This window comes from Musca autumnalis, unplaced genomic scaffold (genome assembly GCF_047663935.1).
Source record: "Musca autumnalis isolate F117 unplaced genomic scaffold, ASM4766393v1 scaffold_5, whole genome shotgun sequence".
Classification (NCBI taxonomy): Eukaryota; Metazoa; Arthropoda; class Insecta; order Diptera; family Muscidae; genus Musca; species Musca autumnalis.
This window is the reverse complement of record NW_027412088.1, coordinates 107,022,753-107,311,110: the sequence shown is the minus strand read 5'-3', so window position 1 is coordinate 107,311,110 and position 288,358 is coordinate 107,022,753. Positions and strand designations below refer to the sequence as shown.

The 288,358-nt window shown below is 35.5% G+C and overlaps 3 protein-coding genes across 30 annotated transcripts; 2 read left to right on the top strand and 1 right to left on the bottom strand.

Moving 5' to 3' along the window:
* The first annotated feature begins 99,082 nt into the window (after positions 1 to 99,082).
* Positions 99,083 to 287,393, top strand: tn (tripartite motif containing protein thin). 28 transcript variants are annotated; one of them, XM_073990653.1, is made up of 13 exons: positions 99,083 to 100,030; positions 134,184 to 134,274; positions 196,826 to 196,966; positions 207,932 to 208,067; positions 214,406 to 214,548; positions 214,621 to 215,841; positions 228,204 to 228,856; positions 265,180 to 265,458; positions 273,305 to 274,054; positions 279,081 to 279,240; positions 286,419 to 286,559; positions 286,627 to 286,703; positions 286,773 to 287,393. In XM_073990653.1, the coding sequence occupies exons 3-13, from the start codon at positions 196,832 to 196,834 to the stop codon at positions 286,984 to 286,986; spliced, it is 3,909 nt and encodes a 1,302-aa protein (XP_073846754.1). In that variant the 5' UTR covers positions 99,083 to 100,030; positions 134,184 to 134,274; positions 196,826 to 196,831; the 3' UTR covers positions 286,987 to 287,393. The 28 variants fall into 28 exon arrangements, with proteins under 28 accessions (XP_073846754.1, XP_073846749.1, XP_073846746.1 ...); XM_073990648.1 differs by having other exon boundaries at positions 99,094 to 100,030; positions 214,621 to 215,946; XM_073990645.1 differs by having other exon boundaries at positions 99,094 to 100,030; positions 214,621 to 215,946; positions 228,147 to 228,856.
* Positions 146,267 to 149,080, bottom strand: Vha100-3 (Vacuolar H[+] ATPase 100kD subunit 3). Its single transcript, XM_073989458.1, has 2 exons — positions 146,752 to 149,080; positions 146,267 to 146,678 (listed from the first exon to the last, which is right to left on the bottom strand). Exons 1-2 carry the CDS (start codon positions 149,021 to 149,023, stop codon positions 146,332 to 146,334), a joined length of 2,619 nt encoding a protein of 872 aa, XP_073845559.1. The 5' UTR covers positions 149,024 to 149,080; the 3' UTR covers positions 146,267 to 146,331.
* LOC141406010 (uncharacterized) lies at positions 215,956 to 218,894 on the top strand (the record flags this gene model as incomplete). Its single annotated transcript, XM_073990979.1, has 1 exon — positions 215,956 to 218,894. A coding segment is annotated over one exon (477 nt), but the record flags the coding sequence as incomplete, so codon positions are not given.
* Positions 287,394 to 288,358: the final 965 nt, after the last annotated feature.

Genomic DNA, 288,358 nt, shown 5'->3' with positions numbered 1-288,358 from the left:
TCTGCTTCATAGATATTAAACCGTTCAAAATTCAAGAAAACAATCAACCACAATAGTGTCAAAAAGGCTTTAATAAACAACTTTCTGGAATATGCGAAATGTCTATGAACGGTTCTTAATGGTAAAAATAGCAAAACACTTTTGAAAATATTCAATTTTTACACTTTTTTCTCCGCTTCAGGTCCACAGATACCGAATCGCCCAAAAATTAAGGATATCATCAACCGCAAAATTGTACCTAAGATTTCAACAAACAACTTTTTAGAACATATAAAGATTCTAGGAATAATTCTTAGGGCTGAAATTCACGAACAATTAAATTATTTTTAACATTCCCTCTGCTCAGGTTTGGAAATAACAAACTGTTAAAAACTCAAGGAAATTTGAAAGGGTTGTTATTTACGGACCTGAACCGGAAATAATGATCTAAAATAATCGAATTTTGAGCTTGAAGAATCGTTCCTAGAAACTTAATTTGGTCTAGAAACTTGTTTGTTGAAATCTAAGGTACATTTTTGTAGTTGACTGTATTCTTAATTTTTGGGCGGTTGTGTATCTTTGTACCAGAGTCGGAGGAAAAAGTATAAAAATTGGATATTTTCAAAAGATTTTTGCTATTTTTACCATTAAGAACCGTTCATAGACCTTTCGCATATTCCAGAAAGTTGTTTATTGAAGCCTTCGCTACACTATTGTGGTTGATTGTTTTCTTGAATTTTGAACGATTTAATATCTATGGAGCAGAAGCCGAGAAAAGAGGATAAAAATCGCAATTGTTTTGCTATTTTGACCATTAAGACCTGTTCCTTCAGGGTTCGTATATTCTAGGAAGATGTTTATTGAGATCTGAGGTACATTTTTGTAGTTGGTTGTTTGCTTCAAATTTGATCGGCTTGATAGCTGTATAACAAAACTTGAGAAAATTTTTAAAAGAAATTTGACAATGGCGATTTTGACCTTGCAGATGAAGTTTGATGGGTTATATGTGTTCACAATTTTGGTTCTTTAAGACAAGAGCTACAACTTTGCCTTTGAGATAAATTCAAATTTCCTAACGGTTTGGAAGATATAGTCCTGACTAAATGACCCTTTTTACATCAAAGCCTCAAACCTTTGGAGGCCTATAACCGCGAAAGTTGATGAGATAGGGAAAAACGGCGAGACACGTGTCTTCTCATTTTTGGTGTTCTATCACACTGCGGTGTCAGAATATGGTTAATAATTTTCGTGTTGCACAGTGTAATTTGTACTCTTTTGTTTAGTGACGGAAATATGTAGGGATCTACAACCCGGCTTGCTTTAGGGATCTCTAAGAACAAAATGTAACGAACGGGGAGGAGAGACTTTTTATGGAAAATACCATTTATGCTTAATTAATTTATTTTTAATTGTTTCTTTCCAAAAGTAGTTTCTTCTTTATTTTCAGATTCTTGTTCCTTTTCGTTTCGGACTTTTTTTTTCAAATTCCAAGAAGCGAGATTTGATTGATTTGATTCTATGTCAGATTTAGAACAGACAAGGGAACTTTTAAAATAGCAATGTGTGCAGTCCGATTCTATTTTTAGCTCGATGGTTGGGACTTCATATAATACCAATTGTTTAGAAGTTTTAGTTGTTTGATATGTAGGAAATGTAAGACAACATCACGACGACAGTTCTAACAACTTTGGTCTGTTCCAGAAACTGCAAGAATCTACTTATTTTTACTACGATAACAATTTTTCCTTTATGTTATCGGAAAAAATAGTAAAAATTAGTAGATTTTTGCAGTACTGGAACATACCAAAATGAAAATAAACAGGTGTGTAAATAAAAACACAAACATCATCATGGATCGATGGAATGGGTACAAATGCTGATGAAAAGATCGGATATTTCACGACTTCCTTTGCATTGGTTCAAATCCTAATGAAAAGATCGGATCTTTCACGACTTCCTTTGAACCAATGCAAAAGATGACATGAAATCACGTGGTCGCAAAGAACCCCTTCCGTCAAATTTTGCTGGGATAACTCATATACATATATGAGTCATATATTTTTTAAACGATTTTATTGTTTTCCCCATTTTCGAAAGCATACTTAATACCACAATGGCGACTATTAAAATTAATTTTCGTGGAAGCTGTGTTGGCATCAATGTAGAAAAAATGGTAAAAATGTGTTGAAGCCAACAAGTTTATTTATGTTCCCTTCCGATTTCTAGCTTAACCTTACATTTTATAGACATATGACCAAAGAAAGGCTCAAAGAATACTCCATGGGCAACATGATACTAGTGTATGATTTTTCGATATATCCAATGCATCCACCTAAAATTGATGCTGACATTTTGGAGCCAGAATTTCAGGGTTTTTGAATTTTTTTAATAATCCGGACGCGCAACGATATAATATTCAGAACTCATAAAAGGATTATAGAACTCGTGACTTTACTTTGTTTAATGTATATCTCATGAGTGTGCTCCTTACAGTATCCAAGTAACTCCAATTACTTGGATACTGTAAGGCCAACATTTGATGCGTGATTTTTTTTAAAACCCTATTTTTTGCGTGTAAAATTTACAAGTGTCATTCAATTTGCTTTGAATCCCGTGTGAATTTAGTTTTTTTACGCGACCGATCTAATGAGCCCTTCCGCGATCGAATCCATCCACTAAAACCGCGGATATAGATACCTTGAAAATAGGAAAATTAGCAAAAATATATTTTCACAAATCCGCGTACTAAACCGCGATTTCCATTAAACATTTTTACATAAATGGAATCCTTTATACGCGATTATAATATTTGCGATAATGCATGTCATAAATTACAGAGATACGCGAGTAATATGAGTCTTTTACACAAAATAGAATGTGGAGGCACATCCGCGGTTCTTGGCGACTCTGTCTAAAATATGTTATATTGACGTATTTTTAATAGGTGGTAACTGAGTCGGATGCACCTTATAATCATATGCACATCGCGCAATTTTTGCCCACTTGAATGTTTTTGAATAGTAAGATGCAGCTGATGGCACACTTTGGTCGCTGACTGAAACCTGGGAAAATCCGTACATATTGATAGAGATGGATTCGCTGTATCCGAAACGCATGCACCTCAACTGATTTTAACAAATTCGCAAATTATACGATTTTTAAATTGTATTATTTTTCTTTGGTTGTAATTTCAATATTGCTCCCTATTTCTTAATTCTATCACACAGTAAGCAAATATACGTTCACGATGGCAAACTATTTTCCTTCAACAAGTTTTAGTACCGAAATTTAGTGAAATAGTAGAAGAACTCCCAAATCTTTTATCCATTTTTTCGTATTAAACTCAAAAAAATATATAATTTGAAATATTATTCCAACAATAAATTTTTTGCTGCTGTAATAAGCAAGTTATAAACCCGATAGTTATATTTTTGGTCTCAGTTTGTTTTTTGGGTTAATTTTTTTGGTGTGGGTGGGGCAAGTTTATTTGGTCGTGGGGTAAGTTTTTGTTTGATGGTGGGGATTCAATCTACATATTCCGACAATTCTCTGTGTGTACACCCCTACGAAAGACTTACAGGTAAAAAAGTGTTAAGTTCAGTTGGGCCGAACTTTTTAATCCCTTCCCTATGAAATATTCTATACCAATAGGTCCATAATTTGTAGTGCGAACATTTCTGACCACTGGGGACCATAAATTCCAATTACAGCCAATTAGGACCGAAAATGTAATACCTGAAATCGGATGGTACCGTTTGTTGGTGGAGAAATTTTTTAACACTGGTACCCTAAGTCCACATTACAGCCAACTTAGAACGAAAATATAAATGAGAACCTCAAATACTCGGAATCGCCTGTTATTCTAAAACGTGGTCGATATACTTAAACTTTAACTTTCTGCAAAATACTCATCTTTGCAAAGTTTTATCGGCCTCTATCAATTCTTTGGATGCTATATATTATAAAGATATGAATATTAAATTTTGGTGGCACAATTGTTAATGTTATAAGAAAACTCGTTCATTAAGTTAGAGAACTATGTACTTAGTTTAAAGCAAGTAAGAACGTATCACTCGGTGCGCCTTAACTAATTTTAAATTATTACACTGCTCAACAAAATTGAAAAAGTTGAATGTTTCAGACGAAGTTGCAGTTGTTTCTAGATGAAATCGGCGAGTTATTTTCAAATCCGGTCTCGGTTTTTCTCCATCAGCTCTTGTTTTTGAGATATAGCTCTAAATCGGTTTTTACGAGTTTATCCCACACTTTCGTTATTTTCGGATACAAACGAATATTTTTTTGTGGGTTTTTCGACATTAATATATTAAGGAGATGTTGTACGCTCGATACAAATCGTTTTTGAAATAGTTATGGTGAGTATATGGCAAATAAAAAAATTCCTTTGCAATTCCATTTGAAAACAAGTAAGCAAAGGCTATAGTCGGACGGGGCCGACCATGTGATACCCTACACCACAACCTCTAGGCATTAGCTATATGCAACCACTTTGCACGCTGAATGTCCGGGTATGATTCTTTGTAATGCTGCCCATATTTCCTGAGTATTTCAACCATGAAATACTTCTCTACAAGTGACAACTTAGGACACGCCTTTCGGATTCGGCGATAAAAAATACGTCACATATCAATGACATAACATGAATCCATTGGTATAAGATAAGCCTCCCTTGTCCCTACTGGGATATTTGTGGAACAATTATATAAATTAAACATTTCTAAACAATATGCCAAAATTGGAAAATTCACATTGATTGTGGGTTTGTTGAAGATCTATCGTCCTCACATATGCTTGGTAATGCACGCAGTTTTGTGATTTTCAGGGCATTTCGAAAATAGTTCATTGTGGTTATATACATATCTTATACCGATAGAAATAACAAATAATGAATAGAAATTCAAATAAAAATACAAACAAATTTATAAATATCAAAATTATTCATATTCAGTTACACACCAAGTAAGATAAAAAGATAATCCCCTTGAGAGTTATCTTGCGGATTTGCAATTTTAGTTAAGTTTCTTGCTTGCTTTTCAGGGTTTCTTGGACCTTTTCGGCCATAATCTTTGGAGGTATGGACTTGTCATTGCAATTGTACCATCGTAAAGGGGCCCGTAAGGACAATCTGCTGAAAAAATCAAAACGATTCGATAGGACTCTTAAATTTCACTTTTCCTAATTTTGTGTGCGAGGTACTCGAAGGTGTAGACCGATATAGTCTTACCCGATCTATATCGGGAAGGAATAATAATATGTGAAAAGTTTGGACCAAATCGATTTCGCACTTCGACAGTTATCGTTCACACAATTTTTCAGAAAAATTTTGAACTTTTGTGGGGGAGGTGCCCGAAGGAGTGAACCGATATAGCCCATATTCAAAATTAAATTAAGTTTGGGCAAAATATTACGAAGTGCAAAACTTGGTTCGAATCGATAGATCCGTTCGGGAGTATTTGTATTAACCTAAAGGCTAAGGGTATAAAATAGGTGGCGAAGCGATCCCATGCTGCAATATTTGTATAAAAATTCAATTGGACAACTGAACTGAACTCTGTGGTTCTATACACAAAACCCATTATATATTAGGCAGTAGGCCCGTTATCTAGCAAACACATTATTGCAATTTGCATCAGGGAAAATATCAGTATTTATTTTTCCATATGTAAGCTATTTTGCCGGTATATACCTTCCAGGAATTAAAAAAATATAGAGCAAAAATAAAATTTGTATACTTTTCATACAAAAGTAATGGTCCATTTAACCCGCTAAATAATATCAGATTATCATGCAAAATTGTAGGCGTCTTCTTCTACCTAAACCCTTACCTCGTGCAAAATTTCGTGACTATTGAGCTATAATTGCGACCTCTACTGTGCTTATGATTACATTTCAAGTAAAAAACTGGATATTATAGGCTGTAACTCTGTTATCTGACCGCGTAAATCAATATAATTGGCATCAATGGAAAGGGCAAGAGTTGGTCTTCCAAATATTATTTACGTGGGCGGAATGTGTCTTGCAGGAATAAATATATAACCGGTATATTAAAAATTTTCACAATTTTCACACAAAAGTTATGGTCCATTTAACCCCCTTAACATCATCTGATCACCATCTCAAATTGCAAGCATCTTCTTTGTCATATACTGTTACCTTGTTCGAATTTTCGAGGCCATCGGACTATTATTGCGACCTACAGAGCAGCTACAAAATCGGATAAAAATTATGTTTTTGGTCCATTTCACCCGCTAAATATTTCACGATCATCACCATTTAAAATAGCGATCTATTCTGATGTGAAACCGACCTCCATACCAAATTTCGTAACGATCGGTCCATAATTGCGACCTGGAGTTTGATTACAATTTATAATGGACAGACGGACACACGGAAGGACGGACGGACACACATCTCAAAATCGCTTTATTTCGCCGAGATATGAAGATTGGTATACCACATTGGGGGTCTCCGACGAATATTTCGCGGTGTTACATGATTTTTTTCCAAAACAAACTTATAATACCCTTTCCACATAGTGGTGTAGGGTATAAAAATTAAAAAAAATTTTCGCGAGCACATCTACGACTTTTGGTATAGAGTTAAAGGAAAAAATCTGGTTTCAAATCTGCTCGCGTTCACGAAATTGGCCGATGCGCGCAAAAGTTATAGCGGTTTTTATCCTCTTATAAAGAAAAAATATTTTAAAATTTCTTATTTTTTGTATTGAGAAAATGTAAGCATATATCAGTAACAGCATTTGATATCCATCCGTAGATGCACCAAAATTTCCAAAATGTGTTTTTATTTTCGCGGAAAATCAAAAAAATTAAAAAAATCTGGCAATAAATTTAAATTATACTAACTCAGAATCCGTATAAACCTCTAAAAAAATAATTAAAAATACGTACAGAAACTAGACAACGCGTAAAAAATGTGAAACCAAAATTATAAACATTGGCTTTATAAATTGCATATTATAACAACAACAAAAGAGAAACAACTCATTGTTGGAAAATATTGTTACAAATATATTTTTTGGTTTGTTTCGAAAAATTAGAAAAAAATATTTGAGAGTTATCCAACTATTTCGCTAAAATCTAATACATAAATAGTCTGCTAAGTAGTTTGCTAAAATTTTATCAAAATATATGGTTTACCATCGTGAAAGCTTAACTGCTTACTGTGATAACTTATAAGGATAGGAAATTAAGAGTAATATTGAAATTACTATCATTTAAAAGATATGAAAATTAAAAAGCCTGTAATTCGCGAATTAGTTAAAGTCGGTTGATTCCCATCCGATTTTGGATAAGGCGAATCAATCTCTTTCAATATTTATGCATATTTCGATGTTTCACTCAGCGGCCATTGTGTGCCGCCAGTTGCATCATGCACTGCAAAAAACCTTAAAGTTGGTAAAAGTCGCGCAATGTGCATACGATTTTGATGCGCATCCGGTTTCATCAGCGCCCATCAAAAATACGTCAATATACACCTATTTCAAATAGATTCTTCAAAAACCGCGGATGTGCCTCCACATTCAAATTTTGGCGAAATACCCATATTACTCGCGTATCTCTGTTTTTTATGACACGTGTTTTCGCAAATATTATAATCGCGAGTAAAGGATTCCATTTATGTAAAAAATTTTAATGAAAATCGCGGTTTAGTACGCGGATTTGTCAAAATTTATTTTTGCTGATTTTCCGATTTTCAAGGTATCTATATCCGCGGTTTTAGTAGATGAATTCGATCGCCGAAAGCTTAATTAGAACCGTCGCGTAAATAAACTAAATTCACGCGGGTTTTAAAGGAAATTGAATGACAGTTGTTGTACACGCAAAAAATATGTTTTGTAAGAAAATTCACGCATGAAATTTTGGCCTTTCGACTCCAATAACTAGGATGCTGTAAGGAGCACACTCATGAGATATGCACCAAACGAAGTAAAATCACGAGTTCTATAATCGTGTTATGAGTTTGGAATATTATCTTCTTGCGCGTCCGGATTATTAAAAAATTCAAAAAACCCCGAAATTCCGGCTTCAAAATGTCAGCATCAATTTTAGGTGGATGCAGTGGATATATCGAAAAATCATACACTGCTATCTTATTGCTCATGGAGTATTCTGTGATTCATTCTTTGGGAATAGGTCTATAAAATGTAAGGTTAAGCCAGAAATCGCATGGGAACATAAAAAACTTGTTGGCTTCAACCCATTTTTACCCATTTTTCTACATTGATGCCAACACAGCTTCCACGAAAATTAATTTTAATGGTCGACATTATGGGATCCCTCCTAAAACACTTCATTTTAAAGAATTGTAGTCATACTTTATAGAATATGTTAACAGTTCGAGAATTCTGAAAGGGTGAAACTCGGATTCATCGATTGCAAAACATTTTTGTTATTTACCATATATCAAAACAAGTAAGCAAAGGCTATAGTCAGACGGAGCCGCCCATGTGATACCCTACACCACAACCTCTAGGAATTAGCTATGTGCAACCGACTTGCACGCTGAATGTCCAGGTTCGATTCCCACGCCTGGTCACATCAAATTTTCAACGGTGGCAAAATACCCCTTAGTAATGTTGGCGATATTTCCTGAGTATTTCAGCCATGAAAAGCGTCCCTACAGCATCTCAGGACAAGCCGTTTGGACTCGGCGATAAAAACTAGGTCACATATCAATAACTTAATATGAATCGATTGATATAAGAGAAGCCTCCGTTGTCCCTACTGGGATATTTGTGGAACAATTATATCTATATATATAAAAATGGTGTAAAAAATGTATAGTAATTCATAAAATGAGAACGGCTAGGCCGATTTCTGTAAAATTTTTTGTCAGTTATTCGTATTTTCGAGGAGAAGGTCTTTACGGAAGAAAATTTTGGAAAATCTCTCTGGAAAAGTCGGAAAATTGGAAAAATCGAAAATTGAGTTTTTGTATGAAATTTTATTCCTTAATAGCGAGACGAAGTTCGTCGGGTCCGCTAGTAATTTATATATTTCTAAAAAATATTCCAACATTAGGAAATTCACGTTAATTAGCCCCTTCTGTTATATCTTCGAATTGTCTTTGAATATCACGTTCCTTTTTGGAATAACCTAAAATAAATGAATACATATTCAATGCAATTTTCTATATCTCTGATGTTTGATATTTCGGAAAATTATGAGTTTATTGAAGATCTATCGTCCAAAAGTTGTGCACTTTTACCTCACATATGCTTGATAATGCACGTAGTTTTGTGCTTTTCAGGGTATTTCGAAAGTAGTCCATTGTGGGTATATATTGTGATATCAAAAATATATTTTATACCAGTAGAAATAACTATTAATGAATAGAAATTCAAATAATTTGCATGCAAACCAATTTATAAATCCCAAAATTATTCATATTCAATTACACACCAAAGAAGACAGTATAAGTCAGCTATACCCTCAGCCTCTGACCAAAAAAAGAAACAAACACAATAATTATGCGGTATAAAAATATATTGATTTGAATCAAACCTGATTCAAAATACGTGGAATCTGTAGGTATCGTAATGCGGGGCTATACCAAATCAATTTTAGTAAGCTAACTTCTGATTTTTGAAAAAGTTTGAGAATTGTTTTTCGGATCTCTAATTTTAGTTGGAGCCGGCAGGCGTTTTTGGAACTATTGGACCATTATCTCAGGAAGTATAGAGTTATCCGGAAAAATTGTACCGTTGCAAAAGGGACCGTGAAAAGAACTTTCTTCAAAAAATTCCAATAGATCCGATACGAGTCTTCAAACAGCACTTTTCACAAATTTTGTGTGGGAGGTATTCGAAGGACGGGACCGATATAGTCCATATTCCAATGATACATGACTGGATGCAAAGTTTGGACCAATTAGAAAATCCCCTTGAGAGTTATTTTGCGGATTTGCCATTTTATTTAGGTTTCTTGTTTGTTTTTCAGGGTTTCTTGGAGCTTTTCGGCCATAATCTCAGGAAGTATGAACTTGCCATTGCAATTGTTTCATCGTAAAGGGGACCGCAAGGAAAATCTGCTGAAAAGCAAATTCAAAACGATTCGTGTGGACTCTTAAATTTCACTTTTGCGAAATTTGTGTGGGACGTACCCGAAGGTGTGGACAGATATTGTCTTACCCGATCTATCGATCGGTTGCTCACTTCGCCAGTTATCGTTCACATAATCTTTCGAAAAAAAATGTTGAACTTTTGTGGAGGTGGTGTGGACATATATTGCCTATATTCAAACTTAAAGTAAGTTTGGCAAAATATTACGAGGTATAACATTTGGTTCGAATCCGTAGATCCGTTCGATAGTTATCGTGCACACTAGCCAGCTACACAGTAAGAGAGACAGATGAACGTACAGGGCTAAATCGACTCCAAATTTTCCAAACGAATTTCGTCCAAACAAACTTGGGGTCTAAAACCATTACTTCGATGAGACACATCTTTGGTCGTATTTTGTATGTATCCCCTTTACTGTAAATCCTGAGGTATCAAATAGGTGGCGAGGCGACCCTATGCTGCAATATTTATATAAAAATCCAATTGGACAACTGAACTGAAAATTTCTCAGTCATCATAGAGACAATCCCATGTAGCATGGGAGGAAATTGTGTTTCTCTACACAAAACCCATTATATATTAGGCAGTAGGCCCGTTATCTAGCAGACACATTATTATAATTTGCATCAGGGGAAAGGTCAATACTTATTTTTTCACATGTAGACTACTTTGCCGGTATATGCCCTCCAGGATTTAAAATATGGAGCAAAAATAAAATTTGGATATTTTTCATACCTAAGTAGTAGTCTATGTCACCCGCTAAATAATATCAGATCATCATCAAAAATTTTAGGCATCTTCTTCGACCTAAACTCTTACCTCGTGCAAAATTTCGTGACTATTGAGCTAAAATTGCTACCTCTAGCGTGTTTATGATTACACTGCAAACAAAAAACTGGATATATTAGGCTGTAACGCCGTTATATGATCACATACATCAACATAATTGACATCAATGGAAAGGTCAAGAGATCGTCTTTCAAACATAACTCATGAGGGAGGAATATGTCTTTCAGGAACAAAGATGTAAGCTGTATATTAAAAATTTTCACAATTTTCACACAAAAGTTGTGGTCCATTTAACCCTCTAAATATTTTCTGATCGCCATCTCAAATTGCAAGCTTCTTCTTTGTCATATACTCTTACCTTATTTAAAATTTCAAAGCGATCGGACTATTATTGCGACCTACAGAGCAGCTACAAAATCGGATAAAAATTATGTTTTTGGTCCATTTCACCCGCTAAATATTTCACGATCATCACCAATTAAAATAGCGATCTATTCTGATGTGAAACCGACTTCCATACCAAATTTCGTGACGATCGGTCCATAATTGAGGCCTGGAGTTTGATTACAATTTATAATAGACAGACGGACACACGGACGGACGGACACACATCTCAAAATCGCTTTATCTCGCCGAGATATGAAGATTGGTATACCACATTGGGGGTCTCCGACGAATATTTCGCGGTGTTACACGAATTTTTACCAAAACAAACTTATAATACCCTTTCCACATAGTGGTGTAGGGTATAAAAATATAGAAAATATACGACGGACCTTGTAAAAATTACTTATTTTGAGTACTTTAAGCTGTAATTACGTTATCGGGGGAAGTCATAGGATCTTCATATGGCAGTATCCAGTATTCAAATATATAATATAAAGTTCATAGCGCCCATGGTTCGGCCATAACCTATTGATCATTAAGCTCGATTCCAACGATAATATTCGCCTAAAAGGCAAAATCTTCAAATAAATAAAAGCAGCTGAGCCAGGCTGGGATTTGATCCTTGAAAAACACAATGAAAAAGTGTTGACAAAGCGTTTGTCATGAAAGCCATACAATGATTGAACAAAAATATTCAGTGTTGTAAAAAACAAATTTCATTTGAAAGAGGAAAAGTTAGATGATTGCGAAGTCGTCCCACATCCGATATGCCTGAGGAGCCTTTACCAAAGGCGAAACATGTCATGTCACATAGTGGTGGGTGTGTGGGTTTGAGTCGTCGGCTTTCCTTTTTTACTTGGATTATTGATCATTAAGATCGATTTCAACGAGAAATTAATTAAAAAAAAGAAAGGTGCTTACACCTGAGAAGTTTGTTCTGCTGCTGAAACTACAATGATAATAGATGAGAAAAATCGAAAAACAAAAAAATCGGCGGAGGGATTTTTAAAATAAATCGCGGTAAAAGTTCACATTTTTAGGGTTTTCTTAGGTTTTTCACGATTTTGCTTGGAAACCGCAAGCCCTGTCGAAGTGGGTCTAGAGAAAATGTTGTAGCAGTGAAAATTCTCTACAAGATTGATTTTCGTAGGTTCTACCATTTTATTTTCGTAGGTTTTACCATTTTTGAGATATAGAAGTTCAAATTGGGACAATGTACTGACTGTATCGACTCCTTATAAAACCATGTCATGCAGTTTGCACCTTAACTAACTTTTAGTGAATACCGCTTACACCTGGAAAGTTTTAGCGGATTCTGAAACAGCAAAGTTCATAGATGAGAAAAATCCAAAAACAAGAAAAAATCGCTTAAGGGATTTTTAAATGAATCGCGGTCAAAATTCACATTTTTAGATTTATTTTAGGTTTTCGGAATTTTATTTGGAAGCAGCAAGTAGTATCGAAATGGGATTAAAGAAAATGTTGTAGCGGTGAACGTAAAAAAGTATCAGTCAGCTGTGCCGACAGAGATGAGCCCTCAGCCTCGGATCTAAAGAAAAGATGCCAGCACAATACTTCTGACGTGTATAATCCAATTTCACAGGAAGTATAGATTTGTCCCCGAAAGAATTGAGCCGCCTTAACTAGGACCGCATACCCAACATGTTGACAAAAATTTAAAAACGATGCCAGACGAGGCCTTAAGCTACACCCTTTCCAAACTTTGTGTGGGAGGTACCCAAAAGAGTGGTCCGATGTTGTTAATATTCGGACATAATTCGAGGCTGTTAGAAATAAAACGATGTAAAACGTTTGGACCAAATCAGTTTCACCCTTAGAGGGTTATCTTACGAACTACCCATCATCGCAGGAAGGAGCTTATGGAAAAAAACACTTCAAAACGATCCGAGGCGAGCGGTTAAACTGCAGTTTTCCCAAATTTTGTGTGGGGGGTACCCGTAGGACTTAATACATAACTACTCGTATATGAAATATTGCGATGTGCAAAGTTTGGACCAATTACCTGCGAGATTTATCTTGTGGATTTGCCATTTTAGTTGGTGCCGCCAAGGTTTCTTGGAGCTCTTAAGCCATTATCTGAGGAAGAAAGGAAATTGTACCATAGAAAAGGGGGCCGCAAGGACAACCTTCTGACGAAAATTTCACAACGATCCGAGAGATGCTCTTAAACTTCACATTTTCCGAATGTTATGTGTGAGAGATACCTGAAGTATAGTCTTTATTCGAACCCGATCTATGCATGGAAGTAATATTATCTTATACAAAGTTATGAGCAATTCGGTTACTCCCTTCGTGAGTTATCGTGTGCAAAATTTTAGCGAACATTTTTTAAACTTTTGTGGGGGAGGTACTCTAAGGAGTGGACCGATATGGCCCATCTTCAAACTTAAACTTAAACTATATAACGAATGCCAAATTTTGGACCCGATCGGTAGCTTCGTTCGAGAGTTATTGTGCGCACCAGCCAGCCAGACAGACGCACAGTGGTCGGAACCACTGATCAGCTGCGCGAAATTAATAACCTGCAAAAGAATTGAGATATGTTACTGAAATTTTTCACAAACTCAGCTAGTGTCTGTGGGTAATAATGGACCAAATATGAACAATATCGGCTAATGTTTTGGTATAGCCCCCATATAACGGTATTATGGACATAGGTGCACGTTTTGATATAGTCTCCATGTAACCGTACCTCCTGATTTAAGGTATTTTGAATATCATGACCACATTTTTCAACCGACTTGGCTGTAATTTGCATTCCGTGTTCTCACTACGTGTAAAATCTTAATACAAAACACTTTCAATACGGGTTTATGTTTCGATGTAGCCCCCTTTTATTGTGCCCCCCGATTCGTTGATTTTTACTTTAAATCACACCCTCTGCTATCAATTAAAAATAAATGTTGTTGAGTTTTAGTACGAATTTATTTAACATTTACACAAATATGAATTTAATTTTTTAGCAACATTTTATTTTAAATCTGATGCAGCAAACATTTCTTGTATTTTAACTGAGTCAATATTTACAACAACAAAAATAAAAAAATTTTGTCAGCAAAGTGTCTGTAATCGATACAATGGAAAATATTTTGCAGTTTTATAGTATGATTTTTTTACTTTCGTGGCGCTAGATCAGTGGTTTCGACCAGTGTGAGATGGACGGACAGACGGGCGGATATGGCTAAATTGACTCCCAACTGTCTGAAACACATTTAGTCCATATATACTTAGGCTCTAAAACCAATATTTCGATGATGCACATTTTTGGTCGTATCAAGGTGTATTAACCCTCGTTAGCATAAATGCTGAGGGTGGGTAAAATTGACCTTTGACCATTGTGTGAATAATATCCAAATTTAATTTTTTGTCCAAATTTTAAATTCTGGGGGAATATTCTGACAAAAATATCAAAATAAAATATCAATTAATTCGATCAATAACATAACGTGTCGCAATCATATAAAATAAATTCCGTGGAAAACTAGTGCACAGAGGTAGGGTATCACATTGTCGGCCCCGTCCGACTATAGCCCACTGTTACTTGTTGTTATTTAAAAAAATTAAAAAAATGTTTTTACTTTAATGTATTAAGTGAAATGTTTTACTCTATTTGGTGTGTACCTATATTAAATTCATATTTAATTCAAAATTTAAAGATTATTTACGACGCTGGTAAAGAACTGCAAAACAGACCTACAACTTTGGACATTTAATTTAAAGCATGGCGAAAATTCAGGTGGAATAACTAAAATGCTTGTTCATTCAATTTTATGTATGTACTTCTTTCGTTTTTCATCCACCCCGGCGAAGTCTGCTTATCCACTTCCTGTTAAAAATGTGTGTGATTTTGTCTAAACAACATTTTTTTGGCTATAGCCGACGAAGCATTGTGTCGAATGCAGGCATTCAGCACCGAGAAACTGGTAGATGAAGGCTAAGTCTATTACTCACAACTACATAAAAATGTCATGCCAAGTTGTAAATTTTTGAATAAGAAGCAAAAGTTTTCATCCATTTTTATGTAACTTCCATCTACTTGTGAAAGTAGTTGTAGCAGAATCTTACAGCCAGTTTTTTCTCATTGTATGTTACCGTGTAACAATGCAAAAAGTCAAAATGTGTTGCCAGGTAACGGTAAATGGTATGCAAAATAGTTTAGGCAACATAAAAGATCTTTCTTACGAACAGGCTGAGAAAACTTTAAACTTTAAAAGTTGTATTTTGAAAATAATCCATTAGTAAGGTGAAGGCAAGAAGAAACGTTTAGGTGACAGTGGATTTTAGGGTGAATATTTGAAATGTATTTGAAAATTGAAATTATTTTAAGATGAAGTATACACAGTATAAGAGGGGTTTGTTTTTCTTTATTTTTGGGTTTTTCATAGTAGGCCGCTTTTTTCTAAGGGAAACATACATCTCGTCAAACAAATTAGTATTTAATCAATAAAGAAGCCGATTATTGTCCCCAGGAAAGGGAGAATACTAGTCTTCTAATTTCGTAAGGTTTAGTGGGTCCTTATGGAGACCCTTGACACAGATGAACTTACTCCAGCCGACGACAAAACCACGTTACAGTTCGGGGTGAAAGTTCCAAACTTCCCCCTCCGAACCTCCGAACAACCTGCTCCGAACCTTCTATTAGCTTCATCCGAACCTCTTACAACCTCATACGTACCTCCGAACAACCACCTTCGAACTTCCGAACCAACAACCTCATCCAACTCTCCAAACAACCTCATTCGAACCTCCGAACAACATCAACCGAACTTCCGAACAACCTCCTTCCAAACTTCCAAACAACCCCCTTTAAACCACCGAACAATTACTAAACACACCCTCACACACGGTTAAAAATAAATAAATTTTTCCTACTCGATTTTATTCTTCGAGCATTTTCACTCCCACTCGTATTTTCTTCCCAAACTCGTACTTCCGAAGTACTCGTACTCGCAAGTACATTTCGAGAAAAATCGAGCAAATCTGAAATATTCTGCTCAAGTGACGAAGAAAAGTATAGTATACTCATTTTATTTTTCCTACTCGCACGAGTACTGCCTCTCGAATTCGAGCGAGTATTTCGGATCTCTGTATTTATGACACCAGGGCGGCTCAAAAAAAGACAAAGTTTTTTTATTGAAACGCTTGCCCCCTAAATTTTTTCATTTAATCAAAAACCATATATATATAAAATTTTATGGCAATCGGTTAACGTTATCCCGTGCCACCACAGGTATCATTGTTTACCCAGTAATGGGGCCAAAGGTGCATTTGCACGAAAATTCTATAAAATCCGCATTTATGATCGATTATCGATTATTCATCAGTTCATTGTTGTGGCTAAAAACGAATCCTTCAAAAAAATATGCAAATCGGATCGGATTTTAATATAGCTCCGTGAGACCGATTTTATATATGTTGGGGCCCATAGCTATATCGAAATCAGATCCGATTACCTTCATCGACAAATTCTGGAGAAAAGGTTTGTACTCCAAGCGAAGACTTAATGCCAAATATCAACTATAGCGGTGGGATAATGAGGCTAAAACCTTAAAAATGCCGAAAATCTGGAGATACCGTTCTATGGGAGTTATATCAAAACGTGGACCTATGTCCACAATTTTTGGTTCGGAAGGTTTTCTTCTTCTTTATTTGCCAATCGGTATTCGGATGTTAGCGATCATACAATTACAATTTATGTTATTTCAATTAACTTAATAAATTGTTAATATTATTATACAATTTGTTTCTTCTCGAAACTATTTGGACGAATTCCAACAACAAAATAAAGCGGCAGCTGGGGAGCAAAATTGGAGCCAACGAAGAGAGGAAAAAAAGGCACAACACACGCAAAAGAAATAAAAAGGAATAAAAAAACACTCTTTTTATCCGAACAATATCGGGTGTAAATAAAACACTTTCCTTTTATTAAATATTAAAGTGAGAACAAATTCAAATTATTTTTTATTTATAAAAATGGCCGAATATTTTAATTTAATTTATTGAAGCAATAGCGCCAAAAACGACAGCGCGCTCGAATAACGAAATTCAAAACGATAATTCAATAATTTTAATCGAAAGCGTCTTTGCGCTAAAAAGAACAAAAAACCAACTATATATTTGTAACTTCATTTACAACGACAAAGGCAATATTCGCTCAAAAATGTAGAGCGAGTGACATCTCACAACGGGGTTGCCACATCCAGAAAGTTATCTCCAGAAAATGTTGCCACTTCGTCTTCGCCGCCAAGGTATCCAAAAACAACGGCGCTTCACGAACGTGAACATCCCGGCCCCGTTCAGTCTTTCGGAATCGCAAGTTCTGAAAAGACTCGAACAAAAATAAAAACAAAAGATATTAAAATAAATGACGTGGCTCTTCGCCACGATTACCAATATAAATTTATATACCCAGCGACAAACAAAATTAAGACTGGATTCCGTACTTAACCTCAAAGCTATTTCCTAGGTCCGCTATCAACAAATTGGTTTCTGGGACAGGAACCATTGATTCACATTATTAAATTTGGGTCGTCTTTATCCGTAACTCTTCCTTCTGTAAAAGGCTGGCATGCTATTGGCTGCGACCTCAGGGCACTAGGTTCCTTTTCATTTACGGTTCCGAACGAACGACCTTCGCCTTTAGCAATACCGTTGGACGAACTAGGTCCATTTTTGCTTTTCTCCTTGGACGAACTAGGTCCATTTTGAGAAACAACTTTAGACAAATTATTATTCCAATTTACTTTGGAAGAACGAGGTCCACTATTTACAATGGCTTTGGACGAACGAGGTCCTTGCCCAGATAATGTATAGGACGAACTAGGTCCTTTCATTGATTGGGATACGGACGAACAAAGTCCCATTCCCTTTAAATGCGGCATTTTATCAACTGACCGAATATCTAAACCATGCTTCTTTTCACAACGATTAATTTGTGGACTGTATTTCACAACATGAGGTAGCTCACTATCTACCAATGTGCAACATGAGACCAGAGAAATTGTCTCAGAAATTGGTCCCGTAAGCACCCAACCAAAAATAGTTTCTTGGGCCACGAGAGAATTCAAAATATTTCTGCGTACGCCATCCAACAAAATCTGAGGATAAATATCACCTCCAATCAAAATATCTACCTGACTACTTTTCCCAAATTTGGGATCAGCTAGCGGTACAATTCCCAACGAAAGCGAATCAGGAAAAGCTATCGAGTAACTAGGCAAATTTGCTGTTAATTTTGGCAATACATAAGCAGAGATATCAACATCGAATTCCTCATTATGGGGAGATTTCAAAACAAATTTGCATTGTCTCATTGATGATCCAACTGATGCATCATTTAGTCCCGAAACATTAGCATTGATTTTTTTGACGGGCAAATTGAGACGACGCTGTAATTTTTCAGTAATAAATGTGGCCTGGGAGCCTGGATCAATTAATGCCCTAGCTGTATAAAAAATTCCATTAACATCGATGTTAAGAGCTGTGCCCAATAAAATTTGATTGCGAGTACTAGCAAAACAATTTTGTACATTCGCCTGTTGGCTGGTACTAGGCCTAACATCAACTTCAGCATTGGAATCCAAATTCGAATGGTGCGATTCCCTATGCAACATCGTATGATGTTTTCCATGGCATATTGAACAACTAGAACTACTCAGACAATCCTGCAATAAATGATTATTGCCAAAACATCGTATACACAAACTGTTCTTTTTAACAGCACTAAACTTCTGTTTTTGGTCCATCTTTAGAAATATTGGACAATATTTCAAAATATGATCTCCCGAACAAATAAAACAAGACTGTTTACTCGCTTTTGTACCATAGTGCTTAAATTTCTTCCCTGGAGAAGGTACTTCTTCCAACCCATATACGTCTGAGTGCACTGTATTTGCCAAATCGTAGACGGTTTCTAACGATTGAAATCTTGCGGTTAAAAAGCTATCCAGATCCGACCATTTAGAAATCTCAGTCTTATTACTCACTGTTTGTTCCCACAACGACAAAGTATTGGCAGGCAACTTAGTGGAACACAGAAATACAAAAATTGGATCCCAATTATCCACATTTATTTGGTGCAACTTAAGGGATGTAATACAATTATTAATATCCCTTTGGAGACGTTTAATCTCACTAGCCGACTCGTTTCTTACAGCCACCACATTAAACAAGATCTTCAACTGGCTATTCACCAAAATCCTCTTGTTCTCATACCTGTCTTTAAGATTTGACCAAGCATTTTCGAACCCTGAATTAGTCAGAGCCGATTTTTTAACGATTTCCAATGCCTCGCCTTGAGTACTCTGACGTAAATAAAATAGCTTTTCAACAGGTGTGATAGATCTACAGTCAATGTACACTGCGGTGAACATATCTCTAAAGGATGGCCAAGATAGATAGTCACCGTGGAATATTTCCATAGTACATGGCGGTAAACGCAAACTATGGTCGGGTATTCTGCTTTCAAATGAACCTGATGTGTGGTTAGTAGTAAGCATTGTCGAGGTCAGACCAGATTGGTTCGAAAATGTCTGAGACAACTCACCCATTTGAGCTGCGCAAGCAATGTAAGCTTCTCTACATTGCTTAAAAAGTGATGATGCTTCTTTTTCTTCGTTGCTTCCATCACCCTCAACACAAAACTGTTCATAAGCTGCTCTAACCTTCTGCCAAAGCCCCTTAAACTCTTCCTTTCGAAGTTCTATGGTGAACATCGTATGATTACTAGGAAGAATGTCATTATATTCCTTCTCAAAATCGAGGAATAGAGCGGCAAGCTTTTTAAATTTCACAAGAATGATTGGCTGGGACATTTTGCTTAAGAAAAGTTTCAAAATTCTGACGAAAAATTACAAAAAACTATTTTAATCAATTTTAAAATGCAAGTTTTTCACTCAAAATAACGTTTTTGTATCGCAAAATGTCTGCAAAACAACAAAATTTCCCAAAAAGCAGCAAGTACAATGGAAATGTCTATTTTGAACACAAAAATTAAATAACTATTAAATGAAGGAAGAGTCACCTTTTTATGACGAGTCGTCTTTCCACTTATATCGCACTATCAAAGCAATGGACAACAACAAACAGCCAAGAATGAGTTGGATCAAAAACACAAAACAAAATTGCAATTTCAATTAAATGAAACACACAAACGGAATTATTCTTTTTTCTCAAATGTCCGTCCGTCTGTTTCAACTCCAAATATTCTATCGCTATTTACCAGCAGCACTAGCGATCACACAATAAGCAGAAATTGCAATGCAAAAAGTCCACAATGTTACAATTCTTGGTAGCAAATTGACACAACTTCTTATTACAAGTCTCCCCTATGACTTTTCAACACAGAAGAGCACAAATTTCGGCAAATAACTATGCACGAATAGATTGTTATGTAACTAAGTTGGAGTGTAAAGGGGAATGAGGCATACCAAGATGTCGCTGGTATACTCTTGCCATTGAAGAAATTCGGTCTAGCTCAGTGGCCACTCCTGACTAGCCATAAACAAAATTGATTCATTATCAACCACAAACAGGATGCTTTATTTCAAAAAAATGATATGATGTTGTTGTTGTTGATATGGGTACCCAAGGTGTTTGTTGGGATACCATGCCCTCCCAATGGATTTTCTACAAAATCCCCAATGAGTCTCATCGATGATGAGGACTCCCAAAAAAATACCTCTACTTGGCTGTACCCTCCCTTCTACATTACCTTTAAAAGATCCTTTAGAATGACATTTTGTAGAATTCTTTCTCAGAGAATTTCATTTACAAATTTATTCATAGATATTTCATAGCCTTAGACAAGCCTTATAATTATTCTTAGATTTTAAAATAAGCCTAGTATGGGTACGATAATTCATTAGGTATATTAACTAACACCCCAATAATTTTAAAAGAAGTAACAATTAACAATGTATAATAAGCAAGGTCGGTCCCAACTTTTCAATGCCAATGTGGCAGGTATAATCAAAGAGTAATATCAAAATTCAAAATCGTGTGTCCCTATTGAGCTCAATAAGTTCAGAATAATTCAATCGTAATAGAAACGAAGTGCTTTATAATAATAAGATGGGATAGACCTGTATAATAATACTATTTGTAAACTATAATCAAAAGGTTTGTGGGGTAACAGTATCGGGAAAATAATATATTGACCCTAATACACAAGTGGTCAAATGGGGGCGGGGGTAACAATAGGGGGTGGAGAATTATTAATTCAAGGTAAAATCGAAGTAATTCGAGTATTCAGAATGAGATATAGATTTTATACAATCATAGGGTTTTTTATAAATTTATAAGTTTTTATAAATTTATAAGTTTTCATAAGTTTATACAAATTTATGAGTTTATAAATTTATAAGTTTATTATAGATTTCTATGTTTTGATTAATGTATAGGGTTTGTATCAACTCATATGTTCTTATAAGTCTACGCATTTTCATAAATTTAAGGGCTTTCATGAACTTGAGAGTTATACAATTAAAAAAAAGTTTATATAAAGTTATTTTTATAAGTTTATATAGAATCAGATCAACGGCCGTCGCCGATGCGAAATAATTAAAAGAAGCTACCATTTGTTTGTTGGAAATCGTAATTAATAATGTAAACGGTCCCAAAGAGATTTGGATTTGGAATGAAAACACGGATTGAATCTTGATTCGGATTAGGAACCGATTAAGGTTATTTTCCAATATGGAATAAAAAAACTAATTTAGATTCGGTATCTAAATGACGAACGAAGTTTAAGTTCGGAACTTTTGCTTCAAATGCTAAACCTAAATCAGTTTAGAACCATAGGACAGGTTGCAGAAATCAATTAGACCTCAAAACAATTTTACTTATTTTGTCCAGAATCCAGTTAATGAGAATTTGAAACGATTCAAATCCTAATGTTACATCTTTCCAATAAGAATTATATTGGTATGATTTCTAAATCTCATTGGTCTATTTTTGGTTAAGGTTAAAGGAATCCAATTCAAAAATGATTCAAACAAATGGTTGCTCGTTATGTCTTGAAAATTTTCTAATCGGTATGTGCAACACAATAAAAGTTATAACGTGACTGTACACGTTGTGCATTTACCGTTAGGCACAGGCGACACACCGTTAACCCGAATGACAATAACAAGTCTTACACAGATGCTAAGATACACATACACATATGCATTAGGTTGCTCTTTTTGCAACTCGCCATCGACTGCATAGAAAATACAGTGAAATTGATCGGCTGTCCGTCGAACGTTATGGAAAAATCTAGGGCCCAATATTTCCCGGCCTGTGGCTGGCAAATATGGACACCTAGTGCCAGAGCTTGGAACGTACTGGGTTTTTTAACACCTCACTACACAAACACATCTACTTGTTGTCTACTTACAGATGGCTCCTGGTCATAGAAGTAGAAAATGCACGGCTCACTGATACCTTACTGTTGTCTTGTTGCTTTAATTTGTCTCCTTACGGAAATATCCCCAAAAAGATTCACAGCTGTGGTTGCAGGCTTCAGCACGATGATGTTCTAACAGGAATCTGGTTTGCCGAGGCGGTACCCGCTGAAAAGATGTTGGGGCGGTACTCGGCAGAAGTTTCGACCGATCCTGAGTTCCTGAATTCTAGATTGTATGAGGTTGTGTACCGGTTTACCTTGCGGCTACTATGGTGTGGCACATTTTGGATAAAATCCCATAAACATTCACACATCTAATTAAAGCGTTGGTGTATGGCTTTAGCAACTGCCCGATACACAATTTTACATCTAGGGATCGGGTAGATGTTGTCGTCTACGACCAGCAAATTCCACAATGGCATACGTTGCTTTCCGCAAGTAAAACAAAAAGTTCGGCAAATCGATTTAAATTTGAGGCTAGGTGACAGTTGAAGCCGTCTTTCTATTCCCATAAGCAAGCACAATGGAGGGGGGGTAGGTTTAAAAGGGATCTGTGCAAAAAAACTGTCTTACAAGATGGCGGCAGGTTGACGAGAAATTTCCACCATGTGGCTTCTACCGCTGTCCCTCCAATGTGTGGTCTAAAATTCACAAAAGAAATTTACTGATTTGAGGTTTCTTTTCTTTTGTTGGGTTTTCCTTTTTCTTACCCGAAATATTGTTGGCCGTTGCAAAAATTATGTTGACGTTTGGTTTATCTTTCATTTAATTTCATTAAATGAAAGTTATGAGCGCCAATTTTACAAAAATTAACTTTTTCATTAATGGCGTCGCACAAGTTGATGTAAAAAAAACTTCTTTGCTTTAACCGGCACTTTTGTCTTCGTTTGCTGCAATGCGAAAAATGGGAAATGCAAATTGTCAGCGAAGTTGTCGTAGGTCGAGATCACGCCATTTGCATGCAATGTTGCCACCCTTACCCAAAACAAAACGTCAAAATTTGGTCGGCCAAATTTATTTGACGGCGTTCCATACGCCGCCGTTTACGTATGTTACGTTTACATTCTCTCGGGTTCAACATACAATGTAAACGGTTAACATAACAAACCCGAACACGTTGGCATAGGCCTGCCGAAGCCACACTGATTCGGGAAGTTAACCGAGGTATGCTGTGGTGGGGAAGAACCGCGACCCTGATTCAAAATTGAACAGGAAAAAAAAAGAAATCATAAAAAAAACAAAAGCCGGGCAAATTATTTTGTTGGCACCATGTGCTGTAAGTCTTTCGCGTGATAAACGCCTATTTTCCTTCCCTGAAGGTCTTCAATTTCATACAAGGAGTTTCCTACAGATCTGGCAACTCTGCACTTTACAAATTTTTGACATAACTTAGAGTTAAGATGGCGCGAAGCGTCACTTAAAACAAAATTGCGCCTAAGTATTTCCTGCCCCGGTTTGAAACTGACGTCGCGAGTTCTAGTGTTATACCGATCCGCAGATTTCTCAAAAGAATCGTGAATATTCGATTTAATCTTTTCGCGAACTAAATTCAAAATATCGTGTTTCGGAACTATTTCAACCATACCGTCTTCTAAAACTCCTAGTTTGTGTGCTAAATCATAAGTACTCGCGTGTGTAACCATGTGGGTGCCGAATAATGCGAAATACGGTGAACAACCAAGTGTCGTGTGAAAAGTGGACCTCAAAGAACATTCTATGGACGATATATTTCGGTCCCAATCGCGTTGATCTTCCGAAACATAAGTTCGGATCGCCGCGATTATAGTCCTATTAACGCGCTCCGATGCATTCGCCTGTGGCGAATACACGGCATTTCTAATCGGTCGGCATCCATATTTATTTAAAAATGAAGAAAATTCTGAAGAAGTGAATTGCTTTCCGTTATCGGAATGAACAATTAGTGGCACGCCGAATTTGTGAAATACCTCGGATTCTAAGAATTTGATAACGTTTTTCGAGTTCGCCTTGGCTAGTGGTTTCAATAAGACAAATTTTGTCAAGTGGTCTAACACAATAAAGATATACGTGTTTCCCAACCTTGACCTCGGAAAAGGTCCAATAAAATCTATAAAAATCTTTTGAAACGGCCTATCGGTAACGGTTTCGGTGCCCATCTTGGGTCTTAGAATATGATTTGGAGCTTTCGATTGCTTACAAACAATGCAGTGGTTGATAAAGTTTCGAACTTGTTGAGCCATCTTAGGCCAATAAAAATACTGCCTCAGTGCCGCGATCGTACGTCCTATACCACAATGACAATTCAATGACGAAGTGTGTGTCTTTTCAATAAGTGATTCGGTTAAAGAACTTGGAATCCAAAGTTTCCAAATGAAATTTTCATGTACCGGAGTACCATCTGACGGGAGTGTCTTTTTGTAAACAAACGAATCGCTGACTTTCAAATCCGGTAAACTATCTTGGTTCTCGAGGACCATGCTAATCAATTGAGAATATTCTTCACCTTTAAATTCCGGCGAATCAAGATCAACCAGAGGCTTCTCATCTGTAAACATATTTAATTCATCCATTTGAAGACGGGACAGAGTATCCGCGACTACGTTCTGTGACCCCTTGCGGTGCTGGATGTCAAAATTAAAAGCCTGAAGTTTCAGACTCCATCTTGCCAACCGACCGCTGAGATCCTTCTGTCCCATCAACCATTTCAAGGCGCTGTGATCCGTCACGACAGTGAATGGCATCATCTCGATAAAGGGACGAAATTTCTTTATCGCACTGATGACTGCCAAACACTCCCGCTCCGTCACACTATAATTCTGCTCAGCCTTGGAAAGCTGCGCAGAATGAAAGGCGATGGGACGTTCCAGACCAACAGCGTCCAGTTGGTACAAGACCGCACCTAGACCAAGGTTGGAAGCGTCACACTGAACGTAGAAACGTTTGTCAAAGACAGGATGATGCAAGACAGGACTGGTAGTCAATGCTATCTTCAATTTATTAAAAGCCTCGATCGCCTTGTCGTCAAAAGAAAATTGTTTACCTTTCTTTAAAGTATTAGTGAGAGGTGCTGTTATTTCAGCATAGTTCTGAATGAATCTTCGGAACCAAGAAGCCATTCCCAGAAATCGCCTAACTTCCCTAGTCGTCTTCGGAATTGGTATGTCGGTGATAGAATTTATTTTGGACGGATCCGGCTTAAGCTTCCCCTCGCCGACTATGTACCCTAAGTACCTAAGTTCCTTACGGCAGAATTTCGATTTCTTCAGATTTATAGTTAAATTTGCCCGAGACAGCATTTCACCTACCTTCCGCAGTAACTCAATATGCGATTCAAAATCTGGGGAAACAACTAATAAATCGTCCAGGTATACGAAAACTTTGTTCCGCAGGTCCGGTGAGATCACACTATCCATCAACCGACATAACCGTTGGGCTGCATTGCACAACCCGAACGGCATGACGGTAAATTGATAGTGTGGTCTCCCCGGCACTGTGAACGCAGTCTTCGGACGACTGTCGATTGCAAGGGGCACTTGCCAAAAAGCGTCTTTGAGGTCTATACTGGATATGAAGTAAGTGTCCTGAAGGCGACCTAGCAAGGCATCAATAAAAGGCAGAGGGTATGCATCTTTAACAGTGACTTCGTTCAACTTACGGGCGTCTAAGCACAACCTGTTCTTTTCACCCCGACGGACCAAGGTAACTGGAGAATTCCATGGAGAATTACTAGGCTCAATAACCCCCAAACTCAACATTCGATCTAATTCCTGATAGATTAATGACTCTACAGCTGGAGATACCGGGTAGTGGCGCTGTTTAATTGGGACTGCATCTCCCGTATCTATGACATGTTCTTCTAAGTGTGTTTTTCCGAGACCAAATTTCTCGAAATCTTTAAAACTTTCTTTAGCCTTTTCAAGCAAGGCTATCTGATCATCAGAAAGAGAGTGCATGTCAGAATCATTAACTACAGAAGCAATCTCAAGGCTGTTTATGAGTTTGGGTGCTACGCTAAATTCTTTCCAAAAGTCTATGCCGCAATACATTGAATTCTCCAGACCCGGAATGAGATAAACATCCATGGGTTTAGTAATATCATCGAAAGTAAGTTGAACTCTAACTTTACCTACACAAGAAACACGCTGTCCACTCGCAGTACCAACGCTGCATTTATAAACCGGAATAATTTTCAAATTCAATTTTTCAACAAAACATAAACAATCTTTGCCCAAACACGTCACCGTAGCTCCGCTATCAAACAATGCTAATACAGACATACCATTCACTAAGACTTCTCGAAAAGGACGAGGGTCTTTGGATTTAAAATCCGAAAAAGTGGCAGAAGAAACAGAAATTCTCTTTAGACGTCTCAATTTATATCGCTCACGAGCTTTAAGGATTCGTTTGGAAACAAAAACATCAGATTTACAAGAAATTTCGGAGTTAAAGATACGCTCTCTAGTCTTCAAGTAATTTGCCATGCGGATATGAAAAGGCAAAGTCAAATCAGGTTTGGTTTTGACAATATTGTCGGAAAGTCTGGGTAATACACTACATTGATCAGAAAGGATTGGATCTGTAGAAGTGGAAACATCAGTAGAGGCTAGTCAATCCACAGTCTGAGTAGCTATGGATTCTGATTTAGAAGGATTAGAAGGACGACTAACTTGTTTGCATTGGTTGCATTGTGGAGTAGTAACCCCTGGTGATCCACAACGGAAACAAAAGACTGAACGATGAGAACTAGTGCAATTCTTAAAAATGTGGCCATTGCTACCGCAATTCCAACATCTTGAAGTCTCATTTTTGGAAACACCAGGTGCCTTCGGCCGAAGCCTCAGCTCCTCAACATCATGTACAAAATCATCAAAATCAGAATCGTTAATTTCATTTATCATTCGAGGGGGCTGGCTGGTCCTAAATCTTAGTGAAGATTCCCGCTCAAGAAACTCTTCCGCTTTTCTAACTTCATTTCGGAATTGTTCAACAGAATAAAAAGTACCACTAAAAGTTAAATGTGCAAGTCTGGGTTTCAATCCCGCTTTGAGAGTGTCTATAACTTCAAACTCTTTCAAAGGTTCCCTTAATTGAGTACGCAGATTATTTATAGCGTCTATATATTGTGTAGCAGACTCATCTCTCCCCTGCTTCCTGTCCATAATCTGCCTCATTACATCAAGATTTGATTGAAAACGCTGGAATTCCCTAACTATACACAGCTTTAACATCTCCCAGTTCAAATTTGGATATTGACGGATCAAACCCCAGTACCACTGACAAGGACGGCCTTCCAGTAAATGATGAAATTCATCAACCAATTCTTGTTCTGGGCAGCCATAACTATTTCGAAGCCTTTCTACTCGAAAGATGAAATCTTCGACATTTGGTGTCTTTGGGGTAGCATCAAACTTGATGCCCCACTTACTGAGATATGGATACCTGGGCCTACTAAAATCTTCCCTATTTCGATTTGGAACTTCCGGGTTTCTACTACCCGATCCTGCATGTCTGGTATCGGTTTGTAGTGGTGGCAAATCATGAGGCCAATCAATGCTTTGAGAATGTGGTTCTTGTCTGTTGATAGGATTAGCTGGAGGAACGGAAGATTGAGAAAAAGCAGCTTGAACTGCAGCAGCAACCGCTTTCTGCATTTCCTTTTTCATGGTTTCAACCATTGATGCTTGGGTGGCCTCTAAGGCGGACTGAACTACCTCAAGAACTCCTGTGCTACTAAGCCTATCAACCTGATCTTCATCATTGCCGCGAATAGTCAAAGGGCTAAAAGAAGGTCTAGTAATTGTGCTTGGTTGCTCATTTACTTGCGAAAGAGTAGGTGGACTTGCAAATTCGTTTGGTGTAGGCGGATCATTGCCATCAGCGCTAGCTGGGATACCTGATCCGGTACCTGGTTCTGTTCCAGCAGCTTCTCCCACTGCTTGACTTGTCGACCTAGTCATAATGCCGTAAGTTTTTGGCTTAGCACCCGTAGCAGGCTGCATGTTGTTCAAATCAAAACCAAATCTCAACAAAAAAAATATTGAAGAACTTTCCAAAAATGTACTTTTATTACTCAGTACTACAATAAATCTCAATAAAAAGCTCAAGAAACAATTTCCAAAAAAATATGACTTTTCAAATGATCAACAGGTTATTCAAAAGGTAGGTATGATACCATATATTCAAAAGAGAACTAAAGATATAGATATGTATCGCCGAGATAGTCAAAGTCCAATAGTGAAATTTTAATACACAACAAAACTCGATCAGACTACTGAATGGTTACAACAGGTCTGGGACTTCAAAAAGAATCGAATCTAAAATCAATAAATCATGAAAAGTTTCTCAAAAGCAGAAAAAACTCAAAAATCCTGTAAAACAGAATAAATTGAGACAAAAGATTATCTAGGCTGTGGTAGATCAGGGTAAAAGTTTGTAAGTCCGGGTAAAATTAATTCGAATAATATTCGAATCAGAAAAAGAAAGGTCTTAGCTGGTGAAGAAAAAAAAATATAGGACTTCGATAGGCTCTTCAGTCCTCTTCGCCTACCCCTATTGTTCTATGAGGTAAACTGTTCAAAACGTAGGAGTGATTGTTGCCGGTTAGAATTTCCTCAAAGAGTTTCTCGAGGTCTCTTCAGTGTATCTTTAGTTAAGCATAGAACGGCTTTCTAAAGATACACTGGGAAATCGACAACCAGACAACAACCAGTCCTACGGAAAATGCTCCAACTCAAGGTTGAGCGCTGCCGTCCGAAGGCTCTCCAGACTAACCGCCCCTACAACCTTAAGGTACTTCAGCTGACCTCGAGTCGAACTGAAGACCAGTCTTCGGAAACAGTTAGTCCAGTTCTGTGTACACCCTGTGTGTACGTGAAAACAAACAGAAATATATTGCTACTCAAAGCGTATATATTTTAAAAGTAAGAACTAGCAATCAGTAGTTTGAGCCTATCAAACCCCTCCTGCAGTCTTTTAATCAAAAAGAGAAAAACAAATGTCTTGAGGGCGACGACCCTATGCCTCACGCAATCGGAAATAGAATGGCAATTACCACGGTAGAAAATTCCAGCAAAGTGAATAGTAAATTACTATCACTTCTGAAAAATGTAACAAAAACTAATGCACCACCGATTCCAATTGAAATCTCGAAAGGTTTCCCCAGGTTCCACGACGATGCTTCACATTCAGTTCTCAAACCAGAAACAGAAAAAAAACAAGTTTGCCAAAAGATCTTGTCAGTGCAGGTGCCAGAAAAAAAAATGAAAACTAATATGTCTTAAATGCGCCAACAATCGAATAAAAATCAATAATTTAATTTCCAAAAATTTCCAGAAAAATTTCCAATAATCTCGGGTCAAAATTATTTCATAAAATGTATAAGGTAATTGGTAGAAGGTTAAGGTATCAGCCAGGATAAAAAAAGGAATAATCAACAACAACAAACAATCTTCATACTCTTCCAACAGCGTGGTCAAAATTTTCCCCAAAAATCTCAATTCTAATAAATCAATATATTAAAGCATCTATAATATCGCAAATCATGCAAATGATCATAAATAATCAACATCAGATGACAATATATTATAAAGCTTTAAAGAAAGTCGAAGTATGAACCTTGAAACATAGAAGTTTTGTCACAAAATTGCAGCTTGACATAAACTCAGGCTTGCAAGACGACTAAAACTCTTTTCCTTTAAGTTGACATTCAAGAAAAGATGTTAAAATTTAATTGACCTTAAGTCGCAATTGGTATGTTGTAATATAACAACAACTCAAGACATACTGAAAACCAATCAAACAAAAATTCATACACCTAATGTTCAGGAACAATTCCCATTGATGGGAGTTGAACCTAAGACATTGGCTTAGACGTTGGGCGCCATTGTTATGTAACTAAGTTGGAGTGTAAAGGGGAATGAGGCATACCAAGATGTCGCTGGTATACTCTTGCCATTGAAGAAATTCGGTCTAGCTCAGTGGCCACTCCTGACTAGCCATAAACAAAATTGATTCATTATCAACCACAAACAGGATGCTTTATTTCAAAAAAATGATATGATGTTGTTGTTGTTGATATGGGTACCCAAGGTGTTTGTTGGGATACCATGCCCTCCCAATGGATTTTCTACAAAATCCCCAATGAGTCTCATCGATGATGAGGACTCCCAAAAAAATACCTCTACTTGGCTGTACCCTCCCTTCTACATTACCTTTAAAAGATCCTTTAGAATGACATTTTGTAGAATTCTTTCTCAGAGAATTTCATTTACAAATTTATTCATAGATATTTCATAGCCTTAGACAAGCCTTATAATTATTCTTAGATTTTAAAATAAGCCTAGTATGGGTACGATAATTCATTAGGTATATTAACTAACACCCCAATAATTTTAGAAGAAGTAACAATTAACAATGTATAATAAGCAAGGTCGGTCCCAACTTTTCAATGCCAATGTGGCAGGTATAATCAAAGAGTAATATCAAAATTCAAAATCGTGTGTCCCTATTGAGCTCAATAAGTTCAGAATAATTCAATCGTAATAGAAACGAAGTGCTTTATAATAATAAGATGGGATAGACCTGTATAATAATACTATTTGTAAACTATAATCAAAAGGTTTGTGGGGTAACAGTATCGGGAAAATAATATATTGACCCTAATACACAAGTGGTCAAATGGGGGCGGGGGTAACAATAGGGGGTGGAGAATTATTAATTCAAGGTAAAATCGAAGTAATTCGAGTATTCAGAATGAGATATAGATTTTATACAATCATAGGGTTTTTTATAAATTTATAAGTTTTTATAAATTTATAAGTTTTCATAAGTTTATACAAATTTATGAGTTTTATAAATTTATAAGTTTTTATAAATTTATAAGTTTATTATAGATTTCTATGTTTTGATTAATGTATAGGGTTTGTATCAACTCATATGTTCTTATAAGTCTACGCATTTTCATAAATTTAAGGGCTTTCATGAACTTGAGAGTTATACAATTAAAAAAAAAGTTTATATAAAGTTATTTTTATAAGTTTATATAGAATCAGATCAACGGCCGTCGCCGATGCGAAATAATTAAAAGAAGCTACCATTTGTTTGTTGGAAATCGTAATTAATAATGTAAACGGTCCCAAAGAGATTTGGATTTGGAATGAAAACACGGATTGAATCTTGATTCGGATTAGGAACCGATTAAGGTTATTTTCCAATATGGAATAAAAAAACTAATTTAGATTCGGTATCTAAATGACGAACGAAGTTTAAGTTCGGAACTTTTGCTTCAAATGCTAAACCTAAATCAGTTTAGAACCATAGGACAGGTTGCAGAAATCAATTAGACCTCAAAACAATTTTACTTATTTTGTCCAGAATCCAGTTAATGAGAATTTGAAACGATTCAAATCCTAATGTTACATCTTTCCAATAAGAATTATATTGGTATGATTTCTAAATCTCATTGGTCTATTTTTGGTTAAGGTTAAAGGAATCCAATTCAAAAATGATTCAAACAAATGGTTGCTCGTTATGTCTTGAAAATTTTCTAATCGGTATGTGCAACACAATAAAAGTTATAACGTGACTGTACACGTTGTGCATTTACCGTTAGGCACAGGCGACACACCGTTAACCCGAATGACAATAACAAGTCTTACACAGATGCTAAGATACACATACACATATGCATTAGGTTGCTCTTTTTGCAACTCGCCATCGACTGCATAGAAAATACAGTGAAATTGATCGGCTGTCCGTCGAACGTTATGGAAAAATCTAGGGCCCAATATTTCCCGGCCTGTGGCTGGCAAATATGGACACCTAGTGCCAGAGCTTGGAACGTACTGGGTTTTTTAACACCTCACTACACAAACACATCTACTTGTTGTCTACTTACAGATGGCTCCTGGTCATAGAAGTAGAAAATGCACGGCTCACTGATACCTTACTGTTGTCTTGTTGCTTTAATTTGTCTCCTTACGGAAATATCCCCAAAAAGATTCACAGCTGTGGTTGCAGGCTTCAGCACGATGATGTTCTAACAGGAATCTGGTTTGCCGAGGCGGTACCCGCTGAAAAGATGTTGGGGCGGTACTCGGCAGAAGTTTCGACCGATCCTGAGTTCCTGAATTCTAGATTGTATGAGGTTGTGTACCGGTTTACCTTGCGGCTACTATGGTGTGGCACATTTTGGATAAAATCCCATAAACATTCACACATCTAATTAAAGCGTTGGTGTATGGCTTTAGCAACTGCCCGATACACAATTTTACATCTAGGGATCGGGTAGATGTTGTCGTCTACGACCAGCAAATTCCACAATGGCATACGTTGCTTTCCGCAAGTAAAACAAAAAGTTCGGCAAATCGATTTAAATTTGAGGCTAGGTGACAGTTGAAGCCGTCTTTCTATTCCCATAAGCAAGCACAATGGAGGGGGGGTAGGTTTAAAAGGGATCTGTGCAAAAAAACTGTCTTACAAGATGGCGGCAGGTTGACGAGAAATTTCCACCATGTGGCTTCTACCGCTGTCCCTCCAATGTGTGGTCTAAAATTCACAAAAGAAATTTACTGATTTGAGGTTTCTTTTCTTTTGTTGGGTTTTCCTTTTTCTTACCCGAAATATTGTTGGCCGTTGCAAAAATTATGTTGACGTTTGGTTTATCTTTCATTTAATTTCATTAAATGAAAGTTATGAGCGCCAATTTTACAAAAATTAACTTTTTCATTAATGGCGTCGCACAAGTTGATGTAAAAAAAACTTCTTTGCTTTAACCGGCACTTTTGTCTTCGTTTGCTGCAATGCGAAAAATGGGAAATGCAAATTGTCAGCGAAGTTGTCGTAGGTCGAGATCACGCCATTTGCATGCAATGTTGCCACCCTTACCCAAAACAAAACGTCAAAATTTGGTCGGCCAAATTTATTTGACGGCGTTCCATACGCCGCCGTTTACGTATGTTACGTTTACATTCTCTCGGGTTCAACATACAATGTAAACGGTTAACATAACAAGATTATCAAAACATGCATCGCATAAACGTATAAAATATTTTTGGTTTGCTTTAAAAATATTATCACTTCAATGATTGAAAAAATTATATCCTTTTCGAAGAAAAAGTTGATAATTCAATTTGCCGTCTGTCCAACACAACAACACAAATTATAAGCAGCAACACTAGCAACAATCTTTCAACGAATTTATTTCTAATTCATCACAACACCGACCACTGCAATATCATTAAAATATTTACAATATTTTTAACTATTTCCACTTGCTCAATTGCCTTTTAGTATTTTTATACCCTATACCACAATGTGGAAAAGGGTATAATAAGTTTGTTTTCCCAAAAATTCATGTAACGCCGCGAAATATTCGTCGTAGACCCCTCATGTGGTATACCAAACTTCATATCTCGACGAGATAAAGCGATTTAGCGATGTGTGTCCGTCCGTCTGTCCGTCCATTAAAAATTGTAATCAAGCTAGAGGCCGCAATTATGGACCGATTGTCACGAAATTTAGTATGGAGGTCGGGTTTGGACCAGAATAGAACTGATTAGTTTTTGGCGATGATCGTGAAATGTTAAAGGGATGAAATGGACCAAAAACAAAATTTTTGCTCGATTTTGTAGCCGCTCTGTAGGTCGCAATAATAGTCCGATCGGCGCGAAATTTTAAACGTAGTTTTGGTTTGAGATGAAGAAGTAGCGTGCAAGTCAACGGTATGATCGGATAATATTTAGCGGGTTAAATTGATCAAAACTTTTGTGTGAAAATTGGTAAAATTTCTAATGCACATCTTATAACAGCTAGCCCGGAAAGCTAGTGCACAGGGATAGTGGTATAGGGTATCACATGGTCGGCCCCGTCCGACTATAGTCTGTTCTTACTTGTTTTATTATTAAATAAAAATTATTCTTTTTCCACTTCAATTCCCGACGGAATAAAAAACCAAAACAAACTAGAAGAGAGAATAGGGAAGAAGAAGCACAACAGTGATAGTTGTTTGTGCTTTTCTCTCACAACGTCGATCAGTTGAACCGCGTTGCCAACCACTAATCTGAAGTATTAGGTGGCCGGCCAACAATGCAATATTATTGCAAATTTAATAAATTTTAATTTCAATAAATTTTCAATAAAACTATTGAAATTTATATAAATAAATTAAAAAATACCTTTCTTTTCCAAAATAAGGCAAATTTGCTCCTCTTGCTCCGGATCCGGCTCGAAGGACTATGTTTCTTCTCGAAACTATTTGGACGAATTCCAACAACAAAATAAAGCGGCAGCTGGGGAGCAAAATTGGAGCCAACGAAGAGAGGAAAAAAAGGCACAACACACGCAAAAGAAATAAAAAGGAATAAAAAAACACTCTTTTTATCCGAACAATATCGGGTGTAAATAAAACACTTTCCTTTTATTAAATATTAAAGTGAGAACAAATTCAAATTATTTTTTATTTATAAAAATGACCGAATATTTTAATTTAATTTATTGAAGCAATAGCGCCAAAAACGACAGCGCGCTCGAATAACGAAATTCAAAACGATAATTCAATAATTTTAATCGAAAGCGTCTTTGCGCTAAAAAGAACAAAAAACCAACTATATATTTGTAACTTCATTTACAACGACAAAGGCAATATTCGCTCAAAAATGTAGAGCGAGTCACATCTCACAACGGGGTTGCCACATCCAGAAAGTTATCTCCAGAAAATGTTGCCACTTCGTCTTCGCCGCCAAGGTATCCAAAAACAACGGCGCTTCACGAACGTGAACACAATTAAATGACATTTTTTATTCAATTATCGAAAGGTTTTGATTTCTGGCGGCTTTCAAGAGACGTCTTTCTTCGTGTTGTTTCTCTTCTTCCTATGGGTCTTCTTCCTTCTATGTTGCTTTGAATAATGGCTTGGGGGAGCTTATATTTTTTATTTCTCATTATATGGCCCAAATAAGATGTTTTCCTGGTTTTTATGGTACGTGTTATTTGTGGTTCGCCTCAAATCGGGTGTTGCCGTTAAATTGAGCCTGTATCCAAACGTGGGCCTACATATATAGGCATTTTTTGTGAAAATGTTTTCTTACCTCTGGAAACACAAAATCCCCAATTACAACCAATTCGGTGGTTAAATGTAATTAATTCCATCCCTATATGAGCAATTTGTGGTAGAAATGTGTTTTGGCCTCTGGACAAACTTAGTATACCCTACATAGTATGGTGGAGCGAATAAAAACGAAGTTAAAATCAATTAAAATTAGATTCCCAGCTGATATTTCCGCTAATATTTGCAGGATTATACTTGCCAATTGAATCACTGTACCAAAAGATATTAGAGCAAACTTTTACCAACGATTTGCTGTGATAGTTTTAGTTTGCTCGTCATTGTTTCGAAGTCATACGCCTAGATCCACACTTTAGCTTGCTCTTGTCTTTTTGACATGACAAACTAATTTGTGGAAAGATAAAGACAAAATTCAGTTTTTTATTCCGAAGCTTCTTGGGTGCTGATATTACCGAAATAGATGCTGGTGCATTTACTCAGGCCACAAGTAACGAAGAAAAAACTTTTTTTGTTTTTTTAAATTGGTAATTTTGTAAATTTTAAACAAAAGGTATTACCCGATGGCAAGTTGACGTTCTAAAAATTTGCTAAGATGAGTTGCACTTTTTAAATTATTTTTCATAAAACGTTGTACAAATTGTCCTTAACTTTAAATACAAAGCTACCCTTCAGCTGTTCGACTGAGTTGAACTTTCAAGTTAGAGCAAAGTGCGATTTATCCCATTAATGACAACAATACTGTTAGGTCGTTGTGTTAACCGGTAGAGGAGACGGTGTCTGTGTGTGTTAGTGTCCTTAGAATGACTAGAAGGCATCAGGTGACAGTAGCAACGGCAGCAACAACAGCAGTGTGAATTGTGGGTTAACTATAAGTGCAAGTGTCATTGTTTCATCTACGCACCATATCCTCACCACAATTTGCTTAATTGTGACCTGGAGTACGGATACCGGTTGTTGATCGAAGTAAAATGTGAAAGCTTAGCAAAGTTTGTATTCATAGAAAAATTTGAACTTTTAATGCGAAAAAGTTCCGCAACTTCCTTTAATTCTTGCCCTCTTTTTCATTCACTTAACTTTGCAATCGAAATTTTGTGATTTTCAGAAAATGCAAAAAGTTTGGTGTGAAGTGGACGTTTAGAGGTTACTTGGATTGACGCTGTACATAAGTATGTGCATGTGTGTGTCTGAGCAATTCTTCCATTGCAACTTTGAAAGTTAAATGAGCTTGTTGCCGATTTTTGATTGCAATGTTTGTGGCAATTGACAATGTTATGATCTCAAAGGATATCCATTTGGATGTATATGCAAATGGGATTTTAAGGTTCTTTTATGTGTTTGTTAATTTATATTTTGGAAAATTTTTCTGATTGAAAAGTTGTGGGGTAAACTTTTTAAAATTTTTATAAAATGTATTTCACAATCAGATTTAATAACCGTAAGTGAACTAAAGTTTCAAATGTAAGTATTTTTAAAACAGTACAAAAGGCAATCTGGTATTTGGGAAAACTCAAGTTTGGATTTTGGGTCAAGGTAACAAGACCCCAAAATGGTTTTGCGTTTTTAGACAAAAATTCTTATAGCACACACCACTATGTGGAGGGGTGCTCTAATTAAGTTATCAATCTAAAAAAGTTAAATTTTCTACGTAATAACATTCTCAACAACAAGAAAGATTTTGCTAATCACTCTGGAATTTACATGTGATTATTTTTTTATTTGGGGTTTACGTTATATTTTCCGATATCTCTAATATCGTAAAAACGACCTTTCGTCGGAAATTTCTGACCTTCTTATAGCACACACCACTATGTGGAGGGGTGCTCTAATTAAGTTATCAATCTAAAAAAGTTAAATTTTCTACGTAATAACATTCTCAACAACAAGAATGATTTTGCTAATCACTCTGGAATTTACATGTGATTTTTTTTCTATTTGGGTTTTACGTTATATTCTCCGATATCTCTAATATCGTAAAAACGACCTTTCGTCGGAAATTTTTGACCTCTGCTAAGCACTACATACGGAAGGAGTTTCAATGCGATCCAATACCAGGTCTTAAGGAAAGGACCGAGAGGGTCTATCTTTAAACTTTATATAAGTTTAAAATAAATATTGGAAAGTTCAAAGTTTGCACAAATCTTTTACTCCCATCGAGAGTTAGCATGCTCACCAGTAATTTTATTTGTTGGATGTATGCATTTTAGGAACATTTTTTAGGAAGTTCGCACTTTCCCGCGTTTAATCTCAAAAATAAAGGCAACCTGTAGTCAAAATTTGAAAATAAAGCATAAACAGCCCTAAAGCTGCATTTAAGACGAAATTGTATGAAACTGGTGTAACAACATTCACCTTTGGAATAATTGAAAAAGAGTATGCCAAAGTGGGTGTGGGAGTAAACATCAATAGAACCAAGTTTATGGTATGAACTGGCAAGACGTCCTGTAGACTTGGGCCAATTGTAGACATTTAAAATACAGTTTTGAGGTAGTAATAACATAAACCACACCAGTTTTGAAATAAGGAGAAGATTAATTGTTTAATTGACCAACATATGCTACTTTGGTCTATGTAAACGGTTTAAAAGCAAAACCGCATCTCGTCAAACAAAAAGCACTGATTCTACCCGTATTTATACATGGATCCGGATCATGGGTAATGCAGATGAATCTAAACTTGGTGTGTGAGATAAATATTGTTCGAAACCAATATCCATTGATGGCGAATACCGACATCGTCCTGTGGGTCAAAAATCGATTTTTCTGACCAAACCCCCAATTTTTTGTCTTCACCGATTCGATAGTAAACATATTGAAACTAAGGAAACAAAAAAAAAAAATTAGGGCAAAATATTGAAATTTTTCCCATTTTGGACAATACGTAATTTTTGTAAATTCCTGACAAAAGAAATAGCTGAACCTGAAACTACAACAGTTATTATGTTCATTGTGTTATTTTTTGTATGGTAGGTGTTGGTGTTGCCTTAAAGAAACGCTTTAGTAAATTACCATAGTGTTTACACGTAGTGAGCTATTTAATTTTTCCTAAGGTACTAAATTTTAGTCAAAATTCGACTTTAGTGGAGTAGAACTTTTAGGGAACAACATGGAGCAAGGTTTGGTAATCACAGAATAATATACGAAAGTTCCTCTTTCAACCCATACATACTATTGTACCCGTTACGGCATAGGTATTCTCGGAAGAGGAGATCGGGAGTAACGACCCCGCGGACCCTAGTTTTGGCAGGTGTGGAAAGCGTACCCTGTGTCGTGGCGAATAAATACCGCCACTATTAAGTATTCCACCTTAGGGGCACACCTCAAGAGAGGTTTGAAAAGGAGGTGACGACTCTTTGGTTTTTTCCCCAGTCAAACGCCTATACAAAGAAGAAAATTAAGCCTGCTGAAAGCCATCAAGATCAAGCCAGCACGATCTTGATTATGGAATTACTGGACAACGATTTGGAATTGATGAACCCTGGGCTGACGGCTGTGGTATTCTGGAACCTGAGTATGTTGGGGTGGAACCTTGCAGAAATGGCTTGCAGGCTAATACCACAGCTGCCTTCGTCCCGTTAAAACATTGCAAGTCTCAAAGTAAGTTCAATGTTCGTCCTATTAAGTCGGCAGTGTAGGTTCGGATGAACATTCCCGATTAACACGGATCTGGCTCTAAACGGGATGTCTCATAAGGATCTCTCGTCAACCCTCGCATGGACCTAGAAATAGATACCCATGGGATATTTAACGTGGCTACACTTTTACGAACGGAGATAGCGGCTTTGAGTTGGGTCCAAGAAACACAAACATGGCAGAAATACAAGAAACACAGAGAATAAACATTGGAGTTGATGAAACCCCATGGGGAAGCTGCTCCCAGTCAAGTGCGGAAAACCAGTTATCTACAGGAAGTATAGATTCCCCATTTAGAAGGATTTTAAAAACGATGATAACAAAGGCAATTGGCAGGAGCTAAAACATAAGTCTCCTTTAGATGAAGGATGAGAAAACTTGGATCAAAAATATCGCAGTTGGCTGATTTTGTAAGATCTAAATCAAACATCCATAAGGATATCACCTCCATGACGCGAGAGTCACAGGCTTTATTCGTCAAAGTAGCAGATGATTGGAATAAAGTACCTGGAAATTGCCAGATTGCGCAGGTAGCTGACTAGGAGCCACAAACAGAAGCTTGGATAAAACCACAAAAACTTAGAATGCCAACCACTCCAGCGCAAAAAAGAGGTCCGAAAAGCCCTAAGGAGAGTAGAACCAAGAAGAAGAAGATAAAGAAGAAGAAGGAAACTATTCCAAAGAAAACGGTGGAAGAAACCTCTGAAGATATGCTCAAAAATGCAGGAGACCAGGCTACCGAAACAAAAGAACCTGACTGGAGGAAAGTACTTCCGAAAGCTAAGCGGAAAATTAAACCCAGCAAACCGGATGCGCTGATAATTAAAACATGTGGGAACTCATCGTATGCGATTTTCCTTAAGCAGGTGAAGAGCGAACCAAAACTGGCTGTTGTTGGAGAAAATGTCAAAAACATTCGAAAAACTGAGAAGGGTGAGTTAATACTGGAACTAAAAAAGCCAGTGCACCAGAAAACAAACGAATTCAGGGATGCAATTAAAGAAGTACTTGGAAGTACGGCAGAAGTCCGATCACTGACACAAGAAGTTATTCTAGAAATAAAAGACATAGATCAGGTGTCTAATAAAGAGGATGTACTCGATGCAGTCAAAGTTGTATCAGAGAAATTTAGCTGCTTAGAAGTATCTGCTAATAAGTCAATAAGAAAAGCATATGAAGGCACTAAAACTGCCATAATTGCCTTGAACTCAGTACTAGCAAAAATTATATTGGTGGGTCCGAAACTACGTATTGAATGGTCCGATTGCCGAACACGTGCGAAGCTCGAGCCAAAAAGATGCTACAGATGCCTGAGCTTTGGTCACCAGCCAGCAAAATGCGAAGGTGGAAACGACAACTCAGGTCGTGGTTTCCGATGTGGGGAGACTGTTCATAAGATTTCGTCATGTGCGAAAGCTTATCCGAAGCATGTAACAGGGTGAAAGGTATGTCCCCAACACCAGAAGGCTCTGCGTCAACTCAGGAACTCATTATGTGATATTTGCAGATAAATCTAAATTATTGTGAAGATGCACAAGATTTACTAAGGCAAACGGTCCGAGAATTAAGTGTAGACCTGGCAATATTCACACTGGACATCTGCAATTTGATATCTAAATAGACCAATGCAAAATACATTAAAAGAGACGGGGTTTTTTCGCGCTACGGTGACAGGTGTGACAATATACAGCTGCTACATTCGACCGAGGTATGATGTTAAGGAGTATGGTAGAAATTCTTATAGCTAGAGACTTCAATGCGTGGGCAACGGAATAAGGGAGTCCAAGAACCAACGAAAGGCGCCGAATACTGCTGGGATCATTTGCCCGACTAGATGCATTGATAATGAACTCAGGAACCAGTCCGACGTTTAGCCGAAATGGCGGAAGTTCGATTATTGATGTTGCCTTTGCCAGTACTAGTATATATAGTCGTCTTTCCTGGCAAATTTCAGATGTGTACACCCATAGCGACCACAGTGCCATAATAATGGACCTATGTGAACCTGCACCTGCAAGTACTCGCGACCAGAACCCAATAGGTTGGAAGAAAATATCCTTTGATAAAGAGATATTCCAGCGATCAGTGGAACGTATGGACTTAAATGGATCCCCAGAGAGAATGGTAAAACAACTTATCTCGAATATAACACAATATTGTAATGCGTCGATGAAAAAGAGAAAACGGGGAGCAAATAAGGTTCCAGTGTATTGGTGGAACAATTAAATATCCGAGCTACGTAAAGTCTGCATCCGAGCCAGACGACGATTCGTACATGCTTAAGTGAAGAAAAAAAGCTTAAAGCGGCAATACACCGCAGCTAACGAAACTGCTTCCTCAACATCTGTGATGAGCTTGAAAACCAACCGTATGGAATAGCTTATAAACTAGTGACAAAAAAGCAGAAAATCTTCAAACGCAACGTACCGACTGAAACTATAAAACTGGAAAATATTGTAAAACATCTTTTTCCACGCCATGAGGTAACATCCTAAGAAACATTCGACCGCAGGGGACGATTCACTTTTCCACCTGTGACACTAATGGAGAGAAAGGTCCCTGGCTTAGACTGCATTCCTAACGCTGTAGTTAAAGAAGTTGTTGAATGCAGTGGTGATCAATTACTACAGCTCTGCAATTCCTGCTTGCAATATGGATCTTTCCCATCAATATGGAATAGTATGGAAAAGTTGGTACTATTACCAAAAGAAGGAAAACCACTTGGCACACCATTATCATACCGGCCCCTATGTATGATCGATACATTTGGCAAACTACTGGAGAGTGTTATACGAAACAGACTACAAGAGCATGTGGAAGCGATAGATGACTTATCAGGAAGACAATTTGGATTCAGGAAGAAAAGATCAACGGTGGATGCTATAAAAACGGTCGTTGATATTGCAAAAACCGCAATAGATGTAAAAAGTTGGATGAAGGGCACAAAGAAATGCACTCATTCACCTCAACCTCTCTCCTACCTAGTAGCAACAATCAAGGACTACTTTCGGGAAAGAGTTCTAATATATGATACGAACGAAGTAGTCAAAGAACATAAAATCACAGGAAGAGTAATACAAGGATCGGTCCTGGACCGCTTTTGTGGAATATTATGTATGATGGCGTTTTAAAATTAAACTTGTCCGATAAGTGTAATATCATTGGTTTTGCAGATGAGTAGCAGAACATAGAATGGAAGCCATTCTTATAAAAAGCCGTAAAAGTTTAGAGTACATTGAACTCCAAATATAATAAATAAAAACCGCAGAAAGTTTAAAATAATTGTCAATTATAATAGATAACCGTCTATCCTTTAATCAACATCTCGACTACATAAAGCTGAAGTCGGGTAAAACATGTGCGGCGCTATGTCGAATAATGCCTAATACAAGGGGACCTAAATACCTAAGAAGAAAGATGTTAGCCGGTATGGGCAGTTTCCATAAGACACAAATCGTACCGTGATAAGATAGATTCAGTATATAGGCTTGTATCACTTCATGTGTGTTGTGCATACAGAACTGTAACCGATGAACCTGCATTTCTTATTGCAGAAATGACGCCGATCGAACTTTTGGCAAAGCAAGCGGAACGCACGTTTGAGCTTCGTCGCAAATGACAGTGACGTGGAGGCAGTCACAAGTCAAACCATGGTAGAATGACAGAGAAGATGGACGACGTCAAAAAAAGCAGGTGGGCGCAAAAACTAATACCCAATGTTGACAATTGGCGTAACAGACAACACGGCGATTTAAATTTCTATCTAACCCAATTCTTAAGTGGGTACGGATGTTTTAGGTCGTATCTATTCCGCTTTGTTCTCGATAACTCGCCTTTCTGTCTTATTTTTGCGTCCTAGGTTTAATGAGGAAAGGATGAACTTGGAGTGGCAAATTGGAAGTACAATAAGTGTAGAAAATATAATCCAGTTAATGCTGGAGTCCCCACAAAACTGGAATTATGTATGTAAATGCATTAAATCAATAATTTTGGAATTAAAGCGCCAAGAAGAGATTCGAAGAACGATGTAAATACTAGCTGGGGTCACTAGTATCATTCCCACCCTACGAATAAATGCTTTCTTACGGCGGTTCCGTATTGATTGTGGAATAGCGAAATGGGGTTATTTTAGCGTGTTAAAGTCTCGCACACCTGGCATGCCGGGTTGCCAAAGTCTTTCGATGATTTTTTCCCCACGAAAAAAAAAATACTATTGTACCCGCCACGTTCCGTACGTATACGAATTTGACTGTGCTTGATTCACCGGATTGTGTTATCTGTCGAACACAAAAATATGAAAATAACTATATCCGTTCAAAACTTACAAAATTTTGACCAGGAAAAAACGATTCTGAACCACAATGCGTCGTATGAACCACTAGTTATACCAGCCGACCGACATCGATATAGTAAAATTTATCGAGCGATTGAGTTGGCTGGGTCATACCACGATGGATAAAGACATATGAATACGATCCATTTGGCGGTATACACCCCAAGGGAAGGTAAAAATTCCGATGGAAAGACCAACACCAATAAATTAAAATTTGGTGTGATAAAGTGAACTTATCATATTTAGTGAGTTTATTAGTGGGTGTATATCCACCACGTATATCATACATCATGCTGATTCATTTTTACGTCTTGGCTAGGAGGTCGTTCATAGGCAGTTTGCCCGTTCTAGAAAGTTGCTTAATAAGATCCTAGTTACAATTAAGTAGTTGATTGTTTTCTTGAATTTTGAACGGTTTAGTATCTATGGACTAGACCCAAAGAAAAATATGAAAAAGGTCGCATTTATTTAATGTTATTTTGCTATCTTGAACATTAACAACCATTTCTACAGAGTTCATGTGTTCTTGAAAGTTGTTTATTGAGATCTAACGTTCATTTGTGTAGACGACTGTTTTCTCGAATTTTTAGCGGTTTGTTATTTATAGACCAAAAGCCCGAGAAAAAAATATAAAATAAATTTTACCTTGAAGATGAAGTTTTCTTGATTTATTATTATTTTTATTTTTATTTGATTAATAGATGATATTACATATTAATTGTATTGATTATTCTATAGAATATGTACATAAATATAAGTTTTCTTGATGTTTTGTGTTCACAATTTTTGGTCATTATAATAAAACGTACGAGGGTTTCACGATAACTTTCTGCCCTAACAATGAAAGATCTTAAGTAGTCTCCAGCATTATTTATAGACTTTTGCATTGTTGAAGCATTTTTTTCCACTCCGATTGAGACACCACCAAAAATTGGTTTCAGATACAACAAGGAACCAAGTTTTTTTCGCCTAGGTGGTCATGCAATATAAAATGTTAGTTGGTGGAATAAATGCCCATGGATGCCTATATCTCACAGTATATAAAATGGATATCTTGCATTATCCGTTCACGCACGGCTTAATCTCAGGACCTTTGTTTTTAGCGAATGTTGGCCATTCGCATTCGACTTTTTTATAGTTATACATTTAATGCTCTATCTCTTCTAGTTTCGGAGATATCACGACTTTTTTATAGGTATACTTTTATTGCTCCATCTCTTCTAGTTTCGGAGATATCACGACTTTTCTATAAATGTACTTTTAATGCTCTATCTCTTCTAGTTTCGGAGATATCACGACTTTTCCATAAGTGTACTTTTAAAGCTCTATCTCTTCTAGTTTCGGAGATATCACGACTTTTTTAGAGTTGTACTTCTGATGCTCTATCTCTTCTGGTTTCGAAAATATCACGACTTTTTTATAGGTGTACTTTTAATGCTCTATCTCTTCTAGTTTCGGAGATATCACGACTTTTTATAGCTATACTTTTAATGCTCTATCTCTTCTGGATTCAGAGATATCACGACTTTTTTATAGGTGTACTTTTAATGCTCTATCTCTTCTAGTTTCGGAGAAATCACGACCTTTTTATAGGTACACTTTTAATGCTCTATTTCATCTAGTTTCGGAGATACCACGACCTTTCTATAAGTGTACTTTTAATGCTCTATTTCTTCTAGTTTCGGAGATATCACGACTTTTTTATAGGTGTACTTTTAATGCTCTATCTCTTCTAGTTTCAAAGATATCATGACTTTTCTATAAGTGTACTTTTAAAGCTTTATCTCTTCTAGTTTCGAAGATATCACGACTTTTCCATAAGTGTACTTTTAAAGCTCTATCTCTTCTAGTTTCGGAGATAGCACGACTTTTTTAGAGTTATACTTCTAATGCTCTATCTCTTCTGGTTTCGAAAATATCACGACTTTTTTATAGGTGTACTTTTAATGCTCTATCTCTTCTAGTTTCGGAGATATCACGACTTTTTTATAGGTGTACTTTTAATGCTCTATCTTTTCTTTTAATGCTCTATCTCTTTTAGTTTCGGAGATATCAGGACTTTTTTATAAGTGTACTTTTAATGCTCTATCTCTTCTAGTTTCGGAGATATCACGACCTCTCTATAAGAGTACTTTTAATACTCTATCTCTTCTAGTTTCGGAGATATCACGACTTTTCTATAATTGTTCTTTTAATGCTCTATATCTTCTAGTTTTGGAGATATCACGACGTTTTTATAGTTGTACTTCTAATGCTCGGGGTGCCACCGTGGTGCAATGGTATGCACGCCCGCCTTGCACGCAGAAGGTCAGGGGTTCGATTTCCCGGCCAAGCAACATCAAACATTTTTCAACGGTGGCAAAATACCCCTCAGTAATGTTGGCGACATTTTCTGAGTATTTCAGCCTTGAAAACTTCTCCACAAGTGGTGTCTTTAGACACGCCAGTCCAACAGTAGGTCCCATATCATTGAGCTAAATATAAATCGGGGTGCACTCCTTGATATGAGAGAAGTCTCCCTTGTCCCGTGTGGCATGTTGTGGAACAATGTTTTGTTTTTTTGTTACTTCTAATGCTCTATCTGTTCTAGTTGCGGAGATATCACGACTTTTTTAGGTTGTACTTCTAATGCTCTATCTCTTCTGGTTTCGGAGATATCACGACTTTTTTATATGTGTACATTTAATGATCTATCGCCTCTAGTTTCTGAGATATCACGACTTTTTATAGGTGTACTTTTAATGCTCTATCTCTTCTAGTTTCGGAGATATCATGACTTTTCAATAAGTGTACCTTTACTGCTCTATCTCTTCTGGTGTCGGAGATATCACGACTTTTTTATAGATGTACTTTTAATGCTCTATCTTTCTAGTTTCGGAGATATCACGACTTTTCTATAAGTGTACTTTTAATACTCTATCTCTTCTAGTTTCGGAGATATCACGACCTTTCTATAAGTGTGCTTTTAATGCTCTATCTCTTCTGGTTTCGGAGATATTACGACTTTTCTATAAGTGTACTTTTAATGCTCTATCTCTTCTAGTTTCGGAGATATCATGTCTTTTCTATAAGTGTACCTTTACTGCTCTATCTCTTCTGGTGTCGGAGATATCACGACTTTTTTATAGGTGTACTTTTAATGCTCTATCTTTTCTAGTTTCGGAGATATCACGACTTTTCTATAAGTGTTCTTCTAGTTTCGGAGATATCACGACTTTTTTATAGGTATACTTTTAATGCTCTATCTCTACTAGTTTCGGAGATATCACGACTTTTCTATAAGTGTACTTTTAATGCTCTATCTCTTCTAGTTTCGGAGATATCACGGCCTTTCTATAAGTGTACTTTTAATGCTCTATCTCTTCTAGTTTCTGAGATATCACGACTTTTCTATAAGTGTACTTTTAAAGCTCTATCTCTTCTAGTTTCGGCGATATCACGACTTTTTTAGAGTTGTACTTCTAATGCTCTATATCTTCTGGTGTCGGAGATATCACGACTTTTTTATAGGTGAACTTTTAATGCTCTATCTCTTCTAGTTTCGGAGATATCACGACTTTTCTATAAGTGTACTTTTAATGTTCTATCTCTTCTAGCTTCGGAGTTATCACGACTTTTCTGTAAGTGCACTTTTAATGCTCTATCTCGTCTGGTTTCGGAGATATCACGACTTTTCTATAAGTGTACTTCTAATGCTCTATCTCTCCTAGTTTCGGAGATATCACGACTTTTCTATAAGTGTACTTTTAAAGCTCTATCTCTTCTAGTTTCGGAGATATCACGACTTTTTTTTATAGGTATACTTTTAATGCTCTATCTCTTTTGGTTTCGGAGATATCACTATTTTTATAGGTGTACTTTTAGTTCTCTATCTCTTCTATTTTCGGAGATATCACGACTTTTTTATAAGTATACTTTTAATGCTCTATCTCTTCTAGTTTCGGAGATATCGCGACTTTTTCATAGGTATACTTTTAATGCTCTATCTCTTCTGGTTTCGGAGATATCACGACTTTTTATAGGTGAACTTTTAATGCTCTATCTCTTCTGGTTTCGGAGATATCACGACTTTTCTAAAAGTGTACTTTTAATGCTCTATCTCTTCTAGTTTCGGGGATATCACGACTTTTTATAGGTATACTTTTAATGCTCTATCTCTTCTGGTTTCGGGGATATCACGACTTTTTTATAGGTGTACTTTTAATGCTCTATCTCTTCTAGTTTCGGAGATATCATGACTTTTCTATAAGTGTACTTTTAATGCTCTATCTCTTCTAGTTTCGGAGATATCATGACTTTTCTATAAGTGTACTTTTAATGCTCTATCTCTTCTAGTTTCGGAGATATCATGACTTTTCTATAAGTGTACTTTTAATGCTCTATCTCTTCTAGTTTCGGAGATATCACGACTTTTTTATAAGTGTACTTTTAAAGCTCTATCTCTTTTAGTTTCGGAGATATCACGACTTTTGTATAGGTATACTTTTAATGCTCTATCTCTTCTGGTTTCGGGGATATCACGACTTTTTTATAAGTGTACTTTTAATGATCTATCTCTTCTAGTTTCGGAGATATCATGACTTTTCTATAAGTGTACTTCTAATGCTCTATCTCTCCTAGTTTCGGAGATATCACGACTTTTCTATAAGTGTACTTTTAAAGCTCTATCTCTTCTAGTTTCGGAGATATCACGACTTTTCTATAAGTGTTCTTCTAGTTTCGGAGATATCACGACTTTTTTTGAGTTGTACTGTTAATGCTCTATCTTTTCTAGTTTCGGAGATATCACGACTTTTCTATAAGTGTTCTTCTAGTTTCGGAGATATCACGACTTTTTTAGAGTTGTACTTCTAATGCTCTATCTCTTCTGGTTTCGGAGATATCACGACATTTTTGTAGGTGTACTTTGAATGCTCTATCTCTACTAGTTTCGGAGATATAACGACTTTTTCATAGGTGTACTTTTAATGCTCTATCTCTTCTAGTTTCGGAGATATCACATTTTGGTACACTAAAAACGTTGGGTACCGCAGTCGGAATACTAAAAGTCGTAGTGCTCCGGAGTCGGAGCACTAATAATCGTAGTGCTCCGCAGTCGGAGCACTAAAAAATCGTTGTGTACCACATGTCGGAACACTAAAAAATAACGTAATGATAATGTACCACACACGTGTTTATAATGATTTTCGAGTAAAATTAAATATTTATAATTTTTGAGATAAGTACAAATTAAGACATAAAAACTCAGATACACCTCTTAAATCCATGTATGTATACATATTAATTAATAACGTTGGGAACTTAAGTAAAAACAAGTAAGCAAAGGCTATAGTCGCACAGGGCCGACCATGCAATACCCTACACCACCACCCTGCGAATTAGCTTTCAGCAAATCAAAATTCCTTTAGGACAAATATTATTGTAAGAAATAACTTTGTGGAGTCTGCCACCTTCTCACATCGATTTTAAATAACAATATAATAATTGTTGACAGGGAGTGCACCACGATTCATATGGGGCCAACAGTTTATCACCGAGTCCGAAAGGCGTGTCTTAAGACATCACCTGTAGAGAAGTTTTACATGCCTGAAATACTCAAAAAATTTCGCCAACTTTACTGAGGGATATTTTGCCATCGTTGCAAATATGATGTTGGCTGGCCGGGAATCGAACCCCCGACCTTCAGCGTGCAAGGCGGGTGTGCCTACAATTGAACCACGGTGGCACCAATAAATAATTTTACCATGGAAATTTGTGGAAGTTGATATAGCTCCGCTCTGTGGCATAATATTAAAAACGAAGATACGTAATGATTTTTTTGGCATTGATCATATTAAATGTATAGGACGTCTATTCTTTAAAAATCAGAAAATGTAAAATTTCCATGTTATAACATTTCTAATAGGGTGCCAACGTGGTGCAATGGTATCAAAATTTTAACGATGGCAAAATACCTCTCAGTAATTTTGGCAACATTTCCTGAGTATCTCAGTCATGAAAAACTTCTCTACAAGTGGTGTCTTAGGACACGCCTTTCCGACTCGGCGATAAGCAGTAGGTCCCATCTCATCAGACAGCGTAATCCTATGCAATTGCATATATGGTTAGGAATGTCGTAGAGGTAATGTGATTAGACAAAACTCGTTTTATAATAAAAAAAACGAATTAGTCTGGACCTAACATACATATGCAAGGATTTGGCTGAAATTTTGTATTAAATCTCCGTTGGGGATATAAAACTTTCGACCTGAAATTTATCGGTATAGGTCCACGTCTTCATATAGCTCCCATAGAACAGTGCCTCCCGATATGTGGTATTTTGAAGGATGTGGCCTCAATATCCCACTGAAATGGCTGACATTTTGTATTAAGCCTTCGTTGAGGGTATAAAACTTTCCACTTGAAATTTGTCGTTATAGGTCTGCGTCAACATATAGCTCCCATAGAAAGATACCTCTCGATTTTCGGCATTTTGAAGGGTGTGACCTCAATATCCCACTCAAATGACTGACATGTTATATTAATTGTTCGTTGCGGGTATACAACTTTCAACCTAAAATTTGCAGGTTTTCTGTATTTTGTAGGTTATGGTCTCAATATCCCTCCGAAATGGCTGGAATTTGGTATTAAGTCTTCGTTGTGAGTATAAGATTTTCCACTTGAAATTTGTCGGTATAGATCTAAGTCTTAATATACCTCCCATAGAACGATATCTTCCCATTTTCGATATTTGGAGGTTGTGGCTGTGGTTACAGATTTCCCTATTTTATTGACTTGTCTGAGGAGAATTTTAACGGAAAAAATGTGCACACAAACATTTTAGAAGATATTATTGAAATATTTATTGCATACGAAAATTTGTAAAATACACGAATTTTTCTGTGATATATTTCGATTGCAATTTAATCAGAAGCCAAAAATATGCCCAGTCTCAAAATTTGACAAAAGTAGAGGTTTTATAAAATGCCGCTGTCTACATATCACTGAGCTAATATTAATTAGGGTACACTCACTGATATGAGTGGAACAGTTATACATTATACATTTCTAATAAATGATCTTAAATTTGAAAATTGGCGTTCTTTAGTCCCTTCTGCTACATTTTTTACTTTTGGACTATTGGATAAGTAATACGCTAGGGCTCCACGCAATAAAAAAACTGGGAATTTCTCTGTCATGATAGAGACAATTTGTAGAGGAAGATGTGGCCTTCTTCAGAAAACTTATTATATATTAGGCAGTAGGACCGTTATCAAACACACATATGATTGCAATTTTCATCAGAGGAAAGGTCAGTAGTTATTTTTCCATATATAGGCGACTTTGCCGGTGTATGCCCTCCAGGAATTCAAATATCGACCAAAAATATTTTGTTTTATTTTTCGTACAAAAGTAATGGTCCATTTCACTAGCTAAACAATATCAGATCTTCATCCAAAATTATAGACATCTTCTTCGAACTAAACCCTTACCTCGTGCAAAATTTCGTGACTATTGAGCTATAATTGCGACCTCTAGCGTGCTTATGATTACACTACAAGCAAAAAACTGGGTATATTAGGCTGTGACTCTGTTATCTGACCACGTAACTCAACATAATTGGTATCAATGGAAAGAGCAAGAGTTGGTCTTCCAAATATTATTTACGTGGCCGGAATGTGTCTTCCAGGAATAAAGATATAACCGGTATATAAAAAAATTTCACACTTTTCACACAAAAGTTGTGGTCCATTTAAGCCTCTAAACATCATCCGATCACCATCTCAAATTGCATGCATTTTCTTTGTCATATACTGTTATCTCGTTCGAATTTTCGACGCGAGTGGGCTATTATTACGACCTACAGAGCACCTACAAAATCCAATAAAAATTATGTTTTTGGTCCATTTCACCCGCTAAATATTTCACGACCATCACCTATTAAAATAGCGATCTATTCCGATGTGAAACCGACCTCCATACCAAATTTCGTGACGATCGGTTAATAATTGCGGCCTGGAGTTTGATTACAATTTATAATGGACAGACGGACACACGGACGGACGGACGGACGGACACACATCTCAAAATCGCTTTATCTCGCCGAGATATGAAGATTGGTATACCACATTGGGGGTCTCCGACGAATACTTCGCGGTGTTACATGAATTTTTACCAAAACAAACTTATAATACCCTTTCCACATAGTGGTGTAGGGTATAAATATGAAAAACACTGATTCGGTTGTTGTACAATGGCGCACTACAAATTGTAGTGTTCTGCCTGTGGATACATGAGTTTATTATGATTTGTGAGGAAAATTAAATATTTTATATTTTTTTTAATAAATACAAATTAAAAAATAAAATTTAATAGAACGCGTGAAAAACGCCTGATTTGATTTTTGGACAATGGATCAATAAAAATAGTAGTGTTCGGCTGCGGAGTACTAAAAATCGTAGTATTCCGACTGCCGGATCACTAAAAATCGTAGTGTTCGACATACAAAGATTTAATTTGATCGAAGCACTCTTGCCGTGGTTATCCATGTCGAAATTTGTGAAAAATGATAGACGAAAAACTTCTCAAATAAATTCCATTTTTTTGCAAAGTGATTTTTTCAAGTCACTGTGAACAACACATCACATGGTCGTATGTCCTGAGAACGTTTATGCTAAAAAATGTCAAACTTTCCAATGGAAATGTGAAATGGTGCCTAGCAACACGCAGTGTTGCCTAGGTCAGGGTGTTATGTAGTAAGTTATGTAGGAAATAACAAGCAAAAAACCTTGAATTTCGGCAGGGCCGATCTTTTATAACCTCCATCATGAATCATTCTGAACTTATATGGAATAAATAATTTCTTTCTGTTACGAAAGTACTAATGCCCACAATTTTAGGTGAAGAAGTTTTCTGAACATGGGGAGGGACACCAAACACACAATTTTTATACCCTCTACCATAGTATGGAGGGTATATTAAGTTTGTTTTTCTGTTTGTAACATATAGAACTAATCATTTGCGACCCTATAAAGTATATGTCGGCCTTTTTGTAGAAAATTTACTTATGTTGAAACTGAGGTGTGGGGTATTGTAACTCGCAAATTGTTGTAATAAACCATAACTTTTGAAAGCATTTAGGTAAAATTAACTGTTTTAGCACGATTCACCGATGGATTTCTTAAAATTATAATTTGAGCGGAAGCTGTGGTCATATTAATGTAAAAAAAGAGGAAAAAATCGTTGAAGGAAACGAGTTTTTTTAAGTCAATTTTCAATTAGCGGCTTTACAATACAATGTAGAGTATAATGTTCAAAGAAAATGTTAAAGAATACACTTCAGAGATGAATTTTCTAATGTATGATTTTTTAATATAACCAATGCATCAATCTCAAACGGATGCTGACATTTTGAAGACTGAAAAATTGGGTTTTTTGAATTTTCTAATCGGGACGCGCAACTGTACTCGTTTAAAAACTGATTATGAGATTGAAGTACTCGCGATTACGCATTTTTTGATGTATAACTCGGGCGTGTAGCCTTCAAAGGTTCACAACAATCTCAGCTTAAAGTCGAAATTTTTGTGCGTAAATTTTTCTAAAAAAACAGTTTACAAAATTTACAAATGCCATTCGATTTCAGTGGAAACCCGCGTGAATTTAGTTTTTTTACGTTTTGAATCTAACAAGCCTTTGCGCGTCTAAATCCATCCACTAGATCGACGCATATGATAACCCTCAAATTTCGAAAATCTGCAAAAAAATGTTTTTGAAAATATCGCGTATTTAAACGTGTTTTAGATGTGTTATTCCTACTTAGAAAAATAAAGCGAAACGCATATTTTAAATGTGCGAAAACAGATATTGAAAAACGTTCGCGAATCCGGAGATATAATAGATTTTTTCTAAAAACTGAGTGCGATGCTACATCCACGGTTCTTGATGGATCGCATTGAAATGACATAGGATGATATATTTTTTAATGGTCATCATTGAAATCGGATGCGCATAAAATGCAAATGTACTTCGTGGAAATTATGGGCATTTTACTGTTTTTTGCACCCTAACATGCAACTGATGCTACATCGTGGTCGCCAAATGGAATTTCACAAAGTGTATATCAAATAAGAGGGATTGATTCACTGTTTTGGAAAATCGGATGCGCATCTTGTGATTTCTACTATTACGCGGTTTATATGCGTTTCAAATGTTGTAATATTCAATATAACATTATTTTAATGTTATGCCATAATTGGAATTCCTTGTGATTTAATATAAGGTTCTAAAAATATTCGCCAATAGGAAAACTATAAGCGAAAAATTTGTTGCAAGGGAATATTTTCATTATTGCTTGGAATTTGGACGAAAATGACGAAGAACTCAAATATTTTTCCTTCAACCTTTCATATAAAACCATAAAAAAATAAAATAAGAATAACATGATTTTTATTTTTTTCGTCATATTTTCTTTGTATTTTTGCAAATAACACGAATACTATAGCTCCAAACTTCACGACTTAGGTTTCATTTTATTCCTCACAATGTCTGGATGCTGCTATAATTTTTTTATATATTTTTTTGTAAGTATAAGCGCTATTGTTTCAAAAATATGTTTGTAGCTACGTGAAATTATTTAGCAAATTTAATTTTTCGCGAATCCATTGAAACTTTTCGAATTTTTTTTTTTGCATCATCGCAAAGGGTACGAATTCAGTTAACGATAGTAGGATATAACAGTTACTATATTAAGCCGCGATTTTTTTAGAATTTTTTCTAATTATCGTAACTAAAACGGTCATATCTTTTTTTTCATAGATGTAGTATCAAAATTTTTTTTTGATTTTTTTGGAATGGGAAAGACTATTTTAGAAATTTTTGCTGATGTACTTGATCAGGATAAAATTCTAAGACGATCTAGCCATGTCCGTCCGCCTGTTGTAATCACTCTAGCGTCCGCAATAATTGAGATAGAACGCTTTTGTACCCGAGTGTCTTTTTCCATAGGCAGGTCAAGTTCGAAGATGGGCTATATAGGTTCACGTTTTGGTGTAGCCCCCATATAACGGTACCACCTGATTTAAGGTATTTTGAGGATTTTATCTACATATTTTGACCAAACTTGCTGACATTTGACATTTGAGGTTCTTAATGGACTAGAAACTTCTCCACTAAAATTTGTCAAGATAGGTCCACGTTTTGGTATAGCTCCCATATAACGGAATCTTAAGGTATTTTAGCTACGTTTTCCTCCCAAATTGACTCTAATTTGGCACTTGGAGTTTCAAGAGATCAAAAAACTTTTGCACCAAAAATGGTGAAGATAGTTCCACGTTTTGGTAAAGGTCTCATATAACGATTTAAGGTATTTTAAGGCTTTTAGCTACATTTTCTGACCGAATTAGCTGAAATTTGACATTTAAGGTTCCCAATGACCAATATAGGTCCACGTTTTGGTATAGCCCCCATATAACTGTACTGCCCGATTTCAAGTATTTTTATGTTTTTAGCTACATTTGCAAACTGAATTAGCTATAATTTGTCATTTAGGGTCCCCAAAATTTACAACAAAAAATATGGACATAGGTCCACGTATTATTGTAGCTCCCATATAACGGTACCGACGGTGGAGGGTATAAAACGTTTCGCCGGACCGAACCTACTGCTTTTTTATTTGTTGGTATATAAGGTTTTCATCACTAAGAACCATAAATGCCAAATTTTAGCTAATTCGGTAGGAAAGTTTAGCTAAAAACGGCAAAATACCTGAATACCGTTATATGGGGTCTATACCAAAACGTGGACCAATGTGGCCTATTTTCGAACTTGACCTGCCTGCAAATAAAAGACGCATCTAACCAAAATTTCAGCGTCCTATCTCAATTTTTGTGGATGCTAGAGTGATTACCACATATGGAAGGACGGACAGACATGCATGGATCGACTCAGAATTGTACCCTGATCAAAAATGTATATAGTTTATACATATGTTCGCAAATAATTATTTCAGGGCGTTACAAACGGAAAAAACAAACACCTTGGTCTTGCAAAATACTTTAAAAAATGCACATTTGAATTTATGGCAAAATAATTAATAACGAAAGATTATAAGATTTATATATACCTTGTCGGAAATGTCAATAGTGAATCTCCACTAACTTATTTAAGACATTGCCACCATAACTACTGACAAATTGTACCCCACACAATGTATTCTCCTGTTGCAGAACATGCAAGAGTCCACTATTTTTGAAATTGAGCATTGGTGGCGCTTTTGTTTTTTCAAAATAGTCTGGCTTAACCCCATTGTTGTTGTTTTAATATTTTAAAACAACTAATTTACTAGTGGAGATAGTTTGGCATTGTTCGCTAAGGGGTACGGGAGGGAAGACTAGTTTCGATCCTCCCACAGGATCTCATCACTTTCCTTGTTTCTTGTTTGGGGATATTCTCCACCGAAGTTATTTTTCAATAACTTCTTCAACAAAAACTTTTTATACCCAAACATCAATCGTTAGCTCGAAGCATAAGGGTGAACAAAGAGAAAAACGTCAATGAGAAGTTTTTCTTTGGCAACCTCACACAACTCCGACGAAAGTGTCGTTGAATTGAAACAAAGGCAACATACAAACCGTGCCAGTGTTTCTCAAATAGAGCATTGGCGGCGCTTTTTTTTTTTTTTTTTTTTGAAATTCTGATTTTTTTTACTTTGTCAAAGAATTTCAAGGTTTCTGGAACAGAGTATTTATATGAGCATTTGATATTGGAAGTTGTATGTCAGTAGTAAGTCACTAGTTCCTGAGTGACCATGTTGGCATTGTGGGTAGTGACTGAAAAGTTCATGAAGGGTGTATCACTACTAATTTTTTTTATGCAATTTAGGTCCTTATAGTAGATTTTAAAGATAACTTAATAAGACAATAATAAACACGATGCGCCTTAACTAAACTTAAATGAAAGGTGCTTTCACCTGGGAAGTTTTTGTGATTTCTTAAACTACAATGTTCATAGATGAGAAATATCAAAAAATAAAAAACAGGGATTTTCAAATAAATCGCGGTCAAAGTTCACATTTTCAGGGATTTTTTACGTTTTCACGATTTAGCTTGGAAACCGCAAGCCCTATCGAAATGGGATTAAAGAAAAATACCATTTTTGAGATATAGAACTTCAAATTTTGACAATTTACTGTATCGCCTCCTTATAAAACAAGGTCATGACTGCAATTTCACAATTTAAACTTATTTATCTCAAAAAAAAAAAAATTGTACAATCGATTACCCTTTTCAAGCAAATCGTGAAAACCTAACAAAAAACGTAAAAATGTTACCTGAATTTCTATATCTCAAAAATGGTAAAAGCTAGAAACAAATCAGGAGGACTGTCAGTCCTCTGGAGAATTTTCACAGCTACAAAATTTTCTTTAGTTCCACTTCGATAGGACTTGCGGTGTCCAAGCAAAATCGCGAAAACTTAAAATAAACGTAAAAATGCGAACTTTGACCGCGAGTTATTTAAAAATCGCTCCAGCGATTTTTTCTTGTTTTTGGATTTTTCTCATCTATGAACATTGATATTTCAGAATCCTCGTAAACTTTCAAGGTGTAAGCGGTTTTCACTTAAAGTTAGTTAAGGTGCACCCTGCATGACATTGTTTTATAAGCAGGCGATACGGGCAGTACATTGTTCCAATTTGAAATTCTATATCTCAAAAATGGTAAAACCTACGAAAATACTATTAAGGTCAATCTTGTAGAGAATTTTCACTGCAACAACTTTTTCTCCAATCCCATTTAGATAGGTCTTGCGGTTTCCAAGCAAAATCGTGAAAACCTAAAAAAGCCCTAAAAATTTGAACTTTGACCGCGATTTATTTGAAAATCCCTCCGGCGATTTTTTTGTTTTTTTGATTTTTCTCATCTATGAACATTGTTGTTTCACAAACCGCAAAAACTTCCCAGGTGTAAGCACCTTTCATTTAAATTTAGTTAAGCCGCACCGTGCAAAGAATACAATAAAAAAGTTGATACATTTACATACAATTTTGTTTAAATTAAAGAAATATTAATTTTTTATAAGGAAAAAGTAAAAAGATGAGAATTGTGTTTTTAAGTTTTACCTTTTTAAGGTAAACGCCATTCATTATTTGTTGTAACGTGGTTTTCTTGTCGGATGGCGTAAGTCCAGTTCCGTCCAGGGTCTCCATAAGGACCCACTAAAACTTGCGAAATAAAAGACTAGTTTTATCCCTTCTAGGGGTTCAATCGGATGTTTATTGATCTAAATACTAGCATGTTCTAATTCAATGAAATGCGATATTGACAGGGTTAAGAGTGCTTGTTGTAAGGCCGGTGATAAGGGTAACTAGCTGCTAAGGGTGATCGGGGATGATGGTGTTGATTGATGTTTCAGTACAGGCGATGTTCGTTAATGATGAACTGCGTTGATGATTGGGTTCTACGCTGAATGAAAACGACGAACCGTATTGATAATCGTGTTCTCGTGAAGATGAAGCTGGTTGGCATTCGGGTTCTACGATTTAACGATGATCGGTAACGTGTTGATAGCTGATTATTCGGTTGACGACCATATTATGGAATTTGGAAACTCGGCCGACGATGGTCGTGAACTCGGCTGATGATAATCGGGAACGACTGTTTGATGGAGTTCGTGAACGACGATTTAGTGATGATAGGGAACGTGTTGATTGATTAATTCGGGAGCTCGGCAAAGGATGATCGTATCCGATGATGTAATAACTAGCTAATGCTACTATATTTACTGCTGGGATCTCGATCGCTACTACGTATCTCTATAAACAGTGAACCGATGTTCCTGTGAGGGACAGACTACCGAAGTATCTGTGTGGGGCGGAAATCTTTTGTGTGAGACAGAAAGCCGAAGCCTCTGTGCGGGGACAGAACGTAAAAGTCAATGTGTGAATGTGTGGGACGGAAGGCCGAAGCTTCAGTGTGGCACAAAAATCTGAAGTCTCTGTGTGGGACGGAATGTCGAACCTTCCGTGTGGGACAGAAACCCGAAGTCTCTGTGTGGGACAGAAAGCCGAAGTCTTTGTGTGGGAAAATGAAAAAGAATTCACTATGTGCAATTTATTAATGAGACAGCCAGAATGGGTAGTAGCTTCCAGAAATAACCAACATCCCACCTTGGTGCACAGCAAGCCCCCATCAGTAGCGAGCTCCCTTCAACGGCGAAAACTGGAATATTTAAGTCACAGCTGCATTAAGGGGCCAATAACACGTTTTTGAGGTCAACGGAATTCTATTCTTAACAGTTTCCAACCAAAAAATTACAATCCGGCGACGACCCACGGTGAAATGCCAAGCTATCAAAGATGTCATAATTTTAATGTCGCTTATTTCTGACATTCAGTCGTAATATATATTTTGGCCCAAAAAAATTTGAATTCGGCCAGAAGTTCCGAATTTCATCCGAAATGGACTTATTTTACGAATTTGGTGTACAATCAACATCAAATCGGATGGAAAATGTGTATAGGACATATATCCAAATCTGAACCGATATAACTTGGCAAACTTACTTCTAGTCCGAATTCCGTAACATTTTCCACCGATTTCGATATGATTTGCCAAAAATGTTTTCTATAACAAATTCCGTCAAACATTTAAATTTCGCCGTAAAGAGCGTGTTTGATGCACCAAATATCTAAAATCGGCCGAATTCCGTCACATTTTCCAAATTTCATTATTATTGGAAAGAATTTGCGTGTTTGGTCCATTAAATTTTTTGAAATCGGCCGAACATATTGGCCTTTTCCCCTACTTTATAAAGTGTTAAAAGTCGTAAACGATTTTCATATAAATTTTGTGTACGGGAACGAAAAATGTGTAAAAGTGGTAAAAATTGTAAAAACTTTTTAGTTCTGGAACAGAGCTATATATAGCATCTATATCTATATATGAGCCTATATTTACCAAATTTGGCAGATAAGTTTCTAGGCCCATTATAAGAATCCACACGGAATTTTGAATGTCTAGCTTGCCCCTGTGATTTTTTGCCACAAAACCCTGGCTTTGGCCCCACAGTGAGCTGGTATGAAGTGAATGTGAATTTCTGTTCATCGATTATTGGAAAGAAATTACTTCAATGCATGACTGGCGTTATTACGATGGTAGGGGAAGACCATAGATGTGGTTGTATGTATGTGGCATTTGTCACGTTACATTGAGATATTTTAATTAATTTAATTAATCGATCTATATGACCTAAGTAGATTCTATGAAAAAAATGCGCATAACATCATTTAAAATTTTCTAGGTCATGAAGGGCTTACCCTACGATTCTTATTAAATAAAAATAAAATGAATGTAGTCAAAGTGTTGACAATGAAATCATTAATAGTAGACATGAATTGTGACATGTTGAAATTTGACGCCAGAATTCCTAAAAAGTAATTTAAAGTTTTATGGTTTACTATTTCCTTCGTGATCACCCTTCAAAATTTATTCTCTTTAGTTAGAACAAGTAAAAAAGTATCAGTCGGCTTTGCCGACAGAGATATACCCTCAGCCTGTGTATATTGAAACAATTTTTTCCCAAAATACGTACATATGTATTTAGGTCGTTTGAACCGACAAAAATGTTGATTAGGATTAAAGATCAAACGTTTTGCGGAGGAGGTACTAAAAGGAATGTATCGACATTGGCCGTTATGGAAGTGGATCTCCAGCCACAACATATCGACACCTCCAAATAATAGTATGCTAAGTCTAAAAAGTGAGTTTTGCAGGAGAAGCTCTCAAAGTGTGGAAATTTTTTTGAACTTCAGCACTATGCTAAGACAATATTTGTTTATAACTTCTGTTCGGATTGTCCGATTATTACCAAAATTTGACAGAATTTAAGTTAAAGGACGTTAAATATAAAAATGTAAAGAACTTGAAAACATGCTAATTCGACTTAGCATACTATTGTTTGGAGGCGTCGATATGGTGCCATAGGGGGTATTTACACTCTTCGGGCTGTTTGCTCAAGAAGTATGGACTTGCCCCTAAAAAAACTTTTACCATCGTAAATCAAAGTGAATCGATATCAGGTCTTAAAGTGAACTTATCCGAAATCTTGTGTGGGAGGACAAATATAGTTCAGATTTGAACGTGATCTATATCTGGTAGGTATATTAGGATGTGTAAAGTATAGACCAATTCAGCAACTCCCTTCAAGAGTTACCGTACGAACAATTTTTCCGAACATTTTTTGGGGAGGTACCTGAAGGAGTGGACCGATATGGCTTATCTTCAAACTTAAACTACTCGTATGTTTGGACAAAATATTACTAAGGCCAAATTTTGGACCAAATCGTCAGATCCGTTCGAGAGTTATCTTGCGCTCCAACCACCTCACACGGTGTCATAGGGTTTTTTGCAACTTTCAGGCTATTTCCTCAGGAAGTATGGACTTGTCCCTGATGAAACTTGTCGTATGGAGGGCAGTGAATACAAGTTGCTTAAACAAATATCAAAGCGATTCGAGAGATGGCCCTAAACTGAACTTTTCCGAAATTTTGTGTGGGAGGTACCCGAAGGAGTGGACCGATTGAGTCCATAAGTCTGGTACACGTTTCACGATGGGCAAAGTATGGACCAAATCGGTTACACCCTTCAAGAGTTATCGTGCGCACAAATTTTCCGAACATTTTCGAACTTTTTTGGGGGAGGTACCGGAAGGAGTGGACCGATATAGCCCATCTTCGAACTTTGGGTAAAATATTACGAAATTTGAACCGAATCGGTTTATCCGTTCGTGAGTTATCGTGCGCTCCAGCCAGGCAGACAGACAGGCGGACGGACATTGCTCAATCGACTCCACATTATCTGAAACATATTTCGTCCAAACATACTTGGGGTCTAAAACCATTATTTCGATGAGACACATTTTGCCCGTATGAAAGTGTATATAATCTCGATAGCATAAATGCTGAGGGTATAAAAAGAAAGTTAAGTGTCCTATATTAAAGGTCATAATTCAAATAAATACATAATGAAACAAATATGGTTTATGTATTAAAACTGACACGCATTGTTCTAATGTAATAATAATAAATAATAAAGCAAATAATAATAAAAGTCTAATTAAACCAATGGATAATTTAGTAATTTTGCTAAAAGAATCTTGGTATATTTGTTAGATTGTCAATTGGGTGCAGCATGAGGATAAAAATTGTGATAAATCTATAATGTACTCATAATATAACGATTCAAAATAACATAATGATTAAGAAGCTGGTGTGTTTTTGGGAAAAAATTCCATTCTGTTGTTGGTTAACTGAAGTTTTTCACTTCCACTGGGCTCCCATTATTGCAAACTATATACATATTTATACATTGTCACCTTTTCTGACACCTTGTTTGGTATTGGATTAAATACTCATAAAGTTTCACATTATTACATCTGATCTTGCAGAAGTTTAAGTTTGCAATTTTTATCAGCGCTTACATATAAAATGACATAGCATTAAATTAATACATAATGGCCTATTGAGAGATTCTGGATTGCGGTCAGTGTATTGCAATAATGTAAATGTTAATAAAATTGCACACTCTACACAAAATATTTTCATTTTTCTTTCATCGACATCATGAGCCAAACAAGTGCTAATAGCCACCTTTGAAATAATCATGAAGAATCTTCCAAAGTTGGTCTAGCTGTGAACAGTGAAAGTTGAAAACTGTAGCAAGGTTTTCTTTTATTAATGTATTTCAATTTAGTTTTTTTCCTTATCCTGAGCTGTGAAATGACCAGCAACAATGGACAAAAGACTGCATTGTATCTGCCTTTTAACTTTTCTAGAAATTTAATCAAATTAAATACCGAGAATGCCAGGCTACATTGGCCCCGTCCATAAGGTAAGAAAACAAACAACAATACCTGCGCCTTTACCGTTTGTTGTTCTTTCTCGATTCTTGTTTGCTATGCTGTGGCCCAGGGAAAATGTGCCAATGGTGTTGGTGGTAAACAAAGATGTGGCAGCATGAAGTGGAAGCAGTTCTCTTTGGAGGACGTATGTTTGAGTTTTGTTCGATACAAATTGTTCAGTAATGAAAAAGTCCTGAATAAAAGCTTTAAGAACCAATGCAATATGTGTGTGGAAAATTGTAAAAATTAATTTCACACTTAATAAAATTTTGGTTTGTAATCAAAGTGACAAAACTAAACTTTAGAGTGCGTGTTATGCCAATTTAATTTGGCTATATGTAGTTGTTGAAGTATCATCAAATTAATATTACAAACAGGTAGTGCAACATCAATTAGACCTTCACTGTCTTTAAAATTTGTAATCAAACTACAGGCCGCAATTATGGACGGATTTTCACGTACCAACCGATTTTCGATATTTTAAGGTTTAAGCCATATTATCTTACAGAAATGGGTAGAATTCGTTATATAGTCTTAATTGGGGGATATACAACATTCCCTATGAGAATGTTCGGTACAGATCCACGTTTTGATATAGCCCCCATAAAACGACCCTCTCGATTTTCGGCATTTTGCGATGGCCACTCTACAATCAGTAGCAACAAGTAAAGCACGAGAGAGTCTTTTCGCAGGTAAAAGAGAAAAATCGAGATGTACAGGAGTCAAAATGAAGTCCGAAAATTGATAGACACCTATAATTTTTGGTCGATTATAGATCAGACTTCGACAGCCCCTTACATACAAAGGTAGGATGCAAACATGAAAAGAAATTACACAACATAGACAAATAGCCACATATTTTTTGCTTATGTAAAGGAAACAGATTCTCCTCCGACCTTCTTAAAGTTATCAGTTACTTGCTTAATCAGTAGTAACTGATACCTTTTAGAAGGTCGAAGCAGAATCTGCTAAAATACGTCTGGCAGTAAACGGCGAGAACCCCAAGTTGATGGTAGCTACTCATAGTGGTTCAGACTCGTTTTTTCATGGTCAAAATTCTGTATGTTTTGAACTGATAGAGATATTTTCATAATTCGGTCTAGTAGTTGCAAAGGAGTTCAAGGTCAGAATTAATGTTTTGATTTTTTTTTACTATTTTTATACCCTCAGCATTTATGCTAACGAGGGTATATACACTTTCATACGGGCAAAATGTGCCTCATCGAAATAATGGTTTTAGACCCCAAGTATGTTTGGACGAAATGTGTTACAGACAATTTGGAGTCGATTGAGCAATGTCCGTCCGTCCGTCTGTCCGTCTGTCTGTCTGGCTGGCTGGAGCGCACGATAACTCTCGAACGGATGAACCGATTCGGTTCAAATTTTGACTTTCGTAATAATTTGCCCAAACTTAGTTTAAGTTCGAAGATGAGCTATATCGGTCCACTCCTTCCGGTACCTCCCCCACAAAAGTTCGAAAATGTTCGGAAAATTTGTGCGCGCGATAACTCTTGAAGGGAGTAACCGATTTGGTCCATACTTTGCCCATCGTGGAGCGTTTACCAGACTTAGATCAGGTTTTAATATGGACTCAATCGGTCCACTCCGTCGGGTACCTCCCACACAAAAATTTGGAAAAGTTCAGTTTAGGACCATCTCGCGAATCACTTTGATTTTTGCTTTAGGAACTTGTATTCACTGCCCTCCATACGACGGTATAAGTTTCATCAGGGGCAAGTCCATACTTCCTGAGAAAATAGCCTGAAAGTTGCAAAAAAAACCCCAATGACACCGTGTGAGGAGGTTGGAGGGCAAAATAACTCTCGAACAGGTCTGCCGATTCTGTCCAAACTTTGTCCTTAGTAATATTTTGTCCAAACATAGTTTAAGTTCGAAGATAAGCCATATCGGTCCACTCCTTCAGGTACCTCCCCCACAAAAGTTCAAAAATATTCGGAAAAATTGTGCGTACGATAACTCTTGAAGAGAGTGACCGAATTGGACCATACTTTACACATCCTAATATATCTACGAGATATAGATCAGGTTCAAATATGGACTATATTTGTCCACTCCATCCGGTACCCCCACACAAAATTTCGGATACATGTTCACTTTAAGACCTGCTTTCGAATCACTTTAATTTTTGTTGAAGCAACTTGCATTCGCTGCCTCAATTGCGATGGTAAAAGTTGTTTCAGGGGCAAGTCCATACTTCTTGAGCAAACATCCCTGAAGTTGTAAAAAAACCCCTATGGTACCATATGTAGTGGCTGGAGATCCATTCTTTTTAGTATCTCCTCCGAAAAACTTTTGATCTTTAATCCTAATCAACATTTTTGTCAGTTCAAACGCCCAAAATTTTTAAAACTCCCTAAATACATGCGTTTTTTTGGGAAGAAATTGTTTCAATATACACAGGCTGAGGGCATATCTCTGTCGGCAAAGCCGACTGATACTTTTTTACTTGTTGATCAAAATATGAGTGTTTCTGTATATTTTGTGTCTTCCTATATATTAAAAATGGCCAAACCCCAATAAATAAAATAATGCAAAAAATAAAAAAAGATTTAAAAAAATGTTTTTCAAAAAAATTAATTAAAAAACGTATTTCTTGAATTTTCATAAAACTCATATACACAAAAAATGTTAATTTGTGTAAAAAACCTGTAATTAATATGGGGAACGGTATGAAAAAACACACAATTTACATGTGTAATTTCAATAAATTTAACAAGTAAAAAACTATAAGTCGGCTTTGTCGACAGCGATATACCCTCAGCCTATGTGAATTGAAACTTTCATCTACGGACAGATCGAATGTATTTAAGGCCTTTTCAGAATTTTGTGGACCTTTTTGAACTTGCCAACAAAAATGAGAATTAGGATTAAAGTTCAAAAGGGTTGGGGAGGAGGTACTTAAAGGAATGGACCGACATAATCCATTTCGGAAATGGATTTTATTTTGGGAGTCATATCTTTTCGATAGATATCGCGCCCACTGGTAATTTCAGTTGGGTCATCGTACAACTTTTTGACCAGTATGTCGCTGAAAACAGGAACACAACGAACAGCATCGGTATAAATTTCCAAAGGATCTTCGAACAGACCCTAAACTGCACTTAGACACAAATGTTGAACTTTTGTGGGCGAGGTACCATAAGGAGAGGACCGATATGGACCAATTTAGAAGTTAAACTAAATTAGACAAAATATTAGGAGATCCAAATTTTGGAAAAAATTGGTTGTCCCGTTCAAGAGATATCGTGCATACCATTTTAGTGACATTTTGTAAATATTGGGGGGAAGTACCGGAAGTTGTGGAAAGGTATTGCCCATCTTCGAACTGAAACTAAGTTTGGACAAAATATGACGAAGGCCAAATTTGGACCAAATGGGTTGATCAGTTCGAGAGTTATCATACTCTCCAGCCTCTACATATAATGTCATAGGGGGTTTTTACATCATTTGGGCTATTTTTTCAAGAAATATGGACTTGTCCCTGAATGAACTTTTAGCGTCGTAATTGAGGCAGCGAATGCAAGTTGCTTCAACAAAAATCAAGAAAAGGGCTTCAAAAATACTTCAAATCTGCAAATTTTTATAATGGTTGTATAAATATGTATAAGTTTTAAAACTCAACCTTTGTCTTCCGATATGCCTCATGTACTGAAGTAAACCACCCGCCAAACGATCGTAGCATATTGGTTGGGTGTGTGGGACTTCGCTTGAATTCACTTTTTCAATACAAACTCCCTCAGGTAAGCTCGATTAATTCAATTCATTAAAAACTTTCATAAATAATGACCTTCGTCCTAATAAGACAACTATAAATAAAAAATCAAAGTTATTCGAGAGCAGGTCTTAAAGTGAACTTATCCGATGTGTGGAAGGTACCCGAAGGAGTGGACATATATATTCGAACCTGATCTATATCTGGTAGATATATTAGGATATGTAAAGTATGGACCAAATCGGTCACTCCCTTCAAGAGTTATCATGCGTACAATTTTTCCGAACATTTTTAAACTTTTCTGGAGGAGGTACCTTAAGGAGTGGACCTACATGGCTTATCTTCGAAATTAAACTAAATTTGGACAAAATATTACCAAGACCAAATTGTGGACCGAATCGGGAGTTCCGTTCGAGAGTTGTCTTGCGCCACTACACACTGTGTCATAGGGTTTTTTGCGACTGCTGAAACTTGTACCGTCGTATGGGGAGCAGTGAATACAATTTCTTACAACAAAAATCAAAGCAGGTCCTAATCTGAACTTTACCGAAATTTTGTGTGGAGGTACCCAAAGGGGTGGACCGATTGAGTCCATATTGGAACCTCATCTATGTCTGCTAGAAATTTCACGATGTGCAAAGTATGGACCAAATCGGTTACTCCCTTCAAGAGTTATCGTGCGCGAGGTACCGGAAGGAGTGCACCGATATAACCCATCTTCGAACTCAAACTTACTTTGGACAAAATATTACGAACCGAATCGGTTGATCCGTTCGAGAGTGATCGTGCGCTCCAGCCAGCCAGACAGAAAGACGGACGGACATGGCTAAATCAACTCCAAATTGTCTGAAACGGATTTCGTCCATACATGGGGTCTAAAACCATTATTTCGATGGGGCACATTTTGCCCGTATGAAAATGTATATACCCTCTTTAGCATAAATGCTGAAGGTATAAAAAAGAGTGTTAAACAGACGGAACGGGACGGGCACAAGTGTGTATATTCGCCGAAAGAGGGCACTCTCAGGCATCATTTTGCAAAAACAAAACTTTGTTTCATGCTGTTCCCAAAAAGATCTAGTCCACTAAATTTGGAATTTCACTAAAATTTAGTACCTAAGAAAAATAGAATTGCTCACAACGCTATTGTAATTTGTTAAAGGCAACAATCCTACCTACCTAACAGAGAAACAATGAACACAATATCTGTTACAGTTTCCGAGAAATAACTATTTATTTCTCCATAAATTTGCAAAAATGGCTTATTTTCCAATGTTTTGACCTAATTTGTTGGTTTTCTTAGTTTCTTTATGTTTACTATTTAATCCCATATAGAAATTAACCATCGGTTACTACAAAAAATTGGGACTTTGGCCGGGAAAATTTATACTCGAAAATTGAACCCCACGATGAATTACTTTGAAACACAATTTTTAATTAGTTTACCACATTAGCTTCTTCATTTATATGACAATTAACAACAACTAAAAATTATGTTTCTTTTTGGTAAAATGTAAAACTAGTTTATTTATTCTAACGTATTCAGTGAATTATGACTCATTTCTTTCGGCATAATTAAGAAATATGTTTGTTTCTTATTCATAAATGTCCTCTATCCAAGAAATTAATGTATTTGTTTGGACCCTGTCTGCAAGTAAAAACAATTTTATTCATTTTCTGTTTGGTGGGTGTTCGAGCATACTGTAGGTAAGTTAAAAATTTTTAAAATAACCATAAAAGATTTGTATAGGTTAACCTGAAGATGTGTATAAATACCAAAACAAAAGTCTATAAATACGAATGTTCCAATTGTGGCCATCACGTTTCTTTATTAACAACATTTTATGACAATTCATGGGAATATAATAAATTATTGCAGATACATAGCCTTTTGTATGTGTATTAAGGTGGTCTAGAACTTGTTTTATTACTTTAGTGTTCACATAAGGTTTGATATACACATATTAGAGATGGGCGCGTGCCTAAAAAATTAGGCACGAACATGCACGAACACGGACCAAAATTTTTATGCACTTTCACGCACAAACACGGCGTTTTTCGAGAAGACACGAACACGCACACTCACGCACGAAACTAAAGAAAAGATATATCGATATAGTTGTACATTTATTTGTTCAAAAAATTCATATGTTCTAAAATATACATATTGCAAAATTACTTATAAACAAAAATTTACATATTCTTATTTAAAAACATTATTTTGTCCAAGTTAGAGCTTAAAAGTCTAGTTCGTCTTTCGTTGAGAATATTTCCAGATGTGGAAAAAAATCTATCGCTCGTTGTTGAGCTGACGGGTATAGCCAAAATTTTCCTGGCTAATTGTTTTAAATATTTTAGGTTCGACTGTTTCCAAAAGTTTAAAACATCAGTCTGGCTAGATACGGCACTCGCTAAATATGTATCAATTTCAGTATCAATTGGAGACTTTTAAATTTTTCGTCTTTTTGCCAAATTTTGATCCAAAAACTCTGAAAATTCGTGTAAATGTGGCATTGTAATTTCCTCCTCATCATTAGAACACTCTATGTTCTCACCTTGTATATCAAGTAACATTGCATTTACATTAGCTATTACGTCATTTCTTTTATCTTGTAATAAGAAATTCATCTCCTTAAACGGCGGAAATAAAAACGTCCCTATAATATGTGCCATTGTTGGCACAAAGCGTTTAAGCAATGATTGTTTAGTTTTAGCTTTCAAATCTTTCATGAATTGAGAGTCAATGGTATCAATTGAGCAAACTTTCAATAGCTTTTCAGACCAAAGGGTAAAAATATGGATAGTAGGGTATTTTTCCGAGCTTAATTTTTCGGAACACTCTTTGAAAATTTTGAGAAAAGCCAAAAGAGGTTCTAACAATGAAAATTTAAATTTAAAATTTAATATACTACTCAACTCATTCTTTTCTAGCAAAATACTCTTAATCTCATTCTGGACTTGGTATATGCTGTCAAGCATAATATATGTTGAATTCCAACGTGTTCTTATATCTTGTTTTAATGTTTTCGACAATTTGTTGTTTAGCTCCGAGGGTTTAAAATATTTTACAAGTTTTTTTGAGCAGTCAATCAGTTTTCCCATTTCGGGAAGAGGGTGTTTTACAATAACATCATCCATAACTAAGTTCAATTTGTGACAAGCGCAAGATATACGTTTAAATCTTTTAAGAGCCGAAATAACGTTGGAACCATTGTCGGTTACAAATACAGAATTCGCCAACTTGTCTTCAATATCAAATTCTTTAAGAATGGTAGTTATGTTAGCAAGAATGTTTTCTCCCGTTTTCTTCTCGTCCAAAAATTCTCTTACTCCTAAAAGTGCTACCTTTAGTTCAAAATTATCATTAATGTAGTGCACACTTAAAGAAATAAAACTCCTTTGAGTATAATCATCGGTCCACATGTCTGTTGTGAATGAAATTTTTTGGCCCTCGATATCAGCCATGATCTGATGCTTCAATTTGTCATATTCCTCAGACATGATTTTGGTACTTAATACTTTTCTGGAAATGACTAGATTTTTGAATTGTTGTTTCCCAAACTGTGCTCCTATATTTATGAATGCTTGTGCATATTCACGAAAACCTCCTAGAATATATGAATGTAAGAACACATAAACGGGTTGATATGAATTAAAATGTCTTACCTTCAGTAATACTGAGTGGATGCAAATCCTTTGCAATAAGTCCAAGCTGCTTGCGGGATAGTTGGTTGACAACATTTTGTGGTACACTCTTACTGATAAAATCAGATATTTTTGATTGTGTAGTGACATCTTGTAAGTTCACATTACACTTGTGTCGCGATAGAGATCCCGTCCCCGTCTTGCTTTGATAGTGTAATACCGATTTGCATGAATTCCAGCATACATAGTCGACAATGTACTTTATAAGCTGGAAGCTTTTCCAGACCACACTCTTTGCATCCATTTTTGGAAACAATTTTAGTTTGGGGTCATTTTTATACACTGCAGTCTGAATTGACTGCTTCGACATCACTATCGTATTTTATTTGACCAAACACTTAAGAATTTAAAAATCAACAGAATCAAATATAAGCAGTGTGTAACTCCAGATTTGGTTAAAAACCCATACCCATTTTCTTCACTCATACTCTGGCCTCTCCATAACAAAACGGCAAAAAGTACCAGACTACAGAAACAAAGAAAATAAATTTGGGAAAACTACAGTTGGTGAATTTTTTGGTCGTTTTATTTTCATTTTCGATTTTCTTGTTTAGTATGGTCTCTTGGACGACTTCTAAAGGAAGCCCAAAAATTTAGCACGATCGTGACACATAGTGCAGGTCGTGTTTAGTCGTGTCGTGCAAAATCGTGTCGAACAAAAAAACACGATCACGCACGGCCAAAAATTTATTCCGGCACGACACGCACAAACACGGCGATTTTCGGGAAGGCACGAACACGCACTACTCACGGCACGACACGCGCCCACCTCTAACACATATAGTAGAATGGACCAATTGAGTGCCAGCACTAATTGGTATCCAATAACTTTAAAACTTGGTCTATACAGTGGATCCAAGCGAAAGTCGTACAGCTAATGAAATTTTCTTAATTGCCTTACATCTCCGACTCAAAAAGGGACATGAAGAAAGTATTTACGCAGCATTTTACTCCATTTGGTCGAAAACCCGTTTATATTGTTAAAAAAATTAAACTAGCTAAAATACAATGAATTTAAGCATGTCGTACAGCAATTATAAAGCAAAACATTTGTTGGCTAACAAAATGCCAGCTACTTCGTATGCCGAAAGGGGAAAAAAAATAAACAGTATTTGAAATGGAAATGGTAAAGTCTAAAAATTTGGTTGTAAATTTTTGTTAATATATCTTCAATTTCATTTAAGTACTCCTCGTACCCCTTTAGTTCGACCATTATTTTTAAGGCATTTCAATTAAGGAATAAAAACCTAATTGTAAAAAAAATCAGAAAAATTGTTTTTGTTTTTTTGAAAAGATTCATCACGATTGACTACTTGATTTCAGTGGTTTACTTAGAAAACGCTTTCGTGTTCACGTAAAACAAATTTAATACAATTTTTCAAACCCAGAATCTTATCTAAAATTTTACAGTTTTAGCCCGACTAATTAACCATGGTATTACATGAAGAAACATGTTATAGTTCATTCAATTTCAGTGCTTTGATGTTTAGGACAATTTAGTACCTCGAGTCCACTTATTGCTTATTACCTTTTGGAACTTCTCTTTTCAGCTCTTTTCCCAAATGCAATGCCTAAATGGTATAAACTTATCAACCCTATATACTAACCGCAATTCTCAACTCCAGTTCTATCTGGTCTCCCAGAAGCAATTATGGCACTATTTGTACTTTTCATATACATAAATACGAATTTCTCAAACCGCATCCAAATAGTTCAAAATTTAAACTCCCATTACAAAAAAAAGAGTATATCCAATTGTGTACGATAAAGTACTTTACGTACATTCCCAAAACTATCTCTTTCTTAATTCTAAATTTCAAGATTCCAGCTCTGTCCGTTCTCCCAAATCCAAATTGTATTAAATTTAGTGGCATTTAGTACTTTTCGTGCACATAAGTAAGAATTTTCAATACCACCTCAATGCTATACTCCAACCTTAATAATAATTCCAAATTTCATGACTGCATCTCTATCCGTTCAACCAAATCCAAGTTGTACCACATTTGATACCATTTAGTTCGAATTTCCAAAACCACCTTCATGTCTCAATCCTAAACTTCAAAAGTAATCTTAATTCCAAATTTCAGGATTCCACCTTTATCCGTTCACACAAATCCAAATTGTACCAAATTTTGTACCATTTCACAGGGGATCCATCCACATGTATGGTGAATGTGGCCAAAAATATTTCCAGTGCAAATAGCAAGCTAATGCACTGGTTACAGTTTTGAAGCTACGGCGAAGATTGTTTTAAGAAACCATGAGCGTATTCTTCCCTCTTTCCCCTCTGGAGGGGGTATACGGTATGTATTTTTTTGCTTTTATTAAAAAATGTCATGAACAAAAGTACCAATTATAGTGTTGGGGAAACAAAACAATCTGCTAAACAACATAAGAAGCAACCATTTTCGCGGGTTAAATAGACCAACATTTTTGTCTGAAAATTGGTAAACTTTCTAATATTGATCTAATAGCGTTCTTTCTGTCAGATAACAGAGTTATATGTACCCTAATATATTTATAGAAACCATAGCTTTAGTCTGCAACCCACTATTTAAAGTCTGGCACTAGATGGAATCTTATATTAATACCGGATAACTTTAAACGTTACAACAACTTACATACAGCCGGTCGTCTTTTTATACGTGTCTCAAAGATTGTAAACATTTTCTATAAAAACGAAACATCAAGTATCCAGGTCATTTGCACCAGATGCCTTAGTGGATGCTGCATCATAGCTGTTGATATTTGGTTGATCTTGGTCATTAAAAAAAAGTTACACCACATTATTTACAAATAATTTTGCTGAAAAATTCTAATATTTCACTGGAAAGCTATACTTCAACTACCACCAATAAAAGCAAAAGGTAAACATCTCTCAAACTTGTCCTACATCTTGCAATCGATAGGCAAGTCACTGTGTTAGATATCGTTATCGAAATAGAATCATATGTTACCAAATAGCAACAGATGAGTGTAAAGCGCACGCTATTATCGACATCTCCAGATCACATTAACACTGCTCCCAAAAAGTTTTCGCCTTTTCAAAAAATGAATACAGATAGAAACCAAGACGTTTTCTCTTGGAGCAAACTGGGCGATATGTTGGACGACAAATTGAAAGATGTAGCTAAAAAAGAGGACGTTGCTGCAATCAAACAGGAAGTGGAAGATTTAAAAGCAGAAAACTTCAAACTGAAACAGGAGGTTGAAAAGCTAACTAGTCGCATTGAAGTTATAGATCGTAGAAGTAGATCATCGAATGTAGTTGTGAGCGGTCTACCACGCCAAAATTATCACTCTGCCAAGGAGAACTTTACAAAAATATGCAAAGAAGACTTAAATGTGGAGATTAATATAGTAAACACGAGAATGCTAGCCTCTGGAAAGTCGTATGTGTTTACTCTTGATATCCCTAGTCAAGTTCAAAGTATTATTGAAGCAAGGAGAAAACTAAGCGGAAAAAATTTATACATACAAAAGGATTACACGGCAGCTGAACAGATAAGTAGATACAACCTGAGAAAAGTGTCTAAGATTTTAGCTAATAGCCAAACTAAAACTAAGATACGCCTAGGAGAGTTTTGCTTATACATTAAAGATGTAAAGTATATATGGGTTAATGGAAAAATACAATCGCCCACTCAGAAGGATACAGACTTCCTCACAAACATTTTAACTGAGGTTGGTAGCCCGATCGAAGTTTTTTGTAAGCAGTCGAGCACCACAAATACTATTGATACAAATTCATCTACATAATAGCAGTTTCTTTCGTGTCATTTAATATCCTTCAATGTTTCAAACCTTCAAAGCTGCATTAATATGGGAAACTTTATAACGTTTTTAAATAAGTTCGATATTTTCTTTTTGTTTGAAACTCATGTCGTTCACAATAAAAGATCAAATTTTTCATCATACTTCCAAAATTATTACCTTCATTGGGTTGATGCAATTAAACTAAACCGGTTTGGTAGAGCAAGTGGTGGCTGTTTATATGGCTATAAAAAAGAAATTAAAAACAAGTTTAAAATCGAGTTTATAACGACTATTGCTTACCCCTTATTAAAGGTTACTCTCCATGGAAATGATTTTTACCTAATACCTGTCTATTTAAATTGCACCAAATGGAAGAATGATTTTGACCAGTTTGAAGCCTTTTTGTCGAGTTTTGCTCCATCAAACTTTTGCATTTTTGGTGACATAAACGCGAGAGTAGGAAACAATCAGATCTTAGATAACAACATACTGCAAAATGAATCCCATATCTATACTCATAGACATTCTAAAGATTCAATCGAAAATTCGCGAGGTAAACAATTGTTAAACATGATAGAAAATATAGGTGGCATTATTGTTAATGGCAGAGTAGATGGGGACATTGACGGAGAGTATAGTTTTTCTGGTATAATGGGTAATTCCTTAATAGATTATTGCATCTGTTCCTCTTCTTTCTTACAGTATATAGATAAATTCAGTATTCCTTTTAAATCATATTCAGACCACATGCCACTATGTCTTGAGTTGAAAATATTCACTCCTACAATAAACGAAAAAGCTGGGAAGTGTTTAGAAAGGTTATATTGGAATAACAAATATAAAGGACAATATGTTCAAGCCCTAAACACTATTTCTCTAGATAAAAGTGTTATCAATAATACAAGTATCGATGAGTTGGTTAATTTTATTACTAATTCAATTAAAACAGCCCAAAGTCGAAAAAGGAACAGAAAGTTCTTTGAACCAAGGCAAAAATGGTTTGACTGGTCTTGCTATCGTCAAAGATCAACAATGCTTAAACGTCTAAAGTTATGTAAAAGAGAAAATTCCCCTATTAACAGATCACTTTATCAGTCTGCGAAAAGCAGCTTTCGTAAGTTGTGCATAAAAAAGAAACATGATTATCTTAACAGTAACCTACAAAAATTAGACCATGTAAATAGTAGCAAAGATTGGTGGAATCTATGTAAATCCTTGAAGAACTCTACAAACAACAGTAAAGGAAACTTAGATTCTGATGACTTTAAGCAATATTTTAGTTCGCTTTTAGACAACCCCGATGAATTTCAAAGCATAAATTGGTGTATACCACTTATTACAGACCCCTTTCTGGACTCCCCTTTTGAGCTCATTGAACTACACAATGTTGTAAAAAATTTGAAATTGAATAAATCTCCTGGTCAGGATGGTATTCCCTATGAATTTTATAAATATGCTCCCCGTACCTTCCTGCAAAAGTTAATAAGCGTTTTCAATAAAATATTTCTTAGGGAAGAATTCCCATCGTCTTTCACTGAATCTATACTAATACCATTACATAAGAAAGGTGATGTAAATATCGTAAGCAACTATAGGGGTTTGTCTCTCATCGATTGCATATGTAAAATATTCAACTCAATACTGTTAAATAGATTAACAAATTGGCTATCAACTCATAATATTTTAAATGAATTCCAGGCGGGCTTTAGAAAGAACTATTCAACAATTGATAATATTTTCAATTTAGTTAGTATTGTTAACCTAAACCAATTAAAAGCCAAAGCGACATATCGACAAAAATTTCTAAAATCGTCTTTTCCATTTCAAAAAAATTAAAAAAAAATTTTGATACTACATCTATGATTTTTGGTACATAGATTAAGAAAAAAATCGTCATTCCAAATCTGTTTTCGTTACCAACTTTGATTGTTGCGCGCAAAAGATATGACCGTTTTAATTATGCTAATTAGAAAAAATTCTAAAAAAATCGCGGCTTAATATAGTAAGCTGTTATATCCAATTGTCGTTAACTGAATTCGCACCCTTTGAGAATATACAAAAAATAATTCAAAAAGTTTCAATGGATTCGCGAAAAATTAAATTTGCTAAATAATTTCACGTAGCTACAAACATATTTTTGAAACAATAGCGCTTATACTTACAAAAAAATATATAAAAAAATTATAGCAGCATCCAGACATTGTGAGGAATAAAATGAAACCTAAGTCGTGAAGTTTGGAGCTATAGTATTCGTGTTATTTGCAAAAATACAATGAAAATGTGACGAAAAAAATAAAAATTATGTTATTCTAATTTTATTTTTTCATGGTTTTATAGGAAATGTTGAAGAAAAAATGATTGAGTTCTTCGTCATTTTCGTCCAAATTGCACGCAATAATGAAGATATTCCGTTGCAACAACTTTTTCACTTATAGTTTTCCTATTGGCGAATATTTTTAGAACATTATATTAAATCACAAGGAATTCCAATTGTGGCATAACCTTAAAATAATGTTATATTGAATATTACAACATTTGAAACGCATAGAAACCGCGTAATAGTGGAAATCACAAGATGCGCATCCGATTTTCCAAAACAGCGAATCAATCCCTCTTATTTGATATACACTTTGTGAAATTCCATTTGACGACCACGATGTAGCATCAGTTGCATGTTAGGGTGCAAAAAACAGTAAAATGCCCATAATTTCCACGAAGTACATTTGCATTTTATGCGCATCCGATTTCAATGAACACCATTAAAAAATACATCATCCTATGTCATTTCAATGCGATCCATCAAGAACCGTGGATGTAGCATCGCACTCAGTTTTTAGAAAAAATCTATTATATCTCCGGATTCGCGAACTTTTTTCAATATCTGTTTTCGCACATTTTAAATATGCGTTTCGCTCTATTTATCTAAGTAGGAATAACACATCTAAAACGCGTCTAAATACGCGATATTTTCAAAAATATTTTTTGCATATTTTCGAAATTTGAGGGGTATCATATCCGCCGATCTAGTGGATGGATTTGGACGCGCAAAGGCTTGTTACATTCAGAACGTAAAAAAACTAAATTCACGCGGGTTTCCACTGAAATCGAAAGGCATTTGTAAGTTTTTAATTCCAAAAAACTGGTTTTTTAAAAAAAATTACGCACAAAAATTTCGACTTTAAGCTGAGATTGTTGTGAACCTTTGAAGGCTACACGCCCGAGTTATACATCAAAAAATGCGTAATCGCGAGTACTACAATCTCATAATCAGTTTTTAAACGAGTACAGTTGCGCGTTCCGATTAGAGCAAAAATTCAAAAAACCCAATTTTTCAGTCTTCAAAATGTCAGCATCCGTTTGAGATTGATGCGGTGGTTATATTAAAAAATCATACATTAGAAACTTCATCTCTGAAGTGTATTCTTTAACTTCTTCTTTGAACATTATACTCTACATTGTATTGTAAAGCCACTAATTGAAAATTGACTTAAAAAAAACTCGTTTCCTTCAACGATTTTTTCCTCTTTTTTTACATTAATATGACCACAGCTTCCACTCAAATTATAATTTTAAGAAATCCATCGGTGAATCGTGCTAAAACAGTTTATTTTACCTAAATGCGTTCAAAAGTTATGGTATATTACAACAATTCGCGAGTTACAATACCCCATACCTCAGTTTCAACATAAGTAAATTTTCTACAAAAAGGCCGATATGCGTTTTTTGTTGATTTTTCTTCGGCTTTTGATTTGATACCAAGAAATAGCTTATTTTATAAACTCTGCGACTTAGGACTATCAACAAAATTCGTCACAATACTAAAATTGCTGTATAGCAATACTAAAAGCAAAATATGGGACGGCAATACTTACTCGGAACATTTTACCGTAAGCTCCGGTGTAAAGCAAGGATGTATCCTTAGCCCAATACTATTTTCTTTATACGTCAATGATTTGCCCAACATCCTTCCGGGGTATATATGTTGCAGACGTCAATGTTAAATTATTACTATATGCCGATGACATAGTATTGCTTTCAGAATCGCCCAATGAACTGCAAGAAATGATCAATGCCCTACAAGATTACTGCTCTCTATGGAGCTTAAAAGTAAACTTATCAAAATCGAAAGTAATGGTTTTTAGAAAAAGCCCGAAATTACCTTCTAACCTAAAGTTCAAATACAATAACCATGACATTGAAATTGTTAATAGCAACACATATCTTGGTGTTGAAATCTCATTTAACCTTTCTTTTAAGAATCATTTGAAAAACAAGCTTTCAATGTCTAAAATGGCAATTAATTCTAATTGGTCAAATTATATGAAAAATCCTAGTATCTCTCAAACAAACAAATTAAAGATATTTGATTCCTGTGCGAAATCAGTAATGTGTTATGCTTCGGAAGTTTGGGGGTATACTAAATATGATGATGTTGAGAAGTTATTTCGTTTTATCATCAAGAAAATCCTGTATCTCCCTAACAATACCCCAAATTATATGTTGTATCTAGAAACTGGTTTAAAGTCCCTTTTCTCCCATACACTAAAAATGCATTTATGTTACATCAATAAAGTCTTAAACCTCGATGCTAATCGACTACCACGGATTTTAGCAGAGAAAATATTGGAGTTGAACACGTCATGGGCTGGTGAATGGTCATTATTGAGTCAAAATTTGAATTTTTATCCTGTTGACAACAGTCTTCCATTATGTTTATATTGGAACGATGTTATTGATACACTAAACATCAAAGAAAAAGCCGATTTTGAACTGTCTGCTAGAAGTTCCCAGTACCACGATTTATATCCACAACTAGAATATAATATGATCCCAGAACTTACTTCTAATCTTGCTGCACGTGCAAAAAGTTTGATTTTCAAAGCTAGAGCCGGTCTACTTGATCTGAATTCCAGGTCATTTTCAAATCTCACTGATGGAATTTGCTCAATTTGCAACACGAATGAGCCTGAAAATACTCTACATTTTATTGGAACATGTCCAATTTATAAGGAATTCAGGAAAATCCATTTTAAAAGCACTACTCTCAATGAAATTGAAATCATACGTATATTAAATGGCACGAACTTTTCTGCTCTATATTTATATTTAGAATGCTGTGTTAAATATAGAAAATTAATATTGAATGGAGTTTAACTTTTAATGTAATTTTTAAAACTAAATATTTATAATAGACAAACAGCATTATGCTATGCCAAAAATAGATTTTAAAGAAATGATATTCAATTGTTTGTTATACATAATTGTTAAATTATAAATCTATTAATAAATAATAATAATAACTTTAAATTCCATGAACTACATTGGACAATTATTTCCGAGGTGGGCGCTGGTGGGCATCATGACGAAAACCTTAGGTCAAATTAATGTATATGATTAAATTGGCATTACAAAATACACAAAGAAGACGTACATATAACTGGAATTCCACAAAACGTTAAAACACTGTTCAAAAACGCTATTACCTCCTCCTTCAAAATCCATTATAATAATGCACGTAAATTGTATGTTGTACTCACTACAAAAAATATAAGTCAAACGTTCCGACTTTTGGAGCTATTCTTAAGATGAACGCGTTCGAATGAAGAAAAACTAATATATATGAAAATTTTGCCTATTTGACGAAAATCATTTTTATACCCTACACCACTATGTGGTAAGGGGTATTATGTGTTAGTGCATTTGTATGTAACATACAAAAGGAAGCGAGATAGACCCATAGTTCCTTCTAGGGATATACATAGAATCACTTTCTGAGTCGATTTATGCATGTCCGTCCGTCCGTCCGTCCGTTCGCAACATACAGGTCGCATTTGTTGACCGATTTCGCTGAAAATTGGGGAATACCATTTTTTTAGCCGTCGGAAGATCAAGTTCGAAGATGGGCTATATCGGTCCAAGTTTTGGTATAGCCCCCATATAACGGTACCTCCCGATTTAAGGTATTTTAAGGATCTTAGCAGCATTTGTTGCCCAAACCAGCTGAAATTTTACATTTGAGGTACCCAATGGCCGCGAAATTGCTCCACTAAAAATTGTCAAGATAGGTCCACGGTTCGGTATAGTCCCCATATAACGATACCTCCCGATTTAAGGTATTTTATGGATCATAGCCACATTTTTTGCCCAAACTAGCTGAAATTTTACATTTGAGGTTCTCAATGGCCGCGAAATTGCTCCACTAAAAATTGTCAAGATAGGTCCACGGTTCGGTATAGTCCCCATATAACGATACCTCCTGATTTAAGGTATTTTAGGGATCTTAGCCACATTTTTTGCTTGAACTAGCTGAAATTTTACAATTTCGCCACTTAAAATTGTTAAGATAGGTCCATGTTTTTTTGTAGCCCCCATATAACGGTACCTCCCGATTTTAGGTATTTTAACGATTTTCCCCAAATATGGCTCCAATTTGCCATTTGGTGTTTAATGAGTTCAAAAAATTTACTTCAATGTTTGTTTTGGGTTATTAAAAAACTTCTCCACCAAGAATTATGGACATACATATGTCCACGTTTTGATATAGCCCCGAATTTTGGTATAGCTTCCATATTAAAGTACCGCTAGATTTTAGGCACTCTGCAGTTTTTATATACTTTTTATACCCTACACCACTATGTGATAAGGGGTATTATGTGTTAGTGCATTTGTATGTAACATACAAAAGGAAGCGAGATGGACCCATAGTTCCTTCTAGGGATATACATAAAATCACTTTCTGAGTCGATTTATGCATGTCCGTCCGTCCGTTCGCAACGTACAGGTCGCATTTGTTGTCCGATTTTGCTGAAAATTGGGGAATATCGTTTTTTTAGCCGTCGGAAGAACGCTATTCATTTTGGTGAGAATCGGTTCAGACGTGAATATAGCTCCCATATATATTTTCGGCCGATTTCGCGTATTTGCTGCACCAAACACTCTATATAAGTCCGATTTCAATGATATTTGGAGTGTGTGACTGAATTCGGTCTGGAAATAAATGTGCCAAATTATATCGAAATCGGTTAAGATCTGGATATAGATCCGATTTATATTTTACATATTCACAGTGGTGTAGGGTATCATATAGTCGGCCCCGCCCGACTTTGATCCTTTTCTTACTGGTTAATATTATTTTAATTAATTCCTCGTTGAATCGAGCTTAATGACCGTTTATTTTTGCAAGGGAAAAAGGAAAGCCGAAGATTCGAACCAACACAACCACCACTATATGACATGCATGTTTCGCCGTTGGTAGAGCTGCTCATCAGACATATCGGCTATAGAGTGGCTTCTCTGTCATAGAACTTTTTTCTTTCAAATGCATTTTTTTTACAAAAACAATGGTTATTTGTCCATTTAGTTGTGCTTTCATGACAAACGCTTAGCGCTGCCTTTGAAAGTAATGGGTTTGTTTGGCTCTGAACGCTAACACGCCGTGACAACACCTTTTTCTTGTGTTTCTCAAGGACGTAGGTTCAAACCCCAACCTTCTTCGCTTGCAAAAATAAACGGTCATTAAGTTCGATTCGAACGAGAAATTAATAAAAAAATAATATATTTTTAAAAAGTTCCATATCATAGCTGTCAGAGTTGTACCAACAATTTGACATTCAGTTTTTTATTTTTGCCCAATGCCTGGAACCACTGTCCATTTAGTAATTTTCGTACACATAAGTACGAATTTCCAAAACTACCTCCAGTAATCTTAATTCCAAATTTCATGATTTCAACTCTATCCGTTCATCCAAATCCAAGTTGTACTAAATTTGGTACCATTTAGTACTTTTCGTATACATACGAACGAATTTCCAAAACCAGTTTCATATGTATATAACACCACTTCCCAACCTTGATTCCCTTACCAAATTTCAAGATTCTAGCTATAAAGGCTCAAAAAATAAAATTGGTACCAAATTTAGTAACTTTTAGTACTTTTCGTACACTGATAGGTCAAATTTCCAAAAGCCCCTTGGTAAATCTTTCTAACTCTCCATTATTGGCCCTCATTCAAAATTTCAGAAATCTAGCTCTTCTCTATTTAATACGTTTTAGTACTTTTTGTACTCTTCTCATTCGAATTTCCAAAAACCCAGCCTTATTACACCCCTACACAACCCACAGTCAAATGTCAACTTCAGCGGTTTCGTCTGGCGATAATTCAGTCACTCACTACCCCACTCATCAATAAGCTCTTTTATACATTAGGATATTATTAATCCTTCAGTGTATTCCAAGTTTTAGTTGAATTCTGCGTCGTTTGTATTAATAAACTGCATATATGTACATACATATGTAACATCACACGTTACTCACGCTACTCACACTTTCTAGAACTGGGACTTTGAAATAGGAACTAAATTGCCCTACTATAAGCAGAGGATAATCATTTGTCACTACCATGTAATATTTTCCATGTTAATTTTCTTAAAATTTCAATTGAAGTAAAATGGTTAAAAAAATATATAAGACCAACCCTAATACTAATTTTACTGAGCAATAAATAACCATTTAATTTTATTGCGACTTACGCTTTTCACAGAGTTTCGCTTGAAGTAATTATTGATTATTACGATGATCAAAAAACAGTTCAAGAACTTGAATGGCATTTATTTTATTTTTATTTATAAAAGAAATGTTTTTATAAATGTCTTGCTGTGACATACAAATAAAGAAAATCCATAAGTTGGTGTCTGTAATAAATAAGAACAATTTAAAAATAAATCTGATTGGCGGGGTCAATCACTTGGTAACCCTGAAAGATATTGTTCATATAATATACATATGCCGTTAAGATGGTGGTAATAAAATGTTTGTAAAGACAAAAGCCAATGACAATTTACTTCCGGAAATATTTATATATATTGAATATATCTCATATAGGAGAAACGGAAAATTTCCGTCAAGTTCAATAATACAAACTCATTTAGATGGACAGCAGCACAAAGTAGACTCTAGTACCGTTCTTGAAAAAATAAATTCTTTAATAATCAAAATAACATTTTTTTTCGTTAAAATATAAATGTAGCCATAAATAAGTATGCACGTGTGTATGTATTGCTGTACATTTGTTTATTTGCACAAAATAAACAAAAGTGCAAAAATATTAAGATGTAAAAAATTGTTTCAAGGTAAGCAGACAAAGAGTAACACGTTTATTTAAGATACAAGAAAGATATATTTATATACATACATGTGTATTCTGTGGGTGGGTAGAAAACGCCATGTAAACATGCTATGTAAAATTCTTTTGTTTTGGTTTGAATAATTATCACAAGTTAATTGGGACATCGCAGCAGTCATATTAGAGCTTAAAAGGTGTATTAGGAAACTTGAAGAATAACACTGAATCATAGCCAATCTGGGGTGTAAGAAATTCAAAGTGTAAATTGTGGCCAAGACCCTCGAAATAGGAGGATCCTTAATATGGATGCAACTCCGAAACATGGACCTAGTTTGAATTTTTCTGTGAACAGATATTCTTCCCCTGGGAAACGAAGATGACAAATTAAAACCTAACGTGGACCTATATTTATAATTTTTGCATAAATGGCTTCTTTTCATTAAGAATTAAAAATACCCACATTTGGTGAAATTAGTTGGAAAATATGGGTGAAACGTAAAAAATTCTCGAACTCGATGTATACTCTTATAGGGGGGCTATACCGAAAAGTGGACAGACCATTTTTGTACCAATGACGCTATATGTCTCTTACGCTATATCTCTCTTAGGTCTCTTTAAAATTTCAAAGTTTTATCCTTATTCCTGCAACATATAGCGCTAAACATTGGAGACCCATTGCCTTTCGCCAAGGCTCTATATAAGGTCTCTAAAAACGTTTGGCCTGAGAATCCGAAACCCTTTTGGGATTTTGGTCTACTAACCGAAAACTATCACCAAACTATCACTATCACTATCCAGCACCCTAGACCATAACCCGAAAATAGTTGCACAGTGTTATTGTCAATTAAAATGAAATCGATAAGTTTTTTTGAATTATCGACTTCAATAACACTGTGCAACACTGAAAATGCAAACAACTTCTAGTGGGCATTTTCTAAAAGTGCATATTAAGAATACAAAACCCCTAGTTGGGTTTCCTGTTTTTAGATCGGGTTTGGATTTTATGGCCTCATCTATACCGGGCTAAAACGACCCTTTTTTCAATTGATCCGTGCTTTATCTCAGAAACTGATAAAAATTTTGCTTTGCGTCTTCAGCAATATTGTAGTCCTAAAGTAGTAGAACTTATATGTCAAACAGACGAACTACAAATAACCGCATATAGCGCTTCAAAATTGATAAAATATAGGAATGATTACATAATTTCTGGAATTATGGTCAGTAACAGCCAAACTATTGAAAGTTGAACCAAGTAGCCTTAGCAAAAATTTTTCCAAATAATGTCCTCAGCAATTCTTCAGAACATTCTGAAACTGTAAAGCACTTATTTCATGTTGTTTTGGCGGTATTTCATATCATACTTTTACAAAACATATTTCAAACAAAGTTCACACAGGCTGTTTATTCTCATATTTGAAATTTCAATGTATTGTTGATATATTTATCATATTGTCGTTGAAAGATATGATAGAAACAACAGAATAGAGGAATTTTACAACAATGATATGTTCTGAAAAGTTGTATATTACATTCCAGCGAATATTTTTCCCAATGATAACATTAAGAAAACTTTGACGGTTTTGGAGATAGGCTGCGAAATATATACAAATCACGGAAATTGTATATATAGTATAAAATTTGAGGCAATAAATGAGGTTATTCGTGTTCATTTTGTTTCCAAATACATTCTTCTTGTTCTTATCTACAAGTTTGCTGCGGATATCATGGAGAGATTCGTATTGGTTTCATAGATATAGCCCCGATTTTCTTTAAAAAGTCAATATTTAGCCATGTTTAGATAGGACCATAAAATCCGAGCCCGATCTAACAAAACAAACCCCAAAGATGGTTTTTGTCTATTGCGTCTGTACATAATAAAAACCGCATTTGAAATTGTTTGCACAAAATTACCTTCACGGTTCTCTTGAAGCAACTTTAAATGGAAGGTGCTTACACCTGGGAAGTTTTTGCGGATTCTGAAACTACAATGTTCATAGATGAGAAACATAAAAAAACAAAAAAATGCCAGTGCGCTTTTTAAATAAATCGCTATACAAGTTGACATTTTTAGGGTTTTTTTAGATTTTCACGAGTTTGAAACTGCAAGTTCTATCGAAATGGGACTAAAGAAAATGTTGTAGCTATCAAAATTCTCTACAAGAGTGACTTTATGACAATTTCGTAGGTAGAATTTTCACAGCTAAAAAATTCTCTCTAGTCCCATTTCGATAAGACAATGTTGTTTTTGTAAATTTGTTAACAGTTGTAATTCATGCATCTACCTTCTATAAATATGCCTTGGTACCTACATACCCAAATTAACGAAAAACAAGTGAGCCAAGGCTATAGTCGGGTCGGGGCCGACTATGTGATACCCTACACCACTACCCCTGTTCATAAGCTTTTGACTAATAAAATTCAATATATTAAAATTGGGATAGCTTAGCGCCTTTGCTCTTCATAAACACAGGTCAATTTTTTTGATGCACTTAAACATCGACAGTACAGCCCAAATAAAAAATGGAAAAGTGGGATGTATGCCTACCATCAATAGGCTTCTTTCTCTGTTAGACCCCCATCAACCCCCAAAATTTCGTGAGGATCCGATCAAAATTTCGTAGTGTGATTGCACAAAAATGGAAAAAGGGATGCATTACCGACTATTGCGATATCTCTGTTGTTTGACCACCTATGACAACCTACTTCACATCGTTGTAAAGGTGATATTTTCTACTTCCTTTCCAGATTTTGCTTTCGATATACCTCCTACAGAAGGGAGATATTAACTTTGAAATAAAACGTTGGTCTTTTTTCCAAATATTTTTTTTTTTCACATTCCGACCCCTGGATAATATCCGACCATTATCAAAAATTAAAAGGTTTTTTCCTCTGTGGGACCCCCAATAACACTCAAAATTTCGTGACGATCCAATTAAAATTGCGACCTGTAGCGTGATTTCCAAAAAAGTGGAAAAATGGGATGTATTACCGACTATTGCGATATCTCCGTTATTTGAATACCTACGCCAACCTGCTCTACATCATTGTAATGATGGGATTTTTTACTTTCATTGTCAGACGTTACTTTTGGAAGATCCCGAACCAAAGCTGTGATATTCGTCATTATTATTAAAATCGCAAAAATGAAAAGTTGTGTTCTATTAGCGGCTTTTGCGATATCTTCGTTGTTTGACCACCTACGTTGCAAGGGTGATATTTTCTACTTTCATTAGCAGGTTTTGTTTTTGATATACCCCTTTTAGAAGCGGAGATATTCGCTTTGAAATAAAACGTTGACTTTTTCTCCAAATAAGTTTTTTGCCCATTCCGACCCCTGAATATTATCCAACCATCACCAAAATCAATAGGCTTCTTTCTCTGTAGGATCCCCATTAGCCCCCAAAATTGATGATCCGATCAAAATTGCGACCTGTAGCGTGATTACAAAAAAAAAAAAAAAAAAAAAAATGAAAAAATGGGATGGATTGCCGACTATTGTGATATCTCCGTTATGTGGCCACCTACGCCAACCTACTTTGCATCACTGTAAAGATGGGATTTTCTACTTTCATAATCAGACTTGTTTTTGGAAGATCCCCAACCGAAGTTGTGATATTCGTAATTATTATTAAAATCGCAAAAATAAAAAGTTGGGTTCTATTAGCGGCTATTGCGATATATTCGTTTTTGATCAACTACGAGAACCTACTTTACATCATTAGAAAGGCGATATATTCTACTTTCATGGCCAGGTTCTGCTTTTGGTATACCCCATATTGAAGCTATGATATTCGCTTTGGAAAAAAACGTTGTCTTTTTCTCCAAATAAGTTTTTTGCCCATTACGACCCCTAAATATTATCCGACCATCACCAAAATCAATAGGCTTCTTCATCTGTGTGACCCCCATTAACCCTCAAAATTTCGTGACGATCCGATCAAAATTGCGACCTTTAGCGTGATTTCCAAAAAAGTGAAAAAATGGGATGTATTACCGACTATTGCGATTTCTCCGTTATTTGGTCAAATGCGCCGACCTAGTTTACATCATTGTAAAGATGGGATCTTCTACTTTCATAGCCAGGCTTTGCTTTTGGAAAGTCCCCAACCAAAGCTGTGATATTCGTCATCTAAATATCGTCTGCTCCGTCGGAAAAAGTCGTAAGTCCCTCTCAATAAATTTTTCAGGAGGAAGAAAACACATTCCAGCGCTTTCTGTATTAAAGATTTTATTATGGTGGTAAAGGCAGTATTCTTCGTTAATTTATTCCGCTTCAATACCAGTACTTTGTTTTATAAAGTCCCGACGCGTTTGGGAGATAATTGGATGTCTTTGGACTTACGACCTTTTCCTTGTACAGTTTTGTGTGTTTGTAGGGACTTACGACCTTTTCCTACAATTTACGGACGTTTTTAAAATAAAATATTTTACTTTACAAAACAATGCGGAAAGGGTATTACAAGTTTGTTTTGTCCAATATTCGTGTAACATCGCTAAATATTCGTCGTAGACCCCCCCCTGTCATTTTCTCATATCTTGACGAAATAAAGCGATCTAGCTATGTGTGTCCGTCCATCCATTAACAATTGTAATAAAACTCCAGGCCTCAATTTTGGACCCATCGTCACGAAATTTTGTGGAGAGGTCGGGTTCCGACCAGAAGTGACCCCATTAGATGTTGGTTATGATCGAAAGGTGTGAAATGGACCAAACACACAATTTTTACTCAACTTTGTAGCTCTCCTGTAGATCGCAGTAATATTCCGATCGGAGCGAAATTTTAAAAAATGATTTGAGTTTAAGACAAACTATAAGCTTGCAATTTAACATGGTGATTAGATAATTATTAGCGGGTTTAATGGACCAAAACTTTTGGGTGAAATCTTATATATAAAAGACAATGTGTGTATGTTTCCGCATAGACTCAAAAATGGCTGAACCGATTTTTTTGAACATTTCAGAGAATATAAAAGGAACAACCGGAGTGAAAATAGGCTCTATATTTTTTTGAATTTGCAAGGGGGCGGGGGCAGGCCCTATTTTTTTAAAAAACGCTTTTTTGCTGAAGTTATGAAAATATCGGTAAGAAAATTAATTTGCGAAGCAACTGTTGTTGAATCTCCGACCCTAAGTACTTATTCCATGTAATCTTCAGATTATGTACAGGGATGTCCCTTGGTGGAAGTAGGCTATATATTTTGTTGAATTTCGGAGAAGCGGGTTACACCTGTGCCCTATATTTTAAATGCGCTATATACATTTATAAAACTTACGAACGATTCCGTTTCCCCAATCCTGGCTACATATTTTAGCAATAAGACCCGACCACCCGCACTTTCTTAAATATGCTACAAATCAATGGAAATACCAGATGTTATGCGTCTTATTGGAAAGCAAGTGTTTAGATTAGAAGGCAACATATCGATAGCTATAGTTTCATCAGGTATATAAGATACATTTTAAGAAGGTGAACACAGTCGGCATGCCTCAAGCATCAGTTATTTGGCGGTATGTTAAAATTATATATCGAAACCAACATTTCTGAAGATTTTTATACCCTCCACCTTAAGATGGAGGGTATAATTAAATTTGTCATTCAGTTTGTAACATATCGATATATTTAGCGGAGACACTATAAATTATATATACTATATACTATATCAGAGTAAAATTCTAAGTCGGTATAACCATGACCGTCTTCCGTCTTTTGAAATTAAGATACAGCTCGCAATTTTAAAGATAGATCTTAGCGATTTGGTGTAGAAGTTTCTATTTGTTTGGATGGATGTTTGGTATTGACGCCTTCATATAGCCCCCATAGAACGGTACCTCCCGATTTCCGGTATTTTGAAGGTATGGCCTCAATATTCCTCAGAAATGGCTGAAATGTTGTATTTATTCTTCGTTTGGGGTTTTTTGTTTTTGTCTGCAAACCATGTAGAATCTTCAGCATGTAATGTCTTCCTGGGCTTGGGAAGTTTATCATCAGAGCTTTCAGAATCACCGCGAAAACCATAGGAAGCTAGACCCATGACAGCATCGTCTAATTCCATTCCAAATTCATACAGCTCTTTGTTAGCAAAACCCATTATGTCTTCAATCAATTATTATTTTAGAATCATTTAATAATATAAACATTGCACTTACCCGTCCGTTAGAAGGTATTACTTTATTCAATTCAGAACACAAACTTATCTCGTTATGTGAATAAATGTCCCTAGAGAAACCACAAATTACCAGTTTATAAAGTTAAGTAAGATATACGAAAGTAAAACAGTAAAAATCTTGGTTTTGTACAATTTTTTCAATATATGAGGTATTTGAACACATACAGCATCCCAATTTGTATCAATGAAAAGGCCAGAAGTCCATCTTTCATAATCAGTTCGCTTATAGGGGAAAATAGATTTCAAATGGAAATTTTCGTTGCAATATAGAAATTACAACATTTTTGTTCAAAAGTTTGGTCCAAAGGCTCCGCCAAATATCATCCGATTATCATCCAAAGGTGTAGGCTAGTTCTTTACATTGTACCCCAACCATGGATGACGTTAAACATTATATCTGAACTACATTAGCTGTAGTATTCTTTTAAAGTATACATTTTCCTGTGGACTTACGACCTTTTCGTACTCAAATTTGTACATTTTGTGGACTTACGACCTTTTCCGACAAGGGCAAAACATATAGAAAAACGCGACATACTACCATTTTCTTTGTATCATACTACGTGTTTTGACGTGTACTATCATCCTGTAACAAAAACGCGATTTCCAAAAAAAGTGGACTTACGACCTTTTCCGACGGAGCAGACGATATATAAAATTGAAATTTGTTTGTCTGTTTGTTTGTTTGTTTGTGCCTTATAGACTCGAAAATCGCTGAACAGATCTTACTGAAATGTTTAGGGTACATTGCTACATGGCCTGGAATGAAAATAGGCTATATCATTTTTTGAAATTTCGCGTTGATCTGGAGATATAGCATCAAATCCGGAGGTACCTCCAAAAAAATTTGATTTTGTATGCAAATATCTTTAGAACTGTTACAGATACAATCTCCATATTTTGTATGCGTGACCGAGTTTGATGTAGAAATAAATTTACCAAATTATATTCAAATCGGTTCAGATTTGGATATAGCTCCCACATACATATATTTTCGGCCGATTTACTTATTTTCTGTACCAAACATGCTACTTATGTCCAATTTCGATGAAATTTGGAATGTATGACGGAACTTGGTCTGGAAATGAACGTGCCAATTTATATCAAAATCGGTTCAGATTTGGATATAGCTCCCATACACTTATATTTTCCTCCGACTTCCTTATTTTATGCACCAAACACGCTATATATGTCCAATTACGCTGAAATTTTGAATTTCTCACGGAATTTGTTCTAGAAATAAATGCGCCGAATTTTATCGAAATCGGTTCAGATTTGGATATAGCTCCCATATATATTTTCGGACGATTTTCCGCATTTGATGCACCAAACACGCTATATACGTCCAATTTCGCTGAAATTTGGAATGTGTAACGGAATTTGGTCTAGGCATAAATGTGCCGAATTATATCGAAAACGGTTCAGATTTGGATATAGCTCCAATATATATTTTCGGCCGATTTTCCACATTTTATGCACCAAACACGCTATATATGTCCAATTTCGCTGAAATTAGATTAGTACCTCACTGTGTGATGCATTGTGTTTTTCATTTATGATATACGCGTTTAATTTTAATTTTTTAGTAATTAATAGTACTTTATTTTAAGTTTTTTTCTCTTCATTATGTTACTATTGCATTTATTTTGGACGTTTGTCCTTTTGTTGGAGTAGTGAGTCACTGGTTTAAGCATTTTGTATTTCATTAATTGGCCTGTTGGCTTTGTTATACATGATAAATTGAATAAATAAAAAAAAAATAAATTTGGAGGGTCTGACGGAATTTGTTCTAGAAATAAACGTGCTAAATTATATAGATATCGGTTCAGATTTGAATATAGCTCCCATATATATTTTCGCCGATTTCCTGTATTTTATGCACCAAGCACGCTATATATTTCCAATTTCGCTGAAATTTGGAATGTGTTACAGAACTTGGTCTAGAAATAAATGTGCCAAATTATATCGAAATCGGTTCAGATTTGGATATAGCTCCAATCTATATTTTAAGCCGATTTTCTGTATTTGATGCTCTAAAACACGCTATATGTGTCCAATGTCGCTGAAATTTGGGATGTCTGACTGAATTTGTTCTAAATATAAATGTGCCAAATTCTATCGAGACCGGTTCATATTTGGACACACTACATATGTCCAATTTCACTGAAATTTGGAAAGCGTGACGCAATTCGTTCTAGAAATAAATGGGACAAATTATACCGAAATCGGTTCAGATTAGAATATAGCTCCCATATATATTTTCACCTGATTTTCCTTATTTTATGCACAAAATGTGAATGTAAGACGGGATTTGGTCTAAAAATAAATATGACAAATTATATCGAGAGCGGTTCATATAGGAATATAGCTACCCATATATATTTTCGGTCGATTTAATGTTTTTGTTACGTATGTTCAATTTCAATGAAATTTTGAAGACTTAGCAGTCAGTAAAAGTCATCATTATTTACAGAAGTACTTATAGTTGGGAAGGAATTGACCAAGGCTGTTAAGTATCATATCTTTGAGAGACTTCTTATAATTTATGTTTTATTATGATATATCTAAATCATTAGGAATACTTATAGGCGGAAAGGCTTTCGAAGGAGTGTTACCTCCTGAAACATAAAAAATACCATAGTAGCTCCATAACAACCCTGAATAGGTATATAACTCCTTCATATCTCCTATATTTATTCGTTAAAATATTAAAAACGTTAATATAATTATGGCATTCCATTATAATTTATCGTAGTCGGGGCAGCAAAGCGCGCCGGGTTCAGCTAGTTATAATTAAAATCGCAAAAATGAAAATTTGGGTTTTATTTGCCACTATTGTGATATCTTCGTTGTTTGATCACCTACGAGAACCTACTTTACATCATTAGAAAGGTAAAATTTTCTACTTTTATTGTCAGGTTTTGCTTTTGGCAAACCCCGTATAGAAGCTGAGATATTCGCTTTGGAAAAAAACATTGTCTTTTTATCCACATAAGTTTTTTGCCCATTCCGACCCCTAAATATTATCCGACCATCACCAAAATCAATAGGCTTCTTCCCCTCCGGGACCCCCATCAATATCCAAAATTTCGTGACGATCTGATCAAAATTGCGACCTGTAGCGTGATTACAAGGTTTAGATGGACAGACGGACAGACGGACGGACGGACGGACGGACTGACGGACGGACGCACATAGCCAGATCGACTCAGCTCGTCGAGACATTCATTTTGGTATATATAAGTATGGGTCTACGACCATTATTTCGATGCGTTACAAACTTTTTGGCCAAAACCAACTTATAATACCCTCCCCACATAGTGGCGTAGGGTATAAAAAGACTAAATACGAACTTTAAGCCATTTCAGTGTGATAATGGGTACCTTCCCCGCAGAAGTTCTAAACATTTCTATAAAACGGTGGCAGTAACCGATATGATCTATTCGTTGAACATCGCAATATTTCTACGATACATCGATTGGGTTTGAATATGAACTATATGGGTGCACTCCTTAGAGTACCTTCCACTCAAAATTTCGGATAAGTGTAGTTTAAGGCCTGCTCTCGACTCGCTTTGAATTTTTGCAACAACTTCGCCGACTAAGTACATACTTCCTGAAAAAGTGGCCCGAAAGATGTAAAATAGCCATACGGCCACCATGACAACTTTCAAACTCGTACTCCGTTGGTCCATTTAGGTAATATATCTCTGAATTTTAGATAACGTTCGACATATACCCTAAGCCTTTAGGCTAAAGAGGGATATACACTTTCATACGATAAAAATGTGCCTCATAGAAATAATTGTTTTAGACCCCCATTAAAAGTTAGAAATGTTCGCTAAAATGGTGCTCGAAGAATGTAACCTATTTCTTTAAAAATATGACGAGGGCAATTCCATACTTTTGGAGATAATGGACCAAAAGATGAAAACGCCCCAGTCAGCACCAATTAAAATGGCTGATGAGCACAACAACCTCCCAGAGGGTTTCTCACAAAGTTCAACATTTCGTATTTTTGCAGTTTAAGGGCTATCTACCGTTTTGGCGGATAAATAAGAAGGGGATGATTTCTTCAACAACATCCACCAGCCTGTAATTTTTTTTACTTGTTATATTTCGAAATAACCATTAAATAGATGATAGAACCACATCTGTTAGGTGTTACAAATTGATCTATCAAATTTTTATACCATAATTCTTATACTACTATCCACTCAAAATATTATACCCTCCATAATTAAAATTGTCATTCCGTTTGTATATGTATATTGTCATTGTCAGTTTAATGAAGCGTATTGGGAAAAATAATTATGGTAGGTATGTTTTGTGATAAGAAGATAACTACTAAAGAATATATATCCCAACAATTCGCATGAAAAAAAAACAATTACAAATCACGGTGCGCCTTAACTAAATTTAAATGAAAGGTGTTTATACCTGGGAAGTTTTTGCGGTTTCTGAAACTACAATATTCATACATGAGAAAAATCAAACAAACAAAAAAATCGCCTCAGGGATTTTCAAATAAATCGGGGTCAAAGTTCACATTTTTGGAGCTTTTTTATGTTTTCACAATTTTGCTTGGAAACCGCAAGCCCTATCGAAATGGGATTAAAGAAAATGTTGTAGCAGGATTGACCTCAATGGTATTTTCGTAGGTTTAACCATTTTTGAGATATAGAAGTTCAAATTGGGAAAATGTACTGACTGTATGCCCCCCTATAAAACAATGTCATGCAGGGTGCACCTTAACTAACTTTGAATGAAAACCGCTTACACCTGGGAAGTTTTCACGGATTCTAAAACAGCAATGTTCATAGATGAGACAAATCCAAAAACAAGAAAAAATCGCTGGAGGGATTTTTAAATAAATCGCGGTCAAAGTTCCCATTTTTAGGTTTATTTTAGGTTTTCGCGATTTTGCTTAGAAACCGCAAGTTCTATCGAAATGGGGCTAATGAAAATTTTGAAGCTGTGGAAATTCTCCAGAGGATTGACTGTTATGATTTGTTCCTAGCTTTTACCATTTTTGAGATATAGCAGTTCAGGTCACATTTTTAGTTTTTTGGTTAGGTTTTCACGATTTTCTTATAAACGGTAAGTCTTATCGAAATGTGACTAGAAAATTCTCTTGGTTTTCGTAATTTTTTCCTAGGTTGTACCATTTTTGAGATATATAAGTTTAAGTTGGGAAATTGCAGTCATGACCTGATACAGTCAGTAAATTGTCAAAATGTGAACTTCTATATCTCAAAAATGGTAATACCTACGAAAACATCATAAAAAACAATCTTGTAGAGAATTTTCTCCGCTACAACACTTCTTCAATCCCATTTCGATACTTATGCTAATATTTTTACCAAAAATAATATTTGAAAAAACTTTAACGGTGTCTATATGAGAACATTTTGAAAAAAATACGTGGCGGAGGCGCCCCATGTTACCATACTCTTGTACAGGGTAAAATTCTAAGTCGATATAACCATGTCCCTCTGTCCGTCCGTCTGTTGAAGTCAAGATACAGCTCGCAAATTTTAAGATAGAGCATTGGAATTCGGTATAGAAGTTTCTATTACTCCTAGGATGGTTGGTATTGCAAATGGGCTATATCGGTCCACCTTTTCATATAGCCCCCATAGAATGATGCCACACGATTTTCAGTATTTTGAAGTTTTTAGCCTCATTATCACACCGAAATGACTGAAATTTGGTACTTAGTATTCGTTAGGGGTATACAATTTTCCCCCAGAAACTTATCAGTACGGGTCCACGCCTTAGTATAGCCCCCACAGAACGTACCTCCCGATTTTCGATGTTTTGAAGTTTGTGGCCTCAATATTCCCCAGAAATGGCTGAAATGTTGTATTTGGTCTACATTTGGGGTATTAAACGTTCCACATGATATAGTTTCACGCCTTCATATAGCCCCCATAGAACGGTACCACCCGATTTTCGGTTTTAGCCTCATTACCACACCGAAATGGCTGAATTTTGGTACTTAGTCTTCGTTGGGGGTATAAAACTTTCTCTAAAAAAATTTGTCGGTATAGGTCCACGCCTTCATATAGCCCCCATAGAACGGTACCTACGATTTTCAGTATTTTTAAGGTTGTGGCCACAGCAACCCATCGAAATGGCTGAAATTTGGTATGTAGTCTTTGTTGGAGGTAAAAGTTTTTTGACTGAAATTCGTCGGTATAGGTCCACGTTTCGATATAGCCCCATAGAACAGTACCTCCCGATTTTCGTAATTTTGAAGGTTGTGACGTCAAAATCCCACCGAAAGACTGAAATCTGTTATTTAGTCTTCCATGGGATTATAAAATATTCCAGAAGAGAATTATAAGTATAGGTCCGCGGGTTCCTATATCCCCCATAGAAGCATACCTTTTGATTTTCGGTATTTTGAAGGTTTTACCGAAATATCGGAAATTTGGAATTTAGTCTTTTTTGAGTCTAAAAACTTTCTGCCAGAAATTTGTAGGTATAGATCGACGTTTTGATATAGCCCCCATGGAACGGTACCTCCCGAATTTCGGTATTTTGATGGTTTTTTTTACCGAACTTGCTGAAATTTGGTATTTAATCTTCTTCATAAACGAAAGAAAACTAATTGTTAAATTTTACTTCAATACAGCTCGTGGTGGAGGGTATAACAATTTCGGTCTGACCGAACTTAACGCCGCACAGTGTTGCCGCTTCCATACAAAAGTGGACAAAAATAGAAGGAGTTGACCTAGGTTGATGAATTTTTGCACAAGTACTTATAAGGGCATAGGAATGAAAAATTTCAACTTTGGTCCATATCGGTTCAGATTTGGATATAGTCCCCATATATATCTTTCCCCGATTTTGCTATAACTCGGTCAATTTTGATCGAATAGCCTTCAAATTTAATATGTAATATTTTCTTGGGCCCATGAGTAGCTCTACCGATTCTCACAAAAATCGCATCAGATTTGGATATAGTCCCCATATATATCTTTCCCCGATGTTGCTATAACTCGGTCAATTTTAATCGAATATCCTTCAAATTTTATATGTGATATTTTCTTATGCCCCCGAGTAGTTTCACCGATTTTCGTAAAAATCGGTTCAGATTTGGATATAGCTCCCATATATATCTTTCCCCGATTTTGCTATAAATCCCTCAATTTTTGATGAATAGCCTTCAAATTTAACATGGTATGTTTCCTCAGGCCACTGTACAGTTTTACCGATTTTTATTTGATTTCGCAAAAATCGGTACAGATTAGGATATAGGCTCTATATATATCTTACACCGATTTTGCTATAAATCGATCAATTTTTGAAACATAGCCCTCAAATTTAACATGGGATGTTTTCTTAAGGCCTTTTTCAGTTCCACCGATTTTGACAAAAATCGGTTTAGATTTGGATATAGCTCTCATATATATTTTCACTAAACACGAAACGATATTTGTTAAATAAGAAAATATGACGTAATTATCCGTACTTGAGTGACATTGGGCGAAATTATATATCGAAGCCATGTTCAAACCTGAACCGATGTGGACCAAAGTTGATTTTTTTCATTCCTGTTGCCTCATAAGTACTTGTGCACACATTCATCAACCTAGGTCAAAGGTAAAACTGAACAGGGGCCTGAGGAACATCCCATGTTAAATTTGGAGGCTATTCATCAAAAATTGAGCGAATTATAGCAAAATCGTGGGAAGATATATATGGGGGCTATATCCAAATCTGAACCGATTTTTACGAAAATCGGTGAATCTATTCAGGGGCCTAAGAAAATAAAGCAAATAAAATTTGAAGGCTGTTCGATTAAAATTGAACAAGTTGTAGCTAAATCGGGAAAAGATATATATGGGGGTTATATAAAATCTGAACCGATATATCTCAGAAGGTTGCAGGGATGGGCAGAAAGTTTTTGCACATTTTTATTTGGAAGAGATGTCCAATTAACGGAAAACAAGAGCCGAGGTGGCAATAGGTGGCAATCAAAAGATCTGCTCTACTAAATAATAAGAATTTTAATTTTTTTTTATCAAATTTAAATTTTGATTTCTTGATAACGGTACATTGCCCACGTGCAGTTGATGTCAACTTTTTGTACTAAAATTTTATATTTATAGCCCACCCATCAAATCCCCATCCAAAACTTTTAATTTTATCAACAAACTTTTCAGAAAATGTTATTTTAAAAATTGTCTAATTTTCATATGATTACCGCTTTAGATTACCTGGGAAATATTTTTCATATTTCAAGGGCTATAACTTCATTATGGATGCACCTATCGACAAAATTTTTTCAGATTCGTTGTATGGGATGTGTTTACTGTAAGAAAAAAATCATGAACATATGTAAAAGTTAACATCACAATTTTTGATTTTTGTCCACGAGGCAACACTGTGCGCCGTTCTTATTTGTTAAGTTTTTCGAAGTGTGTGGTGTCTTCGTTTCCCCTTTTCAAAAAATATCTTAGCTTCTGACTATAGGGTAAGGGATTAACCTACATTTCTTATAGCTCATTTGTCTACTTTGGTATGTATTTAAATTTGGCAAAATTGGACCTCTCATTTTACTGTTCAGGCTGATTCGAACTATTTTTCAATTTTTCAACAGACTTAGTTTAGTTGACATTAAGAAAAAGACCTTATGGAAAATTAAAATATGTAAATATCTATAAATTTTCCTCTATTTAAACGTACTGGCGGATTTGGCAGTAATTTGAAATTGGATCGTTTTCACTTCTCTTGCACCAAAATTATAAATATTGCGGTTGTACACTAGGGATATAACTTTTTGCACTTTTTTGCAAATATCAAAAATACCACCACATAGCCGTGTAGAGCATGAAAAACTATTATGAAATAAGGTGTAATTTTTTCTCTATCGCGAAAAAAGTTTCCGCACCAAATGCATTGAAGTTCAGTAATGCATTTTTTAATTTTAGCTGTTATGACAACATATTTGCTTTAAACTAATTTTTTTATTTTTTTGTAATCTAATTTAAAATCATTACCAAAGCTTTCTAGACCAATTTGTTCTCAAATCGCGCCATTTCGGAGCATTTTAGGAATTTTTGACACTATTGCAATTTTTGTTTTTTCTTTATAAACTCGTGAATTTTATGTTTATATTTATTGTACCTATAGGACAAGAGAATATGGTGTCATTTGCAACAAATTCGCGAAAGTTACAGACAGTTTTTAATGACTTTGCTTGTGAGAAATTTATTTTTTTCTATGAATATTTATTCAAACAAAGCAAATTTAAAATTATAAGTAGAAAAAATATCAAAAGGGTTTTAGTAATTACAGTCGGCGCGGAAACTTTTTTCACCGAATCGATCTTAGAAACGCGTTTTCATTATTAGAACAAAATTCCCCACGTGGTACTGGTGTTGTATTTTCGTAAAAAACATATACGATTCTCACAGGCAAAGTCAACAAAAACAGCCTGTAACTTTCGCGACTTCGTTGCAAATGACCCCATATTCTTTTGTCCGGTAGGTACAAAAAATATAAACATAAAATTCACGAGTTTATAAAGAAAAAGCAAAAATTGCAATAGTATCAAAATTTCCTAATATGCTCCAAATGGCGTGATTTGAGAACAAATTGGTCCAGAACGCTTTGATAATGATTTTAAATTAGACTACAAAAAAATAAAAATTTTAATTAAAAGCAAATATGTTGTCATAACAGCTAAAATTACAAAATGCATTACTGAACTTCAATGCATTTGGTGCGGAAACTTTTTTCGCGATAGAGAAAAATTGACGCCGTATTTCATAATAGTTTTCCATGCTCTACACGGCTATGTGGTGGTATTTTTTTGGTTATAGCTCTATTGTACACTGTGTACTAATATTGTAATTATGTATGTAGGTCAAATTCTTATACGAACTTATTCATCCCTACAGACGTTGGGATGAACCGAAAATACCTGTTCACAGTGTGTGGTACCCATCATGCACAAGTATGATATGATTTCGATTGATTCCCAAATTGGATTGAATATATTTTCACCCAATGTCTATCTTATTCTATAGGTATGTGCATATGTCTGTACATACATATTTCGAAGACGAGTGTGTTAATAAAGTGAAAGATCACACGCCAATCTGTGCCGGCAGCAGCCAAGAACAATAACAACAGAAAGAAATGCCTTGTTAGCTTTTCACCGACGCCGATGATCGAATCGTAAGCGTCCATACAACAACAGTTTAAGAAAAACCATTCATTTTTCTTCGAAAGACGCTTGCGAGTGGACGTCGAAAATAGAAAAGTGAAAGACAACAAATTGTCTACTAAGCAGACTAAATTGAGATATAAAGAATTTATAAAGAGTTGCCAGACTCGTTTGAAGAAAATCACTTAAAGCGCAAGAAAACGCAACATTTTACGAATTTTCAATCAAAAATCAAAAAAATAAAATCGATAATTTTATTTTAATACGTTGGGTCGGTTCTATCGCTCGGTCTCCCATCTTTTTGATGTTTGTGATGTAGAGACGGTGACATCGGCGACAGCGACGACATTAACGTGAGAAGACACAGTGTGTTATCGGGAGCTCGAGAGTGAAAATTTCGAGTTACGCGACGTGTGTTATCACCTCAATCAGTTGTTGGAAGTGTGGTGCACGGTAGACAACAAGGTGTCCGTTCGTTATTCGAATACTGAAAATAAATCGAAGAAGAAGAAGAGATAAAAATAAGTGAATAGTGTCTCACGAATTAGAAAAAAAGAAAAGAATATACATTCTTCTGTATAAAATATTTTCTTCAGAATTTGTATTCTTCTGAGTGTAATTATTGATTTACTACAAGTGTGTTCGAATACTGGTGAATAGTGACACAATATTTGTCTTGAGAAGCGGGATCTAATTGTAAACCAAGGCAATTGGAGTTTTCCGTCAGGTGCAGTTGTGAAACGCATTTCGAATGCGTTTCCATTCCAATAAACTTCTTAAATCGAAATACAAGGAATTTAAGGATTTCCCCCTGAGCCGCGAAACAAAGTAAGTTTTCTCCTGTGCCTGAGGGCCACATACTTATGTGCACCTGTGTATTTTTTCATGAATATCGTGTAAATAAGTGACTACTTGAAAAATTATATTTGAAGCTAATTATGAAGTGATTATGTAAAAATAAATTTCGCCTTGCTCTTAACACTCACAAGACGTCGTACACTCACTCATACCCACACACATACAAATCTATATATACTCGAACTCACATCCCCCTGAATCACACTCACTTTCACACACCATCACCGTAATTTATGAAATTTATTGGATTTGAAAATGCAGTTTTATTAGTAAGAAGAAGAAGAAAAACAACAACAAATACCATGAAATTCTTTCATCTTTCATTTGTTCATTTCGTTGGGGATTTATAAATACTTTTTCTCTTCTGTACACAATTTGATGGTGTTTTTCTTGTTCTTGTTGTGAATTTGGTTAAAATAAGAAATGAAAAAAATCTATTTTGTATTTGTTGTTTATGTTGTTGTTGTTCTCATTCAAAAATATATCTATAGTTTGGTGATTCGTTATTTATAGGGAAAGTGTGATGTGTGTACCACATAACGTGCTCCCTCAGATTGCAGCGACAGCGAAGTTAGGGGGAAGTGTTCTTAACTAAATATTAACAAGTGGGGAATATGTTTGAGTATGAAGTTAATTTGAGGAAAAGTGAATATATATTCTTAATTTGTGTATTATCCCATTGTGGGACGTGTGGGAAATTTTAGTTTACAAACTGCAACGTCGCTTGTTGTGCATGATTGAATAATTTTAGAGCAGAATGGAGGGCTGTGTTTGAGTTTTTCTTTTTTATTATCACTGAAAACCATAAAGGGTCAATTTAAGAGAAAATTTAATAAAAGTTTGCACTCTCGGATACCGTTGGTCCATTGTGTTCATTCTGTGTAAGTTAAAGGTGGTGAAGATGGTGTAAAATGTACAGATAATGGTGGGGTAAGATGGTGATGAAATACAGATGAAGCTGATTATCAGGTAAAGATGATGATAGAATGTTGAGAGTTGTTGCTCGATGAGTTTTAAATCAGGAAGGACATAAAGTGGAGGTGATAATGAGGGTTATGGTTATGCTCGTTGGATTAAAGGTTATGAGGAGTAGATTATCAGATTGTAGCAGTATCGTCGATCGATTGCTTTGCTGGAAGTAGATAGAGGGGAAAATTTTTAGTAGTTATGGAAGTTTGCAAAGCCAGGATAAGAGGTTGGCAAAGTTGAGTAGGATAATGGAATATGTTAGCTAGGAAGGTCAGAGTATCTATCTCATATCGGCATAGTATTCGGTGTCTTCTTGTTTGCACCAAGGGGCACCTACAAAGTAGTTAATCGACATTCCCTATCTCCTCTGCATCTTCACATAGCTTAATGCAACTGATATCCCATTTAGAAGTTAGAGATCACACTATGCTCCAACTTATCGAATGAGAGGAGGGAGTTCGTTGTACGACAAGAGACCACAGACCAAATTGATTTGGATATCATGCAGCCAGGTTCCAAGAGACATCTTTGATGAGCCTTCTCGCTATAGATGACACGAAGTTTGTCGCTGTAGTCACACGTTGGTGGCCGAACAACTGGTAGGTCGATAGACTTAGAGCCACCTACTTTTGGTTCGATCGTGTCAAATTTTGGGGTTGGGCATATTTTTGGCTTTTGATTAAATTACACAATGCATAAATTTTGCATATCCAAAAAATAATATTTTCATTACAAATTTTCTTATGCAACAAATATTTCAATAATAGGTACAAAAATGTTTGTGAGTACAATTTTTCTGTTTGAAATTCTCTTCACAAGTCAATAAAATAGGAAGTATATCCACAGCCATAACCTTCAAAATTCTATGGGGCGTATATTAAGGGCTGGACCTATACTGACAAATTTCAGGTGGAAAGTTTTATACCCCCAAGGGGGACTTAATACTAAATTTCAGCCATTTCGGAGGGATATTGAAGCCACAACTTTCAAAACACTGAAATTCGGGATTTACCACTCTATGGGGGCTATATTAAGGTGTGGAACTGTGCCGACAAATGTCTCGATGAAAATTGTATATCCCCATCGAAGACTTAACAACAAATTTCAGTCATTTCGATGGGAAATTGAGGCCATAACATTCAAAATACTGGAAATTGGGAGGTACTGTTCTATGAAGACGTGGACCTATCTATACCGACAAATTTCAGATCGAAAGATTTATAGCCCCAACGAAGACTAAATACCAAATTTCAGCCATTTCGGTGGGATATTCAGGCCACAACTCCTTGCATATGCTCATTTTATGCAAATATGTAAAAAAAATGCAAGATATGCAAACATTTCTGGGCCTAATTCGTTTTATTTTGTGATAAAACGAGTTTCTGTCTAATCAGTTTTATCTACCACCATCCTAAGGATGTGGGCATATAATCGCAACGCCTGTCGTAGTCAATAGTTATCAGCGTATACAACGACACTTCTAAAACACTTTCAATGTCTTTCAGTAAATTGGACAGCTTTTTGCATACAACGGAAATAAGTCTGATCTGATCTAGGCTTTCTGTGTAGAAATATGGTTTCAACGTACAAAACTCATTAAAAGTAAGTTCGTACCTCCTTGACCTACATATCTAAGTCTGAACTCTGTATCCGTATTAAACAGTTCGGCTGGTATTATTATATTATTGGGCCTCTGTCTTATACTGCCCGCATTTTCTCTTCGAAAGCATCGTACCAATGATTTCTGTGGACGTCTTAGGTCAATTTTCATGGTCAAGAAAGGCTTTCACAAGCAGCTGACATAGTTTAACACAATTGAATTGATTCTGTTCTGTTGGTTTCAGGTTTTTGACCTTCAGCTTTCGTGCTGTTTCAGATCGCACTTTTGCGTGGTCATTTAGACAAGTGCGGATCTGGTCTGTCAAAAGAAAATGTGTATTCGCTCCTCAAATACTTTCGTCTACAACAACAATATCAATCTAATTTCTTGTTTCTCACCATGGTGACAGCCAATAAACGCTCGAAAGGAGAAAGAAAGTTGAACCTGGTATTAAAAGCCTTAGAAAAATGTAATCTCTATATCTTTGAAGGATGGAGATTCGGAGAAATTTATTGATCGCCAAATTTCTGACAAACCCCAAAAATGCCTGAAATACCTTATTTCAGGAAGCCTTCCTGCTGAGTGGAAAATAAAACTGTCAAAATTTAAAATTGATATAAGTATCAAAGAATCTTTTTGTTTTATAGCTAATGAAATGCACTCTATTTTTTATTATTGATGCTGGAGGTAATTTGGTAATTGGCCGCAATATTTGTACTCAATATTTGTCATGTCACCGATGCAGCATATACACTAGGGATATAACTTTTTGCACTTTTTTGCAAATATCAAAAATACCACCACATAGCCGTGTAGAGCATGAAAAACTATTATGAAATACGGTGTCAATTTTTCTCTACCGCGAAAAAAGTTTCCGCACCAAATGCATTGAAGTTCTGTAATGCATTTTTTAATTTTATCTGTTATAACAACATATTGGTTTTTCATTAAAATTTTTATTTTTTTGTAGTCTAATTTAAAATCATTATCAAAGCGTTCTGGACCAATTTGATCTCAAATCGCGCCATTTCGGAGCATATTAGGAATTTTTGACACTATTGCAATTTTTGGTTTTTCTTTATAAACTCGTGAATTTTATGTTTATATTTTTTGTACCTGTCGGACAAGAGAATATGGTGTCATTTGCAACAAATTCGCGAAAGTTACAGACCGTTTTTAATGAGTTTGCCTGTGAGAAATGTATTTTTGTCTATAAATATTTATTCAAACAAAGCAAATTTAAAATTATAAGTAGAAAAAATACCAAAAGGGTTTTAGTAATTGCGGTCGGTGCTGAAACTTTTTTCATCGAATCGATCTTAGAAACGCGGTTTCATTATTAGGACAAAATTCCCCACATGGTACTGGTGTTGTATTTTTGTAGAAAACGAATACAATTCTCACAGGCAAGGTCAACAAAAACAGCCTATAACTTTCGCGAATTCGTTTCAAATGACCCCATATTCCCTGGTCCGATAGGCTAAAAAAATATAAACATACAATTCACGAGTTTATAAAGAAAAACCAAAAATTGCAATAGTGTCAAAAAATCCTTATGTGGTCCGAAATGGCGCGATTTGAGAAGAGATTGGTCCAGAACGCTTTGATAATGATTTTAAATTAGATTACAAAAAAATAAAAATTTTAATAAAAAGCAAATATGTTGTTATGACAGATAAAATTAAAAAATGCATTGCAGAACTTCAATGCATTTGGTGCGGAAACTTTTTTCGCGATAGAGACAAATTGACACCGTGTTTCATAATAGTTTTCCATGCTCTACACGGCTATGTGGTGGTATTTTTTTGGTTATAGCCCTAATATACACATATTTACATATATGTATATAAATATCAATATATGCATGTTCGCGACAGTATGTATCAACAGCTGCTACCACATGGCGCATTAACCTTTATATGCTCAGATGTTTTAATTAATGCGCCAAATTTGTTAAACGAACCATGCCAGATGTCGCATAAGTTTATTTTGATGTGTGGAGAAAATCAATCATGTTGAAGGCTTTAATTATACATATAGACAGACAACCACACTTTAGTGGAGATATTATCACTAATTATATCCGTACGAACTTGTATGTTTGTATGCTGTCATATAAACAAGCTAACGACTACATGAAAAGTGTTAATACCATCACAATTCTGTCAATAAATATTATTGACAGATAAAAATTTCTTGGCTCATTTTTATCAGTAATCTTACGCAGCAATGCTAAATAATGTCGCTTCTTCTTCTTCAATTACTTATATTTTTATATGTATGTACGTTTATAAGTATCTGTTGTAATATGTATACGCACCATAGTATAAGCTTCTTTTGAAATTGAAGAGAGTTTTAATTCTGGACTGGATTGTTATGAATATGAAATGTTCCAAAATTTTATCCGGGGTCTAACATACATAGTTATTTCTAGTTGTACATTAAATCCACATTTTTTATTCGGGGATGAAATGAACCTGGAAGAGATTATGTTTTTTTAAAATTGAATACATGTGCTCTGAACATTTGCAACTGAATTTTTTACACTCAGATAGGAAGAAAAAGTTTGGACCCAATTTGATACTTCCGTTCATATTTATTGTGCTCCAAATATAAAGTTGTGTGTTAAATTTTGTAGTGCAGCCGCCCATCTTCTAAATTAATTTTTATTTGAACATGGTTTAATCTACTCCACATTTTCTTAATCGGTTTAGTATGTAATATATGTAGGACTCAAAATCATAATATTAGATGGTATGGGATACATCTCTATTCGTATTAAAGTGTATATACGAATTAGCATAAAGTTTGAAAGTATAAAATATGTAAAACAAGCAACTAACTCACATTTTAGTCATCCCAAAATATTTGCAACTCCGTGAATCTAGCACGAATCACTTTATATTCCTTGTGATCTTCGCATCAATTGGTATATTATTTTTATTTGGTAAATGTTTATTCGTATGCGCCCTAAGCTCATCCCATTTTCCATTTTATGAATTTTTAATTGTCGGAAGGTACCATTTAGCCATAACTAGTTTCAGAATAGCGCTACTGATCATACAAATAGACAGCCTACTGTACCACCCACATTGGTATTAATGGTCAAATATCAGAGTTAGTGCAAAAGGTGCTACTGCTATAACCAATTTAAATATTTTGAAATTGTCATTGTAAAACTCCATACGCATCTTTGTCATTTTTAGTAATATAAACTTTTAACCAAAAAAGACTAACAAAATATATAGATCAACCTTTTACACCTTCACTACGAGTTCTTTTGAACTAAAATGCAAAAATTAATTTTCTTTCGCTTATAAAATTACTAAACACTTCCGCCACGTCAAGGCTTGTTCCTTGGAGAAGTAGAATATACAAACTGAAGAATACCAATTACTTTTAAACAAGTTTTAACACCAATGAGACATCGATTTTCTCTATCCATTCAGAATTCGAAATATTATGTTACAGTCATTCCATTTTGATAATGCGGGTACAATCTTAAAGATACCTATGTGTTCATTCATGTGAACCTATAGTGTTCATTTTATTTGTGGATCTTTTCTACCCATTAAATTCAAAATACGAAATTACATTGACTACAGTAAAACAATCATTTAAAAAACTTTATCGTTGTACATTCAAATCTTAGAACACGAAATGCATTTTCTATAAAGCCTATATTAAAACGTGCATCTCTACCCACAATTCTCGGTTGACTTATTTTATACCCATATCGAATACTAAATACTAAATTTCAGTAATTTGGGACTAAACCAAAAACCTATATAAACTAGTGGACCTATAGTAACAAATTTCTAGGGGAAAGTTTTGCAGCCCCAAAAATACCAAATTTCAGTCATTTTGGTGAGATATTGTGGCTAAAACATTTAAAATACCGAAAGTCGGGAGGTACCATTCTATGTATATTAACACGTAAACCTTTACTAAACAATTTCTGGGAGAAAGATTTGTAATCGCAAAGTAGGCTAAAACCAATTTTCAAACATTTTGATGAGATGATATGCCTGAAACTTTCGAAATATCGAAAATCGGGAGATACCGTTCTATGGGGGCTATATCGAAACGTGGACGGATATAGTCCTTTTTCAATACCAAATATCTTAGAAATAATATAAATCTCACGAATTATTAACCCTTTGTGGCCCGATGTTGCCTGTGGACAATTTTGCATGTTTGTGTATGCGTATTTCCCACACCATTTGAAATATTTATACATATATACTAACTGGGTGTCGGTAGGTTGATTTCAGAAGAATAAAAAATGGAATTTACCTTTAAATGAATATCTAAATTGGCGAAATTATGCTTGTTTAAGTGTAAGTAGTCGAGAAAAAATTTTGACATGAAATAGTTTAGTGATTTTAAAAAATGCTGTTAAATGTCAAACGAATTGAATAATAGCAGCCAACATTTTTTGAAGAATGAGATGTTGATCTAATAAAATAAAAAAATAAACATACAATTAACTCTTCCAATCAGTAGTTATAATTTTTTGAAATTTGGAAGTTGCCTGTGCGCAACCTTGGGCCATTGTGGTAATAAAGTGGTTACATTAGTGGAAGTCGAAAATGCTGGTTAGTGGTATTCAATGAAATACAAATTGTAATTGGGATATTCAGGGTTGTGAAAAATGTTGTATTTATATTATTATTCGAAGATTGGATTTGAATTAAGAGGAGATTGACACAGTTTTTCGTGAATATACATATTACATATTAGGAATTTGTATGTTATCAAGCGAATATCTGTTCAAATATCGATGATGATAATTTTATGTATTGGATGAAGTCAAGTTTAGAGTCTGCATACAAAATAGAAAATATTTTTCAAACGCTTCCCCTCCGAAAACTGTCAATATGAGCATTTCAGGTTATATGAACACCACCATATACGTCAAAATTGTCTGATTTGTGAACTATATATGATAAATATATACCAATTTTCCATTCCATTTTCATCAATTTCCCTCTAGAATTAACCAAACGCATCAGATTATGCTTTTCCAAATCATGAATAATGAAAAATATGACGATAATACAAAGACTTATGAAAACAAACTTTGTTCATTTTTATAACCACAATGGCCCGATGTTGCCCACAGGCAACATTTGGTACCTCCCTAACCGCAAGGGACTAATAAGAATTTTTTGTATAAAGGACATACTTTTGCGACTACTAAGCATAATAAATATGAAAAATATTTTTATCTCTACGGAAAAAAATTCGGGGTTCAAAGGGTTAAGCAAAAGTCTCAGATGTGTTCGCCGTGAACTTTGACCGCGATTTATTCCGAAATCCCTCCAGCGATTTTTTCTTGTTTTTGGAATTTTCTCATCTATGAACATTGCTGTCTCAGAATCCGCAAAAACTTCCCAGATGTAAGCTGTTTTCACATAAAGTTAGTTAAGGTGCACCCTTGATGACATTGTTCTGTAAGGAGACGATATCTTCTATATCTGGTAAGACCTACGAAAATAACATTAAGGTCAATCTTGTGGAGAATTTTCACTGCTACAACACTTGCTCTAATCCCATTTCGATAGAACTTGCGGTTTCTGAGCAAAATCGTGAAAACATAATAAAGCCCTAAAAATTTGAATTTTGGCCGTGATTTATTTGAAAATCCCTCCGGCGATTTTTTTCATTTTTTGATTTTTCTCATCTATGAACATTGTAGTTTCAGAATCCGCAAAAACTTCCCAGGTGTAAGCACCTTTCATTTAAATTTATTTAGGGCGCACCGTGTCGTACGAATTCAAGCCATAGGCAAGGATATACGAACATAAACCATGTTTATGCCCTCATCCTTTGGACCAACGGAGTTATATAAACTTTGATTCCTTCAAAATGTGCCTCATCGAAATAATGATTTTTTAAACCCAAGTATGTTTGGATGGAATCCTCTTCATACAATTCGGTGTCTATTTAGCCTGGTTGTCCGTCTAGCTGGTTGATGCGCACAATAACTCTCGAAGGGAGAAAACGATTTTGTCCAAACCTCACACAAGTACAGTTAAAGCACATGTCTCGGATTGTTTTGATTTTTTTGCAGTAGCAACATTTTCGGGGCAAGTCTATACATTTGTGGTGATAGCTGAAGAGCACGGTAACTCAACAAATTACTTAATATTGCATTACAAATGCGCTGCAGCGTGTAAAATAAGTATAAGCTAATTTGTTTTTGTAATAACCTTTAACCTAGCATAAAACTGTGTACTAAAAGTATTACGTTTACATTTTCGTATGAATGAATTCGTCGTCTTGCTTTGCCAAGTTCAATTTATAGCGAAATGCCAGAATCAAGCATACATTTTGTTAATAATTTGACATTCGATTAAAGGTCGTGTTAATTATGTACAGACTTCGCCTATTGGGACTGATCATTGTAAACAGCATCAGAAAACCTTTCGGCGGTATTTTGAATAATGACAATATTTATTTTATTCATTGTTGTCTTATTAGACCAAAAGCCATTATTTATAAAACACTTTTAGTTAATTAAATTAATCGAGCTAACATGAAGTAAGGAGTTTGTACTGAAAAAGTGAATTCTAGCGAAGTCCCACACACCCAACCAATATGCTGGTGGTTCTCATCAGGCATATCGGATGTGAATGGCTAGAAGACAAAGACGGAGTTTGACATTACTCCAAATTTGCAGATATGAAGTATTTTTGAAGCCTTTTCTATTAAGTCCACCTAGAGTTTTGTCTAGAATCATTGGCAGTGGCTTAGAACGCTAAGGACTTGCCGACATTGTCTGTTTGATTGAGAGGACCCAGATTCAAACCTCAGCCGGAGCAGCCGTACATTGTTTAACCCACTTAGCGCCAGGATTTTTATTTTTTTAGAAAATTGATTTTTTATTGAATTCAGTTATATTTTCATTTTAAGCATTAAAAAAAAACTTTTTTCCCGAATCTGCTGTCGGTTTAAACGGACAGTGGTAAAATCCACTACCGTAAATTTGTATGGGAAATTGTTTTTTTTTTTATAAATATGTATAAAGTAAACTTAATTTTTAGTAGTACGCACAAATGCAAATATTTTATATTTTTAAAGATACCCTCTATCTTCTCCATTTTATAGAATATCTTCCATCGTACGCGCTAAAAAACTGCAAATTTACATTATCCATAATTGTAAAAAACACCAATTTCCCATATTACTGTAGTGGACTTTGCCACTGTCCGTTTAAACGGACAGCTAACTTTGCATTGTGATACAGAATAATTCTTGCTTTGTATTTGCAATTTATGTTTTTAGAATAATACTTTCACATATTTTCTAACTAATTTCAGTAGTACGATTCTCTAACTCATTTTTTGAGTTACCGACAATTAAATGCTTATAATTTCGGTAATTGCCGATGTTTTTCGGTAAGTTAGCGACGGATAAAAACAGTCGCAAAGCTCTACCGATAGCAAGAGTGTTGTCAACATTTATTTGAACTTTTCATTCATAATTTTGAGTTCTGATTTTACCGATTTTTGTCGGTAACTCAAAAATGTGTTAGAGAATCGCACTACTGAGTTGTATACGTGTAACTTGCCTACTTAAGTGTTTTTTTACAATTGTAAGAAAATCCAAAAAATACTTTACGAATTGAATTCTTTTCGATCAGACGGCGTTAAACTACACTGGTCAAATGTCACTTTATGAACGGGAAAGGACAGACATATGATCAAACAATTAGAAAATATAAAAAACCCGAAATAAAATACGCCTCTAACTGTTTTTATACCCTCCACCATAGTATGGAGGGTATATTAAGTTTGTTTTTCCGTTTGTAACGCATTGAAATACTCATTTGCGACCCTATAAAGTATACATATTCTTGATCAGGGTAAAATTCTAAGTCGATCTGAGCACGTCCGTCCGTCCGTCCGTCCGTCTGTGGTAATCACTCTAGCATCCACAAAAATAGAGATAGGACGCTGAAATTTTGGGAAAATGCGTCTTTTGTTTGCAGGCAGGTCAAGTTCGATGATGGGCTATATCGGTCCACGTTTTGGTATAGCCCCCATATAACGGTACCCCCCGATTTACGGTATTTTGACGTTTTTAGCTACATTTTCAGACCGATTAGGCTATAATTTGACATTTAGGGTTCTTAAGTGTCAACAAACATATATAACAAAACTTGTGGACATAGGTCCCCCCGATTTGCAGTATTTTGACGTTTTTAGCTACATTTTTAGACCGATTTGGCTATAATTTGAAATTTAGGGTTCTTAAGTATCAATAAACTTATATAATAAAGGTTGTGGACATAGATCCACGTTTTGGTATAGCCCCCATATAACGGTACCCCCCGATATACGGTATTTTGACGTTTTTAGCTACATTATCAGACCAATGTAGCTATAATTTGACATTTAGGGTTCTTAAGTGTTATTAAACTTATAAATTAGAAGTTGTGGACATAGGTCCACGTTTTGGTATAGCCCCCATATAACGGTACCCCCGATTTGCGGTATTTTGACGGGTTTAGCTACATTGTCGGACCGATTTAGATATAATTTGACATTTAGTTTTCTTAAAAGTCAATAAACTTATATAACCAAAGTTGTGGACATAGGTCCACGTATTGGTATAGCCCCCATATAACGGTACCCCCCGATTTACGCTATTTTGACGGGTTTAGCTACATTTTCAGACCGATTTAGCTATAATTTGACATTTGAAGTTCTTAAATGTCAATAAACTTATGTGACAAAACGTATGGACATAGGTCCACGTTTTGGTATAGCCCCCATATAACGGTACCCCCGATTTACGGTGTTTTGACGTTTTTAGTTACATTTTCAGACCGATATAGCTATAATTTGACATTTAGGGTTCTTAAGTGTAACTAAACTTATATAACAAAAGTTTTGGACCTAGGTCCAAGTTTTGGTTTAGCCCCCATATAACGGTACCCCCGATTTACGGCATTTTGACGTTTTTATCTACATTTTCAGACCGATTTAGCTATCAGTTGACATTTAGGGTTCTTAAATGTTAATAAACTTATATAACTAGTGGACATAGGTCCATGTTTTGGAATAGCCCCTACATAACGTTACCGCCCGATTTCAGGTATTTTGAGAATTTTTAACCGAATTATCTCTAATTTGAACATTTGACATTTGAAATTCTTAGTGGTCACCACACCTCTCCACCAAAAATTGTCAAGAAAGCCCCCATATAACGGTACCTCCCGATTTTCAGTAATTTGATGATTTTAGCTACAATATTAAACCGAACAAGCAGTAATTTGACATTTGAAGTTCTTGGTGGTCACAACACCTCTCCATCAAAAATTGTCAACATAGGTCCATGTTCGGATATAGCTCCCATGTAACGGTACCTCCCAATTTTCAGTAATTTGGCAATTTTAGCTACACTTTTTAACCGAATTAACTGTAATTTGACGTTTGAAGGTTGTAGTGGTCACCACACATCTGCATCAACAATTTTCAACATAGCCCCAATATAACGATACTTCCCTATTTTCGGTACTTTGAGGATTTTACTTAAAATGTTTAACCGAACGTAGGTCCATGTTTTTGTATAGCCCCAAAACAAACCTCCCTATTTTCCGTACCTTAGCTTTATTTTTTGGACGAACTTTCTGTAATTTGAAATTTAAAAGTCAACAAAAATTCTGCAACAAAAATTGTTCATTTAAGTTCATATTTTCGTATAGCCCTCCGAACTAGCTGTTAATGACATTTGAAGTTCCCACGTTATGTACCGATTTTCGATATTTTGAGGATTCTAGCTAAATTTTTTAACCGAATTAGGAGTTATTTGACATTAAAGGCTCCCATCAAAAACTGTCAACATAGGCCCATGTTTTATTATAACCCCTATATAACAGTACCTCCCAATTTCTAGTCCACCTCATAAAAAAGGGCCTCCCGAATGAAGCATTTTATGTACATTATCTGACATTTTAACGTACCCGCTAAAAGTTGGGGACAGGAATGAATATTTTATGGTGGAGGGTATGAAAAGTTCGGCCCGGCCGAACTTAACGCTTTTTTACTTGTTTTATCTGCATTTTTATGCACATTTTTTGCTGGTGTTTAAATGACCAGTGGCTTTAAGTGGGTTAATTTAGGGTCATTTAAAATTATACAAATACAAAATACTTTCCCTAAGACCTTAGATGTAATATGGCCATATTTGCTTTACGTTTAGTTTGTAATGTTTTTTGGTTATAACTAAATTTATAATAAATAAATAAATAAATAAATAAATAAACTTTTTCATACTCTATGTTAGTTAAGTTTATTTTACTTCAAGAGAACAATCGTAAAGAAATAAATATGTAATAGTATTTTTAAAACTCGGTTAACCGAAAATGACGATTTTGGTGAAACCCAGTTTCGGCAATTATCGAAAAACCGGCTAACTGATACCTATAGAAACCTCGAAGATGGATTATATCGAACAACTCATTCTTGTGTATCCCTCAAAAATGTTCAAAATATTCGCTTAAGTGCAGTATAAGGGTTGTTCGAGGATTGAACCGAAATTTTTATCGAAGATAGCCCTTGTGACTCTGATTACAACGATACATCTTTTTTCGTGGCAAGCCCATGCTTTCTGACATAACGACCCAATAAAAAAAAACTCTACTAAATACTAAAATGATTGGTAGATGCGATAACTATGGCGTTTTAGGATGCAGATTGAAACCTCACTTCCCAACTTAACTTAAAAAATATTACACAGAAAATAAAATAACTTATGCCAAACTGTTAGTACATTGAGTTTTAGAGATATCAACATGAAAATTGAACACAAGATAAAGTAGAAGTCATAGCAAAAATAGAAATTGCTAACGCATTTTTTGAGTTAAATAACCCTTTGAGTAAATTATCGCTCATTTAATGTAATAAAACCTATCCGCTTCAAAACAAAATGTAAATTTATCGCCCTTATATCATGCCTTTTTGATGTTGACAGTGATTTCTTTAAAGCACTGGTTTCTTTTCATCGATATTAGTTTTTATTGTTTATGAGTTAATGTTCCAAAATGTAAAAATCATACACGCATAGAGTGGTATACCCAAATATTTGCCATTAGAATAGAGAATGTCATTCTTTATACATACTCGTATAGGGGGAAAAAGTTGTGTTGAACTTATTATATTTGTAATTTAAAGTATTGAAGGGAAAATAATTAATATGAAGGGATTGTTAAATAACACCTGTATATTCATCTTAATCATTTTCCTTTAAAACGTTTGTCAAAAGTGATTTTCTCTATGAAATTGTTTGTTAAACTTTCTCTTATTGGCATCACGCGCGCACCATCAACACTATCAACCGCCCATGTGAAAAGGTGACAAGTAGCAGCACTGCCGAGGATGTTTATTTTTAGAAGAATTTATTTTCGGCTAGAGATTTTATGTTGCTTTATGTTTAACATTTTGTTTCTGTTGATGTTTCATTTGCTTATTTTTTCACTATTTTCGTTGCTCTTCTTTTACAAATAGTCTTTCTCTCGCTTTTTATGACTTGTTCCTTTTGTAATATTATTGCTTTTGTTTTGTTCCCCAACTGTGAGTGACTAAGTAGAGATCATTTGGTAATTTTCGATTGATGATTTGTTTGGTTGTTAGTTGAATATCTTTTTCGCTGTGAGAAAACGTTATTGCTCTGATACTTTTTTAAGTTAAAAATGTTTTTGTTTTTATCTTCCAATATACCTGACGTTTTTTTAGTATTTTACCTTTTGTTGATGTGTTTTGTTTGGTTATCGACGTAAATAATTTATCGGTGGGTGGATGGTGGGATGACTCTTCACTCTATCAGAGAGAAATTGAAAAAGAGAACGTCTCTCTAATTGAATCTATTCATAGATGTGAGATAATCTTTATGTATTTTTAGTTAATTTTCGAAAGAAAATATCATAATTTTCATCAATAAAAAGTTTTTTTTTTTTTTTTTTTAATTTAATCAAAATGGTAGTCTATTGTTGGGTGCTATATTAACTTTGTCATTCTGTTTGAAGACATATCGAAATATTCTTCGGATTCAACATAACGATGTCCGTTTGCATGTCCGCCCGTCTGTCTGGTTTCAGCAATATTATCCAACAGAAGTAACTAAAATTTGGTATTTAGTCTTCCCTTGGGGCATAAAACGTTTCTTCAGAGAATATTAGGGTCATGACTTTTTGTCCTTTTTTCTCAAAAATGATTTTCTGTAGCAAGAGTGAAAGAACTTTTGCCTATTAAAGAATAAAACAAAGTTTATTACATTTAGGTATTATAGAAGTTACCACTTTAATTTTTTTGTGAAAACAAATTTCTCAAAAAAATATTTCCCGTTGCACGAATGAAAAATTAAAATTCCATTTAAATATTGAAAAATGTCCCCTGCAAACCACTTTGAATTGATATGATATATGAATTAATATTATATATGACATAAAATTATATATATGTAGTAATATGATGATAAATTTGGTAAGAAACAAAAGGTTATGCCATTTTGAATACGTCGTGTGGCTTATTTTCAGTTTTTTAGCTGTTTATAGCGACTTCATAAATTTGTTTGTGCGTGAGCTTTTTTATCGTATCACCTTATAATTAAGATTTTATCTAATCTTAGGTCAAAACTATTTAAAATGTGATACAGGGATACTAGGCTGTAAAAAAAGTTATTTTAGTCATTAAGAGGGTTGGCGTTTTTTATTTGGGATGACGACTTCTATTTTGCTTTTCAAAATAGTCAGACTTATTCCCATAGTTGTTGTTTTAATATTTTATTAAAACAACTGTAATTTATTAGTGAGAAAAATTGGCGATGTTTACCAATAGTTCTCGAAAAGATTGTTTCTTTGGACACGTATCTATTTGAGCGAGCAATTGACACTTGGGTATAAAAAGTTTCTTTTTGAAAAACAAGAAACAAGGGAACTGGTGAGGATCTTCCGTGCCTTACCCCTTGGTAAACATCGCCAATTTTTCCCACTAATAAGTTAAAGTTGTTTTAATAAAATATTTAAACAACGACTATGGCTGGCTATTTTGAAAAGCATTTTAGTCATTAATAGGCAAAAGTTCATTAATCCCTGCTACAGAATATCATTTTTCAGAAAAAAAGTGCAAAGAGGCATTACCATAAGTCCGCGTTTTGATATTGCACATTTAGAACCGAACCGCCCAATTTTCGGTATTTTGAAGCTTTAATCCACATTATTCAACATAAATGGCTGAAATTTGGTATTAAGTCTTCGCAGGAATACAAAATTTACTTACGGCGGACTGTCGGTATAGGTCCACGTTTCCATATAGGCCCCATAAAATGTTGCCACCCGATCTTTGGTATTCCTTGGGTTCCAGCAACATCATCCAACCGATGAAACTGAGATTCGGAATTTAGTATTTACTAGGCGTATCAAATATTCAGAGAATTCGATGTTTTGAAGATTTTATTGAATTATCGAACAGAAATGGCTCTCGTTTGGTATATGATCATCGTTATGCCTATAAACCATTCCTTCAGAGAATTGTTGGTATAGATCCATTATATACTTTTTTGGAGGTTTTTTTTGGCCACATTGTTGGGTCGAAATTGCGGTAATTTGGTATTATAGGTCATAGAGGGTAGAAAAGTGCAATTCGGAAAATTGAAAATATAGGTTGGTGCTTTAGTAGTGACACTGTGTAGTGGTACCGCCTGATGTTCACTTTTTTTAATTCTTTTCCTACGTTCTCCTTCTGAAGTGGGTATTACTTGGTATTTTGGTATACATGATGTTCACTCCCGATTCAGGTTAATTTTTCTCGTTGACGGCTTTCACATCTTGTTAATAGTTTGGTCTACTGATAGCTAATATACTCTCAAGAAACCAAAATGTATATATTTAGGACTAACTCGTTCCTTTATGATTTAAAAACAAGTAAGAAAAGCGTTAAATTCAGCCGCGTCGAACTTGTTATACCCTCCACCACGAGTTGTATTGAAGTGAAATGGAACAATTAGTTTCCTTTCGTTTATGAAGAAGACTAAATACCAAATTTCAGCAATTTCAAAATACCGAAATTCGGAGGTACCGTTATCAAAACTTCGATATATACCGACAAATTTCTGGCGGAAAGTTTTTAGACTGAAAGAAGACTAAATACCAAACTTCCGATATTTTGGTAAAATAATGTGGATAAAACCTTCAAAATACCGAAAATCAAGAGGTACGCTTCTATGGGGGAAATAGGAAGACGTGTACCTATACTGATAATGCTATTCTGGAATATTTTATAAACCCATAGAAGAGAAAAATAGCAAATTTCAGTCATTTCGGTGGAATATTGACGTCACAATCTTCAGATTTAGGAAAATCGGAAGGTACAGTCCTGTGGGGGCTATATCAAAACGAAAACTATTAAATTTCTGCAATTTCGTTGGAATATTGTGGTCCCAATCTTCAAAATACCGGAAGTCGGGAGTTACCGTTCTATGGGGGCTATATTAAGGCGTGAACCGGCACCGAAAAAATTCTGGGGGAAAATTTTATACCCCCAAAGAATACTAAATACCAAATTTCATCCATCTCGGATTAATATTGAGTCACAATCTGCAAAATAATCGGGAGGTATTGTTCTATTGGAGTTATGTGTAGGCGTGGGCATATACCAACAAAATTCTGGGGGAAAGTTTTGTTCCCGCAACGAAGACTAAGCACCAAATTTCAGCCATTTCGGAGGAATATTGAGGCCACAACCTTCAAAAAAATCAGGAGGTATTGTTCTATGGGGGCTATATGAAGGCGTGGACATATACCTATAAATTTCATATGAAAATTTTTATACCCCAAATGAAGACTAAATACCCAATTTCAACGATTTCGGTGGAATATTAATGCCACAAACTTCAAAATACGAAAACTCGGGAGGTACCGTTCTATGAGGGCTAATATGAAGGCCTGGACCTATATCGACAAAATTCTGGGGCAAAGTTTTGTACCCCCAACGAAGACTAAGTTCCAAATTATTATTAAAATTCGGTGTGATAATGAAGCTAAAACCTTCAAAATACCGAAAATCGAGTGGTACCGTTATGTGGGGGCTATATCAAAACGTGGACCGATATATCCCATTTGCAATACCAAACATCCTAGGAGTAATAGAAACGTCTATACCAAATTACAAAGCTCTATTTAAAAAATTGCGAGCTGTATCTTGGTTTCAACAGACGGACGGACAGACGGACATGATTATATCGACTTAGAATTTTACACTGATCAAGAATATACATACTTTATAGTGTCTCCGATGACTACGGAATGACAAATTTAAGTAAACCCTCCATATTATGGTGGAGGGTGTAAATATCAAATTTCAGATCGAATGGTCTTTGCTTCTGACATTCTTCTCCGCAATATAAATTGGTATTTTTATTCTACGAAGGAATAGCTATGTTTTGAATCCTCACAGCACTTAGTGATTGAGATATAGATCCGAATCAGTTGCAGACTTCCAAGTACCACCACCCTCTAATCAAAACTGACACCGAGTTGACAAGTGACCTGCTCCATTCAAGTTTTTCATCGAAGCTTCTGCTTAAGTCCCCTAGCGTATTCGAATTCAAAATTTTTAGCTAGGTATTGGTAATTCTCTCAAACACTTGAAGTAATACCTTGTGTGCCAATCATACACTGGCCACAAACTTATTGTTTAACATACATAAAGATGTTCCCATTTGCAGTTCTTCTTTGTCTACGGTTAGAGTATGAGTACAGGAAAATTTGGAAAATTAACTGTGTGTATTAGGAAATATTCTTTGTTGTGGTTTCAAAAATTATACCTAACTTTAGATGAAAAGATGCCTAAAAGTATGCAAACAAAACAAAAAATTCTATGTGAGAGAATTTCATATCCGGAAAAAACAAAACAAATAAAAAACTTGAGAAAGAAAAACCCCGTTTGTGTGTTTACTTTGGTGATTTTTCTTAACAAAAAGAAGAAGAAGAAAAATAAAACCACAAGTAAACCAATAGACAACAAAAGTTTATAAACAAAAAACGCAAATCACAAAAGCAAATATAATGACTACATCACATACGCATACACGGCCACAGTCCTACACACGCACATACATTTAAATGCAGAAGATACAACACACTGAACATGTGTAAATGCCTAAATAGAATATCAGAAAAGTAAATAAATTCATCTACAAAGGCAACACAGTAAAAGAATAGCCCCAAAACAAAGGAAGTGTGAACAAATGTTACGCTGCCCACGCAGTACCAGAAATACTTTTCAAGAATTTTTGTCGCTTTGTTCAAAAACATTGCGGAAAAAAATACTTCTCACATTAATTAACTTTACACGCATTTCACTCATAAAGAATAACAGCAAAAAAATTATAACCTAATTAAGTGGTAATGTTTTTAATAGGCTGAAAATATGTATCATATTAAGAGGTATTTGGAAATTTTTAATATTGAATGATGATATTTTTGAAAAAATTTGCAAAATTAATAAATTATTATTTTGTTTCTTTGCATACAAAAATATACGCATCTTTTCTTAAAGAGAAAGGTTATAGTTTGATAATATTTATAACTTCGCATGCTACCGTGGAGCTATGTTAAATGAGATCAACAGTCAGCTTTGTTTCAGGTATTTCGAAAACTTTTACATTTACGTTCAGTGCAATTTTGTATTTAGAATTCACAGGGGAAGACAAATTCTTCCAAAAATTCTTGGTTCTTAATGAATATATTTTGTAACAAGTAAAAAAGTATCAGTCTACTTTGCCGACAGGGATATACCATCAGCCTATGTGAATTGAAACTTTCGGACATATCGAATGTATATAGGGTCTTTTCAGAATTGTGTGGCACTTTTTGGACATTTGAACATGCGACAAAAATGTAGATTAGTATTAAAGTTCAAAAATGTCTGCGGAGGAGGTACTTAAAGGAATGACCGACATAGTCCATTATGGAAGTGGATCTTATTTTGGGAGTCATATCATTTCGATAGAAATCGTGCCCACAAGTCAGTGGGTTATCGTATAACTTTTGGAGCAGCATGCCAGGAAACATAGACTTGTCCACGGAAAACGTAATATCGCTAAAAACAAAATATTAGGAGATCCAAGGTTTGGAGCAAATTGGTAGCCTCGTTCAAGAGATATCGTGCATACCATTTTAGTGGTCTTTTTTAAATATTGGGGGGAAGTACCGGAAGTTATGGACCTGTATTGTCCATCTTCGAACTGAAACTAAGTTTGGACAAAATGTGAAGAAAGCCAAATTTTGGACCTAATCGGTTGATCAGTTCACGAGTTATCGTGCTCTCCAGCCACTACATATGGTGCCATAGTGGTTTTTTTAACCTTTCGAGCTTTTTCTCAAGAAGCTGACAAAGCTTTTACAGTGGTAATTGAGGCAGCGAATGCAAGTTGCTTCAACAAAAATCAAAGTGATTCGAGAGCAGGTCTTAAAGTGAACTAATCCGAAATTTCGAGTTGGAAGTACCCAAAAGAGTGGACAAATATTGTCCATATTCGAACCTGATCTATATCTGGTAGATATATTACCATGTGGTAAAGTATGGACCAAATCGGTCACTCCCTTCAAGAGTTATCGTGCGACAATTTGTGGCTTATCTTCGATTTTAAACTAAGTTTTGACAAAATATTACGAAAGCCATATTTTTGACTAAATCAGTTCATCCGTTCGAGAGTTATTGTGCGCACCAGCCAGCCAAAATCGACTCCAAATTGTCTTAAACTGATTTCGTCCAAACATACTTGGGGTCTAAAACCCTTATTTCGTTGAGGCACATTTTGCCCGTTAGCATAAATGCTGAGGGTATGAAAATTGTTTGCGAGGACATCTCCGATTTGTGGTTCATGGGTTAAGAAAAAAATCGTGGTTTCAAATCTGTTCGCGTTCACAAAATTGGATACTGCACCCAAAAGTTACGGAAAATCAAAAATCAAAAAGTAATGAAAAATCTTGGTGTAAATTTTATTTATTCTAACTCAGAGTCAATATAAATCTCTTAAAAATAAATTAAAAATACGTACACCATCTAAATAACGCGTAGAAAAATGTGACACCAAAATTATAGAGATTGGGTTTATAACTGACATATTACAGCAACAACAAAAGAGGAAAAATTATTGTTGGAATATTATTACAAAAATATATGTTTTGGTTTAATACAAAAAATCGGAGAACAATTCTTGGGAGTTTTTCTACTATTTCGCTAAATGTTGATACTAAAGCTGAAGTACTTTGCTAAAACATATTCAAGGAAAATACTTCATCGTCTTGAAAGTATTAGCAATATAATTAAGAAATAGAGAGTTATATTGAAATTACAAAAAAAAAAAAAAAAAAAAACATACAAGAACTGCGGATGTGCCACTACATTCTATTTTGGGATACGGATATTACTCCAGAATCTCTGTAATTAATGACATACGTATATTTATGTAAAAATAATCAAAGAATAGTCAAGATATATGTTTGCAGATTTTCCTACTTTTAATCTATCTGTATCCGCCGTTTTAGTTGATGGATTCGAACGCGGAAGGGCTCATTATATCCGGCGCGCAAAAAAACTAAAATCACGCTGGGTTCAAGGATACCTGTAGGACAGTTGTAAATTCTAAAGCCAAAACATTTTTTTTAATTTACGCACGAAGTTGTCGCCTTTGGACTCCTATTACTAGGAAGCTATACGGAGCACACTCATGAGATATACATCATAGTAGATAGTTTAGATCATTATATGGTTGCACCCCAATTATAACAAAAATTCAAAAAACTCCGAAATCAAAACTTCAAAATGTCAGCATTGATTTTTGGAGAATGCAGTGTTTACATCGAAAAATCATACATTAGAACCATGTTGCCCATGGGGTATTCTTTAATTCTTACTTTGAGCACAGGTCTGAATGTGGCGTGGTTTGGCCAGAAATCAAGAAATAAGACAAAAAAAACTTGTTTACTTCAACATATTTTTACCCATTTTTGTGTGTTGGTGGTAATCAACACAGCTTCCACGTAAATTATATTTTATGGTCGATATTATGAGATCGTGGCTAAAACACATCAATTAACAGAAATATATTAATATTTCATAAAACTATTTTGAATATTACCATATACCCTCATTAGCATAGCGGAGTCTGTCAGACTACATCAGTTTACAATGGTGGGCAACATTTCCTGCGTATTTAACGCCTTTCAACTTCTGCAATAAGAAGTAGGAACCATATCATAGAGCTGATATGAATCGGGATGTACTCATTGATATGCGAAATGTTTCCCTTAAATCACTGTTCGTCGTCCTGTTTTTTTTTCGACGTGTGATGCGACTTTTTATCGTGCTTTTATCAATTGCATTATTAATTGCGGCTATTCACAAAAAAAAAAAAAAAAAAAAAACAAAAGAATATTTGTTTTCATTTACTCTATTTATATTTTACACATTTATCCATTTTCCATTTATCTTAAAATTTCATTCAAACTTTCTTCCACAGCAAAACTTTTTTAATGACTGAAAAAGAATTAAGAATTTTAATTGGTTTCAACACAGAGTTTTTTCAATATTTTTTTTTGCCTTCCTTTTTTTTTTTGTATCTCCAGCACTAGCTCTTTACTTCTCACACTGCTTTTGCTTCATTAAAACTCATCAACATTTATGAACAAGGTTCAGTAGCAAATGTTGTTAAATATGCTTAACCTGTTGCAAAGGCGGCAGCCAGCTGGACGATAATATGCCAAGAGCTGGAAGAAAAACACAAATGAATAAACGAAATGAATTGGTAGGAAATATGAGCAAGTGAATTAAAATTACATTTCCGCCATAATTAATTTGTGGTAATTGTAAGTTTTAACTTAGTTTCAATTGTTTCGTTTTCTATGTTCAGTTTGAGCTGTTGTTGAGAGTAAAAACATCAAATACAAGCAAATAATAACAAAAATACGTATTTCAGGCCAGATGACACTGTAAAATTGCTACATTCCTTTTGCAAATAGAGATGATTTTTGAATATTTTTGATTAAAACAACTAGGGGTGGCCCCCTACTGATATAGGGAATTCTAATGGAAATTGTTGTTCATCCATTGTAGTGCGGTTTTTATGTGAAAACTTTTCAAACCAACAACAATGCTCACATAATAACATTTTAATACACAGCGTGAATATGTTTCTCATACACTTCCTGTTGATTGATGGGCAAAAATTAAATCTCTCTTTCATCCTTTGCTCATCCTTTATGACAATGATTGATTATGCCACTGAAAAATCACATGCATTCAACACAAAAAGAAAATAATTTCAATTTTTTTATGACTTACATTATGCGGTTGTTTTTTTGTGTGTTTCCCCATTGCCGTGAAATTTCTTTTTTGGCGATGTCATAAACTTTAAACAATAAATAATAACAACAACGGCAGCTTTTGTCATGAGGTAACCCTTACCCCAAATATGATGCGGGTGGGCGTAAACAAGTAATTGCAGGTAATTGTGTTTGAAACAAATATCATTATTTTTCAACGAGCGCGCTCCATCTCTTCCACTCTCTAGTGGCTCTTTAAAGTCACTTGGCACTGTTGCTTGTTCAGTTCGGTTGTTAGTGTTGCGGTTGCCAAAGGCCAAAAACAATTCAACCATTGTTTGGTTAATCCTTTCTGTTCGAAATATCTTGTTTACCATTAATTACAGCTCTGCTTAAATGTGCATTTTAAGGGCATACACTTTTGAATGGTATTGAGTTTAACCCGCGGCCTTATAATTCACATTGTTCAGCCGTATACAGCTGGACAAAATGACAAAATGAAATTGTGAATTTTACAGTAATTATAATTGGCTATTATGTTGAGTTGTTGGCAGAAGTCATAACATTGTGTGTGTGTGGGATATTTCATGGAATGTGGGGGTCGTGTAAATTAAATACTGCGAAAGTATTTGATTGGTTACAGTAGTTCGAAAGATTTTTTGTATGCCTTCGAACATAATCTGAATTTTTTTGTACCCTTGTAGGGAGCTATACCAAAATGGGAACCAATGTCCACAAATTTTATAGACAAGTTTTTTGACCACTATAATAATATCAGAGTCCTATCTCAATTTTTTGGATGCTAGAATGATTACCAGAGACTGGTGGAGATGCATAGATCGATGATCAAAAATGTTTCCACCATAAAAAAAAAACAAGAAATAACGGCGTTAAGTTCGGCCGGGCTGAACTTGTTATACGAGTACCCTCCACCACAAATTGTAATGAAGTAAAATGGAACAATTAGTTTCCTTTTTTTATGAAGAAGACTAAATACCACACTTCAGCAATTTTGGTAAAACAATGTGGCTAACCTTCAAAATACTAACAAGTAAAAAAGCATTAAGTTCGGCCTGGCCGAACTTTTCATACCCTCCACCATAAAATATTCATTACTGTCCCCAACTTTAAGTGAGTACGTTAAAATGTCAGGTAATGTACATAAAATGCTTCATTCGGGAGGCCCTTTTTATGGTGCCTATATCTAACTGTTGACAATGTTTGGTGGGCTAGAAATTGGGAGGTACTGTTACATAGGGGTTATAATAAAACATGGGCCTATCTTGACAGTTTTTGATGGGAGCCTTTAATGTCAAATAACTCCTAATTCGGTTAAAAAATTTAGCTAGAATCCTCAAAATATCGAAAATCGGTACATAACGTGGGAACTTCAAATGTCATTAACAGCTAGTTCGGAGGTATCTAGGTTATACGAAAATATGAACTTAAATGAACAATTTTTGTTGCAGAAGTTTTGTTGACTTTTAAATTTCAAATTACAGAAAGTTCGTCCAAAAAATAAAGCCAAGGTACGGAAAATCGGGAGGTTTGTTTTGGGGCTATACAAAAACATGGTTAAACATTTTAAGTAAAATCCTCAAAGTACCGAAAATCGGGAAGTATCGTTATATTGGGGATATGTGAAAATTGTTGATGCAGATGTGTGGTGACCACTACAACCTTCAAATGTCAACTTACAGTTAGTTCTGTTAAAAATTGTAGCTAAAATTGCCAAATTACTGAAAATTGGGAGGAACCGTTACATTGGAGCTATTTCCGAACATGGACCTATGTTTACAATTTTTGATGGAGAGGTGTTGTGACCTCTAAGAACTTCAAATGTCAAATTACTGCTAGTTCGGTTTAATATTGTAGCTAAAATCATCAAATTACTGAAAATCGGGAGGTACCGTTATATGGGGGCTTTCTTGACAATTTTTGGTGGAGAGGTGTGGTGACCACTAAGAATTTCAAATGTCAAATGTTCAAATTACAGATAATTCGGTTAAAACTTGTTGGTAAAATTCTCAAAATACCTGAAATCGGGCGGTAACGTTATATGGGGGCTATTCCAAAACATGGACCTATGTCCACTAGTTATATAAGTTTATTCACATTTAAGAACCCTAAATGTCAATTGATAGCTAAAACGGTCTGAAAATGTAGATAAAAACCGTTATATGGGGGCTATACCAAAACGTGGACCTATGTCCACAACTTCTAATATATAAGTTTACTAACACTTAAGAATCCTAAATGTCAAATTATAGCTACATCGGTCTGATAATGTAGCTAAAAACGTCATAATACCGTATATCGGGGGGTACCGTTATATGGGGGCTATACCAAAACGTGGACCTATGTCCACAACTTTTGTTATATAAGTTTATTGATACTTAAGAACCCTAAATGTCAAATTATAGCTAAATCGGTCTAAAAATGTAGCTAAAAACGTCAAAATACCGCAAATCGGGGGGTACCGTTATATGAGGGCTATACCAAAACGTGGACCTATGTCCACAAGTTTTGTTATATATGTTTATTGACACTTAAGAACCCTAAATGTCAAATTATAGCCAAATCGGTCTGAAAATGTAGCTAAAAACGTCAAAATACCGTAAATCGGGGGGTACCGTTATATGGGGGCTATACCAAAACGTGGACCTATGTCCACAACTTCTAATATATAAGTTTACTAACACTTAAGAACCCTAAATGTCAAATTATAGCTACATCGGTCTGATAATATAGCTAAAAACGTCAAAATACCGTATATCGGGGGGTACCGTTATATGGGGGCTATACCAAAACGTGGACCTATGTCCACAACTTTTGTTATATAAGTTTATTGATACTTAAGAACCCTAAATGCCAAATTATAGCTAAATCGGTCTAAAAATTTAGCTAAAAACGTCAAAATACCACATCGGGGGGTACCGTTATATGAGGGCTATACCAAAACGTGGACCTATGTCCACAAGTTTTGTTATATATGTTTATTGACACTTAAGAACCCTAAATGTCAAATTATAGCCAAATCGGTCTGAAAATGTAGCTAAAAACGTCAAAATACCGTAAATCGGGGGGTACCGTTATATGGGGGCTATACCAAAACGTGGACCTATGTCCACAACTTTTGTTATATATATTTATTGACACTTAAGAACCCTAAATGTCAAATTTTAGCCAAATCGGTCTGAAAATGTAGCTAAAAACGTCAAAATACCGTAAATCGGGGGGTACCGTTATATGGGGGCTATACCAAAACGTGGACCGATATAGCCCATCATCGAACTTGACCTGCCTGCAAACAAAAGACGCATTTTCCCAAAATTTCAGCGTCCTATCTCCATTTTTGTGGATGCTAGAGTGATTACCACAGACGGACGGACGGACGGACGGACGGACGGACGGACGTGCTCAGATCGACTTAGAATTTTACCCTGATCAAGAATATATATACTTTATAGGGTCGCAAATGAGTATTTCAATGCGTTACAAACGGAAAAACAAACTTAATATACCCTCCATACTATGGTGGAGGGTATAAAATTCGGGAGGTACCGTTCTATGGGGGCTATATCAAAACGTCTATCTATACCGACAAAATTCTGACGGGAAGTTTTTAGACTCAAAAAAGACTAAATACCAAATTTCTGATATTTCGGCAAGATAATGCGGTTAAAACCTTCTAAATACCGAAAATAAAGAGCTACGCTTTTATGGGAATATAGGAAAACGTACATATACCTATATTTATAATTCACTTCTGGAATATTTTATAACCCCATAGAAGACTATATACAAAATTTCAGTCATTTCGATGGATTATTGTGGTCACAACTTTCAAAATACCGAAAATCGGGAGGTACCGTTCTATGAGGCTTTACGAAGGCGTGGGCATATACCGAAATTTCTGGGGGAAAGTTGTATACTCCCAACCAGGACTAAATACCAAATTTCAGCCATTTCGGAGGAATATTGAGGCCACAATACCGAAAATCGGAAGTATTGGTCAATGGGGCCTATATGAAGGCGTGGACCTATACCGACAAATTTAATATGAAAAGTTGTATACCCCAAATGAAGACTAAAGACCAAATTTCAGCAATTTCCTTGGAATATTAATGCCACAAACTTCAAAATACCGGATATCTGGGGGTACCGTTCTATGGGTGGGCTATATAAAGGCGAGGACCTATAGCGGCAAAATTCTGGGGAAAAGTTTTTTAACCCCAACGAAGACTAAGTATCAAATTTCATCCATTGCGGAGGAATATTGATGCCACAATCTTCAAAATACCGGTAAACCGGAGTTACCGTTCTATGGGGCCATACGACAAATTTCATATGGAAAGTTGTATACCCCAAATGAAGACTAAATACTAAATTTCAGTCTTTTCAGTGGATTATTGTGGCCACAACCTTCAAAATACCGAAAATCGGGAGGAACCGTTCTATGATGACTATATGAAGGCGAGAACTTATACCGACTAAATTCTGGAGGAAAGTTTTATACCCCCAACCAAGACTAAGTACCAAATTGCGATAATGAAGCTAAAACCTTCAAAATACCGTGGAGTCAGGTTAGTCGGGTTGGCTGGACAGTTAAACAGGTGCTGCGTAGTGTGCGGACCGGTGCCACAAGCTGGGCAAATATTCCGTGTGCCATCAATCTTGGCCAAGTAAGAATTGAGGAGACTGCACCAACCAGATCTTAGTTGTGCCAACACGACTTGCCTTGTTGCTGTCAAGGCTGCCACGGGTATGGGTGATCCTCGAAGACGATATTCGCACTATAGGATGCCAGAGCCTCGGCGACTGCATCAGTGTGAATGTCTCTCAAACCTGCCGGATAAAAACGTTGATCTAGAGGTTCTCTATGATATCTCTGGACCTCCCTTTCCAGATCACGATAATCCTTCCTGACTCGCCTGGGGAGTTCAGGCATATCCACCAGATGGTGATTTAGTGGTCTTGCCTATAGCATCCAAGCAAGTACTGCATCGTAAACATCCTGGAGGAAAGTTTTATACCCCCGGAAAGATCTTGATCTCCTCATGTAAATGGTCCGCTGCAGACATGAGGTGACACCCTGTAGCTGTTCTCAGCGCAGCATTCTGGACCGATGTAGTCCGTATTGAAACCCGATCTATATCTGGTAGAAATAGTACAATGTGCCAGTTATAGACCAAATTGATTATTATTTTTCACCTGAAATTTGTCCACGACTTCATGTAGCCCCCACTGAACGGTACCTCCCTATTTGCGGTATTTTTTAGGTTGTGGTCTCAATATTCAAGCAAAATGGCTGAAGTTTGTTATTTTGTCTTCGTTGGGGTACAAAACTTCCTATTAGGAATTTGTCGGTACACGTCTTCATATAGCCCTCTTAGAACGCGGTTATATGATTTTCGATATTTTGAAGGTTTTGGTCCCAAATTCCCACCGAAATCCCGAAAATCGGGAGGTACTCTTCTATGGAGACGTTTTCATACAGCTCTATAGAACAGTACTCCAGATATATTGTTCTACAGTATGGAGTCTTCTCAGAGCATATAAAACTTACTCGAAAAAACTATCCAGATTTTAGTCTAGCCCCCATGAACCGACATTGCCCAATTTTATGTGTTTCGAGGGTTTTTTTGACAAATTTTCGAACCGAGATTGCTGTAATTTTGTAATGTGTGTTGTCAGAGGATAATAAAGTTCAATTTGGAAAATTGTAAATATTAGTCCATGTGTTGGAAAGAGCAATAATGACGCCCCATGGTGGAGGGTATACAAAGTTCGACCCGGCCGAACTTTACGCCTATATCACTAGAGCTAGCCAACTATCGATATGCGGCCTATTGTTTTGATCACTGTCGTAAAGCTTTAAGTCGGACTCAGAAGCAATTATGTTTTAATTAATTCGCGACATATAACTCAAATAACTAGTTTTGATAGCCGACGTAACTATGGTTTTACGTCAGCAATCATAACGATAGTCCGACTGTCAATAGTTTCCCAGCTCTAGTTCTCACTTGTTTTTTCCTCGTGTTTGGGTATAAAGATTTTAGCCCGGCTTCACTTAGAAACATTTTTATTAGAAAAATCTCATTAAAGACGACTCATTCTAATATACCTCAATGGTAACGTTTGATATTTTTGTTGGTTTACCCACGGCTCATTGTAAACCACTGTTTCACAATCTGGAAATATAATTTGATTGTCATGTGCAATCAGGTGGACGTTAAATAGATTATTTTAAACAATTTAAAATCTTATTGTATTTCAGGAACATGCAGATCATCATGATTGATTTATAAAATCGCATTTGATTATAATAAGATAAAGTCAACTTGCAAAGTGGACTAAGACAATAATAATGTTAAAATGTAAAAAAAATAATGATATGTTGATAAAATATGGATAACATTATTCATTTTACTGGTATAACTGTTAATAATAATTTGGATATACGTGAAGAAATTCGCATACAAAATATGTATTTATTTAATATTTATTTATCTGATACGTTTTATAAACGATTTATTCGAGATGCCTGTTAAAATTTTAGATATTGGCCATTATTTCATACGTTTTAGAACAACAAACAAAACGTGTAGCAACAATATTTAATTAAAATAATTTTCTATCTTGCATTTGTTAAGAGAAAATGTATAGCAGGCGATAAAAATGCTACGTATTTGTAATTTTCCACTAGACGACAATTCAATTTATTGCGTTTATATGAATCTAATTAGAAGATTTTTCTCGTTCAATGAAAATTAGATTGATGACTGCTACGTGTTTTTGTCGGTAATAGATTTCAATCATTGTAGATAAATTTTTACGATAATTGCTATTTAAATTACCACATTAATAAATTGCAATTGCGTTTATTTGCTTTTGCAGTTTTCCAAAATAACGGAAATCAATTTTCATTAGAAATATTTTATTAATAAATCATCATCATTGAAAATTCAAGTTAAGTTCGCACAAATCACAATACATTTCCGGTTAATTTAAAGATACAGAAATTGACAAATGTTTGACCCTCAAATGAAAACATAAATATATATATGTTTGTATGTACGAAATTGAAAAATTGCCAGAAATGACAACGCATTGTTTTAAAAATCGAACAATCAACTACAACAACAACTACAAATGTACATTAACAAATAAGAAAATAGCCTAAATTCGACTAATTGAATACAATAATTTTACATTCACAAACAACATTTTTGAAATAAGGAAGAAAATATTAAATGATAGTAAAGGATGAATGGTTTCTAAGAACGAATCAAACATGTTTGTAGTAAACATTGGTTATGTTAATATAAAGAACAAAATAATTGCACCAATATTGTGGTTTCTACTTTGTATATAATCTGTATACATATGTACACAGATAGAACAGAAATATTATGGTCAGAGGAAACATATTTTGAGAGCATAATTGGTGTGTATCATATTGTTTGTCTGTGTGTATAGTACATATACAATAATAAATACTCATGTGTGTCTGTTAATTTTCGGACATTTGTTCTTTAGCAATGAACTTGAAATTTAATTGATGAAATCGCATTGAGGATGTCTATTAGAGTAATCTATAGGAAAACAATAATTATGCATATGCGTATTTATGCATTGGGGCATCCCGATTTGGTTATGTAGTATATTTTTATTTAAAAATGTTAGAAAGACATATACACTACGGTTATGAAATTTTTTCTCAAAAATGATTTCCTGTAGCAGGGATGAATGAACTTTTGCCTAATAATCACTACGCTACCGTTTATTCCATTGAAATATAAAAAAAGTTCACGCACAAATCGATTTTAAAAATATAATTTTTTGAAAAAATGTATGAAATGAAAAAAAAATCAAAAATTATTTTTGTTGCACGAATGAATAAATATAAGCTTACTAATAACCTTAATAATGTTTATTTCATTCTAATATTGAAAAAGGCCATGCACAAACCACTTTGAAAAATTTTCAAATTTTTTGTTTTTTGTTAAAAAATTATATCTTTAACTAAAAGCGTTTACGACATTTTTACGATTCTCAGAATTGAAGAAAATTAGTGAGAAATAAATGTTATGTCAGTTTAATTATCTCATGTGACTCTAAAGTTTATTTTCAATTGTATATCTGCTTACAGTGACTGCAAAAAATTGTCCATAATTTTGATAAATTCAAATTTAAAAATCATTTTGTGCTTGAGGTTTTTTCACCGAATCACCTTATAATTATGATTTTATGTAATCTTATGGCAAAACTCATCACGCTATGATACAGGGATATGAGGTTGTAAAAAGTCATAACCCTAATATACACACGCATAATCATGTCTCTAGTGAACAAAAATTGGGTTTTTTCGCAGGGGAGGATATTAATCATTACCAGCACCCCTATTCAGTAACTTTTTAACAACTTTACTCATTGTTTATTTTACAACAACTTCTTTTGTTTGTGTTGTAGTTGTTACAAAAACAAAAGAAATTTTAACAACTTGTCAATTGATAAAAGTTACAGAAAATGCCTACAGATATCTTATCAATTACTCATAATATTAGAGCAATGGTATTAATAATTATCTGAAATCGATAATGGGTGGCCACCGATTAAAGGCTTTGGTGGTCTTCTCGATTGATAATTTACATGTTTATAAGCGCAAAACCCAAATTTGATATACATGTATTTTGTTGTTGTTTTGAAGAACGCACACGCAAAACTCAATAATTTAGGTTTTGCCTTAATACATCAAATAGAAGCAGAAATATTTGTCATTAAAATAAAAGTTTCAAAATTTTAAAATTCGGATAGTTCAACGCCTATTGCAATAACTCTGATATTTCACTGTCAACAAACTTGGTATCATCATCAACAAATTTGGTATTGGTTTAAAGCTCAGACGATCTATTTTAATTATCAGGTTCTCCCCAACAGAAGCCGATATATCTGCCATGGAAATTAATTTCCACAAATGCGAAATATATCTCTAATACTGACCGCTTTTGGTGAAACAATTGGGATCAATTTAAAACTCAGAAAGTCTTATGTTATTGGTCACTTTTGTTGAAATGCGCCCAAACAAAGCTCGGATGTTCCTCATTCCAATTCAAATCCTGCCGAGCCGAAATTTTTATACCCTCCACCATAACATATTCTGTACTAATTAATTAGTTTCCTTTTCTGTCCACAATTTTTGGTGCAGAAAGGTTTCGACCACGGATGCACCAAATGTCTAAATATTCTAATCTAAAAAATGTGCACCTTTATATGGGGGCGATATCTAAGTGTAGACAATTTTTGGTGGAAAAGTTTTGTAACTCCAGGGAACCGCTAGTGTTAAACTGTGGGTAGTTCCGTCAAATGACAGCTAAAAATTTTAGCTAAAATACCCAAAATCGGCAGGTACCGTTATTTGGGGGCTATAAAAAATTATAGCTAATTCGTTCTGAAAGGTGACTAAAAACATCAAAATACCGAAAACGGGCGGTACCGTTATGTGGGGGCTATACCAAAACGTGGACCGATATAAACCATCATCGAACTTGACCTGCCTGCAAACAAAATACACATTTTCGGTGGATGCTAGAGTGATTACAATAGACTAACGGAGGGACATGCCCAGATCGAGTCAGAATTTTACTCTTATCAATAATTGGGTTGGATTAGCGACTATTGTGATATCTTCGTTGTTTGACCACCTACGTCAACCTACTTTGCATCATTGTAATCGTGATGTTGTTTTTGTAACAGCATATAATATGTTTGTATGTTAGTTTTTCTGCTTTAACTGACACTGGGTCTATCTCCATTACAAGGAATGTGGCTGCTTAGATGGGTTGTATCCACAAAGCTACTCGAGTTAGTTAAGTATGTTTGGTAGGGCAGTTGAAGAGGTGCAGTGCGGGACTGTGCTGCATGTTGGGCAAATGTTTTGAACGGTGTCATCGATCCTTCCCCTATAGGAATTTAGACGGCTGCATCATCCCGAACGTAGTTGAGCCAAAATTACTCTGGTTTGTCGCAGCAGCTGACACGCCTTAGCAGCGAGAGATGGATGGAATTTACACTTTAGTTGTTTATGGCATCTGCAGCTACCTTTCTGTGAATGCTATTCAAACTTTCTTGATAGGCTTGTTGATCTAGGGGTTCTCTCTTGTAGTTTTGGACCTTTCTTTCTAGATCATGAAGATGCCTCCTGACTGCCTGGGTTTAGGTCTTATCCACCATATGGTGATTAGAATGGCTCTCACGGTATCATCCAGTACTGAAACGAAAGCATGTCATTGTGTTGCTGTACTGGAAGAATTTTTGTCTCCTCATATAGATGGTCCACTGAAGACGTGAGGAGGCACCCTGTTGCAATTCTCAGGACATCATTCTGACAGCTTTGAATATTTTTCCCATATTCGCGGACAACACTGGCGCCGGATAGTTTTCCACTGACCGCGTTATATGTAGTCAACAAAGTTTCTTTATCAGGACTTGAGTACCATGCTCCTACATCTCAGCTTTTGGAACGCGCGAGGGCGCCGCGCCCCGTCGAATGTGACCCTTAGAATTTTGGGGTTGTTTGTGGCTACCATCGACCATGACATTCAACGCAGTTCTCACCTCTGCTGTCCATGTGGTGAACAGAGTGGCAGTAGATTAAGTTGCGGGGCTTGGACTTCTTGTTCCTGAATTCCAAGTACGACTGGCGTCCATGCATATAATTGATTATCCAACGTTTCAAACTTGGCCGGAGGGTAGTCTGCTTGATCGACTTATATGTAAGAAGATGGAGTGCAGAGCTGTTGTCGTACTGTGCTGTTTACGGAAACCATGCTGATGATCGGCAATTGGATAACTATTTCTGAAGCCAATTGTCACATTGTTTTAGATCACATTTTTAATTTAAATGCGTTTAATTTAAGTCATTCATTTTAGGTAGCCATACGTTTGTTCATGCCTCGCTTATATGTGAGTGCATAATTATTGCTGATGTTGTAGGATCCACTTGAAGTAGTTTGGGTGGTATACCGCCTACTCCATGCGCCTTGTTTCATTTCAATTAATTTATTTTTATTTTTATGGAATCAACCGGAGTTTGTTTCCATCCACTTGTTGTGATTCGGCTTCCCATTGTCACTATCGATGTTTTGCTTATATTTTGGAAATTAAATTTGTTTAAAGATGGATCCCAATTTAATCGTTTATTTTTCTATTTTCAGAAAATCCAGTTAACAGAGGTCTCCCACAGGCACCGGACACCCTTCGGGGTTGTCTATAACATTCATTTTACATTTTTCCACAAGAAAAAAGGTAAGTTCAGTTAATAAAAAAAGCTGTCCCTCTAAAATACACATGATAATCACAATGAGAATGTAACAAAATATTGAAATTGAGGAAAGGGATGTAAGAATGTATTAGTCAGCTGGGCTGATCGAGGAGATATACCCTCAACCTCTGACCAGAAAAAGAAGCAAACACAATAACTATGCCGTATATAATATACGTGGAATCTGTAGGTACCATAAATGAGGCTATACCAAATCAATGACATATATAAACAATTTTTAGTAAGCAAACTTCTGATTCATAGAGAACTCGAAATGTTAATGTATGTGCCGACGGGGGTTTTTGGAGCTTTTGGACCATTTTCTAAGGAAGTGTGGACTTACTCCTGAATTAAATTGTACCGTTGGAATAGGGAAAGCGCAAACAACCTTCTGCAAAAAAATTCAAATAGGCGAGTCCTCAAACTGCAGTTTTTCCAAATGTTGTGTGGATATATGTAGCATTTATACCATCATGCTACATAATATATTTTGGCACGGACGAACAAAACATAGTTTTAAATTATTTTCTTTTCTTATCTACTTACGTACATGTTTTTTTATGGACTTTTTTGCCAAAATGAGTAACCCCAAAAAAATGTAATCTGTAAATTTGGATCAATTCCAAAGAAAAGATATGAAGTTTACTGTTGCATGCACAGCCAAGTACTCTAATCTCCTTTTAAGATATTCAATGGTGTCCTCTTTTTGTTTTTGCCTTGTGTGTGCTCAGTGTGTCGGTCTTTTGTGTGCAATAAACTGAAAATAAAATGCTTTTAAAAATAACCAGTTTTATGGTGCTCCTAATTAGACAATGAAACGGTATAGCTATCAGAAACACGCCACCTAATTTATCCCATAAAAATGTGGATATTTTTGGATTGTGCAACATGAGGCATCAGCACTTGGAATTTTCATCGCACACAACACACACCAACTGCATTGGGTGCCTCTTAACATGAATGCAGAGAAGCATGGTTGCCATAGCTGCAACATTGGTTGTGCTTGCAATTTTCTATTTTTAACAGAATTGCCACAAAATAAACAAACATAAAAGAAATTGAATTTCGATTCGGTTGGTTCGGTTCTATCCCATAAAATGATTTGCATTTCTTTTTCTACGCCTTTTCAATCCAGGAGGTCCGCCGTTTAGTTTTCCGCTGTGTTGCTCACTGCTGCTTGGAAGCGCTTAGGAGTATTTGTGTATATGCAAGATACACCAACTATGTGTTTATTCATTTGGTCGACTCTGTAAGTCGGTCGGTCAATCGAACATTTGGATGTGTGTATGCATGTTTGTATAGGCTACGGAATTTAAAATGTTGCGCACTATGCACCATTGTGTGCGACGATACTTTATAAAAGCGTCATACGTCGAAAACGTATGGTGTAGCGTCTAAAAATAGTATTCAAAATGAAGACGAAGGCGATGATGATGATGATGATGCGGATGCTGAAGTCGACGACAAAGATTCAAGAGTCTGAGAGTGAAAAAATAAGAAAAAACAATATAAATATCTTCTCACTAAAAAAGGGTGAATTCAGTGAGAAAAAATATACTCTTTGTGTGCCACACAGTGATTTGCCATGGTGTCTTTGAAACTGTACAATGGATGATAGGACAACTAATGTTTCTTCTTCTTGTGGCCATATTATGTTGCTAGGACATGATTTCCTAGCAACTTTATTAAGACAACGAGAAGTTATTTTTGTGGTTTCTACACGAGTCGTCTTTTATTTGAGATACCATTATCATGTTGTCATTTCAAAATTGTCGGAATTAATCCCAATGATGTTGTTTTAAGATTTTGAAGAAACAATAATTTATATTTTATTAAAGAGATTAAATTATTTACCATATGCCAACTTAGTGTAAAATAGGTAGGAAATTTTATTAATTTCTGAATTCATTTGGTACATTTGTGAACATAGACCTGTAGAAGCATTTTTTGAAATGTAAATAACGTGAACATATGTAGATAATACATACTATATTGTTTGGTAGTTAACAAATAAAACATAAGAGGGAACACTTTTCAGTTCGACAGTTCGTTATTATTTTATCAAATATTGACACATATTTGATGAAGGAATACCAGCCAGTTATGTGTTCCAGCATTAAGATCAAATTCATTATAATGAACAAACTTCTTTTTGGAAAAATATTTCGTCTTCAAACAAACAACAATTTTTACCCAGCAAAAAATTGGGAGCCACACGAACCAAATCTATATAAATAAAAATCAAATGTCGTTCGTTGGTAATGGCTTCAGCTGAGAATGGCTGGACCGATTTGGATAGTTCTTATTTTGAACTTAGGTTTTTATGTAAAGAAAATTTCACAACGCCCACTTTTTTCAATTTTAAATTTTAATCTTTTCTACAAAAACTACTGAACTGATATTCCTGAAATTGTCACGGAATCGCCGGTGAAAATAGGTGACATATTTTGTTGCATTTCGGAAGTGGCGGGGTACTTGCCCTATACCCTATTTGTTTAAAAATGCTATGGGCCATTATTATATATTTTCTTTTAATTATTATTGGAATGGTTTGAAACCGAAAAATAAACCAATGTGAAGGCATTAAAAATGTAAGTTTCACATTCAAATTAATGGCAAGAAGGCCCTCCTTAAACTTTGATGACACTTTTGACTTTAAGTTAACCGTAACGATATAAATCCAAACTTTAACAAAATAATACTTATAATAATGTGGATAATTTTTGAAATGTTCGTCATAACCCATCTTAGGTTTTTATGCAAAGAAAATTTGACCATGCTCACTTTTAAACTCATTTTTTCAATTTTAATGTTTTCCAGAAAATCTACTGAACTGATTTTCTGAAATTGTCGGTGAAAATAGGCTACATATGACGGGTATTTCTCCTATACCCTATTTCTTTAAAAATGCTGTATTTACAATAATTACGAATATATCGGTTGGGAAATTTATTTGCTAGACAATTGTGGTTGTGTCTCCGACCTTACTTACTTTTTTAGGACCCAAAGACTTGACCACGCCCACTTTTTAAAATATGTTACATCTACCAAACTACTGAACCGATTTTCTTGAAATTTTCAGGGATGACATCCGGGGGAAATTTGATTCATATTTTCTTGAATTTCGAAGGGGGCGGAGTACTTTCCTTTGCCATATGAATAAAAATCAAATGCCGTCATAACCCAACTTAGGTTTTTATGGAAAGAAAATTTTACCGCAACACTTTTTTCAATTTAAATTTTTTCTGCAAAAACTACTGAACCGATTTTCCTAAACTTGTCAGGGAATGTACAGGGATGGCCCCCGAAAACAGGCTACATTATTTATTGAACTCCAAAGGGCGCAGAGTACCTCCCCTATGCGATATTAAAAAACGCTATCTTTGCAAAAATTACGCATGTATCGGTTTAAAAATTTACGGAGCACCAACCACGCCTGTTATATCTCCAATACTACTGGACCGATTTCCATCAACTTTGCAGCAAAAGCTCAATGTTTGCCGTTGTTATGTATATTTTATTAATTTCGGAGGAGGTGGGGTACCTTCCCCACGCCTTTCTTCTAAACGTTATGTGTATAAGCCAAACTTTTGATTATCAGTATACATTTTGGGAGGCAATGGGGATGTCTGTACCCTAGGTACATATTTGGAGCCGAAATACCGGACCACGCCCACTTTTTTAAATATGTTATATCTTGAAAACTGATGACAACGCTCACTCTTTTCAATACAATATTTTTCCAAAACTACTGAACCTAATTTCATAACATTTTCAGGAATATCCCGTGGTCCAAAATGCTTTATATTTGTAGACGAATTTCGGGAGCCTATTGTTTTATAATCGCTGTATTTGCATAACTTATGAGTGCATCGACTTGCAAATAAATTTTAGAGGCAACTGTGGTTGCGCCCCCGATCAAGAAAAAAGGATATATTTACAAATTTCCTTAAATGGTGCCGTTCAACGGTCGATCAGCCATGAGAAACTAAAACATATAAGTCTCAATAAGCGGGAGAATTCGACTTAACCATATTTTTAACTTTTATAATAAGATCGCTTTAGGATAAAGAACATATGCCCTGGACGATAATAAATCCTAAACCGCATCAATGGGCGAAAAAATCCGACAGTCCGTAAGAGAAAAGGAAGGTTACAGACAAAATCTTTTGGTACATTTAAAATCCTCCTTGGTTTGACAATGGGTATTTTGCGGAATCCATGCTGATGTTGGGCAACACAGATCATGAAATGGAGTATTGCTTCCAGAATCTGCCGTTACTGGCGACGGAAGGGAATTTGGCCTGTGTAATTCGCCTTTGCTGGTATCCTTGCCTGCCTTTAGTTGCGATACCATCTTGGCAACTTTCCGGGCTTCTGGTACTATATGGGTGGGTAACGATAAATTGAGGACATTTGTCAAATACTCATCTCCGGAAATATCCAATCGCTTAAGTTTCCGTGTGGACGCACTCCTCGATTGAAACTGATCTTCTACTGGAGTAATAGTTCGAAAAGTAGTGTACAACACTTTTCGCCCTATCACTTTCGGGATACACTATAAACTACTGGTTTAATTAACATGCACAACTCTTTGGATCTATCACTGTCACGCCGTTGATAGTTCTGTCATTTTTTGTTCAGTGCTCTTGACGGAGCTCAGCACGCTCATATGACAGGTCGCTTCTGCTAGGAAATTTGGTGCAATTTCGGGTATTCGACCAACCGGTAGCGGCTGTAAGTGTGACGATTTCCCTGAAAATTATCTCAGCTAACCGAGACTGTCACCGTGGTGCAATGATACGCACATCCGCCTTGCATGCTAAAGGTCGTGGGTTCGATTCCCAGGCCAGGCAACATCAAATTTTCAACGGTGGCAAAATACCCCTCAGTGATGTTGGCGACATTTCTTGGGTATTTCAGCCATGTAAAACTTCTCTTCAAGTGGTGTCCTTAGGACCGCCGTTCGGACTCGGCAATAAACAGTAGGTTCCATATCATTGAGCTAATATGAATCGGGGTGCACTCATTGATATGAGAGAAGTCTCCCCTGTCCGGTCTGGGATGTTTGTGGAACAATTATATATTATAACCGAGGATCTGAGGGACTGGGCAGTTCTCTGGAGCACTGACAGGTAAATTCTCTGAACTTTCCCGAATCATGCTTTCCCATGGTCCAGAAAATTATGGCGCCCAATGGTTCATCGATTAAATCGCTTTTACTGGACAAAAACAGAGCTGACAAACTATCGATATTCCCAGCATTGTATGTTTTCCATATTTCATTTCAAAAAGTCGATAGCTATCGATATTATCGTTAATTTGTCGTCACCACTAATTTGGAAATAAAAATGGCGGAAATTTCTATGTTTTTGTTGACATTTTGCACAAATACTACACACATAAAGGAGAAAAAACAATTGCATTTATTTAATAAAAAAAGACACAAAAATACAAATTACTTTTCCCAAAAATTTTTGCGTGTGACTGCGGGCTTACTTTCTTACGTCCACAAAACAGTAAAACCACGTAATTTATATTTATTTTAGGTTATGGTTTTTAATCCAATAATATCGGTAGACAAAACTGTCTGCCGATATTAAAATTTTTGAAAAAATAATCTATACTATCAGCTCTATCCAAAACCCTTTTTTGTCGTCTAAAATTACATTTATTTTAATAAATGAGTTATATGAAAAACCTAGGAGTATTTTTTTAATGTTTAAACAAATTTTAACTTCCAATTTTTTTTAAATTTGTTGGTTTATATATTTCATAGTATTGTTTATTAAATGATGTTTAGCCATTTTTAATAATATTTCGATGCAAAATATTAAAAAAAAAAAACTATAACAATTACTTTGACGTCTAAGTCTTCTGCAACTACTACACCGAATTTGATCGTTTGACTGGAAAGCTGATTGTGCTATCTACAAAAATATATGAAAATATCTCTACCCATTCTAAAGTTACAGAATTTTGACCGTGAAAAAGATTCCGAACAACTGTGCGGCGGTCACAGGTTATGAAGTCGGGTGACATGTTAGCGGAACGGTCATAAAAAGGTGGTCTGAGACAACAAAAATGACGAGTTGCCAGGACAAATCATGTGGAGCTATCAGTTTGCTCGGTCATCGCCTTACCCCTGGTCATTGTATGTTATGTTGAAGAACTGTATAAAATGTTTAGCTTTTAAGCCAAATAATGGGAAGGTATAAATACTGCTTAATTTCAAATCGCTCTACCTTCTTGTTATAAAAATTTGTCAAATTTAATTACTGATTTGAGCATATTTAAAGAAAACCTATCTACGGTAGTGACAACTTTTATTGAGAAAAGGACAATTCCATTCAATCCTACTTTCATCACACCTTCTTTAAGTCACTCAAATCAACCACTGTTTCTTTCAATGTATTTGAAAAAAAAACCTTAAAATAAAAGAACACAGCTCTGCCATTTGACTATCCTCAAATAGTTGGAAATATTTTTCTTGCTATTTTCATCGTTTTAAATTACAAACAAGAACTATTTCTCTTAGTTTTCGTTGGGTCTTAAAGAGTTTGTTTTGGGTTTGGTGTTTTCTTTATTCTCATTCCTAAATCATTTTAGTGTTTTTTGTTTTGTTCTATTTGAGAAAATGGCAGAAAAACAGAAAATAGCGCGTAATGACTGTATCCGTAGCAAATTTTATATTTTTATCTGTGTCTATATCCGTTTCGTTGTATATTTGTGACTGACTCTTTGCATGTGTGTGTGATTGTGTGTCTCTTCGTTCAGTTTTCAAATGCGAAAACTTGGTATTTCATAGAAAACACAACAAAAACGAAACGAATTATTTTCGAAATTGACCTTGAAAATTTTGTACTTTAAAAAAGCGAATGATTTATTTGGCTTAAATTGAAAATAAATGAAAGCAGAGGCCAACAAATTTAATTTGCTTTAATAAATTAGGCAAATTTAATATGATGAAAGGGTGTGTTAAATGTATGAAATGATTAATATCAAATTTACATAATTCATATTTTGTGAGGTCTTTTTTGGTACTTTATGAGCAATAAGAAATATGTAATTAAATATATGTATACTTACGTATGTATATATTTATGTTTTTTTTTTTGTTTTAAATGAACATGTTTTAGCTATATGAGATAATTAACACCTTGTCAAACATTAATGAATAATTATTCTCGGTTTCTTTTTTTTGCAAAATGTTACTGATAGAAAAGGAGGGAGAGGAATAAATAATTGCTGTCTTTGGAAAAATGGTGTTAGTATTAATGATTTAGTTTCATCTTATTTGTGGTTATCAATTATTGATACCTCGGGGAAATAGACTCATGGAACAAGTAAGAATGGCGTTAAGTTCCGAACGTTTTGTACTCTCCACCACGCGTTGTGTTGAAGTAAAATGGAACAATTAGTTTCCTTTCGGTCATAAAAGTACTAAGCTCTTCCGCCACGCTAACTGAAGAATAACATATTCTTTTAAACTAGGTTTAATACCAATAAGACATAGATGTAGTACCTTCAAAATACGTGAAATCTGGAAGTACCTTAATATTGGGGAAATACCAAAATATGATAGTGTATTGATCATTTTTTTCGTGGAGCTTTTCTACCTACCCATTGAGAATCCTAAATACGGAGTTACAGTCACTACAGTACACTAATTCTATAAAAGACTTCAAATCAAGCGGTACTGTAGTACCTTCCAATCCGAGCGAAGTGGTATTGCCCCTTCTATTAGGGCTATATTGAAACCTGCAACCATATCCACAATTCTCCGTAGGCAAGTTTATACCCATACCGAATACTAAAAACCAAATTTCAGTAATTTCTTTGGGATAATGTGGCTAAATCAAAATACCGAAAATCGGGAGGTACCTTTCTTTAGAGCTATATCATAACATGGACTTATACAGACTATTCTTTACTGTATATCCCCAACGAAGTATTTGTACTGATTTTTACATATTCTTGTAGGATAATGCGGCTAAAACCTTGAAACACCGAAAATCCGGCGGTAACCCTTCTATGAGGACTATATTGAAACGTGGTTCCATACCGACAATTCTTTTCAGGAATGCTGTATATATAAGAAGACAATATACTGATTTTTACATATTCCTGTAGGATAATGCGGATAAGACCTCGAAAATACCGAAAATCCGGCGGTATCGTTATACGGGGGCTATTTCAACACGTGGACCTATCCGGACAAATTTCTGGAGGAAAGTTTTGTAGCTTCAAAGAAGATTTTCGGTATTTTGAAGGTTGTGTCCTCATTATCCCCTCGAAATGGCTGAAATTTGGTATTTAGTCTTCGTTGGGGGTACAAAACTTTCAACAATTGTCGATATAGGTAAACGCCTTCATGTAGCCACCATAGAACAGTGCCCCTTTATTTTCTTTATTTGGAAGGCTGTGGCCTCAATATCCCACCGAAATGGCTGAAAGTTGGTATTTTTAGTTTTCGTTGAGGCTACGAAACTTTCCACATGAAGTTAAATTCATGTAGCCCCCGATTTTCGGTATGTATTTTGAAAATTCTGGCCTCAATATCCCACCGAAACGGTTGAAATTTGGTATTTAGTCTTCGTTGGGGATATACAAGTTTTCAAATTAAAATTGTCGGTATTGCTTCACATCCTTATATAGCCCCCGTGGAACTGCCTCTTCAAATGTTCGGTATTTTGAAGATTTTGGTTCCAATATCCTACCGAAATGGTTAAAATTCGGTTTCTATTCTTTGTTGTTTTAGGAATTTATCATTAAAATCTTAAAAACTTCATTTTCCGATTTTGAAAATGCTTTTGCAATTATTGTATTAGCATTAGTGGGTAGTTGAAGTTTTTTTTTTTGTGCCCGCGATAAGTTTGGCCAGTTAATATCTCAAATTCAAATCTTCCTTCGTATTTAAATAATCTTCTTCTGGTGAAAATATCACTTTAATATTTGGTTGATTATTCGGCTTGGATGCCCATTCATGTAATTCCCAAGCTGTCGTTTTTTATTGACCGGCTGGTACAATAATATCTAAACCATTTTCAAAGTCGAAAAATTACGACGTTTTAAGATGTTTAAGACATATCTTTATATATAAAACTCAATTGTCGTTTGTTGGTAATTGAATCAGTTGAAAACGGCTGGAGCGATTTGGATAATTTTTTGTGGATATGTTAGTCATAGTCCAGTTTAGGTTTTTATGCAAAGAAAAATTGGCCGCGCCCACTTTTCCGCCCACTTTTATAAATATGTTATATCTACGAAACTACTCAATAGATTTTTCTGAAATTTTCAGGGAACGTAGAGTGATGGCCCCCGGTTGAAATAGGCTAAATATTTGGTTGAATTTCGGATCGGGCGGGGTACCTCCCCTATGCCCTATTTTTGTAAAAATGCAATATTTGCAACAATTACAAAGGTATCGCTTTGAAAATTAATTTCCGAGTCAATGGCGATTGTGTCTCCGACCTTACGTGCTTATTTGGGGCATTAAGACTGGACAACGCCCACTTTTTTAAATATGTTATATCTACGAAACTACTGAATAGATTTTCCTAAAACTTTCAGCGAATGTACAGGGTTGGTCCCCGATAAAAATAGGCAACATATTTTTTAACTTTCGGATCGGGCTGGTACCTCCCCTATGCCCTATTTTTGAAAAAAATGCAATATTTGCAACAAATACGAATGTATGTAGGTTTGGGAATTTATTTACGAGTCAATGGCGATTGTGTCTCCAACCTTACGTACTTATCAGGAACCGATTTTCCTGAAATTGCCAGAGAATGTATAGAGATGGCCCCCTCTTAAAATAGGCTACAAATTCAGTTGATTTTCAGAAAGGGCGGGGTACTTCCCCTACACCCTACTTTTTTAAAAATGTTATATTTACAATAATTACGAATGTATCTCTTTGGAAGTTAATTTGCGAGACAATTGTGTTTGTGTCTCCGACCTTACCTCCTTTTTTAGGAACCAAAGACTTGACCATATCCACTTTTAAAAATATGTTACATCTACAAAACTACTGAACCGATTTTCCTGAAATTGTCAGGGAATGTACAGGCATATTTTCTTGAATTTAAAGAGGGCATATTTAAAAAAAAACACCTTACCTTTATGAATAAAAATCAAATGCTGTGATAACCCAACTTAGGTTTTTTGGAAAGAAAAGTTTACAACGCCCCCGAAAACAGGTTACATATTTTATTGAATTCGAGAGGGGGCGGGTACCTCCCCTATGCGATATTTTTATAAAAATGTTATATTTGCAAAAGTTATGTATGTATCGGAATAAAAATTTACGGATTATTCTACAATCTAGGTACTTCTTTGGGGCCTATAGGCCCGACCACGCCTGTTTTTTTTAATATGTCATAACTCCAATACTACTGAAGGGATTTCCATAAAATTTGCCGTTGTTATGTATATTTTATGCATTTCGGAAGTGGTGGGGTACCTTCCACATGCGTTTCTGTTAAACGCTATAATTATAAGCCAAACTTATGATTATATCGGTTTCAGCATACATTTTGGTAGGCAATGAAGTTGTGTGCACCCTAGGTACATATTTTGAGCCAAACTACCATACCAGGGCCACTTTTTTTAATATGTTATATCTTGAAAACTGATGACCACGCCCACTCTTTTCAAAACATTATTTTTCCAAAACTACTGAACCTAATTTTCAGAAAATGTTTAGGAATGTCCCGTGGTCCAAAATGCTATATATTTGTAGACTAATTTCGGTGCCTATTATTTTATAATCGCTATATTTGCTAAATTTATGAGTGGATCAGGTTGCAAATTAGTTTTCGAGACAACGGTGGTTGCGCCCCCCGATCAAGAAAAACTATATATTTACAAATGTACTTAAATGGTGAGGTTCAACGGTCCATCAGCCATGAAACGCTAAAATATGTAAGTCTCAATAAGCGGGAGAATTCGATTTAACCATTTTTTAAACTTTTATAATTAGATCGCTTTAGGATAAAGACAGGGACATGGACGATAATAAATCCTAACAGGCACAAATTGGCGAAAAATCCGACAAAGTCCGTAAGAGAAAAGAAAGGTTGATAAATTTAAAATCCTTCTCGGTTTGACTATGGACCGAAGAAGTGTGGTAGAAAATACCTATTTTTGAATTGTCAAGCATAAAGTCGATAAATAGTTGTCATTAAAACTCATTACGACAGGCCAGCAATGCGGACCGGGGTCTGCTAGTTCCCAATAAAACTACAAACCAAATATTAAAAAGTTTTTTTTTTTTTTTTTTTTTTTTTTAAATTTTTGTTGGTAAAATAACACATGTTCACACTGGTATAAAGGAAAAAATGTATTGAAAAATTTTAAAAAATTTAAAAAAATAGTAGTTTTTCGAATCCCTCTACCAAACAGGACTTAACTTTTTGTAATTAATCTTTTAATACAGAATCGTTTAATAGAAGTTATGAATATTTCTTTGCACATAGTTTTTCCAGAATTCGACTTTGTTAAAGCGATATATCTATGGAACCTTTAGTCCAAAAAATTTGAATATATACTGAAATGTTTTGCTTAGGAGCAGCATCAACAAAGCAATAAATGAAATCAAAAACCACTTTCTACAAAAGTGCCGATTTCATTCAGAACTCTCCATATATATATATATATATATATATATATATATATATATATATATATATATATATTGTAGGGTCTTCGACGAATATTTCGATGTGTTATAAACGGAATGAATGACAATGCTATAATTATCGTCAACTGAAATTTCAGGTGACGTTATATATTTATACCGCCATATTATGGTTGAAGGTATAAATATGGAAAATTTATATATGAAGCCTTTGGATGAATGCGGCGAAATCTTTTTTATTTTTTGTTTTTTTTTGGAATAATTAAACCTTTTAGATCAGTGCTGATTAAAAATTCAGACACGTTGGAACAGATTTGTATTCAATAAACAAGCAATTTCACAGAGAAAATAAAGTTTTTATTTGTTAAAAAGTTAATATATATAGAATTGATTTTTACCTCTACCCTGTTCTTGTACTTCTTTTAAAATGAAATGGTGTAAAAGGTTCTCCAGATCCTGCATAAAATTTCGATTGAAATTCAACCCAATGTAAACGCAAGGTATGCAAAAATGCAGACAATCCTTCCATAACAACTAGAATGGCCACGGTTAATATTGACCAAAAAGCAAACACCAGCGGCAATATTAAACTGTTGAGATAGCCACGGTTGCCCGTTAGGCCTATTTGCAATACCATATTCCATAAGACACTTGATAATTGATCGTGGGCCAGAGATAGGGCCCAAAGACGTAAATAGGAGGCGGTATGAGAAACAGCACCCAAAACACTTTCAATACAGTGAATACCTAAAGAGGGCGAGAGATGAGGTTAGTTACATATGGCATACATTTAAACATTTGTTTGTTCATCAGATCTTACCCGAATGGATCCACAATTCACTGACTTCCTGGTTTTCGATTTCCACACTTTTTCGGGGCCGTGATGCTGACAGCGCAAACCCCGAATCATCCACATTATAGATTAACGATTTGCGAATACTTGAAATATTATCACGAAAACGGGTCCTGCGAATTGTCTCATTTTTGATTTTTCGTATTTTACGGCGTTGTAACATCAACCAAATGGGTTTGCCGGCCAACAATATTGGTATACAGAGCAGAGCTATGCCAAGCAATGCCATTTGTACAGTATCCTGATATTCGAACATCCAAATTTCACAACCTTCGGGTGGTATCTCAGACCCCTTCATCAAAAGCATGTTTATAAATATTATAAGTATTGAGGGAGCACATGCGGAGTTGTATGGCTGCTCAAAATGGCCACCATAGTTGGACCATTTAAAGAAAATCAAAAATACCAAATAGGCAAAAAGGCAAAGCAGAAACAAAAATTGTGGCACAAAAACCAGGAACAGATCCACAAAATCACGTCTGTAGATGTGGTTGAATGCCGATAAAATTAAACCAAAAACCATTTGAAATACCCCCAAAATAACGGCTAGTTTCATTTTGAAGGAATTTGAAGTTGTTATGGCATTTTCACCAGATGCTTTCCATACCGCATCAAATCCCAAGATATAGGGTGTTCCTCTATAGTTATCTTGTCTTGCAGGATCCAATTGCAGTTCATGCGATCCCATGACTGTTGACTTATTGTGGTTAATCACCCAGGATGAACCGAAAATGTTAAACGATTTTGAAAAGCAGTCATTATAGATGATACCAGTGTAAACGGAAAATGCCCCCATTAAGGTTATTATATAACGGCCAGCAAAAAGAATGTCCCAAATTTCATTGGAACTCTTGGCAAGGCGTTGTTTTTCTTCCAACGATTTTTCATACAGCAACATCCAGAGGCCAAAAATAAACATTATCAAACCATGACCAATGTCACCGAACATTACGGCAAACAAAAAGGGAAATGTGACAATGGTATAGGGGGCTGGATTCAATTCTTGGTATTGGGCTACACCATAGGCATCAATGAGATTTTGAAAGCCCTTTGTAAAACGATTCAACGAAAAGTAGGTAGGTTTATCTTTGGGTGCCATATACCGTTTGTGTATTACATTCAAAAGCGGCATGAACATGGAGCTGGTGTTATCTTTCGATGAACGACTCACACCTTTGGTCAAAGCATTCCTTACAGCCTCCATGTACTTTGTTGGTATCCAACATTCTGCTTGTAAATATTTGCTCAAATGCAAATGACGTACACGACTCATGTGATTCAGAATGTGATAAACCATTAACATTTTTTTCAGCTTCACCTTCCATATGTACAGGTCAGCGGCTGCTATAAGCAAAATTCTATACTGTTCACTTTGTGATTGCTCCAAAATTTTATCCAAATCACACAAATCTTCAGATATTTGAAGAATTTCTTCTTGGCGTTCCTTTGTTGCCTCTGGACATTGAAACAGTTGTATGCCAAAACCTTGGCAAACCTTTGCCACTTGTGGCCTTAAACCATGACCCACAAAAAATAGCATAAAAACAAATTTCTTAACTCTGCTTGCCGACAATCTGGCCGCATCATTTTGTGGAAATTCCACCTGGGAATATTTTAAGAAAAAGTTCCCCAATGTTATTCTCCACAGCATTACTTCAAAAGCGTAAAATCTCTCCATGGGTATAGTGCCGGCAAAGAAAGACAAATGTAGATGCTCCCTGGGCATGGGCCGTAGCTCATCATGGATCAGTTGCATAATAACGCTATCAGTCCAGGCCATAACAGCCTCATTGTTTTGTCCACCATTTAAAAATTGATTTGCAATTTTCAATACCTCTAACCGTTCATGCAAGAGGTTTCTTTGCTTTCTTAAATTCTCAATATTGCGTTCTATATTAGTCAAACCTTCGTAGGATTGTTGCACTATTGCCTCCAGATTTTTAAGATCAGTTGCCTGTGGAATTTCTTCTTCATCGACATCAGGATAGAACACCAGTGTTATATTAAGATCTTGAATTTCATTTTCCAAATGCCTTATCATTCGTTGTAGTTCATGGCATCTTCGAATTTCCGTGATATATTGATTATTGGCCGTGCCACCACCACCACCTGGTTCATTGCTGATATTACGAAACTGCACGTAACCCAAGTAGCCCAGTTCAATGAGGCAATTGAATGCCGATTCACTGTGCAAAACAATTTGACACAATGTCATTGATTCACTGCGAAAGAATGCCATTTTTCGGATGTTGCTATTGAAGTTTTCAATTTCTTTTGATGTTTTATTTTTATTTATTTGTTTGTATATTTAAACTACGTTTACACCAAATTGTTTTGTTTAAACAAAAATTCAGTCAAATTTTTTCACTTTCAGCAGGGTACACTTTGTGCCTCTTCGAAAAAATAGCTTTGGACCTCAAGTAGGTTTGAACGAAATCCATTTCAGATAATTTTGAGTAGATTTAGCTACGAATATGTCCATCAGTCTGGCTGGTGAGCATCACAACTGTCGAAAGGATTAAACAAGTTGGCCTAAATTTTGAACATGATAGCATTTTGTCCAAATTGGATAAAGTTTGAAGATGGGCCATGTTGGTCCACAACTTCGGGTGTCTCTCACACAAAAGTTCGAAATTTTTCCCTAAGATACAGTCTACTTCCTGACTAGGTTAGATTATGGAGTATATCTGTAAAACTTCGGATACCACACACAAAAATTTTTAAAAATTTTTCCCAAAAGTGCAGTTTAAAGACATGTCTCGGATAATTTTGAAAGTTTTTGAAGCAGGTCATCTTCGCAGCCCCTATACAACGATACAATCTTTTTCCGAAGCCAAACCCATACTTCCTATGATAATGACCCGAAACTCTAAAAAATCTGCCAGTAACAAGTAAAATATCTGTCAAACGTACATTAAGTTCCAGAAGTTCTCTAGCACACAACACATTCAAGTACCTCCCTTACAAAAGTTCAAAATTTTTGAGTAAATGTCGTTTAAGCAGAGTTCCGAATTACTCTATTTCGAAAACTCTTATTGCTTAACAAGGAGCTCTCAATTCCACGGCGGCAGGTTCTTCGATACCGGATTGACCCTGAGCCACACAACACCCATGTTCCGACAGAGGCTGCCACCTCAGTGTACATATGTTTGTATTTGTAGCTTTTTGTGTTGGAAGCAGCATATGGATGTGCTTGGTTTGTCACATCCGCATCCAACGTATCCAAACATCGGTGAGATGCAATACATTATGGGAGTGGGTGCATCTCAGGGGTTGCTCTGGAATCGTGAACACAGCCCCCAGTGAGTCGTCGCCGATAAATATCTGTGCTCCCAAGTAAGCCCGCTTTTGGAAGGGAATAACCGACAGGTTATGGGGGACTTTGTGTGCTGTCATGAGTTGTGTCATTTGGTCCTCGGAAGTGACCAGAGGGGTATACTGCTAGTTGAGCAGATTTGGGAGCTCTACGTTTTGTAGCCCTCTGGTCGAATACCTGGAGTGAGACCAAATTACCCAGCAGAGGCGACGGGATTAGCAAATGAGCGTGATGAGCTTCGTCTAGCCAACCCCAGTGACCCCAGAGTCAGGGAGCTGACACTGGAAGTTAACAGGTTGGTCGGTAAACATAAGCGCAATAAGTGGCTAAATTATCTGAAGAGTTGCAACATTGGAGCCGGAATAAGTGAATTGTGGGTAACGGAATAAGTAAATCCTGGAAAGAAGGAATATAGGATCTAAGTCACGTTCGGCGACGTTACCCTGACTAATTCGTAGAGGGGCTCATATTATTTTAATCGTCAGTTTGTCGAGCACCCCGAAGGTGACAGAGCGAAGAGGAGTACTACGTTACACCATCACAATTCACAATGAATGGTGTTGCGAATATCATCAGGAACGTTAAATCATCCAACACTGACATCGTTCACGAAGTCTGCAAAATGGACATGGTTGTCCCGCTACTGAAGCCTGGCAAGGAAGCCAACAAATTTGAATCGTCCAGACCGATTTCGCTTTTTCGGTTTTGAGGCTTTAATCCTCTGCAACGTCAGAAATAGCAATCCAGTTGCCGATCATGAGCACGTGCTACGCAAGCAGCACAGGACAACAATAGCACTGCAAGCCATCTCCTCACATATTAGTCAAGGACTCAACCAGAGCAAACTGAGCGATAGAACAGTCTTGTTGGCACTAGACTTATCAAAACCTTTTGATACTGTCAAACATTCCACGCTGTTTGATGACATTAAGCCGACAACCCTCCGGCCGAGTTTGAAACATTGCATAATCAATTATACATATGTGTGGACGCTACTCGTACGTGGAACTCAGGAAGAAGAAGTCGAAACCCTGTAGCGTGAAACAGAGAGTTCTCTAGGGTGGGGTGATATCTTCGGAACTCTTTAACCCCAACCACTGGTGAAATACAGGACGGTATTGAGATCTAATTTATGCGGATGATTGTACGATCTTGGCGTCAGGTGAGGTGAGAACTGAGTTGAATTTCATTGTTGATGGTTGCAGAATTCCGACCACGAACTACCCCATAATTCTAGGGGTCACATTTGAAAGCATGTTCGGGTCGTCCGCGAATGCCACAACTATCTGTGACAAGCTGAGATGTAGCAACAGGATCTCCATGTTTCTATCCGGCAGCAATTGGGGTGCAGATAAAGAAATCTTGTTGACCACATATGTATAACGTGATAAGTCGGTCTGTGGTAAGCTATGCGGCGCCAGTATGGTCCGCAAATATATGTGCAATGTGATGGAAAAATATTCAAACCTGTCAGCATGCCGCCCTGAGCGCTCTAACAGGGTGCCTCCTCATGTCTTTTGTGGACTATCTACATGAGGAAACAAATATTCTTCCAGTACAGCAACACAATCGCATGCTTTCGTTGCAGTACTTGCTCGGGTGGTACCGTGGGATCCATCCTAATTACCATATGTTGGATAGAACCCATAGGACCCCCACCCAGGCATGTCAGGAGGGATCTTCATGATGTAGATGGAGAAGTCCAACGTTATAAGAGAGAACCCCTGGATCAACAAGCAATCAGGTTTAAATAGCATTTACACGCATGCAGTCGCAGATGCCATAGACAACTATCATGTGAATGTGGTCCTCGGAGGATATCTTCCATCTAACGCAGCTGAGGCTAACTCTCCTCAGCTCTGCCACGATAAGCCAGTGTAGTTTTGACTCAACTACGTTCGGGATGATGCAGCTGTCTGAATTCCTGTAGGGCAAGGATTGATGACACCGTGCAAAACATTTACCCAACATACAGCACAGGCCCGCACAACACACTGCACTTTTCAACTGCCCTGCCAAATCTACTCAACTAACTCCGGTAGATTTGAGGTAACATCCCATCGAAGCAGCCGCATTCTTAGAACTAGAGATAACAACATGTTAAATACTGTTACAACAGCAACTACCATCGACGAAAGGATGGTAGTTTTCAACAGCCCCATATATTGGTACCACCCGATTTCACGAATTTTGATGATTTTATTTTCATTTTTATCCCGAAATGGCTGTAACTTGGCATGTGGAGTTCCCAATGGTACAGAAACTTCCCCACCAAAAATTGTGGACATAGGTCCAGGTTTTGCTATGGCACCATATAGCGGTACTACCCGATTTCAGGGATTTTGAAGTTTTTATCTACATTTTTGGCCTAAATTTGCTGTAATTTAGTTATGGGTTCCGTTGAAGGTGGAAAGGGCATATTGAGAGGGGGAAATTTAGAGGAGGTTGTTCGGAGGTTCGGTGGAGGGTGTTCGAAGGTTTGGTTCAGGTTGTTCGGAATTTTGGAGGTTCGGAGGAGGTTTTTCTTTTAGCCTCTATAAGTATATTATTCTTCACGATGGGATCTCTGAAATAAAACGCTTGCATTAAAATTAAAAATGGTGACAAAATTTAATGACAATAAACGGCACGCGTTTTATTTGAAAGATTCCATTTTGAAGCTAAGAGAATAATTGTTTGAGTACGAATGTATATATTTTCCACAAAGGAAAGCCAAACCCTCATTTGCCAACTGAATTTTCTGTTATTTAGCTGTGAAAAGTGTCAATATATGTCCTCATATTTTGAGGTCTTTTAACGGCGTCGTACTTCTACATACCACTTTCAAAAATTCGAAAAAAATTATTAGCATATTTTGAAGTACAGGTAGTATAGAATATGCCGCAAAAAATTCAAGTCGATCGGAGCAAAATTGACTGAGATATGACTGTTCAAAGTGAAGAACCCGCTGTGTTTTGTGTGTAGATCCGCAACTTAAAATGCGTTTTTTCTGAAAATGGCATTTTTGAAGTCGGCGGTGATTTGGCCTATTTTTGGACAAAAACGGTAAATTTTTTTCGATAAAGTCGAAATTTTGACTTTGACAGTTCACATTTTTTTTAAATTATTTTCCGCTTAAAGACAGATTATTAATTAGGTCGCCCACAGAAATATACGAAGATCGGCCTATCGTTTTAAAGCTATCGTTGGCACCGCAAAACGCTTTTACAAAAAAGGGTAGCCATTTACCACAAAACTATGCAACCTTTTTCAACAACAAAAATTGTAAAAATAGTATAAGATGTGCCCTTTCAGATAATAGAAAGAGCTACTTACAAATACTGGTAGTTTCTGTGCAAAAAATGTTTTCATGAAAATAAGTTGTTTTTGTTATGGCCTAACCGAACTTAGAATTGCTTTTAATTTTTTGTCTTCTTATTTCGAAGAAGTAAACTATCAATCATAATATAGAAGATATGTTTATGATCCTTACGGAGAACGAAGTTTAACTAATCTAGGTTGTACAGTGGTATAATGCATAAAGAAAAGTGTCTTCTTGAATTTACTTATTGACATCACAATTAATTACACATATCGATTGATAGCCACTTAATTAAAATGATATTGACACTCTTAGAATTAAATACCTGTGTTTGTACATATGTATCAATGTGTGTTAATCAATAATACAAACAACAAACATTTGTAGAAATAAAAATCAAATGTTATTGACACTTGAGAATTGATATTGATTAGAGATGTTGACCAAAATGCCAAAAGTAGATTAAATAACAAAATACTTAAAATGCCAAAAATAGATCGGACTTCATTTGCACATACATATATACATACATATGGCTGTAGGTACATTTGTGTATATTTCGGTCCATTCAATGGAACTGAAGACAAACAAATGTTGAACGTTGTCAACAATTATGGCCCATTGACCTACATATGTATATTCCACTTTTTTACCCACACACACATAAAACATTGACTCGTTTTGTTGCTTCTGTCTGTGATGAGTTTCAATTAGTTATTATATTTCCCGACCATAAGTTTTCGGTGTGTGTGTGTTTTAACACAAAACAATTGGAACAATGACAATGGACGAAATAAATATTCACTTCGTGGGAAAATGAAGAGAAATGTACAATACTTATTTACAGTCGATACCTTATATTTGCAAAAAATATATATCACATGTGTATGTAGAATTGTAGTCAGTCATATATTAATATGCATTTTTATGTACCTGGAGTGTCCTAAATCAAAAAATGTATTTAGAAATTTATATTATTTAATATATTTTAAATTTCTTGTACATTTTTAAATCGTTCTGTATGATTTGAAAAGGTAAAAGTACAGTAGCCTTGATGCTAAAAGTCGCAGAAGTTAAAATACGAATAACATCCATCAATGTGCGTTTTTTATTTATTGTTTTGTGTTTAATGTTGATAGTAACTCAGCGATATACGTTATGTAATTTACTGGAATAGTTCCTATATTCAATTATATCATATTTAGACTCTATGAAGCATTACTGGCATTCACATAGTTTTGCGTATAAAATTAAGGAAATTATGGAAAGTTATTGTTGCTCTACAAATTTTCTAGGACGGAATGAAAAATAACATCTGCAAATTATATATTTTTTAGGTTAGGAAACTCTTTAAGTAATTGAGGGATGCGTTCCAGGGTTCCAGGATAGTAAGGTCTTAAAGTGTATATCGTCTGATATGTCGTTATTAATTTGCCACAACTCAAATGAAGAAGTTGTATAAGTATACTTTTAGTTGAACTGGAATATTTTATATTATTTTTTAAAACTAAAATGTAATTTGGCAGCAAAAGAAGATATCAGCTGGGCTTATAGGGCCACCTTGTTATTGCATGTAGTAAGAGTATTTTCTGAACCAAAAACCAAGGAATTGAAAAAATATATACAGAGACCCGATTGCAGGAAAACTATACGTTTTAGAAAAAAAAATATTGTTTTTTGTTAAAAGCTTAAAAAGTCTCTAAAACATCGTTTTTATATAAAGTTTTAAGATTTCTCGCAAAAAAAATTCTCGCGAAATGGGATAACAGCAACATTGTTATATTACACTGTGCAACATTTTCAAGGTGATCTTGTGCAAACAATTCGAACTGAGGATTTTTTGAAAGTACACACCCAAACGACAAGAAACCCTAGTTTGGTTTTGTTGTGTCAGATCCACCTCGGATTTTATGGCCCCATCTAAACATGGTTAAATATTGAGTTTTTAAAGAAATTCGGGGCTATATCTCTGAAACCAATGCGAATCTTATTGTGACCTCTGAAGCAAATTTGTAGATAAGGACAAGGTTAAAATATTTGGAGAAATAATGAACTCGACAAAATACATTTATTGCCTCAAATTTCAAAATATATGCAAAAATTCCACAATTTCTATACATTTCGCAACGTTTCTCCAAAACCGTTAATTTTTTCTGAATATTTTCATTTGGAAAAATATTCCCTGGAATGTAATACACAACTCTTCAGAACATGTCATTGTTGTGAAATGCCTCTATGCCGTTGTTTTCAGTACATTTTTCAACGACGATTTAATAAAAATGTCAATAATGTAGTGAAATCCGAAATGCGAGAATAAACTGTTGGTGTGAACTGTGTTTGAAATACGTGTTGTAAAAGATATATAACATGAAGTAAGCATTTTAGAGCTTCAAAATGTTCTAAAGAATTGTTGAGAACTTTATTTGGAAGATTTTTGCAAAAGGCTACTTGGCTCAACTCCCAATAGTTTAGCTGATACTAACCAGAATTTGAGCAGTTATGTAAAATTCTCTATATTTTATAGGTTTTGATGCCCTAGATGGAGTTTTTCTTATGTGTTTTTTTTCCAAAGATAAGTTCTACTAGTTTAGGGCTAAAATATTGCCTAAGACAGCAAGGCCAAATTCCTATATGTTTCTGAGATAAAGGCCTGATAAATGCAAAAAAGTGTAGATTAAGCCCTATTTAGATGAGGCCATAAAATCCGATCTGGATCTGACAGGACAAAACCCTACTAGGGTTTTTGTAGTCTAAATATGTACTTTCAAAAAATGTATACTAGAAGTGGTTTGCATTTTCAGTGTTGCATAGTGTTATCGTACTGTTTTAACTAGTTCGGATAACACTGTGTGTAATTTTTTGAGTCATGTCTTATTAACCATATTCTGACTCCACAGTGTGATAGAACACCAAAAATGAGAAGACACGTATCTCGCGGGTTTTCCCTATCTCATCAACTTTCGCGGTTATAGGCCTCCAAAAGTTTGAGGCTTTGGTGTAGAAAGGGTCATTTAGTCAGGACTATATCTTCCAAACCGTTAGGAAATTTGAATTTATCTCGGAGGCAAAGTTGTAGCTCTTGTCTTAGAGAACAAAAATTGTTAACTCATATAATCCATCAAGCTTCATCTGCAAGGTCAAAATCGCCATGGTCAAATTTCTTTTAAAATTTTATCTTAAGTTTTGTTATACAGCTATCAAACCGATCAAATTTGAAGCATATATTTCCAACGTTTTCATTTTAGTTTCTATTGTACAATGAGCCTAAAACCAACAAAATGTCGAAAATATGGCGGTGTTGTTCAACGGGCACTATGGACCTATACCGAAAATTTACTACAACATAGTGGTATACATCTAATTTCTGAACTTTAAAAATACCGAAAATATGGTATTTGTTCTATGGAGTCTATTTTAAAACATGGACCGATAAAATCTGTCTTCACCAAAAAAGTACTTCTTCTTCTTTATCTGCCAATCCGTATTGATATTCCCGATTATACAATTACAAATTAGTTTAACTATAATTAACTTAACTAATTGATAAAACTATTACACAATTAAATTACATTTTTATTCAATTGTCAAAAGGCTTCTGTTTCTGGCGTCTTTCAAAAGACATCGTTCTTCTTGCAGACCAAAGTCTTAGGAGTTATATAATTTTTATTATAAGCGCTATCTGATGGACATCGAATTGGCATTTTATGCAGATTAAGAATATGTATACTAGGGTTCTTAAAAAAGCTATTTGTGATTGAATTTGAATATCGGTTCAGATATGGATATAGGTCCCATATATATTTTCTTTCGATTTCATGTATTTGATGCACCAAATACGCTATATATGCCCGATTTCAATAAAATTTAAAATTGAAATTGGTCGACATTTGTAAGATGTGTGCAGAATTTGGACTAGAAAAGTGTTCGACAACACATTTTTAAAACGGTTCAGATTTCAGGTTATCCTTTTGTTACAAAATATCACGCGGATAGATATAAGGGATAATAACAAAATATTGAAGTTCTGATTCGTTATTTAAGGGAGCGACTTTGAAGTCAGTAGAAGTCACCATTATGGTACCCAGAGACGAGTTAACCAATTTATTAAGTATCATATATCTGAGATACTTATTAACTGGGATGGGCGAGGGGGAAACAGTTACCTATATTTACTTAAGACATATGCCTATCATTATTCGAGTTAACATTGTCAAAGCAAGTGGGTGTTACCCTAAGAGTAATTTATGATGGCACAATAGGTTCATATATTCACTTGGAAAAATTACTACTATGAATAGCATATAGTCTGTATAGTCTGTTTATTGTTCTGCCTCAGAACCTGCAAGAATCTACTAATTTTTACTATTTTGTTCGATAATATAAGAGAATAATTGTTATCGTAGTAAAAAATAGTAGCTTCTTGCAGGTTCTGAGGCAGAACAATAAATTACAACTATCTTCAAACTTAAGGTACTCAATCGTAGTGCTATTCCTTATTTAATTCTTTTCTTTAAAAGGGAGAGTAGGCTCAGGTAGGCTGAATTTGTCAAAATTAAGAGTATGAAAGTATATAATGAACTTTGCAAATATCACCCACCCAGGAATGTTACTTCCTAGAACATAAAAAATGCCATAGCATAGCTTTATACAAGGCATTGAATGGGAGAGAAATATTATAAAGAATAAAGTTAATACATATAATTATAGCATTCCATTATATTTTACCTTAGTCGGGGTTGCGAAGCGCACGGGATTCAGCTAGTATGTATATATTCTTGATCAGCATAAAATTTTTAGTCGACATAACAATGCCAGTCCGTCCGTCTGTCTGTTGGAATCTATATACAGCTCGCAATATTTAAGATAGAGCTTAATAATTTGGTATATAAGTTTCTTTTACTCCTAGGATGTTTGGTATGGAACAGTTCCTCCCGATTTTGATATTTTGAAGAATTTAGCCTGAATATCTCACTGTAATGCCTGAAATTTGGTATTCTGTCTTTCTCGGGGGTATACAAATTTCCACCTGAAATTTGTCGGCATAGATCCACGACTTCATATAAGCCCCATAAAATGGTAACTACCGATTTTCCGTATTTTGCAGGTTGTGGCTCAATAAACCTCTGAAATAGCTGGAATTTGGTATTTAGTCTTCGTTGGGGATATAAAACTTTCCCCCAGAATTCCCCTCAGAACAGTACCTTCCGATTTTCGCTATTTTGAAGTTTGTGGCCTCTACATACCACCGAAATGGCTAAAATTTGGCATTTAGTCTTCGTATAAAACTTTCCACCAGAAATTTGTCGGTATAGGTCCACGTTTTCATATAGCCCCCATTTTACAGTACCTCCCGATTTTCCGTATTTTGAAGGTTGTATCTTAAATATCCTTTGAATTTCATTTTCCTAGAATATAGAAAATTTACTCGGAAAAAATATTCATGCCGTTTTGTCCAATTTTATATATTTCTAGTTTTTTTTTCAAATTTTCGGACCGACATTGATGTAGTATGTATTTGTGTGTTTTGGAAAGAACAATGTTGTGGATATTTCGCTTCGGAAGTGGATGTAAATCCGTATTTTGGAATCTCAATGGGTAGAAAACCTTCATACGGAAAATGAACAATATAAAGTGATTGTCATCATTTGAAATATTCTGCTCCTCCAAGGAATAAGCCCTAACGTGGGGGAAGAGTTTTGTACTTTCATAAACAAAAGGAAAGTTATTGTTCCTATTTACTTCAATACAGTTCTTGGTGGAGGGTATAAAAAGATCGGCCCGGCTGAACTTATATTTGTAGTGTTTTTTTTTAAGTATGTACAACAATAAAATATGTATGTATGTATCATTTTCAGAAAAAAATTTAATATTAAATTATTTCAGTAATGAAAACTTCAATATTATGAACAAGAAATAATTGTTAGAACAAAATCATACATATACTAAAATATGGATTCAAGTAACATCCCAGCAAACACAATGTCGGACGTCCGACGCGTCTGCTCAAAGTCGGAAGTTTTTTCCGACGCGTCTGACCGACTTCAGTCCGAACTCTGTCCGGTTAGTCTGACGAACTTTTTTTCCTCTCTCCCTCTCTCTCCGAAGGGATTTTTTCTATTTTCTCTTGTGCTGCTTTGGCAATATTTATTATATATAAGCAGAAAGTCGGATGTTTCTTCCGACTTTCGGATCGAATTCAGGCCGAACTCGGATGTTTTTTTCCGATTTTGGTTTGCTGGGATGTAGTCAAGCATGGAAATTGGAAAAAAACTACATATGTATGTATTTATAAAAATCAGATAACGAATATTCATCGGATATTTCCTCTGCAAATACGAGGAAAAATTATACATTTCCTCCTTTCTTCTTTTTTTGTTTAAAACAACATAGAGATATGTACGCTTTTTCGTTATAAAACAATTATATTATTGTTTATAGTTTAATGCCAAAAAAACATTGTTTATTTGTATATGCACACACTCAAATATACAAAGTAATACACACACATTAATAATATACACACATGTGTTATGGACATGCTGACCGATATAAACAAGAAAATGAAACCATTAATGACGTCAATTGATCAGTTCTCGAGTAAGTTGGAAAAAGTAAGCAAAAACTCATTTGTTTGATATATTGTTATGGTAGATTTTTGTTGTTTTTCTTCTGTCTTAAAGTTTGTAAAGAAATAAACAAAAAAAAAAAAAAATACTCTATACACTTCACTTCAAGGTAAGATGTAAACGGATGACCTTTTCAATGAAAGTTTTCTTTCTTGTCCTCAATAATTCAAGGTCAATGAATGGGGGAAGACGACATGAACAATTAATTTTCTTGTTGTTTGAGAATTGGAACGTCCCCCCATACCATTGCTATCGCAAACGATTAGTTTTCGAATGTTTTTCGATAGTTTTGCGGATATTTTGTTCGAAAACGACACACGAGAACGAATTAAAAACGATTCATTCGTCGCTCAGTTTGTGGTAGGAAAACCTTCGAATTCGAATGTCGTTAATAATATTATTAGCGAATGAAAGATGATAGTTTTTACGATAGTGCCGAAAAAGCATTTTTGGCGGAGTTTCGATTTTATGATATTTTTCTGTTATGTACCTTTTCTTCTTTGTAATGTTTGCGATTCAATGCGTGTAACAGTTTATAAACATTGTTGTCTTGTATTTGTAACCAAGCTATATGTTGTGTTTATCATCACTTCTTGTTAATATTATAAGTAGCATTTATATCGAAAATATTTGGGGGTAGTACATTCAATGGACAATGTTTAAAAACTATTTAGATTTTTATTGATCGTAGCTATGCGCGGTGTGCAAGAATGGGTTTCGATATTTGAACCTGTGCTGGCAAATATTTTGTTCTTATGTTTTGTGGGAAATTCGAAAAGTGAGGATCATTCACATTTTAATGGGAAGACTCGATACTTAAAGAGATTGGTTTTCACCAAAAACCATCAAATCTGAAAAGCTGAAAAAGCCATTTGAAAATTCCCTACGCGGGGATGAAATCATGATTTTGATAACAATAAGCAAATTTTGCAATGCCGTCTGTTCTTTTTGTAAACATTACTCTCTGTAATAGAGAGTAATACGAACATAAGCCATTGGGGAATACTCCAGACTTAAGCAATCAAAAAATATATTTTACTTTTTCTCTACAATTCTGAATACGCTGCTATTCTAAAGTTCTAAAGGGTTCCAGCTCCAAATCGATTTTGGAAGCCAGCAGAAGGGGCACTTTTCTCATATCAATGCGTATATATGCGTAGTATATAGTCACAACTGTTGTAAATATTGGCTGTATTACGATGCACCATGACGTTCAACCTTTCCACTTTAAAAATCTATTGATGTGATGTTTAAGAAGATAGCAATTTAAGGCCAGGTCTTACATTCGTCTTACGAAAGTATGACAAGGTTTTTTGACATAAATGTGGGAGTGTGTATAGTAAAAAATTGATCCACATTAAACCCTCACGTTGTTAAGAGTACAGTTAAAATTGTCATGGAACTCTACGTTTGTTTGCAAAAATTTAGACAACCAATTGGACCAAAAAATTTTCCTCAACATGTTTTTCGTAATCAAAATAATGATGATAAAACACGCTGTATAATTGCTAATTTCTACAGATATATATAATTGTTCCACAAACATCCCATAAGGGACAAGGGAGACTTCTCTCATATCAATGAGTGCACCCCGATTCATATTAGCTCAATGATATGGGACCTAAAGTTTATCGCCGAGTCCGAATGGCGTGTCTAAGACACCACGTTTGTAGAGAAGTTTTACATGGCTGAAATACTAAGGAAATGTCGCCAACATTACTGAGGGGTATTTTGCCACCGTTGAAAAGTGCTTTGATGTTGCCTGCCCGGGGAATCGAACCCACGAGCTAATGTGTGCAAGACGGGTGTGCATACCATTGCACCACGGTGGCACTAAATTTCTACAGATAACAATGTTTAAAAAAGGTTGCCTTCATTACGCTGAGGGCCTGCCTCGACGTGTGGAGGTTTTCTACCCATTGAGATTCCAAAAAGCCAAGTTTCATCCTCACATCGTTTTTATTTCCAAAACCAATATTTGAAACTTTCCTAACCTGGATATATATGCATAGTTTTTTGCGAGTATGTTTTCCATATTCTGGGAACACAAACTTCCAATTAACAACCAATTCGGTAAAAAGTGTGACTAAAATTTTTTAAAAAAAACCTTAAATCGCGTGGTACTTTCATATGGGTTCTATAAATAAATTTGTCATTCCGTTTGCAACACATCGAAATATTCATCGGAGACCCTATAAAGTATATATATTCTTGATCAGGGTAAAATTCTAAGTCGATGTAACAATGTCCGTCTGTCCGTCCGTCCGTCTGTTGAAATTAAGATGCAGCTCGCAATTTTTAAGATAGAGCTTTGTAATTTGATACAGAAGTTTCTATTACTCCTAGGATGTTTAGTATTGCAAATGGGTTATATCGGTCCACGTTCCGATATAGCCCCCATAGAACGGTACCACCCGATTTTCGGTATTTTGAAGGTTTTAACTTCATTATCACACAAAAGTGGTTGAAATTTGGTACTTAGCCTTCGTTGGGGGTATAAAACTTTCCCCCAGAATTTTGTGGACAAAGGTCCACGCCTTCATATAGTCCCCATAGAACGGTATCTCCCGATTATCGGTAGATTGAAGGTTGTGGCCTCAATATTCCTCCGAAATGACTGAAATTTGGTATTTAGTCTGCGTTGGGGGTATACAACTTTCTCTAAGAAACTTTTCGGTATAGGTCAACACCTTCGTATAGGCCCCATAGAACGGTACCTCCCGATTTTCGGTAGATTGAAGGTTGTGGCCTCAATATTATTCCGAAATGGCTGAAATTTGGTATTTAGTATTCATTTGGGGTACAAAACTTTCAACAATACCTCCCGATTTTCGGTATTTTGATGGTTGTGGGCACAGTCTTCGTTGGGGGTATAAAATTTTCCATATGAAATGTGTCGGTATAGGTCGACGCCTTCATATAGCCCCCATAGAAGCGCACCTCCGGATTTCCGGTGTTTTGAAGTTTGTGGCATCAATATTACTTCGAATTTCTTGAAAATTGGTATTTAGTCTTCATTGGGGGTAGAAAACTTTCCTCCAAAAATTTTTCGGTACCGGTTCACGCCTTATTATAGCCCCCATAGAACGGTACATCCCGATTTTCGGTATTTTGAAGGTTGTGGCCACAAATGGCAGAAATTAGGTATTTACTCTACGAGGGAGGTAAAAACCTTTAGTCTTCCATGGGGTTATAACATATTCCAGAAGTTAACTATCTGTATAGGTCTAGGTCTTCCTATATCCGCCATAGAAGCGTACCTCTAGATTTTCGGTAGTTTGAAGGTTTTAGCCACTTTATCTTACCGAAATATCAGAAATTTGTTATTTAGCCTTGTTTGAGTTTAAAATTTTCAGTAAGAAATATTTCAGTATAGGTGGACGTTTTGATATACCTCCCGAATTTCAGTATTTTGAAAGTTAGCCACATTGTTTTACCGAAATTGCTGAAATTTGATATTTAGTCTTCTTCATAAAAAATAGGAAACTAATTGTTCAATTTAACTTAATTACAATTCGAGGTGGAGGGTATTCGTACTTGTTGTACCTGTCATTGAAAAATTTGTTGCGTAAGAAAATATGTAAAATGCATAAATTTTGCATATGCAAAAATTTATGCATTTTGCATAATTTTCCATATGTCATATGTTTCGATTGCAATTTAGTCAGAAGACAAAAATATGCCCAGTCCTAAAATTTGACATGAATCGGACCAAAAATAGCTTCTAGTCGTTACGATCATGACTACAACATTATATTCTATATATCTTATGTAAACGTTTTTTAGTAATCAACCTCTTTTTATTTTATTTTTTTTTTCAGGTAAGAAATGGTCCTTTTAAAAGTAAAGGTAACTAAACGATGAAATTAATCGACAATTTCAAAATTCCTTACATATCGTACCTTTTCAACAAAGGGGTAGTAACCCAAAATTTCTTATTTTTCAGTAGATACAAAAAAACTGGATACATTAACCCAGCAAAAAACCTCCCAAAATAATGGGTTTTTATAGTACTTTTGGTAGTCGTAACTACTTACAAAACCCCCTTCTAACCCATTATTTTAACAAGGGCATGTCGCACTGAGTGACTAGTTATTCTATGACCAATATAACCACTAGAATAACTAGTTATTTCATGGCCACTGGAAGTGGAAAAAATTTTTTTATTTCGCAATCTTCCGGATTTGAACACACGAACTTCTGCTTTGTAGCCTAACACACTCGGCCACGCGAAAAACGTAGGAACCGATCGCCGAGACGTTTTTAAAAAATAAGACAATTTGATTTCAACGAAATCAGTGCTAAATTAAGACTGTCGTTGTACTTTATTAACTTCAATAATATACCTTTACAGTGTTTTTGATTTTATGCTTACTTAGCTAGATTATAATTAAAGTGAACGAAATATTATGAGCTGATTTTAATTCGTAGAATTGTTTATCGTCCATTTTAATAATTTGGAATTTATTTATGCTGAATGAATATAATTTGAATAAAAATAGGTAAAAAACTTTTTAAGTTAAACGGTTTTATGTTAAACATACATTGCAATGTTTAAGATAAATGTACTAAAAACCAAAAAATAATAAAATAGATACAGTCGTGGGAATTATAAACATATGCATAGACTAGACTAAAATAAAACCGTGGGGCACGTCAATTGTCTACAAATTATCGACTTAATGTGCGATAGAAGAATCGTTTAATTCGTCGTTAGGCAGTTGGCCCGCAGACGGTGAGGAAATTACTTACTATTTTCTTGCTCATGGAAATTCCAATAGTTATACACTCCATGTAAATAAAAGAGATGTTTCAACTAGTTTATCGTTGGACATTCACACTGCTGGCTAGCGAGGAATCGTTTCACTGCTCGTAGTTTGTCTTTAATCGACAAAGTACTACTCGCTCACCACTATGAAACCCTAAAACTCGCTTATAATGGAGCTTGCTAGCTTGTTTCCTCATTCTAGCCCTACTTATCACACGTCCATCGTTGTCGGTTGAACAACTGCCTAATTATAGAGTAACATTACAAAACAAACATTTTAATCAACGATTGTAAACAATTGACGTGCCCCACGGTTTTATTTTAGTCTAGTCTATGCATATGTTTATAATTCCCACGACTGTATCTATTTTATTATTTTTTGGTTTTTAGTACATTTATCTTAAACATTGCAATGTATGTTTAACATAAAACCGTTTAACTTAAAAAGTTTTTTACCTATTTTTATTTTCTAGTTTTTAGTTTTTATTTCGCATTCTGTTTAATTAATTTAGTGCTTCATTATTGCAAGGTTTCTTGCCCGTTAGTTTATTGCAGTCCAACTGTACCGCTAAAAACGTACCGCTAACGACGTATCATTTTTAGCCACCCTAACGCCACACAGTCCTCAACACGATAAAAAATCTTGACTTGGGTGGTGGATTCAGGCTGGATTAATCCGATACCTAAATTACAGATTCAATTTCTAAATTTAAATCTTAATTATACGCCATTTAGTGGCTGCGCCCATCTTAAATATTGAGGTTGTATAGTGCACTGTATTCTTCTTGTCAAGCCCTTTTATTTGATACCCATATTGGTGGGATTGATAAAAAATTGTTATCAGCCATTTGGTAGCGGCGGCCATCATAGATTTAAATTTTGCATAGTAAATTGTATTCTACTTGTAGAGACCTTTCATTTGATATCCATGTTGATGGGATTGATAAAACCTAAGTTATCCGCCATTTTGTAGAGGCCGCCATCTTGGATTTTAATTTTATATAGTACATTGTATTCTACTGGTTGAGCACTTTCATTTGATACCCATATTGATGGGATTGATAAAACCTACGTTATCCGCCATTTTGGATTTAAATTTTTTATAGTATATTGTATTCTGCTTGTTGAGTCCTTTCATTTGATACCTATATTGATGGGAATGATAAAACCTACGTTATCCGCCATTTTGTAGCGGCCGCCATCTTGGATTTCAATTTTTATAGTATATTGTATTCTGCTTGTTGAGCCCTTTCATTTGATACCCATATTGATGGGATTGATAAAACCTACGTTATCCGCCATTTTGTAGCGGCGGCCATCTTGAATTTATAATTATAATGAATAAACATAATTGTATTGTCACCAAATTCCAAAGTGTATACAAAATTTCAGATTAATCGGTTGACAGGAAGAGGGTGAAATTTGAATTACTAAATTTGACCCAAGAATAAATAATAAAACAAACGGGGTGAGCTAAATAAAACCATTTAAAAAAAGGTTTTATACCGGAAATGGTATTTGGGTTACCTATTTTGGTTATTTATTTCGTTTAAAAATTCCTGGAATTTATCATGTTTGTGGAAGGTGTTTGCATATGTAACTCGCGTACGAACATTAAGGGTTGTTTAAGCGGGTACATGTGCACCAGCAACTGTTCTTTGTTTTTTTTTTAAGTATCCGGCCGGCGGTGAGCGTTGAACACACAAGCTCTTTGCCACAGTACTCATTACTTAGTAATGAGTAATAAGTAGTTATTTTTGTACATATTACTTTGTAATGGGTTACATAATGACTAACGGATCCAAATTTTTGCTGGGTAATAGTAACTTTGAAGTCGTGAAGAGTGGCATGACAGTAATTTTTGATTAAAGAGTAGACATAATAATGGGAGACTTTTACAGTGGGCGGAGTTAAGCATTAGGTATAATTTTTCAATAAAAAGTGAAAATTTCAAAATTTTGAGTTACTACCCGTTTGTTAAACAGGTGCGATATATTAAACATACATATTTAATACGACCATCAAGGTGCTGACCGATTTTATTTTCATTCAAGTTTAACGCACAAAGTTTAACGCACAAAACAGTAATAATATTTACTATACATTTATATACATTTTATTGATCGGATACAATTAAAAAATGAAATGTTTATTATTTCGAAAATATTCCATATATACACTGCAAATACTTTTTTGCTTGCCATGCATTTCACGACAAATTGTTGGGCGATATTTGTTTTTACATGAAATTACCAATTTCATTCAACAACATTAAATAATGCCGTGGGTGACAAAGCAAAATAAAAAGAGGAATAGTCTACAAAAATACAATATTTTTATATGTATATTTTACTGTAGTATGAAAATATACAAAATGCAACAAAGAATCTTCTATATAGTTTTCTGGTTGTAAGCATCATGATATATGCGTTAATGTATGTGTGTGTTTCTTTTACGATTATTATTCTGATATATCCTCAGCCGGACAATGACGTACTTTTTAAATGAAAATACGACATTCATTGTCCAAATTACGGTACCATTTTTATGATACGATATTCGTCGATTATAACTCATTCAGAATCTGAATTTAATTACCAATTCTGTTTTTTATAATGGCAGAATTAAAAGCAATACCCATAAATAACTAGAATACTGCAGGATGCAGTTGCTTTTGGCCCAGTAGGACCCACAATTGTAAATTATTGGCATCATAGACAAAAACGGAGAACTACAATTTCTCATATTTACATAAATTTTTGTAATATTAGTAAAAAATATAAATAATTACTTTAATAAATTTCACTTGTTTTCAATTCCTTGTAACATCCATTTTCGGCAATTAAATTTCCCATCTCTGACACACTACATAGTTTCTTGTGATCATTGTACTCTTTTTCTCTCCTTCTTCTCTCTAACGAACTTGTTTCTCTGAGTTATTTTCAAAATGTTTCACTTGCCAGCAAATCATTATCGAGCAGAGAAAGATCCACAAAACATCTCTGATGTGCTCGTCGTGAACGATTCCCGACATCCGACATGTTACGTGCAAAAGACGATGCTTGTTTTTGGTGTAATTTGAAAAATTGTTCCGTTTTTCCTTTAGGTTTTCTTTAACATCTGACGGCTTTTGTTCACACGCGCCACTAGTGTTGTGTAGAAAAAAATAAATTTTCTACAAAAATAATTTCTTGATTCAAATCAGTCGGTTTCTTCATATTGAACAAAAATCATACGAATTCGTGGCATAATATACGATTTATTTATTCCCCATCCCAGAAGAAAAAGAAACACTACAGAAAAATTAATTTTGAAAATGTGTTTTATATAAAAAAAAGAAAAAACAAATTTAATTATGTGATTTTTAAAATTAAATTTAAGCAACTTAAAATTATGTTAAGAAACAAAAAATAACCATTGGAAATAAAATATTCTGAAGTAGTTTCCGTTCAAAAGTACTCAGATTTTTATTCTTAAAGTATAAAAAGTTCAAATAAGCAAAAAAAGGAAGGAGAAACAAGTCCTGTGCTAAAAGTGTGCCCCGAAAAAAAAAGAATTAAATCCAGTTTAAAAACAGATATAATTTCCAAAAACACGAAGCAGAAAAAAGAAGAAGAAAAACTATTTAAGTAAACTAAACTTTGCCAACCAGTTGCATTTGATGTCTGCCATTTGTAGTTGCTTTTTCGCCACTATTTTCCAGTTGCGACAAAGTTTTTAATAAAGAAATTGTTGTTGGTAAGTTTCATCGGTAACATTTACAATGTAAGCAAACAAGAAATAGAAGAAGCATAGTAAATAATAAGAAGTGAAAAAATAAGTTTCGTGTTTCCTGTGAAATTTTCTAGTGACGAGGCAGGCGCTTACAAAAATAAAAGCAAACACCGACAAGAAAAATATCATGAAGAAGAGGGGAAGAAGAAGACTAAGAAAAAATAGAATTTGTTGTTCAGATTATGACCTAAATATCCATCATGTATTTTTTTGGTAGTTTTTGTTGTTGCTGCCGGGAGGAAATAGAAGGAAAAACTATTTTAAAAATTTCCAACTCATAAGAAGTGTAGTGGTAGTGCGCCACCATCAACGTGTGTTGGAGATGTTTCTACAAATGACGACAACACGACGTTGATGACGACAATCGAGATGGTGATTATGATGTTGTTTCTGTTGATGTTGTTGTTGTTATTGTTCGCAATGCCCAAGTATTTTATAAATCTATTCATGTTGATATTCTTAACTTTATTAAATCATCTATCCCAAAAAAAAGAAAAGCTATAAAACAAAATACAACATATGCACACGATGTAAAGTGCCATTCGTATTTCAGGGAAGATGCTGCAGTTGTATGCATGTAGGTAGGTGCATGCATTTTGTTAACAAACATAAATGCAATATCCAAAAATGGACGAATGTAATAACCATGGATGGATGAAGTGTGAAATGATGTATTTTTTATATTTCCACCACATGACAAATATTTATATTCGTTACGTTGTTGCTGATGAGCCTATATCTATTTTTGTGAAATGTGAAATTTGTTTTTGTGAAAGAAAGAAATGGTTTTAATTAATTTTTGTTGAAAAAACACACATGCCAAAAAATAATTTGAATGGTCTTTTTTTCTAACGAAATTAAAAGAAACATCATCGACTAGTGGTGATAAATGTAATATTTCGCTCTAGTTCCATAATTAATTCAATTAGTAACACACATATACATATATTAGATTGTGGGAACAAATATTTGTAATTTAAATTGGTTTTTGTTTCGTATTTATTTTAAGTGTCTAAATATTGGCTCAACCAAAAGAGTTAGAATTTAATCACTATTCTCAGAATCTTTCGTTTTTTTATTTTAGAGGAAATAGGTTGATTGGATTATCAGGGGATTCTAAAGAAACATATCGTTACTATCTATTAATAGAGAAAGGTCATTGAGCATAGTTGTAGCTCAATGACCGATCGTACTGCACGATAAAATTAAAGAATCCTTTTTTCCATAGAAACCAAGTAAGGAAAAATCCTATTGGTGATGATCGGACAATATTTGGGGGATAAAATGATAAACATTTTGATTTAAAAAAATCAACATGTCAATGAGTCGTACGCCAACTAATTGGCGTTATTAAAGAAGAGGGTCTGACCTTGAGGAGATTTGGCTCTCTAAAATCTGAAAATGACGACGATTTTATTGGGCAGATCAAAATTTAAAGTAAAGAGATTGTGAACCCAAAATGGTAAATTTGGAAAACATCTAAATATCTTCATTAACCACGGTGCTCTTGAACTAAAATATAAATGGAAGGTGCTTAAACCTGGGAAGTTTTTGCGGTTTCTGAAACTACAATGTTCATAGATGGGAAAAACCAAAAACAAAAAAAATCGCCGGAACGCTTTTTAAATAAATCGCGACTCAAGCTGACATTTTTAAGAGTTTTTAAGGTTTCCTAAAAACCCAAAAAAACCCTAAAAATGTCAATTTGATTTTTTTTGTTTTTTGATTTTTCTCATCTATGAACATTGTAGTTTCAGAATCCGCAAAAACTTCCCAGATGTAAGCACCTTCCATATAAATTTGGTTCTAGAGCACCGTGTAACATAAAGGAAACAATAAAGTTGTTTACTTTGTAGCCATGATATGGGTCCTACATTTTATCGCCGAGTCCGAAAGGTGTGTCTTACCCCACAACTTGTTGATAAGTTTTTCATGACTGAAATACTCAGAAAATGTAAGCCAACATTACGCTGAGTTGAGTTGCCATCGCCGAAAATTTTGATTCTGGTTGGGGATTGAACCGCAGACCTTCTGAATGCAGGCAGACGTGTTTACCACTGCACCGCGGCGTACGCTTATTGATAAAGAGAGAAGTCTCCCTTGTCATTTTGGGGATGTTGTGGAAACATATGTTCAAATGTATTTATTTGGAAGACTTGTAGCATGTTTCTCTAAAGCGATTCCAGACCAAATTCGTTGGAACTACTAACAAACTTCTGCTTTTATAATCTGGTTCTTTATAATTGCTAGTGGGTACATTGTTTAGCGAAAAGAGTGATTGTCAATGGTGCAATCTATACATATAGCAATATTTCTCTCAAACCTAAGACTATTTCCGGTACCTTCCTCACAAAAGTTCAACATTTTCGCTTAAGTGCAATTTTAGGGCTATTCGAGGATTTTTTAATACCCTCAGCTTTAGGCTAAAGAAATAATAGTTTTGGTCCCTAATATGTTTGGACGAAATTCGTTTGTCTGTGTGTTTGACCGGCTGGTGCTCACGTTTATTCTACAATAAATCAATCGATATAGTCTAAACTTTTTACCTCGTAATAGAAGATGGTTCAAACCGATCCACTCCTTAGGGTACCTCCCCCACAATAGTTCGAAAATTTTCGCAAAAACGGTGAGCACGACGAATAGATCATGTTCGCATATTGGCTGTATTTGTCCACTCCTTCGTGTAATACCCACACACAATATCGGAAAAGTGCCGCTTAACACCTGCGCTCGAATCATTTTGATTATTTTGCAATAGGTTGTTCATGGGACCCCTATAACTACGGTACAAATGTTTTAAGGTTCCAGTCCATAGTTCTTAAGAAAAAAGCCTGAGACCTGTAAAAAAACCCTACGGCCGCCATGTATGGCGGCTGGTACGTATGACAACTTAAGAACAGGATATTGCGTTGGTCCAAACGTTGTTTTTCATAATATTTCTATCGGTGCATTCCTTCCGGTACTTAACCCAAAAAGTTTAAAAATGTTCGCTAAAATAGTACGCGCGATATTTCTTGAACGTATGTACATTATCCAAACTTAGTTTAAGTTCAAAAATGGGCCGGAGCCGTTCACTCCTTAAGGTACCTCCCTCACAAAATGTCAAATGTCACAAAATGTCGAAGGAGTATTTTTGTTTATGAGCAGTTGACGGTCAGTTCGAGGATCTCTTTGAAATTTTTTCGGAAGCTACAAGACAGCACTTCCTTACAAACGCTTTAAACTAAACTGTGGCTAACTGAAATTACTGGTCCGCAAAATATCTATCAATAAATACTAAAAAATCGCTTCCCAAATCTACTATGTCGATCCACGTCTGCTGATACCTACTTCACTTTTGAGCTTTTATCCAAATCCATATTTTTATCGGCAGCTTCGTGGTTGTTTAGCCGGTATTAGATCTGTCTGCAGCTGATGTTTTTTCAATTTACACAGGCTAAGGGTATGTGTACCTCTGTCGGCAAAGCCGACTAATACATTTTTCTTATTTAAATTTTCAAATTTTAAGATCGGCTTGTTCATGCTTCCGGGCTTAATGACCTAAAAGCTCTGAAATCCTACGGTAATTAAATTAAATCTAGTTCCAAGATGAACTTTGTCGGTCCATTCCGTCGAGTACCTCCTCTGCAAAAAAAGTTCAACAAGTCTCATTTATTCGGATCGTCCACAAACTTCTAGGCAAATGCTCTAAAGTTCCAAAAATGTCTTTGTTTTTTTACTTAAAAAAAAAAAAACAATGCAAAAGGATTTCGGTTGGGGAAAAATTGTTATTCTTCCTTTGTCAATTCGAGCTTATTAACGTTGGTTTACATCACCGTTACGATACCGGATTCTCGTCAAAGCAGTGTCTTAAACTCCCGACGCTTTTTAATGCACCCAATTTATAAAATTTTTAGCAATCTGGATTTATTTATTTTTTCGTGCTATTTGAAATGTGTAAATCGCCCAAAATTGATTTTACTATTTTTTATTTTGTAGCAAAACCTAAACTCCAATAAAAGTCATCTGAATTATGAAAAAATTAGAAATTTCTATGTGAACCTATCTTAATTTCGGACACTTTACCGCGATACAACCATACATAACATTTAGAAAAAATCTACAACTCTGATACTGTCCATACAAGTAGCGTATAAATTGCACTAAATACCGTAAGTTATTAAACTCTGTTTAATTAAAAACAAAAGTGAATCAATTATTTTTCAAACTAGTAAACAAGTATCATTCGGCTTTGAGACGTTCATCAGATCTAATACCGGCTACACAACCTATCTTAATTTCGGGCACTGTATATGAAGTCATTGACTAGTTCAAAATTTTTAATTTGGACATTACCGCTGTTAGTGTTCGACCCATTATGCAATGTAATCTAGGCTTCAAATTAGCATATGTAGCATAAATATTTACAACTTGTAAGATGATTTCATTATTGTTTGACATTTACATCTTTAGATTTTCTTTGTTTGCTGCTATCCATGCTTAAAATAGCTTAAATCATATCGAGTGTGTCTTAGATTAGAAAAATCTAGTCTTTGTAAGCATGTTGATGTAGGAAAATAACTGTCCAAAATGAATAATCGTCCTGATCCCAATTTGATTTTGGCTGTTACGGTGGCCATGAGGACCATTTGGAACGAGTCTACTGGATGTTTTGTTCTAAAATAATACAAACATGTTTGCTGTCTGTCCTGATGCTGTAGGTATCATTTAAAGCTGGTCATGTAGCACGCGTTGTTGTTCATGTATCACCTTTCCAGCAGATTTTTAAAAATGTCATATGGTAGATTGTCTGCCTCTTCGGTAGGGAATATATGTATATGCCAAAAAATCAAACTGACTGTAAAGATTTAACTGAAACCTTTTGAAATAAATTCTAAAAAATTCCATATTGCATTATTTTAGAAAGTAGTATTACGTAGTGTTATTCAATGCCATATGGATTTTTTAGTAGTTATTTCAAAAGGTTATGGTTAGATCTTTATAGTCTGTTTGATTTCTTGGGCATGTGGGTTAGGCCATTTTGGAAATGTTAAAAGTGTTATTGAATTTTGCCTGTTGACACAATGTTACGACAGTCCTTCATTGAGAACTTGCTAAATAAACAGATACACGTTTTGATACGCTCGTAGTCGTTCCTTAAAATTTTAACTGCCGATCGTGAATGTCGTACCTTTATTCTCCACGACGGTATTAAATTGGGCTGTCAACAGCAGTCTTAAGGGATACGTGTCGTTATGTTTACCTGCATCTTTTACAGGATTTAGATTTGCAAGGTATGATATGACAATTTTGATAATAATTTACATATTATATGGTGAGCCTCTATCGAGTCCTGGAGATAAAATCTCCAGCGGCATTCTTATCATTGAGAAAATATTTCTCTACTAAAATTGTTACAATAAGTTTGTCTGTATTTTGTGTCAGTATACAGCCACAGCCTCTGAGTTCGGCTAAGTGTTTTGCTCATCGATACCGTCAACTGGAACTTATTCTGTGGTGATGAGTCAGATGGTAGTCAGACTCCAGTCCAATTTTTTTCACGACTCCGACATCGAATCCAACTCCGGAGTCGAGTCCGAAAATAAATTCCACCACTAAATGTATTAAATTATTTACTAATCAGTTAGGTTAACCTCGCTGTTATCTACCCAGTGCGAATAAGAAATCCAAATTACAGTCATTCCAGCCTATATTGTTCGTTTTCTTTTCTGTGTCATAAACAACAAGTGAGCAAAGGCTATAGTCGGGACGGGGCCGACCATGTGATACCCTACACCACTACCCCTGTGCATAAGCTTTTCACTGGTAAACATTTCTTTTAAGGAATATAATCCGACTACCATCAAACATAATATGCCTCTTTCTCTCTGGGACCCCCATAAGCAACCAACATTTTGTGACTATCCGATCAAAATTATGGCCAGTAGCGTGATTGCAAAAAAATTGAAGAATTGGATGCATTACCGACTATTGTGTGACCACCTTAGCCAACCTTCTTTACACCAATGTAAAGGTAATATTTTCTTCTTCCATTGACAGGCTTTGCCGTTGGAATACCCCAACTAGAAGCCGATATAAATAAAATTTTGAATTTGCCTCCACATGAGTTTGCCCCATTCCGTCCCCTGAATATTATCCGATCATCATCAAAATCAATGGGCTTCCTTCTCTGTGGGAACCCCATTAACCCAAAAAATTTCGTAACGATCCTATCAATATTGCGATCTGCAGCGCGAGTTCGAAAAAAATTGAAAAATGGGATGTATTACCGAATGTTACTATATCTCCGTTATTTGGCCACCTACGGCAACCGACTTTGCATCATTGTAAAGGTGGGGTATGGGAAGCTCCCCATCGAAAGATGTGATATTCGTCATTATAATTAAAATCGCAAAAATTAAAAGTTGGGTTGTATTAGCGAATATTGTGATATCTTCATTGTTTGACCACCTACGACAACCTACTATACTATAAAAGTGGTATTATCTTCTTTCATTAGCAGGTTTTGCTTTTGATATACCCCTTATACATGCGGAGATATGCGCTTTGAAATAAAACGTTGACTTTTTCTCCAAATAAGTTTTTGGCCCATTATAATATAATATTATCCGACCACCACCAAAATCAATAGGCTTCTTCCCCTCCGGGATCCTCATCAATGATGATGATCCGATCAAAATTGCGACCTGTAGCGTGATTACAAGGTTTAGATGGACAGACGGACGGACGGATACACACATAGCCAGATCGACTCAGCTCGTCGAGACTTTCAATTTGAAATATATAAGTATGGGTCTACGACCATTATTTCGATGCGTTACAAACTTGTTGGCCAAACCAAATTATAATACCCTCCCCTCATAGTGGTGTAGAGTATAATAAATTGACCCAAAAATGTTTCCGATATGCATTTTGTAATCAATATAGAGATAAAATATTGGGTCTTGGTTAGGGTGTCTAAAAAAACCGGTTTTTCCAAACAAAACGGTTTTCGGTTAACCGAAATTTTCAGTTTTTTCAAAAACCGGTTTTCGGTTTTCAAAAATTTTTAAAGCCGGTTAACCGGTTTAAACCGGTTTTGTAAAATAGGTACAAAATTGCTCATAATTGATAACTATTTGATTAAAAATGTGCGGCAAGGGTAAATTAAGTATAACTAATTCTTTATTATATAATTATCTGATAATATCCTTGTTATTTAACATTCAACCTTAAAGTGGAGACAGCAAACATAAGTCAGAAATTGTGCTCTAAGAATAGTAAAAGCCCTTACAAATATACGATTGTGTACCAAAGGAATTAAATTTACATTTCATTAAGTCTGGATTCTCCTTCTTGCAGTGAGAACCTTAAATTATCGTGCCGGAATCAAAATGTACTTTGTTATCGTTACCCTTTACAACCTTAAATTCGACAAGTTCTTAGTTTACTGTAATAATTCAAAAACGTATGAATAACGTCATTCAAACAACCGTGTGATATTACGTATACGCAGTTTTTTCATAGATCGTTCAATTGAACTATATTGGAGTTGTGCCATTTTACACTAAATATTTTCAAGTTTAAAGGTATCTGACATTTATAATTTAGCCGTACCTTTTGTTAGTTATGTTTAGTTTACTTTCAAGAATACAATTGTAATGAAATTTTAAAAATATTACTACTTTTTTAAAACCGGTTAACCGACATAAATAACCGGTTTTTTCGGTTAACCGAAAATGACGTTTTGGGCGAAAACCGGTTTCGGTTTTGTAACTCAAAACCGGTTAACCGGTTTCGGTTTTGGACACCCTAGTCTTGGTTTTTGCTCATAGTCGAGTTTATTTTCACGATTCCGGCTCCGACACCAGCAAAATTTGCTAGACTCTGACTCCAACTCCGAACCCTTGGTTTAATATCCAACATAATATTGCAACAAATCGTTTGAAATGGATTTGAAGTTTATTTAACCATGTCCGTCCGACTGGCTGGATAACTCCATTACCTCTCGGAAGGAGTTATCCATATAATACACACCTTGGACATCGTTATGTTTGGTCCAGATTTAGGTCAAGTTTGGACTAGTACTTTGGTTACTAATTACTTGAAAATTGATTAATTTATTCAGCGCCGAAAACACTCCTTAAAATCAATAAAATGCTCCCCAAAATATACAAATAGGATATTCATCACTTATTCGAAGGCACATTTTGTTGATAAAACAAATTGAGAAAGAAATCAAACTGTATATGACTATAGTTTTAACACATACTACTAAGATATAATTAACACATCAACGTTGCATTCAAACACTTTTTTGCTGTGTGTTTTTGGCAACCTTAGACTTTTATTATAATAAAATATTTGGCATTGAATGTAATAATTTTATGCAATCGAGCTTTGTGTTGATATGCATATGTACAGTGTTGTGCATATCAAAAGCAACAAATCTAGGATTTTGCAGTAATTCAATTTTTGGATCCGTTATAATTTTTAAAAATGTAATATATTGTGGCCAGTTGTTCTTTATTATGTACAGAGAGCTTCCAACAAGTTGTTTCTGTGCTTTGTCGTTGAATGGGATAACAACAACAATAATATTGGCTGATCCTCGAGAACGGGGATTGCAAAACAATAGCAACAATAGAATATTATTAAAAATGGCAGTGTCATCGGTGTAAATTAACTGTATATTTGACTTAAATTTGTCTTTTGGGGCATGGTAGTGTCATTTAGAAAGAATTTGCATTTGTTATCCTAACAGGGTTGCCACTTTCTCAAACGTTTCCCATGGTCTGGGGAAAATATCATAATACCCCCAAATCAAAATTGTTTTCCCTCATATAAACATTTAAATTTTAAAATATTCATTCGGAAAGTGGATTAATATCAACCGTTCTTTTGTTTGCCGCATAATAAAAAAGTTAAACAACCGAATAGTGGTAAATACGATACATCCTGGTGTAAACCCCTTGAGGCCATTGGCACATTGTGTTTAGAAACATTGGGGAAACTTTAAAAATAATGCGAATAGAAACACCCAAGTATAAGTTGGGGCTCTTATTTCCGATACATGGCCCAGAGTACTTCGCAGAAGAAGTTTTGAAACCAATTTGAGAAATTATACAGCTCCCAACTGAAACAATACAACGGTCAAGAACCCATTGTTTCAACCAACAATGAGTAAAATATCCTCATATGGCTAAATAATACAGGTTTTTTATATTTTTTTGTTATTAAATCTTATTTTTAATATAATTTATTGAAAATAAAATAAAAAAATTTTATTGGGTCGCTTAAACCATATAAAACACTGCATTTTCTACCAGTGTTTCATAAATTGTCTTCCTTTGGGTATGTCAATGGTTTCTTGGCCAGTGTATAACTTTTCAAATTGTTTTCAAAACTTCTTCTGCGAAGTACTCTAGGTCATATATCGGAAATAAGAGTCCCAACTAATTCTTGGAAGTTCCTATTAGTGTTATTTCTAAAGTTTCCCCAACGTTTTCCGCCAAAATTTGCCGATGGCCTTAAGGGGTTTACACAAGGATGTATTGTGTTTACCAATATTTGATTTTTTAACTTTTTATTATGCGGCAAACAAAAGAACGTTTGATATTAATCCACTTTCCGAATGAATATTTTAAAATTTAAATGTTTATATGAGCGAAAAAATTTTTGATTTGAGGGTATTATGAGATTTTCCCCAGACAATGGGAAAAGTGGTAAAAAGTGGCAACCCTGTTAGGATAACAAATGCAAATCCTTTCTAAAATGACACTACCATGCACCAAAAGGCAAATTTAAGTCAAAAGTTCAGTTAATTAACACCGATGATACTACAATTTTTAATAATATTCTATTGTTGCTTTTGTTTTGCAATCCCCGTTCTCGAGGATCAGCCAATATTATTGTTGTTGTTATCCCATCCAACGACAAAGTACAGAAACAACTTGTTGGAAGCTCTCTGTACATAATAAAGAAAAACTGGCAACAATATATTACATTTTTAAAAATTGTAACGGATCCAAAAATTGAATTACTGCAAAATCCTAAAATTGTTGCTTTTGATATGCACAACACTGTATGTATTTTATAAATAGTAAATTCTATGTAAATAATATCTTAATACATAACCAGAAGGAAAACTGTCATTCATGCATTCAGCTGCTACGTTTACCCCATGCAGAGTACATTCGGTCGTATACTTAATTATTGAACAGAAAACTAACTGCAAACATCATACGTTAGGCGGGGTAGTAACGAATAAAAGCAACAACAACAAGAAGCACATACAAATTGTGTAGGCAATTTTCTATTTTTGTTTCATTAAATTAAATTAAAAAATTTCATGGTCATAAACAAAAGAACATTGAACTGCGTGCTGATTTTGTTATTATTGAAAAACTGATACCAGACAACGTTTTCGTGTTTGTTTGTTGGCCACGTTTGTTTTGTTTGCTTAATTTTGCCAAAAATAAAGTCAGTCACGACTTTGCGACAAAAAAGAAGGAAAACAAAAAAAGAAATACAAAAAATCAAACTTCCGCCATAAGAATCTATTATAGAAAGACTACCAAAAGTTGTAGAAGTTTCTTGTCATAGTTTTTGTTTTTTTATTTCTCGTTGTCAACAATTGTAATATGATATTTGAGTGTTTTCTGATAAATTTGATTTTCGTTTTTCACATGACAAGGTTGATTAAACATTTTCGTAGTAAGGAAGTGATTCAATTGAAATTCGAGCAATATGAATGTCAAGGAAGAAATAAAAGATTCGGACTTAATTTTGACTCTTGCACATCTCGATGAACTCACGATCATATTTCGATCTATTTTTTCTTGTAATGCCCAATTTTTCTTCCTTTGATTTTATTTCTAGGTCGAATTTACTCAATGAAGAGAGTAATTTGTATAGAGTGTTTTAACTTGTTATTATTTCATACAATTTTGATTTCATATACCTACCTAGAAATATAAAATTCACTGCATAAACTTTTTTTATTTATTCAATTCACGTTTTTTATACTTTATTTAAGTTTGTTACAACTTATGAATAATTTCACTGTGTGATTGTGAGTGAGTACATTTCATTTGTATCCTGACTGACATGTAGGAATAATAGAATTTGTTTAAAAACAAATTTTGTTTTTTATGTATTTTTAAGGTAGCCCTACATAAGTCAGTTTGGCGGCATAAGCTTATGAAGGGTGTGATAAGAATATTTCTGGACGATCTGTATATAGGTTATGGTAGAGTATAGATTATATGTATATGGTTTTGGCGTTCACGATTTTTAAATGGGCTTAGTTACATTTCTGAAGATTTTCACGCTGGTTAGAAAGCTTTTAAGCAAAGAAGAGGGCTGAACAAAATGTAAACAAAGTAATCGTGGCAACTTATGAAAAACGAATAACTATGTAACCTCAAAAATTCGGCTTCTACAAAATACTTGGAAAATTTCTGTATTTCTGTATACTAAAATTTGTGCTGTTTATGCAACTATATGACTGTTCCAGAACATGCAAGGATCAAATTGTTACTACAATAATAATTTTTTCTTTAATATACCGAAAAAATAGTAAAAAATTGGTAGATTCTTGCAGTTCTGGAACATACCATATCGCTCATTAACTCAAAGAGTACCACATCCCAAAAAATCCAGTTTTCAGTTAGATCAAGTTTGAAGATGGTCATATAGTCATATTTCTTCTACATTCGTATTTAGATTAGGTGGAAATATGGACTATATAGGTTTGGTACCTATATTCGTTCGGCTACCTCCCACAAAAAAATTTCTGCATTTTCCGCAAAAGTGCAGAATAAAGGCATGTTCAGCCCGCACCAACTAAAATGACCGCTGAGCACGAATTGAGTAACAAAGTGGGCAGAACATTTTCACATCGTAAAATTACTTCCAAACATACATCAAGTTGCAAGAAGGTACATATCGGACTACACCTTCGACTACGTCCTTCACAAAAGTTCAGAATTGTTTCTTAAGTGCAGTTCGAGTATCGTTTAGAATTTTTTCCGAAAGTACTCATAAGTTTCCGTTTGAAGTGACATATAATGTTAAAAAATGTGGGCAAGTTCACGTTTTCTGCGTAATGGTTCATAACCTAAAAAAAATCCTACGGAGAACAATTAAAGTAACTGGTGTGCACGAAAAGAAGGTGGTGACATTATTAGTCCATCAACTACAAAGGAGGACTATATTGTACAACTCCTTCTGGTACCTCCATCACAAGAGTTTAAAATTTTCACCTATGTGTAGTTAGATAATTTTTGTGATATATTAATCGAAGTCAGTCCTTGTGATTTTGATTACAACGAAATATTTTTATTTCATAAAAGCTTCTTCAAATCATACGGTGACCTACTAAAATGGCTGTTTGGCACGATAAATATCGAAACGAATATCTGCCAAAATTAGATCCATTTCCAAGATACACTATAGCTGGTAGTCGTTGTGATGATGATTTCGTTAGTTTTTTTCTGTCAGGAACCAAAACTTCCTGAAATATGGGCCCCGAAATGTCCCAGTAATGTCGTCATCACTATCACCAGTCTGTTTCAATGGTCCTCAGCGTTAAACTACTGAGATTTCCAGGATAATCATGACTGATTTTGAACTGATTTGAGATTATCTTAGATTTAGTGTATAGAATGTTCGTTTTATTCGTTCTTTACTTACTAATATTTTCCTACTGTAGTTAGTTATGTGGAAAACAAATTTTCAAAACATCAACAGTTTTTGACAGTTTTAATATTTGTACATATTCCTTTTCTTTCTCTTCCCGCTGTTACAACATTTTTGGGGAATTAAAACTTAATCTCAATGTTTTTTATATTTGTTTCAATTGGTCCGTTCACGATAACTTTTTTCTGTTGATACATATTAAAAAAAAAAAACTGTAAAAACTTGAAAAGTAATTACATGTAGTCCATATATATGTATGTATATACAGATATTTTTGTGTAACGTTTTATTGAAATTAGTTTTACAAGATTTTTCTATTGAATTATTTATTCAGACATGGCAAATTCATTGAGATATTGACATGTATATACTATTGAAATTATTTATATCTAACATTGTGAAAATTTTCAAAATATGGGAATATATTTTTAACGCACAGCATGGTGCAATAAACAAGGTGATACAGTTAGGCCAGCTAATGGCTTCTGTTGCTGTCAAAACGTATGGATTCGATTGATTCTGCTTTACAAGATTTCTGTTTTACAACGTTTAAATTTAAAGTTGCCATTGTTTTGTTTTTCGATGGATTCCTCTACAAGCGACAGCCATGAGTGATTCAAAATTGACAACCTTTTGTATAATTTAGAATTAGTAGAAATTTTCGTTGGATTGTCCTTCAGGATCTCTGTAGTTTAAATAATACAACACAGAATGCCTCAACGTCTTGAAAAGAGAGGGAGAGGTTTTTGTCATTAAAATATTGCAGACGTACAAGAGTGCTCAATTAAAAAAATAAACTCTTTAGATACCGCAATTATTTCGGTGTGTTACAAATGACCCAAAACCTACGATTTATTGTTTATTTTAATTTTTGAATTCATTAACGAAATATTCAAAACATTCATTTCAGTTGAATTCACCAGCTTCAATTTATTTTATGTGAAAATGAAACTAAAACCCGAGAATAAAAGCAAAACATCAAATAATAAATTTCATATTATAAATTCTAAAAAATTTCGGTTCATAATCAATTACTCACTATGAAAAAAAAATAATTTGGTTGGTTTTGATATACTTCATTTACTATTATCTCCATGCATACATACAATACATACATACATACGAATATTTTATATTTTTTAACGGAATCCAATGGCTGAGTACAATCACCATTTTAATTTAATAACTTTTGACCTTTTCACAGTTGTTGTACGAAATTTAATGTTTTATGTTTTAAGAATATTTAATTAGTTTTAATTTAAAAGTATTTTACGAATTTATGTATTTGACAAGCTGATGGCTTTATTAAATTCATCTAGCATTTTAATTGGGTTTTGATGAATGTGTACATATGTAAACATTTATGTAAATTTGTTGTAATTATATCCTTTACTTCAATAGCTTTTGTTGCCGATGCCAATATGATTATAAATCAATATTTGTACGAGTGTATGTATGTATCGAGATGAAAAGGTCTTCAAGACTTCAGGACGAATGGTGTACGACTTTACCAAATTGAGCAGAGGTCATTTTTATATAATTTAGTGAGTTTGGGCGAAATCTGTTTCAGACAATTTGGAGTCGATCTAGCAATGTTCGTCCGTCATCAGCATAAGCAAGTAACATGTGGCTATTGGTGTAGATTGTGCCACTTCTTTTGACGTTTGCCTCTCGTATAACCTTTTCTAGCAGGATGTTAAAAAGATCAAACGAAAGGCTGTCTCCTTGCTTGAAACCTCTTTTGGTACAAAACTCTTCGGAGAGGTTCTTTCCTATTTTAACTGAGGACCTCGTGTCAGTTAAAGTCATTTTACAAAGCCGGATGAGCTTTGCGGGGATACCAGATTCAGACATGGCTTGGAATACCTTTGAACGCAGCGGGCTGTCGAAGGCTGCTTTATAATCGACAAAAAGGTGTTAGGTGTCGATCTGCATCTCTTGGGTCTTCTCCTGGATTTGCCGCATGGTAAATATCTGGTCAATGGTGGACTTGCCAGGTCTAAAGCCGCATTGGTATGGTCCAATTATTTCGTTGACCATGGGCTTTAGTCGTTCGCACAATATCCCTGACACTATGTTGTAGGCGATAGGGAGAAGACTTATGCCCCTATAGTTGGAGCATAAAGTCTTATCTCCTTTCTTATGAACGGGACACAGGATGCTCAGGTTCCAATCGTCGGGTACGCGTTCTTCCTGCCAGATGGAGCTAACTAGCTGATGCATACATCTTATCAGCGTGTCGTCTCCGGTTTTAAACAGCTCGGCTGGTAGGCCATCAGCTCCTGCTGCCTTATTATTCTTCAGCCGGTTTATTGCTGTCTTTACCTCATCTTGGCCAGGTGGTATACATTCAATACCATCTTCTGGGATTGGATCTGTGGTATCTTCGTCGACTTCGCTACTATTGAATACTAACAGTTTGGAAAAATGATCTTTCCATATCCTTAGCGCACTATCTATATCAGTTAACAGATTACCTTGCTGGTCTTTACAGAAGGATGTGCCAGTTCCAAAGCCATCAGTTTCATGCTTCTCTCTTTGGTAGAATTTCGGACTTCATTCTGTCTCCTGTACATCTCCATTTGTTCACACTCCCGCTTTTCCATCTCCCTCTTTTTCCTGCGGAAAATACGTTTCTCCTCTCTCCTTTTCTCCCGATACCTCTCTCGTGCGCTACGTGTTGCTACTGATTGTAAAGTAGCCCTATATGCTGCATTTTTCTCTTCGGTAGCAGCACGACACTCCTGGTCATACCATAGATTCCTTGGTGCAGGTCTCTGGTATCCAAGTACTGATTTTGCGGCTGATTGCCTGGAGTGGGCAATGTTTTGCCCTTGTCCTGATATATTATCGAGAAGAGGAGTGCTTTGATTAAGCAGTTGGGCCAGTTGAGTGGAATATGCCGTGGCTATTTGTTGTGATTGCAGCTTACCGATGTCCAACTTCCGTGGTGGGGTCTGTTCTCACTTTGTTGGCTACGTTTAATCTGGTACGTACCTTTGCTGCAACAAGGTAGTGGTCCGAGTCTATGTTTGCACCTCAGAACGATCGTACATCCAACACGCTTGATGTATGTCTTCCATCTATCACAACGTGATCAATTTGATTTCTTGTTCTTTGATCTGGCGACACCAGGTGCCCTTATGAATATCGAGATGCTTAAATCTGGTACTGCTAACTACCATGTTTCTTGCAGCTGCAAAGTCTATCAGCCTCATACCATTGTCAGATGTTTCACTGTGGAGACTGAATTTTCCGACTGTTGGGCCAAAGACATTCTCCTTTCCAATTTTGGCATTAAAATCGCCTAGAATAATTTTAATGTCATGGGCAGGTCGACGGTCGTATGTTTCTTCCAAGCTCTCGTAGAATATATCTTTGGTTTGTTCGTCCTTTTCTTCGGTTGGAGCATGAGCGCAGATAAAGCTAATGATGAAGAATTTAGCTTTTATCCGTATTGTAGCAAGTCTTTCATTTACTGGAGTGCAGCTGGAGACCAGATGTTTTAACTTCCGACCAACTATAAATCCGCAACCAAACTCATGCTTTGTGTCATGGCAGCTATAATACAGTGCGTCACCTTTAGGTGTTGTTGTGACGCTTTTCCCAATCCTTCGAATTTCCTGTATGGCAATAATGTCGGCCTTGTACTTTTCAAGTACATCTGCCAATGCGTTAACTGCACCTTCTCTATAAAGAGTGCGAACATTCCAGGTGCAGATTCGCAGATCATGGCCCTTAAAACGTTTGCGGGGGTCGTCAACTTTTGAGGGATTTGTTTTTCTTTTCCTTCGTTTTTTCATAGTAGGCTGTTTTTTTTCTAGGGGAGGGTTACTTACCCGACGCCCAAACCCAAGTTTTTAACGTTCTTATGGGTGAACGCGCAGCACATGTTGAGGGATGTTAAAGGCAGTTCCCCAGGTGACACCACGGGGAGGTCAGTGTCCACTTGAGATGAAAGAGGGACCAAGATAAATCCCGGGCTTTGCCATGTTAAAGCCGGTCAGAACCGTTCCTTGGTATCTTCCATCCCCTACGTCACCCAAAGAAAGATTCCATCATGAAAAATTATTTTCTAGCTTCCAGTGCATTTATAAATAAAACACTGTAGCTTAATTTTTTAAATTATTTTTTATTCTATACCGTTTCCCATATAAATTATAACTTTTTTACACAAATGGATATTTTGTATATATATATATATATATATATATATATATATATATATAAGTATAAGAGTTATATGAGCTCTACGAAAACCCAAGGAGCATTTTTAAATTTTAGAAAAAATTAGAGTTTTTAAAAAACTATTTTTGAAAAAAAAATTTTAAAAACATTTTTTAATTTTTGTTTTTTATTTATTGTGTTTTTGTGGTATGTTTATTGGTGTTTGATCTATTTTAAATAGTTAGAACATAAGAAAAACTCAAAAACACTCCTAGTTTGATGCAAAATATGAAAAAAACCTTAATAGACGGAATTCGAATGTTTCAAATTCATTGGAAAGCTGATTAAAAAAATAACACTGTCGGAGGTTACGCGCTTTGAGTTACTTCTCAGCTATGCTCTTATGACTATATTTATGAATCCCATCCCTTAAGATTATCCTCTTCACATCTCTTACTCATGGACAAAAAGAAATGTAAACTGAATAAAATTTATTAATATTTGTCAATGACTTTTAATCCTACCTAGGAGATAAACAAAGGCACTAAGCTTTGAATAATGAATACAATAAAAGATAATTAATGGGGGGAGGTTGTTATTTAAAACCAATTTAATTTCATAATTACTTTCTACTGTCTTTTGGATTATTCTTATTAATTTTGTTTTCAAAATAAGTTGTGCTTTGATTTGTTTTTTTTTTCACTCTTTGTATTGTATTACTCATAATTATGCAAATGTTATAATTAATTATCATTGTATTTAATGACAATTTTAATATGAATTGCTGTAATTAATTTTATTTTGCCATTTTATTACTTACAAATTTATTTATAAGAATGTTGACGTTTTGAATTACATATAGAGTATATTTTGTGGAAAAATCATTGTTTTTTGCGATGTTAATTGAACTGTAAGAAATGGCGGTTAAATTATAAGAAAAATATTTAAAGGAATTTATTCTGGTATTTTATCACTCACACTGCCACAGGTTGCTTTACGCTATGAAATTTTTTATACAAACAGTTTTATATATATCATATACTGAACGGAATTTGTCTCAGACTTGTAACGCTTATATATAGTTTAATTATTTGTCTCATAAGTTATTCGTTTATCAAAAAACTCTTAACTGTAATAATTATAAACGTTATCTGAAAATTGTTATCTTCCTTATTTCTTATTTCATTTAAAATTTAATCACATTCCTTGATTGTTAAACACTAAACCAAAATTTCAAGTGAAACTGCATATATTAGTATTTTGCTCTGGCTTTGCAATTACTTTTCACAATTTTCAAATGTTGTCAATCAACGAACATTTTCAATTATCATTTTCTAATATTTTCAAATATACTTCTTGTGCATACAAAATCTTAAGCACTGAGCGCATATTTATAGGTCATCCATGAGATATATTAGGGTGAAAATGAAAAAATAAATAAATTAAAATCGACTGTAGTCTAGTGATGGTTAATATACAGTAGGGTGGGGCGATTTGTGTGGAAGCAAAAAAACCTTAATGAGGCCTTCGCGTTTCGGATTCCTGGGATTGAACTGAGCAAAAAAGTCCACTGGACCATATATCTACCGTGAAAATCGAGCCTCCCGATTTTGACTTTAAGTTTTTTATTGACGTTTTTTGGATATTTTGGCATATAACAGTCAAACCATTGGGATTTCCGATCCAACACAAAGACAAACATTGTAGCCAAGACAGTAACTGAAAACTCTCTAATACATCGCAAAAGCATTGGAACGCTCCTTCTGGCAGTTTTGGCCTTAAGAATGTGCAAACTTTTCGGAAAATGTCGATAAATGACATTGTGCTACAAAATTTGACTCGAAAAATATTCAAGTGTTCTGATGCAAAATTATATCGTGCTGGGATCCATGGACAACGACAATGCCTTTATTTCGTTTGGGTCACTTCGTTTTATTTTTTTATAACGTTAAAAGTAGTGAAAATCTGGGTTTCTTACATTTTCAAATTTAAACGGGCATATCTTATTTTTACCACAACGGATTTCTTTTGATTCTTCTTCCTTTTAAAGGGGTGAATAATGTCTTTTGAATAAGCTATTGTTGTTTTAAATCGGTTAACAAATGGCTAGGTTATAGTGGTTTATGTCCGAAAAACCCCACAAAAAACCTATAAAGGAATTTCTCATAATTTTAAAAAATATAATGTTTTTTTGTTTTGTTCAATATTTATTTTGAAAATTATGGGAAATTCCTTTATAGGCTTTTTGTGGGGTTTTTCAGACATAAACCACTATAACTTAGCCATTTGTTAACCGATTTAAAACAACAATAGCTTATTCAAAAGACTTTATTCACCCCTTTAAAAGGAAGAAGGATCAAAAGAAATCCGTTGTGGAAAAAATAAGATATGCCCGTTTAAATTTGAAAATGTAAGAAACCCAGATTTTCACTCCTTTTACCATTATAAAAAAATAAAACGAAGTGACCCAAACGAAATAAAGGCATTGTCGTTGTCCATGGATCCCAACACGATATAATTTTGCATTAGAACACTTGAATATTTTTCGGGTCAAATTTTGTAGCACAATGTCATTTATCGACATTTTCCGAAAAGTTTGCACATTCTTAAGGCCAAAACTGCCTGAAGGAGCGTTCCAATGCTTTTGCTATGTATTAGAGAGTTTTCAATTACTGTCTTGGCTACAATGTTTGTCTTTGGTTTGGTTCGAAAATCCCAATGGTTTGGCTGTTATATGCCAAAATATCCAAAAAACGTCAATAAAAAACTTAAAGTCAAAATCGGGAGGCTCGATTTTCACGGTAGATATATGGTCCATTGGACTTTTTTGCTCAGTTCAATCCCAGGAATCCGAAACGCGAAGGGCTCATTAAGGTTTTCAAATCGCCCCGGCCTAATATACAGTCTTAACGATATAAAACTTCACACCAGAGTTGTTCGAATTTTTTCTCGTTTTCATCTCCAGATACCCCTTCGATAGCAAGAAGCCGGGTTGTTTTTGTGTCATGGATCTAGAAGCAGTATCTCAAGATGTTACAAACTATTCACCTAAGACGGTTAAAACACTTTAAATGATGACATAATATTTCTTGTTTTTTTTTTATTCTTCGTCTTTAATATTTTACCAACTCTTGCTTCTTTTTCCATTTTAAAAATTGTTATGTATACTCTAATACACATGCACTTATTTTCCGAAATATGGAAATTATGAAAATACATGTACTAAGAAAATCTGAAATACCTAATGAAGCATGATGACGATGAAGAGAATATTAAGTATTGCCTGAAAATTAATGAAAATCTTCTTAATCTTCCTCATATGTAGTGAGTCAGTCCTTAAGTATCAAATGTTGACGCAATCACGCACCTTCACATTTAGCAAATGTACATACACACACATATACATCGAAGTCACACTTGTATAAATGGCAAAATAGCAAATCACAGTCTTACTCAATCTTCTTAAGCACTCTCTTATAATGTATACAAAAACGTGCTTACAGGCTCATTCAGGCGATTTTTGTCACGCACAAACAAGCACACACACATAAATGCGTGCTTATACTTTTCCTTACAACACAAGTCATTCGTAGATATTACAGGTTACATACAATCCATTTGTATTCTGAATAGATTTAGGTATGTGGAACAGTGATTGCAATACATATATTAAGTTAGTTCGAAATTGAATTAAAGTGATAACCTTAAATACATATAAAATTACAAAAAAAAAATTTTTTGTTGAATCTTAAAGAGCGGTAACATGACACAGGCTACTGTATATTTTTTAATTTGTAATTATTAATTATAATTTATAATTAATATAATTTTTGTCCATTGACCTTATATGGTCCATGCAGCTTAATCGTTTGGAGAAATATTTTATGAGAGGTCTTCAAGTTCCTGTATGTGAAGAATATTTGGACCTTTATATGAAAAGCTACTGCTCATCAATGGAAAGTGTCACTTGAAATCTTACGGCATAACTTATATAGGGGACCATTACCCTTTTACAAGATTTAGCCATGTCCCACCGGGTGTCCGTGGTACAATTGTATGCACATCCGCCTTGCACGCAGAACAGTAGGTCCCATATCATTGTCCCGCAAGGGATGTTTGTGGAACGATTATTAGCCATGTTCCACCGTCTACCTGTGTATTGTTTGGTGTGCACGATAACATTCAACTAACAGTTTGAAAGAGAGATGATAGAGGATGTTGCCTCTCAACATCCTCTATCATCGACAAACTGACAATTGCCGCAAGGAAAATTGCCTAATGTAAACATTAGGGTTATGACTTTTTTACAACCTCATTCCCTGCATCATAGCGCGATGAGCTTCTGCATAAGATTGCATAAAATCTTAATTATAAGATGACTCGGTGAAAAAAGTTCACACACAAAATGATTTTGAAATTTATCAGAATTGTGGGCAATTTTTTGAAGTCATTTTAAGCACATATATAATTGAAAATAAACTTTGGAGCCACATGAGATAGCGAAACTGACATAATCAGCCCAATTATGAATATACTAGTAACGCCGTGAGTTTTCTCACTTTTTCCTTTAAACTGAAACGGCAGAAATGCAAAACTCACGGGGTGTTTGCATTCACAATCACCCTGAATATTTGTTTCTCACTAATTTTCTTTAGTTCTGAGAATCATTAAAATATCGTTAACTCTCTTTTTTCAAAGATATAATTTTTTTAACAAAGTAGAAAAATCAATTTTTTCAAAGTGGTTTGTGCGTGGCCTTTTTCAATATTTAAATGGAATAAAAGTTATTTTAGTTACTAGTAGGCTTAAATTTATTCATTCCTGTAACAGGAAATAATTTTTGAAAAGAAGCTAATTTTTCGTATCATACATTTTTTCAAAAATTAACGTTATTTTAGTCATTAATGCAAAAGTTCATTCACTCCCCCTACAGGAAATCATTTAAGAGAAAAACCGTCAAAAAGTCATAACCCTAGTAAACATGGACTAGTTATGTTTACGATCTTATATAGCAAATAAAAAAGACATTAAAATAATGGGTTAGTAAGGTATTTTGAAAGGGTTATTTTTGTCGGGGATTATCACTTCCCAAATAGGTTTGTAACCCCACAAAAACTTTGTTTTAAGTGGTGTTCGAGTAGTTTTGAAATTTTTGCCGAAAGAGCCCATTATAGTCCAGTTTACAGCGTCATAATATGTTTTGTGCTTCGAGAGAGAATCCTACGGTGACAAACTTGCATGGTTGGTACCCACGATAATCGAAAGAAGTGACTGACATTTATTCAACCCTTGCACATCTTAATGTTTCTCTCAACCCTACATAAAATATCAGTCAGCTGTTGTCCGAAACTAAGGACCTAAAAAAAGAAGCAAACACATCTGTAGGCGTTTTTTGAGTTTTTGGGCCAATTTCTCAGGAAGCATTAGAAAATGTATGGTGTTGACTAGGGCCGCATCCACAACATGTTGCCAAAAATTTAAAAACGATCTTAGATGATTCCTTAAACTGCACTCTTTCCAAACTTTGTGTGGAGGTCCGCGAGAGAGCGGACATAATTCGGACCTAAAAGAGCAGACATAATACGATATACAACGTTTGGACCAAATCGGTTTCTCCCTTCGAGGGCTATCTTAGGTACTACCCAGTTTAGTTAGTATCTGCAAGCTTTTTTGGAGCTTTTGGGTCGTTATCTAAGGATGTATGGGCTTGCCCAACACATAAAGAACCTTTTAAAAAAAATCAAAACTATCCGAGATTGCACTTTTCCCAAACTTTTCTTGGATGGTAGCTGTAGGACGGGATTGATATAGTCTATATTCAAACCTGATACATGACTAGATATAGTAATACGATGCGCAAAGATTGGACCAATCATTCGGACCAATCTTTTTTTTCGTTAAGGTTTATTGGAGCTTTTAGGCATTCATCTCACGAAGTATGGACTTTTGCCCGAAAAACATTGCACCGTCGCAAAAGGAGCCGCAGGGACAACCTGCTGAAAAATATTCAAAATGATCAGTGAGAAGCTCTTAAACTTGACATTTTTCCGAATTCTGTTTAGGAGGTACCCGAAGGAGTGGATCAATATAGTCCAAATTCGAACATGATCTATATCTGGAAGAAATGCCCATACGATGTGCAAAACTGCCTTCGAGAGTTATAGTTCACTCTATTTTTTTTATTTATTTATTTTATTTAAAAAATATTGCAACAAAAATCAAAGCAATTATAGAGCACCCGAATTAGCGGTCATTTGGCATTTCCAATGATACAGACATTTCCCCACCAAAAATTGTGAACATAGGTCCAGGTTTTGGTATAGCCACCTTATAGCGGTACCACCCGATTTCAAGTGGTTTTAGGATTTTATCTTCATTTTGAGGCCGAATTGGCTGTAACTTGGCATTTGAAGTCCCCAATGGTACAGAAACTTCTCCACCAAAAATTGTTGGCACAGGTCCAGGTTTTGATATAGCCCCCATATAGTGGTAACACCCGATTTCAAGTGTTTTAAGGATTTTATCTTCATTTTTAGGCAGAATTGGATGTAACTTCGCATTTAGAGTCACCAATGGTACAGAAACTTCCCCACCAAAAATTATGGACATAAGTCCAGGTTTTGGTATAGCCTTTATATAACGGTGCTAGACGATTTCAGGTATTTTAAAGTTTTTATCTAAATTTTCGGCCTGTATTTACTAAAAAGTTAAAAATAAAATATAAATTAAAAAAATTAAGTTTCAGTGTTTTATTTAGAAATGCACTTAAAACTAGAAAATAATTTGTCGCCTAGCCTCAATTAGTATATTCTTCCTCATAATGGAATCTCTCAAATGAAACGCATGCATTTAAATTATGGTGGCAAAATTATAATTAAATTTTTTCATAAGTCTTTAATCATTCTCCTTTAAACCACTGTTTTCCCCCATCATATGACCTAGCATAAAGGTAGTTATTTGCCAAATTTCTTGTCAATCATTGAAACTGCCACCTGGGCCATAAATTTACGACGTTTGCATACAATTCGATTTGTGCTGTGATGCATAACGTTTAATCGTATTTTAGGCTTAACATACATTCACCAGTAAACAAAAAGGCTTTGACTTTCTTCTCTACGCAACAAAATTACAACCACAGCAAAAAAGGAAAAGAAAACCTAATCCAAAAGCAAACGAGAAAATATTAAAGTTTGAATACAAAATTATCCCCTGATTTATTTCTATGGGCCATACAGATTGAGAGTTATGGTAGGAAAGTTATGACAATGAAGTATAAACGAATGAAAGGCAAGAACGATTTATTTTCAAATATCAAAGAAATCGAAAAAAGTAAGCATGGCGTTAAGTGTGGCCAGGCCGAACTTGTTATAGCCTCCACCACGAGTTGCATTTATGAAGAAGACTAAAGACCAAATTCCAGCCATTTCGGTAAACAATGTGGCCAACTTTCAAAATACCGAAATTCGGGAGGTATCGTTCTATGGGCACTAAATAAAGGTGTTGGAATATTGAAGCCACAACCCTTAATATACCGAAAAACGGGAGGTACAGTTCTATGGGGGCAATATGAAGGCGTAAACCTATACCTACAAATTTCAGGTGGAAAGTTTTGCACCTCCAACCAAGACTAAATACCAAATTTCAGCCATTTCGGTGGAATATTGAGGCCACAACCTACAAAATACCGAAAACTGGCATGTGCCATTCTAAGGTGGCTATATGAGGGCGTGGACCAATACCGACTTATTTGGAGGGGAAAGTTGAATACCCCCTGCGAAGACAAAACATCAAATATCAGCCATTTCGATGGATTATTTTGGCCATGACTTCGAAAATATCGAAAATTGGGAGGTATCTTTCTATGGGGACTCTCCCGACACAACGAAGACTAATTAACAAATTTTGGGCATTTCAGAGGAATATTGACGCCACAATCTTCAAAATACCGAAAATCAAAATACCCCAAATGAAGACAAAATACCAAATTTCAGTCATTTCGGTGGAATATAGAGGCCATAACCTTCAAAATACCGAAAATCGGGAGGTACCGTTCTATTGGGGATATGTGAAGGCGAGGACCAATACAGACATATTTAGAGGGGAATTTTGAATACCCCCAGCGAAGACAAAATACCAAATTTCAGCCATTTCAATGGATTATTGTGGCCATAACCTTTAAAATACCAAAAATCGGGAGGTATCGTTCTAATTTCAGCCATTTCGGTGGAATATAGAGGCCATAACCTTCTAAATACCGAAAATCGGGAGGTAACGTTCTGTGGGGGCTATTGAGGCCACAACCTTTTCTTTTCTATAAAGAGTTTTATACCCCAAATGAAGACTAAATACCAAATTTCAGCCATTGCGGAGGAATATTGAGGCCACAACCTTTAAAATATCGCAAATCGGGAGGTACTGTTTTATGGGGGCTATATGAAGGCGTGGGCCTATACCGACAGAATTCTGGGGAAAAGTTTTATATCCCCAACGAAGACTAATTATCAAATTTCAACCATTTCGGTGTGATAATGAAGCTAAAACCTTTAAAATACCTCAAATAGGGTGGTACCGTTCTATGGGGGCTATATCAAAACGTGCACCGGTATAGCCCATTTGCAATACCAAACATCCTAGGAGTAACAGAAACTTTTATACCAAATTACATAGCTCTATATTAACAATTGCGAGCTGTATCGTGATTTCAACAGAGGAACAGACGGACGTGGTTATATCGCCTTAGAATTTTACCCTGATCAAGAATATATGGTAAAAACGAAATTTCCTTTACAATTCCATTTGAAAAAAATAAAAAAATTTAGCGAACACATCTTCGATTGTTGGTATAGCGGAGGTTAAGGAAAAAATTCTGGTTTCAAATTTGTTTGCGTTCACAAAATTGGCGGATGCGCGCAAAAGTTTTAGCGGTTTTTATTCTCTTATAAAGAAAAAATATTTCAAAATTTCTTATTTGTTGTATTGAGAAAATGTATGCATATATCTGTTTTTGAATATTATCTTTTTGCGCGTCCGGATTATTAAAAAAAAATTAAAAAAAAACCCCGAAATTCCGACTTCAAAATGTCAGCATAAATTTTTGGTCAATGCAGTGGATATCGAAAAATCATACACTAGTTTCATGTTGCCTATAGAGTATGCTGTGATTCTTTCTTTGGGCACAGGTCTATAAAACGTAAGGTTAAGCCAGAAATGGGAAGGGGACATAAAAAACTTGTTGGCTTCCACCCATTTTTACCCATTTTTCTACATTGGTGCCAACACAGCTTCCACGTTATTTAATTTTAATGGTCGATATTATGGGATCCTTACTAAAACACATCATTTTAAACAATTTCAGTCTTACTATATACAATATGTTAACAGTTCGCGAATTCTGAATGGGTGAAACTCGGATTCATCGTTTGTAAAACACTTTTTGTTTCTACCGTATACTTTATTGGGTCCCCGATGAATATTTCATGTGTTACAAACGGAATGACAAATTTAATTATTATGGTGGAGGGTATAAACAAACAAATGTCAATTTAGTTTGAAAACCAAACCAAAATTTCTTATAAAACAATTACTATGTATCAATATAAGCAGAAATGATGCATTCAAATTCTGTGGATTATTTTCACATAACGATTATTGGATTCTGTTTATTTTGTGCAACTAGAGAGTTATTGTTGGGTTCATGGAAATAATCTTCACTCCTCTACGTATTCCCTTAGAAATTAATCACTTTTTCTGTAATGTATAGACAACTCATATATAATTCTTACTCACATGTCGTACACATAAAAATTTAAAACAATTATTGTAAACAAATTATGCATTGCACCACACCACATCGATAAACATTCATGTACATACGATTATATCTGCGATTGTTTGTTGTAGCCATAACAAACAACAATCAAAGGCGTGATAATAAGGTCACTTGTATTTGAGCTCTCTATGTAAGCAACGCGCACACAATATTTACATATCCTCTTGAACTGTGTGCAAATTTTATTGTCGCATTATTTCAGCTGAAAATCAATGAATAAATGGGCAAATAATTGTAGCTTAAAACCGAATCATCAATATTCATATGATGACGCATCATGCATCCGTTTACGAAACCGAGATCATTGCATGAATTCAATAATATGAATATTTAAATGTAAATTGATTTTTTTTTTTTTTTTTTGAAAATCAATTATTTTTGATATATGTATAAAATGAAAAAGGAAATTAGTGCAAATTACTGGAATGTAAACATTAACAAACTATTTATGATACATATGAATGAATAAATAATAATGTGAAGTGGAAAAATGCAATTGTTGTTTTAATATTGGGTTTGGCTCTCATAGATTAATATTGGATTAAGAGAATACGAAATTAAGTATGTGAAATGCAATCAATAAGTAGTGCTTTGCCGTTAGCTAAATACCCTTAGACTCCGACCCCATGTTTATCATATAACTACGTTGTCATATATTTTTTGTCAAATATCACCATTTCCACACCACAAGACAACAATTGAATTGACAAAACAACAATTGAAATGTTCTCATTAAAGGAGAAATTTAAGCGAATTAAATTCAGCAAAGTAAGACGTAAGTCTCTATTTAAACCTCATCGTTCTACATTGGAGAATTAAATTTTATTCCTTCATTTGGATTGTGGTTTTGCGGAGTACTTAATAATAAGAATATCAGGGTTGCGGTATTTTTCTACCCCACCTCCTTTAGAACCAAACCAAATCCGCAGACCACTTCGGTTGGCCACATATTTTCCCAACAAAATATTCTGAAGAAAGCTTTTGCCACCCAATGCTCCCTATGGCGTAGAGTATATACAGTATGTTGTAGTACATAAGGCTCAGGGAATTGCGGTAATGGAACAATAGAAAATTGACTTTGAATTTACATTTCCATAAAAGATGATTAGTTTGAATGGTAATGATGACATTAAGATGATTTGTGTGGCTAGGACAAAGTTGAAAAGTAGTCTACGATGGATACGAAAGGAAGAACTCATAAACCAAAATAATACTCAATAATGTGAAGTAAATAAAATGTAGGGCGCTATGTTTGTCCGGTCCCGCAAGTTTAGCCCACAAGTTTAGCCCACTACACCAAAGTAATGAAAATTGCAAACAGAAGCATTGAGGGAATTATTTTAAGGCTTATCGATTTAGATTAAAATCTCAATTCAAGGGAGCACAAGCACAAAATAATTTGTTTTCCTATATACTTGATGTAGTTGGTGAAAGAGGAAGAGAAAAAGGGAAAAGATAAAACACATTATATGAGATTTTATTGTCCTGTTATGTCGTTAAATCAATAACGACGACCATTGTGCTAAGTTGATGGATTTTCTTTTTAATTTTTTTTCTGTTTTTCCACTTTTAATTGCAGTAAAAAATGGAACAATTTGAACAATTGTTGACGTGTTGCGTTTGCCTGGACCGGTATCGCATACCAAAGCTGCTGCCATGCCAACACTCCTTTTGCATGGAACCCTGTATGGAGGGTTTAGTGGATTATGTACGACGACAGGTAAGTCGATAATGATTTGAAATTTAACGAATCTAAAAACTTCCGCTTTGGTAAAATAATTTTAAATTTTTGTAGTTTTTAAGTTCGAAGAGCCTCTGGTAGGTAAGATACATAAACAAATATAATTGAACGAGGTTATGATCTCGTGCTATCTTTTCATATTCATTTCTGGCGACGAGGTGAATTAAAGTTGAGGATCAATCGTCCTTATCGACAGCTGAATACCCTCAGCCTATGACTAGATTTGTGGAACATTTGTGTTATTATGGAGAAATAAAAATTAAAGCGTTGCATGAAAGACCACAAACTTAACAAAAACTTTAGTACATGCGAGAGATTTCTGAAGGAGTAATCCTAAATATTTCAACATTTCGGGGCCTGTATTGTATTAGCTTCCCCTAGCACAAAAAATATGTGTCTTATTGTGATCACAAGGATTACCTGATATTAAAATATCAACACGATCGGAGAATAGATTTACACTGGATTAGAGTGGAAAAGTGTTGAACTTCGAACTCGATCTAATTTTGGAAGTCATTTTAGTTAGTCACCGTAAGATTTTTTAGTGTTTTTAAGTCATTATGTCAGGAAGAATGGACTTGCCACAAAGACAACAAAAATTTCAAACAAAATCCTCGGACAATCCCTACACTGCCTTTAGGAACTTTTGGACCAAACATAGTTTATCTTCGAACTTGGTTTGAGAGAAATAGTACGATGTGCAAATGTTGGACAAATGTGTATGATTCATTTTGAAAAATTTCAAATGGAGATTGTGAGGGTTTGGAATTTCGCTCTTCTGACCTAATATCATTACCAACCTTTGGCATTTATCACACCCCAAATGACATCGGTGGGGAACGTGGGCTTGGGAGGTACCGTTATATTGGGACTTTATCATGAAATAAAGAATTGATCCGATAATTCAAAATCTTTTTTTGGGATTTAACACTTCTGACCTAATACCATCACCTCCCATTCGGAATTTTTCACCACACAAACAGTATTGGTTGGGAACGTGGACTTGGGAGGTACTGTTATATGGGGACTTTATCATAAAATACAGAATTGGCCTAATAATTCAAAACCATTTTGGGGTTTTACTCTTCCAACGTAATAACATCATCTCCTTTAGAATTTTTCACCACCCAAACAATATCGGTTGGGAACGTATTGATAATTTTCTGCAGGAAGGTTTTCTACAAGGAAATAGATAAAACCAGGAGGTATCATAATATGGGCGTTATTCCAAAACATGGATCTACTTTCAAAATTTTCTGCGAAAAGGTGTTCTTCCCAAAAATTATAGTACAGGCAATTGGAAAATGTATGAAATGATGATCACCAACATTTGGCGAAATTAATTAGAAACAAGTAAGAAAAGCGTTAAGTTCGGTCGGGCCGAAGACGAAATACCAAAATTCAGCCATCTCGGTGTGATAATAAGGCTAAAACGTTCAAAATATCGAAAATCGGGAGATATTGTATTATGGGGGCTATATTAACAAGTGGACCTATATAAACATTTTATGGTAGAAATGTTTCTTAGCCTCTGAAAACACAAAATACAAACTTACAACCGATTCTGTGATCAAATGGGTCTAATACATTCAAAATATATTAAAATGACGCGTACTTTATATGGAACCTTATATGGGGGCTATACCAAAACGTGGACCTATATAACCCAACTTTGAAGACACAAAATACCAAATTACAACCAATTCTGCGGTCAAATGGGTCTAATACATTCAAAATATATTAAAATGACGCGTACTTTATATGGGGCCTTATATTGGCCCCATAGGTAGGAATATTTTTAGCCTCTGGAGACACAAAATACCAAATTACAACCAATTCGGTGGTAAAATGGGCCAAATATCTTAAAAATTCCTTAAAACGACGACGCGTTATTTTGTATGGGGGCTATACGAAAGCGTGGACCTTCATAGCCCGCTTTCAATACTAAAAGTCCTACGTAAATATAACATATTTTCCCAAAATTTCATCAACCTACGTCAATCCGTTCGGACGCTAGAGTGATTTCCACAGACGGACTGACGGACGGATATGGCTATATCGATGTATACTTTGTGGGGTCTATAATGATTATTTCGAGTAGTTACAAACGTAGTGACAAACTTAATATACCCCCATCCTATGGTGGAGGGTATAACAAGTAAGAACAGCGTTAAGTTCAGCCACATCATCAGCCATGTCACATCCTCCACCACGAGTTGTATTGAAGTAAAATGGAACAATTAGTTTCTTTTGGTTTTATGAAGAAGACTATATAACAAATTTCAGCAAATTCAGTAAATCAATGTAGCTAACCTTCAAAATACCCAAATTCGGGAGGTACCGTTCCATGGGGGCTATATCAAAACGTCGATCTATACCCAAAAATTTCTAGAGGAAATTTTAGGACTAAAGACCGAATTTGCCATATATCGGAAAAACCTTCAAAATACAGAAAAAAACCGCTTCAATGGCGAATATAGTAACCCGTGGACCTATACTGATAAATCCCTAAATTACAAGTTTCAGTCTTTCAGTGGGATATTGATGTCACAACCTTCAAAATTAGCAAAATCGGGAGGTACCGTTCTGTGGTGGCTATATCGAAACGTGGACCTATACCCTCGAATTTCAGTCAGAAAGGCTTTTACCTCCAACAAAGACTAAATACCAAATTTCAGCCATTTCGGTGGGTTGCTGTGGCCACAACCTTCAAAATACCGAAAATCGGGAGGTACCGTTCTAAGGGGCAATACTAAGGCATGGACCCGTGCCTATGGGACAATACTAAGGCATGGACAAGTTTCTGAGGGAAATTTTATACCCCCAACGAGGACTAAGTAGCAAATTTCAGCTTGATTACAAAATAACCAGATATTTCGCGCGACATGCCCTTGTTAAAATAATGGGTGGGAAAGGAGGTTTGTAATGAGGATTTTTGCTGGGCAGATAGCCGGCTGCGCTCATTGATATCAGGGCAGCATTTTCTTGTATATTATGGAATTTAATTTTGGCAACTGGCACTGCCATCAATATCTTCTTCCATGTAATCGAAATCTTGATTTGTAACTATGCAAACGACGAATCTTATTCAAAAATTTGTACCTACTACACATATATATTTGAAATGTTAGACGACAACGTCAAGTCACTTGTAAAGAGATTCCGTTTCCTTTTCTCTCTCTTTTTGATTGTTTCAATTTTAATAACACTCTTTGAAAATCTTCTCGAACATTTCTTTCCATAATTCCCACGCAAGTCTATACATACATAAATATATTCCTATTTTATTTTGAACGCAAAATTTTGGAAAAATAAAAACAGATTTTGCGTCATTGCTAGCAGTTGTTGCTGTATATCAGAGGAAATAAAAAGAAAACCATTCATAAGATATACTATGAATGAAAATAGAATGTAAAAATACTTTTAAAACAGACGCCCACAGATAAACTTATTAAAAAAGCACAAATTTCCTTATTGCTGGAAATTAATAGGAAATGTAAAGTATACGAAATGAAAAGGAAGAAATATTACTCACAAGTACTTCATTAAATCTGTAAGATGTTATCTGTAATTGATCTACCCTAGACACTACATTTAATGTATATTAAAGTTTCAAATTAAATCATAATCAAAATGAGGTTTTTGATTTCCATTATTTTTAGCTGCGGTGATGCTGACTAAAGGTTCCAGAGATAGCGCGCCGAATTCTATAAAAACCATATGCAAAGAAATACTCATAACTTTTTTACTATGTGTCCGAATAGAAAAAAAATCTTTTATGTTTTTTTTGATAATTTGTTATAAGCCACCCAGCAAGATTAATTGGAAGTAGTGCAATGTAGACTTGTTCTCTTACGGCATGTTTTGTTGCAGTTCTAACGGAGTAGTGAAAACGGCACTCCACTTCCCAAATTTTATGCGCATTCAGATGCGATCCAACGAATGACATCCATTTCACATTTAACCTCATTTGGATGCAGTACAATCAGAGTTGTGAAGAATGCACTCCAATTACTTACATTTTAATCTCATTCGGATGCAAATCAACGATTGACATCCATTTCTTACATTTTAACAGCATTCGGAGGTAGATCAATCGGAGTCGTGAAAAAGGCACTCCATTCCTTACATTTTATTAGTTGTTAGAGGTCCATACAAGTACATAAGTCAGTTTGTACATCGCTTGTAGGGATCAATTCTTCGAAAAACAGAAAATGACTCCAGTAGGCCATCTACATGAGGAGGCAATAATTTTTCCAGTACAACGACGCAATCAAATGTTTTTGTTGCAGTACCTGCTCGGTTGTTACCGTGAGATCCATCCCAATCACCATATGGTTGATAGGCCCCGCCCATTCAGGCATATTAAAGAGAGTCTTCATGATCTAGAAGAAGAGATCCAGCGCCACAAGAGAGAACCTCTGGATCCACACGCATGTCAAGCGCGTCTGAATAGCATTCATATGGCCGCAGTTGCAGATTTCATAAGCAGCTACAGTTTGCGGAGTGTAAGCTGCCACGACAAACCAGAGTAGTTTTGGCTCAACTACTCTCGGGAAAATGCAGCTGTATAAACTCCTATTGGGCAAGGATCGACGGCATTATGCAAACCATCTGCCCTGCATGCGGCACAGGCCCGCACCTATGCAACTTACTCTAGTGGATCTGTGGTTGCATCCCATCGAAGCAGCCAGGTTCCTGAAATTTGAGATTAACCCAGAGCCAGATTAAACAGAAGAAAGAATACACACTAACACCTCGATTTGCGTTAATGATTGGTTCCGACGCAAATCGAAACACATGTTTTGAAAAACTTCTTCACAAAACTCAAAGCCAAAAATATTAGTTTTTAATAACGCAAATCCATTCAGTAGCGCAAATCGAAAAAATCTAATATTATTTATTAACGCAAATCGAGGTATTAGTGTACGAACATATAATACAAAACACTGTTACAACAACAGTTACGATTGAATTTAATGAAGAAATTTACTTATGTGTTGTGGCCATGTCTTGAGGAATTTTATAAATCTCAAGGAAAATTTTTTTTGATCGGTAGATTATTTCTTCTGTTTATTTAGCTTAAGGTCAGAAAAATTGAGAAGACATAAAAATTCTAGTTTTAAATTATGTTTTTATTTCCAATTTTTTCTATTATCTTCGATAAGGGATTTCTGTTACTTACAAATAACAAAAACATTTCGTTACATAAATATATAACAAGTTAAAAAGCGTAAGTTCGGCCGGGCCGAACTTTTTATACCCTCCACCATAAAATATTCTGAGGTAATATGGAATTATTAGTTTTCTTTCTGTTGCACACAATTTTTGCTGGAGAAGTCACTTGACCACTAGAAACCCTAAGTGTCAAATTATAGCCAATTCGGCCAGAACATGTAGCTAAAAACTTCAAATCATATGGGGGCTATACCAAATCGTGGACCGATATAGCCCATTTTCGAACTTGATCTAAGTTCAGACCAAAAACGTATGTGTACGAAATTTCAGCTGTGTAGCTCAACTCATTCGGAAGATAGCGTGGTTACAACAGACGGACGGAGATACGATGATTTACAAAAGGAATGGCAAACTTAATATACCCTCCAAACATATAACATTATTTTATTGGATTATTAATCTTTCTTAAATGTAAACGCGAGTTCCATCCTCTCATGTTGACAAGAATTTCCAGCTAATGCCTTTTTGTGGTTTTCAATTATGTTCCTATAAATTAGAGCGCTTGCCTTTAAGCTCCATCCAAATCACTGCTTCAACCTTAACCCTAAAGGGTTCGTTAAAATGCGATTCTAAAGGGGTATGTAAAATGCAATGAAAAAGTGTTAGTAAAGGGTGCCACCGTGGTGCGATGATATGCACACCGGCCATGCACTCTAAAGGTCGTGGGTTCGATTCCCAGTACAGATAACATCAAATTTTCAACGGTGGCAAAATACCCCTCAGTGATGTTGGCGACATTTCCTGAATATTTTAGCCATGTAAAAATTCTCTATAATTGGTGTCTTAGGACATGCCGTTCGGACTCAGCAATAAACAGTAGGTCCCATATCATTGAGCTAATATGAATCGGGGTGCAAGTTTCCCTTGTCCCATCTGGGATGTTTGTGGAACAATTATATATAAATGCTTAGTTAAAATACAGTGCAGAAGGGTTAGTTAAAATGCAATGCTAATGAAGTGCATCTTTTAGTAGTCGCGCTCTTGTAAAGATCATGAGTGGAAATGCATAACTTGATGCACTTCCAATTACTTTTTGCTGGGTATCTAACAAAAAAATAGAAAAAATTGCACAGTGGACTTGGATGCAAATTTAGCGTTTTAATATTTAAAATAAATTTTTATCGATGATTGTACCCTTCGATTTTCTTGAAATTTTTTTGTATTATTGTCCGGCTGGTACTATAATTGCTAATCCATTTTCAAAATCGAAAAATAACTCCGGTTTTACGATGTTTAAGATAAATGCCTAAATAAAACAACAATACAAATGTTAAAAAAAGTTTTTTTTTTTAATATTTATAAAAAATGTTTCGAATTGGTATAAAGGAATTATTGTATTGGCAAATTAAAAAAAAAAATTAAAAATGTAAAAAAATTAAAATTAATTAATTTAAAAAAAAAACAAGTAAGAAAAGTCTATAGTCGGTCGGAGCCGACCTTGGGATACCCTATACCACCATCCCTGGACAATCGCTCTCCACGGAACTTCTTTTCAATGATTGTGAAAATTTAATTATCAAATATCAGAGATGTAACGAATAATACTTATGACCAAAACCAAAAAGTTATCTAGCATGACAAAGACATTTTTGTAGCAGAGTTCACACAAACTAATGAAACCCACTTATGTAGTACTACTACTTCCGTTGTTTAACCGCTACGTTATTGAAATTTTTACCAATTTAACACAAAAGTTTCAGTCCATTTAACCCGCTAAGTATTATCTGATCCTCACGTTGGTTTGTACGCTTCTTCTTCATCATAAACTCAAACTTTGTTTAAAAGTTTGCGGGTTATTATTTTGACCTACTGAGCCGCTACAAAATTGGTTAAAATTTTTGTTTGGTCCATTTCTTTCCCTGAACATTTCACGATCATCAGCAAAAACTAATCATTTTTATTCTGGCCCGAACCCAACCTCCTTAAAAAATTCGTTGCAATCGGTCCATAATTGCGGCCAATTTTTAATGGACGGACACACATCGCTAAATCGTTTTATCTCGTCGAGATATGAATTTTGGCATACCAAATAAGGTGTCTAGGACGAATATTTCGTGGTGTTACATAAACTTTTGGAGAGACAATATGTAGCATGGGATACACAGATCCCATTATATATTAGGCAGTAGGCCCGTTATCTAGCAAACACTTTATTGCAATTTACATCAGAGGAAAGGTCAGTAGTTTTTTCCCATATGTAGGCTACTTTGCGAAATATATATGTCCTCAAGGAATTAAAACATCGACCAAAAATAAAATTTTTATATTTTTTATACAAAAGTAATGGTCCATTTCACCCGCTAAAGTATATCAAAATTGTAGGCATCTTTTTCGACCTATACTTTTATCCGGTGCAAAATTTCGTGACTATTGATGTATAATTGCGACTTCTAGCGAGTTTATTATTACACTACAAACAAATAAATGAATATATTACGCTGCAACTCTGTTATCTGATCATGCACACCAACATAATTAGCATCAATTGAAAGGTCAAGCGTTCCACTTTCAAGTGTATCCCACTTGTCCGGAATGTCACTTCCAGGAATTAAGATATAAGCTGTGAATTAAAAATTTTCACAATTTTCACACAAAAGCTTTGGTCCATTTAACCCTCTAAATATTATCCATTTCACCCGCTAAATATTTTACAATTATCACCAATAAGAATAGGGATCTATTCTGATCTGAACCCGACCTCCATACAAAATTTCGTGACGATCGGTCCATAATTGCGGCCTGGAGCGTGTTTACAATTTATAATGGACAGACGGACGGACGGACGGAAGGACGGACGGACACACATCTCAAAATCGCTTTATCTCGTCGAGATATGAAGATTGGTATACCACATTGGGGGTCTCCGACGAATATTTCGCGGTGTTACATGAATTTTTACCAAAACAAACTTATAATACCCTTTTCCACATTGTGGTATAGGGTATAAATATTCGAATCTCACTACCAAATGGGACTTAAAATTTTTGTAATTAGTCGTAGTTTAATACAGAAAAGAAAGAAAATCGAATGGTAAAATCATTGATAAAAATTTATTGATTAAATATTTAATCGCGAAAAATTTTTAAATTTTATATAGATAACCGATAAAAAAAATAAAAAAATAAATATTTAGACCAATATTAAAGATTTTATGGGCATTTCTTTGCATATTATTTTTAAATAATTCTATTTTTTCAAGGCGCGATATCCCTGGAACCTTAGCAAAAAAAATTTAAAATATACTAAAACGTTTTACTGATAAACAGCATCACCACTGCACAAAACCATAGTCATAGTCGGGTGGAACCGACTATATAACACCCAACACCACTGTAAATATGTAAACGTTAAATGGGTTATATATATATATATATATATATATATATATATATATATATATATATACCCAGCAAAATAAATTAGAAGTAGTGCAATGTGGACTAGTTCTGTCACGGCATGTTTTAATGCAGTTCAACCGGAGTCGTGAAAAAGGCACTCCAGTCCTCACATTTTAACCGCATTTGGATGCAATCCAAATAATCACATCCACATGTCACATTTTAACAACATCCGGATGCAGTTCAGCGGAGTCGTGAAAAAGACACTCCAATTCCTCACAATTTAACAGCATCCGGATGTAGTCCAAACGGAGTCGTGAAAAAGGCACTCCGTTCGATTCATATTATTTGCAGTTGTTAGAGATCCCTACATGTACATAAATCAGTTTGTACATCTCTACAGGCAGCGGCATACATTTTCCAATAAGAGATAAGCGTGTTAACATTTTCAAACATTTGTTAATACGAGTACAAACTAAATAATATTTCATTTGTGAACATTTTTCCAGTAACTCAAGAGAAGAAAATTTCCGAATGGAGTGCTGTTGGAGTACATGTCGAAATCTTAACTGGTGATGGGAAGACAACACATTTAGCAAATAAAGCAGAAACAGTTCAGCTTGGAACAAATGGAGAGCGGAGGAAACACGCGTGTTTGCGATTGAATTCAATGGAGAATTTTCATAATTTGTGTTAATGTAATAAAGTTCTTAATATTTTTGTTTTACACAAATAATGCATTTTATTTGTTCTGGCATATTTTGTAATGGCTTGCACAATTTCCGCAGAATGCCTGTATCAAAACACGTGCTTTGGACTACCTCCTATTCTACCCCAAAGGGTTAGCTAAAATGCAATGCCAAAGGGTCAGTTAAAATGCAGTGCCAGAGGGTCAGTTAAAATGCAGTGCCAAAGGGTCAGTTAAAATGCAGTGCAATGGAGTGCCTCTTTCCGTAGTCACGCTCTTGTAAAAATCATGAGTGAAAATGCATAATTTGATGCACTTCCAGATCACTTGTACATATCATTTAACTGCCTCTTTGGAGGCAAACTTTTTGCTGGGTATATATATATATATATATATATATATATATATATATATATATAAAATATACTTACTTATACTTAAAAAGATACTTACTACTAGAGCGAATTCAGTCACACATTCCTAATTTCATCGAAATCAGATATGTATAGCGTGTTTGGTGCAGCAAATACGTGAAATCGGCCGAAAATATATATGGGAGTTATATCCAAATCTGAAACGATTTCCATATAATGGGATCTATATCCAAATCTGAACCTATTTCGATATAATTTGTCACATTTACTTCTAGACCGAATTTCATCACACATTCCAAATTTCATCCTAATCGGAAATAAATAGCGTGTTTGGGGCACCAAATACGTAAAATCGGACGAAGATACATATGGGAGCTATATCCAAATCTAAACCGATTTCGATATTATTTGTCACATATATTTCTAGACCGAATTTAGTCACACATTATAGGGTGTTATAAAGGAAATCAAAAACCTCATTTTGAAAAAGTGTTCGATTTAACTCAGAATTCCCCAAATACATTTCAATCTAATATTTTTGGATAAGTAATTGAACTTCGAACAAACTTTGATCAACTTCCGTTCAAGAATTCAAATATGAGAGGACATAGAGCCATACCACCCAGTAATACGCATCGAATATGGTACATCGCGGGGTTGATCCAACGATTTAGGAGTGCTAATTTACAACATCGACACGCAATAATAAAGCATTCGTTTAAGTCGAGATCGTTGATGCAAAGACAGAGATATCTGCAACCATGATTAAAATGTATGATTAATTAAACACATTTTTTTTAATTTATCATACATAACCTTTAATTTTGCTATAATTCAGTAGTGACTCCCAAATGTTTCAAGAGAATAATAATTCTCTCAGAAATTTTAGTTGCCTTATAAATTAAATTTTATAATGTTGTTAAAATATTTGCTCTGTTCCAGAACCTGCAAGAAGCTACTATTTTTTACTACGATAAAATTTTTCCCTTTATGTTATCGAAAAAAATAGTAAAAACTTGTAGATTCTTGCAGTACTGGTACAGACCAATTATAAAAAGCTTTCTGTTTACTTTTGCCACTTAGAAATTGCGAAAGGGGAATTTGTAAAAGTACTCTTAATTTTCCCCAATCTCTTGTGGCACATATCAAATGCATTAAAGATACCATTTCTAAAAAAACGAACACTTTAAAATGGCTTTTACAGATGCATACAAAAGTAATAAAGTAATTTCATTGTTTTATGTTCAAACTTTAAAATCAAAGTACACACCTTTATTTCATTGTATCTTCTTTTCTTTCATTCAAGGTAAAATGTCCTGAATGTCGTGCAGAACATCGCATACCATACAATGGAGTCCAGGCATTTCCCACCAATGTTACACTGCAGCGCTTCCTTGAGTTGCACATCGAGATAACTGGTGAATTACCAGATCCCACATCTGGTAAGTAAATAACGAAAGAACGAACGATGACTAGTATATGAAAAGTGATAAGCTAAAACAAACATTATCAATATCCTGTGGATGTTCTTTTGGTTCCCTTGTTGCTTTGCCATGCTACTGAAGCACCATTGGTCGTACATACATATATCTAAGTAGAAGTGTTTGAAAATTTAATACAATGAAAACAATGTTGTCATGAATATTTCGCAATGTTGTGCATGTGTGCGTGTGTCCTCGAATGGGATATGAGTGCTTTCTTTTATATTTTCTCACTCAGCAAATAATGTGAAATAAGTAGAATTTAATCAAGGATTTGTTGAAAGAAATTCATGTTTCTTTAAGCTTTGCCAATTATGTTTTTATCCAAGGCTAAATGTGAATTTCTATTTGCAGTGTAAATGTTAGAAAAATCCATTAATAATGACATACCTACATACCTAAAGACTTGGTGAAAATGTAATGCATTCAAATATTATTGTCACATCTGTATATGACGGAGAGTAAATGTATAGAATTAAAGATATTTATTTTCCAAACCAAAGAGTGACATAGATTAAAAATGAAGAAACATTTAAGATACCATTTGTAACAGTTGACATTGTACTAATGGCTTTTACAGGTGTTTACAAATCTTAATCCTTAATCTTAAACTTGCATAAAAGTGGATAGTGGATATAGGTTTAGTGGGTAGCTCATAGCATATGATTTCTAATATAAGAGTTTTGTAAAAAATCACTTTAAAGGTTTTCCAATAGACATCCCAGAAGTTATTAAAGGAGACTTATCAAAGAGTGCTACAAATCGATTCTATTTTATTGGTTACCCATTGTTATCACCAAATTCGGTCCGAGCATGAGATAATCGATTAGGTGGTAATTATTATTAAAACTACCCACAATCTTGGTAAAATTTAATGCATTAAAATATTATTGTCACATCTGTATATAATGGGGAATAAATGTATATAATTAAATTTATTTATTTTCCAAAACAAGGAGTGACAAAGATTAAACATTTGAGAACATTTAAGATACCATTTGTAGCAGTTCACATTGCACTTATGGCTTTTACAGGTGTTTACAAATTTATGGTTAATCATAATCTTAGCAAAAGTGCTTCGGTTATATGTTAAATGGATGGCTTTTATCTTAGGATTTCTTTTAAAGAAATATTGTTGTGGCGTATTATTTATGGTGAATTGAGAAAAATAATTTTTGAATACATCCTTGTAAAAACTATTCCCATTGTACGTACATGGCAGAAAGGAGAGTACAGTCTAATTTTTTTCTCAATGAATGGGTTCTTCTTCCCAGCAAAAAAATCATTATCAAATAATGGGTTTAAGAGTAGTTTTCGGTAATAGTAACTACTTACAAAACCCCCTACTAACCATTATTTTAACAAGGGCATGTTGTAGAGTTGGGCAATCTAGTTCCTGGAGCGGATCGATCTTTCTAGTTTTTCCCAAAAGGAACTAGTTCCTTAATATAGTTTCATAGTTCCAAATATTTCCGAGAACGATATAGTTCAATGAACCTTTCTTGTTCGTCGTTCTTTCTATTCCCTTCGTTCCAAATTGTTCCGAGACCGACATAGTTTAATGAATCTTTCTCTTTCGTCGTTCTTTTTACTTCCTTCATTCCAAATAGTTCCGAGAGTGAAGCAGTTTAACAAATCTTTATCTTTCTTTTTGTTTTCAACTTTTGGTGGATGAATTGACATGAAAAAAATTTATGTTTACGAATATTTAAGAACGTGGCCGCATCTGAATGATGAATGAACCGAATGTGAAAGATCGAAGTTAGTGTGGAATTAAACTAAGAAAATGAATTATACAAATGAAAGAAATTATATGCACGGCTGGAACTATATGAACTAAAGGAACAATTTAAGAGCCGGATATAGTTCCAATAGTTCCTTGGAATTAGTTCGTTCCGGAACTACAAAACTCTAGCATGTTGCACTGAATAACTAGTTATTCTATAACCACTAGAAAAACTAGTTATTCTATGGCCACCAGAAGTTGAAAAATAAGCTAAAAACAAATGTTCTATTTCTAGAAAAGTTGAGGTGGAATTTGTTTTAATTTCAATACACCTCATATTTCTATTTTATTTTGCTCTCTGCTGGATTTGATTATGCGATCTTCTGATTTGTAGCGGAACGCAATACACACTGTGCTACGCGTACAAACATTAAGGATTGTTTGAAAGCTGACATGTGTACCACCAACTGTTTTTTATATTTTTAACAAAAAAACTTGCGTGCCGACGGCGAGCGTGAACACAACCCTAGGATTTGTAATCGGACACACGCGCTCTGTGCCATCATACTCATTACTAAGTATATAGTTTTACCTTGATACATTACTTTGTATTGGGTTACATAATGACTAACGGATCCGAATTTTTGCTGGGTTAATTCCTAATTTGGGTTAATTCCTAATTGAAAATGTAGATAAAAACGTTTTATGGGACCATATCAAAACGTGGACCTATGTCCGCAACTTCTGGCGGATTCGAATAACAGCCAATCTAGGCCGAAAATATAGATAATAATTTCCAAAACCCCGACATTAGGCGGTACCGTTATATGAAGCCTATACCACAACATGGATATATAACCATACACGTTATGGAGAAGTTTTCTGACCTCTAAGAACCACAAATGCCAAATTACAGCTTATTCGGTTTGAAAATACCGGTAAAAACTCAAAAATACCTGAAATGAGCGGTATCGCTATATGGGGGCCATACTAAGACCTATGTCCAACATTTTCGGTAAATAAGTTTTTTGATCACTAGGAATCCTAAATAATGAATTATAGCTAATTCGGTCCGAAAATGTCACTAAAAACGTCAAAATATATACAATCGGGCGGTACCGTTATATTCCAACATTTTTTGTAGAGAAGGTTTCTGTCTACTACGAGAAGATTTTCAGTCTGAAAATGTAGCTAAAAGCTTCAAGATACGGGGCGCTATATGAAAATATGTACCAATGACAAATTTTAGCTAATTCTATTTGAAAATGGAGTTAAAACTAAAAAATAACTGAAATAGAGTGGTAACGTTATATGGGGATATACCAAAACATGGGCTTATGTACACAATTTGCATACCCTCCACCATAATATGGAGGGTATAATTAAATTTGTCGTTCCGTTTGTAACACATCGAAATATTTATCGGAGACCCAATAAAGTATGTAAATTCTTGATCAGGGTAAAATTCTAAGTCGATATATCCATGTGCGTCCGTCTGTTGAAATCAAGATACAGCTCGCAATTTTTAAGATAGGACGGTACCACCTGATTTTCGGTATTTTGAAGGTTTAAGCTTCATTATCACATTGAAATGGCTGAATTTGGGACTTAGTCTTCGTTGGGAGAAAACAAATTTCTCCCAGAATTTTGTCGGTATAAATACACGCATTCATATAGCCATCATAGAACGGTACCTCCCGATTTTCGATATTTTGAAGACTGTGGGCACAATAATCCACTGAAAAGGCTGAAATTTCGTATTTAGTGTTCATTTTGGGTATACAACTTCCCATATGAAATTTAGGACCACGTCTTCATATAGCCCCCATAGAACAATACCTCCCGATTTTCGGTATTTTGAATGTTGTGGCCTCAATATTCCTCCGAAATGGCTGAAATTTGGTATTTAGTCTTCGTTGGGGTTATACAACTTTTTTCCAGGAATTTTTGGTATAGGTTCACGTCTTCGTATAACTCCCATAGAACGGTACCTCCCGATTTTCGGTATTTTGAAGGTTGTGGCCGCAATAATCTACCGAAATGGATAAAATTTGGTATTTAGTCTTCGTTGGGGGTATACAACTTTCCCCCAGTAATTTTTCGGTACCGGTTTACGCCTTAATAGAGCCCCCCAGAGAACGGTACCTCCCGATTTTCGGTTATTTGAAGGCTGTGACCACAATAATCCATCGAAATGACTGAAATTTGGTATTTAGTATATTTTATTTATTTATTATAGATCTACGTCTTCCTATGTCCACCATAGAAGCGTACCTCTTGATTTTCGATATTTTGAAGGTTTTAGCCACATTATTTTACCGAAATATCAGAAGAATGCCAGCCAGTTATGTACCATGGCCTTGACGTTGTTAAACTTCAATATCCAGACAGGAAGCCAATATGAAGTTCAATTCCACCAGTTTTCTTCGATAGGCTTTCCTTTGGTATAATCATGCAGTGCTTTGCTAATCTGAGTTAACATAAAGTAGGCCTAATTTCAAGGTTCAATAATCATTCTATGGCCTTGTGGAGCACAGTGATATGGTCTACCAACCATCACCGTCACCTCCCTCCACAGAACCGATATGTTTGACAGTAGAAGACATGTCTTGAAAATGTTTCTAAGTACACCCCGGGAGATTTGAAATGCTGAAAATAACTGATCGACAATGTAAGGTTGAGCTAGCCGAAACACGATTTCTTCGGGTCAATTCGGTACGAAGAACCTGAAGCCGTGGGATTGGGAACTCCACCGTCTCGGTTGCCGTTGGCGGAACATATGCTGTAACTGCCACTCTGCATGGAATCTCAGCAATGGAGCCAGCCGCAATTCACGCCGCTTCCCACGGGCATTCCAGTTCTTTATAGTATGGATTAGGAATGCTTTATATTATTCATCTATACAATTAATAACTTTGACGCACTTGAAGATGCTGGCCTTGCTGCTACCTACGTCATTAGCAACCAATGTCTATCATAGATTTAGAGTTGGGTAATCTAGTTCCTAGTTCCTTGTACTAGTTCCAAAACGTATGAGTAACATCATGGAATATAACGTGTTATGTTAAGTATACGCAGTTTGTTCAAAGAAAAAATGTGGGCCATTGGAACTGCGAAGTGAACGAGATAGTTCCATATAGTTCCTTTGGCACAACTCTACATAGATTCTCCCTTCGCTATCTTTTCTGTCAATGATTGCAACCAGAAGTTCATTAGGATAATAATGCAAGATGATCTGCCAGAGGGAGGCGTAGAATCTACTTCCTAGCGTAGAGCCTATCAACGGTCTCGCAAGTAGGATCAGCTTCCTCAGAGGATCGTACTTGCTTCATCTCGTTTTTTACTTCATTGGATTTTCCCCCCTCTTTTTTTGGCCAGGATTACTATAAAATGTTTGTTAGTCTGCTTGCCTGTCAGGTAGCATTCGCTTTCGTACTTATTATTGGATGAGGAATGCTGACACTATTGGATTTCAAAACCTACGCGTAGGATATTTTCCCTGTAGACCCACTAATCTTTGGCTTTGATGGTTTCTTCAATGTCGCATTCATATTAAGAGATTGCCCTGGTGACGACGCCTTCCAAGTTGTGGGATTGTCGGATCTCTGAGCTTCATTTTCTGTAATGTCGTCTAGATCTTTGGAGCCGAAGATTGCGGGTCTGTACTTTACTCACTTTATCCGTGGTTCATAGAGCTGGGAAACTATCGATAGTCTGACTATAATTTTGATCGCTGTCGTAAAGTTTTATTTTTATCGGATTCCAAGACAATTATTTGTAGAATAATTCGCTACAAATGACCCAGAAACATGTTTGGTGGCCGATGTAAGCTTTGTTTTTCGACAGCAATCAAAACGATAGTCAGACTATCGAAAGTTTGCCAGCTCTAGTGAATCCCGCAGGTGGATTTGTTTCTCGGACTTAATGCATTCTTCCTTGCCGGGGTGCCGCAATGCCTTTCGATGATTAGACCTCCACCGATATGGAATAGAAATTCGGTTGGGATGATTAGTTTAAGGATATTTAGAAACATTTCCTTTATCCTCCTCAATTGTCTCCGTAATCTCCACTAATTTCTTCTCTTTTAAATTGTCTGGTTTCTTTTGAGTAACCGACTGCGAATGCAGAGAGTTCTTCGATAGGTATTTTTACGTTTTCTCCTGGGAGGATAACTATGTTCCACATTACCTTCTTCTCTTTCCACTCTATTCTGTCTAGAGAGAGCAAGCTGCCTAACCAGTATAATTGTGGTATCCCATGTATCTGTCGATATGCTTTCCTGGCTTAACCCACCGCCTAACTGAGATAGGATAGCAACGCTATACCTGGACACTCTATCATGAATGAGGTCTAGAATGAGATTTCTAAGATTCTTAAGGCCGTCTTCTCCAGGAATCTGTCGGTGTTAGAACACTCTTTTTTCTTTAGAATTGCTGAGGTTTTATTTATGTGAGTTTGCTTTGAACTAAGAGTTTCATTAGGGAGATATAGGATATTTATTGAATTAATAGCGGCCGTTGGTTCTTATCATTATAATTTTATTTTTAATGAGTTTCTTTGTTTTTGTTTACAGGTCAAATTATGGAAAGATGTGGTGTGTGTTCAGAGAAGTCATATTTAAATCCCTGCGCTCATTGTGAAAAGAAAATCTGCGATGATTGTAAAAGTGCCCATATGGACATATTGAGACGTGAAATTACACGTTTCAATTCACAGGTACGATCACTAAAATAACTTACACGTCTTTTGTCAGATAAATTTCCTTTTTCCTAATTTCCCTTATTTCAGATTCGTCGCAGTTTACATCGTTTGCAAGATTCACTGTCTCTGATCGAAAAGAACATGATCAGCTTGCAAACAAACTGTGTCAGTACTACCGAAGAAATTGAAGACATTTACCGACGTGTCACTAAGGCCATCAAAGATCGTACGGATCAGTTGAAGGGTGAAATTGATCGCTATCTAACAATCGAGTTGAAAAATTTGAATACCCTAAAAGAGAATCTCGATAGTGAAATTAGCAACATAACCAGCAACTGTGACATTGTCGACAAGTACATGAACGACAGTGTGGAATGGGATGACTGTGAACTGATGGACACCAAGGAGATTTTCTTGAAGACTGTGGAATTCTTGCGTCACTTTGAATATGAAAACTCGGATTATAGTCGCCGTGTACGATTCCTTGTATCGATGGATCCCAATCAATTGGTCATGAACTTGGCCACTTTTGGTGATTTGAACATTGCCCCGCATTCGAATATGGGTGGTTCAACCAGCAGTTCTCATTTGGCACCACCAACAGCACTGCAACCTGGCTTGATGCGTTCAAAGAGTGATCATCGCTTGGCCACACAATTCCGCCAGCAAGAGGAACGCATCGGTTACAATGATGAACCTGTTCTGGGTGGTCGTAGATTTGGCGAACGTCCTGTACGTATCAATAACGATCGCTATGGTGACAGCGGATCCAGTCGCTATGGACGTGGTGCAGGTGGTGATTATGATTATGGTGGTGAAAACGACTACGAAAATGATCAGTCATCGAGCCGTACGGGAAAATCGCGTTTCCGTTCACGGTTTGTGCGTTCGCATCAAAACGAGGATTCCGACAACGAACAGCAACAACAACAGCGTCAAGAAGAGAAGAAACTGAAGGACAAGGTGCGTGATGGTGAAGATGTCTCTCGCGGTCAGCTGAGTGGCATTATACGCTTGAGTGATTGTGCCCGCGTTATTCAAAGATTGGCCGATATTGGCAAGGAGAAGAAGGAAAAGAAAGTCGATGCAACTGCCGCTGCCAATGTGCAAGCTGCCATTCAGGCTCAAAAGGCATCGATGCAGAGGCCCAAGCAAACTCCAGCCGCTCCTCAGAGGCAGGTGAGCGAAGACGATGAAATCAGTCGCATTAAACAGCAAAACAAAAATGCGCCCAGTTCGTCAACAGCAGCCCAGGCAGCTGCCGCAGCTACAACACCAGCCACTCCAGAGAGACCAACAGCCGATCGAGTGAGTGCATTAAAACGTAACAGTGTTGTTACCGCCTCGGGTAATAGCGATGAAAGTGATAATACACCTTCATCGCCTGTGAATAGGACTCCACCAAGGTCAGAGGTGAGTGTGAATGAAACAATTGAAGAAGATAGTGGTAATAATAACCAAAATGATGATGTTGATGACGATGACGATGAAGAAGATGAAGAGGAGGAAGAAGAAGAAAGTGAGGAGGATGAAGATGAGGAAGAAGAAACAGTTGCAACTGTTAGAAATCAGGAACAAGTACAAAATACTAACACAAATGTCGAAACAACAAATAATAGTAATGTAGACGAAGAGGAAGAAGAGGAAACAGAAGAAGAAGAGTCTTCAGAAGAGGAGGATGAGGAAGAAGAAGAAAGCAACAAATCTGTTCAAGAACAAACGGTTATTGAAGAGTCTAGGGAAATTGTGCCTCCTAAAGCTAGTGAAGAGCCCCAAGGTGGCAACAGTGTGGTAATTACTGAAGCCTCAGATGATGAATACACATATACAGAAGAAGAGGTAACAGAAGAGGAAGAAACTGAAGAAGAAGTCACAGAAGAAGATGAAACAGATGACTGAGTTAGTTGTAAATAATAGGAAAATCTAAATTTTATGTTCAGTAGGGGGCAGTATGGGGGAAGAATATCAAGTAGGAGATCGATTTTATTTAAATTTAAAAAAGTCGTACATGTATATAGTCACATTTTTAAGATCTGAATGTACAAATATTATCCTGAGACTGTGAATAAATGTTTGAGTTATAATCCCGTTTAGCTCTTTAATTTAAAGATCAAAAAAATTTAAAGATAAAATAGCTCCAACTTAAATAACAGAAATTGCACACAGAGAAAAAAATGACACCATACGTGGTCCAACTGAGCACAATCGTTGTCGATAGTTTATGAACACCGTTTGTGGTCGAAATGAGCACGCCGAATATTATTTGCGAGAAAGGTTTCTATGCCTATGGAGACCGAAAAGCAAACTTTCAGCATATTGAATTGGAATTGCAGCAACCCTTTAAAATTCCAAATCATGGTGGGACCTTTCTACAAGGCCCTTATCTTAACGTGTACATATATCGACAAATTGCAATTTTCCGGTGACTAGACATAACGCCCAGCGGCCAAAAGAAAAAAAAAACAGCCATAATGCGTTTTTGGAATTTCTCCTAATTTTCGGTATTTTGAGAATTTTGCCTAAATTTGTTGACCGAACTATCTGTAATTTGACATTTGAGGCTCCCAGTGGCAACAAACATCTCCAGCGAAAATTGTCAACATAACATAACCTCCCGATTTTCGGTAAATTTGTTGACCGAACTATCTGTACTTTGACATTTGAGCTTCCCAGTGGTCACAAAACATCCCCACAAAAAATGGTCCATGTTTGTTATAGCCCCCATACAAAGGTACCTCCCGATTTTAGGTGTTTGTTTAATTGTACCATTCTATGGGAGCTATATATAAAAGGGTGGAACGATAGAACAAATATGTCAAGGGTAATATAATGTTCTGTAAAAAAATTGAAAGCTTTGAAGTAAAGTGAGTTCTATCTTCCCCTTAACAGATAGACAAATCTTTGCTGTTAAATTGTTTTAGGAGTGCATGCAAATTCTGAAAATATCTCCCTTATAAAGTCTTAAGCTAAAATTTCAACGTACAAGTCTGTATACTCTCCTTTAAGGGTATACATAGATGAAGACAATTATATATTTGTTCAATTCAGATGTTTTATTGATTTCTATACACAGTGACAGAAAATAGTCTACGATTATCTTAACTGTTACAAACGTATCTGCTCGTATTACAATCCTCCTACTGACATAAAATTTTACTTGTTCAACAGGATTATTACTCAAAGTTCCTAGCCAAATAGCCAAATTAGCTTCCGCAATGTGATATTAACAGGTTAACGTACATATGTTTGAACTCCTTAAAAAACCCCCCAATTTCTTCTTTCCATTTCCTCCTTTACAATCTTCATCAACGTTAAATGATCCCATTGAGCATTCAAATAAAAAAAGAAAGAAAACGAAAAAACGAACAAAAATAAATTGATATGATGAAAAGTCTAAATAAATAATAAAAAAGCTACCACTTAATTTCCTTTGGGATACATATGCGCATACAATTTTGTACTTTTTATCTTCTACATTTTTTTGCTAACCTTTTTTTAGTTTATTTGTATTGTGTCCTCTTCTTTGTTTCAATTCACCTCTAAAATCCTTTTACCTTTTTTTTACTTGTATGGAGTTAAGCCTATCTCTCTTTTTTATCCTTTAGTAGTGAACAACACTTTTTGGCTCTTCCTTAATTTTTTTCTATTTAATTCAATTTTGTTTTACACATCTTTCTGACATAATAACATTTAAAAAATTAAACCAAAACAAATATTAATATTATTACTATATAACATAACCTTTTTTTTTGTTTGTTGATTAATGACTTAACTGAGAAACAAAAACAAAAATCCTTAAAAAAGGAATTATCTAAACAATAAAAAATACATACATATTTATGTTTTAGCTTAAGTCCACCTTGAATATTTTCAGCCAACAACAACAGTTACAGCAACAACAAATTTGTATTATTTGCATTCAGCCTAGAGGATTTGTGTTGTTGCTCTTTTTTAATGTTTAAGAACAAATGATTTGTAAACATTTTCATGAAAAGTTCCATCAAGCAAACGTAAGGATGTATTTGATTGATTTTCATCCATCCTTTCGTTTCTTTGAATCGCTGATTGCTATCGTTGGAACGGATGGTTGGTTGCTATGCAAATAATGCTTACCTTGTATCTGTTTGTTTGTTGGCTGCAAAATATTTATAATTTTTTTTGCCAATAATACTCGTTAGTGTTTTTTTACGAATAATAAATATTTGTTTGTTAGCACTGGTCTCCCCTAATAATGTGCCCCGTCCCCATAAACTAATCTGTGTTTATTTATCCTTTATCCTGTAAAAGGACATCAGAAATTTTTACATTTTTTACTTTATGTTGCAATTAAAAATGTTAAAATAAATATACAAAAGGAAACCCTAGAAATTGTAAGAGAGAAATGATTAGTTATTTGTTAAGCTTATGAAAAAAAAAATTGGTACTATTAGTTAACAATAACAATAACTATTACGGTCGACAAGAATCATTTAGAAATGCTGGACAAGTTTTGGAACAGCCAAGTTTACTGTAAGTTAATCCATCTCATCATGACTTCTCCAATCATTAATCAATTATAAACGATTTCCATAATTAATTAATTGAAATATGACCTAGTCAACTTCTGTTGTTTTTCTAGCAAGGAAGGGGCCACATCCTCTATACCTCTTAACTGAGGCTAAAGAGGCGTTTGAAGCCAAAGTAAATTGTTTAAGAATACGAAAGTAAATATGTTTTGTGTGTATTGTGCCTACACTATCTAAGTAAATTCTTTTCTCAGAAAACTGAACATGCGGCATTATAAGTTGCCACCTTAATTGAAATCTTGATTGATAACGAAGTGATATGACCGTTTTAAGCCAATTTGCTATAGGTACAGCACTTAGGAGTGGCAGAACACAAACTTGTTCTTATAAGTCTTTTGAAATTTGTATTGAAGAAAAAAATTTAATTTCCGTAATGCCCTCTGTGGTAAGAAGCTAGTTTGGTTGGCCTTTTTGGCATGGGTGCTTCCATATCTGGTATTTTATCCGGTTTCCAGAAATTGAAGAAAACAGTCCGTACAGTCCACGGGCAGTGTTTAAATGTTATACCTTTCATTGAAACCCCAATTACTAGGCAGAGTAATCCTCTTCTTGAGAATTTATTTTTGGGAGATTTTCAAGTTGTTGCCCGCTGAATTTCGGCAGGATGGAACGTCATCGTTGCAAGGTCGTCGCTAAGCATCCTTCTCTGCCAGAGATAGAAATCAATGTGTAATATCACTCCTTACATCATATTCCATACTTAAGGGATAGTTAAGAGGGGTAACGGTGCCTAGTGTTCACCTGTTTTGTTTCACAGGAAACCAGGTGAAAGCAGGCTGTACTTGGACGAAAGGAAATTAAATTCTGTAACCATTTTCTCTAACACAGATGGATGGCATCTTGAATACCAAGGCCCAGTACATTATCAGTATGGATTTAAAGGATGCCTTTTGGCAGATTTCTTAAAACCCGAGAAGAGAGAAGACTGCATTTGTCATCCCGGGGAGGCCATTTAATCACTTCAAGATTATGTCCTTCGGGTTATGTAGCGACCCGTATCATCACATACGGGCGGATGAATTTATCTAACGCGATGACCTTCATATGGGAAAGTGCTACGAAGGGTGGGTAAGATGAATTCAATAGCAGTCGACACTCGCAAAAAAACGAAGGTCGTGAGGGTTATATACAGTGAGATAGAGGCATCCCTAGGCATTTCTTCCACTATATAAGATTTGATATTGCATGAACACCTGGCCGCAAAAATGAATTTTTCTCGCTAGATCCAGCAAAATTTATCAGTCGCTCAAAGAAGGCTCTTGAAGAAGGATCAATCGCGGTGCTTCAAACAGCATTTATAAGATCGTCACATATAACGAATTTTAGATCTATGCTTAGAAGCCAAAAATAAAACAGGAATCGACCGATTGGGTCTTTGAAAGCGAGCCGAATCCAACGAAAGTTGTTCATGGAAGAAGACCTTCTAAGCAATTGGTCGCCTGTTTCTTTGGCAAAACTGACCGTGTGGCGACTATACGGCTTGAGAAATGTAAGACGGTTAATTCTGAGTGTTACACTACAATTTGTTTGCCTGAAGTCTCTTGTGAAATTCGAAAAACGAACAAGAGAAGACGAATCGTTCTGCATCATGACAATGCGAGCTCTCACACATCGATTCAAACCAGCGCCTGTTTGACCGGACAAAACGTGGATTGATGGGTCATGCGCCGTACAGCCCTAAATGGGGATCCAATGACTTCATTTGATTCCAGCACCTCAAGAAAAAAAGGCGTGGTCAATGATATTCTTCGCCAGATTATGCCGTAAAAACGCTCAAAAACCATGTTTTGTAGGTGTCTTAATCAAGCCACGGTAAACAACGCGAAACATGGTCATATGTCAAACTGACCTGAGTACGCTTAGGCTAAAAATTGTCAAACTTTCTAAAAAAAAAATGTCAAATGACACCTGGCGACACTGTGTCTTGCCAGAAGGTTTTCGAGTGACCCTCGGTGATTCACACCGATCCTGAAAAAGTCTCCACGATTACATGTACAAAGTGGTAAACAATGTTCACAAGGTATAAGGTGAACATCTGATCTTTCAATTATAAATCCACATTGATATGGTCAAATTATATAACTTGTCAAAGGTAATCGGAATCGGATTGTTGTCATGAAATAAAATTTGCGTCAGATACCTAAACATTTTGTTTGGGCTATATGCTACCAGATTTTGCCTTTGCCAAAATTTACATTTGCTGCCATTGATTGCAATGTAGTTCCCATTGTGCAGAAGCAGCATGGCTCTACAGGTCATACCATAGGTCTTATCGAAGGCCTCTTGTACCCAAGTAAGTATTTTGGGAACGAAGGTTATAAACAATTGGTGAGAAGAGTATGCTGTAGTTGTCTGTTAGGATTAGATTGGATTGGTCCGGATTGGATTGCCTCAACTTGTATATCACTCCCAAGTATGTTTGTATGAAATCCGTTTCAGACAATTCGGAGTCGGTTTAGCCCTGCCCGCCCGTCTATTATAGAACTGTTGTGGTAAAGAAAACTTGAGTCGTGCAACAAAACATATGTTTTGTGTTATGTTTCGCCAATTATATGAAATAAAGCGGCTTTGAAGCCCAATGTGACTGGCGTCAAAATTACAGTTTGATTATAGATAGTTTATCAGCTCTACCATCTATCTGCCTATCTGCTGGTGCTCACGATAACTCTCAATCGATTAGGTCCAAAGTTTGCCACTCGAAATACTTTAGATCAAGATGGAAAAAGGGAAATGTCGATCCATTTTTCGGGTATCTCCTCCTCAAAAGTTCAACATTTTTCGCTAAAATGGTGTCCACTTTAATTCTTGAAGGGAGTAACCGAGTGGATCCATTCTGTCTACATCGTAATATTTCTACCAGACACAGATCTTCTTCGAATATGGAATATATCAGTTTACTTCTTCGGATACCTTCCACACAAAATATCAAAATTTTCGCAAAAGTCGTTGTAGAAATTTTTGCAACAGATAGTCGTTTCGGACCCTTTCTCGACTGTTCAGTGTTATCGGGGCCAACATAACATAATAACCCAAGAGCATCAAAAAATACTGCCATTACCCTGAATAACATGATAACTAAAGAATTAAATATCCGATCTGGCCAAATTTTTCGCATCGTTATATTTCTCTCAATCGTACATCAAGTTCCAAGAAAGTCTATATCGGACAACACCTTCGTTTAAGTAACGTTTAAAGGCTGTTCGAGGATTGTCTTGAAATTATCATGGAAGGTAGTCCTTGTGATTCTAATTATAACGATATATTTTTTCGTGGACAAGTTCATGCTAACTGGCATAATGACCCCAAAACTCTATAAAATCCAACAGTGACCAACTCTTTACGCCTTAATATATTTAAAGCCACTTTTTGGGTCGTGTGAAATAGCAGGTAGACGTTGGGGTCGTGATTACAACATTATATTTTTTTGTTAGGGGAAGCCTAGCCTCCCTCTGCTGTTACTCTTTTTTGTATAATCATAGGCTGAAGATACTTAGCTGTCGGCAAATCCGGTGGATTAAATTTCACCTTTAACTAAAATAGATGGATAGAAAATATTAAATTAACATTTCTGAATCGCATATTTATTTGTGTTTATTCCGTATTCAAAGGCGTTATAGAGTTTAACCCAAAGTACAATCAAATGAATGACAACAAGTTTAGTTAACATAAATATTTTAGGTAATTATAGACAAGAGGACAAATATCATCACAGTCAATATTACTTGCCACCCCTACGTCAATATCCTGGGCAATATCCTTAGGAATATTCGTTCCATAATGAATAATCATTATTTAATTGAACTATTTGTCCCTAATTTATAGATTTATTTGTACGAAAAGTTTACACCACCAATATTTGGCCAATAAAATATATTTCTGTTCCAAAATGCGTCCGGAAGTACAAAAAAATACCCAAATTTATTGTCGACCTGAAGACTAAATACCACAAAATAAATACTAAAACAAAACCTAGAACTATGTATTTATAACCTATGAAAAAAGCCAAAAACTCTTAACATCTCATACCTTATCGTTATGTATGTATTTATGTATCTATACATCCCCTTACCAATAAAAAAACAAAATTTTTGTCAAAGTTTTATTATCAAAAATCTAAGACAAATATTAATAAACCATAAAAAGATAAATAAACCACAAAAAAACATATAAAAATAAATGAGAGCAATAACAGAAACAAAAAAACTGGATGTTTGATTTATTTCCCAAATGTTAAATATAGTGTGAAATTGAAACCATCACAACAACAAAAACAACAACATACAAATAAATAGATAAAAATAATTTTGCTAATGATGATTACCAAAATAGAAGAACAAGAAATGAAAATACACAAAACAAACACAACGATTTGGTAGTGATGTTAATTTGATTATGTCTTTGTTTTCTCTTTGCCATTTTGTATTATATTTTATAAGCAACATACATATAAATCTCTCATTTACATTTATAATAAACTTTGTATTTTTATTTGAATTTCTGATGTCCCCATACTTCGACAGGATTATTTAAAAAAACAGATAAAAACATCAGTGAGCTTTGACTGTGTTTTTGTTTCTCATTTTTGCATTCATTATAAATTGGATATTTATTAAACATGTCATCTCCTAGACCTCATAGCTCATAGATATCAATAAATCCTACTCTAGCTTATCTATTAGTTATAGAATTTGAGCAGTGCCCTTAAAGTAATTTACCCCTAAAACATCCCAAAAACTCTGGTCGTTCCCAGCTTTCGTTATTTTACCATTCATAGCGCGCGCACGCACGCACACACACTAAGCATAATCATTATTATAACATTGCTACCACGTCCATTGTGAATGTCTTGAATGAATTTATAATCAACCAGAATATAGATCGAGTAGAGTATATAATTTATATATATGTATAGGAGTATAAATATATATATTAATATTTGTTGGGTGGGGTTGGAGATTGCGAGAACAACGATAAATCAACTCAATAGAACTAATAATAAAAGAAAATGTTCATAAATATGATATGTCCTATGCAAATCCTTGTTGCTCTAATGAGAAACAAGAAAATCAATGATGCGTGAAAACTGAGTGATATGGGACCCACTTGTTATCACCGAGTCCGGATGAAGCATCAAACGTGTCAACAGATTTGGCCCAGTCCCTCGGGTTCTTCGATATCAGATTGACCACACGGCATTCGTGTTCCGGTAAGCGGCTGCAACCTTAGTATACATACATATCGCTCATTTACTCAAAGAGTGGCATAACTCAAAAAATGCGTTTTCTGAGTTAACAATTTATATTTTTTTCTACGGCTTCTATTGTTTTTTTTTTTTTTTTTTTTTTTTTTTTTTGTCAAATTTTCATATCTCTAAAACCCAACGAGTTACAGCTTATTTACTACGGGTTTGGCATAATTCAACAAAAAAGTTTTTTGAGTTTATGAAGCACTAAAACACTTCAGATCATGCTAGATCTTGCACAGAAATTTTGCACTAATATCTGGCTGGCTAGCTAGCTTTGAGTAAATGAGCGATATGTTTGTATTTGTATCGTTTTTCTATGTTGGGAACAGGATATCGCGGAATGCCTGCTACGGATTCTCTTGGTCTATGCCAGGACGGGGGGAGGAAAACCCAGGACCAATATGGATGTACTCGGTATGTCACATGGATGTACTCGGTATGGCATAATGTCTCATCTTACAACGTTGTGATGTTTACGTACGGAGGAATGATCGTACCAGAAGTGGAGCTTGGGAATTGACATTCCTATTGCATCGCTCTGTTTAATACAGACCCATCCTGCTGGAAACTGGATCTAATGATCCGTACATCGAAATAATGGGGTTAGCAGTCAGGTGTGGAACAGCCGAGGTAGATTTTCTGAACGTATACATTCCGTCGATAAATAGCTGCACTCCAGGTTATAGGCCCAACATTAACCCGCTTTTTAAAGGTCATAATCGTCTGGTCTTGGGAACTTTAATGCTCATTCGATCCTCGGCAATGACCAGAGGGGGAAGGCTTGGCTGACCAAATTGATAGCTCTAAGTTTTGCACGCCCCTACCAGAATTAGCGGAGAGTGCCACAGCTCGCGAGCTATAACCATTATGTCACCTGGTCCGCAAATTATGTCAGCTAGCCATCCGTAATTTCTTTCGGGTCAGACAATTCCTCTATAATTGCCTTCATCAGCAGACCGCCTGATTTCATTGCCTCTGAACGCCACACTTTCATCAATCATGGGAAAGCTAATTGGCCTAGTTTCAGAGAGTTCACAAATTACCGCTTCAGAGATCTGCGGAGAGTACGTTGCGAGAAATCGTCACTGCTACAGCCGCTCGCCACATACCTGATGATCGAATACCCGAAGTGAGACCAAATTTCCCAGCAGAGGCGGTGAGATTAGCAAGTGAGCGTGATAAGGAGCCGGAACAAGAGAAGAGTACTCCATGGTAATGCTAAAACAGCTAGATGAGCCGTAAGTCGAGTATCTCACTAAAACCTCAACCTGTCGCTAGCCACTCACATAGTTCCGAAGTCTAGAAAATGGGTAGGGTGGACCCGCTACTGTAGTCAGGCAAGGATGCTAGCAAAGGTGAATCGTACAGACCGATTTCGCTTTTGCCGCCCGTAGCAAAGACTCTTGAGGCTTTACTACTCCCAATGTGAGAAATAGCTATCCAGTTTCCGATCATCAGCATGGGCTCCGTAAGCAGCATAACACGACACCAGCGCTGCATGTCATCTCCGCACACATTACTCGAGGACTCAGAACGCAGAATAAGCCGTGCCATAAGAGACGCTCGATTTAGCCTTTGATTCTCTCACTGCAACATACGCTGTTTGAGGACATTGAGCGGATTATCTCCGGTCAAGGTTGAAACATTGGATAATCATTATATGTTTGGACGTCAGTCGTACATGGAATTCAGGAACAAAAAGTCCAAGCGCAGTAGATTTAAACAAAAAGTTTACTTAATGTGGTGTGCTACATGTATCCGGAACTGTTTACCTCTACCTCTGCTGTATTCCACCCCTCCATACGGCATTGAAACCGTAATGTATGCGGAGATTGTACGATCTTGGTTTCCTGATGTCATTTGTGAAAGTCTCAACTCCTATTTGACAGATATTAACAACTTTTTTCACGCGAGGATTATGAAAATATCCGCCACTAAATCTACTGCCACTGAAGACGCTTTTTTTGGCCACATATAACGGGATAGGTCGGTCTGTGATAAGCTATGCGGCTCCAATGTAGGCCTCGAATATAAGTGTAACGCGGTGGAAAAATATTCAAACCTATCAGAGTGGCGCCCTGAGAGCTTGATATCTCTTCTTCAGTGGACCATCTAAATGTGGAGACAAAGATTGTTCCAGTACAGCAACATAATGGCATTACTTGATCGGGTGTTACCCTGAGAGCCACCTTAATCAGCATATGTTAGATAGGCAGGAATGATCGTCTAGAAAGAGAAGTCTAATGTTACAAGAGAAAACTCGCTAGATCAGCAAGCCTCCGAAACATGTTTGAATATCATTCAAACAGATGCCATAAACGACTATCGTGTAAATGCGACCCTCGAAGAACATCACCCATTTATCACAGCTGAGTTTTGGCCCAATACGCTGGGGATGGCGCAGCCGTCTAAATCCTTTAGGGCAAGCATTGATGACACCGAGCAAAACATCTGCTCAGCATGCCACACAGGCCAGCAGGGCACACTGCCCCTTTTTTGGCTGCGCTGCCAAATCTGCACAACTAACTCCCATAGCTTGGTGGTTACAAGATTAAATACCAAATTTTAGCCATTTCGGTGGTGGTATTGAAGCCACAACCTTTAAAATACCGAAAATCGCGAGGTACAGTTCTACGGGGGCTATATGAAGGCGTCGACCTATACCGGCAAATTTGGTATGGAAAGTTTTATATCCCAAATGATACCGACAAATTTCATATGGACAGCTTTATACCCCAAATGAAGACTAAATACCAAATTTCTGCCATTTCGGAGGAATATTGAGGCCACAACTTCGAAATACCGCTAATCGGGAGGTACCGCTCTATGGGGGCTATATGAAGGCGTGGGCATATACCGACAAAATTCTGGAGAAAAGTATTATACCCCAACGAATACTAAGTACCATTCGATTGGGTTCAAAATTTGTTCCTTATATCTCCTTTGACATTGACCAGGTTCGAATATGGATCGTATTGCACTCCTTCGGGTACTTCTAACACAACATACCAAATTTACTGTACAAGTGCAGTTTAGGGAAATGTATAGAATCGTTTTGATTTTTTTGTAGCAGGTTGTAATCTCGACCCGAAATACAATGGCAATTTTTTCGGGACCACAACCACAATGACAGCCAACTAAAATGACTGATGAGCACGAATTATTACGAATTGAGTATCCGATTTGTCCGAAACTTTGCACATCATAAAATGTCTTTCAAACGTACAGCAAGTCCCATGTTTCGCACAATGCCTTCTTCCTAAAAGTTAAATGTTCATTTAAGGGCTGTTCGAGGACCGTTTTGAACGTTTCAACCAAAAGTTTTCCTTGTGGTCCTGTTTACAGCAATATAATGTACTTCGTGGGCAAGTCTATTCATCCTGGGATAATGGTCCAAAAGTTAAAAAAATCCTACGATCTTACATAGTTAAAAAGTTTAAAAAATCCTAAATAGTTTTTAAGTTCTTTTCTATGCTATATTCTGGTTGAGTTATAAATTAGTTGAAATCACTCCCACAACAATTCCAACATAGCTGTGATGATTCCCCCAGTACCCTCTCCACATGTTTTACACTAATTTGTGTTTGGTGTTTATTCTTCTTAGACCACCACTTAACACTGTCGTTGATTTTGATTTTTCTAATTCTTTCATTTTTCATAACAATGGTTTCGTTCAACGATTGCTCGCTCGTTACGTTAATACTATTGCCTATTCGCCCGTTTCTCTCATCATAATCTCATCTACGCCATAAATTTCCATCTAAACAAAATAAAAAAATATATAACAAAACAAAAAATGTTAGGCTGTCAGCGATTCCGAAGAAGAATCTGATGGATCTCCCACTCCTCCTATTCAACAGTCAAAACCAGCAGCACCAGTTCCAGCCCAGGTGGCAGCAGTTAAGAAGACTACACGCTCTGGCAGCAGTGATTCTACCGCCTCTACCGAAAGTTCGGCAAGTTCTGCTGCAGCCGGTAGGGCTCCGTCGGCGGCACGTTTCTCTGCAACCCGAGAAAGTCCAGCACGTACTACCCGATCAACAGCCGGTTCATCTGCTACAGCTAGTACAACTGCACCAGCTACTGCTGCCGAAAAGAAACCATTTGTCAGTCGTTTCTTACCACAACACAGCACCCCAGCTGCGGACAAGAGTAAAGTCGAATCCGAATCGAGCAGCGAAGAAGAAACCTCCACCGAAGAATCTGAAGACGAAGAAGACGTCAAGACAACGTCAAAAACCACTGCTAACAGCAGCAAACCAATTTCCAGTGCCACAACATCTGGCATTTCAGCTGGAAGTTCTACAACATCCTCGTATCGCGATCGTCTCGACTCGAGACGTAGTTCTCGTGATGATACAACCTCGAAAAATTCATCAGCCTATGCAACCCCATCTAGCAGTAGCACAGCTGCTAGCAGTGGTTACGGCGGCTCTACCTCAGCCTCAGCTCGCCAACGTGCATCTCATGACATGGACACTGATCGTTATGGCAGCGGAGCATCCGGAAGCAGGTAATTACTAAAATGTTCTAATTATAGAAATTGTATTTTTTCTCTTTCTCTTCTTAATCCTTGAAATTATGAAATTATTAATGCCTTGTTTATGCATTTGAATTTTTGATTTCTTTTACGTGTATAATTCCTTAGAAATATGTAACTTTCATATTCATGAACATATCTATAAATGTTTACGCTTTCAACTAAGCTCGCTATTAAAAACAAAAATCCATACATATCTACACACACAATACACTTTTTAATAATTCATCATACGAGTATTTTGGAATGAAAAACTGTTTTTTTTTTTTGAGTTTTCCAAAACCGCATAACATTCATTAAAACGATAATAGTTTTTATGTGTAAATGTAATTATTTCACGTGTACATATTGTAAATATGTGCAAATATGTGTTAATGCATATACATACGTAGTTTTTTTATGTAATCTATATTTTGAATCAATCATAATGTATTTTAGCATGCAATTTATATTAACATACACACATCACAATGTAATTTACATTTTCTTCTTTCTCAATCATGATGATAATATACATTACACAAAAAAGTATTTTCACGAAATCTACATACACATTAACTTAAAGGGTTATGGCCACTTATTGAGCACGAAAAATTTAATTTTTCATAAATTTTTTACAAGAAATCTACCATTTTTTTGACAGATCACACCTTGATGTTGCGTACAAATCACTCAGCTAATTTTTGTCCGATCGTTTCGAAATTTTGCAACATATTCTATTCTATCTGTATTTCATAATGAGCCAATGAAAAATTTTTCGATTTTGTAAAATTTGTAAGTGGCCATAACCCCTTCATCAACATCCATGTATCTAAATGTGTGTGTGGTTTTCTATATTAAAATCAAATATGCAACTCAACACTTTTCATTCATAAAATATAGTTTTTAACAGATTACAAATTTTAAACCATAAAAAATCGAATAAAAACAAGTACTAGCTGTTTTTCATGTTATTACATTACTTGGATATACAACATTAAGACAAGTATATATTTTTGAATTTAGAATATGAAATACGATTATAACTAGTAGCTTAGAGCGGTAAAAAATTAATAAATTAAAAATCAACGAATGGTAGATAGATATCTATGCTTCACCAGAAATAGGAATAGCACCAAAGGAATTAAAAAACAAGTAATAACGGCGTTAAATTCGACATGGCCTTTAACTTTAAATGAAAACCGCATACACCTGGGAATTTTTGCGGATTCTGAAACTACAATGTTTAAAAACAAAAAATCGCCGGAGCGCTTTTTAAATAAATCGCGATCAAAGTTCACATTTGTAGGTTTTTTTTTAGGTTTTTACAATTTTGCTTGCAAACCGCAAGTCCTATCGAAATGGGATTAGAGAAAATATTGTAGATGTAGATTTTTTTCATCTATAAACATTGTAGATTCAGAATCCGCAAAAACTTCCCAGGTGTATGCGGTTTTCATTTAAAGTTATTTAAGGCGCATCGTACATAACATTGTTTTATAAGGAGGCGATACAGCCAATACATTGTCGCAATCTGAACTTCTATATCTCAAAAATGGTAAAACCTACAAAAATATCGTAAAGGTCAATCTTATAGAGAATTTTCACAGCTACAATATTTTTTCCAAACTCATTTCCATAGAACTTGCGGTTTCCAAGCAAAATCGTGAAAACCTAAAAAAATCCTAAAAATGTGAACTATTTTTTATTTTTTTTTATTTTTCTCATCTATGAACATTGTAGTTTCAGAATCCGCAGAAACATCCCAGGTATAAGCTTCTTTCATTTAAAGTTAGTTTAAGAGCACCGTGAACAGTAATTCCATTTGAACGATGCGTGTACCACCTTCAAAATACGTAAAATCTGGAGGTACCTTCATATTGGGAATATACCAAAATAAAAACCTACATTGATAATTTTCTTCGTGGAGCTTTTCTACCCGCTGAGAATCCGAAATACCAAGTTACAGTCACTACAGTAGACTAATACTTTAAAAGACTTTACATCGAATATCCTCCAATCTGAGAACCCACAATATTAAACTTGCATCAATACCAACAATAAATCGGGCGTACCGTTCTATGGAGGCAATATAAGAATGTGGACTCTATTGTGGCCAATTGCTGGAAGAAAATTTTGTAGCCACAAAGAAGATTAAATACAAAATTTCCTTTAAAACCTTAAAAATACCGAACATATGGAGGTACCATTCTATGGGAGCTATATGAAGGCAAGGACCAAAATCGATAAATTTCAAGTGGATGGTTTTGAACCCCCAACGAAGACCAAATTCTAAACCAACCTTCAAAATATCGAAAATTGGGAAGAACCGTTTATGGATGCTATATAAAGACGTAGAACTATACCGACAAATTTCTAATGGAATTTGGCTATCGATCTTCCTACCTCGACTCATCTGTCTGCCCATTATAAACTTTAATCAAACTCCAGATCGCATTTATGGATCGGTCGTCACGAGAGGATGTTTGGCTCTGGGTCTATCTCCAGTTCCAGGAGTTAGTTAAGTAGATTTGGCAGGGTTGAATAGTGAAAAGGTGCAATGTGTCGTGCGGGCTGTCCCACAGGCTGGTTAGATGTTTTCCACGGTTTGTCGTGGCAGCTGACGCTCCTCAGCTGTGATAGTTGTTTAGAGCATCCTCGACCGCATCTACATGGGGGATGTTCTCCAAGGACCATATTCACACGATAACAGTTTATAGCATCTTCGACTGCATCTGTGTGAATACTATTCAAATCTGCTTGATAGCCTTACTGATTTAGGGGTTCTCTCTTGTAACGTTGGACCTCTCCTTCTATACCATGAATATCACTCTTAACATGCCTGGGTCGGGGGTCCTATTCAACACATGGTGATTGGGATTCCTCTCACAATAACACCCGAGCAAGTACTGCAACGAGGGCATGCCATTATGTTGCTGTACTGAAAGAAACTATGTCTCCTCATCTAGATGGTCCAACGAACACATGAGGAGGTGATCTGTTGTAGTTCTCAGGGTGGCATTCTGACAGGTTTGAATATTTTTCCGCGGACCACACTGGTGCCGCATAGCTTAACACAGACCGACCTATCGCGTTATAAGTGGTCAACAAGATTACTTTATCTGCACCCCAAGTGCTGCCGGTTAGGGATTTGAGGACCTTGTTCCTACATCTCAGCTTGTCGCAGATAGCGGTGGCATGCCCGGAATTTTGGAGTAGTTAGCGGTCGGAATACTGCTATCATAGACCACGACTTTCAATTCAGTGCTCACCTCTGCAGTCCATGTGGTGGACAGAGTGGCCGTAGATTTAGTGGCGGATTGTTGGGTAATAAAATGACATCAGGGGAGGTACCTAACGCAAGTTCGTAACATCGTCCGCATACCTTACGATCTCAATGCCGTTTGGATGGGGTGGGATACAAGAGAGAAAGAGGTTTAACAGTTCCGGAGATATCACCCTGGAGAACTCCGTGTTTCACTTTACGGGGCTTGGACTTCTTGTTGCTGAATTCCAACTACGTCTGGCGTCCACACATATAATTGATTATCCAACGTTTCAAACTTGACCGGCCAAAAGGGCATGTATACTTTAAGCAACTCTAGTTAGGTTTTTGTTGTAGCAACTTGTATTCACTGCCCCCCATACGACGGCACAAGTTTCATCAGGGGCAAGTCCATACTTCCTGAGAAAATAGCCTGAATAGTTGCAAAAAAAACCTATGACACCGTGTGTGGTGGTTGGAGCGCAAGATAACTGTCGAACGGATCTGCCGATTCGATCCAAAATTTGGAATTCGTAATATTTTGTCCAAACTTAATTTAAATTTGATGATAAGCTATATCGGTAAACTCCTTCAGTACCTCCCCCACAAAAATTCAAAAATGTTCGGAAAAATTGTGCGCAAGATAACTCTTGAATAGAGTGACCGATTTGGTCCATCCTAATATGTCTTAACACATCCTAATATGTCTACCAGATATAGATTTGAATATGAACTATATTTGTCCATTCCTTCGGGTACCTCCCACACAAAATTTCGGATAAATTCACTTTAAGGCTCGCTCTCGAATCGCTTTGATTTCTGTTGAAGCAACTTACATACGCTGCCTCCTTTACGTCGGCAAGAGTTTTTCAGAGGTAAGTCCAACTTCTTCAGAAAATAGCCTGGAAGGTGCAAAAAACCCATATGACACCGTGTGTAGTTTTTGAAGCGCAAAATAACTCTCGAACGGATCAATCGATTTTGTCCAAACTTAGTTTCAGTTCTAAAATGGGCAATATCGGCATTTCCCCCAATATTTAAAATAAAATTGTATGCACGATATATCTTGAACGGGGCAACCAATTTGGTCCAAATTTGGATCTCCTAATATTTTGTCCATATTTAGTTTAACTTCTAAAATGGTCCATATCGGTCCTCTCCTTAGGGTACCTCCCCCACGAAAGTTCAACATTTATGTATGTCTAAGTGCAGTTTAGGGTCTGTTCGAAGATCCTTGGGAAATGTATACCGATGTTGTTCGTTGTGGTCCCGTTTACAGCGAGATTATGTTTTCCGTGGACAAGTCCATGCTTCCTGGCATACTGATCCAAATGTTATACTATGACCCACTAAAGTGGGCACTACATCAATCGACTAGTGGGCACTACATCAATCGAAAAGATATGGCCCTACAATAAGATCAACTTCCATAATGGAGTATGTGTGTCCATTCCTTCAAGTACCTCCTCCGCAACATTTTGAACTTTAATCTTAATCCACATTTTTGTCGGCAAGTTCTAATGTCCAAAAATTCTGTACGTAGATAAAAATTTCGATTCATATAGACTGAGGGTATATCTCTGTCGGCAAAGCCGACTGATACATTTTACTTGTTTATACAACATTTTAAATGCATTCAATATCTTCCTTATCTAATGTTGAAAAATAACATTTCGCATACTCTTTTCAATTTACATTGATTGTAAAATTTAAAATAAATGTTTTTTTTTGTTACGTACTTTAATCCCTATGTACATTCCCCCCATATCCTGCATTTGGCACATATCCCACCTTAAAGTCTGTATAACCACCTGTTTTCATTCAGTTTATAAATGTAACTCTGGCTTTAACATGACTTTTTTATGTCCTCTTTTATAGCCTCTCATTCCTGCGCAATGTAGGATTTAGCATTTTGGCACTTGTGTTGTTCGTTCGTGTTATTGTGCGCATTATCTTCAAATTTGTAACATTTTCATAAAAAACCGAAAAAAGCAAGTGTTAATTGGAAATCAAGAGTGTTCGTAAATCGATTGTCCTTAAATACCAAAGCAAATGCAGCAAATAAATCTAATCAAATTTTTTAATAAATAATAAAAATATGCAATTATATTACAAAAATTTATAAGCTATTTAAGTTATTACGAAATTAAAATACCAATTGGAAATCAAATAAAATATGTGCCCCAAACCCAAAACATGGAATTATAATCAATCAGAAATAAGCCGAGAAAAATCAATGAAATTATCCATAGACTACTGATCTGATACAATAACCGTTTTCATCCGTGTAAATGTGTTTTAGTCAAATGTTTCTCACAACATTTATCGCTTCAATTGGCCAATAATATTTACATCACCACCCATCGATATGATCTACAGAATATCGAAGTGTTTTTTATTTATTGTTTAAACGCCAGAAATAAACCAAAACCAACCACCACCAAACACCACCGCTATCATCATCAACTGTCACCACAACTAAAGCCAATAAAACTGCCAATCAATAGCACAATAGTCCAACGATTTGCATTTGTAAACAAAACATTATCCGTGTTTAAAATGTTAATATATTTCTTTCTTTTTTTCTGTGTGTTTTTATATCCCCATATCTGTTTCATCCATAGTCTGCCCTATAGCTATAGTATTCCATATATAAATCGACCATACCGGTCTCGATACCGAAGGCGGCTTGTGGATGTATTGCGTGATGTTTAGAACAATTTACACGTAGAGATAGTAACATTGTTATGATTTGTTTTTGTGCCGTTGAGTTATATTAAGAGAAAATACATTGTAATGCAACACGTATATTATAAGAAACAATACAATAATTCGGAACAGCTCACAAGCCATAATGGATAAATGAAATTAATTGAAATTAGTATCGAAATTAATGGCATGTTATGTCGGGTGTTAACAAAAATTAGTCAACAAAAAAAAATCCAAGTGACACAAAAGATATTGATCTAATTATACCCTCAGCCTTTAGGTTAGAAAGGGTATATACACTTTGATACGACCAAAAATGTGCCTCATCAAAATAACAGTTTTAGACCCCAAGTATGTTTGGACGAAATTCGCTTCAGACAATTTGGAGTCGATTTAGCCATTTCCATCCGTCTGTCTGTCTGGCAGGTGGCACGATAACTCTCGAACGGATCAACCGATCCGAACCAAATTTTGGGTATCGTAATATTTTGTCCAAACTTAGTTTAAGTTCGAAGATGAGCCATATCGGTCCACTCCTTCGGGTACTTCCCCCACAAATGTTAAAAATTTTTCTGTAAAATGGTGTGAACGATAACTTTTGAATGGAGCAATTGATTTGGTCCAAGCTTTGCACATCGTATTATTCCTTCCAGATATATATCAGACTCGAATATGAACTATATCGATCAACTCCTTCGGGTAACTCCCACACAAAATTCGGATAAAGTGAATTTTAAGAGCACCTCTCGGATCGTGTTGAATTTTTTCAGTGGGTTGTCTTTGGGGCTCCATTTACGACGGTATTTTTTTTTCTTGCGCAAGTCCATACTTCTTGAGATATTAGCCTAAAATCTGCATGAAACCCTGACGGCACCAACCAAAATGGCAAATCCGCAAGATAATTCTCGCAGGGAGTTTCTGATTAGTACAGACTTTGCAGATCGTATTATTTCATCCAGTCATGTATCAGTTTAGATAATGGACTATATCGTTCCACTCTTTTGTGTACCTCCCACACAAATTTCGGAAAAAGTGAAGTTTAGAGCTCCTATCGCATCGCATCGTGTCGATTCTTTTTTCAGTAGGTTGTTCTAGTGGTCTCATTTATAAAGGTACAATTTTTTCGGAGTATGTCAATTCTTCCTAAGATAATGGTCCAAAAGCTCCAAAGCCCTGTCGGCACTTATTGCCATTGTGCAAGATAACATTAAAACTTTTTCAAAAAATTTTTTTCCAAACTGTTTTCTTTTTGTTCAGTGGCTGAGGGTACTCGTATATCTCCGTCAGCATGGCTGACTGATACTTTCTTACTTCTTTCAAACTAAATTTGTCCCAAAAGGCAAATTATGAATAGAGCTTAAGCGTTTAAACTCGATGAATTTAAATATATCAATGTCGGTATGTAGTTGGTACCGCTCATTGTTCACCGATGTTCATTGTCAGTGCAGATTGGTCCGTTTGCCTGTCGTTCTCTCAAAAAACATCAAATATTTTCGCCCATGCATCTGATCCATACATAAGCATAAACCGTACTAAAGTGTGATTTTGGTTTGATTAGATGGCGTTTTGTTTTTGAACAGCTTCCAATCCAAAGTAGCTCTGTTAAGCAATCAAAACTGTGCCTAGTCAAATCGTTTCAGACAATTTGCAGTCAATTTAGCCATGCGCGTTCGTCTTTTTAACGTTCTGGCTGGAGCACCCGATAACTCTCGAGCAGAGTAAACTATTTGGTTACAGCCGAATTGGCTGCATTTTGCTTTTTCGAGTTCTCTATGGGCCAGAAGTCTGTCTATCGATTATTTGACAAAGGTTCACATATATTCGGAACGTCCACAATTGTCTGGATAAAGGACCAAAAAAGCACTATTTTTTTGCGGAAGAGTATCTTGGTTATCAAACAGTACACTGGACACAATTTTATATAGATAATACGTCCTTAAATCAATTTTGGGATTGGAAATTGAGCACGCTGATGGTCTGGCGTAAACGCTTGCAGCGCACTTCTCCAGTCTTAAATAGAACGTTTGGTAATCTATAGATTTGACATCTTTGACATCGCTACTTTTACATAAAGCTTTAAGAACCTCCATAAATTTTGCACGTACCTTGGATGTACCAACGCCTTCAGTTTAATATTCCATTCTTAGGTAGAATTTCGGGCCACGTTCTGATTCTTGTAGATAGCCCACTGTTTACCACACAAAAGTTCCAAACTGTTTCAATAACCTCCTTTCCGTTTGGTCCTAAACACCAACGAAAATTGGGATATTTTTTAATATGTGTGGGAATCTGGATGGGCGTAGTCGGTATGTATGCAACAGTATAATCTATTTTGGGGAAGTGTATGTTTCTAACCCGCCTTGCACTCTGAATACCCGGGTTTAATTTCCAGGGCAGGCAACATCAAAATTTCAACGGTGGAAAAATACCCCTCAGTGTAATGTTCGCGACATTTCCTGAGTACTTCAGCCATGTAAAACTTCTCAACAAGTGGCTTCGAACTCGGCGATAAACAGTAGGTTCCATATCATTGAGCTAATATGAATCGAGGTTTACTCATTGATATTAGATAAGTCTCCCTTGTCCCTTCTGGGATGTTGGTGGAACAATAAAGATGATTAAGAGGGGATGCCCATACATTAAAACCAAAAATATAAAACAGAAGGTTTGCCATCTATAATATTAATCTCGATTCCAAATTAAAAAAACGAATCCCAAAATAATTGACAAAATGTGTACCCTCTGAAGCGCATAGACACCACTAAATATTTATTTTTTGAAAACTCTTTCCGAAAAGAATTTCCCATTATGACTTGTGAGAAATTGCACATCTGTGTGTGTAACAAATATTCATCACTGCTAACTATTTGTTATTGTTAAATGTTAGTTTCTATATGCGATTATGTGTATTATGAATTTCATATATTTTTGTATTTACACATAAAATAATAAAATGAAAGAGTTATTTGAATTGCATAGAAACAAGAATATGTTTTATTTAATGAAATTCGTTATTTAAATATGTGTATGTATAACATTCATATCTACAAATTACTACATGTGTATGTATGTATATTCCTGTCCTTTTTCGAGTGGAATACCACCGGAGTTGATTTGGTGTTAATAATTCAAACTAATTTTATTTTTCGAATTAATAACTTAAATTGGCATTTTCAATTCGTTATACAAAAGCTATAACTTTAAAATTATCTAAAATAAAAACATTTGTTAAAGGGTTAGATAAATTAGTTCGTTTTATAACTTGTAATAATACAGTTTCATATTTTTAAGAGTATTTAGTTTAAATAATTTAATTTCGTTTCGAATTTGAAATGTTTAATGCTGCATTTGCTTTGTTATGTTTTTTTGTAGACTAAAGTCGTTTTTTCTCCATTCCCTTAAAAATTTAAATGTTTCGTTGTTTTCTTTTACAATTAAGAAGATTTATTATCTCAAAATATTTGCCTTTCAATTGAATTGCTTGATTTTCCATTTTGAGTGTTTTATTTCGTTGTTTTTTTATTTTGTACGAACCAATCACTTCATCTTTAGGAGAACGCACACACACATACCTAGACACACAGTGACAGGTGTATATCCTTTGAAATGTTTCTTTATGTCGCCTTTTGCAATTGACGTCAGTGACGATGAAAATGATGATGATTTTTCGCTACCCCCAATTTCTTTTTCTCTTTTTTTGCTTTTATTTTAGCCTTTTCCGATTGACTGATTTTGTAATTAGACTAATTTTAATGCTTTATTTGAATCATTAATTTTATTAATGGCAAACAGAACCCAACCTTGCAATCATTACCTTCACCAACAAACACTACCGTCGCTACCACCACCAATATTTTTTGCAAAATGTAACGAACAGAATAAATATCGACAGCTGCGAGGCAAATAAAAGAAGACATAATTTTAAGCAATTCAATTTGAGATTTAAGTTTATGTCTATGGGAGTTTATACTATATAATTTAATGATTAATGCATTTTGATTGTAAATAATGCATGTTTTTATACCCTCCACCATAGGATGGGGGTATATTAAGTTTGTCACTACGTTTGTAACTACTCGAAATAATCATTGTAGACCCCACAAAGTATATATATTCTTGATCAGCGTGCAATTCTACATCGATATAGCCATGTCCGTCCGTCTGTCCGTCTGTCTGTCCGTCTGTCCGTCTGTCCGTCTGTGGAAATCACTCTAGCGTCCGAACGGATTGACGTAGGTTGATGAAATTTTGGGAAAATATGTTATATTTACGTAGGACTTTTGGTATTGAAAGCGGGCTATGTCGGTCCACGCTTTCGTATAGCCCCCATACAAAATGACGCGTGACGCGTTGTCGTTTTAAGGAATTTTTAAGATATTTGGCCCATTTTACCACCGAATTGGTTGTAATTTGGTACTTTGTGTCTCCAGAGGCCAAACAATATTCCTACCAAAGTTGGGTTATATAGGTCCACGTTTTGATATAGCCCCCATATAAGGCCCCATATAAAGTACGCGTCGTTTTAAGGAATTTTTAAGATATTTGGCCCATTTTACCACCGAATTGGTTGTAATTTGGTACTTTGTGTCTCCAGAGGCCAAAAAATATTTCTACCAAAGTTGGGTTATATAGATCCACGTTTTGGTATAGCCCCCATATAAGGCCCCATATAAAGTACGCGTCATTTTAACATATTTTGAATGTATTAGACCCATTTGACCACAGAATTGGTTGTAATTTGGTATTTTGTGTCTTCAGAGGCCAGAAAACATTCTTACCAAAGTTGGGTTATATAGGTCCACGTTTTGGTATAGTCCCCACATAAGATCCTTATAAAGTACGCGTCATTTTAATATATTTTGAATGTATTAGACCCATTTGACCAAAGAATCGGTTGCAACTTTGTATTTTGTGTTTCCAGAGGCTAAGAAACATTTCTACCATAAAATGTTTAGGCCCACGTGTTGATGTAGCCCCCATAATACAAATCTCCCGATTTTCGATATTTTGAACGTTTTAGCCTCATTATCACACCGATATGGCTGAAATTTGGTATTTAGTCTTCTTTAGGCGTATAAAACTTTACCCCAGAAATTTGTAGGTATAGGTCCACGCCATCATATAGCCCCCATAGAACGGTACCTTCCGAATTTCGGTATTTTGAAGGTAGTGGCCACATTAATCCACCGAAACGGCTGAAATTTGTGGTGGAGGGTATAAAAAGTTCGGCCCGACCGAACTTAACGCTTTTCTTACTTGTTTGTATTGTATTTTTGTTTGAATAATTCATGGATTAACGTTTTAACAATGTTGAAAAATAAATTTCAACATAAAATATGTAATAAAATTTTGAAAGGAGATTATAGGAAATTTATTGAAACATTAAAAAGAGTATTACAATAGAATCACTATGCAATAATAAGGTGGTACAGCAGATGTTTAAAATCTCAAAATCGCTCAAAATAGGACCAAATATAAATTTTCCTACATTTCGCTTACTGTACTGCATACTCAACCACAATTCTGGTTTTCGACAACTGGTGTGACTAGAAGCTGTTCTTGATGGGATATTTGTTTATTGTGCCATTGATCGGGCATTATAGGAATTTTACAAAGTCCACTATGAGACTATGAAATTTAACAAATCAGCCAAAATTGTTCTCCCTCAAAAAAATTGGTCACCTCATAAGAGCAATATTAGGGAGCGGGGTTGTTCAACACAAATGCACGTAGAATTTTCCGACATAAAAATGGATAAGATGTAGCTAGTATTATTGTGTAGAATTTTGGAGAAGTAATGACTGTTCTTATAGAAACAGTTAATAAAAAGATTTGGAGAAAAATTTATTTTAACAATTGTTGAAACATAAATTGTTTGTAATTTAAACTAAGTCAAGTGGGCCTTATAGGCTTGAAAAAAATAAATATTTGGCTTAAACAAAACATGGGTCAATGATGACAACTGGTAGGTTTTCTACTCTCTCAGATAACAACAATACCAACTGGAAAAAGTGGCATAAACCACGACTTTTTGACCTTTTTACATGATTTCCTGTAGCGAGAATAAATGAACCTTCCGGTACCTCCCTGAAAATTATAGCACAAGAGTCTTCTGTGACCAACTCAAATTACTGGTGGGAACAATAACTATCGACAGGAGGCACTAACCTTGGTCCAACATTTGTGCAGAGATGAGACATCTAGTACCTCTCAAGATTCCTTCGAGAATCTTCCCACAAAATTTAAATTTTCCATACTTCGAAAGAAAGCTCAGAAAATTCTACGGCCACAAACTAAAATTACTAGTAGGCACGATAATTATTGAAAGAATTGACACACAAACTAAGATCAAATTCCAAGATGTCCCAGTTATCAGGGCAGCTAAGCAAATGCAGCGTATCCTGCGATCGGAATTCACATGCAGGGCATGTGTCATCAAGTCGAGCCCAATATGATGGGAGGAGGCTGAATCGTCCAGATCTTAACGGGGCTATAACCACTCGTGTTTGCCTTGCATCATTCTGAATTTTTCTTCAAGCCTGCCTGATAGGCTCGTTGATCTAGGTGTCCTTGCTTCTATCTTTGGACCTCTCTTTCTCTCTTCAGATCATGAAGATCTCCTCTGACGTCTTGGGTGGAAAAGCCTGCCCACTATATCATGGCAGGGATTCTTACGGCGGTAAAAGCCAAGCAGATACTACAGCTATGTTGACATTTAACCTATCACATGTGTCATCGACGATTGTACCCGACCACAAAATCGTACAATCCGCATACATTACGATATCCATGTCTTCTAGAGGGTGTGGAATTTCACAGAGGTTCCGGAGATATTACCCCGCCTTGGGTAACACCCTGTTTCACTCTACGGTTTTAGACTTCTTATTCCTGAATTTCCCAAAGGACTGGCGTCCACACATATTGTTGATTATCCATGGTTTCAAACGCCGCAGGATGGAAGTTTTCTCTATATCCACGAACAGCTTGGCACGGTATTGAAAGCCTTCCATAGGTCAAGAGCCACTGTAACTGTTTGGTAGTACACTCTTCTTCGACGTATCACTCACGGGGTGATCGGAAAGTAATAACTATTCTACCATCCATCTTTCCCGAATTCGAACATGATTTATCCGTTGCCCATAATTTACATAATCCTGTACCAATGTTGCATTGCTGAGGTGGTTTAGCCACTTTATTCCGCATACTATCCTGTTTACATCAAGAATACGTTCCCTCTCTCTCTTGGGTCTTCAGTGTTCGTACGACAAAGCCTCACCACGCTCATGTGGAAGTCCGGTCGCCTCACACCTTCCATCTATGAGTCACTAGAGTCAAGATTAAGCGGGAGGTGATGGTGGAGCTTATTTCCTAGATCGTGGCGATTATGATGTTCGTCCGACTTATAAAGTTTCCAATTTTGTTGTCTTTGTTGCGAATACTTTTGGAAATAAATTGTATTTTCGGGGCTCTGAACAACTGCATTTGGTGTTAGATGCTGTGTTTGTTGTTGTTGGGAATACTTCGACGACGACGAAGGTGGAAATACGCTGAGAGATGTTCTGGCACAGCAAGATAACTGTTATCGCAGTAGTTCTGAATTCGACTAAGATCAGAACAGTCTCGAAAGTGACCCATTCCATATATCCATTATATCTCACCGATGTTGTCACATGGTGGATGTGGGTCTGGCAAACAGGTTCATGGCCCGGCATTCTTCTCTATTGCGGCACTGACCAAAATAGCTCGCAGAATGCAATAATGCCGCTTCCATTTTGTAAAAAATATACAAACACGTGTATGTAATTGTTGAGGTGATGGACCCTGGTCGCAATTCCTCCGAGTCAATTCGTAGAATATATACGGCCGCCGCATAATGGTTCTTAGGGGTCAGATCATAACTAAACACTGTCAACATATGTCTATGTTTAGGTATAGCCCCCATATAACGGTACCTTCCGATTTTCGGTATTTTGAGGGTTTTACCTACAATTTTTAACCGAGCTAGCTGTAATTTGACATTTAAGGTTCCAAGGGGTCACGGAAGTTCTCCATCAAAAATTGTTAACATAGGACCATGTTTTTTTGTATAGCCTCCATATAACTGTACCTCTATATTATGTGACGTAACTACCATTAATTTGCAATCCCACTGCAGCGGGTTTTTTAGTACCGGACCCGAAATCATATTGGATTGTTTCAGTCAACCCAGCATCAAAAGAATCATAGACAGGTTTCCTGCTGTTACAACAACAACACCATTAATTTGACATTTGAGATTCACAGTAGTCACAAAACGTTCTCACTAAATGTTCTCAATATAGTTCCACTTGTTGGTATATACCCCATTTAAGCGTACTTCCCGATTTTATTTATTTTGAAATTTTTAGATTTATTTGTTGACCGAACTTGCTATAATTTAACATTTGAAGCTTCTATTGCCCACAACACTTCTCCACCAAAAGATGTCAATATAGGACCATGTTTTGGTATAAGCCCCATATAGCGCTACCTAAGATTTTCAGTATTGTCAGAGTTTTAGCAATATTTTTTGACGGAACTACTCGAAATTTTACATTTGAAATTTCGTGACTGAAGAGAACAGTCACGAAATTTCCCAACCAAAAATTTTAAACATAGGTCCATGTTTTGGTATAGCCCCCATATAACAGTAACTCCCAATTTTCGGTATTTTTAGGGTTTTACCTACATTGCTCGACGGAACCACCTGTAATTTGACATTTTAGGTTCCCTACAGTCACAAAACTTTTCCACCAAAAACTTTCAACATAGGTCCACACTTTTATATAGCCACTTTATATGGTGGCTATATCAAAGTGTACCACCTGATTAAGCACATTTTTTAGATTAGGTTAGATAATTTAGGCATTTGGGTTATCCGATTGCACGTAAATTTGTGGACAGGAAAGGAAACAAATTATTCCATTTTAGTTAAGAATAGTTTATGAAGGGTATAAAAAGTTCGATCAGCCCGAACTTAACGGCTGTTTACTTCTTATTGGTATAGTTTATTATAGTTTGACCTTTTGAAAAAGATAACTGAAAATTTCAATTTTGACGTTGAATTCCTTTGCACTACAATACCGAACTTGATCGTTTTTGTTTGTATATATGAAAATATCTCTATCCGTTCTAAAGTAATAGAGTTTTGACCAGGAAAAAATTATTCTGAACCACTGTGCGCCGTTCTTACTTGGTTTTACTTGTTCTATCATTACAACTTTGCATTACATATTATTTTTTTGCACATTGTCTGAAAATCGTTTGTTTATCAATTACAAAGGGATGCAAAACTCAGGGATGGCTTGAGTCACCTTTGTCATATTTGTAATAGGCGGATTTATAGAGTATACGAATTGAACGTTAAATATAGATTTGGTGTATGGTGGATTAGCCAGGTCTAAGACCAAATTGGTAGATCGAGAATATTGCCTTGGTCTTGACTGTTGCCTCACACACTATACGCTTAACATCACTTTATATATAATGGGTAGGGTATTAACATACATATGAATGTCTCTGTAGTTTGTGCTTTGTAACCAAAATAATTTGTTATATTTCTTTATGAAACTATTCCCTCTAATTAGCTGTTTTTGTTGTCGAGTATTTTTTATTTAACTTTATTTCCTTGATGACATTTTCAGAACCGTTGTCATGAGTTGTCACAGCTTTGAACAGATTTGGAAAAAAAGTTCTGTTTCAGGTGTCATGTAACACCATTTCCTTTCAAAGGCAACAATAATGACAAAGTAATTTTTAAGTAATTCCCCACAACAACAAAAACTGAAAATCAGTAAAGGATACCTATGGACCTTTTAATACTCTCATTTTTTTGTTCAAAAGTCACAAAGATTTATTTCAACAATAAATGAAATAATGACATGAAAGGGAAGGACAGAATTGATTTATGTTGTCTTATGGGATGGGAAACAGTCAAGCATAGTTAAATTGGCTAATTTGTAGAATTTTTGTATGGGGACATCAAGAAATACTGTGTGAAGCCTGATTGGCCATTGTAGGCATTGCCCAAGGCATATTTATATAAGGAAGATGCATGAAAGGAAGATGCATGAATTACAAAAACAACATTGTTTTTATTGAAAATTAAATGTCAAAGAAAATATTCAATAATATGGTCGTTCTAAAAATTTTCTCAGGAAAAACATTTTGAAAATCCTCTAAAATAGAACAAATTTGAATCAAAATGTAAAAAAAAAAATTTACAAAAAAAAAAAGGAAAAATGCAGCTGATTGTCACTTCTACCTTTTATAAATGTGCCTTGGCATTACCTAAACTGAAGTAGAAATGGATGTTTTTAGATTTTCTTTTCGTGGCCTTACGTTGTTGTAAAGACTAATAAAAATGTTTAATTTTACCTATGTGCCTAAGTTATTTGGTATTTGCAACAATGTTCAACTGTTTGTATTGTTAAGGGTTTTCTCGAACTCAATATCAATATTTAACAATATCAAAGAATGTCGTTGAAATACATACATATACCAACAAATGTAAATGGAAAGTAATTATAATTTTCAAGCGTTCATGCTTCACACGATATTACAAGAACTTTTTTTTTAGGGTTGGCTGGTTTTTTATGATGTTTTGTTGTTGTTTTTTAACAAACATTTTAAAGCTATTTATAAAGTTCAAAATTACAAACGAGGAAAAATTTAACTAATTACGTGACTCTTCTTTTTCTTGTAAATGACGGATAAAAACAACACAAACATCCACAGCAAATATATAATGACTTTTGACGCTGTTACCGGAACATTTGCAAAAAAATACATGTTGAAAAAAATAAAACAACAAACAGAGAAGCAAAAGGTAAAATACACGGAACAAAAAGAAAGTACTGAATAGCTACCGTAACGAGAGATCCAAAGTCAACAGTCTGTCAACTACATTAAATTTCATTTAAGTTTGTTTTAGTAACTTTTGCCGTGGATACAAATACCCGAATCCTTTTCCAAGATTTTCAAAAAAGTTTCCTTTAACTTTTTTTCTCAAATAGATTGCATGGTGATTATTCTTGTTTCATTGGTTTTAGAAATGCTTTAATAGAGAAAAAATCATGGCTAAAAAGAAAAATTAAATCTGAACGAACAACCAGATGATAAAGATCTCCTGTATCATAAAAATGAAAGGTCTGGAGTGTGGGTTTTAGGTAAATTTTATATAACGGATTAAAGAAACTGTAGGATTGAGTTACCATTTTCCATCAAAGACCCAACAGGTTCTTTCTGCACCATATCTTAACAAAAAAAGACAATTTTCACTTATCTGTTATGCATGTCTTCAATTTTCACACAATTTTCCGTTTTTTTTTTTTGAGCCAACATTCATTCTACCATTCATGTGCCTATGTCCCAATTTCCGACCTTAAAACATTTATCCAATTTGCAATTTTCCTCAACTTGCTATAAACTTTTTTTGCCCACCTACGTTAATGCACAATGTTTTGTGTCTATGTGTGTGCAAAGTTTCATTTACCAAAACTAAACAGAACGTTAAACGCATCAAGTTCTCATTTGTGTACAGATAACAATGACCAGACACCATTCTTAGTTTTCATGACCGTTGGGAAACTGACAATGCTGGTATCATAATCAACGTTTTGTTTAGATAGTCATTCGGTCGGTCGTTCGGTCGTTGTTGCGTTCATTCATACCATGCCACACATCGTTTGAGTCACATTTCAAACCGTGGAGAGTAAACACTAGCAAAATGACGAGAAAAAACCAAAACAAGCTAAACATCGAAAACGTTGAACAAACAATGGTAGAAAACAGGATCTAGACTAGAAGAAGCAGGACGAGCGACGACGCAATAAATGAATTAACCAAAAAGGGCAGTGCGAAAAACAAGCGCTAATGCCAACGCTAAAGCTGCTTTTCGAATTAAAATCAAGCAAAATTGCTGGTTTGTTTTCCTGGGGATGATCAACCGACCACCTTTATATTGTGGTCATGACAGGGATTGTTTGTTTGTTTTACCTTATTTTTATCGTTCAACGTGTTGACAGAAGTGTTGTCAAATCAATGAAACGGTGATTTCATAGCGGCTAGCTTTATTTAGCATTGACTTCGTGGAGGCACTTCAAACGTATTGACTTAGAATAGGGCTCCTGAAGGTGCTGTTCTTTAATGTTGCCTTTCAAATACGAAATATCATCAATTGAGATCTCAACTTGCACATGAGAATTAGACCGGGCATTCGAATTTTTGAGGTATCATAAACGATGTGCAAAGTTTCGTCCAAATTGTATTCTCAATTCTAAGTTATCATGGTATGGCCATCAGTTGATATTGTTGTAGCAGCTACCACATACATATGTATACGGTTTTTTTACTAATTCGGCCCTACTTCCAACTCCAAGTTCAGAAATGACGCCAGTTGAATATGATTTGTTCATAACGAAACAGGAGTTAGCTGCGTTGGTTTGGCTGGGAATTTGAACAAGTGCAGCACATTGCACCAAATGTTAGTTGCGCCAAAACAACTCTCTTTTGTTTAGGCAGTTGTTTTTCTTCCGCCTCCACGTATGGTGTTTGATATCCGAGAGCGGTTGTCGTACGATAGGCTCTTATAGCCTCTGCGACTGCATTTATATGAATACCACACAAGCATGCTCGATATTCCTGTTGATCAGGAGGTCTTGTGTTGTATCTTTGGGCCTCTCCCTCTAATGATGAATATCTTTACTGACATGCCCCAGGTATACGGGTACCTATGCACTATGTGAAGATTAGGATTGGTTTTGCCTGTAGCACCCAAGCTGTTACTCTATCGACAACACCTTGTTGTGCCGATGCACTAACAAGATCATAGCCTCTTTATGTAAGTGGTCCACAGAAGATAGGAGGAGACATCCTGTTGCAGTTCCCAGGGCTGCACTTAAGTTGGCTACCCATACTGACGCCGCATAACTAACCACATACCGGCCTATTGCGTTCCATATATTAAACAAGGTGTTCTGTCCCCCAAGTGCTGCCGTCTACGTATTTGACGACCTACTTCTTATCTTATCACACATTGCTGTGCTGTGAGGAATTTGGTTGATTTATTGCCCATCGATCTGTACATGGGAGCTTCATTTCCGCACTCCATGTGCCCAATTGTGTGGCTGTTGACTTAGTGGCGGATATTTTTTTCATGCTCCTAGCGTGAAAGATAAATGAAATAGACATTTAGACTGGCACAAATGTTATCAACGGTGGAACCTGATGTCATCACCTACACTCATCCGCGTATGTATTTATCTCAATATCATCGGGAGAGCTTGGAAAGATATAGTTAAACAGTTCCGAATATTCATACCTTCTTGAGGAACTCCCTGTTTATTCTATTTGGTTTGATCTTCCTGTTTTTGAATTCCACATATGATTGGCGACCATACATATCTGGTAGTATAAATAGGATAGGATTTTGGACGTCCTCGAACAGCTTAGCGTATCAAATGTTTTAGTCACGTCCAATGCTGCCATCATTCTTCTGTGGAATGGTCTGTTCTGGCTAATATGTGTGGATACGGCATGAAATGCTGCTTCCCGAATCCAAATTGATAATCAGCAACTGTAACGGAACTATTAGGGTGACTAACAATAGGTTAAGGATTTTGATACTCGCGCCTCGTATAATATCTGCAGCTTCACTCATCGTAAACTGTGTTGGTTCCTAGTCGGCTGTTACTGGAGATCACGATAAATTGTCGATTAAAATAACCCACATCTTCGGATCTGTCACAATCACACCGTTAAACATGACCGATGTCCGGAGCCGTTTTTCCCTTAAACCTTATCCACAATATACTACTACCAGTTCCAATGCTACATATATTTAGATGCTATAGTCACTTTTCCCGTTTGACTTGCTTGACTTCCAGTGTCAGCTCTCTCTGACTCTTGGGTCGCTAGGGTTCGTACGGAGAAGCTCATGGCGCTCATTCGCTAATCCCATCATTTCTGCTGGGAATTAGGTCTTACTTCAGGTATTCGAGCATCAGAAACATGGCGAGAGGCTGCACTGATGATGATTGCTCGACAATTTCTCTCTGTTACACGAACATCAGAGGGATTGTGCAGTTCTCCAAAACGTTGTTTGACGAATTTTCTGAATCATTGGCAATTGAGGGGTCTATGGTTAAGGAAAGTTCGGCTTTCTTATGTTACGAAGTCGGGAGATGAGGTAGGGAGATGGTCGGACCCAAGAGAAATGATGAGTTGCGAAGTTAGGTCACAATGTGTATTTCAGGCAAACTATAGCAAGGAATTCGATATAGAAAAATGTTGGTTGGTGAATTCTCTGAATCCTTGCCAATTGGCTTTCACATGGTAAAAGTAAAGAAAGTACGGCGCACAGTGGTTCAGAATCGTTTTTTTTTTCTTGGTCAAAACTCTGTAACTTTTAAACGGATAGACATATATTCATAATTTTTTTGTTCGACAGATAACACTTTCAGCTTTCCGACACATCAAATGCCACCAAATTCGGTCTAGTGACTGCAGAGGAATTCAAGATCAAAGTTAAAAATTTGAGTTTTTTTTTATATTTTTCATCAAAATATGAGTCTTTTTGAGGTTTTCATATGTTCTAACTATTTAAAAAAGGCCAACACCCAATAAACAAACCATACAAATACAAAAAAATTAAATTTTTTTTGGAAAAAAATTTTTACAAAATTTTTCAAATTTTTTTTTAGAAAATTTAAGTTTTTTTCTAAAATTTAAAATAATTCTTCTTTGGTTTCCATAAAACTCCTATAACTTTTATAAAAACTCATATATTAAAAAAATGTCCATTTGTGTGGGAAACGGTACGGAAAAAACCACATTTTTACCATGTAATTTCAAAAAATTTAAGAAAGTATTAAACGGACGGAACGTGTACAAAAGTGTATATGGGCTGAAAGAGGACACTTTCGGGCATCATTCTGTGAAAACGGAACTATGTTACAGGCTGTTCCCTAAAAGTTTTACTCCACTAAAGTTGGAATTTCACTAAAATTTAGTACCTGAGGACAAATGAAATATCTCACTTCGTGTGAACGCTATGGTAATTTATTAAAACGACTCTTAAAGGCAACAATTCTACCTACCTAACAAAAAAACAATGAACAATATCTGTTACAGGTTTTGAGAAATAGCCCAGCAAAAATACTCATTACATTTTGGCCTACTTTCTCATTATTTTAACACGGGCATGTCATAGGGAGTAAGTACTTATTTTTTGACCACTAAAAAGTAGATAAATAAGTAGTTACTCCCTGGTTACTTCAAGTCGTAACTACTTATTTAAGTACTTATTTATTTACTTTTAAGTGCCAAAAAATAAGTACTTACTCCCTATGACATGCCCGTGTTAAAATAATGAGAAAGTAGGCCATTTTGTAATGAGTATTTTTGCTGGGAGCCGTTTCTTTCACCAGAAATTTGCAAAAATTACGTATTTTCCAAAATTGGCAAACATTTTTCGTCCTTAGGAGCACTCCACGTCCACACCTTCCAATAGTTTGATCTTATTTTTTGCTTTCCTTAGTTTCAGTAAGTTTACTATTGAATCCCATATTGAAATTAACAATCGGTGACAACGAAAAATGGGGGTTTTGAAAAATCGATTTCTGAACCACTGTGCGCCGTTCAGAAGTTATAAAATCGGGTGGCATATTGTCGGAGATGAGGATAGGGAGATGGTCCGGCCAAATGAAAATCATGAGTTGCAAAATTACGTCATTCGCAATGGATATGTCAGCCGAACTATGGCGGTCCTCTCTAATCTTGTTGGGAGCTTCCTCTGTTCGTTTCCTAAGGTTTAATGCCATATCTCAGTATCCGCATTAAAATAATGCAAGAATCAGCTGTTAATCGGCAGGATATACATATTCTGTAGTTTTATCTCGACGATTCCACACTTGACCGCTAAGCCCATACACTCCAGGTGTGCATCACTAGAGTCAAGTTTAATCGAGATATGTCTGTACTGGGCCGACTGCTGCAATAGGATTCCAAGTCCACCACCTCCACTTCTCCTTCGATACAAGCGCAATACGTTGTATGCATCACAACTGCGAAGACTGCAGGTGTTGTTCGGTTTCATTTCATGAAATCCTGCTACCATTATCTTTCTCGGACGCAGTGTTAGGAACTGGAATAGTAATTATCAGTCTAAGTGATTGTTGCTGGTACTGCTGTTGGGGAGATTGCTTAGGAATTTCACAATCTCGTGATGAGGACGACGAAGATTCTCTAGGGATCAAGCTTGCATAGCATGACGGAACATCTCATTCAAGGCATCCGTTGCATCTCACCGACACTGACCAAAACCATGGTCCGGGGTTATCTCGATCCAGGCACAAATCAGAAGAATCCGTAGCAAGCATACCGGGACAACCGCTCTTAAAATAAAAATAAAGAAAACGTAGTTACTGAGATGGCGGCCTATGGTCGAGATGATGTCTCCTCGGGGATGATACTCATCAGTCATTATAGATGTCGACAGGGTTTTTAGAACGTTTGTGTTATGTTTATGTACACTTGTAATAGCGGCTGCGGCCAAAGTCTGATGCAACAATTTCAAAACGATCGGAGATATGTGCTTAAACTGTACTTGTGCGAAATATTTTAACATTTTGTATGGGAGGACCCAAAATAGTGGACCGATATACTAGTCCATATTCGAACCTAATCTATGTCTGGAAGAAATATTGCGAGAATTAAATGTTTATTTGTGATTCCTTCGAGAGTTCTCGTGTGCAGAATTTTATTGGTACCCGAAGGGGAGGCCTATATGGCACATCTTCGAACATGATCTAAGTTTATACCAGGATACGATGTGTAAATATTGAACCAAGTCACTTTATCATGTGCTCTAGTCAAATTTTCTGAATCGGATTTAGTTCCAATACACACTGGGTCCAAACAAAGAACTTATTCGAGTGAAATAAAATTAGTAGTTAATCCTTGCGACTAAAATTCGCAACTATATATTTTATTAATTTATTTTAGTGGCCAAGCTCTTGTTAAAATAAATGGGTTAATATGGACATTTGTAATGAGTATTTTTTGCTGGGTATGTCTTAAGACGAGCCTTTCATTGCACTAATATTAATTTCTGTGCACTTATTGATATGAGAGAAGTCCCACTAGTTTTTTCGGGAATGTTTGTGGGAACATATGCATCCCAGCTATAATAGACTTATACTTGTAGGAAATATTCTCTCACATAATAAACAATTAAAATTTTTCGATCAGGACACCGGAGCCAAAATCTCTTAAACGTTTCCAAATATTGTCTTTTAACATTTCTCAGTTAATATTTAAGTAAATTGGCATTACTGTTTTTTTGAGAATTTATGTCCGCGCCATAGCAACACCAGAAATCATCATCATCTTTGAAGGTCTCCTAAAATACAAACAATGGCAGGCAACAAAGGCGATGACGACGACGTTGCGAGAAGAATTACAGTGTCACAGCGCTTTTGTTGACTAAGTTGAAAGTGTCCCTGGGTGTGTTCATAAACATTTTCTTGATATCTGTTAGTGGGTGGAGAGGGCTGGCTGGTGAGTGCGTACGTCTTGCGCGAGCTTTCTTTCAAATAATACTCTTAACTCAATTTTATTTTTTGGCAAACAAACAGATGCGGATACTTTTTCACTTTATTTGGTGGTGCCAATGTTTGTGTTGTCTACAATGGCAAATGTTGGCTCTGTTGTCACGGCGAATATTGTGCCAGTGCGTGTGTGTGATAATCGCTGTTTAAAGTTTTTTTTGTTTTGTTTTGTGTATTCAAAACTCTTATATATCTTTTTGAAATAGTGGGATTTATAAAAGCAATTTCACACATTTTGCACCATTTTTTTTTTGTTGTGAATAGAAAAGTTTCGATTTAGATGTAAATTTTCTTGGAAGCTGCGGGACGAAATTGCTTATTGATAGTTTTTCTTCAAAAAGAGAAGGGCGTTTTATGCGAATAGATTGAATTTATGTTTTGAAAATTAAATAATATATTGGGAAATCCATGAAAAACATCGCTTGTTAAATTCTCTTAAATTAAGCTTCGTTCAAACCTGGTGTAAAATAAAAGCAACACAAGAGACGATAATGCAAGGTAAAAATATTCTCGTTTTCTCTCCCGCACATTACACTAAATCCTCAGAATGTCAAGCCAAACTCCAGATTTCGCATTCATCGTACAATCCACACATATCTTCTAGGAAAGAATTTCATCAGTCCCTACTTGGGGTGTAGAAAAAACTATAGGAAACAAAACTGAACTATGTATGGACTAAATGTACAGATAAACCATGGACCGTAAACATAGACATGATGTTCTAATATCTTTTATTTCTTCAGGTAAAATTATAGCTGTCATGCCTCAATTGCATTCCACGTACTGCACAACCATGTATGAGGTTTAGAATGGGAAAAGTGTTTGTTTCCTCGACGTCTGCCAAAATCATTACCGTATGTTGCATCGTGGACACTTACATTTATGAATGTTAGGCCAAAGAAGATTTCACTTGCTGTTCTGCCATTAGGATAATTATAATTGAGCTATACGTTATAAGTTGTATGTATAGGCAGATCAAGTTCGAATATGGGCTATAACGGTCCACGTTTTGTTATAGCCTCCTTAAAACGGTACCTCCCGATTTTCGTTATTTTGGGGATTTCAACAAAATTGTTTGACCTACTATCTGCAATTTAACACTTGAAATTCCCAATGGTCACAAAATTTACCTCTCGATTTTCGGTATTTTGGGGATATTAACTACATTTTTTACCAACCTACCTGTAATTTGTCGTTTGAGGTTCCCGGTGGTCACAAACCTACTCCACCAAATATTATCAACATAGGTCCATGTTTTCCAATAGCCGCAATATAACGCTAGCTCCCGGTTTTCGGTATTTTGGGGATTTTAGCTACCTTTTTCACCGAACTATCTGCAATTTTAAATTTGAGGTTCCCAGAGGTCATAAAATATCCCCACCAAAAATTGTTTAACATAGATCCATGTTTTAGAATAGCCCTCATATAACGGTACCTCCCGCTTTTCGGTATTTTGAGGATTTTAGCTACATTTTTTGGACCGAACTACCTGTAGTTTGTCATTTGAGGTTCCCGGTGGTCATAAACCTACTCCACCAAAAATTATCAACATAGGTCCATATTTTAGAATAGCCGCCATATAACCATATTCTGAAGATGTGAGCTGCACATTTTACCGAACTGGCTGTAATTTAAAATTTAAGGTTAGCAATAGACACAAAACTTCTCCACCAAAAATTGTCAACGTTGCCCCATGTTGTGATATATGTCTCATATAACAGTACCTCCCGATTTTACGTATTTTGAAAATCTTGGCTACATTTTTTGGCCGAACTACCTTTTATTTGATATATTTGATATTTTTGTTATTTTAAGGGTTTTAGCTACATTTTTTGACTGAACTACCCGTAATTTGCCGTGAAGATTAAAAAATTGTCAATTTTATGTATTTTAAAGATATTAACAACATTTTTTGACCGAAGTGTAATTTGATATTTGAGGTTCCCATTGGTCTCAAAACTTCTCCAACAAAAAAGTGTGGACATAGTTTAACGTTTTGGTATGTCCCCATAAAACAGTGCCGAACAGCCATTTGTCACTGGTTACGAAGATTTTCGGCAATTCACACACATACGATCCGAACGCAAAGAAAGAGCGTGTAAGAGAAAGCATTTGCTTTGATTTGTCTTTGTTTTGTAGCTTGCGTGCATACTATCTTACAAACAACCTGTCATAAATTGCCAATGTTTTGAATACATTCACATTTGTGGCTTTGCTCCTCTTGGTCGGCCCTGCCATTAAAAGTGCCACCGATTTCAGTTTTTTTTTATTTTTATCCACATTTTCTGGCAAGTTTGGATTTCCTTTGGCATTTGTTATTCCGAGTGGTTATAAACTTCTACATCAACAAGTAAGAAAGTATCAGTCAGCTGTGTCGACAGAGATTTACCCTCACCCCTCGTACCTAAAGAAAATAAGTAGTTCTGTCGTCTATATTTTTTTTACTTTTGGGCCAATCCCCCCGAAAAAAATTTCACCATCGTAATATGGGCCGCACAGACAACTATCCGATACGAGACCTTAAACTGCGCTTTTTCCAAACGAGTGTGGGAAGAGTGATGCAATGTAATCCACATTCGGACGAAATCCAAGAAATAATACTATTGACAAAGTTTGCAGTTTCGCCCTTCGAGGTTTATCATACGCACTAACCTGTTTAGGTGGTGTCGGTAGGCTTTTCTGGAGCTTTTGGGTCATTATCATAGGAAGTATAGACTTGCACCCAAAATGGCACCGCCGCGGCGGTGGTCGAAAGCACTGATCTAGCGGCGCGAAATTCATAACTTGCAAACGAATTGAGATACGTCACTGAAATTTTGCACAAACTCAGCTTGTACCTATGGGTAATAATGGGCCAAATATGAACAATATCGGCTAATGTTTTAGTATAGCCCCCATATAACGGTACCTTCCGATTTTCGGTATTTTGAGGATTTAAGCCACAATTTCGTAGCAAATTAGCTGTAATTTGGTACTTAGGGTTCCTAGTGGTCACAAAATATTTCCACCAAAAATTATGAACATAGGTCCACGTTTTGATATAGCCCCCATGTAACCGTACCTCCCAATTTAAGGTACTTTGAATATCATGACCACATTTTAAATTCAACTTGGCTGTAATTTTGCATTCCGTGTTCTCACTGCGTATAAAATATTCTTGCAAAACATTTTCAATACGGATTTATGTTTCGATGTAGCCCTTTTATGGTACCCCCGAGTCGTTAAATTTGCACTTTTTATCCCATATTTAATAACATATTTAGCTATAATATGGTACGGGGGTAGAACTCCTCCTTGAAAACATTTCTCAAGATAGGTTCATATTTTGATTTAGCTCCCATACAAATGCACAGCTAAATTTGTGTGAATTTCATGCAAAATCCCTTATTTTAAAAGTGCAGTCATCAAAAGATTTGCAAATATTTGCAGCCCGAATGTGGTTATTCAGTATCCAGAGAGTCCATTTTCATTCCCCAAAAAATAATCGGACCTAAGTTCGGCCAAGTTTACAAGATGCACTCTATGGAACAAGCGCCTACAACCCATAAAAACGCTAAAAAATTGAATTTTTTGAAAATTTATTGTTATAAAACTAAGTACCTCCAGACCCCAAATTAATTTTCATAATTTAAATCACATCCTCTGCTATTAATTAAAAATATATCTTGTCCATTTTCATTACGAATTTATTTAACATTTAAACAAATATGAAGTTATTTTTTTTGCAACAATTTTTTAAAATCTGATGCAACAAAAACTCTCGTATTTGATCGTGAATAACTGAGTGAATATTTACAACAACAAAAATGAAAAAACAAAATCTTTGTCTGCAAAGTGTCTGTTATCGATACAATGGAAAATATTTCGCAATTTTGTTGTTCGATTTTTTGACTTTCGCGCCGCTAGATCAGTGGTTTCGACCAGTGTGCCCCGTAAAAAAAATCAAAACTATCAGAGAAGACCAGTTAAACTACGCTTTTTCCAAGTTTTATATGGTAGGTACCCGAAGGTGTGGACCGATATAGTCCATATTCGAACCTGAATTATGTCTAGAAGTAATATTACCATATACAAAGTTGAGACAAATTCTGTTATTTCCTTCGAGAGTTAGTCTTAGCAAAAAAACATTGAACTTTTATGGGGAAGTTACCGGAAGGAGTGGATCAATACGGCCTATCTTCAAACTTAAAGTAAGTTTGGACAAAATATTACGATAGCCAAAATTTGAACCAAATCAGTTGATCAATTCGAGAGTTATCATGAGCGCCAGAGAAACAGACAGACAGGCGAACGGACATGGCTAAGTTGACTCCAAATTGTCTGAAACGGATTTCGTTCAAACATACCTGAGGTCTAAAACCATTATTTCAATGAAACACATTTTTGGTCGTATCAAAGTGTGTACGAGGGCTGCACGAAAACTATCTGGCCTAGGCAAACCGAGTGCTGCCAGGTCCCATTAGAATTTTTTCGGACAGTTTGACAGTTTTTAACCTATACGTACTCAGGACAGTTTGTCATACGACCTAGTGTTGTGTGGTTTACAGTGAATTGAAAAAATAACTTCGCATAAAATCGGCTGTTGTACCTAAAAAAAATTAAGCCGTGCGTTAACGGATTACGCAATATCGCCAAATAACATTTGATATTGCATGAACTCCTGGCCGCAAAAATATATTTCCCTCGTTAAATCCAGCAAAATTGGACTATCCCTCAATAATAAGCTCTTGTACATTGGAGAAAAATTGTGAATAAAGACGATCGTTGCGCTTCAAACGATGTTTGTGAGATCGTCACAGACGAATCGATCTATGCTTAGAAGCCCGAAACAAAACAGGAATCGACCATTTAGATCTTCGAAAGCGAGCCAAATCCAACGAAAGTTGTTCATGTAAGAAACACTTCGAAGCAAATGGTCGCCTGTTTCTTCGGCAAAACTGAGCGTGTGGCGACTATACGTCTTCTGAAATGTAGGACGGTTAACTCTGAGTGGTACACTACATTTTGTTTGCCAGAAGTCTCCTGAGAAATTCGAAAAACGAACAATAGAAGACGAATCATTCTGCATCATGACAATGCGAGCTCTCACACATCGATTCAAACCAGCGCCTGTTTGACCGGACAAAACGTGGACTTGATGGGTCATACGCCCTACAGCCCCAATCCAATGACTTTATTTGATTCCAGCATATCAAGAAAAAAAGGCGTGGTCAACGATTTTCGTAGCCAGAAGATACTGTAAAAGCGTTCAAAAACCATGTTTTGGGGGTGTCTAAATCGGAGTGGGAAAGGGATTCAACAATTGATTAGAGCGCATGAAAAAGCCCTCGTTGAGGGTATAAAAATTGTGGTCATAACCCTACGTTGCGGTATTTTAAAGTTTCTAGGTGACGGGAGTAGCGAAAATTAGGTATATTTGATGGTGGAGGTTATACGAATTCTATTTTCATTGGGTAAGGGTGTTAAAATTAAATAAGTAATCAATTTTAACTACACCCACTTTAAACTTGTTGTTTTTAAATTTGAAAACAACAGATATGAGATTAAGCTTAACTTACATACGAATAGTAAGTTAAAACACATCTCAACAAAACTGCCAAAGTGAATCTAAAAATAGACACAAAGCACGGTGGACGATTGGTTGATGTTATTTTTCGACAACTATCAAAATAGTTATGTGGATTCTCTGCAATGTGGAGACACATGAAAGTGGGAGTAGTTAATTTGGTTTACATATGCGGCTGCGAGAGCTTTTAGGTGTTTCGGTTGAATTCGCATTTAAACGAATTCATCAGTCACACTTTTTCTTGAGCTCGAGTCGTCATAAAATTGGGGAAGGATTCTTTCCCAGCAAACCAATCGTACCGACATCGTAAAGAAATCGGAACAAAATTCGGACGATACGTCCGATATCTGATCCGAAATCGTAACGATATCTTAACGAAAGTTGTATGAAGTGGTTGACATAATTTCGGAACGAAATGTCTTAGCGACATCGGATCGATTTCGGTCCGATTTCGTAACGAAATCTGAAGAAAATCCTTGGGAAATTCGGAAAGGAAATTTCTTTCCGACATTTGTTCCGAAATCGGAACGAAATCGGTACAAAATCTGAACTATTTCCTATCCGAAAAATCGTTTAGAAATCGGAACGAAATCTGAACGACTTTGCTTCCGAAATTGTTCAGACGTGTCGGACATCAGACATTTGGTTTGCTGGGTTGTTTCAATACAAAGAACTAAGAGAACTGATGAGTCCAAGTGGCGTTGGACGAAACTAGTCTTCTCTGCCATCCCCAAAAGCAATCAATTTTAACTACACCCACTTTAAACTTGTTGTTTTTAAATTTGAAAACAACAAATATGAGATTAAGCTTAACTTACATACAAATAGTAAGTAAAACACACATCTCAACAAAACTGCCAAAGTGAATCTAAAAAATAGGTATTAATTATTGACAAAACCCCAAGGTTTCGATCCCTCTAGTACTTCCCGTATCTCCATACAATGATGCTCTACATTAGCACACTGCCAATATGTTTTCTGGAATGACTCACAAATAACAACGAAAAGTCTTCCTTGACACCATCATATTTGATTGTGAAGATTTGCAGGATACTATGCTTGGCAAAACGAAAAGTTGAACAATTATTTTTCTCACTTTTAATTGTGAATGAAAATTTTCTCTTAATTCAATTCAATTTCATAAACAAACAACTAAATGTTTTTTGTGTTTATTTTTTGTATGAACATTTAATGAAATTAACAAAGAGACCAATTCCAAACATTTGTCGTTTATTCTCTGGTTTATACAAGTTAGTTGATAAACAAGCTTATCTAGGGCACAACAACTATATCTAGTCGAAGATGTAACAAATTCCCCATAAATATCATCCCATTATTTTAAGATCAAATTTAAGTTATCAATCCACTTAAAGTTTTCTACCAGGCAAAGATGAAAAGTTAAGTTTCGCTACTTAGTAAGCAACTTAATTTTTAATCTCTTTAAATAAAAGAACTTGGCTAAGGCCAGAACTTGTTGACGTTGTTCCAAATAATGGATTCTTTGTTCATAGGTTAGTGGACGTGTATGAATGTATGTGCTTTGGTTGGTGGTGTTGTGCCCACCAGCTTAAGTTTAGTTTCCTTAACAGAGGATAAAGATAATTGTAGATTACATTTTGTGTTTTTCTTTTCCTTTTTATTATTTTTGATGGCGATTTTAAATTGTATGGGAGATAATAAAAAGAAAATATTTACATTTCTTATGGTCAATAAACAAAGAATAACACTAATAGTAATAATGGAAATGGACACGTCTTCCTCCATGGCTACAAAATAAATAAAAGCAAAATGTTGACACTGTATATAAAAGTTAAATAAATCGTTAGATATTAAAGCCACATCCAATATTGAATGATAGTAATCGAAAAATATTTGTCTAACATTGAACAAATTGTTTGTCTTGGTTATCGTGTTTGTCTTTCATTTTTGTTTGTATTATTATTTTTATCTCTTTAAATATTGTTCAGTGCATGAAGTTTCAAATTCTTGATTGTTAAAATGTCAATTTTAATCCAATCTGTTTATCCAATTATATACACACATTAAACCACATACATATTCATTCAGTTGTTTGGGAAATGATGTCGATTGTTCCGCAGAAGGATAAACTCACAACGACTTAAATCACGTGGGATATAGGGAAACGTAATCTAAAGAGACAGTCGACTGAATATCAAGTAATTACAAAGCGTTGGTAGGATACGTAGACTTTACGATTTTCTCTGTAAAACAAAGCCAACTTCGATTTGTAGAACCTTTCGATTAATCAAAATTCTACTTAGCTATTTCAGTTGGATAAAATAAATGTGGGGTTCTCAGAGATAGCCCAGGTCATTCACTGCCAAACTGAAGAACTGAAGGCTTTCTGGTAAAACAATAAAGAATGGCAGAACCAAATTCGGTCATTTGACATTCAGTCTCTTACCAGAAAACACTTCAGCAACAATGCCAAGCTACTTATGTACCAAAGCGTTTAACTCTTACTCGCTCACTTTGTTAACTAGATTTTTCCTGATATGCGTGCTAAAACGATGATGAAATAATATGAAGATATTCTTAATATACCCTTGACTAACAACTAATTGCATTCAATGATATCCCCTTCAACATTGTCTCCTCTTCAATTCTTTCTTTCTATTCTTCAATGCTGAAATGTAATAGGGTCAACTTATGAAATTTGGAACTTCGAAATTTGCTACCATAAAAAACTTCATTTCATCCTAAACGTCTAATAAGAATGACATACGATATTTCTAAATGCTTTATATTTACATTTTGTTTCAAATTTGTTCCGCGACCAAAACTTATTTAAATGTTTTCATTAGTAAAATAAATAATTTTCCTTTGCAATGAATTGTATTTCAGGTTTTGTTGGGCTTTAGTTTTCATAATACAAAACACACACATACGAACAAAACATTTTATACGTTCTGTCATAGTTGAATTTGTTCTACTTGAAATAAAATACGCTCGACGTATTTCGGTGGTATTCATAAGAATACATGTTATCTACTTTTTCACCATACAAGCTTTGGGAATACGGACGTATTTAGGCATTGGCCTAAATTTGTTTGTTGTTGTAATTCATGCATCTACCTTATATAAATATGCCTTGGATATGATGTAAAATATTGTAGAGTTTATAATTTCATTCTGCTGCATTCTGTTGATACTGGGGAACGCCTACCCAGCAAAATTTGAAGGAAGGGGTTCCATGCGATGACGTGATTTCATGTCATCTTTTGCATTGGTTCAAAGGAAGTCGTGAAGATCCGATCTTTTCATTAGCATTTGAACCCATTCCATCGATCCCATAGAGATGAATTTTGTGTTTTTATTTATACACATTTTTCTAAATATTTAACATTAATTATTTAGAATAGGCTTGATGTTGTCGGAGACTCGAAAACATAACCAACGTTGTTAAAATTCTCGTCGTAATGACAATGTCATTGCAAAGGGTTGGTGAAAATGACATGCCAAAGCATTGGTGGAAATGACATGCCAAAGCATTGGTGAAAATGACATGTCAAAGCATTGGTGTAAATGACATCCTTTGGATCCAAAAATGAATAGCATCTTTTGGGGTCCACGCTCATATAAAATTCATCGATGAAGATGCTAAAAAGATGACATGCCAGATCACTTTCACAAATGATTGAATGGCATCTTTGGCATCGAACATTTGGCTGGGTACCTATTTCCGTTGGAAGCCTATTTAAGTAAAAATGATCATTTTGTCGGTTCAGCATATAAACTATTAACTACCAGGGATTTTCTTACTTACTTATTAATTCTTACTTAAGCAATTGTAACGCTGCCACCCGAACGATAAAAAATGCTGCAATAGATATTGTATACCTGTCTCCTGTTTAGCCTGGCCCAGGTCTATGTTGTGGCTATCGAGTAGGCTTTTAGGACATATAAATAATGTTACGGAATTAGGTTAAACTTAACTCAGTGTACGATTCGTTCCAAATAAAATGAAGGTTCTTTAGATTACGATTCTACAATACTTTTGACTTTACTTCAATTATTCACACAAGACTTTATTAAGTACACAGCAAGACTCTACTAAGCACACAGCTTTAATTTACCTCGCTTACACTCTACTTTACTGGCGGTTTTTATTTTACACTGTGGGTGAGTACCGTGTTCTAGCATCCTCAAACTAGGATGTTCTATAATGGTCAAGTGAAGTGTTATTCATTCGCAAATACAAACACACATACAAACAGAGATATGAATGTAAACAAACAAAGGTCAGAGGTTATAAATACGAGAGTGTAGAGGAGGTAATAAAGAATAAAACAAAAACTGAATGATCAAAAAGAATATGAGAGTGAGAGAAAGTACAACAAAAAATAACAGCAAAATAAACATGGAAAATATTGAGTGAAATTCCATACAGTAGTTGTCGTTGTAAAATTGCCTCAAATAAAGTAAATTCTTAATAAAAACTTACGCTACAAATCAGGTTTTTAAATTAACTTGACCAGTTACTTTCGTAACAAGAAAAAATATCTTGTTCATACAAAATTATTAAAACACTGTCGGCAATCTTTTTCCAACAGGAACAAAAGCGACTTCACTATCCATTACATAGTAATGGTAACACTAACCAAAGCCAATATTTTATGGTTGACGTTCGAATTTCCTACCCTCGATTTTTTATTTGACAAGTCTTGAAATGACAATTACTGTTGGCAACAAACCAAAAATCTGTAAAATCGATAAAAAAAAATTTGGTTTACTTTAATCACAACTAATAGATCGTAAAGTCGAATTTTTAGTAAAATTAAAAAAAGAATGAGCGAAAATTCGAATATTCTGTTAAAAGTAAAAAGATGAATCACGTCAGCCGCCTAACCTTTTTTGAAGACTTTGACAGCAAAATTAACCTTTACAAAACCCCCTACTAACGCATTATTTTTAGTTAACTACTTACATATTTAAATGGTCAAAAAAATCTTTGCTGGGAGGTTGTCCACCGACAGGTTAATGGCTTTGGTGAAGTACTCGACTACAAGACTGGCTCATACAAATATGTAGAAATATCACGGACATTTCGTTAGATTGATTTCACTGATTTAATTCCGAAACTCAATCAATCATTGCTTGCGTTGCACGCTTTTTAAGCCCCATTATAGAGGAGGACGGGGGTCGGAATTGCAATGAGCCTCTGACATTCCTTTATAATTCGACATTTGGAAAGCGAATAAAGCAAGCGACGAGCTGATTGAGTTTCGGCCTTTAGAGTTTCTTATGAAAATTGCATTTTGCTCGATAATATTCGTGAGAAGTAAAGTTCTCTAAAGAAGTGGGGATGATGGGCGGCTGGATAACTACGCCTGATGCAAAGCCTCAGAAAACTTTTCCTCTACTGACGTCCCTTTCAGGAGAGAGTGACTATTGACAGGCTTAGAACTGTGGTAAAGTATTTGACTTCTGCCTCATTCCGCTATTTCAACTTTTCATGGACATTTTCAATATCGTAAACTGTGGTAGTACTTATTCGGCTGAAATATGGCCTAGTGTGTTTAGCTACTATTCAGAATTTCGTATGTTCAATCCCAACACAAAACAAAAACAAATTGGAGTTTAAAGTCCTTATAAAAAGAAAGGGTTAATATGTTGATTTGTAAGTAGTTACGGCAATGAAAAGGTAGTTCATAAACTTATTATTTGGTAGTGGGAATTTTTACAGTGTACAGGATAAATTTAAAATGTAGAGTGTGGAGAAATAAAACATAAATTGTGATGAATTTGAAGTGGTTTCAGCTTATTTAACGACTTTTAGCCTTTCAATGGAAATGTACTAACACATTTCTGAGAAAAGTTTTGTGGCCCAGAGAAGACTATATACCAATTTTCAGCTACTTCGGTGTAATAATGAGGCTAACGTTCTATGGGGGCTATATCAAAATGTGGGTCAGTACTGACTTTGGACCAAATTTCTGGGGAAAATTTACTTCACAGAGTCAGAATTTTAGAGAGAAATTCTGAGGTTTTCTGAACAAAAACAAATAACACATGTTTTTTGTGCACTAATCCATGAAACTATTGATGTCGGCTTATGTAGTTCATATACAAAATTTAATAGTTTAAATAAACTGTGATAAGTTTTTTTTTATAATTGAAATATTTAATAAACATATTCATGTGTCTTTTTCCATATATATTTCTAAATATTTGTATGTAAAAAGAAAAACAAAAATTGAAGATATTGCAAAAAAATAGACACATTTTATAGTTGCTCTCCTTAAAATTTATATCTGTTGGACTGTTCATATCCCTCCTCGTTTGTTTGATATTGTAAAATAATAAACTTAAACATTTATGCATATAAATCTTAAATTTTTAACAATATTCGTTAAAAACACACACAGCCTTGACCAAAGTACAAATACAATAAAATAATAAAATGGTTTATTCTACTCTCATTATTCATACACTTGAGAGCTTTACGAAGAAATTTGTTGGGTGTATAATGAGATGATATTTATATCCACTTTGGAATAATTATTTTTATGGTGCATTTAAGGGCCAGTGACCAGTTTCTTCTTCTTTTGTTCTGTCTGAACTTGCATTTATGCTGAAACAAATACATATATCAACCAAGACACAATAATTCTTAGGTATTATTGTATGATGATGCACATACATACATTCAAATATAGATACACAGACACAATCATGTCCAATTTGTTCTTAATCCTGCACATCACCCACCATCCTCCGTCTACACTAATCGCATTCGAATGCTTATTGTATCTAATACTAAATAAATAAGAACGAACGCTGCCTTTCTTTGTTTCTAAACTTTTGACCACAACCAAACAAACAAACAACTAAAATACGAATAAATCTTTGAACGTCAAAATTTATCAAAAAAGTATCACCAACAACAATAAAATACAAATGCTGTTAATGCTTTGATTTATGGATTTGATTGATTACAAAAAATACCAGAAAAGAAAAATGCCAAAACAAATCTGCACAAAAAAGAAGCCAAAAACGCAAATGCATAGAAAACAAGATTGTAAAATAAAAAAGCAACAATGCAAAAGAAAATTACAAGAAATAATTAATGAATTTGAAATTCAACTGAAAATCAACCTACAATTCCGAACTGATATAACTTTTCCAGCTACACAAGCCGCTTTCTAAATAAAAGCAAGAGCAGCGCCATTGTATCGCAACCATCCCTATCCACGCCCAATGCCTCATTCGATGAGGATGCCAATGGCACCGGCGATGATTCGGATTCACGTTATGGTACCGGACGTTCACGTTATTTAGCCATGAAGGAGCGTCGCAATCGTTTGGCACGCAGTCGCTCTTCCCATCAATTTGGCAACGATGATGATGATTTGGATGAGCCTGTGTCGCCAACAACGGCATCACCATCTGCTTATTTAGCTTCAAGGTGCGAGTCTAACACAAAATAAAAAAACAGTTTTTAATATTTTACTATATTTATTTTCTTAAAAGCTTATAATTTCTCTTTTTATATACATAAATATGTAGTTTTTATTAAGTTCTTTTCTTATTCATTCCAAACAACAATGTTTTAACAAAAGTTATACGACTAAATTTTCAATTACAAAATTCTAAATTTTCAAATTTAAAAAATCTAAAATTTCAACAAAAGGCGTTTAAAAGAAAATTACTTGGGTTAGTTAATACATTCCAGTCATTTGCTGTAAATATTTCATAAAACCAAATTTAGATTTGAATATAATTTTGATTTTTTTTTTTTCAAATATCATTGATGTTGTAATGTGGCTATTTCGAATAATTTTGTTACACCACCTTAGCGTGCACACACAGAAACGCTTTCCTTATCAAATCTAACCAACATTTTCTGTACTTTTTTTCTTCATTCAATTTATTTGTCAAATTTTCATATCATCATCTGAAAAAAAGTTTTTCATTTTTAAGTTTTTTCTCTCATCTTTCATGCGTTTTCTGTTTATGTTATATCCTTTTTAAATTCAAAAAATACAAACTTAAAACTTTCTCACTTTTTTACTAAATTGATTCATGGTTTACGTCCTGTATATTCGCGTAATTGTTGGATATTCCCTTTTATCTTTAACAACATTAATAATAAATTTAATTATTGGTATTCGTTTTGTAAGTCCACCAAAACTATTTCTAAAGCGTTTTCCTCTAATTTCAAGCAAGATGTTAGTGATTAAGTTCTAGTTCTTAATTATATTATTTACAAATATTCTTTTATATTTTATGGTAAATTGATTGGATTTATTATAAATATCAATGATTAAAAAATTATTATCAAGATAAACCTTTTAGGATTATCACAGCAATAACAAGTATTAATTTCGTAAATCAATCAATTTAAATTAAAGACAAATACGTTTAGGTTTTAGGACGACGGTTTACGACTCGACATAACCGCCCAGATAAGCCTCGAGATCCTACATCCGGGCTCACTCTGCCATTTGCGAGCAGATAGAACTGTGTAGAAGTTGTCGAGTTTATTGGTGAAGTGACACAGTGGGGGATGTACAGTTTCCTCAATTTCAATATTTGTAGACTGAGATCCTGCACGTGCCAGCTCATCGGCAATATCATTTCCAATAATGTCACGGTTCCCAGCAGAAAACGATTTGGTTCTTCAGCCTTCCTAACAAATCTCTATACGTGTTAATAGTCTTGGACTTGACAGAGCAGGACTCAAATCCTGCCTGAAGTGCCGCCTGGCTGTCCACAAAAAATACTATCGTTCTCCCCAACCACGCAGTTCTAGGGCCTTTACAATGACTAAAACCTCCGCTTAGAAGACCCTACAGAACTGATTCAATTTATAAGACCGGCTTACATCGAGCTAATCGCAGAAGAGTCCGACTCCTGTGCCCTCTTCCATTATGGATCCATCTGTATAGATGGCCAAGCTTTGTGGAAGTGGTCTTCCATGAGTCCAGTCGCTTCTAGTTTGAATTAAGATCTTAGCCGTTTTGAAATTCATTATTGGTGAGAGGTAATCACTGTAAGAAAATATCAGTCAGCTATGTAGACGGATATACACTCTCAGCCTCTGACACAAACATCACACAATAATTATGACGTATATAAAATATATTGATTTGTTATCACGAGTTTGCTTTAAAATACGTGGAATCTATTGGTACCGTAATGTGAGGCTATACTCAATCATTGACATATGTATGTATACCAAGCATTGTTAGTAAGAAAACTTTTGATTTACAGAGGACTCGATAACTAAATTACGGTAAACCATGTTTGCAAGAAATTTTTGAGAAAGTTTGTGAGTTATCCTACACACTATACCTTTAAGTATGTGCTGGCAGGGTTTATGGAGCTTTTGGTCCATTATATCAAGAAAGTAATTGTACCGTTTTATAGGGACCGTGAAAACAACTTACTGCACAAAAATTCGAATAGATCCGAGACGAGTCTTCAAATTATATTTAACCAAATTTTGTATAAGAGGTACCCGAAGGACAAGAATGATCTGATACATTTTAACATGATAACACAATGTGCAAAGTTTGGACCAATCATAAACTCCCTGCGAGAGTTATCTTAAGGATTGCCATTGTAGGTGGTGCCGTCCTGGTTTCTTGGAGCTTTATGGCCATTATCTCAGAAAGTATGGACGTGCCCCCGAAAAAATGTACCAGACAAACAGCTGAAAAAATTCAAAACAATCCGAGAGGAGCTCCCAAACTTCACTTATCCGAATTTTGTGTGAGAGGTACCCGAAGGAGTGGACCTATATTGTCCATATTCGAACGGTTAGAACACCGCGAGTTGTATTGAAGTACTAAGCTTTTCAGCCACGTATAAGCATATTGCTAGGAGAAGTTACATGTTACAGTCATTCTATATGGACGATGCATGTACAACCGTTAAACTACGTAAAATCTGGAGGTACCTTCATATTGGGAATATAGCAAAAGTTGAACCTATATTGATAATTTTCTGCGTGCAAGTTTTCTACTCATCGATAATCTGAAATATCAAGTATCAATCGCTACAGTGACATCGAGCGTTATCGTTGTACCTTCCAATCTGTTAACCCGCAATACCTCTTCTATGGGGACTATACGGAAGCGTGGATATGTATCGATCATTCTAAGCGGGAACGTTTTGTGCCCTCAACGAAGACTAAAAATCAAATTTCAGTCGTTTTGGTTATATAATGTGGCTAAAACCTTCAAATATCGAAAATCGGGAGATACCAAATTTTACCGATTTCTCAAAACGGGGACATATACTGACAAATTTTAGGAGGAAAGCTTTGTAGCCCCAGAATACCGAAAATAATGAGATATCGTTCCAAGGGGGCTTTATCAAAACGTGTACCTATAGTAGGGCAAATTTAAGCCACTTCGGTAAGACAAAGCAGCTAAAACTTTAAAATACCGAAAATCAGAAAGTACCTATATTCACACATTTCTGAGAAAAAGTTTTCAAGGCCTAATAAAGACTAAATACCAAGTTTAAGCGATTTCGGTTTGATATTACGGCCACAACCTTCGAAATACCAAAAATTGGGATGCACCCTACTATGTGGGATATATGACAACGTAGACCTATACTGATAATTTTCTCCTGGTATGTTTTGTGTCCCTAAAACCAAAAGACTAAATACCAAATTTCATCAATTTCAGTTTATCATGACACTGAACCCTTTAAATACCGAAAATCGAGATGAACCATTGTTCTTTGGGGGCTTTATGAAGACGTGCACAAATTTCTGGTGGAAAGTTTTATGCCCCCATGGGACACTTAATACCAGATATCAGCCATTTATCCAGAAAATAGGGAAATTCCGTTCTGTGGGGGCTATATAGAAACGTGGACCGATAAAAAAGAAAATTCTTTACCAAATTATAAACCTCTATCTTATATATTGCGAGCTGTATCTTGATTTCAACAGCCAGACGGACGGACAGACGAACATGGTTATATCGACTTAGAATTTTATGCAGTACTGACCCATTTTCGGGGAAAACTTGTGTAGGCTCAAAGAAGACTCAATACTACTCTTCAACCATCATTCACAAATGATAAAATAAATCAATAAAACATTAAATAAATCATTTTTTTTTACTTCTATATACTCACAACATACTCACGATCATCTGAATAGGTTTGAAATTTTTTCTGCTTATATGTTAAGGTATCTTCTGATGTGTTTGTATTACAGACCCAACATTCACATTCACAAGAAAAAACGTAACGGTGTTGCTATATTCGGAGATATCATACACCTTTGTGTTAAATTTGAATTACAATTTTCTACGTTAATTTCGTCGTAGAGACATTCATCCAGACCAATTTTCGAACATTTATGATACATGTGGTCAACTATGGTGGAGTTGTGAGAATGATAATACTTAAATTTGTATTGCAAGGATAGTTCAAAAATGAAACTTGACCTAAAATTCCAAATATATTCAATGACTTTGCTAATTTATCGATCCTAATATTATGACTAACACTTGATATTTGTTTTCAGGCAATTTGCGAAGCTCAAAAGGGGTCTTACGAAATCAAAAAGTCATTTAAAGCATGTTTATAAAACATTCTTGTTGGAATATTTTTTGATTTTATCTGATAGTTCTTGGCAATTTTTCTAGGTTAAGAATTGAACCCACGTTCCTAATAAAGCGGGTCAAATTTTTTGCAGGATTTATCGAAATGTTCTATTTTACTAAACTAATGCAAAAAACTGCACAATATTTGCATAGGTAGTACCATTTTCAATGTTTTTATTCAAACCTATTTTGATGATCGCAAAAATTGAACACTTTTTGTACTTTTTCATTATAATTACGTTACGTTTTTTTCTTGTGAATGTTGGCATAGCATAGGACTCTCAAAAACTACCCAGCAAACCAATCGTACCGATATCGTAACGAAATCGGAACAAATTTCGGACGTTACGTCCGATATCTGATCCGAAATCGTAACGATATCTTAACGAAAGTTGTATGAAGTGGTTGACATAATTTCGGAACGAAATGTCGGAGCGAAATCGGATCGATTTCGGTCAGAATTCGCAACGAAATCGGAAGAAAATCCTTGGGAAATTCGGAATTCGAATTTCTTCCTCCGAAATTTCGTACAGATTTCTGAACGATTTCGGAATAATGTCGTATGAAAATCTGAGGTACCTTCCGAACTTTCGTAAAGATTTCTGAACAATTTTGGAATAATTTCGTATGATTATCGAAGGAAAAAATTTTTTCTCTGATGCTTCTTTTTTATTGATAAATTTTCTTTGTTATGTTTTTATTGGAAGATTCTAATTTCAAAGATATCTAATTATTTTCACTGCTGTTATCATTTTGTAATTATAGTAGAACAATGTAAACTTTGTGTACGAATATGTTAAGTCTATCAGCACTAGCTTGAATTATTATATGTTGCATTTATATTTAAAATATTTAAAAAAATGTATATGCGAATTTTATAACCAACCATTTTGTTTTCGACAACAAACTAAAATGTTGCTTGTTAGATATATACAAAAGGTGGTTGTTGTGCGAAGGAAATTTGTTTCCGACATATCGATCCGAATTCGTAACGAAATCGGAAGAAAAACATTAGCAAATTCGAAGGGAATTTACTTCCGACATTTTCTCCGAAATCGGAACTAAATCTGAACGAATTTCCCTACGAAAAATCGTATAGAAATCGATACGAAATCTGAACGATTTTGCTTCCGAAATTGTTTCGATATGTCGGACATCCGACATTTGGTTTGCTGGGTAAATAGTATGGATCTGTAGTACAAACACATCAGAAGATACCTTAACATATAAAAAGAAAAAATTTCAAACCTATTCAGATGATCGTGAATGTATGTATATAGGATAAGCGACAGTGCTCGAAATTTCGAACACCTTTTTTCGGGAAAACGAAACATCGGTATTTGAGTAGATTTTTGACATTACCCTAAAAAAGTATTTTTTTTTAAATAAATAAAAATTTTATCTCGGGACGAAATGGGTTAAGTTTCATCCGAGCCACAACAAAGTTGCGATCAGAGTGGATGTTAGCTCATCGAATCGATCGTACATTCTATCTCTCACACGTGGTTTGGAATTGGTCTAGATTAATAGATCTCATGTATGTATATTAGGGCTATAACCAAAAAAATACCACCACATAGCCGTGTAGAGCATGGAAAACTATTATGAAATACGGCGTCAATTTTTCTCTATCGCGAAAAAAGTTTCCGCACCAAATGCATGGAAGTTCAGAAATGCATTTTTTAATTTTATCTGTTATAACAACATATTTGCTTTTGATTAAAATTTTTATTTTTTTGTAATCTAATTTAAAATCATTATCAAAGCGTTCTGGACCAATTTGATCTCAAATCGCGCCATTTCGGAGCATATTAAGAATTTTTGACACTATTGCAATTTTTGGTTTTTCTTTATAAACTCGCGAATTTTATGTTTATATTTTTTGTACCTATCGGACAAGAGAATTTGGGGTCATTTGCAACGAATTCGCGAAAGTTACAGGCTGTTTTTGTTGACCTTGCCTGTGAGAATTTTATTTGTTTTCTACAAAAATACAGCAGCAGTACCATGTGGGGAATTTTGTCCTAATAATGAAAACGCGTTTCTAAGATCGATTCGATGAAAAAGGTTTCAGCCCCGACCGCAATTATTAAAACCCTTTTGGTATTTTTCTACTTATAATTTTAAATTTGCTTTGTTTGAATAAATATTTATAGACAAAAATACATTTCTCACAGGCAAAGTCATTAAAAACGGTCTGTAACTTTCGCGAATTTGTTGTAAATGACACCATATTCTCTTGACCGATAGGTACAAAAAATATAAACATAAAATTCGCGAGTTTATAAAGAAAAAACAAAATTTGCAACAGTGTCAAAAAATCCTAATATGGTCCGAAATGGCGCGATTTGAGAACAAATTGGTCCAGAACGCTTTGATAATGATTTTAAATTAGATTACAAAAAAATAAAAATTTTAATCAAAAGCAAATATGTTGTTATAACAGATAAAATTAAAAAATGCATTTCTGAACTTCCATGCATTTGGTGCGGAAACTTTTTTCGCGATAGAGAAAAAATTACACCTTATTTCATAATAGTTTTTCATGGCCTACACGGCTATGTGGTGGTATTTTCGATATCTGCAAAAAAATGCAAAAAGTTATATCCCTAATGTATATCTAGCTATTCAAATCTGGTTCTACTACGGAAGACTACTGCGGAAAGACTCTTCCAGAGTCAGAGTTCCAGATAATGGTCCTTAAACATCCATCGACTTTTGGGAGGTTCTTCCGTTTTATTCACAGAAATAACTAAATAGGATTATTTCATATGCACACTGAGTAGTGATGACATACAAATATGTAATATAATGTAATTCATGTTAATTGGCCTGATGGCTTAGAATTATTGTAAAGTTGATTAATAAAATAAAAATAAATAAAATAAATGTGTTTTTGCTTAGGATGGGTTATTGACTCAACGCCTATATCAATGACATGATCCGTGTATACAGCGTTACTAGACACTCGGGCATTTGCTCAGAGATTCTCCCAAGATCCACAGAATTGTACGGATAGACAGATAAGGTAAAAGCCTATTATCCATGGACATTTTGATGGGTATGCTATAGCAAATTTTCTTTTTTAGCCATGCTGAAAATATATTGTAATATCTTGTCTTTTATAGTATAAGCCAGTCCTTGAATAGACCTAGGAGGTATCCTTAATGCAAAAAATATATGAAAACATCAATATAAATAATATATTTAATTTGTCGGATAATAAAAACTCTCATGAAAGCTTCTCAGCAATGTACTGAGAGCTTTGAAGGATTTTGAAAAGCCCTAATGAATGAACTTGAAATATGTAGTGATGTGACTTTTAAATACTTTGTTCATAAGTTTCAAAAATAATATTATTTAATTAACGATAACATATAATAAATCCAATCAAATTCTCCAAAGAATAATTTATATATGTCCCAATTTACATTGGGCGAGTTTACTTGCGGCAATTATCATTTTGTAGGAGAGAGAGGTGAGGCATATGGTAACCCTTTGCCTCTCAGCACCCTCTCTCACCTACATCTCACCTACAAACTGACAATTGCCGCAAGTAAACTCGCCTAATGTAAATTGGAACTATTAGCATGTTATGATTATATTAAAAATATATGTATGTATGTGTATTTTGAATTTGACAACTAAATAATATTCTCCTTTTTATTTTCACTTTAACAGATATAGCGGTTATGGTGGTTCAGATCTATCACGTAGCCGTTCATCGCATGCGTTGAAATCACGCGATAGCTCACCAATTTTGGATCGTACTTCATCACGCAGTGGCGCATCTGGTGCTGCGTCATCATCTACAGCCGATAATAAGGATGGCGAAGCTTTAAGTTCTTGGGCACGCTATTTGAAGAACAAGTATGGCAGTAAAAGCTCAAAGGACGCACCATCGACCAGTAGCCGTGATACTCATGGCAGCAGTAGCACGTCTTCGGCCCTTCCATCGTCATCGCACGGTGCTAGCGGCAGTAGTCGTAGCCACGTTGCCAGCGATGTATCACGTCGCCTTAGCCTGGGTCTGCCTCTGAGGCAGGTCAATGAACTTGGATCATCCGATGATGATGCTTCAAAAAACGGGCTAGGCTCCCCTACCTCCCCTATGGTAGCAGCAGCAGCTCACGGTATGGCCGGAGTGGCAGGTACTTCCCCTAAGCAATTGTACCTGCGCAAGCGTCAACAGCTGTTCCAATTGGGGGGCCGGGGGAGCGAACCCGGTTCTTTCACCTGGCCGCGCGGCCTAGCCGTCGGCCCGGACAATAGCATTGTCGTAGCCGATTCATCGAATCATCGCGTTCAAGTGTTCGATTCGAATGGCATTTTCGTTAAACAGTTTGGCGAATACGGCAATGGTGAAGGAGAGTTCGATTGTTTGGCCGGTGTTGCGGTCAATCGTATCGGACAATATATAATAGCAGATAGGTAAGTTTAACACTCCCCAACGTTTTTCATTCATTCATCCAATATCTTTAAGCATTTACTCATTTACACATTAATGATGTTCATTTAAGTTTGTTAATTAAATTGATTGAATTCTTTGTAATTTATCCCATAATAATGTCCAATTCAAACCATTGACAAGCTTGTGGTAGGTGGTGGTATTAAGCTTTGAGGATTAGAAGAGTTTTCTCATCTTAATTACATACAAACGAACAACAACAGTTGATAGTAACCCTTGCCCTTTTCTATAGCTATGTAATGTTTCTTTTCACGAAGGCAACAGATTGGAGTGGGGGCCAGAGTGAGCATTTGTAATGAATGTACAAACATGTAACATTCACTTGTATTTCATACTTCTTGTAATTGGAATTACTAAGCGGATAATGACCAATGTTAATGCAAAATTTAATTACAACTTTATTTTGTTGCACACAAAAACAAATTCTTATTTAATTCACTGCCAACGATGTGTGAAGGGCATCGCTGTATCGGAATTGATTTTTTTGTTCACTTTCTATTTCACTTTGATATGAAGGGAAAATAATCAGAAGAATATAATCAGGGGATTAAATTGCTGTCATTTGATATGTTCGATTGCGATCAATCAGTAAATTACAGACTAATTTTCCCCACAGATGGATTTCAATGTATGGAAATGTGGGTATTTCTGCTTAACCTTCCCTATCTTAACTGAGGAAACAGTCAAAAAATACCCTTTTCACTATACCACATAGAAGAGAATATATCTGACATGAAATAAAAAATGAGTTGTATACAAAGAATGATTTAAGAAAAATTTTCATGAATGAAAGAAATATGCTGGAGATAAACAGACATCCAATTTACAAGAAGAAAGTATTAAAAATCGCCAAACATCCATCATCCAGTCGATCAAAAATATAAATCGGAATCGAAATATTTTTTGTTGCTCTGTGAAAAAAGGATCTCTTCTTGAAGGTTGTAATCCTACTCGATGTTTGTTTTCGCATCGATCGAACGTCCAACATATTCAATTATTGCCTTTCATCTCCAAAAATATTACAAATTTGGAGTCTTGAGACATGTTTTGGCGGCGAAGCGAACTTTGTGACATTCCAGGTCCTCAAAAAGTTTGCAGGGTCTGCCGATAATTGGGGAATTGATTCGGTTTTTCCCTATAGCGTTTTCTTCACAGGAGTAGGTTTTTAGTTAGTCACAGTAGTAATTTTTAGAACTCTTTGGTCATTATGTCTAGAAGCAGGGGCTTCCCCATGAAAAACATATCGGTGTAATCAGATAGAAATTTCAAAATAATCCTAGGACATACCTTAAACCACACTTTACGAATATTTTGAACTTTTGTGAGGGTCAATCTTCGAACTCGACGTACAAAGGTTGGACCAACCACCAGCCCACCATCCATATGTGTTTGATTTGTTTTGGATCATTATGTCAGGAAGCATGGCCTTGTCCACGAAACACATTATATCAAAGCAATCCCATGCTGCGGATTCTTCGATACCGATACCCGAAACCACACAACAACCGTGTTCCGGCCAGCTACTGCCATCGTAGTGTACATGTGTTTATATTTGTGTCGTTTTTGTATTGGAAGAAGCATATCCCGCTTTGGAAATGTCATAAGGAACATTATGTGACTTTAATGCATATCATGAGTTGTGGTATTCGGTTCTCGGTAATGACCGGAGGGGTAAAATGATTGCTGAGCAGATTGATAGCTCTACATTTTGCACGGTCAATGAGGACGCCCCTACCAAGGTGAGTGTCATGGTTCGTCAGATATAATCATCGTGTCAACTGGTCTGATGATTGACACCACTTGGCAGCCCGTCGGTTCTCTTGGTCCGACCAGATCCCAATAATTGTCCCCATCAGCATGCCACCCGATTTCATCAGCTCTGGATGCTGCACTTTTATTAATCATGAGAAAGCTAATTGGCCTAGTTTCAGAGAGTTCACTAATTGCCGCTTCAAATATCGTCCCAACCTTTCTCATGTTCGGGTAGCAGAGAAGACGTTCTGAGACATCATCACGGTTGCAGCCGCTTGCTATATACTTGCAGGTCAAATACCGGAAGTGAGATGAAGCCTGACAAGAATGCCAGTACACCGTGCACACCGATTTCACTTTTATCGCCCGTAGCAAAGACTCTTGAGGCATTACTCCTCTCAGCGTCAAAAAAAATATTCGGTTGCGATCATCAGCATCAGTTAGCTGTTCAACTTATCTAAGGTCACACCATGCTGTTTGATGACATTGATCCAAGTTTCAAACGTTGGATAATCAATTATTTGCATGGCCGCCGGTCGTACGTGAACTTCAGGAACAAGAGCTCCAAGCCTCGCAGAGTGAAACAGGGAGTTCAGGAACAAGAAGTCCAGGCCTCGTGAGTTGAAACTGGGAGTTCCCCAAGGTGGCGTGACATCTCTGGAACTGTTTAACTCCTACATCTCCTGTATTCTAGAATTGTACCGATGTATGTAGTTCAATTTAACGATCTAGTTCACAATGTAGTTCCAATCGATCGCATCGATACTTTGAAAAGTCTACGTATGGCTGATTTTATACGTTCGTTTGCATGAAATCACTCATATGTTTAGGAACAAGGACAGTGAGCTAGAAACTAGTTTGTCCAACTCTACTGCATTCCACCCCCTTCAAACGACATCGAGGTCGTAACGTATGCAAATACTGTACGATCTTGGCGTCAGGTACCTTTGAACTCCTATTTGACTGATCTTACCATTATTTTCCACTCAATGAATATGCAAATATCCGCGACCAAATTTATGGCCACTCTGTTCACCAAATGGACTGCGGAGGTGAGCACAGAGCTGAATGTTATGGTCGATGGTAGCACTAACACTAACCTTCCCAAAATTCTAGGGTTCACATTCGAAAGCACGTTAACGTCGCTCGTGTAGACCCAGTGGAGTTCGCGTATATATGAAGCGCGCTACAACAGTGGACTATCTACATGAGGAGACAAAGATTCTTACAGTACAGCAAATTTTGGGACAGGGCATATTTTTGGCTTCTGATTAAATTGCAATCGAAACATATGACATATGCAAAATTTATAAATTTTGCATATGCAAAAACTAATATGTGCATATGCAAAATTTATGCATTTTACATATTTCCTTATGCAACAAATATTTCAATAATAAGTACAAAAACGTTTGTGTGTTCAATTTTTTTGTTTAAAATTGTCTTCAGACAAGTCAATAAAATAGAGAAATGTATAACCATAGCCACAACCTTCAAAATACCGAAAATCGGAAGGTATCGATCTATGGGGGCTATATGAAGGATTGAACCTAAACCGACAAATTTTAGGTGGAAAGTTTTTTATCCCCAAGGAAGACTTAATACCAAATTTCAGCCATTTCGGAGATATATTGAGGCCACAACCTTCAAAATACCGCAAATCGGGAGGTACCGTTCTATGGGGCTATATGAAGACGTGGACCTATACCGACAAATTTCAGGTGGAAAGTTTTATACCCCCAGGGAAGACTCACTACCAAATGTCAGCCATTTCGGAGTGATAATAATGCTAAAACCTTAAAAATACCGAAAAACGGGTGGTACCGTTCTATGGGGGCTATATCAAAACGTGGACATATACCGACGAATTTCAGTCGGAAAGGCTTTTACCTCCAACAAAGACTAAACACCAAACTTCAGCCATTTCGGTGGGTTGATGTGGCCACAACTTTCAAAATACCGAAAATCGGGAGGTATCGTTCTATGTGGGCTATATGAAGGCCTGGACCTATACCGACAAATTTCTGGGAGAAAGTTTTATACCACCAACTAAAGCTAAGTATCAAATTTCAGCCATTTCGGTGTGCTAATAAGGCTAAAACCTTCAAAATCTGGTGGTATCGTTCTATGGGGGCTATATGAAGACGCGGACCTATACCGACAAATTTCCAGGAGAAAGTTTTATACCACCAACGTAGACTAAGTAGCAAACTTCAGCTATTTCAATGTGATAATGAGGCCAAAACCTTCCCAATACCGACAATCGTGAGGTACCGTTCTAAGGGAGCTATATGAAGACGTGGACCTATACCGACAAATTTCAACTGGAAGGTTTTATATCTTAGTACAAAATATCAGCCATTTCGGTGGGATATTCAGGCCACAAATTCTTACATATGGTCATTTTATGCAAATATGTATGTAAAAATATGAACGATATGCAAAAATTTCTGGGCCTAATTCATTTTATTTTGTGATAAAACGAGTTTCTGTCTTATCAGATTTTCTTTATCTTAACCATATATGCATTTGCATAGGATTCCACTGTCTCGTTATCACACAGATGCGGTCGAGGATGCTATAAACAAATATTGTGTGATTATTTTCCTCGCAGAATATCCCCCATTTATCGCAGCTGGTGAGCGTCAGCTGTCACGACAAACTAGAGTAGTTCTGGCTCAACTGCACTCGGGATGATGCAGCCGTCTAAATACCTATAGGGCAAGAATTGATGACATCATGGGAAATCTGCCCAGCATGTTGCTCGGCCCCGCGCGGCGCACTGCTCCTTTTCAACTGCCCTACCAAACCTTTTGAACTAACTCCAAGAGCTTTGTCTACTTCGAATACTACAACATTTCTGGAAAACTATCCTCTAACAGCTCTCAAACTACACTTAAACGTATAATTTGAACTTTTGTGAGGGAGGAAGGAGCTGTCCTTCTTGGAACTCGACGTACGTTCGAAAGACATGCATTAAGCTGTCTAAAAGAACTTAATAATTCTTCACATTCTATAGTTATTATTCTGAAAATTACCTAATGAACAACCTTCATACCTATCATCCTTACCCACATAATGTGATTACTGCAATTGTGCATTTTCCCGAAAGAGAAAATTAAAAGAACGTTCGTTCTATTAAGACAATCAAATGTTTATTAAATTAATTACATTGTCATCGTTGTTGTCCCATTAACTTGAATTTCATTTATCTCTCTCTTGTTCTCTTTGTTATAGATATAATCATCGTATACAAGTGTTAGATCCACAAGGACGTTTCCTGAGGGCATTCGGTTCACAAGGTACCGCAGATGGCAAATTCAATTATCCTTGGGGTGTGACCACCGATGCTTTGGGCTTTATCTATGTCTGTGACAAAGAAAACCATCGAGTACAGGTAAGAAACGATTTTAACAATTATCCGCATTGTATGCAAATTTGAGAAGATGACACTGTATAGGCGTTTTACATGCCGTTATCTTCCTTCCTCTTAGTTGTTTGTCACATTCAATGCATCTAAATGCAATTTACCCCGTAATCCGCAAAATTTAATTTCTCCATTCAAATACGGACGAAGAAGAACATGATGTGGAAAGACGGACACAAACATGAAACTTAGCAGATTGCCATTGGGGGAAACATTATTGAGACAATGGGATAGCCTGTCAGTAGCAGTAGTAGCATCCTTATGCAAATATTTGCAATTAATCAAGACTTGAGATCTGAACGTAGTAGTATTTGTCGGCAATGTAAACGATGGCAAATATCATTTGTCAGGCAATTATAAAGACATGAAACATGATTATCGAACACAAAGCCTTCGGGGAAATATTGGGATGTTTAATAAATTGTTTTTGCCCGATATTGACATTATTGATGTTATAATTAAATATTGTTCAGTTTTTTATTAGATGAGCTGAAACAAAATTGCTATGACTTTTTTGAATAAAAAAAATGTTTAATCATCAATCGGCACATATATTTATTATTTTAATATAGGATAAGGTAGAGGATGAATGACACCAAGCAACGATCCTAACTGGAGAGATTTTCCTCAAAATCGGTTCAATAAAACGGGTTTTTTGTTCTAGCACTGCAACTAGCAATGTTTCAATCAACGAATTAATTTCATTTGATTGATAACTCTATAAGCTTTGTAATGGTGTGCATATATACATAATCGGTTACTTAAAACCGATTCAAAAATCGGTTTTAATGTCGGAATACCCGGTTCAAAAATTGAGATAGCCGGATCTGTTCTCCATGAAAATTTGTTATTAACGGGTTCTTCATTACAGGAGCTTTTTTGGTAAATATTTCAAAAGCATCCCAGATGTCTACATAAGCAATAACCAATTTGTAAATCTACATATCAATAAATAACCAATATCGAATATACAGAAAACCCAAACATAGTTTTTTTCTGAACCAAAACCGAATAAAAATCAAAAAGGACAATTAAAACGGGAAATATTGATTAGTTGCCAAAGAGAACCGTACCTAAAATCTTCTGAGCAACATTTTTGTAGAATTTTTGGATGTTGAAAAATATCATCTTGTGGTACTTCTACTACTGTTCAAGAAATAAAGGGCGAAAAGGATATGAAAGGAAATGATTTAGAAGAATGAAATATTCTACAGAAAGATTCGCTAATCGATTTAAGTGAAGACGTGTATTGTCAAAATGAAGCTACAATAACGCCAAAGAGAGATATGTAACTATTTTCCCAAGTATTATCGGAGAAAAATCAAAAAAATTGATCACTCGATATCTCAGAAACTTGGCCTATGGCGAAAATTTCCTTTTGGGTTCTTAATATACTAATCAAGGACTTTCATTCCCAAATGGAATTTTCCACACCCCAAAAATGCTGCTGCACAATGTAATCAAGTGTAATGCCTAACAAGGCCTGTCTTATTCCTTCAACAAGATATTTCTTGGAAGCGTACTGTCTACTTACATTTTATAGAATATGTAGATTCTGGCGGCCCCATCTGGACATCCGCATTTCTTCTGAAAAAAACAAGTAAAAAAGTATCAGTCGGCTTTGCCGACAGAGATATACCCTCAGCCTGTGCAAATTGAAACACTTTTTTCACAATAAACATATGTATGTATTTAGGGGGTTTCAAAATTTTGGTCGTATGAACCGACAAAAATGTTGATTAGGATTAAAGTTAAAAATTTTTGCGGAAAAGGTACTTAAAGGTATGGACATAGACCATGGGGGTGCCATAGGTGGTTTTTACACCCTTCGGGCTGTTTTCTCAAGAAGTATGGACTTGCCCCTGAAACAACTTTTACCATCGTAATTGAGGCAGCGAATGTAAGTTGCTTCAACAAAAATCAAAGTGATTCAATAGCAGGTCTTAAAGTGAACTTATCCGAAATTTTGTGTGGGAGATACTCGAAGGAGTTTACCGATTGAGTCCATATTGGAACCTCATCTAAGTCTGGTAGAAATTTCATAATGAGCAAAGTATGGACCAAATCGGCCACTCCCGCACGAGTTATCGTACGCACAAATTTTCCGAACATTTTCGAACTTTTGTGGGGGAGGTACCGGAAGGAGTGGACCGATATAATCCATCTTTGAACTTGAACTAAGCTTGGACAAAATATTACGAAAGCCAAATTTTGGACCGAATCGGCAGATCCGTTCGAGAGTTATCTTGCGCTCCAACCACTACACGCGGTGTCATATGGTTTTTTGGTACTTTCAGGCTATTTTCTCAGGAAGTATGGACTTGCCCCTAATTAAACTTCAGCGTCGTATAGAGGACAGCGAATACAACTTTCCTAAACAAAAATCAAAGCAATTCGAGACCAGGTCCTAAACTGAACTTTTCCAAAATTTTGTGTGGGAGGTACCCGAAGGAGTGGACCGATTGAGTCCATATTGGAACCTCATCTAGGTTTGGTAGAAATTACACGATGTGTAAAGTATGGACCAAATCGGTTATTCCCTACAAGAGTTATCGTGCGCACAAGTTTTGCGACAATTTTTGAACATGGGGGAAGTATCTGAAAGAGTGGACCTATATGGCCCATCTTCGAACTTAAATCGAATCTAGACAAAATATTTCGATACCCAAAATTTGAACCGAATCGATTGATCCGTTCGAGAGTTCTCGTGCGCACCAGCCTGCCAGGCAGACAGACGAACGGACATTGCTAGATCTACTCAAAATTGTCTGAAACGGATATCGTACAAACATACTTGGGGTCTAAAACCATTATTTCGATGAGGCACATTTTTGGTCGTATCAAAGTGTAAATACCCTCTTTAGCCTAAAGGCTGAGGGTATAATAAGTTTTGACTACTCGAAGTGTATAAAAGTATATAATATCTTGATGAAATTTCCATTCCGGACATCCGAAAATTATTCTTACTACTGGAAATGACAGTTTTAGAATTCCTATGTTATTTATCGTACGCATTTAGGGCGAAATAAAAAGTACACAAGGCCACGTGGACATCCCCAAAGGGGGAAACAAGAAACCAGATTAATCATATTGTAATAGACGGAACACACTCGTCCAGTGTCTTAGATGTCCGATAGATTCAAGGAGCGAACATTGATTGGAAGCATTTCCTTAAAGCAGCAAAGGTACACACTCGTCTTAATGTTGCGGCAAAAGTGCGATCTAACACAGGACGGAAGCTGAAAGTCGAGAAGCTACAAACACAACAGATAGTACAAGCCTACTCGGCTCAACTAACCCGCATGCTTTAAGACTGCACTCCTTGTCCCGATATTGTGGAAGCGCAGTGGCAAAGAATAGCCCATTCTCTTCAGACTGCCCCAAATTCTATACTTGGGTACCAAAAACCACAACCTTAAATATGTATGGTACGATCAGGAGTGTCGTAAGGCTACTGAAGAGAAGAACACGGCATACAGAGCAACCCTGCATTCAGTAGCAGCACGAAACGCAAAGAAAAATTGTCAGGAGAAGAGGAGAGAAGCGTATTTTCAGAAGAAACATAAAGAAAAAAGAAAAACGTGAGCATGAGAAACACGAGATGTTCAGGAGTCAAAATGAAGTCCGAAAATTTTACGAGAGTGTACTACATGCAAAGATGATGAATGGAATCTGGTAACTGATACAGATAGTGTACTGAGGATTTGGAAGGAGCATTTCATGAAGCTCTTAGCATTAAATATAGACGGCGATGAAGATACCCCAGAACCAAAACGAGGGCGTTGAATGTCTACCACATAGCCAAAGCGAGCTTTTGACATTATTCGGCTGAAAAAAACAATAAAGTGCGGCAATGCAGTGTTTATTTAGGAAAAAGAGAAGCATTCCCTAGCTGATCGCAACACTGATTGATAATGGAGATATCATGCCAGCCAATTTAGAAGCAGTGGGGAGCTTCTCTCCCTTTCTGTCCACATATTGCAGTTTCTAATTTAGACACATTAAATGCGGCCTATGTCGAATTTACTGTCCAGTCTTTGGCATATACAAAAAAAAAATTGAAACTATTAAACTAACATCCCAGATGGGGCAAGAAGAGATTTATCTCCCCGATTAAATATTTAGCACAAAGACATTTATCTCCCAGCCCGAACGGCGTGTCTAACGACACCACTTATACAAAAGTTTTACATAGGTAAAAAAATTCTAGGAAGACTAGAGACACCTCGTCTAGCCTGACGAGCTGAATTAACCATCAGCGAAACGATCGTAGCATATTGGTTGGATGTGTGTGGACTTCGCTAGATATCACTTTTTTCAATACAAACTCCTTAGGCCATGATAGCTCAATTAATTCAATTAAACAAAACTTTCACAAATAAATTACCTTCGTCCTAATAGGACAACAATAAATAAAAAATGTTTCATGTTGTGTTGATTGGGAATCGAACCGAGACATTTAGGATACAAGCATTGCCTAATGCTTGGAATACTTTAAAACAGCATCCAGCAACAAGGGGCACAAGTGTCTTGATGAGAGTAACAACAAAACAACCACCATTTAGTCTTCACTCAGAAGTCAATGAAGAAGGTTGTGCCGTCGCTTTTTTAATGATTTTTAATTTTAGCAATGTATTAACCCACACGATGTTTGTGGAGAGAGCGAAATTTACGCTCTCGATGTCGTATGCGTGTGACCGCACATACTTCATTTGTATTGGTGCCGATACCTGCTTTAAAATCAGACTATTAATGAGAAAGGGAACATTTTAATACCCTACACCATTGGTGCTCGCGCCATTACGCTACCGTGAATGCAAGATTCTCTTAAGTGTTGTTAATCCAACAACACTTCGACGTTTGTTGTAATATTTGAATTAATTCATCTTAGAATTTTTAGAATTACAATTATGTTTAACACATTTTACATTTTTAATGATAACTCATGAAAAACGAAAATATAGACTTCTCTTAAATACAATTGTGAGCAGCCCTGCCCTACACTTCACTGTGGTAAATGGTATTACATATGTCTTTGTGCATTTGTATGTAACATACAAAAGGAAACGAGATAACCAAACACGCAATATACTTCCGATTTTATGAAATTTGGAATGTGTGACTGAATTCGGTCTAGAAATAAATGTGCCGAATTTGATTGAAATCGGTTCAGATTTGGATATAGCTCCCATACATATTTTCGGCCGATTTCACGTATTTGCTGCACCAAACGTGCCATATACGACGAGCATTTAGGAAAAAAACTACAATTGGCTTCTTTATGAAAATAACAACGATTGGACGCCCGAATTTCTGTATGAAAGTCCAATCTTTGTTCGCCAACATTTGCGCCAGAGTTTGTCAGTTAAAAGAAACACGATTAGGCGGCACTATTTTTCTTTTAATAGATTCAGATTTTGTCGCCATAATATGTATATTTAAAAGACACGGTTTGGAAGCCAGATTATTAATACAAACAGAACCGTTATTGGCAGTCAGAAGTTGCCCATTAACGGTCCCGTGACATAACTCCCACGGACATTACGCCCAAAATAATTTTGGGAGTTTTGCCAGTGAGAGTTATATCCGGGCAACCCCATTAACATACCACGATTGAGCTCTAGAAATCAAACCCACGTCTTGGTAGTAGGATTTGTATATTAACAGACACTCGTGTGGAAACTATAATAACACTGTGCGCAATTTTTGGGTCATGAACAGTTTAGCATATTCTGACACAAAAGAGTGATAGAAGACCAAAAAAGACGACATGTGTCCCGGCGTTTTTCCCATCACTATCACAACTCCTGATTTCTACCTATCAATACAAAAAATACAAGTGGAGGACGCCATGATGTCTCAACGTTCCCTCTGCGTGGATCAATTCACATCTAATCCCATCTTCCAATAAATTACTCAATAAAATTAAAGTTAGCATATTAAAGCTGTAGTTTTGAACTTCTGTTTGACACAATTTTGGTCGTGGGTTTTAAGTAAACTATTTCATGTAGTATGGATTTCCTATGAAATTTTATTTTTGTAATATTCAACGCGCTTTGGCTATATTCTCTGTGCTGAAATAAATATATATTTGAAAAAAAAACATTATATTTAAATTTTTATGATATTTCTAAGGTTTTCCCATTGTATACTCTTACTCTTATTTTTTGCCATTAAACTACTTTGGTCTTACCAAAGTGATATCACTGAATTGAATGATGCTTATAGACTCTAGTTTAGAGTTTTAGCCTACTATTGAAGTATTTTGATGAGGGTCTCCATTTTGAAAATGATACCAAAAATATATGCGATTATTAATAGACCCATTGTTTTGAACATATATAATCTCCTATTTATTGTGCAAAAACTGGAAAAATTTCATTTCAATGAAAAAATAGTAGTGCAAATTATGTCATCAGTAATGTAAGTCTCAAACAAGGTTAACATCATTGTTAAATAAGAAGTGTTCGCACAGCCCATTGCGCACATTGCATTTGAAAAATCAAAGTTCCATGGTATGCTTAGTTTGTTATTACAAAATTCGCAGTTACAATATTCCAATAACTTCGGTATAAGGTTCGAAGCTTTGCCAAGAGAAGCCACACCACATCCGATGTGCCTGATGAGTTCTGTAACTAACAGCGAAACCGGTAGCATAATTTGGTGGTTGTGTGGGAATCTCTTCGTCTTTCCTTTTTCATATGCAAAAATCTCCTATCTACCCAAGAGGAAGGCTACCCCAAAACGTGGACATATATGGATAGCTTTTAATAAAAATGTCTTCGAACATCTGAAAACACAAAATTCCAAATTGTAACCAATTCGGAGGGATATATAACTTCAAAATTGATTAAAGCGTCGTGGTCAAACCAATAGTAGTTCTACAGACCTACAATTAATTTGACCAAAATTATATCTACCTATTTCAATCCGTTCGGTCGCTAGAGTGATTACTTCGTGAGATCTAAAATTATTATTTCGAGGAGTTACAATATTAAAAAACCTCAATTATATGGCGGAGGCGATAACGCAAGCTCCTGCAACTCAAAATTTCCAATTGTTTTGACAAAATTGTGTCAAACTTTAAACGTCAGCATTTTTAAAAACCATTTGTATAACATGTGAATGACATTTTCTTTTATTAACAGGTTTTCCAATCCGATGGTTCATTCGTTGGTAAATTTGGCACATGTGGTCGCGGCGAAGGTCAACTTGAACATCCGCATTACATTGCTGTATCTAACACGAATCGTGTCATTGTTTCCGATTCAAATAACCACAGAATTCAGGTATATTTGCAGTTTTTTTATATTCCAAATCAATACTTAATTACAAAATTATTATTTTAACTTATAGATTTTCGATGTCAATGGCAAAGTTTTATCCACATTCGGTGGTGAAGGATCGGATGATGGACAATTTAAATTTCCCAGGTAAATTAGCAATGCTACTTTCAATAAATCTAAACCTTCAATTAACCTGCATTTTTTAATATTTTACAGAGGCGTCGCTGTGGATGATCAAGGATATATCTTTGTCGCTGATTCCGGTAATAATCGCATACAAATTTTCAATCCTGATGGCAGTTTCTTGAAAACTTTCGGTTCCTGGGGTTCTGGTGATTCAGAATTCAAAGGTCTTGAAGGTGTCGCCATTATGTCGAATGGTAATATTTTGGTATGCGATCGTGAAAATCATCGTGTCCAAGTGTTTTAATCTCTCACTCAAAAATTTCATGAACGGAAAATATCGAACGCATCGAGTCACGATTGCCGCCTTTTATTTGTTAAACTATGACCTACGTTTATAATCAATGGATTACATCGTCGTATATTGTCGTATTTGCTTGTTATTTCTGAAGAAGAAGAAAAAAAGAATGAAATGTCCCTTTTTTACATTTTCTTAAAGAAGCCTTAAGTTAATAAGACATCATCTATAATTATATTCGTATGTCAATATTTTTGTTATTTTTTTCTAAATTAAAACTTTAGATTGTTTTGTTCCCCTCCTCAGAGTCACCACCACTATTCGTCTTAAATCTAAATTAATTTTCATTTTTATTTGTAAAGAAATTATTTTTGATTAAATAAATAAAAAAATGCAAGCTGAACTTGCAACAAAAACTTTTTGATTTTATTTCATATGTCTTTAATAGGGTCAATTTTACAAACAAGAATAAGCATCTATAAAAACTTAGTCCATTTAATAAGGAGAATTTCAAATTGAGAACAAAAAAATGCCAAATGTGGGCTTCTTTTAAAATATGGGTTATTCGAACTCCTTCAAATTACGTTTCATTATACTTTGACAGAACGGATTGACCTTTGGTGACAGTTTTAGGTGGATATGTTTTGTGATCATTAGGAAACTGTCAAATTAAGGTACTTCGGTCAAAAATTGTAGCTAAAATTCTCCAAATACCGAAAATCGGGAGGTACCGTTATATGGAGGCTATACTAAAACATGGACCTATGTTGATAGTTTTTGTGGATATGTTTTTTGACCACCGAGAACTTTTAATTTTAAATTGCAGGTAGTTCGGTGGAGCACATTTCCAAACCTTTAAACGGCAGACTTGTTCGAGGAAAAATCATTTTATTGAAGAAAAAATCAAGGTTTTTATAAGAAATATTGACGTTTTTCATACTTATTTTGAAAATGTTCCATCTTTTCAGCATCCGAAGCACTCGATTGTATCCGTCGAGGTAGTGTCATATTCTATCTTATTGTGAAGAAATATGACATAGCTGCGCGACTCTTATTGATATTCCGAGATGTTTCAATTATCTGTCAATTTAAACCCGTTTACGCTGTTATTTCGGCGTCCGCGGAATTATTTATATGGTTTTATTGGAGAAAAATGATTAGAAAGCCCCGCTTTATCGACTGAAAGAAAATTCGACGTTAGTATCTCCACAATTCACGAAAATAAAATGACTGTTCTATCCTGATGACCGAAAATAAATGCCTATTTTTCATAGTACTATCGGAAAAATGATCAGAAAATCATTTCGCGAAAAGCTAGAAACATAATTCATTCTGTGATTGATACGGAACATCATAGGCTTTAAATCCCTACAAGATTAAA

Bases quoted from the DNA above. Each gene is read 5' to 3' on its own strand.
- Vha100-3 (XM_073989458.1), bottom strand. From the start codon at position 149,023: ATGGCATTCTTTCGCAGTGAATCAATGACATTGTGTCAAATTGTTTTG. The intron at 146,679-146,751 runs GTAAGATCTGAT...CGCCCTCTTTAG, and splicing joins TGAATTGTGGATCCATTCGG to GTATTCACTGTATTGAAAGT.
- tn (XM_073990645.1), top strand. From the start codon at position 196,832: ATGGAACAATTTGAACAATTGTTGACGTGTTGCGTTTGCCTGGACCGG. The intron at 286,560-286,626 runs GTATATTTGCAG...TTTAACTTATAG, and splicing joins CAAATAACCACAGAATTCAG to ATTTTCGATGTCAATGGCAA. The intron at 286,704-286,772 runs GTAAATTAGCAA...AATATTTTACAG, and splicing joins GGACAATTTAAATTTCCCAG to AGGCGTCGCTGTGGATGATC.